Source organism: Cryptomeria japonica, chromosome 6 (genome assembly GCF_030272615.1).
Source record: "Cryptomeria japonica chromosome 6, Sugi_1.0, whole genome shotgun sequence".
In the NCBI taxonomy this organism is placed as follows: Eukaryota; Viridiplantae; Streptophyta; class Pinopsida; order Cupressales; family Cupressaceae; genus Cryptomeria; species Cryptomeria japonica.
Genome location: NC_081410.1, coordinates 476822476 through 477110833, shown reverse-complemented (window position 1 = coordinate 477110833; position 288358 = coordinate 476822476). Strand labels below are relative to the sequence as shown.

The window sequence follows — 288358 nt, the reverse complement described above, 5'->3', positions numbered from 1 at the left end:
AAAAGACAATAGCAAGCACTTAACTTTATTTATTTATTTATTCCTTTTTTTTCTACTTGATTTAAATATGGTCACTTTTCCAATACAATGCAATTATCAATTTAAATTTAATAACTCCATTCAATTAACTAATCCATAACATAAAGGCATAATAATACTGTAGCGTCCTAAAATTGCGACACTTGCAATTTCGACTGCATTTCGGTCTTCACGATGGCGACGCAACACGCAACCTGAATGGAGACCCCAAAACTTGTTCACGACACTGAAAACTGCATTTTTCATGCACCCTGGCCTGAACCTCCTTTGCACCCCGCTGTCCTGGAGGTGGGACCAGAGCGCCCAGCGCCCTGGTCCCTCAGGACCAAGGCACCCCCTCAGGACCAAGGTGCCCAGCGCCCTGGTCCTCCAGGACCATGGCGCCCAACGCCCTGGTCCCTGGGTCCTATTTTGGGCCCGGTCTCCTAAGTGGTATCGGGTCTTTTTGATTGCAATTTGGAAATATACTTCCCTGGTCGGCCTAAGGTCGGGAAAATCAGTCTATCAGCCCTAATTGACAAGTATATAAACTACATTTTCCTCTTTCATTCGATATGATGGAAAAGGCGTGGAAACTATACTCAAGCATTCAAGCATTCAAGCAATTGATCATTTCAAGTCTCCATTCAAGGCTAAGTGTTGCATTCAAGTCAAGGATTCAACCATTGAAGAGGAGATCACTTATTACATGCTACATACTACAACATACAACATCTAAACCTTCGCACATAAGGATACAAACATCCTTAGAACAAGGTATTAGTACTTGTTTTACATTACAGTCATTTACATTTACAGCTCTTGCTCATTTCTTGGTTAATTCCAAAACCGGGGTTTGACCTAAAGGCAAACCCCTAATCCCTAACCCCCCATCGTCTTTGCTTTTCTGTGTGTAGGTTGCAGGTACGCGGCTGAGATTGAAGATCTGGAATCCTTGTGCAGAGACGAACTGATCCCCCTTCGTTTCGCGGATTTTTCGGAGGACCGTGGCGCCGGGCGCCATCGTCCCGACAACTTTTGCTCAAATTTGCAGAATAGCGACGTATCGACATTTTACTGCTAATTCCAGGTCCGCAGCTTCATCCTATAACCTAAACTCAGTTTATAAGCGAATCTTTATGACTTTCTATGCATTCTTAGCTTAATTTCCTTAATCAACATTCTTTACAAAAGAGGGTAGCTTTGCTTTCCAAACCCTTGAAATTCATCTAGCATCCAATCTTACCTTGTGTGGGATTGGATCTTATGAGTTTCAACCCCTCTTTTGAATGTAAAGTCTTCCCCCTAAGTGAAAACCCATCGAATCCTAGCGAACCTCCCTTCTCTCTCCTCGGAGTTGGAAGAGGGGAGACCAACTGGGGTTCGACAGCGATTTTCCGCTTTACAAATACATAAATTAAATACACCAACTATGAAATGATGCCATAAACTCAAGTAAATAATCTAATCCACTAGGGAACGCAAACCAAGAAAAACCATACGAAGACTCTAAAAAAGTCAAACGAACAAAACTCGAAGGCCGAACAAACGAAAAGGACGACCAACTGACGACACTCACATGAGTGTAATTGAGGGTAAAATTAGGGTCAACCACTATCTCCTCTACTCCCATTAGACAAATAAGGCACGCTTAGACCTGTGAAGCCAGGTGGAGACGATACCCTGTACCTACCCGGTACTTGTACTTGCAATGTCTTGCATCATCGAACCACACATGCATATATAAAAATATAGAATACACAACACGCACACCGATGGAGGAGAATCATGACGTTCCCTGTCTCACCGGAGTGAGTGAAGGAAAATCATCCCCTCGCATCCAATACACTTGCAAACATGTAACATATAAATAACACATCGCATATGTAAGGTAAAAGTGTCAGTCCATGACAATAATCCATAAAAATAACACTAATCACTAGTACTGAAACACTGTAATAAAGCATACGTCACATATCTAGTTTAAGTATGAAACAATATTAAATAAGTCTAAATAAAGTTTAACAATAATGTATCAACTGAAAAGTAAACTGTAGTAAAATATAAGTCTAACAAGTTTGATTGAGAAGGGGTGCTACATTTATGGTCAACATGAGGATGCCTCAATCATAAGGACTTGATGGAATAAATTTTCACGTGGGCAAGGTGATTCCTCTTCAGTGGAAGCTTTATATGCAGGAAAAGAAAGATCTTTTAGAGTGGTGGTGGAACCATGGAGGTGAAGCCCCTGAATTGCAATCATTTGCAATCAAATTGCTCTCACAAGTAGTTAGCTCTTCATCTTGTGAGAGGAATTGGAGCACTTATGGTTTTATTCATTCACAAAAGAGGAACCGATTGGAGTCAAAGAAAGAAAAGAACTTGGTCTAAATTCATAGCTCACTTTGTCTTCTCTCTCGTGTTGATCTTGGTTACATGGAGGGTCCTTCAGCAAAATGGGACCAAATTGCACCTAATGATGGAGTTGCAGCCATGGGGGATGAAGCGGTTGAACCAGATGGCCTTAATGAATTGCCCCCAATTCTACTACCATCAAAGGAACCTGAGTTGGAGAGTGACGAGTATTTGGAGATCATCCTAGCTGAGGACCTTCATATGGATGATCCAGACATAGCAAAGTAGATGATAGATTTCTGATTATTTTTTTTTGTTCATGTATCAGCATCAAACTATCAATGTTTTGAATTTCAATTTGTAATGATGTTGCTAACTAATATGAAATATCAAATATGTAGTGTGAGTTTTGTACTTTTCACTCTTTTTGACACAATGACATTTGACATGTGTATTTAAAATTGAAAGTTAATATTGATTTGTTAAACTTTTCCACTATTCTTGTTTCCAAAATTCTATGTTATGATATTTACTGAATAATTATAAAATTATATTAAAAAAGTAATTTGTTGTCTCCACTACCCCCGTCTCCTATTTTTGAAAAAACTTCGTATCGGTACCAGTACCCGTCTCCGAAGTACCCAAGTACCCATCTCCTTGTAACCTTGCTTTTATCTAGGTAGTGAACATAAACATTCATATTCCAATCCCAAGTTGGATTGTGAATGAGTGTCTCTCTAAACTGTATTATAGAAATTAGTTGCAAAAACTTGTTTTGTAGGATTGTATATATTCAAAGCTAGTGTTTTAATTTCAGAACTATCCAAATGTTGGAGCATAAAGATTATGTAAAAACTTTGTAAATTTGTTTTAACATAATAATTTAATGATTTTTTTTATTGCAACATGTTTTTTATTTGTATTATGATTCATCACAATAATGCAAAAGATAGGGATTTTTTTAAAAATAAATCATTTAACAAGATTAATGAAAGGTAGTACAATATATTCTTAGCTCTATACACAGATGACTCCTATGGTTGATGCCAAAACACAAGTGTCAAGAGAAGCAATAAAGAATGGTTGGTACAGTCCTTAAGTATCACATGACAAAGTAAAGAGCCTAGGTCTCAAAAAAAAAGAGAGGACAAAACTTTCACCTCTTGGAGTTAGAGAACAGTCCAATAAACAAGATGTTCTCATTGCCATTGATGTTTCAATGAACTCAAGAGAAAGGGATTTATAAGTCTCATTGAGTCACTTACAAGCATTTTAAAGTCACGGGTCTCTTTTGGACATCTTAAGCACATCTTATACTTCAGGAAATCTTAAGCACATCTTATACCTATGAGTAGTGAAGTAATAGAATTCAGAGAAAGATCACAAAGAAACATTTTGGTAGTAATGACCATGAAGGGGGGCAATGGAATAATGATCATTTAAGATAGAGCCATCAATGCATTTTGTATACATGTCCATAGTGTCAGTACCTAGATTCATTTTATTGGAGCATCACAAAGAGATGAGATTATGATTTCAATCTAAAGGCACATCTCAAATCCAAGAGCATAGAAAAAACAAGGATGATAGAAAAGTTAGATACCATTTACAATCACAAATAAGCCATGAAATGATAAGTGACTTTCAAATGATAATCATTCAACAGTGGTTTGTATCACCATGGCATGATATGACCATATGACTATGTATGGTTCCCTAGATTCCTGTTGTTCCCCTGTCCAAATAAGCAATATATTAGTTGCTTGACCTAGACCTAGACACAACAAACCATAAGACAATTTGTTATCATTTATCTTACTATAAGAAAAACCCCCTCCATGATAGAGCTACATCTAATATAGAAGCCAACTTCTATGGAAACATAAAAAAGTTGGAATTGTTGACTCCACAAGAACATAAATAGAGGTTTGCAATGCCCCAAGACATAGTTTGTCCTTCTGTCAAGGTGATCACCAAAATATTAAAACCTATCACCTACTCATAGATAAGCTTATCGCTACTCCAATGTGATTGTAGTTAGGGAGTGAGTTCTACAAGTAAAATTGATTTGGCCATATCCTAGGGATAGAATTCTATCACCAGAAGCATGCACATGATGGAACATAGTGCACCTGATAAAATCTATACAAATCACTATTTCAACATACTACTCCTTAGAAACACTCTTTTGAAAAATGAAACTGCTTTGGAAATAAAAATTTAGTGAGTGTTATTCCAAGTGGATGTTATATTGCAAGCCAATAGGCATAAGAAGACAATAAAATTAAAGGTTATTGAACTTGTGTTAGAGATATATATATACAATAAGTTGTAATAAAGACAGAAAATTTCCAGAGCTATTCATTTGTTTTGCAGAAACTACCCCATGTTTAATCCAGTAAAATATTGACACCCAATAGTAAAATTAAGAAGCATGCACTTGATTAAATTTATTTAGATGAGTATTTCAACAACATACCACACCAATGTTAGGAGGCACTTTCAACTCCTCAAGGATTAGCTGACAAGTGTCCTTTGTGTACTCTTGAACTTTTCCAAGAATGTTATGGAAATATCTTGGCTTTTCAGCAGAGGAAAGCAAAACCACCTACAAACAAATAACATTAGTTTTTGTAAATCTCCTCACAATATCCGCAATACGTAAATCACAAAATATTCAAAGCATATATATATATATATATATATATATATATATATATATATATATATATATATATATATATATATATATATATATATATATATATATATATATATATATATATATATATATATATATATAGTTTCTTTATGCTTATGGGATTGTGTATTATTTCAACCACAAATATTCTAAATATGTTCTAATTCCAATGGGTACCTTCTTCTCCTAAACCAATCCAGGACAAGTTTTACTTGTATTTTGGGGTTAATGAATTTTTGTTTTATTTAATTTTAGATTGTATTTAATCTTATTTAATCAATAACACAACCTTGAATCACAACATAAAATAATCAATATGACAAAGGTGGCACCAAGTTGGCAGAAGATCAGAGCAACCCTTAGACATCATTGACAGTAACTAGTGGGTCTACATGTTGTAGACATAACAGATGGAAGAGAATAGGCCACACAATGATGTGACAATAAAGATTGCATTCATAGGAGAAAATAGAGCCTGATAGAGAAACATAGCAACAATGCTAATGACTATGAGCATCAATTTGAAACAATGAGTAGATCATGATGATTGCAGCAATGAAAGTCAGTAGAGAGAAAATGTAGCAGAGAGAAGAGTCAAAAGGTTGATGGCACACATTGCGGTGAGTAAATTAGTTGTAGCCAAGAACCTAGGACTGTAAAAGAAAGCAAAAACATATGAAATAAACATCAGTCCAAGGCATAAAAGAAAGCTCTACAAGACAAACACACAAGACAATCATCTATGACAACTCAATGAAATCAAAGTAGGGAAATCAAAATACAGTCAATAGTGTTTGAAAAATGATGTCATGGAAGATGATACATATGTGTTATCCTATCAATGAGTTCAAATGGAACAATGAAATTACATGTTGTGCTATCAATGTATGGTTGTTATAAGCCGAGAAGAGTGATTGCATGTGGTAAAATAAGGAGAGGCTCATAAGAGTTTTGCTTTTGTATCATGGGCTTATCTTTATCATATTCTCTTAAAACTTCAAATTGAATCTATTGTTGATCTAATTTGTGGATATTGTACAATGAATCTCACACCCAAAGGACAGTCCCTATGCAAGATTGAGTTGAGCATGGTTGTGAAAGAGATTCCTCATGATACAACTTTATATTATTATCAAATACAATGAAGAATACAATGACCATTCAAATGAATATCAGTGCCATAGCCATCAAAAGGGTATATTTGTGTCCTTGAGAGTATAGAATCAAGTAATAAATAAAATATCATAGGTTGCAATGCCAATATGTAGTCAAGGAACAAAGGTATAGAGATGCGAGTTTCATATTTGCAGGATTAGTATAGTGATAAGATGTTAGTGTGTTTCAATACAAGACACAAACAGCCTTATAGACCACAGGTCTAGAGATCTCAGTCCCATCAATGGCATTCAAGATATAGTTACATTAATTCAATCATTTCTAAAAATCCATGAATTGGGTTTTTCTATTTTTTTCATAGAAATTAGGAAACTAGAAGGCAAAAAAACCCAAAAAACTTCGTGCAAACTCAGTTCACAAATTTTGAGAACTCTTCACCAGTCCGAAAGGATCAGATAATGGACATTTATTATAGTCCATGCTACAACAGTAAGTAGTCACAATTAAGCACAAAATCATGGAATCACCAAAGTGTAGTTTTCAAGTGATTAACCATAATCCAAAGACATCTAAATGAGAAGAATAAAGGTCATAGTATAAATGCATCAAGTCAGAAATTATGAGGATATGATTCAGTATAATGCAGATGTAAGGGATGCAATGCAAGGCAACTTCAAGAACAGTCACAACAACAGTGTCTTGAAGAACATCAAATCCAAACACAGTAGGTTGCAGCCAGAGATAAAGAAGTAGTGCTTAGTTCTCTTGATAACAACCTAGGTTACCAAACAATATATACAAATCAATGTCAAAAGTTAAAGCAAACCTTCTTTGCAATGTGTTAATCAAAGTGCAATGAAAAAGAGAATCTCGTATACCAAAATGATACAATCCTAATGACTGTCATGAAGCATAAATAACAGTAAACATCATGTACACTGTTAGTGTAGCATAGAATAAAAAAATAATCATCTTCGAGAGCCAGAGAACATGTCAAATGTGCCAATAGACAGTCATATAAATACAAAATATGCATCAAAGAATATGTTGTCAAATACAGTGAGCATCACCAATATTGCAGCCTCATGACAAAGAAAGAGTTCATAAAGAATGAAGATAAGGGTAACTTTGATATGATGAATAGAGCAGTCTATGCCCATGAGAATATAGTCATTAAGGGGCATAGGTAGGTTTAGTCTTGATTCATTACAAGTTATAGAGCAAAGGGGAAAGGATAACCTCAATTACAGAATATAGTACCTCAAAAAACAGTGAATAAAGCCTTCATCGTTAGTAAGACCAATGAAGACAGTATGAGTAGTCTCTTCAAGTTTCTTTACTATCCAAACAGTGAGCATGTTATGACCAAAGATTATAGTCCCAGACAATAATAAAGACAGTGTAATAATCAAAATAGAGACACAAGTAATAGAGGCATTAAGCTTCATCAAAACAGGGAACTCAAAGGCATTAATATAAAAATCAAATCATTATATGTTACCGATGTAGGATGCTCATCTAGAAACCAGATTGGTGATATACGTGTTGGCATTTGCATGAATGATATGTTATGTTGTCAACGATGCCAATTGAACCGGTAGTGATACTGCTGATATTGTTGATAATGATATTGTCTTGAAACTGGTATGAAGAACTTTGTGAAGGATATTGTAAACCGGTATGTAAGTTTGTGAGTTGAACCAGTAAACCGATGTATGAGGTTAAACCCTTTCTATGTTATGTAACCGGTAAACCCTACCAATTGTTTTTGCTAAACCCTAACCGATTAAGGTTGTCGAATTGGTTATGTTGGTTTATGATCTAATGGTGACATGTAAGGTCATTGTATGAAGACAAGTTCAAATTGTTTTGGCGCATTTGTTTGTCTAGGGAAGGAGCAAAATGTATTGCATCTAATGCAAAGCACGTGATGAGTTACTGAGCTCGATGAAGCGGTAATCAAGGAGCGGTTGAGGTTTTCTTGATTGATGTGAAGAGATTGCTATGAAATCCAACGGTCATGCTTGTACCGACTTGTTTGTAATCTCGATGATGAGAAGATTAGATTTTTGTTGTGTTACCGACCTAATTGATTTGTATTTAAGGTCGATGAAGTTGTTTTTGTTTTGGTGTTGGCAAGAGTTGGCAGAAATCAGTTGAGTGTGTGTTTGTCGAACTGGAGAATGAGTCTACAGTTTGAGTAAAGGCAGATAAAAGATTAAATGGATCTGATCAAACAAATGTAGTGCTATTCAGACAGATCAAGAAACTCATGTTGTTTTCTGACCATTATAGCAAAATTGAAATCCCCTAACCAGGTAAGCTCTAACAAGCTTGGTTACTTATTAAAGCCTCTAACAAGGTGGTCCATTAGATTGGATTCTCAAATCCTTTACCGAGGTTACTCCTTATAGGGTATTTGCTTCTAACAAGGCATTTCTAGTCAATCCCTTCACCGGGTGATTCCTAACAGGATTAGTCCTTAATAGGACTTTTGTAAAAGCTTTAACAAGCTTGGCTCCTAACAGGACGAACTTCAAAAGGGTTCAAATGTTTTCTTGTGAGTCCCATCTCACCGTGGTTTTTACCTGTTTGGGTTTTCCACGTATAAATACTTGTGTCATGTGGTGAATGTTTTTGTGGTTATGATCTTATTGTTGATTTGATTAACTACTTAACTATTTCTGATAAGGCATGATAGCATTGAAAAATGAAGCATTTGGATGTTTACAAGTTAAATGTTGTTTACTATTAAATTGCTATAACAGTCAACCAGTATTCTTATGAGTATTGATCTTGAGAGTGGTATTTCATTGATAAGTTTAGTGTGTGAGGGTTGCGCAGGCTTCAATCATATGAGCAACCCTTATTTTATTCCATATATAGTTGATCATTAGGTGTGCATGGTTGACCTTCATGCTTGTGTTGGTTATTTTGAAAATATCCTTATGATTAAGATGACAGTTAAGGTTGTGGTGGTTGTGTGGACATTTTTTGTTGGTTCCCCTAGATCATATATTAATATTGGCTGAGTATTTCCAACGACATTGATTTTTAGTTGGATCCCAAAAATGTTGCAACTTATATTTTCTCTCAAATATCTATGCAAAAGTAAGAAGGTGTGGTAGGGTTCAAATAGTAAGGAGCTTGATGGAAGATAGAGTAATTAAAGAGGTACCTAGATGTAGTTGGATTGAAGGACATAAGATGGTACATGCTTTTCATGTAGGAGACAAATAACATTCACAGACACAAGAGATTTATGCAAGTTGGAGAAATTGGCTTAGAAGGGTATTTCTAGATTCAAGACCATAGTGAAAAGTTAGCAATTGCATTTGGTTTTTTAAATATAAATTATGGAACAACTATTAGAGTTGTTAAGAACCTTCAAGTATGTTTTGATTATACACTACATCTAAATTCATCTCCAAAATTGTTCTCAGAGATGTGAACCATTTCCATCATTTTAAACACAGACAATGTTATTGTGGAGATTATTGGTGATGCTAAATTAAACAATCTAAAAAATAGGTTTGCACTATAATAATGTGCATTGTATCAGATATCCAGTAATAATGAAGGGACATCCATCAAACCATAACATAAGGGAAATTTTGTTAGATATTGTAGTTACAAGTGCCCTGCTAGACATGCATGCAAAAAGTGGAAGCAAAGACAAACTGTTTGACATAATCCCTCAAAGAAATGTGATCTCAAGGAATACCATGATTGCAGGATATGCACAAAATAGATTTGTGAAAAGGCTTCAAAAATAATAATGCAATTGCTACCAAATGGCAAGCTAATGATATCAAAAACATTTGGAAGAATTGTCGTAGTCATGTATACAAAATATGGAATTACAGCAAAGTACAGAATGAGCAGATTGAAAAATTATAGAGAATCAATTTGTTGAAGAGGCCTTAGAAACTTTCAAACAAATGCAATTGTCAAGCATAAAGCTCAATTCCTATCAGCATTCCTTGCCTGTGCCAACAGGGAGTTTTGGAATAGGGTATCGCCTTATACATAAAAAGGGGGATTTTCATCATTTTAAATGATATATAGCAAACATGGCTTAAAAAAAACATGTTTCAGACCCTATGTAGTACGCATTGCTGATGAAATTCAAGATGAATATTTCCAAATCTGAAAGAAAATTTAAATTTAAATAATCTCTTTCCAGATCTTTGTGCTCCAGTGCACTGTAATGAATAAATTAGGAGAGTGAGAGATATCAGTGATGTAGCTAAAAATGAGCAAATATTATCAAAGGAAACAAGTAGGTATGCTGGGAAACAATATTTTGGTAAGGTTTAATAAGATTATACTCAACATACAGATGCACCTATCATGAACTACAGAAAAAAAAACTCACTCTAATCCTTAACGGAGTAATACCCTATACATAAATTGTGTAGCAGTTGATTTTGATCTGACTCTTGTTGAAGAAAATTGTAATTGCAATTTTCCATTACCTAGCAATATACAGTAAAAGGGCCTACTACTAATTTCCATTGTTATTTGTATGAGAGAAATTTATATGATAAAATAAGTAAAATTCCACTAGCAAACATAGTATTTGAGCTCATGGTAGAGTATAAATTTCATACATTGCTTATGCTTGTATGGAAATACTCCAAAGCATTGGTATTCTTCTTTGAAGATGCCAAGCTAAAACCCCTGTGAGCTACCTTCAGCTTCTATCCAAAAACTATCTTTCCTCCCCTTCTTATCGAGTTTGATCTTCTATTCAATTTCCAAACTATTACAACTTTATACAAATGCATAGATTTTTACTGCTTTCTAGTTCTTTACAGCTTGAGAGCTAGTCTCTAAAAGAATGTCCCCAAATTTTTCCCCTCTTTTTTTTAAATCCAAAAACCACCGGCAAGTGTAAAGACAACTACAATAACCTTTCTTAGGCTTCCCCCACATTGAATATTTTTTTGCAAATCAAGGAAGCATTTTTAAGGCACGTGGAAGGGAAAATATTTGATTTTCACTCCTTTTATTTTATTTTCTTGTTTCCTTTTTCCTTTAAAGCTTTTAAACGTAACTAGAAGTATCTTGGTATCATTCTTGATTCCCCTCTCTTTTATCTTATTCTATTACTTTCAAGACTAAAATTAGTCTTTTTCTTTTTAAAAAATGATAATGTTTATTAATAATAATTTTTTTTAATTATAAATCGAGAGACCAAAAAGGATGTTTATACAGATGAGTTCAGGGGAGGCAGGGCCTCAACAGTGAAACCAAAAAGAACTAGACAAGTGTCATATACAATGTACTAAAAGAAAGCTCCAAAATAAAGTTGTACTTGCTACCATAAGGAACTAGAGGATTTCATCCTGGTCTTCCAGCCATGTGGTCTACCCTTGTGGTCCTTCCATCTAGACCACCTTCTTCCTTTCCATGATTTGTATGCACATGTCAACCCTGTTGAAGGGCGGAGCTCTTGTATCTTGGAGTTCTTTAATCAATTTCTTAACTGCACTCTCGAAAGCAGTTTGATTTTCTGCGATCTTTGCCCATTCATAACCATCTTGCATCTTGTATATAAACATGGTGGCTCGGCCTTCTTTGAGGAACCGTAAGAGTTTGTTTCGTTCAACATTCATCAGGAAGCAAACCTATACAACAATTTTATAATGTGTTAGTTTTTTTTAAAAACCAGTAAGTTCCCTAGGATTACCTTGGAACTTCTCCTCATTTCTGAGTTTCCAAATAAACCAAAGGATAAAAGAGGACAAAATTTGCCAAATTAAGTTAGCATCCTTTTTAAGATTATGGATGAAACCAGTAACTATATCATAAGTAAAGACATGCTCGGTAATGGATATTCCAAACATTAACCAGATCTCCCTAGCAAAAGGGCAGTCAAGGAAGATGTGTCGAGTGGATTCAGGTTTATTGCATACAGAACAAAGATCATATGCAGCTAGATTATTCCTAATAGGCAATCTATCCAGTAAGAGTTGCCATCTGAAACACTTGATCTTAGGGGGGATGGGAGATTTCCAAAGGTTCTCAAAGCTTTTATACCAGGCGGTAGGGCTGAGGTGGACATTCCATAGGGTGTTGACATGGTTGATCACAGAGGTGTCCTGGTTAAGCAGGTTGTAGATAGCTTTGGATTTAATTTTAGGGAGGGGGCAACCATCCTTCCAAAGGAATGAGAGGTACCTGTGGGTGTCGACATGAGTGTTCTTAGGGAGATTGAGGGTGTTACAGGCATTCCTAATCATATTGTAGGTCCGCTTATGCGAAGCAGGGAGATTAAATTTACTACTAAGTTCCTCCCAGGTGATGAGGTTGTCATTTTCTAGGATATCCATAAGATACTTGATCCCCTTATTATGCCAGAATCTAGCAGAACAGCCTTGGGTTAAGGCTAGTGGCTTAGAGTTGTGGTGGAGGTTCCACCAAATCGACCTTTCACCATGTATAGTATTGTCACAGTCAATGCTAGAGTTGTAGATAAGTCTATGCACATGCTCCCAGGATTTCCAGATGGACTTAAAGACCCAGGTACCTTGGACAGACACCGAGAAATTTCTAGCAAGTAGATCACTGAGTGGGAGGGCTTTCCATGATTTGGCAGCCTTTGGGAATCCATTTTGAATGTTCTTTCTGATAAGAATCTTCCAAGGTTATTGCCCATCTAGTGCATGAAATATCCATTTGGCAGCAAGGGGGATTCCTTGCAGCTTAAGATCCTTAAAGCCCAAACCTCCAAGTTTTTAATCTAAGTGGCACCAGGCCCATTTTACTGCACGGGCCTTTCTTTTTCCCTTACCATCAGACCAGAGAAAGTGTCTGATAGCCTTTTGAATTTCATAAATTTGATAGTTGTTGAACATCCAAACCGAAGAGTAGTAGATACTGTATGAGGATAGGATTTTTTGGCATACTTGAACCCTACCTGCTAGGGAGAGGATCCTATTGTCCCACTTGTTGAGCTTCTTATCAATTTTCCCCTTAACCCAGGTCCACATGTCCCGAAGAGAGGGGGAGATAGAGAAGGGGATACCAAGATATTTGACAATCATGTTGGGTCCTCCCCATGAGTACCCGTCTTGTTGTAGCCAGTCTGGAGGTTCATCCTTCCAACCAAGTAAAATAGATTTGGAGCTGGAGATCCTGGCTCCAAAGGCTTTACTGAAGGTGTATATTTTTAGGTCGAGGGAATCTATGTTTTTCCTGGAGAGCTCCAGGAAAAGAGAGGTATCATCAACAAATTGGATATTCAGCAATTCAGAGTTATCCGGCAGCGCGATGCCATGGACTCTAGGAGATAGAGTATCATCTCTAAGGAGATAGAAGATGACATTTGAGGCAATAACAAACAGAATAGGGGCAAGAGGGCAGCCCTACCTTATGGATCTAGAGAGAGGAATAGGTTGGGATAGGGTTCCATTAACTTCAATCACGGTGGAAGCATCCTTGAGGAGAATTTGAACATAGTCATAGAACTCGTTAGGGAAGCCAAAAGCTCGGAGCATCATGAGGATGAAATCCCACTCGACTCTGTCATAGGCTTTCTCAAAGTCCACAAGGAACATGGCAGCATCCTAGTTAGAGGTTCTGGCCCATTCCATGGATTCCCAACTAGTGACAAGGTTTTCCAATATGTACCTACCTTTAATGAATCCAGTTTGCGTAGAGCAGATGAATTTTGGAAGAATCTTTTCAAGGCGGGTAGCTAAGGCTTTGGCAAGGATTTTATAGGAGACATTGAGGATGGTGATTGGCCTCCAGTTCTTAATGAGCACTTTGTCTCCATCTTTAGGGATGAGTTTAACAATACCTTTATTTATGAATTCCCCCAGAGTGCCATTATCAAGAGCTTCATTGTATATGTCATAGAGGTCATGCGTGACCCAATCAAGATTGGCTTTGTAGAACTCTGCAGGGAGACCATCAGGGCCTAGGGCCTTATTATCCTTGAGGGCTTTAATGGCATCAACAATTTCTTGTATACAGATCCTGGCTTTGAGGAGGAGAGCATCACCATCAGAGATCCTTTTAGGGATGATGGTACTACATTTGTGTCGAGCCTCTTTTGAGGCCTCATTATCTTTTGAGGTAAAGAGAGTTCTATAGAACATTTCAAAGGCCTCTTTGATATCATTGAGATCCAGGAGTTCCTTGTTGTCTACAGTTATTCTATCAATTTTTTCCCTGTTTTGTTTATGCTTAAGGAGGGTAAAGAAGATTTTGGAGCCTTTATCTCTGAATTGGAGACAGTGGTTGCGGGCTCTAATGAAGCCTCACTTGATTTTGACCTGTTGGTGCTTTCTGAGGATGTCTCTGGCTTTAGAGACATGCTTGGCCAAGGTGGGGGAGGAGGGGTTAGTCTGAATATCCTGCTCTAGGGATTGGAGGCGAAGGGTGAGAGTTTTTTCTATGGCTCTAGAGTCCTTGGCTTTCTTTTGGCCAATGGTTTGGAGTACTTTCTGCCAGGAGGAGACATTCCTTGTCCACCTGAGAGTGCAGGATTGGGGAGGCTGAGGCTAAAGGTTAAAGAACCTGACCACCTTTAGGGCACCTAGAACATCTTGGTCTTTGAGGAGGGAGGTGTTGAGAATAAATTTCTTGCTACAGGGGCTACTAATGGGGATAGCGTTTCTAGTGCTAATGACCACAAGGATAGGGAAATGGTCAGAAAGGGTAACTAGCAAGACAACAATTGCACTCCCCAAGTGGTTAGGGGAGAAGGAGAAGAAGTCGTTGTTAGCATAAAATCTGTCCAGTCTGGAGTAAATACGATTGGAGCCTTGTTGAAAATTGCACCAAGTGTACCATAGGTTAGAAGCAGCAGTTTTAGTGCCCTCGAGGGGGTCAAATAACTAGAGTCTTTGTTTAGGTTTGTCCCAGTGGGATTTTTCTGCATTTTTCCATTCAAAAGGAAGTCCCCCAGCCTTGTCATCTTGATGCTCAGTCATATTGAAGTCACCATCCACTATCCAGGGGATACTTGGGAGGGAAGTCAGCCAGATCCAAAGGGACACTCTTTCCTTGTTGTCATTAGGTACTTAGATAGAGAAAACGCCAAAGTTGGAGCCCCTAATATCTAGGGTAACCCAGGCTGCTCTGTTGCAAGGGGAGATCCCTTTATCCTTAATGTTACTTGCCCATTTGGGGGAGATAAGAAGTCCAACTCCTCCCCTTCCTTTCGGGTGGTTGGTGCAAATTTTGATTGCATCTCTCCAAATAAAGTCGAGTGAGCTGTCAAGATGGAAGCCCATGGATTTAAGTTCTTGCAGCATCAGGAAATCTATGTTCTTGTGGTGGCTTAGAGAGCTTTTGATGACAAACTTCCTATCGGGCGACTCAAGGCCTCTTATATTCCAAGAGATGTATTTCATTAGAGAGGAGGGTTAGGAAGTTCAACTAGGGAGACCATAAGGATCTCCAGACTTCTTTTTATTCTTGGAGCCCAAAGGCCTACCTTTTTTTTTTGTTAAGGACAGATGGTTCATTCCTAGTATCTGCAATTCCTCCTATGTCGGACCCAGACATCTGGGAGTCTGGAAAGCCAAGGAGCACTGTGCTAGACCTAATTTCTTCAAGACCCTTATTGGTGTAGATTACTTCAATAACATGATTATCTTCTAACTCTTTGAGCATAAAGGCTGTCGAAGGGTTGGTGATGTTAACTTCAAGAGTAAGCCCTGCAGGTAATGAGGAGTCTGAATTCTTGGGGGTTTCATATTTGATCATCACACTTGCAGGGTTATCACTGGTGCTAGCAACATCGGCACTTCAACTAGGGTTCTCAAGTTTCTTAACCATTTTCTTTACCACAGAGTTTGTCGGGGTTCGAGTGGGGGTGGGTGAGCTAATATTTGAAGGGAGGGGGCAATCGCAAATGCCCGTTGTTTGGTTGATAGATGGGATAGAAGGAAGGCTTTGATTAGGGGCATTCTGGTAGCTACTTTTCCTCCTATGCTTTCTAGAAGTGACCAACTGAAAACAGTCAGAGGGTGATTCTGGAGGACCAATTGGTGGGTCAGAGGCCGGACCGAGGTGATCAGAGACAAGGGACGAGTGATCAATGTGCATGGGTTTTAATTCTGCAGAATTGGTGGTGGGAATAGCGACTTCTTTGTTAACAGGGAGCGGGGTGGATGAGTGTTGAGAAACCTTGAATCTAGGGTTTGTGGGGGCATCAGATGAGTTATTGTTGGGTTTATGATTCCTGCGATTAATGATTGGGCAAATTTTTTGAAGATGCCCTTCTTTTTTGCAGAGAAAGCATGCATTTAATCCACCAAGCATTTCAATAGGGCAGACAAAGGTTTCTTCATTGACGTGTAGGGTTAGAGATGGTGGGATATCAATCCCTAGCTTGATCGATACAAGCATTCTAGCATCCAGGTTAGGGACAAGGCGGGCCGTTTCATCAATACGGATCATTTTTCCAAATGGTTTCATTAACTGTGGAAGAAAATGCCAAAGGAAGGGGAGTACATCCTTGAGGATGACCCACCTTGGGGAGGATAGTGCGAGAACCTCATCATAGACTGCCTCTGGAGAACAAGCTAGGGCACGAAAGGAAGTATTTCCAACTGTCCAGTATTGACGCTTTAGTGCCTCCCTTTGAGCCTCGTGAGAATTAAAGAAAATAAGGTAGAGACCCTTTTAAATTTGTCTACAAAAAGATATTTTAAGCCCTAATTTTAAATTCCAGAGGTTATGAAACCAGTCATCTAAAAATTTCCTAGGTGGGCATTTCTCGACATCAACACATGAAAAGAAAATGGTCGTATTACTTAACCTAGTCTTTTCTGAGGCAATTTCATTCAACATTTCCAAATTGGGCGAAATGCAAAAGGAGCCCAAGATAGTGCTAGGGCACTTACCTGCTTCACCGGATCTTTCTTTGTCAGGAGCCTTAGAAAATCACGCGTTAGGGTTGACTCCATTTGCAGGTGGGGAGACAGTTTCGGCGAAAGATTTCTTTGGCAGAGATTTAGATTGGTTTGCGGATTTAGGGCCGTTAATGGCACCGCCATCTGATTCTGACTCCATAGAGAGCCAAAGATTAATCCGCACGAGCGACCAGGTAGGTGGGGGGAGTTGCGAATTAAATGAAGTGCAGAATTAAATATGCAAACAAAAGGAAAGAAAAGAATGGAAGGAAATAGCAGTGGAGAGGAATTTCAAACTGGGTGGAGGAGAATTAACCCCTCCACAAAGATGTCGCGGTGTCCACGTCACCACATTTGCCTCGATCAGCTTGCAGACAACCAGACTTAGCGCTCGCAGGCCCTGAGGTTCGCAGATGTCAGATTCGCAATCGTCGAATTTGCAGACCCCATCTCCGAATCAAGTCATATTTTGTAAAAAATTTGTCATTCCCTAAGATCGCTAGGGTTTGTTCAGATGACTATAGCTTTCTCCGCATACAAAACAGGGGTTTACTTTCGCAGGTCCTTTCAACACCAAACTACCGATTTTAATCTGCACAGCTTTCGTTATATTTCGCACGCTAATATCTCTGCCTCCTCTTTCTGGCCCGAAACCTTCTAGAGATTCTTACGAATTGTGCAGATGTTTGTGGCGTTAGTGTAAATGCCAATGGTGTTCCCCTCTCTTTCATTAATAATAATTTTCATTATTTAGTTATAATTTTTATGAATATTGAATTTAATGAATTTATATAATATTAATATATTTCTTCATAATATTTAGATAAATTAATAATAAGATATTGCATTCACATTCCTATACCCACTAGTATGGGCTTGTTTGATAAAATGCGAGAATACATTTATTAAATGAATTAGTGTCACACTCTTGTATTGAGTTTGGTGCATGATCCAATATACTGACATGAGCCCTGTAGGTTTCATCCTTAGACAACTACATACAAGTAAAGAACATAAATACACTAATCTTACGTAACTTAGCTATATGAAATCAAGTGTGTATGCGTGTGATTCCATCATGAAACATTACCACCATCTGCTAAAACCTTATCCTCGATGATACTCTCTCTCCAACCTAAGAGGGTGTCACTAGTTTCAATCAGATCAGTACAATAAGCCATCGTCAACATACTCATGCTTAGTTACCCCTTGAGTAATAATTAACATAATTCAAATTGTCATACCTAATAACTCAATGATTAAGCTAGGATAATTTAGCGGGATGTGACAAATTCCTTGATGATATCCGTGGAGTTTGGCTTTTGCTCGATGTTTTCATTTGATAAATATAATTTTCTCATATAACAAATTTTGTAGTTATTATTTATAGATAGTGCACAAGAAAACTACCACTGCATTGTGCTTGACATCTGTTAAAAATGAAGACAAGATGGAATTTAAGAGGATTGTTGAGGCAATAAAGGTGTGCAAGCAATTGGGAGGACATGCTTTTTTTATGCATATTATTAAGTAATGTTGAAAGCATAATAAAATGAAAATTGAATCACATGCATTTTGAATTGTACTTTTTTACAAGCCAAATTCAATGACAAGTTTGATGAATACTGATGACAACAGGGTGGAGGCATTATGGGCACCAAGTCTTAAGCAAAAATAAAGGCTAGGGAAAAACTCTTTGCCAAGGAATCAGCATAAAGATTGACTTAAGATTCTCATTTTGAATACTTTATGATCATCTATTCCAAATTTGTGTTGGAGGGGTTGAAAAGTTTTGGATTTTAAGTTTACTTTAAGTTTTTTCTAATTGTCAAGGTTTATATGGACTTATTGTCCTCTGTGCTTAATTAAAGTTTTTGTATGGATAAATATTAATTTATTTTTCTTTGTTATTATTAACTTAGAGAAACTTGTTCGAGGCTTAAAAGGCAAATCATTATGAGAACAAGGCATGAGGATAGGTTATCATATTTGCATCCATTAAAGCCATAAGCAAGTCTTGCAATACAGATGCATCTTAGCCAGTTAGGTAATAGGGTATCCAAAGAGAAAGAAGTATGAACGCAACCTCAAGGGTAAGGGTTTTGTTCCATAAACTCATACATGGAAACCTAGAGAGATCCAACAACAACATGAGAATATTTTATTTGATAGTCATGCTAAAATAAGATCACAACACTATCAAAACGATCATTATGATGGACAAAGATAGTAAAGATGCATCCAGGATAAGGACGTGTTAACAGATAATAGTGGAACAAAGACCTTGGAGAAGAGTAATAAAGGTTTTAAGAATTTCCCAAAATACCCATTTTCCAAAGAGACGAAAAAGCTAGTTTTTATTTAGTATGATCTAAGAACAACAATAATATCTTCAAAACTGTAACTAATATACATATTCACTCGGTATAATGCATAAATATATTTAGGGGCAAAAAAATGAAAAAACCACTTACAATATATTTTTAGATTACCTGTGAATCTGTTGCATTTGCAATGAGGCGCAATCTAGGAGCCTCACCCAAAAAGCAAGAACTCGAACCATAAACAAGGCAAGTTAGTAGGAAAAGGAAGACAATATTATCAAAACTAATCAACAGGCTTAGGCCAAGCCCTCCATCAGACCCAAAGCTCTTATCCACCAATTTAGGAAAATGAGGATAAGATCACTTTGGCATGCTCTTATGGCCAAGAAAAAGGGTTCCAGCAGCAGCTGTGCCGAAAGAAATTCCATTAAGAAAAAGCGGTCATATTGAACTCCATGGAGAAAATACCCAATTGCTAGAAAGCCACACAACTTTCCTTTGATGAAACTCAAATTTTCCTCCTAAATGAAAGCCACGAAACTTTCAATAAGACTTTTACAAGAAAAGAAAATAAAATGAAAGGGGAATTGGATTTTTGGCAAAAGGACCCCCCATGCCTAGAATTTGACTTTTTATATGGCCATTTTTCCACTTTTGGATCGTATATGACAGCTTAAAAATTTATTGGACCGTAGAGAAAGACTTGCTATATTTTTATAAAATTATATATATGACATTCTAATTTACTAATAAATCGTAAAAATTTATTATATGTAATATAGTATTCTAATTTATAATATTAATATATATTATTTTGAAATATTTATTATAAAAAATTATAAAATATTTATTATAAAAATTCAATTTATTTAAAATATTATAAAACGATAGGATATAATTGTTTCTAATTTTTTAAATATTTTAATATAAATTTTTAGAATAATTTTCTAATTTCTTATATGAATTTAAAATCTTAGTCAATTTAATTTTAAATATTTTTAATAAATTGTCTTAAATGTAAATTTAGAAACTTGTTTACATTTTGAAATGACGGGATATAGTTTATAATTTTTAAAATATTTTACCATGAATTTTTAGAATAGTTGTTTTTAGAATATTTTACCAGAGATATTGTTGTCCAAGAATAAACCTAATATTAGACACTAAAGTTGCATTATTGAATGACGCTCTGGTTTTCCCCGCAGCCTAGGGCTTCCGCGAGGTTCAACGGATTTCATCCCAGCCACAATGCAACCAGCTAGGCATCAGTGGTAAAGGGGCGTGTGGACAATGTTGGGCGTGTGGAAGTGTCGAGGAAACACCAGAAGAGCAGATTTGGGTTTTCTGCTAATCGACAGGGTTTTGTTGCTTCTGATGGCCGTGTATCAGATCATCATGGTTTGGGGTTTCGCCCCCATTTGCGTCCCTTTGCAGAGACTTAACATAGGTTTGGAGGGTAGAGGAATGGTTTTATGGATCGGGGAGATTTTCTTTCGCAACCAACTGGTTTTTTTTTTGCCTCATGATAAAGATTTTAGGGCCCCCTCGGTTACAGCCATAACCCCAGCAACCTCGCCGACTGTGGTCAAGTTGACAGAGGAGGTAGAGAGGGAGGTTGAGCATAATGAAGTGGTGTTTGCTGGCTTAGGGCTTATTGGGCGTTTTAAAGGACTGTGGCCAAGTCTTGGGGATCTCCATAAATAGATTTCAAAGCACTAGGAACCCATTGTGGATGACTGTGTGCAGATTTATCCTCATGCTTGAGGGTTTTTTGTTGTGGTTTTTCAAAATGTGGAAGATAGAAACAAAATTATTGGCGGTCATCAATGGTGTTGGGAGGACAGTTATTCATTGATGCTTAAACCATGGTATCCATCTTTCAATCCTGAGACAGAATCCTTTGATCACTCCCCTTTGTGGATTAGGCTTCCAAATCTTCCATTGCAATTATGGATTGGCTCGTGTTTTGAAGCTATTGGGAACTCTTTAGGTAAATTTTTATTGACTGATGAAAGCTCTCTCAATTTGTTACATACTACCTTTACCCGTGTCTTGGTGGAGATGGATACGTCCAAGGATCTCCCTTCAGACATTTCTATTTCTATTTCTAAAGGTAGTTGGCTTCAGTTGGTGGACTATGAAGGAATCCCTTTTAGGTGTAGGCGTTGCTACAAGACGGGCCATAGTGCGAATTCTTGTGCTAGGCATAGGGGGAGGAAGATTGCTTCTTGGTGGAAAGAGGTAACTCCCCAATTTTACATGGTGGATAAGGCAGAGGTGAATCTGAAAACCTCTCAAGATGTAGGGGGTTTGATCAAAGATCCCATTGTAAAGGCTCCAGTATTAACAATTGTCGAGCAAGGTTTGCCTTGCGGATCAAATGGTGGCGCTCTAGGGGGTTGTATCTCCATTCAGGCTACTAATGGGTGTGTACAGTTGATAGAAGGTGGTTCAAGCTCTATGGGGGGTTGTGATGTAGAGCTGGTAGGGAGGATTCAGATCGAGCATTTTTGTCGAGTTAGTAAGGGATTGGATGATGGGGGTGCTCTTAATCTGAAATCTTTGGAGAATGCCAAAGCGAATGGATGGATAGAGGTAAAGCAGAAGAAGAACAAGCAGGGTAAGGAGGGGAGTATCTTTTTTGACCCCTCTCTTGAAGGGGGAGATGGCTTAGGGGAGGAGGCTCCCTAATTGTAGCCCCACCTGGTTCGGGCCAGTTCAAAATCTCGTGTTATTAATAAAAAAATCACTATTACCGATCAAAAAAAAAAAGGAATAAACCTAATATTTAGTTGTAATAGAGGAGTAGTAGTCATTTATTCAGTTATTTTTATTTGTTTGATTAATTATTTAGTTATGTTTCTTACCCGATAACCAAATTAGTCATGTATAGCTGTGTTGCAAAAAATGACTAGAATTTAGTCATTTTTAGTTGTCGTGACTAAAAGTTTTAGTCACCCGATCATTTATTTGCAATATTTCTACTAGCGATTGCACATAAAACTCACATAACTTTCACGATAATCCCTAGAAAATACGACGACAACAATCGATGATATATATATCCTGCAAATAATCCTTTCACAAACATTGTGCATACAATCTTTTCAAAATAAAATACATTTGTAGGATTTAAATCTCTCAACCTGGACCTGAAGTTATGGGAGAACAAGTAAAATTTGATGAAGCGCAACAATCCAAGATCCATCCCATCCAAGCAAACTCCAAACAAAATCCAAAGCCCAATCTTCAACAATGCAAATTCTTCCCGGAAGCCAACCCAGGCAAAAGCACGAAAAAGCCAATAAATAAAAAATTAAGCCAAAACCTTAGAAACATGTTGGCCAATCAAAATATATTTCTTACCAACCCTTTCCCAAAACCAAGGTAAAATATATAAAATATTATTTAAATAACTTACCCAGTATACTCATCCAATCATAAAACAGGGTAGGTAAAGAATAAAATATTTAATTAACCAATAAGACAAAAGGAAAATAATAATATAAACAACCAATGATAAATTAAACAATGGGCACAATTAAATATAAAAGGACCATTAATAAAATAACCAAAGGTATATAAATAATACCAAAATTAATAAATAATTAATAATTAATCAATAATCATAATACTTCAAGCAATCCAACATAGGATAACTCAACCGACCTCTTGACGCTAAACAACAACTCACACCAAGACACTAAACTAACTAGGGTAATCAACTTAAACCTAGAGTGTAGAATGGGATTTCATGTCATCTCCAATCAACTTTCCATTGGGATAAGACACACTCAAACCCGTGAAGCCAAGTGGAGTCGATGTTTGGTGCCTACAAACTTGTCATCACCAACACAAGTACAACAACATATACCATAACATATATCATAAAATAGGTAGACAAGTAAAAGGGGAATCATAATGTCATATCATGCTCATGTGAATGAGTGGTATGACATCATCACTATAAGAAACACAGTAGAATACAGTCATGACAACTAAACACTATCATAGTGTGGTGGCGGGAAAAGCAAGATCGGGTGACTAGGACCTAATCCCACTTTTGCCAACACATTGGGATTACGAAAGAGCCTAGGGAAATAGATCAATTTGGCTAATTATTGTGGAAAAGATAGAGCCAAGGATTACCTCTTAGGGTTACTATTCCTCTTGTTGCAAATGATGAGAAACACTAGGGTTTGAATGATCAACTAGGCTAGGAGATAAAGAATGAAGCATAAATGAACTCAGAATTGAACAAACCTGCATATCTAAAACTAAGATACTGAAAGCATGAAAGGGGGAGGATTATAGATATGTATGTGATTCTGCAAATTGAACAAAACTTACCTGGACCAGGGCGCCACACCATTGTCTTGTTTCTGCAAACAGGAGGCTGCAACTGAAACACTGCAAATCTGATGACCTGAAGCTGCAGCCTACTAAAAATCATTGAAAAGTAAAGGGACCATGGTGCCATGCCACTATCCTGGGCAGGACCAGGGCACCATGCCCCTATTCCAGGCAAATTAGGGCAGATCTGATGATTCTGGGTGATTCCTATGCCTTTTGCTAAGCTAAAAGTGCCTCTGGGTACCTGTTTCTGCACATGCAACTGAAAAGGGAAGGTTTAGGTGGCTATATGGGGTTTTTACTTAGTCTAACCCCTATGTTGGTGATTTCTACCTCCACAAATAGCTGATGATGTATTGAAAATGTGTGTGCTAGAACCTTGTGTGTATGCAAGATCTTAAAATGAAAGTAAACAATCTAGAGCAATCCTAAAGAGTAAACCCTAATTGCTTGTAATTGACAAAGTAAATGCTCTAAATCAATGATGCAAAGTGATCTAAAGAATGAATGTAAATATGCAAATTGATGTAAAGAAGCTCATACAAAGACATGAAAATAACATGAAATCATACCAATCCCCAAGGGGGAGATATTGTCACTAGATCTCCTATTACTCTTCAATGTCTTCAAAGCTCCTAATTGATGATGAATGCTTGATGAAATATTGTTGAATTTTGTTGAATTTTGTTGAAGACTCCACATAGGCTTCTCTTTCACTACATAGAAGGCTCCTTGTGCTCGCTCCAACAACATTTTCCTATATTTTCTGAGATGCCTTCAAATGAAGAAAGAGAGCTCTTATGTATGAAACCCTAGATCTTAATTTAGACATAATTACACCTTTAGGCCGACCTAGGAATGAATTTCCTGCCAATATTTTGGGGTTAAGCATTATAATATCATAAAATTGTGCTCCCGAAATTTTGGTAAAAAAGCCTAGACCGTGGCGAGAATGCACATGGTCTGACCAACTTTTCACTGAATTTTCAGGGTCATTAGATATGATGATATTAAAGTGAATCCCAAAGTTACAGCTGATTTCGAGATGTTTTAATATGCGAAATCGGGCCTTAAAGGTTGAAATAGGACATGATTAGGGTTTATGATTAAATGATTTATTGGAGGAATACAATAAAAAGGGGCACACTTAGGGTAAGGGGCCCAATTTTATAATGTGTGAAGTGATGAAATTTGACTTTAGATTTAATTAAATTAATTAATTAAAAGCTTAAAGGGAAATAATAATGCATGATGCAAACAAACTAAGGCGGGTGCTAACCTAAGTGTGAAATTGTACCACCCTAGCAAGGGTGTACAATTTACAACACTACACATAGTCATCATCACATCCAATATAATCATAAAACAGGGTTAGTACATCATAAAATATCATCAAGTCACCATAACCAAATATAAACCACACATATAAAATGAGTACATAAAGAGTCTATCGTCATAACAATCCATATAATAACCCATAATATCATCATTCATATAAAACTATAATGTCAACTGCAAATATAACATATCTATCATCAATACTGAAACATGTTCAAATCATAAATAAATCCATAATCGTCCATCAAAAGCATCATAAAATAGTCTAAAGTATTCAAAATAGTCTATCGATGCACAAAAGAAAGATGAATCAGGGAAGGACACCACATAATCAAAATTAGTTGTACAATTTTTTATAGAGTTTTCATAAGCATGATCATGGCACAATCGACATAATGGCTTTATAATTTTTGAGCTATGATCCCTGATGGGTTGAGACATTGTCATAATTCTATCCTCAAAACTCTTAAGTTTTTTTCATCTTTTGGTTTGCATAGTAGTATTGATTTATTGGAAGTTGACTATATGTATTCCATATGTTAAGCCTGAACTTATTAAATCATGTTTTATTTTTGCTAGTTTATTCCTGTAGCATGTCATTTATTCCTGCAGTCATGTGATTTATTCCAGTTGCTATGCGGATTATTTAGGGCAAGATCATATGTGAAATTAATATATGTGTTGATTAAATAAAATGCATATGTATGATCTTGTATGTTATTTCTTTTGTAGTGCAGAGAATAAATGACGTTGCGGTGGATGTTCGCCTATCGCGCCTATTGAAGGGAAGGATACTCAAGTGATGACTGAAGATCAAACTATAGAAAAGTTGAGCAAGCGTAAGGGATGACATAAGAGAAGAAATCAAGCGATACTACCAATGTCTAACTTAAGTGGACATTGAAGTTGTAAATACCGCCACAGTATCTTATGACTGTGGTTCGGTCTAGATCCGTGTTTCTTGCAGCATAACTCCAGCTATCTCCTTTCTCAGTCAATCATCCGCCTCTTCTTTTTAGTGTGATTTATGTTGTCTATTGTAGATAATTTCTTTTTAATAAGAAGCTCTTCTTCTTCTCAGAGGTTAGATAAAAAGGGAGGAGAATTGAGTAGAGGATTTTTCATAAGCATTATTGAGTTTCTTGTCGTATTGAACCATGCAATGATTTTCCAAGAATGATGAATAAAATTGTGTTATTTTGATCTTTTAAGAGTTGTTTTCAGAAAGCCTGGTATCACTCATCCAAGGGGGGCCACTTGGTGAGTGTTCATGTGCATTCATTAAAATTAGTTTTCTTTCATTAGCCACAGTAGACATTCTTGCATTGACTATTCCTGCAACCACTAGAAACAGATCCGCTGACTGTTCCTGCAACTAAGCTAGAACAGAGTAATTTATGTTTATCAGCATTAAATTTATCCAGTATTGCTTTTATGAGTTTATGCAGAAGTCTTCCTGTAGCCTTTCTATAGTTTCGATTCTTGATTATCTTTTTCGTATTATGTTAGTTGTTGCAGTAATGCAGAATAGTTGTTGCAGGAACTTAGTGCATATATAGTGCAGACCCATTTCAAGTATTATGTCCCTGGGTTGATAATCAAATGAGCACTAGCTATGAAAATAGTGACTTTACCAAATGAATGTCCAAACTTCGGGTTGAGACTTCAACTAGAGTTATTATTCTTATTGTTGGGTTGAACATTTTTTGCGTTGTTGATGGGGATGGTGTCAAACTAAGAACCTATTGTGGTTATTGTCTTTTCAGTTTTCAGTTAATCTTTTTATTATTTTGGCATACCTGATTGTTCGAAAAAATTTATGAATCTACATGCATAGGCGAAGAAGAGATGTTCTAGGTATATTTCTCCCCAGTCATCCTAATCATGCAAAAAATAATTCCTCAGATATAAATCCTTTTGCTGAACTTTATCAAACCCTAGAGATTTTGAACCACGCTGAATCTGAATTCCCAAAAGGTAGTCTTCAGTTCCTCTTTGGACCTCAAGAACAAGAATTTCATATAGTAACAACCCCCACAAGTCCAATGCAAGAAAACCCACCTCCTGGTGGAAATAATCCACCACCACCACCTGTAACCCAACGTTTGAGTTCCCCATATCTGATCAACATGATAATGCCAATCTTAAGAACATTCCAGCTTCTTCCCTCCCTAAATTCTATGGATTGGTGATAGAGGATCCAGACACATTTCTGTTTGAGTTTGATGTTCTCTGTAGGAGTTTTAACTATACTACAAATGCCCATAGACTCAAAATATTTCCTGCCACCTTGAAGGAATCATCCTTAAGATGGTTTATGAGCTTGGGTAGTAGCACAATCAATACATGGGATGAGATGAAACGATTATTTCTTGTAAAATATAAAGATTATTGTAGAGGCACTAATCATCATGGGGACAATATCTTTAGAATGACACGAAAAGAAGATGAGAGTCTTAAGGATTATCTGGAGAGGTTTCTCTTTAGTGTCAAGAAGTCCAAACATAGCACTCTAAATGAAGATTTCCTCAAGTTGATATTTTTGAGGGGAATCGGTGATGAATGCATTGATTCTTTCGATCTTATGGGAGGAGGTGATATTACACAGTCCACTTGGGCTGAAATAGGACAAATTTGTAAGAAGTATTCCAGATCTTCTTCTAAGAAGAATAGGTATTTCAAGCTAGGAACACCTTCATCAGCATCTGGTACTGGAGTTTCTAGAATGGAACTTAGTCATTTATTGAAGGAATTTAAGGAGGACATCATAAATAATATGGCTACTCAGTTGGATACACTTTTAGCTAAGAAGAAGCGTGAAGAAGCTAATGCATTTCTTGCAGAATTTTGCCCTCATTGTAGACAGCGAAAGAAGGATTGCAGATGTAAAATGGTTGCAAATGTGGAGGTTCCTGAATTCAAGCCAATACAAGGTGAGGATGAGCAAGTCTTCTATATTGCTCAAAGAAGGCCAAATTTTCAAAGACAAGGTATGTCTCCGGATCCACTTTCTTTTTCTGGTTATAGTGGAAATTCTTATGTACCAAATAACCAATGGCAACCACCATATGCTCAAAATATTGGTAATTATCAAAACTGGTATGGTTCTCAAGGCCAAGGGAAGCATTTTGTTATCAAATGCCACAATGGAAGCAACCACAAGGGAATTGGTATCCACCTCAGGGCCAAGGAAGTCAGTTTCAAGGGAATTGGCAACCTACTCCTCAATGGAGGGGGAGTCAGCCATGGACTGCCCAATCTTTTGGTTATCAACAGCCTATTCAGTAGCCATAGCCTCCTGCAATAATGCCTCCTCCTGCAGCCACTATTGTCCCACCTAAACCAACGCAGTTGCCCACTCAACCAATGTCAAATCCTAATATCAAATCTCAGCAACAACAACAAGCTTATTCAGGTGATCTTAATCAATACCCAGCCTATTCTCTATCTCTAAGTGATATTCATCTCTGATCTGGGATAAAACTACCTAATACATCTCCTCTAGTTATCACTGAGGTACAAGAAGAACTAGAAATCTCTGATCCAACAGATACAATACCTCAGAAGCAGATATTACCACCATTTCCCTAGATATTGAAAGAAAAGGAAGTTCTCACAGAACAAGAGCAAGGCTTTGGTATTATAGACTAACTGAAACATGTCTGTGTTAAAATTCCATTATTGCAAACAATAAAAGATGTTCCTATATATAGTAAGGCACTGAGAGAAGCATGTCTAAAAAAACCTAGCAAGTTGAATAACGATCTGCAAATAGTGCATGTTATGGGTCAACTGGCAGATATTATGTTAGGCAAGGTTGCAATTCCAAAATATTTTGATCCAGGTAGTCCTGTTGTAAATATAGTCATTAATGGTAGCCAGATAATAAATATTTTAATTGATTTAGGGGCAGCCATTAATGTGATGACAAGAGAAGTAATGAAACAACTTGAAATCAATGGTCTAAGGCCTACACCCACAATTCTACAGCTTGTTGATAGCTCTACAATGAGACCAAATGGTATGATTGAATATGTAGTGGTTATTTTGGATTCCTGGGAATACCCTGCAGACTTTATGATTCTATCTCCAAAGGCAACATTTGGAGGATATCCGGTAATTTTGGGAAGACCTTGGCTTGCCACAGTTGATGCATATATTGGATGTAGATCAGGGGATATGACTATTTCAGATGGGAACTCTACAAAAACATTAGCCTTGTATTCTCCTGCACAACCCCAGTGTGATCAACAGCAAGCCGTTTGGCCTGTTTTGGGAGAAGAATCTGAGGAAGTTGACTCTATTAATCACCTTATGATGATTAATCGAGGGACATTCATGCAATTACACGATGAAGATTCAATTCTTTATAAAATTCTAATAAATGAGTTGATACAAGAACAACAATTGAAGGAGTTGGTACCGAATATTGCAGGTCTAGACTTTCCTGTAGCCACTGATATATTGCATATCTTGTTGCTGCAGGAAGTCTCTACTTCTCATTTTTTTGATATAAACCAGATTGATCTTATTACTATCAAGATAGAAGTTGATTTCAATAAATGTTTGAATATCAATAAAGATCTTTCAAATACTCAAAAGGGGACCCTCGTGGACTTGCTGAAATGTCATAAAAATGCTTTTACATGGGATTACAAGGATATGCAGGGAATAGATCCAACAGTTTGCACCCACCGTATCTATATAAAAGAAGAATGTTTCCCACTCAGACAGCTGCAAAGAAGAATCAATCCTACATTAAAAGAAATAGTTAAAGAAGAATTGCAGAAGTTGTTAAAGGTCAAATTCATCTATCCTATCTCTAATAGCCAATGGGTATCACCTTTGGTAATAGTCCCTAAGAAAGGAGGAAAATGGAGGGTATGTGTTGAAAATATCATTTTCCATTACCATTTGTGGATTAGGTATTGGATTATTTGGCTAGTAAAAGATATTTTTCATTTCTTGATGGATTCAGTGGTTACAATCATATTCAGATAGCCCCAAAGGATCAAGAAAAGACAACATTTACTTGTCCTTGGGGCACATATGCATATTTTGTTCTTCCTTTTGGGTTGTGTAATGCTCCAGCCACTTTTCAAAGAGTAGTAATCAGTATCTTTTCTGATATTTCTGAAGACATCATGGAAATCTATATGGATGGCTTTACAACTTATGGTTCAAAATTTGAACAAGCATTGGGGAACCTGAAATAAGTTTTGCAGCGATGTGAAGACTATAGTTTGTCATTAAATAGTGAGAAATGCTTCATCATGATGTAGGAAGGAATAGTCCTCGGTCATTATATCTCTGAAAAAGGAATACAGGTGGATCCAACAAAGATTGAAGTCATTCAGCATATCAATGCCCCTGTGAAGCAAAAAGATGTAAGAAGTTTCATTGGTCATGCTGGATACTATAGAAGGTTTATTAAAGATTTCAGCAAAATTGCAAGTCCCTTATATTCACTGGTTACCAAGGATATGGAATTTAAATGGACCTCTACATGCAATGAAGTTTTCTTGAAGCTTAAGCATGCCTTGACTTAAGCACTAGTTCTTAAAGGTCCAAATTGGTCTTTACCATTTCAAATTCATACAAATGCATTTGATTATGCAATAGGGGCAATATTAGGATAGAAGATTGACAAATTGGAAAGTGCAATATATTATATTAGCAAGAACTTACAGGGACCTGAGTTAAATTACACAGTCACTAAAAAGGAAATGTTAGCTATTATATATGCACTCAACAAATTCAGGCACTATATCACAGGATATCCCATACTTGTGCAAACAGATCATACTGCAATCAGATACCTCATGAATAAGCCTTCAATTACTGGTAGATTAGCTCACTGGTTATTGTTGATGCAGGAATTTGATATCACTGTTGTTGATAAACTAGGGAAGTCTAATGTGTTTGCAGACTATCTTTCAAGACTTCAGTTGCAAGAAGATTCTACAGTAATAGATGATGTTTTTCCAGATGAACATTTATTCTTATACAAGCCCACACTCCTTGGTATGCTGATATTGCCAACTATTTAGCTGCTGGTAAAATGCCAATTTATTTCTCTCCTAAAGAAAGAAGGTTGTTAGTAGAAAAAAGTTTCAATTTCTCATGGATTGTTGATTGTTTGTTTTATATTGGGCCTGACCAAGTCATGAGAAGATGTGTAAGGGAAGATGAAACATATGATGTCCTACATGCATGTCATGATGAGACATGCGGAGGACATTTTGCTGCGAAAAGAACAACACTCAAAGTACTAAATACAGGATACTATTGGCCCACATTACACAAGGATGCAACACAGTATACAAGAAAATGTGACAGATGCCAGCGTATGGGAAGACCTACTAAATCTGATGAGATGCCATTATATCCATAAATATCAGTAGCACCATTTGATAAATGGGGTTTAGATATTGTTGGCCCAATTGATCCACCTTCTAATGGCAAATCCTACATTTTGGTATGTACAGATTATGTAACAAAATTGATGGAAGCTCATGCCATGACACATGTAAGAGATAATAAGGTGGTTGAGTTTATTTATGAGGAGATATTTACAAGATATGGAGTACCAAGAGAAATTGTCTCAGACCATGGCCCACAATTTACTTCAACATTGATTACAACTTTGGTCAATGAATACAATATAAGGCACAAAAAATCTACTCCATATCATCCACAAGCTAATGGATAGGTAGAGGTTACAAATAGAGATCTTGAGGCTATTCTTACTAAAACAGTATATGTTCATAAAAAATATTGGTCTCATAGGCTTTCAGAAGCAATTTGGGCATACAGAACAACTTGGAAAACACCAATTGGTTTTACACCTTTTGAGATGGTTTATGGAAAAGCAACAATGATGCCTATTGAATTTGAGCAAAAACTCTGAGGATAGCTTTGCAATTAAATATGACATTATCTAAAGCACAAAAGGAACATATTCAGAAATTTAATGCTCTGGATGAATGGAGGAAAATGGTTGTCCAGCAGACAGAACTGATTCAAAATCAAAGAGCAAAGTGGCATGATAAATATATCAAAGAAAAGAAGTTCAAAGCCGGTGACTGGGCACTATTGTATGACTCTAGATATAAAGATACTATGGGGAAGCTGCAAACCAGATGGTTAGGTTCATATGAGATAGAAGAAGTTTTCAATAACGGAGTTGTACATTTGACAACAATTGACCCTGTTCGATTTAAGCTTTTGGTGAATGGTCACCGATTGCGTTTATATCATAAGTTGGCCACTAAAGAGGAGTTCCTGTAGCAATTTGCCCAAAAAAATGAAACACAGGTTCCTACAGCAACTGATAAGGTTCCTGCAGCAACTGAGCAGGCTCCTGCTGCAATTGAGCAAAGTAATAAAGGTAAGGTTCCTGCAGCCACTGCAGTGAACATTCTTGCCGCTTCATTATAAATATTTCCATGTCATATGGGAATAAAATTCCATTCACGTCATTCCATCCCATCTTCTTATCTGTCATTTCACTTCATTTCGCCATCATTTTCATACAAATGCGGGTATGTACATATTATATTTTATTTTAATTATGCATTTATTCTTTTGTTATGATTATGCCTTTCTAAATCCACGTACACTCCTTGAAAATCTCGTCAGCTTGTGTGGACAAGTGCTAGGTTAAGTTGGGGGGATGCTTTATGGTTCGGTTTCCAAAGTTAGTGATTATTCATCTTTTTTGGTACTTAGAATTGATTGCTTGCCATCACTGTTTTAACAAGATATTCTTTTCAAGTAAAGGAAGTAATAAATTCTACCACCAAATGGAGATATGTATAGAATTTTCAATTTCATAAGTTTGTCAGATATTTTGTTCCTCTATTTCTCAGCTGCAGAGTGTTCTATACTAACAGAGTAAGAATGGGTGGTGATCCAATCCGCCATGAGCCAATAGTCCATGAAGTGTTGCTGCAGGATGCTCTTTGTGAGCATTATTTTAGACACCATGGCTGGATTGATTAATTTTTGAAAATCATAGATTTTAATGAAGAAATTGTTGCAGAGTTTATGTATTCCTTTAGCGAAGGAGAAGCTATGGTTAACGGTTTAAGGGTTATTGTTACGGAGCAGTGAATAGCTGAAGTAACAGGGTTGTTGTAGGAAGGAGAATTGTTTCCATAATCAAAAGACGCAAGGAGTGCCAGGGCAGAGTTTACAATTCCCACAGATGGACCTCTAACGGTGGACAAGCAAGGAACTAGAAGGGTTTCCCTATCAGCAGAGTGGCCTCAGGTAGCTTTATATGTCATGAAATACATTACTTGCAAAGGGAGATATTCCAATCTACATTCACCACATTTTAAATTACTTAGACATTTACGGCATGGGCGAATGGTGAATGTCCCTAATTTTCTATACCACCTCATTTTTACAAGTGCTCAGGAAATGTGGAAGAATGGAAATCGTTCCGTCAGCCATCATGGTTTGGTTAAATTGCTTGTAGAATGTTCTCTTAGAGATGTTTCACAGATGGAATGGGGGGTATTTGAGGATATATTGCAATTTAGGGTTGAAGATGCTTCTGTTGTAGATGATCCACCAGTTGAAGAAGAAAATAGTGCAAAACCCTCTTCTCCTGTAGTTGCTGCAGAGGATGATTTGCTCATTGCCGAAGGAGCTGCGGTTATTGTGGAAGAATAGATGGTTGAAGCAAATGTGGAGCAACCCTCCACTTCTCTTCAAAGAGAGTCACCAATTGCTAAGAGAAAAGGGAAGGAATTGGAAATAAATAAAACATATGAAGAACCTATGGCCCAACCGCATGCAACTCGAATTTCTCCTACAGCCGAGAGGCATAGGTCAAAAAGAAAAACTCCTGCAGCAACTGAAACCATTCCTGGAGCCACTCCAAAGGTTTATGTGAGAAGAACACAGAGTAGGACCCAGAAGGCTCATCCAGCAGGTGATCCAACAAAGGTTATTGCAGTGGAAACATCGAAAGAAGGAAGCCCTGCAGATGTTGAAATTCAAGAAGAAGGAAGCCCTGCAGATGTTAAAATCCAAGAAGAAGGTGATGAAGATAGACTGTCAAATCTTTCTTTTGTGGCACAGTAGCTTGAGGAAACTGTTGGAGAAATTCCACAGCAGCTTGAGGAAACTGTTGGAGAAATTCCACAGCAGCTTGAGGAAACTGTTGGAGAAATTCTAGGGCAAATTGAGGAATTTATTGAAGAGATCCCAAGGCCTAAGGTAACACTTATTAGACCTCCATCATCCCTAAGAAGTTTATCTATTGCTTTAACATTTTATAGACAATGGGAAATAGAGAGGGCTAGATTTCATGGGATTATTGACAAACAACAAAGAGAAATTGAAAAGAGGGATAACAAAATTGAGGAATTAGAGGCTAAGGTTGAAATAATTGTTAGTATAGTCCCCGAATTGATGCAATGTAGGGCACCTCCAAGGGTTTATGCTTTGCATTTAAAGGAGCAGTATTTATATTTCAAATTGAACCGCATTGTTAGGGACCTTAGCCCCTCTTTAGAAACCCCTGAGGAATTTTATTATGCTTACCAGACTTCTCCAACAGCTGTGAAAAATTTGCTATGAGAGTTTTATTTACATAACTATGTTGTACCCTCGGACAGTGAGTGGAACCCTTTATTATATATTGGGGATATCCATATAAAATCTTTAATGTCATGGATCCAAAATGAGATCAACATGGGGGCAAAAACCAGGGCATATACATATTTTGAATTTGACTGCCCATTGCCATTGAGGAAAGAAGAAAAGGAACCAAGAGTTCTTTATTATGAATGACAGAAATTATTGGTAAGAGGTGATGTTAGGAAACTAGTGCTTCCAATGAGAGAAGAAATATACCAGGCATATGAGCATTTAGTTCAGACTAAGAGTGCAGCTACAATAGATGGGTTAACTAGGTGCTGGAATATTTTACCAAACAAATTGAAGCAGGGAGAACCTTATTCACTGCAAAATTTTCAGGCAGCTATGCAGAGAGCCCCCAAATATATACAACTGGGCAGAGAAAAGGCCAATAACTGGTTACCGCTGATTTTTCAACCTCCTATTCTTATGTGGCTACTATTGGGATGTCAGACTTCGGATAAGCCCTATGATGCAATCACAGAAGAATCAGCTAGATGGTCCAGGCTAGAAAAGATGAAGGGATTTTATTGGAATTTAGCTTCAGGAGGAACAGGTCAAGGAACCATGGGTGATCTGAGAGTTAGTGCAAGAGTCATAAATTTTCCTTTTGTTGTAGGATCAACAAGCTCTTAAAGCTGAGGGGCGTGATGGGTTGAGACATTGTCATATTTCTATCCTTAGAACTCTTAAGTTTTTGCCATCTTTTGGTTTGCATAGTAGTATTGATGTTTTGGAAGTTGACTATATGTATTCCATATGTTAAGCCTGAACTTATTAAATCATGTTTTATTTTTGCCAGTTTATTCCTGCAGCCATGTCATTTATTCCAGTTGCTATGCAGATTATTTAGTGCAAGATCATATGTGAAATTAATATATGTGTTGATTAAATAAAATGCGTATGTATGTTATTGTATGTTATTTCTTTTGTAGTGCAGAGAATAAATGATGTTGTGGTGGATGTTCGCCTATCGTGCTTGTTGAAGGGAAGGATACTCAAGTGATGACCGAAGATCAAACTGTAGAAAAGTTGAGCAAGTGTAAGGGACGGCATAAGAGAAGCAATCAAGCAATACTACCAATGTCTAACTTAATTGGACATTGAAGTTGTAAATACCGCCACAGTATCTTATGACTGTGGTTCAGTCTAGATCCGTGTTTTCTGCAACATAACTCCAGCTATCTCCTTTCTTGGTCAATCATCTGCCTCTTCTTTTCGGCATGATTTGTGTTGTCTATTGTAGATGATTTCTTTTTAATAAGAATCTCTTCTTCTTCTCAGAGGTTAGATAAAAAGGGAGGAGAATTCAGCAGAGGATTTTTCATAAGCATTATTGAGTTTTTTGTCATATTGAACCATGTAATGATTTTCCAAGAACGATGAATCAAATTGTGTTATTCTGATCTTTTAAGAGTTGTTTTCAGAAAGCCTGGTATCACTCATCCAAGGGGGCCCACTTGGTGAGTGTTCATGTGCATTCGTTAAAATTAGTTTTCTTTCATTAGCTGTAATAGACATTCTTGCATTGACTGTTCCTACAGCCACTGGAAACAGATCCACTGAGTGTTCCTGCAGCCAAGCCAGAACAGAGTAATTTCTGTTTATCAGCATTGAATTTATCCAGTATTATTTTTATGAGTTTATGCAGAAGTCTTCCTGTAGCCTTTCTATAGTTTCAGTTCTTGATTATCTTTTTCGCATTATGTTAGTTGCTATAGTAATGCAGAATAGCTGTCGCAGGAACTTAGTGCATATATAGTGCAGACCCATTTCAAGTATTACATCCCTGGGTTGACAATCAAATGAACACTAGCTATGAAAATAGTGACTTTACCAAATGAATGTCCAAACTTCGGGTTGAGACTTCAACTAGAGTTATTATTCTTATTGTTGGATTGAACAATGCCCCTAATAGAGAGATAGGGTTTTTAATTTAGACCAAAGACAATCATGATCACAAAGTGTAAGGCAGATCAAAAGAAGAGGTTGCAGATCCAAAGCTGCAAATCATAGTGAATAGAAAGCATGAACAAACAATCATGACAAAATGATTGCAATTCAAATACAGTCCCAGTGGGATAATATGGCAGAGGTATCTTTCAACACAAAATCAAACCCTAGGTCCGAGTCAAGGTGATGACTCCTCACAAAGCAAGAATGATTATAATATTCAAGACAATCATGTGATAACTTGATAGATTATTGCAATCAAACTTAATGAACATAGGACACAATAACCTATCCATTGTCAAAATGCAACAGATGAGCATAAAAGACAATGAGTAAGGGGGTTTAGTAGTCAAAGTACCAATAGTCATAATAGATCAAAGGAATGGCAGTGAGTAGGGGTTTAACAATCAAAGTGCCAATTGTTTATGGAAGGTATCAAAAATGTGTTGGAGATGCCACGTTGTATCAACACCATTGTCACTGATTTTTTGACACCTTTATCTTCCTCTCTGAGACTGTTTTGACTATTGCAACAATGTCCATTGTCCTGCATTTCTAGAGGCAACCATACCTCCAGTTACACACTATTTTATGGTGTATCATACCTTGGAATTTGTAATATTATGGTTGCTTGTAATATAACATTTTATATTATATGTATTTATAATATATAAAGGATAATGATATCTTGATACATTTTAAAAACTAGACAGTTGGTTTCCAATTAATCGGTATACTATTACTTCTACTACTACTTTTGATAATAAGAACTTTTGAAAAAAAACTGTGTACATTTTTCATACATAAAAAATGCTTTCATCCTACTTGTATTTCTATTTAAAACTGAGAATCTCTTACTATCATTCAACATTGTATGGATTGTGAAAACTTGACATGCATCTGTCATTATGTTTGATTATTTTCTATTTCAAAAATGTTATATTGGAAGTTGTAACAACAAGCCTCAAAAACTTATTTTTTCTATTTGCAGATGGTTGAAGAGCAGGAAGAATTGAGAGAACCCCATGTTACTGCTCAAAAATTTAACAAACTAGAAGAGATTTGGAAAACAAGTCCTGAAGCTACTCTTGAAGATCTTGAGAAGCCTGGAGTAGTCGATGAAACTCAATAAGTTGCTTTAAAGTATGAAGATGCATATTAGGTAAATTCCTGGTCTTGGTATTAATTTTGATTTCATGTATTTTATATGTTTTCATAGATCACCAAATGATTGAATTTATTGAAACTACTCACTCATTTTTTATTGTAGACTTTAGCTCTGTGTATCTGTGAATGTATAGGATATACATACACCTAGCATGAATATTTGTCAAACCCTAGCTATTGATCATGAAAAGCTATACCCATACTTCTGCATATGGTTGTCTTACTTCAAGGCAAACCTTTTATAGCTTGTCATGAGTCCATACTTTCACCAATGGACTATCATTTTGTCTCTTTTGCACACTTGGTTCATTGTAATTTTCCTATTCATCTCTATCATATTTGGTAGGGATTTGATGTCTGTCTCTGTCACATGATCTCCTTCGCTTATATTTCTTGTCACTCAAAACCTCTAAACCATGCCTTTCATGAATCTTTTAGTCAACTTAGACATATGATTGTCTTTGTATTTATGACTATTCTTCCTTATTGTTATTCCTTTGTGATCTTTGATCTGTTTTTCCCTTACTGATTGTGGTACTTGGCCTTTGCTAGCTTGATCTCATTACCGCTCCTTCACATGTTGATTAACCCTTGTTTTTTTCTTGAGATTTCTCTTTGGCTTATGTGTTTGAATGTCTTTAGATGAGTCATTTATTGGATGCTTTATATCTTGCTTTATGCTTTCAAGACTATTGTAATTTTTTGACTGTGTTTGACTTCTATAGCATTATCAAAAGGTTTTCTTATTGTTTTATGACAGTTGATTGCCAGCTTTCTCTTTGACTGTCTCCAACATCTGATTCTTCCATGCCTTTGTCATGATCTTCATCTGCTCATAGTGTTGGTCATTGTCTTCTATGACTTTTTAACTCTAGCTTTTCACTGCCCTTAATCTTTTAGAACCATTCTTGACTGATCTTGGAGATCTTTTGTTATGATGACACATAATATTAATTGTCTTAGATAGTCTTTATGACTACAACTCTATCTATTATGTTTTCAAACCTCTATTTGGTGTGTTTTCTCTTTAATGGGTGTCATACATGTTGAATGTCCTTTGCAATGACCTCAAATTTAGCTTTGTTATGCACTGCCTTTTGGTGGATCTTTTGTATGCCTTTGAAAACACTGTTATGTTTAACCTCCTTACTATTCTCTCGGATTTGTTCTTGAACATGTCGTTTGTGTCTTTATGAATACTCCTTAATTCTATCAAAGGCTTCATGATTGTAAGATGTTCTTAAGCTATTAACCTCCATCTTTGAGAGCTTTATGCCCCTTATATCTCTTTTCTCACTGTCATGTATGCTCTATCATCATTGTGAATCTTACCACTATTCTTTCTTACTAAGGCTTTCACACAAGATTTAAAAATTAGGCTTGATCTTGCATTGAAGATTATTTTGAATTTGAAATTCAAATATCAATAAACGTCTTGAATTTTAAGACTAAACTGATTTGAATACTACTTCCTTTTGGCCTTACAAAAGATACATTTCATTGCTCTAATAGTATTGCTATGGTGTCTTTACTGTTCTGAGGATTGCCATGTCATTGTACATACATTGTACCTTGCTTTTGACAATAAGAAACATCTTATGCTACAGTCATAGGTCTATCCTATGCATTTGTTTTTTATTATTTCTCTCCTCTGTAGTTGTTATAAATAGCTCTGCTAAGACTATATTTTGTCCTTGTTGCATCATGGTACTGAGACTAGTTCTTTGTGATCATCATTATTGTGACTTTCACTATTTTGTAGTTGTCAATAGCCCGTTCTTTAATGTGATTGTACCTTGACTCTTTTAGGCATTATTATTAGCAATAAGAATGCATAAGTATAGTCCTAAATTTCCATGTCATGATAGTAGTCTTTGCTCTTACCTAGCCCTGGCAATATCTTCACTATGAGCATGAATAATTGCCTTTAGAGATACCCTTCATGACTGTCATAAGATGGCTAATAATAGTTGCAACTATATAATATAGGTGTTGCTCATCATAGGGTTGTCTCTATGGTTTGAATGATGGGTCTCAATCCTTATTTCTTGGATGAAGGATCTCTGTCACGATGTATCACAAAAAATGATTTCTTTTGACTATCATGACTACTCATAGTCATGGTTTTCCACTATTCCACTTATTCTCACCCATAACTCCTTACACAATGATCTTTGTTATTTATTTGGTGTTAAAGAACCTTTCTTATTGGTTTAATTATGTATGAAAACCACAATATGTCTGTCTTTGTTACACTTATGCATTGATTGATCTAGGACAGTAATTTGATAAGCTTATCTCCAGTACATTAGCATAGTCACTGCTCTATATACCTCTTTAACTATTTCTCTCTTTGAAAATGACTGTCATTTCGTTGATTGACCATTGAGGCTGCTCTAATGGACTAAGTATGTTCTTGGACTGTCAAAAGACAATGACTGCATTTTGAACTCCAATTTGAGACAACTCTTCCCTTTGGTCATGAGGTTTTGCTACTGTAATGGATTGTCTAAGGCTTCTTGTCTGTCTCTACACGTGCTCTTATCATTTACATTGATCACTGTATCTTGACTTTGAGTGTGAAAGGTCTGGTCACTGCCCATTGTGTGCTACAAGGACTGTTCCACCTTTTGCATTGAGTGGACTGGTAAAGACGCCATCAAGACTAACTTTGTGTACCTACCACTGCTTTTGAATATGTCTTTGGTACTTCTTTGTATGGTTGCAATGCTCCCGACCTGTGTCTAAGACCATCAACATGACTATCATGAACGCAATCCAAAATCTTTTCACTGCCTTGGCTGCTTGTTTGGTACTGAAGGTTTCTTCTTTCACTCGATGTTACTATTCTCTTTTGGAGAGCCTTTGTATTGACTACAAGCTATGACTTGGGACTGTCATTCTCTAACAACTATTTTCTATGGTCATTTCCTCTACAACTGTATTGTTATCCTTGACATAGACCTACTCTATCTTTTATCATGATGTTTTGGACTGCTTTAAATCTAAAAGTGGTTGTCAAGGATTCATTGTAATTGCTAGTAATATGATCATGGACATCTTTATAATACTGTGAACTTCAATGCCTTGTATTGCTTGATGATTTCAATGTCTTTGTCTTTCTTTCCCCTTGTTAGAATCTTTAATGAGGACATTTGATTGTACTATATATCTATTATAATGCTTTGGCCTTTACAGTGATTTGGGTTCTAAGGACTGCTTTTGATATCTGCATTGTTTTCCCTAGAACAGATCCTTGACAATGACCTCCATTCTAGTGAAACTCACTGTGTTTGAAGCTCTTGACAAACCATTGCTTTGAAACCTCTACTCTTTCCCATTGTCAGAAACTTTTGACATTCTATATTTGTCACTGTTTTAAGCTAATGACCATCTTATTGCTCTAACACTGCACTTTCTAATATAGTTTGTTGTAGTTGTTGAAAATTAGGTTTGTACATTTGATTCTTCAAACTATGATGACTTTTTTAGTCATGACATCAGGACATCAAAAGAGTTTTGAGCTACTCACTATCACAATATCACAAACTCTTGAGTGCATTCTCATGAAACAAAGGTTTCTCTGAGTCTACTTTGATGAAGATGACCTTGACTTCTCCTCAGCACTATGCCATGTCTTTGTTTTGATCATTGTATTTTGTTATCTCTATCTATCCTCCATTGATTTCACCTGTCATCGATACTAATCTATCCTCAGTGATTGCCTTTCTTGGACTGATATTTATGTCTTTGGCTACTCATATTATGAAAACTTGTACTCTTAAACTTCTTATATATTGACACCAAGCTTCGTGTTCATTACGTGTTGTAACAAAGTTGTATACTCTTGTGCCTTCTTAACTGCTACAATATATTCACTGTACCAAACCACTGTTATGACCTCATCACACTGCTTTTACTATCTATGAAAGTTATTCACATATCTTACTACCATTCATCAACAAACTATCTTGATTCCAAATGCTCTTGGACTATATTTGTACCAAACTCTTTGTAATGAGACTTTATGTAAAACACCTTGCTCATTGTTTTGTGTCATTTGATTTATAATCTTCTCTTTTAGTGACAATCCTTTGTTAGGGTTTGCTTGAGCTAGACCCTAGGGATTTTGAGATAACTCTCTTTCAATCAACTGTCATTATGATTGTGTCTTCCTCTATTTGATAAATGGACTATCTTTGAGTTATTTTTGGGACTATTCATCTATTGTTTTGCTAATCTAACAGTGTCTTAATGCATATCCTTAAGAATGAAAACCTTTATCAATAGTCTTTGATTCTCCTCATGATGAAGGGTTGCTAGTATTGCCTTGACTATATTTATTTTAAGAGCTACGACTGTATCCATTCCTCTTCAAAGCATTGGCTACTATCATTATTATGGTCTGATCACTACCCAAGAGCTATCTTTACTATCCATCACAATTCTGTGTCTTGAGGACTATATCGTTGCTCTCTTCCTAGCTGCTATGAAGGCTTCCTTAGCTTACTACCTTATACTTCAAACATTGCTCTGTGATACTTGAAGCTTTATGTCTCAAGGTCATTGTCTTTGCATTTCTCTTTATGAATATATCTTTTGTTCTCTCCTTTAGGCTACATTGTGATATATTCTTATGACTGTCAAAAATGGTCTTGATACCGCCTCTTTGTTTTATGGCTTTTATTGTCCCTCATCAGTGTTGAATCTACTCTTCATCATCATGACAGTCTTGGTGATAGCAACAATAAATACAAATAAGACTTACTTTGCCCTTTGTATTGACTGTGCATTTAAAAGATGTTGCTCCTTTTACTATCCATGACACCTTAGAATTTGTATTGATGTTTCTCTTTGTGTTAGCACATACAATCTCTACTTCTTCTCCTTGGCATTATGAACATGGCATTGTTCTTCTATATTGTTATTACTTTCTGGACTGTAAATGTAACCCCTTCAATGTGCACCCTTCATATCTATCATATATCCCTTTGAAGAAAAGATTCTACTTACGCCTATATTATGCTTTTCATGAGCCTTTCCAAAAAATCCATTTTGTGCATATCCTGCAATTATTGCAATCCATGAGACGACATTTCTTTGAGGCATTCTATCAAAGACTTCACATACCTTGCCTATGCTTCCATGTTTTTCATACATGTATACCAGAACATTTCCAACTACAATATCTGAGAAAAATACTCCTTCAATTGTGCCTTGATGGATGTCCATACCCTTTTTCAAAGCTCCCATTTTGGCAAAGGCAAGGAGGATGATGGCTATGGTTTTAAAATTTAGCTTTACGACTACCAACTGCATTCGCTTAAAAGTTTCTAAAGCCTTTTCAACAAAACCATTTTGTGTATTTCCTACAATCATTGCATTCCATGAGACATCTATTTCAAAGATTGTTTGAAACAGTTCACGTGCCTTGTCTGTGCTTCCACATTTTACATACATGTCTATCAGAGCATTTCTAACTATCATATCTGACAAAAAGCCTCATTCTAGTATGATTTGTTAGATGTCCATACATTGTTCCAAAGCTCCCATTTTGGCACAGGCAGGGAGGATGCTGACAAAGGTTGTTGAATTTATCTTTACACCTGCTATTTGTATTTACTTGAAAGTTTCTAAATCCTTTTCAAAAAATCCATTTTGTACATATCCTACAATCATGAAATTCCATTTCTTTGATGCATTTTGTCAAATAGTTTACGTGTCTTGTCTATATTTCCACATTTTGCATACATGTCTACCAAGGTAGTTGCAACTACAACATCTGAAAAAATTTCTTTATGCTTTATACTTTGATGGATGTCCACACCCTGTTCCAAAACCCTCATTTTAACACAGGCGAGAAAGATGTTGGCAAAGGTTGTGGAATTCAGATTTACATCTACTAGTTGCATTTGTTTGAAAGTTTATAAAGACTTTCCAATAAATACATTTTGTGCATATGTTGCAATCATTGCGATCCACGAGACCTTTTTGAGGCATTCTATTAAACCATTCATGTGCATTATCTATCCTTCCACATTTTGCGTACATGTCCACTAGTGCATTTCCAACCATAATGTCTAACCAAAAACCCCCTTCTATTATGATTTGATGGTTGTCCATACCCTATTCCAAAGCTCCCATTTTAGCACAGGCATAGAGAATGCTGGCAAAGGTTGTGGAATTAGGATTTACACCTACCAAGTGCATTTGCTTGAAAGTTTCTACAACCTTTTCAACAAATCCATTTTAGGCATATCTTGCAATAATTGTAGTCCACGGGACCATGTTTCTTGAGGCATTCTCTCAAACAATTCATGTGCCTTGTCTATTCTTTTACATTTTGCATGTACATCTCTATCAAGGCATTTACAACTATAATATCTAATGAAAACCTCCCTTTCATTATGCTTTGATGGATATCCATACCCTATTCCAAAGATCCTATTTTGGCACATGCAAGGAGTATGTTGGCAAAGGTTACAAATGTTTTAAGGGAAAATTTAGTGATAAATAAGCTAGATTAACCAATCTAACCACCAAAACTTGAATCTAACCAACTAAATCCTTAAGCACAATAGAATTTAATCAAATCAACAAAATACTAAATTGAAGCATCAAAACCCCCATCATGTTAATCTAATAGGCTTCCATTGCTCTTCTTCATCATTGTGTTGTCATGGCTCTCAGTGTTGTGTGCTAGAGTACTTGCATAAGCTAGACACATTAATTCTGAAGATAGTGGTTAAGGAAAATTGAGGAGAAATGGGCTAAATTTATAGATTCTGGAGGATGAGAATGGTCTGTTGAGATCCATTCTGGGACAAAATTGATCAATGACTGAGACTGCTTGAGACAAAACCAATTGAGAGTTTAACTCATTTGATTGGTGAGTTAACTAGATTGATTGGCCAATGAACTAAATTGATTAGTCAATGAACTGAGTTAATTTATTTGTCTAAAAAGGTGATCGAGAGTTGAAAAAGGTGATTGAGGAGTTAACTGAGTTAACTGATTTGATTGCTTAGTTGACTGAAAGTGAGTGGGAGTTAGATTTTTAACATGTGTTGTAGGATTTCGAGATGAAATTCACATTTCATTTTATTTTAATTTGGATTTGTATTTTCAAAAAGTGAAATGCACATGGAATTAATTGGAATTTGATGAAATTGGAATTTGGGGAAATTTGAATTTGAAATCTGGATTAGAAGAAAGAATTGGATAATTAAATAATTTATAGAAATTATTTAATTATTTAAAATTAAATTTTATTAAATAATAAATATTATTTAATTAAAGGAATTACATCAGAATTAATTAAATAATAAATATTTAACTAATGTAAAAAAGGGGATTAATTGATTAGGTGATTAGAGGAGGAATAGAATAATGAGAAAATATGAAATGTGATGATTAAAACTGATTTGGAAGAATTTAATTAGTTTAATTAAATAATTAAAAAATTATTTAATTAATAAGACACATAATTAGTGCATGATTGATGAGACTTTTTTAGGTGTCTACATTTGCCCCTCTTTGAGATAATGTCGGAACGATGTTATTTCAAAGAAAATGAAAAAAATCGTGCCCCAGTATACATGTCAATTGCATTTACTTGAAAGTATCTAAAGCCTTTTCAACAAACCCATTTTGTGCATATCCCACAATCATGGCATTCCATGATACCACATCTCTTTGATGCATGTTGTCAAATAGTTCATGTGCCTTGTTTATCCTTCCACGTTTTGCATGCATGTCTACCAGAGCACTTGCAACTACGACATTTGACAAAAACCTTCTATCCTTTATGCTTTGATGGATGTACATACCCTATTTCAAAGCTCCAATTTTAGCACATGTAGGGAGGATGCTGGCAAAGGTTGTGAAATTAGGATTTACACCTGCTAGCACATGTAGGGAGGATGATGGTTGTGATTTTGGAATTTAGCTTGACGACTACTAGCGGCATTTGCTTAAACATTTCTAAAGCCTTTTCAAAAAATTCATTTCGTGCATAGCCTACAATCATGGTCTTCCATGAGACCACATTTATTTTAGTCATTTTGATGAGAATTTCCCATGCCTTATGTATACTTCCACAATTGGCATACATGTCTACTAGGGCAATTGCAATTACAATATTTGAAACAAATCCCCTTTCATCCATGCTATGATGGATGACCATACCCTTTTCCAAAGATTCTATTTTAGCACTGGCGAGGAGGATGCTGGAAAAGGTTGTGGAATTTGGTTTTACACCTGTCAATTACATTAGCTTGAAAGTTTCTAAAGCCTTATCAATAAACCCATTGTGTGCATATCCTGTATGCCTTTCTTTTTGTGAGCCCTGCTTATAAGAATAGTGATCTTGTATATAGCATTGTCATTGTTTACTGTGTATTTTAATGCTTAGGATAATGTTTGGTGAATACCTCTATCTATTTTAGCCATTGCCTTCTAGGAATGTTGTTATTTTTCTACTCTCAAGATCACTTCTCTTTTGGACAGTTAAGGGTCCCAAACAAGGTCCCTATGATTGTTCCCTTTCACTTCTATGCTACTCTAACAGTGGAATCTCATGATTATCATATTGACATATTGCTCCATTCACAATCTCCCTTGACATGCGATTCATTGCTTAGGTGACTATAGTATAGGTTGTTCATTGTTTATTGTTTCAGATCTTATCCTTTGCAATGAATCTTTAAAGAAAAAATTATATCTACCTCTCTAGGGTGATGGATATATATGATTTTTCATTTGTATTATTAAGGCATTATTACTTTGTCCTATCTTCTAAGATTAGGTTGCACTTTCAGAAGTTGAATTACTTCTTTGAATGTGTTCATTGTGCATTCTTTGAATCCACTATCAGTAACCTTATAAGGTACAAATCTTTGTCCTTCAGATTGGCTTATAGTAGACTTCATTCCTTCACTGTTTTGTTGACAATGCTAATCTCTGGCTTTGTCACTATTTTTTTGGATGCCCTCCTTGTGTCTCTATGCTACCCTATTCAAATAAAGGGGTTGTTATTTATTTCTCTATCTTCGGCTCCATGTTGACTACTCATTGTAGTATCATTTGAATAAGTTTGGTATACTTTTGCATGAGTCTTTTTTATTGTGTTTTGATTTGGCTTTGATTGCCATTTTCATATGGCTTGTGAACTATCTTTCATTCCTTTCTATCATTTTGATCTAATCTTTCTTTTAATATTATTGCAACTATAACTTGTTTTCGGCAGTCAAATATGAACTCTTCAATAATAATGATCTGTTTGTTGTTTTCATGATTGTTTTGATATGTAAGAGATGAATGTCTTTTCAAGAGAGACATGTTTGTCTTTGATATTTCTCACAAAAAAACTAGTCGTAGTCATTAATATCTTTTCATGGGACTCACATGATGCTCACTGAGTGCAATACCTTTATTGGTGGTTGTCTTTATCTAACTTGTAGTCCTTATTTGACAATAAGGCATTGTCATCGTCTGTGTTTTCTTTTGTTCTTAGGGTCTCTACTTTGATAATGATTGTGATATTACTGTTGTAGATCATTCACCTTTCCCCTATCATTTTTTGAGGATGAGGTGTTCTTTCATGATAATCAAATTATCATTGTTAACCTTTATTGTTTTATGTGTTCTGGGATTAGGTTGCATTATTATTCTGAAAATGGTTCTTTCAAGCAATACCTATGACTATTAAGATACACATTTTATCTGTATTTTGCTTTTGAATGCTTGATCACAAAGATGAAGGGACAACATTTTCATTGTTATTATGTTCCTCAAGGCCCTCAATCATGTGTTTCTTTCTTTAATTGATCTTCTATGCTCCTCAAGGCTACATTTCAAGGTATGTTGTCCTTTCATGATTGTGATAGCATTATGGACTACTAAATGTTGTCTATCTTCTCTTATCAGCCTATTGTAGTGCCTTCAAGGTATGATTTTTTTGTAATGGATGCAACATTTAATCTTGTACACTACTTGCTAGGGTTTTCTTTTATGAAGGCTTTTGATGTGAAAACTCAGTTTTCTCTTACTGTTTGCAAACAAGAGAAGCTTATCTTCTGACTTTTCCCTTATGATGCTCTTGAAATTATCACACCTTCTAGTCTTCTCTATTTAAAACATTATAAAGTGCTATGATGGTTGTTCCCTTACAAAAACTATGATTCTTTCATGGGGTGTCTTGATTGACTAATACCTTGCTTTTATCCTAATAGTATGTATCATACATCATACAATATCTCTACCTTCTTTTATTGAGTTGCTCACTAAATGGCTGATCCATTCTTATAATGCAAGAGTTTCATTTAACTTATTGAGATATGCATGATGAGTCTTTGTTTTCTTTGTCATCCTTTCCATCAATACATTTTTGATATCACTATATACAAATTTAAGAGTCATGCATTTTAGTGTTGTTATTCTTTGGGTTGCAGGGCTTTGTTAGTTCAGATTGGCAAGGAATTGATAGAATAACTACCTTGGCTCATGCTAATTATTCTATTTCTATCTTAGAAGGTATAGGTGCAGGAATTGACATGGTACTACAATTTTATCTTGCTTTGTTATTAAAAAGACTCTTCTCTCTCTTAGTCAAACTGTTGGATTACTACTACTAGAAAACATATTGCAGAGTACCCTTGTAGTGACACATTGGATATAAGTAAAGGTTAATTTATGGTGGACATTTTATTGCAATTTTTTTTAGGCATCCGCATACATCTGATTTTTCCTTTTACAAATTTGTTTGGCAGGTAATGGTTCCCTTCAATTATACAGACTTCATTAATGATATAACTTACCAAGTTAAGGGAGGTTTCATCTCCATGAGTAGAATAAATGATGTAGTGCAGAGAATTTTGAGGGTGAAATTTATCATGGGCCTGTTTGAGCATCCTATGGCTAACTTGACCCTAGCCAACCAACTAGGTAGCAAGGTAATATGATTTATATTTTAATTCATTTGCAGTCTCTGAAACAGGTTAAATGGATTTAATGCATGTCATAAATGTTTGGGATTCTTTATATCAACATCCTTCAACACTTGACCTGCCTTTAAAACCATTGCATCTTATTGCTACAACTCACGTGCATCTCATCTTTGCTTCTGTTTTTCACCCAGTATTGTTTTTCAATAGCATATATACCATTTTTTAAATAGAACTTCACTATCAAGGGAATATGCCATATGGATATAAATTTTAATTCATTAGCAAGGTAATACGGATATAAATTTTGATTCAGTACCAATCTCTGAATGATAAATGGGTTTAGCGCATGCCATTAATTATTGTGATTTTTTGGTATCAATAGCCTTCAACATTTCACTTACCTTTAAAACCATTGCATTTTGTGTCTGCTTCTATTTTTCAATATCATTTAGACCATTTTTCAAACAAAAATTCTGACCGAGTATATTAGGAATAGAAACTAAGAGTAAAAACTTTGAAGATTTGAAAGATGCATATATCTCAGCCCCTTGTTAATTGTAATAATCCATAACATTCATCTGCCTGATGGAAGAAGTTTGATGCTTTCTCTTGGCATTATCTTGTTTTGATGTGTTCTAACATATACTCTTGATATATCAGAAGCACTTGGATTTGGCAAGAAAAGCTCTCTGGAAGTCATTGGTGTTGTTGAAAAATGGGAAAGCAGGGAGTCATCCTTTGCCTTCCTTTGGATAAGAAGGCTCCCAAGATTCTTGTTGTAGGGACTCATGCTCACATTCTTGGTTATCAGTGTGGTGGATGAACAATTTAATGGCAAGGGTTAAGTGGTAACACAACTATAGGCAAGGCTCCCAATTAGAGAATGCTTTATCATTTTATAGATTAGAAATTTATCAGCAACTGTGCTAAAATTTCATAATCCCAATGGTGTGCAAGAACCACAATTCTCCAAGCAATCAAATATGTTGTTAGTCCCTCTACTAAGATTGTTTATGAGCAAAGTCCCGATGCAAACTATGTGAAAGGAAAAGATTTTTCATATGTCATTGTGGTTCTGGGTGAACAACAATATGCATAAACTTTTAGAGATTATTTGAATTTGACATTCCTGTAGATGGAGGCAATACTATCAACAATGTTTGTGCTTCCTTGAAATGCCTTGTAATCTTGATATCTAGAAGGCCACTTGTAGTGGAGCCATTCGTTCTAGTGATAGATGCCTTTATTGTAGCGTGTCTTCTCAACACTAAGGGTCAACGTGTGACTGATGCAATTTTTGGTGATTATGTTTTTCAAGGAAAGCTGTCAAGGACATGGTTTAAGAATGTTGATCAACTACCCATGAATGTGGGAGACAAGCACTATGATCCCTTCTACCCATTGGGTTTTGGATTGACTACCACCATATCTAAAAATCTGAGGTAGTCATTTAGGCTTGATCCCCTTTGTCTAAATTGCTAATAATGTCAAGACTTTGACATAAAGATGGTGTCTATCAAATAACAATTGAATATTCATTTTTGAAATGATTTTCATAAAAAAATATTCAGTTTAAGCAGTTAGAAAAGGCAACAGGTACTTATTTATGTTTTATCCTTGTTTCTGTTTGCAATTATTCTTATTATTGTTTTGTGTTGTATGATTTCATTTGTTGTTCTATCCAAGGGGACGACTCCTTGCGTTCTTTCCATGATAATTAGCCTCTGCTTGCACATATTTATAATGTGAAGCAACACTTCATGCCTAAATCTAGCTTGTTGTTGTTTCCAATTTTGCATTGGGTTTGACACTCTATAGATCATTCCAACATTTTGTAATATATAACTTAGTTTTGTATGATAGAAAAGAAAATATAAATTGAGATATCACATCCATGGGGATGTGAAACAGTGTAATTAACTCGGGATTGACAAAAGAAGTATTTTTCATGCTACTTGGAATAAACTCATGGCTCTTGCATTTTGTCTTCTACGCGCCTTTCTCTTCTTTTGTGTGAGTTCATGCTAATGGTGGAATGATGTAGTTCTAAAATAAATCTTTTGTGATTCTTGTGGTTAGGTGCACATTATTACCCAAGGCATTGTCCTTCTATTTGTAATATTTTATTTACTTTTATGTTTTAGTCCAAGTTTGATATTGTGTTATTTTTGCATTATAAAATTTATGGTTAATAAAATTTTCATATCATGACTATATTTACTACCAATTAATGGAAACCAATAACTAAAAATGACTAAATATACTACCAATGGATGGAAATCAGTGAATAAAAATGACTAAATATACTACCAATTGATGACAATTAATGATTAAAATGACTACCATGACTAAATAAATGACCAATTAACAACAATCAATGACTAAGTTAATTGCTAAATATATGACTAAATAAATGACCAATTAACAACAATCAATGACTAAATTAACGACTAAATCAATGACTAAATTCACGACTAAAATAATGACTAAATCAATGACCAAATCAATGACTAAATAAATGACCAAATTGATCAATCAAAACAACCAATAAATGACTAAAATAGTTTAGTCATAAATTTGGTCACGTTATAAATGACCGGCAATAAACTACCAATGGTCACGTGACCAAGATTAGTCATTTATATGCAATTTTTAGTTTTTTTTGTCATATATTTTTGTTTTTGTACTAGTGAACCACTATCAAAATGGAAGATGTGGTTGCTTCGCTGCTGTCAGAGGAAGCATGAAGGCAATCTTCTTAGATGGTCATAGATGCTCTAGTTGTGTGGGGTAGATCAAAAGAAAAAGGCAAGCAAAAGGACAAGAGGTCCCAATCAAAGTCATAGGGGAGATCAAAGTCTCTAAGAAAGAAGTCCAAGGTGAGATACTGGAATTGTGGGCAGACTGGCCATATCTGAAAGGATTGTGAGGAGAAGGGAAATAACAATGCTTCTGACACTAAGTATTCTCAAAGTGATGCTAGTGTCTACAGTGCTTCCTTGGCAACATGACATCTCAACAGAGGTGACTCTTGGTATTGAGTACTTTGATCATTTGCTTGGAGAGCTTCATGATGGTGTAGTGTTGCATTTTGGAGCTTAGCATGGATTGATCATAAAGGTGCTCTGGAATACCAAGAGTCTCGTGGATTTGTTGAAGAGCTATTTTCTAGGTTGTTACTGTATGAGATAGTTGCAGCTCTACATGGATGCTTTGTGCATGGTGAGAGGAAGTGAGATGCTTTTTCTGCATGGGTATGTTAATAGTGATTAGTCACTTAGCATTTCTGTGGTAGTGTTTGATGGATTCCTTGACTATGGTGCTCAATGTGGACATGATTGACAAAATGGATTTGTGCTTGATCTGGTGCTTAAGTCGTGATTGTCTGAATGAATATTCTGTTTGATATCTCGTTTTGCATGTAATGTGATAGTCAATTTGTATGTAGCTAATTGGATCTCCGAGTTATCCAGTTGTGTGGGCTAATCACTTATTCGGTTGTAATGGGATAACTCGCATGTAGATTGTAGATATCCATGAGGTTTGATTCAGTGCTTGTGCAAGCTTATTAGATGACCTTGTCTGTGGTCGCTTGTGCATTGGTGTGGTTGCTTTGAGATAAGAGAATGGATGATAATTGAGTGCCTGGTTATTCAGTTATGGGATCTTGTAGCATAGTTATGGGACATCTTGAGGGCTCAAGGAGTTTGGGTTTGAGGTATTGGTTATGCTTGACAGGTGATGTTGGTTTAGAGTATGATGGTGTTATGTCCTGGTACACTCTTGGTACTAGTTTAGAGTTTGGCATGATACATTGCTCTTGAGACCATGGCATGTTCACTTGGAGCACGTGATCTCCTAAGAGGAGATGGTAAGATCATGATGGGTTCCTGATTCTACATATTGGAGCTTTGACAATGATCTAGTGAGTTCTTTTTGTATTAGGTGCATTGGTCAAATGTCTGAGAACTTCATGGGAATGTAGAGATGCATTTGGAGTTTGGTAGGGATTGATCAATTGCTGGTACTCATGGATACATAGAGACTTAGGTGAGGCTATAGTTCTCTTGAGATGAGAGATGTATGTTGAGATGATTACTCTTGATGAGATTTTGGCTAGAAGTTCAAGGAGCCTACATCTTGGTTGAATGTGAATTCAATAGAGACCTATGAATAGATTTCTCTTAGATGAGTCATGATGACTTGGAAATCTTGGAGGGGAATTATCATTCCCCACTCTTGGTCTACTCGACAGCCTGTCATTTGAGAGGTATTGCCCATTGTTTCTCAAGTGCTTTATGTTTTTTCTTTCATACTCATGGATGTTGAGCTAAAGTTAGATAGTTATGGAGGATTCATTGTGAGAGATGGATAACATGTTTATCTCCTTGACATTGGGGATGTAAGTGGGTTGATTTCCTGAAATAGAAAATTGAATAGTTTGATCTTATCTTGGGGTTGTAAATAAGATCTTATTTGTCACAACTGACACCTAGATGCGTATGTAGAAGAACATGCTACATCTTTATGGTTTGCAACTTTCTCTCTTTGGTTTTTTAGTGATCTTCCTAGATGTTCAGATTCACTTGGCATTTGATGTGAGGTTCTATATGGAGATGCAGTGATCACTAGTTTGTGGTCATATGTTGTCACTTGAGTGATAACATGGAGGTTCTTGTAACTCTTTCTTCTGTCAGATGTGGAGATTTTGGAAGAGCTATGTGAGGCTTCTTGAGAGAGGTGTTTTTTGCAGCAGTGTTGTTTGCAAGATGTGCTTATCATTGTGGATGGTCCTTGGTACTACATGGTTACTATTTCTACATGTTGTTATTGGTAGACTCTATATGTTTTTAATCCTTTTCGGATTCAACATTACACGTGCAGTGGGAGTTTCTGTATGCGTTTGATCTTCATTGACTGGTTTGCACATGAAGCTTGTGGTTTCTAATTACAAGTTGGTTATACTAGTGGCATGAGTTTACTAATGGTGGATACCTCTATGTCATGTGAGATTGGATGGTTAGCACTTGCTGTGAGTGCTATTTTTAAATCTCATGGGTTTGTCAGTTGGATGGGAGCATTCATTTTGGCTGTTGTTCTAGCTAATGTTCAGTATTGAATGTTTTGGATATACCAGTAGGTTCTTCATCAAGTGGGAGAATGTTGAGAATTGGTGTCTCAAACTCACTGGTTTAAATCTCGGTTAGATGGCATTTTGTTCCTGCAGTGAGCGTTTTAGTGTGACTCTATTTGGTGTCTTGGTGAACTCAAGCATAGTAGTGGTTTCAATATGACTTCGGAGTTCAACATGACTCTTCAAGTGATGTGTGAAAGTTATGGCTCTTGCCGATGAAGGTCATGTTGATGAGACTTTGCTGAAGTCTTGGCGACAAGAAGGAATTTTGGGGTAACTTTGATGTTCACTAAAACTTGTTAAGCAATAAGACAAAGTCATGATTTCCTACGGATGGAGCTGGTATCGATAAGACATCAGAGTGGTCTGGGTGAAGAGCTATTTTTGATGTGACATTAGTGTTCGGTCAGACAGTTCGATCAGTTTGCTAGAGGCATGTTTATCATCGATGGACTATGTTTTTGATGAGACAGTTGATGAGTCTTGGCTACAAGTAGTTTCTTTCGCTGTGACCTTAGTTTTTGTTGTGACATATTAAGGAGCTAGCATAAGTCATTCTTCTTATCGATATTATTGAGACAGTCGATGGGTCTTAGTGACGTCAAGGAGTTTGATGTGACATTAGCTTTCAGTAAGACTCTTCTAGCTGGTGGCCGAAGTCGCATTATTATGGAAATGACCTGGGTTTTGATGGGACTTTGCAGTTGTCTTGTCGAAGAGTTGTTTTCGGTGTGACTTAAGGGTTTGACAAGCCATTTAAAGAAGAATGCCAAAGACATAGCTCTTGCTAATGAAGACCATGTCGATAAGACTGTGTTGAGTCTTGGCGACCAGTTAAGAGTTCGATGACACTTCAGTGTTTGCTGAGATTTTTCAAGGAGGTTGTCGAAGCCATGACTCTCTTTGATGGGATCCTTTCGATAAGACATGGAATTGTCTTGGCGACAAAGAATTTTCAATATAACTTGTGAGTTTGATAAGACAATTCAAAGGGGATCTCTGAAGTTGAGTCTCTTGCTGATAAGACGTGAGATAAAGTGGGACCACAATTGACTCATGCGAAGTTGAGAGCCGATGATAGGTCCAAGATGGAATAGACTGTTTGATGTAGACTTCTCTGTGACTATTCGACAATTTGAAAAGTCTGATGGTTGGAGCCATGGATCTGAAACGAACCGTTTTCTTGATAGAGAAATATAATTGTCTGTTGAAATGGTTACAAAGGTTGATCAAAGGTTGGAAGGTGGTCGAATGGTGGTTCTATTGGATGTCGAATTCCAAAATGTTGTGCCTGTTGCTTGTGTGGTTTGTGGGTCAAATTCTGTCTGTAGATTGAATGCTGCCAGAACAAAGATTGTGAATGTACACCTGAGAAAGCATTGATCTATGTCTTGTATGTAAACAATATTTTATACATAATACAAGAGATTGGCTTTGGTGGTGGGTTTTTTACCCGTAAGGGTTTTCTCATATAATTTTTGTGTTCTCTTTGTGCTTGTGTGAATATTATGTTTACTCTGTCATTTTGTTAATGTGCATCTTAATGACTGCAATTGAAATTGAAAGTCACCTTTGCTTCTCTTCTCTTTGAATCTAACACTGTGGAAGGAATTTCTGAGCTCTGCTTTCCTTTCATCTACAACCTAATAACTGAACTATGGGTACCATTTTTCCCCTCATAGTATGTGAAAATACATTCAAAATCATTTTTATGCTTCATGGATTGAGATTTGAAAGTTGTAGGAGTATTTTTAGCATTAATGATGATTTCTAGGTTGAAAGATAAAAATCTAATTGACTTAGTCTGAATGTATATCCTTGTGGGAATTGAAGTTCCCTCGAGACAAAAATGAAGGAAACGGGAAGTGAGGAACAAGGAAGGAGCTTGGACCTAGGGACTTGGTCCAAATATGCTCGGGGGACTCAAATTTCCTTGAGAACAAAATAAGGAAGTAGGGAGCAAGGAATAGGGAAAGAATTTGGATCCAAGGACTCGGTCCACGTATTTATAGGGAAATTGAAGTTTCCTTAGGACCAAAAGAAGAAAATTAAGATTTTATTGAAGGATTTGAGCTCTGCTAAGGTTTTAGGTTGTGTACTACTTTTTTTCATACTACATTTACTACGGGATTCTAGAGTTTATTATAGCTCCGACCAACTTTAGCCCAACAATTGATGTCGGTGCTGGAGTTGCTGCGATGGATCCTCATGGCACCTCAGAACAAATGCCCTCACAAATTTGTTTCGAAAGTGTTTCACGAGGTATGTCCTCGCTTGATGTTGTGCTTCCTATTCAAGATTTTCATAATGCCTGTGAGTGGCTTGAAAAATGCACTTTGATACGTTATTTTGTGGGTAGGATCCCTCCTGAAAGCATGCTTTGTGATTGGGCTGCCAAAGCCTAGTCTCCTCATGGAGTCTAGCTTGATGGCATCCAAACCTCACTAAGTGTTTCTTTTTGTTTTGCTTCTCGAACCCTTCTCATGTTGAGGCTATATTCTCTCATGGGCCATGGACCGTTCGGTCATCCCTTCTGGTTTTCCAGCGTTGGTCTCAAGACTTTTCTATCTTAGATGATAAAAAGTTGAGAGTCCTAGTCTGGGTTGAGTTCCCCAGTCTTCCTTTTTCTTGTTGTCCTTTCATGCAAACTATTGCTCAGTTTGTTGGCAAAGTTATTTGTCTTGAACCAGACCATTTTTTTAGTGCTAGCCCTCAAAAGAGGGTTTGCGTTGAGGTCGACCTTTCCCACGACCTGAAAGAAACTGTTGATATTCAAGTGGGTGGCAATACCTTTACCTAGAAGGTGCTTTATTTTAACCTTCCCAACACTCACTTTTGGTGCTAGTCGACAGAGCACAAAATCAAGGATTGTCCTTTGTTTGTACCAAAAATGAAACCCCCTGTTAAGGAGACCGACTCTTGACATGTGGAGGGAGCTAAGAAGGATGAATGGACCACTGTGGTTTGCAAAGGCAAGAACTCTATGGCTTCTACCCAAAAGCCACCTGTCGGATCAAGTTCTTAGTCGATGACAGAGTCTCCTACGCAGGCACTGTCTACCCAGGTGGTCTCTACGTCGTCCGCTTTGGTTTCAAACCCTACCCAATAGGGGAAGGATTCTTCTGAGGGTGTCGCTTGACCCCCTTGGGTTCACACTCCTTAGGATGCATTTGTGGTTTCTGCTCCACACTCTCTACGTCGCTCTCATAGTCCTTTTGGGCATGCTGAGATAGTAGATGGTGGTTCAGAGAAAATAAGAGTTATTTCCGGTGGGGACTCTCTTACCGGTCTCAGTTCAGATTTTTTGCGCAATAGCTTCTCCTCTCATGGGGACGAGGATGACATGCAAGATTTTTCTTGAATTACATCTCATGGAATGTTTGAGGTCTCACAGACCTCACCAGAAAGTATTCTCTTAGAGATGTGCGTCAATGTGTTTTAGGCCTGGATGTTCTCTGCCTCCAGGAAGTTAAAATTGTTGGTTTCATGCTTCCTACTGCATGTCGTGTTATTTGGCTATATAGCCTAGTTTTTGCTTCTCAGCATGAGGCTAGTCGAGGTGGAGTTGCCACTCTCCTTTCACCTCATTGGATTTCTGTAGTTATTTCTCACGGTTTTGATCCCATGTAGCGCGTTGTATGGGTTTTGCTGTCAATCAATAATCATTTTGTTGGGATTGTTAATGTTTATGCTCCCAATGATGTGGTTGAAAGATCACACTTATGCCACTAGATTGTTGATGCTCTACCACCTACAACTTGGGTCATGTGTGGTGACTTCAATATGATTGAGGTGGTGACCGATAAGGATGATGTTTTGCTTTTTGATGGACAACTAGCGAGAGGGATTCTTGGTACTATATGCATAATAAGTTGGGTCTTTTTGACCCCAATACCAATTGCCGCCGCCTAGTTGGGGTCTGGCACACTTGGTCTAATTTCAAAGCTGGCTCAGATAAATTTTTAAAAAAGCTTGATTATGCTATGAATACTGCGCAATCTTTTTTTTCTTTTTCTGAAGATCAATATCCGCCCATCTCTCCTCTCGTTGATGTGACTCTATCCGACCACTTCCCCATAAAGTTTAGCATTGAATGGCAGCCAGCTAGGTCACGTCCTTCCAAGATGCAGTTCTACCTTAGCCCATCTCTCTTACATCATTAGGGCCACGATGGCCCACATTCAAAGGGTTTGGAATTTTGAACCAAGGTCTCATCATCACACTGGTTGGATTGTGTGGTGAAATGACACCACTACTCGCTCTGCGAGGTTTCTGCACATTTATGGTAGACAACTTGCCATGTACCACAAATGCTCGTATGACACGACCACCAAAGATCTTTGTGCTGCCACAGAAGCTCTGGCCTCGAATCCTTTTGATTCTAACCTGCAACTTCGATTAGCCTAGTTGCGTCATCTAAAACAAGTTACAAATAATTACTCTGCCAAAGGAACTCAAATCAAAGCCAGGTTACACTGGCTTAAGGTGGGTGACAAGGCCTCCAAAGATTTTTTCTTGGCTTTGCGCACCCGTCATACCTCTGTAGGGATTAAGAAAATCAAAGAGGGGCATACTGTTCTCATCGAGCTGCCTAATATTCTGCAAGCTTTTGTCTGTCATTATTAGAAGGTGTTCATAGAACAGGGAAACTCTCTGGCCAGAGTTCAATCTTTGCAAGATTGCTTAGCTGTTGTTCCCAAAAGGCTTTTTGAGTCTCAACAGACCTTTTGTGATCTCTTATTGACCATTGATGATCTCAAGTATGTTGTTTTTTCTATGGTGGATGATAAATCCCCAGGGTGTGATGGTTTCCCTTGCGAGTTATACAAAGCCCTTTGGCCTTGTGTTTATCCTGACCTACATAAGGTCTACCTTGAAGCTTTTCATTCCTAGTCCCTGGGAAAGATGATTAACTGAGGTAAGATCAAGTTTATCCCTAAGGTTGGGGATCCAGAGGACATTTGTAATTGGAGGCCTATTACCTTGCTCAATGTCTCATATAAGATCATTGACAAAGCCTTGGCTCTCAACATTCGCCATCTCCTGCCTTTGATTGTTCGTCCGGAGCAGACTAGATTTATCAAGTCTAGGTTTATTCTTGATAATATTATTGCTATTTAGGAAGGGATGGAATAGGACCGATGCTCCAAATAGTGGGCAATCTTCCTTAAGATTGGCTTCGCTAAGGCGTATGATTGCATTGAGTGCCCATTTATTTTGGCTATGCTCAAAGCTCTTGGCTTCGACCCCAGATTCATTCAGTCTGTCCAGATGTTATTAAGAGATGCCTCGGTCTGCATCACCATCAATGGTCGTTAGTCTAAGGCTTTTGGTCTTTTCAAATCCATTCGCCAGGGTTGTCCTCTGGCTCCTGCCTTATATATTCTTGCGACGGAGGGTTTTGGGTACTTGCTTGCTAACGCCATTTCTGTTAGACGTATTCATGGAATCTCCCTGCTTGAGTCACCTTCTCAACTTGTCAATGGCCATTTTGCAAATGACTCCTTTCTCACTCTCATTGAGCAAGAAGATAATGCTCAGGCTACTCTTCAATGTCTGGACACTTTTTTCTTGGCTTCTGACTCGCCCATTCAATGGCACAAGACATAATGTTATAGGCAGTCTTTTCTTTCCGCCCCGCCTTGGATACTTCAATATGGCTAGAAATAGCTTCATCATGGCGAAAATTTTTGCTTTCTTGGCATTCCTTTTTCCTTTCAAGCTTCGCATGTGGATCTTTGGAATGCTATTTTAGCCAGGATTGAGAAAAAATTAGCCTATTGGATAACCAAGCCTCTCTCTGGCTTGCGAATTTCAAATTTGTTATAAGGTTTTGGCTGCCACTCATGTCTATTACTCTTCATGTTGGGATCCTTCCAAGGCCTCTTATATGAAGTTGGAAAGGCTTTTGTGGGCTTTTCTTTGGGCCTCTGGTTCCAACCATCAAGGTTTTCACAGAGTCGCTTGGGAATATTGTTGCCTTCCCAAGGAGCCTGGAGGGCTCGACCTTATTTCTACCCAAAAACAAGGGCTTTCTTTATGTGCTAAATGGATCATCAGAGCCTTATATGGCGACGAGGCTTGAAAAATCCCTCTTCAACATTGCATTTCTTCGAGTTTTCCTGCCAATAGGCCGACCTGGAAGGGGATTGGTTTTCAAACCCTTCAGTTCAAATCCAGGGTACTTTTGTTGTTAAAAGCATCTGGTGTGCTTGGGAAGCTATTAATCCTTGGCTTCGGTGGGTGGGTGATGGTTTTCGTGATGAGATCTCCATGAATCAACACAACCTGAGGTGGTCACCTCTTTTTTAGGTGCAAGGGTTACCACTGGCCAAAATCCAGGGTGTTAGTGCTCTGCGTTTTCACAAATGCGACATTCTAACACCTAAGGACCTATTTTCCAGAGTTTCTATGAGTCTTCGATCATGGGATGACGTCCATGTCCAGTTTCGTCTGTCTCGACCTGATCGACATACTTATGACCTTCTGGTTTCGACCTTACCCTCACATCTGTTACATAAGCTTGGCATTCGGTATGTCAGAACTTGGTGGAAGGATTGAAAGTGGTATCCTTGGACTCCTTTCACCAACTACAAACCCAAAATGGGCTATCTCTGGTTGGTGCCCCATTTGCCTATGGTCCATATTCTTAATCAGCGATGGCATTTGCAGTCTTCTTAGAAATCCTGCAGACTTAGGTTTCTTTTTGTTTGGTCCGCCACCTTTGAACCCAAGAATGCACACTTTGCTTGGTGTGTTCTTTTTCAAGGGTTGCCTTTGGGTTTTAGACTTAAACATTTTGGGGGTTCCTGATCCCTGGTGCCCTTTTTGTGGACATCCAGAAACTTTTATGCATATTTTTTGGTTTTGTAGAAGAGCTTAACAATATTGGAGCTGGATCCATGATTTCTTTTGGCCTTTTCGACCTGAGCCCTTTTCTTGGCATATGGCTCTTCTGGGTGATTCACTTAGAGTTCCCTTAAATTTTTCCCATATATGGCATGCTTTCAGAATCAAGATCCTATTTACTCTTTGGAAAGATAGAAATGTTGTTCTTTTCACTCACAACTCTTTGGATACTAATGTCTCGCTCTATGCTAAAGCTTGCATTTGTAATAATGTATTAATGCAGATTCAGGTACACGTCGATAAAGTGGCTCTTGAGGTGGACCACTTACAGGGAATCCTTCAACATTGGGGCAATGCCCCTTGTGCGGTTGCCAGAGTGCTGCCAGATTCTATTTCTGCCAACCGCACTTCGCCCCATGGCCACCGCTATGGCCGAAGCTCCTCTGCCTGACACTCTGAGACCGCACGGTCCTAGGTTCCTCACCACTCCTTTGGTGGGGGAGATGACACATGGAGGCACCGCTCGGCTTCAAGGCTCTGCCTTGGGGTGGCCTTCTGTTGCTCCTGTTACTTTGGCTCCTGCTGTCAGTGATGGTTCTGGGTGGCCTGCTGCCACCACCTCTAAATTTCCTCGCTTGGCTCTGGCTATTTCGCCTCGCAAGCAGGAAGAAGGAGAAAAAGAAAAAGACCCAGAAGATGGATGGTCCGTGTTGGACCCGACTCCTGGCCCCGCTGACGTATGGGGCAAGAAAGATGATCAAGATCCTCCCCCCTTGGCTGGCACTGCTTTGGTTGCTTGAGGAAGTTTTTTTTGATGAATAGCTTTGTTTTTTGGCTCCGACTTCTTTCCGTTTGACTCTCGTGGGGTGATCTTGTATCCCACGACCTTTTTTGTGAATATGTACTTTAATATTATTTTCAAATAGAGAAAGCCTATTCATTAAAAAAAAAAGAAGAAAGTGGGAAGTAGGGAAGGAATAGACCCAAAGACTTAGTCTAAATATCCTTGGAGGACCTAAAGTTCTCTCAAAACCAAAAGTAGGAAGCATGGAGTGACAAAGAAGGAACTTGGACCTAAAGACTTGGTCAAAATATCCTTGTGGGGCTTGCAATTCCATTGAGACCAAAAGAATTAAGCACTTTAGATTTTTTTTTGGGAATTTTTTAAATGGGTATTTGGTTGGAGTATAGGGAAGGGAAATTGCAACCACCAAATGTATATTTGAGCAAGATAAACCCATTAATATTTCTTGGATTCGTTATAACTGATTGGAAACAAGGGGTGATACACAAAGTGACAACATGTAACAAGCTAAGTGTACTTGATCTTGAGGGAAACTCCATGCTTGAGCACACTTGATTCAAAGTAGTACTAGGATTGGTGACCTCCTAATAAGCCTCAATGCTTCATCCACGTGTGAATCACCTAGATGTAACGAGTGTTGTAAACCATTCATGTACAATAGGACATCTTATAAGTGAATTATTATGTTGAGGACATCTTAATCAAAAGAGAGCCAAACAATAAGAAAATAAGAGCTATAATATAATTTTTAACATTACACTAATATTTTTTTGTTTTAATCTTTAACCTCTGTTTCATAATTAGATTTAAAGGTGAATGAGAAACTTTATCAATTCTATATACTTTCAAATATTAATTAAAAAATATTTAACCTTTAATTGATAACTTAAAAAACACTACATTTTAAAATATCTATTCTTGAAATCATTATACAAAATGTTGATTATATATACAACAAACTATATAATCTTACATATTAATAGTTGTCACTTGCAATACTATTGTAATGAGTTTTTTGTTTTTCCAGTTAACTAGTTATTAAAAAAATTAACTTGAACCAATCACAAACAAATTTTAACTTTTAATTTTTTCAATCTTTTTATTTACCAAAGTCTAATTGTACAATTTTTAACATTATAAATTACGAAAATTATTTTTCTAGTTTTAGTTTTATTGGTCTCACTCACTCCCACACTTTTCACTCCATTAATAAATGAATATATGTGTATATAGACAAGTTAATTTAGTGAACCCTAACAATAATTTTATTTTTTATTTTTTAACTTGAGTTAATTGATTTTATAAGATTTCTATAACTCAGGCATGTTGTTTTTAATTAATTTTCAATTAATTAATAATTAGATTATGTATTAGTATAAATAATTTAAATATATTTATTTAAAAATGTTAAGAGATATATTTGGAGTTTAATATTTTTAAAATTATATATATATTTAATCCTTCCCCCAGGAAGCACAAATTCATTCTTAATACCAGTCTTCTTATGGACGATGACGTCCTGGTTGCATTGCAGATTATCAATGGTATTAATAAACTTAATTTTCGGAATTGTTCTAAGTTAGATATGTGGCTATACAATATTTCTACCTGGACGAGCTTCCTTCAAACGATTGGCCAAAAGAAGGCCAAGGACTTCAGGTTTGCTGAAAAACAGTTGAACATTAACTTGCAAATCGCTGAGTATAATGTGCAGGCCAATCCTTCTGATCCCAATCGGCTATCCCAGGTTCTTGCAGCCAAAGATGCGCTTAGAAATCACCAACAGATTAAGATTAGGGGAGCTAAGATTAGGTCTAGGGCGCACTGGTTACAGGTGGGTGACAAAGGTTCTAAGTTTTTTTTTAATCTCCTTAAGCACAAGCATTGTAAAGAATACATTGATATGCTATCCATAGATGACCAGGAGATCTCCGACCCTTATGCTATATCATGTGCGTTTGCTGACTACTATAAAACTCTGTTTTCTTCTGATGATTCGATGGAGGCCGATAATTATAGATCCAAGTGCAGGTCGCTTATCCCCACTAAGCTTGATCCAAATGATGTCACCAGGCTGGCTAAGCCTATTTCCTTAAGTGAGATTGAGGCTGCGGTTCTTGCCCTGAATAATGATAAGGCCCCGGGTCCGGATGGTTTCCCTGTGGAATTCTATAAGGCTAACTTAAACTGGATTAGTAAAGACCTTCTGGATTTATATAATGAAGCTATTTCTAAAGGCTCCCTAGGACCAGATATTAATAAAGGCACTATCAAGCTGCTCCCTAAAGAGGGCAATAAGGCTCTCATCAAAAACTGGAGGCCCATTACATTGCTCAATGTGTCATATAAGGTTCTTGCCAAAGTCCTTGCTCTTAGATTAGTCGATATTCTACCTAAATTTATTAATCCCTCACAGACCGGCTTCATTAAAGGCAGGTATATTCTTGAAAATCTGATCACTAGTTGGGAAGCCATGGATTGGGCTAAGGCTTCCCAACAGAACGCTGCTATGCTGCTTCTTGACTTTGAGAAGGCATATGATAGAATTGAATGGAAATTCGTCTTAATGATGTTGGAAGCCTTTGGATTCCCCCCTTTTTTTTGCCTTGCTGTTCAAACCCTCCTGAAGGACGCCTGTGCTACTGTTGAGGTCAATGGTATTCCCTCCCCCTCATTCCCCCTTAGTAGGTCTATCAGACAGGGGTGTCCGTTAGCCCCTGCGTTATTTGTCATTGCGTCTGAAGCTTTATTTTTTATCCTCAGAGATTTTTCTGTTTCCCCTAATGTCAGAGGTATCTGCCTTCCTAATAATGAAGAGCTCCTGAATTGTCAGTTTGCAGATGACACTGCTCTTTTCGTCATTCTTACTGAGAATAACTTCAATGCTCTTAAAGGTAAATTGGATCTCTTTTGTTCTGCTTCGGGAGCTCGTATATCCCATGCCAAGTCAATATGTCTTGGTTGGGATGAGTTTCCTCCTGAGTGGTTTGCTAGTTCTGGCTTTTTATGGGGCGGCCCTAGTAAAATTGTGAAATATCTGGGGATACCCTTTTCTGTGGACCCCTCCCTCAAAAATATGTGGCTTTGGATCAAGGACAAGATCCTCAATAAGCTTAATAAATGGCACAATAGAACTCTTTCGCTAGCCGGTAGGATCCAAGTTTGCCAAAAAATATTATCATCATACAGTATATATTACTCGTCTGCTTGGTTGTTTAGCAACTACCAAATTCAAGAAATTCAAAGTGCTATTAGAACTTTCCTTTGGTTTGATGGCAAAGGTGTTAAGAAGCATCATTCTGTTAAATGGTCCTGGTGTCATGTTGATAAGATTCTCGGGGGACTTGGCCTAAAGGATCTCAGAATTCAGGGTATCGCTCTCTCCTCTAAATGGATATTTCACTCCGTGGAAGGTAATAACCCTTGGAAGGTTCTTGTTAGACATAATATTGAGAGAGGGTTCCCCAGGAAGGCTAAATTTTGGAAAAATCTCCCGTTAGGTGATCTTCTTCTTGGTGACTTTCCTGTCACTGTTCAAGGTTCGGCTGTGTTTAAGTCAATTTGGAAGGCTTGGGATATTGCTCAGAAACACTTATATAATAAGGACAGTTATTATAAGGACCAACTGCATGGTGAAAGGTCTATTTGGTGGAATCTTATTGTTCATGGGAAGCCCCTTGCTCTTTCGCAAGGATGCTCTGCCAAGGCTTGGGCTATGAAAGGGATCCAGCTGTTCGCTGATCTCTTTGAGTCTGATCACCTTCTATCCTGGGAGACTATCAAAAACAAGTTTAACATACCTGATTCTCAAAAGAAGACATACAGTATGATTCGATTGGCCGTCAGAAACATTCCTACAATGTGCCATGTCGACTCTCATAGATATCTCCATTGCAGGTGGCCGAATGGTGCGGTCTTGTCAAAAATCAAAGCCAGGGATATTTATGTTGTTCTCAATCAGTCTCATGATATCATTAATCATGTTAACAAGGTTTGGTACTCTTCTTTAGATGTTAAAGTTTGGAACAAGCTGTTCTCTCTCTTATGGAGGACGCCTATTGAGCCAAAAATTAATTGTTTTAAATGGCTGGTTTTACTTGATAAGCTCCCCGTTAAATTTTGCAACTCTGACTCTGATTTGTGCTCATTGTGTAGACTCCCCGAAACTGGGAGGCATATTCTATTTGACTGTCTCTTTGCCAAAGAAATATGGGGTATGTTTGGAATTTTCTATCCGATTTCTGCTAGTATTCTTGATATTATCACTGGTCATATTTCTGGTATTCCTAAAGATGCTAATATGTTCTGGAACATGCTTTCTTCTAATATTTTGTGGCAGCTTTGGAAGTGCAGGAATGAGGAGAAATACCAAGGTAAGCCAAGGGCTCTTACGGAGTTTTCCAGGAAACTCACACACTTTAAAATTTTCATGCAGGTTCAGGTTTCTATGATTATGGAGAGGAAGAAGTTGAAAAGGTTTCTCAAGGCGGGACAGGCTACGTTCTATTACTATGAGCTAAAGAATGGTTATATGTGGCGAAGAACCCTTGAAGACTTACGGGCTTTTGAAAGTGCGTGCAATAAACTCAAGGAAGAAATCAGAAAGAGTGCTAATACGAGGATGGATGAGATTGCTTTACTCTCCCAGGTGCAAGCTCACAAAAGTATAATCTGGATGGAAGGCCCTCTCGGTTGGACTGCCTGGGTGGACAATTTCTGGGATGCTCCTCTTTAAGTTATATTTACTTTTTCTCCATATATGTACTAAAGTGTAATTTCCGGTGGTGACTCATTTTTTGATGTACTCGTTCTGAGCTGTTTTGGGCTCCTCTGTTGAACTCCTTATTATCAATATAAAAAAAAATACTTAATATTAAATTTAACTATTTGTTGATGTAAAGGCACACACAATCAATAATCTCAATAAATTATTATTATTATTATTTTTTTATTAAGTGTACAAACATATTAATTTACCAAAATTTTATTAAATTAGATTTTTTAACAATTTTATATTATTTTAATTCTTGAAATACACCAACTTAAAAAAAATATATTTTGTAATTATTTTAGTTAAAATTATATTTGTCATACTTGAGTAGTTTTTAAAAGCTTAATTACAATGAATGATTTATTTATTTTTAAATTAGTCTAAAAATGAACTTCATCACAATTATAACTTTTTATAAAATGAATTAGAAAAACAATTAAATTTAGATCAAAATTATAGTAATGCTAAAATAATTAAATATTAAAATAATTATTTTCACAAAATGCTAATATTTTATATGTAAGTGATTTAGATTTTTATTTCATGTATGACAAACTTCAAATTTGATGCTCTCATTTAATATATTTGTGCATATTAAAATTGTATAATCTATTTCAAGGTGGAAGAGTAACATAAGGTGAAGAATCTGTAGAAAGCATATTTGAGTAGACATATTTTTAAAGTCATTAAAGAGAAATAATTTTTTCATTGGAGAGGAAAAAGGGAACGAGGATACAAACATGAAACACCTAAAATGATGAGTATAGAATGACATTGAAAGAATATGGATCATATGTTTAGGTTTCAGATTTTGTACATTATGAATTTTCATATTCTAATTAGATAGATTCTAGAATTTACTTATATTTTAGTTCTATGTAGTTATTTTTTTTGTGGCTACTACATTTTCTATCAACAATCAAATGGAAACTTGTGTTCTGATCATTTCTTTGCAAAAGCTTGTGAATTGGGTTGGAAGCATGCTATTTGTGAGATTGATTCTATCATATTAGTTTCTTTTATGAATAACACAAATTAGTTTCTTTTTTGAATAACAATTTTTTTTTTAGATTTCTTCTCGACTTTTTCTTTCTCTCACCACTCAAATTAATGATTTAATTGAATACTTCCACTCCATGCCTTTTGTTCATATTCCTAAAGAATGAAATGTGATTGTTGATTTTGTAGCTTAATGGACTTTAGATGCTTCTAGAAGATAGAATGTTTGTGATTGGGATTCTCTTTCTCATGATTAGATTACTTAGTTCTTACTTATGCTTCAAAATGATGTGAGTTAATCATTTTACTTCTTTCTCATTTTTTTCTAAGGTCATAAGTTCTTGGAGTGTAGATTAGTGGGAGACCCTTTTGACTTCATTTTTTTCTTTTTTGATAATTATGACCACAATTCTTAACCTCTCCTCGATCCATGTGTTTCCCCATCCAAATCCTCTATAGATGAATATTTTATTCATCCGGCTATGGACTCAATAGCTGATCAAACTAGATATTAGATTTCACCTGAAGAAAGAGAGTAAGGACTTCCTTGACATATGAGTATAGTGGCTATAGATAGACGGATATTGGGATTTTATTTCCAGCTATAGTAAACAATGTAAGGTAGAAAATCCTATTCTAGGGCAACTTTTAGGTTATTAAAGAGTAGATTAATTATTAATATAATTTTTGTAAATATCTTTTTGGAGAGGAGAGCTATTCTTTACAGTTTGATATTTTGAAAAATAAATATTTTAAATATTTGTTATCTATAATTTTAATAAATTAATTATTTTGTATTTTATTTATCTCCAAAACTACTTCCATGAAAGATTGAAAAACTTTCATTTGCATAACCCATGTTAAGGAAAATTTTGTATTCAAACAAATAGATTGAATCACTTGGTATCTTTTATAACTAAAAGAATATTAATCCAACATATCCTAATCTTATTAGAAAGTTTTTAGCTCTAATATCATGTAAAAAAATAAACCTAAATAATTAAAAAATAACATAAGAATAAAACATAATCAAATGACTAAAAAATAATTAATTTTATCCTATAATTAATTATATCTATATTTCATTAAATTTAGTGGATACAATATACAATAATAATATTGTTAAATTTATATTTAAAAAATCTAAAATTTCAAAACTTTTAAAAATAATTTTACTGTTACTTAACATCTTAAAACAATTATTTTTCTTTAATTTATATTATTTTTTCTAGTAAAATTTTAATTATTATGAAATAATAATGTTTAATTTTTTTTATCTTAATTATTATAATTTTTAAAATCTAATCATTATTAAAATTAAATCACAATTATTATTAAATCTATACTAAAAACAAGGCAAGTACTAGCCACTATGTGGCACTTGTTTATTTTGTTAATCTTATTTTTAATTCTGTTTGAATTCTTTTAAATTTTTAGTTTCATTTTGCTTCTTGTGTTATATTTATTAGTGTGTTGTTTTTCCTCTTGTTCTTTTTTCTATCTCTTTATTTATTTATTTATTTGTTCATTCTTTAATACCTTTTTTTTTAGTTTTTTTAACATATTATTATTTCTATATTAAATTTATATATATTTTGTTACATTTGATTTAGTTATTTATGTCCTTTTTGCCTTCATTGTAATTTTTTTCTTTCATTTTTATGTTGGTATTTTTTTTGTTTTTGTTTTTGTGTGTGTATTTAATTTTTTATCTTATTTTTATTTCTTGATTTTTAAACTTTTTTTCATTTTTCACTCATTTTTTTCTCCATTTTTCCTTACTTTCTTCTCAAGCCCTCCCCCACCTTGTTCTAGAACCTTCTCCCTCTATCTTTTTAGTTTTTTTTGGTATGTTGCCACTCTCATAATTTTGCTCTCTTGCTTTTCATCCTCATGATGGATCATGTAGTATGGTCCAAAATGTTGATTAACTCTATTCTCTTGCTTTTCATCTCCATGACAGTATGATTCGAAAAGTTGATAAGAAAAATCTACACACATTTGAATCCAAAAAATTACTAATAAGCTACATGAATTTAATCTTACTTATTATCAAATAAAAAATGCCTTCTCCCTTCTCCCTCTATCTTTTTAGATTTTTTGGTATGTTGCTACTCTAATAATTCAGCTCTCTTTCTTTTATCATGCAGTATGATCCAAATATTGATGATGGATCATGCACTATGATCAACTAAAAAATAATTTGATCTTACTTATTATCAACTAAAAAATAATTAAAAATTAATATTAGCTGACTATTTACAGTGTTAAATGGTCATTTTAAGGATGCGAAGTGCCAACGATTAATTTGGGAGGTGCAAAATAAGGTTGGTGTAGTTTTCCTAATTTCAGAAACATGATATCTATTTGAGCGTAAAGGTCGAGTGTCACCTCGAATCCATAATTGTACGAAATTTTTATGATATAAGTTAAACCGTTTTATTTTATTTTTATTTTCATTTACGAGTTTGAGTAGCGCAAACGCGGGTCCCACACGCCACGCCCCTACAAATGGCTGTTTTCAGTTGGCCAAAGAAATTTCATGAAATTGAGGTTATATATATATTGGGTTACTGGCATCAGAGTACAAATATGGAAACCCTAAATATTTTGGACAAGCCTTTAAACAACTATGTCGGATGTTGGCACGTAAATGTACGATACATCCTCTGAGCTGCAACACAGCTCCAGAATTCATCTGCTTCACATATTTTCCGAAACCCTACTAAGTTAGCTTTCTCAACACTAAAATTGGCGCAGCAGCAGAAGAAAAATAACGAGTAAGATCGGTTTAAAATTATACATATTTATTTCTACCTCAGAATTTTTTTTAACCTTGTGCTGGATCACTATGACTTTTGTAAAATTGTTTTTCGTGAGTAATTGCACCTTTTCATTTTGGTCTGTCAATATTTGCAAAACTTTGAACAGTATGTGCATGCTTAGTAGTGAGCTTCTCCAGATAATTTATGCTTATGTGACTTAAGTATCATGCAATTTTGTTGAAATATCATAGATTTTCACAGGCATTTCTGTTTTATATAGGTTTTTTTCTGTATAAATCCGGTTGCATGTTTCTATTTAGTAATGTGAAGTGTGGCATACAAAAATGTTAAGTAGGAGTGCATTATTATGCATAATTCTGACATTGCTTATTATTAGTTTTGCTTGGTGGTGACCTTATTAGCTACCTTGACGTTTTTATGTATGGGTTTTGGAATTATCTTTGTGTTTGTTCAATAGCAATGGTTTCTTATTTCTCGACATGACAAGTTTTGGGTTGAATAGTTGCAACTCTAGACCTCTTGCTACAGAAGTATGTCAGAGGTGTTTGGGAAGTCTGAATTAGTATGTAGACACGTGGAAGCTTGAAATATTTAACAATACTGGGGGTTTGGTGTGATGTTTCAGGGTGTTGTAGATAAGAACTAGGGTTACAATGACAATGGTAGCAGAAATGGGGGAGAAAAGTAAATTAGTTGCACAGAATGCCAATGGATCAGCTTCTGCTAAATCCGCCCACCTTTCTCATGAGATTCAAGATGAGGCTAAAAGGACTGTTAGGCTAAGGAAGCAGCCAAATATGGATCATAAGCCAGAGAACTATGATGATGTGAGGACGGATTATCACCCTGCTGTGTTTAGTGCTCTGGAGAGGTTCCTTCCACCAGACTCTCTGAATGCGCGGCGAGAGATTAAGCTCCAGCACATGAGTGACGTCATAAGTAGCTATTTGCCACGTGGTGAGCGGATGCGGGTAAGCAAATGGATCGATTCACTGTCAATCTTTTACATCAATTTTTTCTTAATTTGTAAAATTCATCTTTTATGCCATCTGAGAATTAGTGCCTTACATCAACTTTAAAACATTGCTATCTCACTCTACAAAAGCAAGGAAGGATCATGTCTGCGGTTGCGATTGAGAAATTACATCCTTACGAAAATCTGTCACTCCTAGCATTAACAAGTAGAAGTAAGTGCTGGTTTTTAAAAAAAATTATTTTTAGTTTTCAGAGCTCAGATTTGAATTTTAAAATGCTTCTAGGGCGTTCTTTTCTTTTGACGAGGAAGAGCCTTGCTTTTTTAACTAGTAAATTGTGGCATTTGATGGCCATTTTATGATGTGCCATCAAGCATATGCCTCTTACATCATCTTTAGGCTAAGAAGCTATTTCTGAAAGAGACTATCCAACCCAAATTGCCTGGAACTTGTACAACACCCCAAAACAATTCCTAGGAGTTTCCATTGTGCCAAACTTACCTAGGACTTGCACCCCAGATAAGTGGCTTGTGTTAGGCCTGCTTTAGAACAGTCAAGTTTCTTGTGTGTTGAAAAAATACAATATTTTTAAGGGCAGCCCAGGCAGGTTGTATCATACTTGTAGCTTGTATTAGGTTATGGAGACCCACCCTTAAATAAAGGAAAGCATCATTTCCATCTGGTCTTTTTTTTGGCATGCTCATTGTCATGGAGCACCAGAAATAGTTGAGTTTTCAGGATGTGAGTCAAACATGAGAATCTATGAAAGTGACTTTTGCCAAATAAGTGAATTGAAGCAGCTTTTTTTTGAAGGATTATTGAAAAAATTTGGATGTCTTGAGAATATTAATGCGTGAGAGACTGAGGTTAGTCTACCCTTACATCACAAGCCTAGAGAACAATGCTTCCAGAACTATATCCTCCAGCACAGGGGATGTGATAAACTGAAGCATTGGTTGGAATTGGTAAGTTTTCTCTTTCGGTTTAAAGACTATCTATCCTTTTCACCAACTATATATCCAGTAAGTATTGTCATAACAGTAAAGCAAACAGAAATGGTCTGTCAAAACCATAAAATAACCATACAATTTAGTGAATATCAACACATATTTTCTGAAAATAATTCTTACTGCTGGCTAAATGCTTCAAAGTCACAGAATTTTATATAATTAGAAGAAATGACCTTTTTGAAACATTTCATCAAGGAGCAGAGAGATGTGTATGAAAAGAAGGGTAAGGGATGAAGGATCAATCTAATAAATGACGAGGACATGGATCTAGTATTAGATTAACTTTTCACCTTGCAGTTGCTTTACCTGAAACTGAAGGTTATGATGCACAGATACGAGATTGTTCATCGAATTTTGACTCAAAAGGTTACATTTCATGGCCATATATTGTGTTACATGGGAACATGTTTGGTCCTCCCTTCTCTCATCCCCACCAAATCTTGTGTCCCTATCCCCTAACATTTTTTTTGGGACATGGGGGTTGTAGGGCACATCATCAAAATGGCCACTTTGGAAGCCTTATATAGTCCTTCGACTGTCTTGGGGACATCCAAATGTCCCAATTTTTTCGAGTAAGGGAAAAAGGAATGAATAAAAGAGACATGTGGATCTATATAGCTTGATGAGGAGGTGTAGCAAGTATTGGTCAGGGCCTCCTTGGAGTCACAATTTGATATAGGAGTGACTTAGATTTAGAGGCCAATTTGCTATCGATAACCCAAATGAGTCACATTTGTATGAGGCCTAGTTATTGGTAATTAGATAATTTTATATCCGTAATCTTCCTGCTATTCCTATTGTTGGACATTTGTCATTTTGTATCCTTGAGACCTTTGGTTGTAATGAAAAATATGAAATTTTTATTTGGAATTGCTGCTATACTTGAACTGTTGACATTAAATTTTGAGTTTGATGGATTAAGTGAATCTCCAAACATGAACCTTGATGTCAACTATGACTAAACTTGTAAAAGATTATGTATATGTATTATGTACAATATTAACTTTTGTATTGTCGTTCCTTGTCGTCCCCAAAAATGGCTTCCATCCGTAAAATGTGTCCTACTATCCTTGTTCTAGAAACTCCATAGAACATAGGATATATGTGTTAAAACATGCTCCTTGAATGCTCTGAATTGGAAGCATTGCACGGTTGTTCACTATTCAATCAACCATAGTTGGAAGACTCATGAACTTTATGTGTTGAGCCAATCCTCCTATTGCATGTTGAGTCTTGTTTGTATTCTTGCCATGACTCGGCTAGGTTTCTACAAAAACACTTTTAATTTTCCTAGTCAAACTTGTGCAATTCATTTTTATGTTAGAAGGGTTTTCAAATTTGTAGTTAAGGTAGGTTTCTAGATTTGTATTAAATCAAGTCTAGTCTGATGAATGCTTGTAGACTTTTCCCAACCATGAGCTTGAAGAAATGAAACTATTGACTTCTAGCCTAGCATCCATCCCCAACTCAACCATTGCATGAGCAAAATAAATCTTGAAATTTTTTGGAAGGGAAGGTAAGTCGGCTTAAGGGGAGTGAACCATCTTCTCGATTGTCATTGACAAATTGTGTGCAATTTATGAAACCCAAATGTCCTTTATGGATCCTTCTATGTCCAACCAATGTGTATAGGAGTGTGACCTTTTTTGTTTATAAACAATAATACAAAACTAGCCTTTATGCTTAAATTTTTAAATAAAAATATCTATTAATATTTAAATTTATAACTAATTATTTATTATTAAAGGTGTTATATACTGAGAGAAATATATTATAAATGTTACCTACAAATTTGGAAACCCTTATGAAACTATGTCATATGTAATCTTCGGATTATGACAAATTGATGATCAAAATAGACTAATGTGTTCTCTAATTGCATTATTTCTAATTTTTTGTGTAATTATTTTTTTGGCAAGCATCGAGATCGAGTCAAAATTTTGACCGCTAAGTTTGAGTTTCCCAACTATGCAAATAATTTAATAACCACTCCAAAAAATCAGAAGTGTCATTGCAACAGAAATACTATCGTTGAACTAACATATTTATATTTTTACAATGTTTTATAAATTGTTTAGTAAGAAATCCAATGGTTAATGATAACTTGTTGCACACTTTGCGTCCATACACTCCATCAGCTGTTGCTGACCATAGAACTTGAGGCCTCATGCACCTTTAGAAGTTGTCTTAAGACAATTGTGTGAGATGCAAATTGTGTTTCGACAACCTAACATTGTATAAAAAAATACATGTCACACATCAACAATAAAAAAAAAAAACAAAAAAAAAAAACTAAAATTTAAATTACCTTCAACAACTCCAAGTTGGAGAAGGTTTTGGATATGGCTTGTGACATATGATGATTAGTCACAAACATTTGAATCTCCTTGTAATGTTCTCGGACCGTATTGGCGAGGGTGGCTAGGTTGTACAGTGGTGTCTAGAGCAAGGTCGTACGATGGTGTGAGGCAAGGCCGTACGGGTGTCAAGCAGAGGCTGTACGGTGGTGTCAGGCAGGGCCATACGGTGGTGTGAGGCAAGGCTGTACGAGTGTCAGGTAGAGGTTGTACGGTGGTGTCAGGCAAGGCCGTACGAGTGTCAAGCAGGGCTGTACTGTGGTGTCAAGAAGCAGGGCTGTACGGTGGTGTCAGGGAAGCAGGCCGTATGGTGGTGAGAAGAGAGTGTGACCGTACGGTGAAGAAGGTGTACGGTGGACTTCAACCTGTGTGTGGTGAAGGGGTTGGTCTTTCGCAAGCATATCAAGTAATGAACTCTGAATGTTAGGAATCCTTGGACTTAGTTGACATGCATGTATACCAGATTATCAGATATGCAACTAGAAGTAATATTTGATTCAACAATGATGTGGTTCTAGATTTGCCAGATCCGGAACAAGCACACAGAGCAGAATAGGGCGAGGGATGAATCTCACTGAAATTGCGGATACCAAGTAGGGAGGATCTTCCACCTCCGAAATGGCTGACAACCGAACTCCAACTGGAATTCGCATAAACAAAGAGAAATACCAAATTCGCATAACAACACAAATGATAGACTCGGCCATAAATATGGGCTCCGGGAAATTTCCCTTAGGGTTACAAACTGGCCGACACGACCAAACTAAGACTTGACTAATCTAATAAAATAAAGGGCCCAAAATATTTGTTATTAAATTTGGGGCCTTACAATAAAGTATTATAATTTTATTATTTAATTATATCGGGGACATCACAGTCCTTCTGGGCCAAAAATTGCTTGCCTCCAAAATTTGCTCGCCTTTGCAGGTGGCATCCTCGATTGGTAGATTCTTCCAGCGCACAAGGAACTCCTTGACTGTGCGCAATCTCAGCCTCTTTTCTCTGACATCGATGATCTCCGCCGGTTCCAGAATTAGTTTTCCTTCTTCATTGATGGGTGGCAGATCCTTGGACACTGTGACACGTTGCGTGACGGCCTTCTTGACACATGACACGTGAAAAACATTGTGAATCCGACTCCCCTCAGGATGCTCCAACTCGCAAGTAACTTTGTCCACCCTCCGAACCACCCTTTAGGTTTCATAGAAACGCGGTTTTAACTTCTCCTTATAACTTGTCTTCAAGGAGGATTGTCTGTATGGTTGAAGTCGGAGGTATACCAGATCGCCCACCTCAAAATTTCGCTCAATCCGGTGTCGGTCGGCATACATCTTCTGCTGGTTTTGAGCCCTCTGCAGGTTATCTTTGAGAGATGTTAGGATGTCTGAACTCTCCTGAAGCCAATCTTTGGCCCTCGATGCACGACTATCTCCCAATGCCAGATCAACAAATGAAGAAGGTTCATAACCATATAGTACTTTGAAGGGTGGTATGCCTATCGACATGTGATAGGTGGTGTTGTAACAGTGTTCACCTAAATGTAGCCAGCGAACCCAAGCCTTATGTTGTGTTGAGACATAGTTCCTGAGATAACCCTCCAGCCATTTGTTCACAATCTCGGTATGTCCGTCTCTCTATGGATGGTAGCTCGTGCTGGGTGACAACTCGGTTCTTGCCTACCGAAATAACTCCATCTAGAAGGTACTCAAAAAACGGCTATCCCTATCACTTACTATGTTTTGTGGTAGACCATGTAAGCGGAATACCTCACGGAAGAACAACTTGACCACTTGAACTGCTTGGTATCCTGTGGGGATGGCAAAAAAATGGGCATACTTGGTCAAGCGGTCTACCACGACGAAAATGCAATCCTTTCTTTACACTCTGGGGAGCCCAGTAATGAAATCCATCGAGATGCTATCCCATTTCTGGTCAGGGATTGGCAATGGTTGTAGCAGTCCGGTCGGTAAGGTGTGCTCAAATTTGTTCTGCTGACAGGTGGAGCATTCATGCACATACTGCAAAACGTCGTTCTTAAGTCCCTTCCAGGAAAACCTTTCTCGGTCCTGTCTGTGGGTTTTCAAGTATCTCGGGTGTCCGACCAAGGGAGAGTCGTGCATTTCCTTTAGAACCTTTTCCTTCATCTTGGACTCGGGTACTGTTGATGTGTATTTTGTACATGACCAAACACAAAATAAAATACTTAAAGGTACCTTACCCTCTCTTGAATAAAGCTTCCGAATGCTGAAGATATTGCAGAAGGATCAATCGGAGAAGCTTCAAGGTTCTATTATGTAGGATCTCTACTCGTGGATAAGCACCAGTGGTCATTGTGTTTACTGTTTTTCAAGGGGCCTTACGTACTTTCAGGGAAAGCTTGTTCATGTGATTACTTTTCTAATGAGGAAACATGATTCTCTTAATACTAACTGATGTTTCAAAAAGATCAAAAGATAAAGGTTTTAAGGAGGTGAGACTAAACTAATCCTAAGAATGATTCAATGACGATTGGTCTTGATAGAACTCTACCAATTTCAGTATTGCCAAAAGATTACAACTCCATTGGAATTGGTGCGATCTTCTAAGGGGATTCAATGATTTTCAAATCACCAAGGGGATAGATACGATCAATAAGATACATATCAATGCCTCCAACAATGATTGAACTTCTTAAACAATCTCAATGTTTCCAATTGACCACACAGGGCGTTCTTACAATTAGTAAGGAGCTAGTGGTTTGGAATATGAGTCTTATCAAAGATCAAGCACAACATTCGTCCTTCAAACTTAAAACTTAAATGATATCTCTACTAAGAGTGATTCAAGAAGATAAACAACCATGAAAATAGCCACAAGGATTGCAATAAAACACCATAACTTCAATATTTCATTGATCTCATAGCCAAATAAAACAACAATTGTTCAACTTTCTCTCTTCACTACTTATTTCTCTATTGCTGACAATATTAAACTTATAAATTCCAAATCTCTCTCTCTCTAACTCTCTAACTCCCTGAATGAAATGAGTGAGGGCTTATATAGCACTCTCAAATACAATGAACGACCTGGATCAAAAGAAGATCAACGGCTGAGATTTTGACACCTAAACCCTAATTAGGGTTTGTTACAAAAAAGTCCTCATTTAGATAAACATTATCAATCCAGAGCCAATAGGAATTGGCTCAAATAACGAGGAGACATAGCCAAATAGGAATTAAGTTGCCACATCATTTTATAACAACTTTTCATCTAGAACTTTGTTCCCTTTCCTATGTTCTTTTCTAGCATATTCAATGAATCTGGACGTAATCTTCTCAATCTCAACAATGGGAATCTCAGGAAGATTCTTCGTTCGTTCTTCCAAGTGAAGGACTTGATCAAAAGCTGTGAGAAGGGTCGTCTCCCATCCAGGCTCAATTTCTTTTGTCTTCTCAATCAGGAACATAGTAGCATTCATCTGATCTCGCTGCTTTTCCGTGACAATGTTCTCTTCCTTGCAGAAAATGCTTTTGATCCTACCTTCCAACTCTTGGACATCCACATCTGTCTCGATCTCTATCCTTCTGTCAAGGATTGTACACAATACATCAAACACCTTGTCTTGAATAGGGTGGATGGTGTCTTCGACTCGGCTGCATCTGGTATTGATATCTTCGAAAAGAACTTCCTTCATCTGGAGCAAAGTTGACCACTGCAGAAGGCTATGGGCTTCTAAATCCATTATCTTCTCTTGTGCTAGAATCTGTCTCGGTGTCCTTATCACTTGCAAGACCAGGATGATAACGTCTCTAGTGTGAGTGAATGCATCCACAGTTATCATCAGATTATGGATGATCTCAAGGACCTGGATAGCTCGATGGACTGTCTTCATCATTCTTGTTGCAAATTCAATGGCTACCTTGTAAGATTCATCAATCCAAGAACTCATGAGCTGGACCAAGCTCTTTACCCTTTTTGCCTCATTTATTGATTCAAGAGGAAGTGCATGCAAAGGAGATATTGCTGGATCCTGTCGTCTCAAAGGTTGATTAAGATGGCTAAAATAATTCCTACAAGCACTGACCTCTCTTTCTAGCTTCTTATTCTTTTCCATTTCTTCTTTGAGTTTGTCATTAAGTGCTCTCACTGAATCGGTTGCTTCTTCCATAGCCTGCTCGGAGGTAAGTGGACCAAGATCAACTGTGTCTAGATCATATTCTTCTGCTAGAATCTCATCCTCATACTTGTCTACCGTTGGTGTAGCTATCTGTACCTTTCTGGATCCTGCTTCATCTCTAATTACTTTTGACATCTTTGTGGCCTTCCTCTTTTCGATCTCTTCATGAGAACTTCCTATGAGACTTTCCAAGTCGAACACTTGTACTTCCTCTTCGACCACAACTACCCTTGTCAGCCTTTCTTTTAGCCAATCTGGAATGTAAGACTTCCTTTCCCTCACTTGTATTTCTTTAGGCAGAGGTCTATCTTCCCTGAAAGGAGATGTTGCTTCATCATCATTCTTTTCTTCTTCTTGTTCATTAGCACCAACCTGGAGAGATTGACTCGATGAATGTTGAGGTGTCTATCCTTTACCTTGTTTATCATTTTGCACCATGGATTCCATAGACTCATCAATTTCATACACTATCTGTCTCTGATCTTCTCCTTGACTTGCTTCCTTCTCATGCCTAGAAGATGTACTCGGTGGACGGTCAGGATTCGCTTTTTGCTTCTTCTTGGAAGGTTCTCTCTTCTGAGGTCCTTCCTTTCTCTTTGATCCCTTGGAATGAGAAGCATTCTCACTCACACTTGCTTCTCCTTCCTCTGTTCTTGTTTCCAGGGTGAATGTCATAGATACATTCTGCTCTTTCAACTTTTGATGCTGTATGTCCACCCATCTGCGAGTGCAAGTTAAAACGGGATCCATCAATGCTCTTAAGTCGGCAACTTCGGGCTCGTTCCAATCTACCTTCACTTCTTTATCTTCCTTCTCATAGGAAGATTGGAGATATCTACTACTGTCCTGGGCTTGATCGGCTACTCTATAAACCTTACATTTCCTGATGAGATCCAAGGGTAATCTAGAATGCATCTTTCTTTTCACCTCTATATCATCCTGAATATTCATCCAGAAGTCCTCTACTTGAAACTCATGCTTGTACTTCTTCCCAACTGTCTCTTCCATGTGACCATGAGGGTCAAAATTCTCCCTTGAGGCAAAGGATGTGAACGAATATAGAGATAATTCCTTTTCTGCATCCTTTGCGGCTTGAGAGTTAGGGCATACTTCAATTGAACTCCCTAGTAGAATAGGTACAGGGATTCTATTTCCATGCTTATGTCTTGATGTTCTAGCATAGGCTGCCAACTGTCTGGTCACCTCAAGTAATATTATCCTATCTGTAGGATACCTTGGCAACATATAGGGAGGTGAAGGGCATCCATGGACCCTGATATAGGTGAATTTTGGAAACTGAATGAACCATGCACCATGCTTCTTCATGAGTTCTTGTGCCTCCGGAGATAATCGATGATGAATCCCTCCTTGCAATGTCCTGGTGATATACATCGTGAAGGTTTCATTGATTAGCTTGTAATCATTCCTTGGCGGATGATGTAGTTGAACATAAGAATCACAAACTAATATTTCTCCTGGTCCTCTTCGAACAACTGCTCTGTGTGGTAGCCCGGCATACTCAAAACTCCTGACTAAGGAATATATAACATATGAACTCATGTGGAATGACTTGGTAGGGGCTAGCCTCCTCAACTGCACGTCCAAGTTATTACTAATGATTCTAGCCCAATTGAGCTTTCCTTTTCCTTGCACAATCACTTGTATGAAGAAGAACATCCATTTGTCGAAGAAGAAAGCTTGAGAGGCACCAGTAACCCAATTGAGCATGGTTATCAAGTCCTTGAATTCTTCTTGGAAATCAATTCTGTGTGGCGTATTGGGAATCTTGTTCAGGCGAGGTCTGCTCTTGAGCAACCAATTCTTGTTGATGAAGTTCAGACAGGAATCAGGATCATCCTCGTAGATAGACCTAGCTCCTTCCAGACTTTTGTAGATCATGTCTCTCTGCTGTGGGAGATGAAAAGCTTCACTTATAGCTTCCTCTGAAAGGTAGGCTAAGACAATTCCATCCTCAGCTATGATCGTCCTTGAATGTGAATCATAGTGTCGGGCACATTCGATCATCAACTCGTGACACTTGAATGTAGGAGGGAAACCTGCGGCCTTGATGATGCCACTCTCAATTATCCTCTTCGCAACAGGTGACGGCTTGCCGATGTAAGGCGCTTCCCGAAACTTCTTCACATTGAAGTTTCCTAGATTGGTGTCTGTGATATTGCTCCACTTGGACACGATCCTGGTCTCCAATTCATCGTTCTTCTGATCCTCCTTGATGAGAGCCTGTTGGGTAGTGGATCCACTGGCTTTGGGGGTCGTCATTTGATACCTACACAAAAGGCTTAAAGTTAGGTTTGAGCATAATACCTTAAGGTATGGGATTTAAGTCTTTTCAAGGAAATAAATAAATATTTATTTGAAAATAATGTGATAAATCCTTAGAATTATTAATTTTCAAATTAATATTAATTGTGAATTGAAATCAGATTGTGAAAGACTTAACCTTACAAAGGATTGATATGGAAAATTAAATCAAATCTTGAATAAGCTTTCAAAAATCCGATTATACATACCTTTTCCTTGATTTCTAGCTATCAACCTTGAAAAAGGATAAAGGAAAATGAAGATCTGGTGGACAAAGGTCCTTAATTTGAATTTCAGGTCCTTCTCTTTGATGGCTTCCACCTTCAATCAGCCTTCAAGCTTCCTTCAAAATCTGGAAATTCGCCTTCAACCAGCTCTTAATCGAGAAATTCGCCTTCAACCAGCTAGAATTCACACTTCTAATTCTGCTCTTCAAATTCGCATGAGAGAAAGTGAATGAATGACAAATGATTTCAAAAAACACCTCTCCTTTATAGGGCGCTCACCTCACTTTTCCACTAGCTGGCCGACTTGATTAAAAACCCCTCTACAAGCTGGCCGACTTGGTAAATGCATAAATAAATAAAATAAAAACCCCTCTACAAGCTGGCCGACTTGATTACAAAGCAAAAATAATGTATTTTGAGCGCCAAAATGTGGATTTTTGATTTTTAAAATAATTTCAAAGCCTAAAGGTTGATTTTTTATTTTATTTTAGCAATGGTTTAATCAAGGCTTATTTGCTTTATTTACCAAAGATAAGGCTTAGTGAGTGATTTTAACTAGGACAAAATGTGTCTTGAATAAATTCGCTTGTGGATTATTTGAAGAGACAAGGCAAATCTAGAAGATGTTTTTTTTTTCTTTTTCTAAGACACTAGAATGTCCATGATATGAGAGAGATTTCAATCACCCCAAGGATGCTTGTTTGACTATCTCACTTAGTTATATTTACTCCATTAATCATCATCTTCACAACCTTGATTTGTCATCACTTCATGCTCTTATCATTATAATTTTGCAACTTGTCTTTGTCTTAGTCCAAACAAGGTGAAGAATAGGTCTTCCCCAAGGATTTCGCCCTGGACCCTTTGGAAGGGTCAGGAGCGATTTTCTTGATTTTGTCTCAATTACCTCATTTTTTCGCTCCAAAATCCTCTTAAAGGTGAGCTTGTTTTAGCTCAACAAAACCTAGGGATTCAATTCTTTAGTTGCTAACATGGGCAAATTAGGTGATAATGAGAATTTCGCTCTGGACCCTTTGGAAGGGTCAGGAGCGAAATTCCTTCTTTAGGTCAAAACTCACCTTTGTTTGATTGACAACCTTCTCTAAGGCAATCTCCAAGGTCCATTCACCTTGATTACTGGCTTGGCTCAATATTACCCTGGAGGAAAACATGACATTTTGTGAATTTCGCTCTAGACCTTTTGGAAGGGTCAGGAGCGAAATTCACTCTTTGCTTGCTTTTTCACACTCAATTTCACTTTCTTCACTTCAACTCATCTAGACTCCCTCATTTTGAATCCACTTCTCAATTTAGCAACATTGGTTTGATCTTCACAAGGCTTAAAAAGGAAAATTCGCTCAAAAACCTAGCCAGGGACAGGACCTATCTAGAATTTCGCTCTGGACCCTTTGGAAGGGTCAGAAGCGATTTTCAAGTTTTAGCTCAAAATCCACACGTTTGATGATTCTTGGCAATTCAAGGACATGCCTAAGGACACCTTTAATCTTGATCCACACTAGACTTGGCATAAAATTGAGGGAAAAGATAGGTTTTGCACAATTTCGCCCTAGACCCTTTGGAAGGGTCAGGAGCAAAATTCTGGTTTTAGGCTTCTTCCTCCATCCTTTCAACTTGAATCAACCTCAAAAGGCAAGAAAACACTTCTCATTCATCCAAGCTATAAAAACCCAAGTTTGACTTGATTTTGCTAGGAAAATAAGTGATTTTAGGAATTTCGCTCTGGACCCTTTGGAAGGGTTAGGAGCGAAATTCACTATTTGGCTCAATTCCTTCAAATTTGATAATCATTAGTAATTTGAAATCACTCCTAAGGACTTCTCTTTCTTGAACTCACCTTAGTCTGTGCTAGACTTGGCACAAAATTGGGAAAAAAGGTGGTTTTGAGAAAATTCGCTCTGGACCCTTTGGAAGGGTCGGGAGTGAATTTTTCATTCTTGACTTGTTTTTTCATCTTCTCAATCTCATTCTTCCTTACAAGATGCATTTCACCATTTCTCATCCAAGGAACAAGGTTTTAAGCTCAAGCAAGGTTAAAACAATAGGTTTGTAAGGAATTTCGCTCTGGACCCTTTGGAAGGGTCAGGAACGAAATTTCCATTCTTGGTCAAAATCCTCACTTTTCAATGCCTTCAAACATTTCCAAAGGCAAAAAAATATGTCCATTCCTCCTTTCAACATGCCTTGCAAATCAAAATTTGGCCAAACAAGGAAGGGAATGAGGTCTAGGTAGATTTTCGCTTTGGACCCTTTGGAAGGGTCAGGAGCGAAAATCATGATTTGGGCTTGATTGTTCATTTTTTTCACCTTCAATCTTCTCTGGGAGGCAAACATAGATCATTCTCCTTTCATCTCCATCTTGGTCTTGACTTTGGCTAAGGGAAAATGAGTGTTTTGAAGAATTTCGCTTTGGACCCTTTGGAAGGATCAGGAGCGAAATTCACTTTCTTGGCCAAAATCCTTCAGCTCCTCCACCTCAAGTCACTCTCTAAGGCTAGAACATTCAAAACACCTCCAAACATGTCTTAGAAACTAAGAATTTGGCTTAGACAAGGAAGAAATTGAGGTCTTCAAGGATTTTCGCTCTGGACCCTTTGGAAGGGTCAGGAGCGAAATCCTCACTTTTGGCTAGTTTCTTACTTCCTTTCATCTCATTCTCCTCCAGACTTGATCAATTCAACATCCTCTCATCGCGATCAAGACAATCCTCCATTGAACTGGGTCTAGGCAAGGTCAAACTAGGTTTTTAAGGTCAAAAGAAGGCTAAATGGAGGATTTCGCTCTGGACCCTTTGGAAGGGTCAGGAGCGAAACTCCTCTTTGAGGTTGATTTTCATCATCTCAAAGTCTAAAACCTCTTCTCTAAGGCAAACATGCATCAAAACCTACCAAACCATGCCTTAGAAGTTCCAAACTTGGTCAAGCTAAGGAGCAAAATAGAGGAAATATGAATTTCGCTCTGGACCCTTTGGAAGGGTTAGGAGCGAAATTCTAATTTTGAGCACATTTCTCCATTCTTTCAATTCCAATCCACCTCAAAAGGCAAGGATACGTCACCCCATACCTATCTATGCCATAAAAACCAAGGATTCGACCATCTCCAAGGGAAAATAGGTGTCCTTCAAGAATTTCGCTCTGGACCCTTTGGAAGGGTCAGGAGCGAAATTCTGATTTTAGCTTAATTCCTTCACTTTTGGTGATCATAAGCAACTCAAAGCTATGCCTAAGGACTTCTTCGATCTTGATATACACTTGGCTAGACACAAAATTGAGAGGAAAAGATGGATTTTAGGAATTTCGCTCTGGACCCTTTGGAAGGGTCAGGAGCGAAATTCTCATTTTGAGCTAATCTTCCACTTGCTTCCTCCTTTTCATGCCTTGGACACACTTTGTTAGTCTTCCTTCCATCATGATCATGCAAATTTATCCTTTAGGTTGACATATAGCTCCAGTTTTTGTAGAAAGTAAGGTTTTACATGAATTTCGCTCTGGACCCTTTGGAAGGGTCAGGAGAGAAATTCCTCTTTGAGCTCAAGTCCTGGCTTCATTTTCACCTTTCTTCATTCAAACAAGTGTTTTTACCTTCATTGAAGCCTAGGAATGGGTTAGCTCATAGTTTGGGTCAAGGTGGAGTGTCTTGTAGAGGAATTCGCTTTGGACCCTTTGGAAGGGTCAGGAGCGAAATTCCTATTTTAGGCTAACTTCCATCATGATCGCTTCAAACCTTCTTCCTAAGGCAAAATGCATTCTAGTCCCCGAAATCACCTAGTGAGTCTCCCCGTGGCCATTGACTCTGCTTAATAGGCTCTGACCGGGAGGAAAACAAGAATATGACAAGAAAACCATCAATCCAGACCTACCCTGACCTGAGACCTATCACTTCTTCTTTCATTCTATCCATCCTTATTCCTCTAAAAGGTTAAACACTTCTTGCGACAACCTTAGGGTTCAAGGTAGACAATATCTGACTTCCCAAATCCAGACTACGCTAAGCTTTGAAGGAAACCCTAATCAACCCAGCCCAGGCGACCACTCCCTCACTCAAAACTTAGCAAGCAGAGAGAAAACCTAGCTAAGGGAAAAGCAAAACTTAAGAAAAAAAGAGGGGGTCCCCATCCTAATGGGGCGATGTGTGAAATGGTCACAACAGGTACCAAATAAATTTTTTCCTTGTAGTAAATGATGTCGTGAACCACCTTCTATCGGTCATCCTGCACTTGACCATCCATCAGTTCGCAGGCGAAAGTATTCTTGGAGTATTCAACCAACAGATGTTCCTTCCAATCCGCCGAAATCTGGGATAGAGAACATATGGCAGGCCTTCTTGACACGGCATCGACTACCACGTTATTCTTGCCCTTCACATACTCAATGTCGAAATCAAATGCCTAGACTTTGCTCACCCACTTCTGTTGTCGTTCGTTCAAATCCCTTTGCTCCAAGAAATATCGTAGGTTGTTGTGGTCTGTCCGTACGACAAACTTTGCCCCGACGAGGTATTACCGAAACTTCGTCAGTGCGTGCATGATGGCAAGCATATCCTTGTCGTAGATGGAGTACAACCGCTTAGCTCTCGAGAGCTTCCGACTCTCGAACGCGATAGGGTGATGGTCATGCATCAACACCGCTCCAATGCCTTCTCCCAAGGCATCTCACTCCAGGATGAAAGGGTGAGTGAAGTCTAGTAGTGCTAGAACTGGACACCTACTCATAACTTCTTTTAATTTGTCAAAGGTGTGTTGCGCCTGCGCATCCCAATGGAAAGATCCTTTCTTTGTCAGATTTGTCAGTGGTGCACCAAGTTGTGAAACTCCTTTCACAAACCTTCTATAATAACTGCACAATCCAAAAAATCCATGCAGCTCCGAGAGAGTCTTGGGTGGAGGCTAGTCCAGAATTGCCTGAATCTTCTCTTGGTGAACTTGTACCCCCCCGACTGCTAATGACGTGACCCAAGTACAAGACCTCGATCATTCCAAACTCACATTTGGACCTTTTAGCATATAATGATTGCGATTTCATAATCCCCAGTACTTCATCCAAATGTCCCAGATGTTCCTCCCAGGTCTTGCTGTAGATGAGTATGTCATCGAAGAATACTAGTAGGAACTTACGCAGTTGCTTGTTGAAGATGTGGTTCATGCAGGACTGAAAAGTGGCTGGAGCATTGGTTAATCCAAATGGCATGACCAAGAACTCATAGTGTTTGTAATGGCAACGAAAGGCTGTCTTTTCCACATCTTGCTCCCTCATACGGATCTAATGGTAGCCGGAGCGGAGATCAATTTTGGAGAAATAGACTGCGCCATATAGTTCGTCCAGCAGCTCATCGATCCTGGGAATGGGGTATCTATTCTTGATAGTCTTCTTGTTGAGTGCACGGTAGTCAACACACATTCTGAGAGTTCCGACCTTCTTCTTCACTAGTACCACCGAGGACGCAAAGGGGCTAGAGCTGGGCCGGATCCATCCTTTATCGAGGAGTTCCTGGATCATTTTCTCTATCTCTTCTTTGAACTTCTTCTGGTGGCGATAGGGTGTGGTGATAACGGGTTTTGCTCCTTCCTCCAACTCGATGGTGTGCTCAAACCCTTGGTGTGGGGGTATACCAGGTGGAATATCAGCGAAGACCAAACTATGCTTATCCAAAACCGCTTGAAGTTCCTCATCCTGGTAGTAAGTCGGTTGCCCTTCCACAGGTTTTGTCGAGATCAAGCAATGTGCTGCCCAGACTACTTCATCATGTCTAAAGATGGCTTCCATTCGTTTGGCGGAAATCTCCCTCGGGTTGTCATTCGACATTCCTCTAAGAACCACCTTCCTGCCATCCACCTCGAATGAGAACTCTATCTTTTTGAAGCTCTGCGTGTACTGGTCGAGGGTCTCCATCCATTGAATGCCCAATATGAAATTTGTGTCATCCAGATCTACTACAAAGAAATTGTTTGTCATCGTGTAATTTCCCATGGTGATGCGTAGTTGCGGAACCAGGTGAGTGCATGATAGGAGATTGCCTCCTGCCACCCTGACATCGAACCCTTCATGCTCCTTTGTACAGAAACTCCTTCGGGTGACGAGTGATGAGTTTATGAAGTTGAGCGAGGCCCCATTGTCGAGCATAAGGAGGACTCGTTGCACCTTGCACCTTGCACCTTAAACACATTACCACGTACCCTAAACACATTGCACCTTGGGGTACTCGCCAGTGTGGCAATGACGCCTCCCCTCCGTACCAATATGGAAATTCTCTCCACCAGGTTGGTTTCTTTGGCATATTCTTCCCTTGGTGGTTCACTTTCCTCATGCTCCTCTTCTCCATCGGACATCACCTCAATATAACGAATCTTCCCTTTGTCCAAACATTGGTGTCCTGGCTCCCATGGCTCCCTACAGGTGAAACAAAGCTTCTTCCTTTTGAGTTCGTGTTTTGTGGCTTCATCGAGCGATGACTTCTTCAGAAAGGGTTTATTATCCTTCTCCTTCAGAACGAAGGGTGGTTTGGTATGTGCAAAATTTCAGGAAGAGGAAGATGTTGCCATGTTACGGTCCTTTTTGATTGCTTCTATGAGCGTGCTTGGGTTGAACCCTTTCACCCAACCTTTCAGTGGTTCCATCAATCCGTCCATGAACAAGATTGCCAATCTCCGCTTTGAGATGTCTGTTACCAACACGGATAGCCTCTGGAACTCTGTGATGTAATTGTCCACAGGTCTCGACTATTTTAGTTGCACCAACTCCTTGAAATTGAGTTCTAGATCCCTCCCATCAAATCGGTCTATGAGCCTCTCCGTGAAGTCGGCATAGGAAGTTATCTGGTCATGGCCGAGAGTGACCATTCCATGATGCCACCATTCGTGAGCGACTCCTTCCAGGTGAAGTGTTGCAAACTTGATAGCTTCATCTTTAGGCATCGGGTTGAGTTGGTATTAGGTATCTGCTTTTTGTATCCAAGCTCGTGTCGAGGTTGCTCCGGTCCCATCAAAGGATGACAGGTTGATCTTATGTCATTGTTATAGTGTCCATAATAGCCCCAACTTCTGCCGCCTAAGTATTTCATCCGGAGCTAAGCATAATCTTTGAAGGATATGTCCCACTCGAGATTTGCATCCCTCCAATCTTGGTTCAACTGTGCTTGCATCTCCTGAAAGGTGGGTTCTTCCCCGTGCAACGCTTCTAATTTATGGGGAAAAGTCGGCATCAGTGGCCGTGAATGTGAGCGCTGGAAGTTTGACCTTCCAGTGACCGGATTATCGCCCTGCCCATTCTGTTCTCCATTTGTTTTTCCCAAGGCCAATTGTCGTAAGGTTTCCTCCATGATTTGTTGTCGTTGTTCCCCTCTGGTTATGGTGTCGTTGAGCTGAGCTTGGCTTCTGGTTAGCTCCCTTAATAGTGCCATGACTTCTCTTGCAGGATCCTGTGGTTCCCCCATTCTGTCGGCAGAATGGTACCTCCTTCTAGTGTACACTTGCATCCACTACACGACAGGCTGGCAAGATCACCAGCTCTGATACCATTGTAATGTTCCCGGACCATACTGGCGAGGGTGGCAAGGTCGTATGGTGGTGTCTAGAGCAGGGTCGTACGGTGGTGTGAGGCAAGGCTGTACAGGTGTCAAGCAGAGGCTATACAGTGGTGTCAGGCAGGGCCGTACGGGTGTCATGCAGGGTCGTATGGTGGTGTGAGGCAAGGTCGTACAAGTGTCAAGCAGAGGCTGTACGGTGGTGTCAGGCAGGGCCGTACAAGTGTCAAGTAGGGTCGTATGGTGGTGTGAGGCAGGGCCGTACAGTGGTGTCAAGAAGAGGGGCCGTACGATGGTGTCAAGATAGGTCGTACGGTGGTGTCAAGGAAGCAGGCTGTACAGTGGTGAGAAGAGAGTGTGACCGTACGGTGAAGAGGGTGTATGGTGAACTTCAACTTGTGTGCGGTGAAGGGGTTGGTCTTCCGAAGCATATCAAGTAATGAACTCTGAATGTTAGAAATCCTTGGACTTAGTTGACATGCATGTATACCAGATTATCAGATATGCAACTAGAAGTAATATTTGATTCAACAATGATGTGGTTCTAGATTTGCCAGATCCGGAACAAGTACACCAAGCAGAATAGGGTGAGGGATGAATCTCACCGAAATTGCGGATACCAAGTAGGGAGGATCTTCCACCTCTGAAATGGCTGACAACCGAACTCCAACTGGAATTCGCACAAACAAAGAGAAATACCAAATTCGCATACCAACACAAATGACAGACTCGGCCATAAATATGGGCTCCAAGAAATTTCCCGAAGGGTTACAAACAGGCCGACACGACCAAACTAAGACTTGACTAATCTAATTAAATAAAGGGCCCGAAAGATTTGTTATTAAATTTGGGGCCCTACAATAAAGTATTATAATTTTATTATTTAATTATATCGGGGACATCACACTCCTTGATTCCGTGTAGACTTGTTTGACCCATTCAATTTGTGTGGCAATATTAAATTGATTGAGTGGACTGCACATGGTGTCCAAAAAATGTGACCATATGTAGCCTCCATTATAGACCCAACTGCCCTTCAATTTTTAGCATTGTCCGTTATGACTTGGACAACATTTTCAGACCTCACCATGTCAATAGATTCTATGAGGATATTGATAATGAAACTTGCATCTTTTACTTGGCCCTCACAATCCACTGCCTTCAAAAACATGGCCCCTTTAGGGGACACTATTGTAACATTGATTAATGGTCTATTTATGCAATCTTTCCATCCATTAGAAATGATGGACACACCTGTTTCAGACCATGTATCCTTGATCACTCTCAATGATGTCTCTATTGAAGCTTTGTCCTTCGCCAATAAGGTGGTTCACACCTTTTCATACCTGTGACCTAAGTCAACAGGTTCGAATTCGAATTCGACAACAATAAAATTTAGATGAAGTTTGACAAGGGTAAAATTTTTTAAAAAAAATTTGACATTAAATCCGCTTATATAAATTTAAATTTTCAAATATATGAAATAAATTCTTTAAAATTATCAAAATAACTTAAATTTTTAAATAGATTTGAAATACTATTATAAAAGAAAATAAATTTGAAATACTATTATAAAAGAAAATAAATTTGAAATACTATTATAAAATAAAATAACTTTGAAATGAAATGATCAAATTTATTATTAATTAAAATTAAATAATATTAAATTAAATCTAATAAAATTAATATAAATATTTTACAATGTAAATTAAAATTACTAAAAATAAAACTATATTATGAATTTATAATACATTATAATAAATTTAAATAACTCCTCTTCATATTTTGTAATTTATAATACATGATCTTTATATATTACTAAATTAAAAATACATTATCATAATTTTGATACATTATCTTTATACATTATCATTATATTTAGTATGTATGATGAATATTGATAAACTCCGATAAACTCCTCTTTGAAAGGCACTTTTCACAGTGGATTGATGACATCAGAGCTATTTTCATCAAATAGATGGTTTTTATTCGTGCATGGCACCTTTCAGGTCCGTGGGGGCGAAACCCTGATTCTAGCACAGCGTAAGGAGAATATGCTTATTCATTTCTGCCCGAGATTCGTGCCTGTTCCTTTTGAACGTGAATGTGTATCAGACGACAGAATATATTTCAATTTAAAAAGCCCTATTTTTGCACCGTACGAATTTCGGGCCGAATTCAAACAAATTTTTAATATTGTATTGAAATTCACCAAATTTTGAATATCATGTATGAAATTCCGCGAATGTGGTGACTTAGCCCATGACAAACAAAATTAGGTGTATTGCAAAGGGTATTCACCATCTCCCGCCAATAAGATGATTTAACAATATTGAAAGGAAGCTTGTTGCCATAAATGCAACAAGAAATGCTCTAATCCGCAATCTCTTTGATTTCATTTTTAAAGGTTTTGTCCAATGGGCCCTTTTTTCATGAAACTAAAACATTCTCTTGTTGAAAAGATGGTATCATTGCCATGAAAGGATGTGGGCTAGTTGGTTGTGTCAAGCCACTAGGAGGCTTTTTCGAGCTTTTTTGGCAAGAGGATGTGGAATACTCTTTGATTTGTTACTTCTCATATCGACATCCTCTTGTTTTTTAATATAAGACATTAGTAGATCATTTGGTAGCCCTTTTTAGTTTTTTTATTTGGTCCACAACAAGATTTTATTCTTTGTCAAGGGATGATGCATAAGTGAGACTTGAAAATATGAGCTCGTATACTTTATGTTGCAATAGTTACACCACCAATGAAAACTCCCATCAGGAGACATTTGTTTAGTCGTTGTATATCGTGAAAGTGGCAACGCTGCATCAACTCTAAAATTATTTTCTTCATTTTGGCCTCAGGCAATTGAATTAGAACTTCCAATTCCATTCATTATGTATGAACCTAAATTGGAAAACAATAATAAATTTTTTTTTGGCATTATAACCCCTTACTATGCATAAAATGTTCAAAAAGTATCCAAAACTTACTAAATTTTTTTAAAAAAGCTTGAAAAAAATGGAAGATTTACTCACCTTGATGGATAAATCTTCCTTACCCACTGATTCCTATGCTCTTGGTGTTTGTGAAATGAGTGGCAAATAACAATTAGGGGTATGTTAGGGCAAAATAATGCATTGGGGGGCATTTAAAAATATTAAATATTTTATTATTGTCAAAAATACCTTTTTGGGCAGGTTTTTGGGGCGTGGGTACCCTTGGGTATACCTGGGTATGTCCCGGCTTTGCCCAATGTACTGCTTAAGTGCCTGGGTAGTACCCTATGCGAACCCAGGGCCGCACGTGAACTAAACCCAGACTGGACACGAATCTGTCCCAATCTGCAAGGAGCCTGGGAGGTACCCTAGGCAAACTTGGGGCCGCACCTAGACCGAACCCGCACCTGGACCCGCATACATCTCAATCTGCAAGGATAAAGTAATATGCAGGCAATAATCCAATTGATGTTGGAAGCAAATTTAAATATTGCTTCATAAAAGATGCTGGCTTAAATTTATCTGACATATGCATGCAGGTACACACACATCTATGCCTGCATGCCTGTACACAAGCATACACACATGCGCATACACCTACAAATCAATATTAATCATGTACTCTGATTAAAAGCTTTGTTGTTTATTTCAGGCAGTTTTACATATTCTTTCAGTAGACTGGATGTTTAGTAAGTTATTAACAGCTTTATAAGATACCAATAAGCAACTAAATAATTAAAAGAAAATTAAGCTAGCCAATTTCTTTTTTGGTTGTAATCTTTGGGATATGGGGTTTATGTAGCCACAATCAATTATGGCAAAAATACAAGGCTCTTTTGCTTAAGTGACTGGAACTTAAATTCATTTTCTATCTGCTTTTATATGCAGTGAATTATTTGAGTATTGAATCTTTCATACACACAAGCTGTTTATCATTTTATTTTGTTAAGAATATAATGTGAGAATAGATGTTGGTTTGGCATCTGAAAGTTCATGATTGTAGGAGTATTTTTACATCCTGTTCTAGTTAACCTGATAGCGAATTGTAAAAAACCTCAAATTATATGAATATTTAGTCAAGCATGTTAATGTATAGATAGCTTCGGTAAGATAAATGATTGAATGAGAGATAAATGAAGTCTCTCATTCAATCATTTATCATATCGATTATTCAATTGATAAACATTCCCTTTATATTAATCATAGTATCCAAATTTGTTAATCTATTCATATTCACCGATTGACGAATCGAGTTCATTCTTGCAAATAAGACTTAACGATTTAAACTAATGTTTAGATTAGTCTATGTTCACACCGATTATATCGGATGTTAAGGATACACCGCTTGGCATACACCGATTATATCGGGTGTGAAAGATAATGCTAATATTAGCATGCGCCACCAATAATTATATCGGGTGTTAATATAAACCATGCTCCACCGATAATTATATCGGGTGGTAAGATAACTATGCACCACCGATAATTATCGGGTGTTTCAATATATGCACCGGTTGGTAAACAATATGCCATGCATTATTATCGTGAGGGGGCACGATCAAGTGATGTCTTGATCGGCCATGTCTTTGGACATGGCCAGTCAAGGCATCGCTTGACCGTACCCAGCCCACTACATATACCAAATGAAATGTGTGAGAATGGACATTGAAATTAATAAATGCTCCTCCTCTCCTGCCACATAAAAGAAGACAATCAGATTTATACAACAATTCAGTGATAGATAAAATAAATATTAAATTAGAATATAAACTTGCATATTGAATGTAAATTGAACATCATTTACAAAGCAAATCATCATATCTTTTAATATTGGTATTCTGGAGAGTTTAGATAAGATTAGTAAAAGATGATAATGTATTACTTCAATTAACTGTTACTGCATTCACTTTGTTAAGTTAGTTCAAATGTGAATTGTGTCATTGTAAAAGATACAAGAATGTCTGCACATTACTAACTCATATGAGCTTTGTTCTGTTTGACAGGCACAGCGACACTGTGAATACCGAGAGAGAATTATTAAATACTATCAGGTTAATGCTGTGTAATGTTTTAAATTTTAGTTGCTGAAATGTTTCATTTGGTTTTACTGTGATGGCATTCTTTTATTTGTAAAAAAGGCTCAGTTGTTATTGAATGTAAAAATTTGGTCTATGCACCTGTAAATTGATATACAAGTCAGATATGGGTATGCGGGAAGCTATTGACTAACAATTGCACCATATAGAGCAATGGCTATGCAAATAGGGATTTATAAGTTAATTTTTACAAGTGTTTTATCGGCCTTATAAAAATCATCTTCAACTTATGTTGACATTTTGTTAGATATGTATTTCTATGAGCTCCAAACAGTAAAACCAATGAATATGGCCTTGGCTTGGTATGGTGCCTAGTAATAAGGCATTTTATTATCACAATGTTCTACTGTTAAATCTCATAGAGAGTTTTTCAAATTATAATAATTATGTATCTTTGTGTAAATATTCATAAGGACTTAGATGAGCCTTTTTGATGTATATTTTGTGTTTTCTAAGTCTTAATGGATGTCAAATTTAGATTAATATTATGGAGTATTTTGATTTTGAACAACTTGCATGATTGGACATATTAATATAGAATAAATGGTTGAAGCTTGAGATCATAGTTGAAAAACTTGGACTCGAAAAAAACTCGGCAAAAAAAGGTTCTTAAATTTCATTAAAAATGCATTTTTTTTGCAAAATGAGTCAATAAATGAGTACATAAAAGAAACAAGCCGAGTCTAGTTATATTTGATTGATTTAAATGCAAATTGGGTACAAAATGGCATCCTCATGTGGAATGTTGATGGCTGATAGTCTGAAACAAAATGAAAATAACAATTTTTTTTTTATAAAAGTAGAAGTAAATACTACATCAAAACATTTTACGTCTTCCTCTTTCTAGTTCCAGTGAAAACTAGGGGAGAGGTAGAACTAGAGGGTCTAGTCCTAGGAGTCTGCTGTGGCTCCTCCACCTCGCCAAAAGGAGGTTGAGGTTAGCAACCCTTGCGGGGTTTGAGGGTGAGAGAGAGAGGTAGAGACATAGGTCTAGATCTTGGGGGAGAGAGGAGAGAGTGAGAGAGTGGTAGAGAGAGGGGATAGAGGAAGAGCGATAGGGAGAGAGATAGGTCTAGAATTTAGGGAGATAAAGTGAGTGGGATAGAGAAAGCGAGAGAATGCTAATAGGAGCTTGTTGATTACTGAAATTTGACTGAGTCTTAAAATTTATAAGATCTTTTTAAACCTAGAATTCACATTATAACTCCAAGAGATCTGAAACCACTCTCAAACATCCTGCCAATATATACATCAAGTATAACTTAAAGAAATGTGATACTTAAATGTTATATTTCATGTATATATTATGTAATATCCCCACTTTGAAATAGAATTTAATAATAAATGATAATAATATCCCCACTTTGAAATAGAATTTAATAATAAATGATAATAATATCCCCACTTTGAAATAGAATTTAATAATAAATTATAATAATATCCCCACTTTGAAATAGAATTTAATAATAAATGATAATAATAAAATTAAAATATAAAATGATATAATTAAATATGATTAATTAAAAATTAATTAAGTTAATGAAAAGTCAAAAGACATGAAAGGAAAAGTTGTGACTCCCTCAACAATGATAAATAAAAGGGAGAAGAAAACCTCATTTGAGGGGGGGATAATTTGGTAATGAGAAGTGCATATCTGATTTAAATAATAAGTGCAGATTTGATTATGAAAGGTTGTGTCCCTTTCAAATGGTAGAAATGATGAAGAGTTGCACTCTTTCAAAGGGTGATAATGGTGGAAGGGTGTGTCTCCTGCCAAAGGGCATACATGATGAAGAGGTGTGACCTCTCCCTCAAATTGAGAGATATAAAGGGAAGGAATCAAAAGCATCTAGTGAAATCACCATTGATAAGATCAGATCAGAATTGTTATCAAGTTACAGGAAGTAACATTTGTGTTCTTTGTGGTATGCCTCCCAATCTGTAGGCGACATCTACAGTGCGAACTCCAACCGCAAGCTACAATCCACGTACAGGTAAGAGGGGTTAAGAAGTCTTAAGGTATATATCTTAAGGTATATATGTGTGTGGACATGTGTGCCACACACACACATATATATTAATGCATTTTTATGAATACATATATCTCTAATGATTAGCTATATGAATGTAGCAATAAAGATAGGAATCTATGTAGAATATAAAGATTAAAGAATATGTAAATGAAGACGTAAATTATGGAATGGAAAACAGTAATGAATTATAAAATGTAATATTAATGTGATTATATGATGGAGGCTATAGGGAAGAAATTCCCTTAGCCTAATGGAGGGATTATGATAATCCCTAGTAGGCAGTATATACTGAATATCTATATGCATATATATGGCTTGGTTGACTAAGTTCATCCAAGAAGAGACGGATCTGGCCGGTCCCCTGGGATGGACTTGGATGATGAGATGCATCATCCAAGGCAAGGAATTGACATATGGTCTTCCTTGGATGGCTTGGGTGTAAGAAATTACACCCAAGACAGGAATCGAATTAACCTTCGATTTCCTGGATGGCTTGGGTGTAAGAGTTACATCCAAGACAGGAATCGAATTAACCTTCGATTTCTTGGATGGCTTGGGTGTAAGAAGTTACATCCAATACAGGAATCGAATTAACATCCAAGACAGGAATCAAATTAACCTTCGATTTCCTGGATGGCTTGGGTGTAAGAAGTTACATCCAAGACAGGAATCGAATTAACTTTCGATTTCCTGGATGGCTTGGGTGTAAGAAGTTACATCCAAGACAGGAATCGAATTAACCTTCGATTTCCTGGATGGCTTGGGTGTAAGAAATTACATCCAAGATAGGAATCGAACTCACCTTCGATTTCCTGGATGGCTTGGAACCAAGATGGGTTCCAAGAAGGCGAGCTTCACAGCTGCCTAAGGACATATCTTCGTATGGCATTCGTATCCTTTTTATTTTAAAGAATTGAAAGTAGTGTTAATTAAGTAATTGAACTTTAATTGCAAATTAGATTAGTTATGTATATATATTTTTGTTGTGTTCTAACAATCTGTTTTGCAGGACAATGATCTCTAACTAGTAGGGACATTACATATTCTGATAAAGAGAATGAGATTGACTTGAAGAAAAAATAAATTTTAGATAATTTTTTGATGGTGTGGGCCCTATTTTTATGCAATCGATTTTTTGTTAGAGACTTGCAGAGCTTTTGGGAAAAACTTGCCAAAAACTCAAATGTGAGTTTTTGGCGTAATTACTCATTGAGCAGAAAAACTTGCGAGTTTTTGAAGACTTGGCGAGTATTTCATCAATGGTTGAGATGATATGTAATTTCAAGACTGATATATTAGTTCTCTAATAGCCAATACTGTGAAAAAACTAATTTTGACTGAAGGTACATGGATTCACTGTGTACCCATAGGTACATCATGAATGCTATATTGACATTGTGAGACTTGATCCTCGTTTGCCAAATCTATGTCATTTCTTTGTTATCAATTTTGAAATGCACAGCACTGTAAAACCCAATGTGAGGAATTTTGGTATTACCAAAACAAGCAATAAAATAATAGCCTAAACAAAATGAAAACACCACAAACACCTAGAAATAGAAAAGGCCTTAGTATGGAAGGCTTGCTTAAATATTGCTTTGGAAATAGTAGATGCTGTAATGCCCCTTTTCAAAATTTTAAGGAAGTCTGATTTTTTTATGATTCCTAACTATGCAATAATTGAACAATTGTGAAATACTGAACAGCAATAATTAAATATCAATATTTATCATTGAAACACCATGCATATCAAATGTATTATTATTGCAGCAGTCACTGATATTACATCGGAGATCCCTTTGAATATAATTGTGAAATGCTGAATAGCAATAATTAAATATCAATATCTATCATAACCCCATGCATATCAAATGTATTATTATTGCAGCAGTCACTGATATTACATCGGAGATCCCTTCGAATATTATTCAAACTATTCAAAATAAATAGCAGAAATCAAACTCATGAAATATGCTGTGATAGGGGATTGCTGAGAGGGTATGACTTGTCTCTGGTACGGCCTATACAGCAGAACTGTATGGCTGCAATTTGGCAGATGAGGCTATATGGTAGATGCAATAAATGACCTGCAAACTGCTGTGATGGCTGTGTACTGCAGAAAAGTATGTGGCAGGGTATGTTAAATGGTATGATGGCCTCCACAGTTGCATGCTGCCCAATGTACAGTGTGCTGACTGCTGTATAGCAGCAAACATAATAAAATCACAGAACAGTGCTGAAACACACCAAGTGGGAATCAATCTACAAACTTATCAGCATGGATGCTGCACCTAGGTGAAACCATCTCAAGGAACAAGAGGGTTTTTATCCTCTGATCCTATGTAGAAACCAAAAGGGTCTCCGTCCTCCAAATTTTCACTCCAAAGGTTTTCCTCAAGTGCAATAGTTGAACATGGATGCTCAAGCTATGAGGAAAAGGAATTTGATTTCATGTCATGTCCTGCCCAAAATTAGGGCTTTATAAATACAAATCGCAGCATTAATACTAAACCTAGGGCACAAAACAAGGGCAAAACTGGGCAGAAAAGAAATTAGGGCCGACTGAATAAAAAAATAATAATAAATGCATCAAATATATATGAGGGCTGACTTAAATAAATTGAGGGCTGACCCAAGGATAAAGCCATGGATTTATTAAATAGATAATTATTTTAAATATGCCGACCTAGTGAAAGGGTGCATCCTCTAAACAAAGAGACATAGCCCCAGTTGTGAAATAAAGAGGAATCGGTTGAGAGGAGGAGGGCAGAAAGAAGGATATATCAGTCTGCTTAAAAGCATAAATAATTATTGAATCATCTGACTTGAAATTGGATAATACATAAAACACTCAGCAGTATGATTGAACGTTACAGTTTTGGTATGAGTCTCATATGCATAATATAGTCAATGCTGTATCAATATACATAAATCTCTGCATGCTAATAGTTACAATGCACTGCTGTTATGATTATATATTGTATCTGATTCACGATTTTCCTGCAGTTCACTGATTATATGTAAAATGTCGGAATAATACTGATACTTCATATGTTCTGAATGTTTGCAGCCATGGTAGAGGAAGTGAGGATTGCAAGAGGGGTACGTGTTGGTGTTTGTTTTATCATCTACCAAACATTAGAATAGGATACCCGAAGGCATTCTATCCTCTCTTGAAAAATCACTACTGATTCCAATGTCTATATGTGCGAGCGAATAAGCGACTTTAGTGAAATAGCTTCTTGGGTAGTGTATGCTGAAAATCTCAAGGGGGACTTACGTTAACAAATGTCTATTGAACTGCTGGACTTAGACGGATTTAGCAATTTTAGGCTCTCTTTTTTTTTACATTTTTTGGGGTTTTAGACTCTCAAAAGAAAAGGAAAAAAGGATAGGGTTTGAGAAGGTTAATCTAATCCTACGAACTTCGGAGACGGTATCAACCGGGTGTTCTTGGGAAACCAAACCTTGTTTCGCCACACTAGGGACAACTACACAAAGTCGGTGCAATCTTCGATGGATTGTGCTTAAGATTAAGATGTTGGGATGCATAGAGGATGGGCTCAAACTAACTTTGCATGGTAAAATGGAAATCATCCATTTACTAAAAGTATGAGCGGAGATACACCATCAATTGCCGCTTATCAAATCCTTCATTCAAATTTACAACAATGGAAGCAAATCTAGATAAATTTTAACTAAGTGTTGAGGAAATTGAAACCATGCAAATCATTCAAACAATAGGGATTACAAAGCCTTAAGAGAAAACGCACATGCAATATATTATTTGGAAATGACCTTACGCAACAATACATCAAAAACCTCACACTCTCCAAATGAGAGGAGGTAACCTTATATAGTTTTTCAAAAATAATTGAACGACTGAGATCAAACAGTGATCAAGGGCCAAGATTGAAAGCTATAAACCCTAATTAGGGTTTCCCAAAACACTATCAGCTTGAATGAATAAGAAAGTGACATGTGGCACAACTGCTAATCTCACTGAGGTGAGCATCCACTTTCCTCTTCGTAGATTCGATGTACCTGGACACAATAAGCCTGACCTCCTCCATAGTGACACTTGGCAAGCTGCTAATTTGGAAGTCGATGATGTCCACATCATCGGTACATGTGGCAAGGATGCTTTCCCACTCAACCGCTTGGGCAAGAAAGTTTTCATCGATGAAGAGGAAGTTTGCAATCTTTGAAAGATCGCCCTTGTCAATCATCCCTGAATCCTTGAAGAAGCTTGACTGAATCCTGGCTCTCAGGTTCTTTGCCTGCAAATGCTTCTCCCTTATACTCTCTTTCTTCCAGATCTTAGACGCTACATGAAACACCTTGCTCAAGATCTCCCTGACACTCTCCTCTGTCTCAAAGCACTTAGTCTCGGATTTCTTCAAAACTTCAAGCCGGGTGACCAAGGCATAATACCAGGTGTTGAAGTCATACCTATCTCCGGCCTGTATGACACCTGCATCCACTAGACTTCTCTTCGACAAGCCTCAGATAACCTTCAGATGCGGAAGTATTTCATCTTGAATTTCCTTCACGTCCTCCCAATTGGTAGCTAGGTCCTGGATATGGCTGACCAATGAAGAGGCCGACTCATGTGCTGGCACTAAATTTTCCACCAGTATATCAGCACGTGCTGAAGCTTTTGAAATCCACTCCTTGGCCTGTGTGAACGTGCCCTTCATATCCTCATAATCCTTCATCGATTCCTGCTGAATGTTGGTGTTGGAAATAAGCCACACCCGCTCCAACGATGGACTGGTCCAAGAGGGGCCAATAGCTCAGTGGTAGAGCACTCCAGTAGCATATGGAAGGTCCTAGGTTCGAGTCCTAGCTAGTCCATGTCTCAACATGGTATCAGAGCCAAGTCCAGGCTAGGAGCCCCAAGCACACAAGAGGTATGGCTTAAGGGGGGTTGTTGGTGTTGGAAATAAGCCACACCCGGACTGACGATGGACTGGTCCAAGAGGGGCCAGTAGCTCAGTGGTAGAACACTCCAGCAGCATATGGAAGGTTCTAGGTTCGAGTCCTAGCTGGTCCATGTCTCAACACCGAAGAGGCTGTGGAGGGGTAACCGGGATCTCATGGTTAAGTGGCTTGGTAAGATGGAGAACATACTTCCTCCATTGCTGATTTTTTTCTTCAACCTTATTTCTCTTCTCTCTCCTGAGCTAAACTTGCCTTCAGGGCGTTACAAGAGTCATCAAAGTACTGGACCTCTTGGTCTTGGGTGGGCTTACCCAACTTTATAGTGGTGATCTTATAGTCCTCTGGAGCAACACTGTCCTAAGTTTTCTCTTCCTTTGACATAGTTATTTGAACTGTCCTGAATCCCGCACTCTCTCTTTGAATCAACGAGAACTTTCTGGCTGGCTTGGGCGGTTTGGCTATGACTGGCTCATTCACCTTCTCCAGAAATGCTGCTGTGATCTCTTCAGAATAGACTTCCTTAGGGACCTTAGCACTTATCCTTTCCCTTAGCCAATCAGGGATAGTTGATTGCTCTACGGTATTCTGGTCAAACTCATCATCTGTCCTTCCTGGATCAGTAGCTATACCATCCAAGAAGACTACTGGAGATGCAGGTGTTTCAATTTGTTCTTTGTCCGGGCTTTGATGACTGCTTTCATTATTTCCTCGATCGAAGGAGAAGGCACTCTCACTTCATTATTAACCATACATATGTCCATCTCCTGCTCCTCAACGACATTCTGATCAGGTACGGAAGATGCGGCCCTTAGGATGGAATGACCTTCGCTGGATTCCCTCCTTTCCCCTATAATCTTCTTTCCTGTGACCTTTACGGAGCTTTCAATGAACTCCTTCCTCTTCCGAGACCCAACACTCTCTGGAATCCGAGCATTACCTGCAAAGATACAAGGGTTGGAGGACAAAGAGTCATCTACTCCCATCAATTCATAGGTCAGGGCCACACCTTTAGACTTTAATTGCTTTGTCCTTTCAGATGTCCACCACCTAGAATACTCAACCACCAACCTCATGAGGTCAGCCAGATCTGATTTCTCTCTCTCTGCCCAATCTATCAAGGCTAGTTGTTTGTTCTTCATCTTTTCAAAGCCTGGTTGCCGAAGCTCAAGGCTGTCCTCTACTTGGTGAGCAACTCTAAACTCCTTTGTTGCTCTTACCATGCTTAAGGGAATTTTCGACCAAAATCTCTTCCTGATCTCGAAACTATCGGCTGCTTTAGCCCAATAATCTTCTAGATCAGCTCTGTGTTCAAATGTCATCCCTTCGACCCTTTTTATTTTGCAGAACGGGTCAAAATTCTTCCTCGCCTTGTACTAATAAAAGGGATACCAAGCCATCTCCTTCTCAGCAGTCGCAGCAGCTTGTGACGATGGATACGTTTCCAACCCATTCCCGTGAGAGAGGAGGTTCGCGCCTTCTTCTGTTTATATCTTTGAATTGCCATATACCCCTCCAATTGCCTCACAACCTCGAGTAACACAACTCGGCTGGTAGGGTAAGTTGGAAGCTTATAGGGAGACCCGATAAACCCCCAAATTCTAAGGTAAGTGAACTTTGGGTATTGGATATACCAATATCCAAATCTACTGATGAAGTCCATAGACTCTTGAGAGAGTCTTTGGTGCAGTCCACCTTGCAACGTCCGTGTGATGTACATGAGGAAGGTATCATTCACTCTTTTAAAATGGAACTTTTCTTCCATGTGGAGCTGGGGATAACAATCATAGACTGGAAACTGGTTTTCTTTGTTTCCTACTTCCCCCCTACAAGTGAGACCTCTGTATCTATAGGTTCTAGCCAAGGAATAAAACAGGTACGAGCTCATGAAGAAGTTCCTATTTGCTTCTAGGTTCCTCAGCTGGCTGTCCAAGTTGTCACTTATCATCCGGGCCCAGTCTATCATCTTTACTCCATTCATTATTTCATTAATGAAATAATATATCTAGGGCTTGAATGGAGCACCTTGAGGATTTCCCATTATCCTGTTCAGCAGAACGATCATGTCTCCAATGTCTTCCTTGAAGTATGCTATCACCAAGCTCTTCCTTTGAAGATTGGAGGTGCCTTTCCTTGGCTTATCCAGCTAGGAATGATTAACGATGGCATCATACTCCTCCAAGTGGTCCTGATACATGCTATCAGCTTCGTCCTTGGTCACATACACAATGTTATGATACTCTGTAATCCTGAAGGCTTCTCTGATGACCTCATCACTGATGTTCGCCAACACTCTTCCATCAGGTGCAACAATGTCCTTACTGGTGGGGTTGTAATGCCTAGCACAGTCAACTACTAATTCGGTGCATTGCATGGTGGGGAGAAAACCAGCAGCATGCACGATGCCACTCTTCATCGTCTTTCGTGTGGTTGTGGTAGGCACAAGGTTGTCCAAACCAAACATCTGCTTCTTAAATTCCCTCAGATTGATGTGCCCGAGGTTGGTGTCGCTAACATTCTTCCACTTCGAGTCATCCTTGACTCAAGAGGAGCGTCTTTATCCACTTGAAATTTCATAGTGCCTAAAATCTGCAATTAGACAATGAAGCTTAAGTTAGAAATTAAATCGTGAATTGAAGAAAATAGGGGCTGCGAATGGCTAAGTGTTTGAAGATTTCACTTTATTCTCATACTTAGCCACAAAAAAAAAGTATTTTCGCCAATAAATTCCTCAATCCTAAAGATAAGTGTAATCACACTCCAAAAAAACTCTCTTTTACTTAGTCAAAAATGATTTTCTTTTACTAAGAATTTGAATAAATCCACCCAAAATCATTCCCAATGACTGAAAAACCTCAGAAAATGCACAAATCTGCATTGTTAATTCAACTTCACCTTTGAATAGACTGAAATAAGGCTAGAAGTTTCTCAGAAAACTCAGAAAGAATTAACAATTCTTCCTTATACCAGCTGGCTTCACTCAAAAAATCTGTGAATCCTTTGTCAAGAAACTTGCCAAACTGCAAGCAATATCAAAATTCTCTTTAGATGAACTCGAATCTGCAAACACTTCACTATGCTCTCCTTAAGAACTTCGAACTTCTTGGTGTAAAAATGAAGTTACAAATGAAGTATTTGTAAATGAAGTTGAATTCCCAATTAGAAACACACAAAATCATCCAACTCATGCTTCTAAATCCAACTCAAATCTTTGGGAAAGTGTTGTCATCTTCTTTAGGTCGAAAATCCTTTACTTATGCAAGTTTCTAAATTGTTTTTTAGTTTATTAACTCGAACTAGGCTCACAAAATAGTATTTTCCAAAAGTTTCTAATTTGGAACTCAGTCTGAAAATTCTAAGTATCTTCTTTCCCATTTTAATTTTGAGTTTCCATTTTAATTTCCCAGCTAATTGATCTTTGAAAATCTTAAATTCCAATTTTCTAAATTGATTGCAAGTTCGATTCTTTGGAAGATTTGATGACATCACTCGGATTCTTGTTGACTTTATTTGACTTCCAAGAGTAGGCGGAGTTTTTAGTGTTCAATTTCATACTTGGGCAGACTTTTGGTAGGACTCCAACATGTTTACTTGCTTTCAATTCCAAGCTTGGGCGGACTTTTAGAGGCTCTCTTCATGGGCGGCCTTTCTCCTTCTTACCATGCATGGTGGACTTTTATGGCTCCACCATCTTCTTTATCAAACTTGGGCGGACTTTTCATTACCCTTTTAAGGCATAGGGCGGAGTTTTGAAGGTCTTCAACATGATATCTACTCCCTTGGGCGGAGTTTAGGAGGGTCTTCAAGGAGGTATAGGGTGGAGTTTTTAGTCCCCTCTTCTTAGCTTCTTTAACATGGCAGACTCTCATCATGACTACCAAGGCAGAGTTTTGGTCTACCTCCTCAAGCATGGCGGAGTTTTGAGATCACTCTCCAGGCATAGGGCAGACTTTCTACTACCCCTACATGGCGGACTTTAGGAAGGACTCCAACATGGCGGACTTTGGTGTGACCCCCAACATGGGCGGAGTTTTGAAGGCTTCAAGGCATGGCGGAGTTTAGAGACATGGCTACCAAGGCGGACTTTTCAAGCATCTCCTAGGGCGGACTTTAGGAAGGTCTCCAACATGGCGGAGTTTTGGGAGGCTTCATCAAGGCATAGGGCGGAGTTTTGAAACCACTCCCAGGGCGGACTTTGGAGCTCCCTCAAGACATGGCGGAGTTTTGAAGGCTTCTCCTTGGGCGGACTTTGATCATCTCTCCAACATGGTGGACCTTTGCTTGGGTGGACTTTTGAATACTTGCCATAACATTCAACATCATCCATTAGCCAGACTGAGAAATTTTTTTAGAAAATTTCAAAATTTCACAATTCAACCAAATTTAACCAGATTAACTTGAAATTTGAAATCCATACTCAGACAAATCATATGAAGCATGATGACCCCTAAAATGTAGGGAACTGGCTTTTTAGGAAATTTTGGATCCCGGTCGAAGCAGGTGAGTGCCACCAGTGCAAACCCTAGATTCCCATTCTGAAAAAGCAAAAAGCAGACATCCCTAAAAAATAGGGAAAACTTTCTAAAAATAGCCATATCGGGGATCGGGCTAAAAATACCAAAACGAAACTTCTTAAAAAATAGGAAAAAGCAAAAAAGTAAACTTTCTAAAGTTGTTCAAATTCGTCCAAATCAATTGCGATCTTCGTGCTTTGGCCTTTCTAGGCACTTTGACAGGGTCCTGACTTTGGCATCACATGGTTTGCAAAAACTAACTTTCAATCCTTAGGACCTGAACTGTTCAAAATTGAGCAAGGCTTGGCAAAACTGAAGCAGATGGCCATGGGACACTAATGAAAACCCTAGAAAGCAAAGAAAGAGAGGGTCCCCATTTGCAATGGGGCGATGTGTGAAAGAGGTCACAACAGTACGGTGATGGGGCACTTACCTAGGTACATCACCTCAAGGCGGGGACCGGATAGTCCCACGAGGTCAAAGGGGTGCATAGGCTACTGCCTTTGGGCTTAGGAGTGATGGGCTTCCAGGGCACCCTGTTGTAACCTCATCCCCCTATCATGGTGAATCAACACAAGTAGTCCAATCCTTGGGAGAGGGAAATGGTTGGCAAGATGAGGGGGAACGGAAAGTGGATACCTCACCGGGTAGACCACCTCATATGGATGGCATGGGCCACGTGATGCCAAGAGGGATGGTATATCCACCCTTGGGCCTAGGGTAGAGGATCCGAGACACCCCATTGAAGTCACTTTCTCCCATGCTCTTCTATGTTGGGCCTTCCAAATATATTTAAATGGTTTGATTGAATTGATAATTCTGCCATGAATTCGCAGATGCCTAATTATGATAATCTGCTTATTGAAATTATTGTTGTAAATGGTTTCTAATCTATTTGCAAGGTTTCAATCAGGTGAAAGGTACTTTTTAACCCTGCTTGTTTATTTGGAAATTGAGAATTAGGGCAAATTTAGGGCATTCCCAATTAGGGGACTTTACAAATGGCATCAAAGCATGATCCTGCTAGCCTGCAGGGTAAATCAATAAGATGCATTTTAGTCAATAAGAAGGAATTTAACAATACATGTATTCATGTGTATGCTCCGTAAGAAGGAATTTAACAATACGTGTATTCGCATGGAGCTTGTTTAGGGCCCTCACGGGTTCCAACGAGGAAAACAACTTTGACTATATTTAAATTTTTTTTAATTAATACACAAAATTCTATAAAAAATGGGTCTACATCAAGTGCTTCAACAAGGTGTGCTCCACATGGAAATTCATGCATTCCTAAGAGGAATACATCAAGGATTGGTGCAATTGCAAGAGTTGTCCTCATTGCAAGGGTGTGGTGGCTTACCTTATTCATAGGTCTAAAGGAATGGGTGGTTGAATGTGAAACTCACTAGATGATGTTTACATCAGTGAAGAGAGACTCCATATAGTTATACCCTATTCACTCACACTAATTGTTTGGGATATGGCATTTAGACTTGATCAAACTATTTGACAAGATGAATGATTGAAGGTGTTGATGCATAGTTGTTGTGATAGGGTATTTTATTAAATGGTCAATGCAAAGAGTATTGTCTTAATCCTTTTCATTGAGTATATTTAATGTCACATTATGGGTTATACCTGATATTTGCCCCAAACCAATGATATGATTCATTTACAACCAGCATTCCATAACTAAATTATATAATAATTATTGAACTTAAAGCAGACAAATGATTAACATTAATGAAATGATGATTAGTATCACCTATGTGGATCTATTCTCTAATCTCTCTTCTAACAATCAACCATATTATGGATTGGAGGAAAACATGATAGGGTGGCTGGAGATTGTTTGCCACAACTAAGCTCAAGGGCACGGAACATCCAACCAAGACAATTTGACCCCTTGGCCCACAAGTGGCAGGAACATCTAATCAAGACAATTCCATCCAACTTGGGGTGGTGTACTTACATTGTGGGAACTGCTCTGCTGCCACTCCTTATAATATTTAATTATTAATCCATATATGATTGTTTGTAGGAAAAATAGATAGATTAAATTAATAATTAAAAGAGTCTAAATAGATCAGTAATTCCATTAATAACTAATTTAAAATAGATAATAGAATACATATTAAATAATAAACTCAATCATATTGCATACTAATTACTTCCTAGATCACTGGTCTATTGAATGCAGGTTGTATAAATTAATATCAGATCAGATCTTATTGATTGCTTGAACCCTATATATATTTCAGCAGAATATTAATAGTTTACTCATATTCTCACATTACAAATAACACACAGGAACTCACTAATCTCAGGCTGATAATATTAATTCTGGTTCTGCACTTATGGGCTTATTGATTTCAGATCAGGTGCTTATTCTCTAGTCATTTGATTGATACCTCCTTAATGCTTTTGCCCAATGCATTGTTCTTCTATATATATTCATGCGGAGGTGGCGTTTGTACCCTTTCACTTGGAAGGGATGTGACCTTTCAAGTAAAATGGCTGCCTTGATTACACACCCCCTGCCCTTTCATGACACATGCTGCTGGATTAAGGGCAAGATTAATGAATGTGGCAGCCTGGGATACTCCTGCTCGGCCCATTAATTAGATTACCTTTGTCATTTAATATCTCTTAATTCTGGGTTGGCCCTATTTCTTTGATCGCTTAATTAATATTATTTGCAAGGATAGTCTTAGTCGGCCTTTTGCTAGCAATTATTTTATTTTATTTAATTCTGGTCGGCCCTTTAGTAATTACCTTGCTTGGGCTTATTAATAAGGCTTGTGATTTGGATTTGTAAGGGCAGTGCTTATATATAAGGCTGTGACTCTTTTCAGATTGGCAGGGGCATGACAGTATATCAAAGTTTTTCTAAAGACAAATTGTAATAAGGTTTAAGATTCAAGGGACCTGACAAATGACTGCAAAGGACATTACTTCCATTAGAAAATTACGTTTTCTCTTGAGCTTGTATTGCTTGATTATCAATAGATAATTAGAAGCAAGATATAAGGTCTTGGTCTTTGCGACATTTGTTTAGAGATAAACATATAGGTCTTAAATACCACGATAGTTTGTGACATTGAGTTCAAACTAAGGTTGGTCAAGGTGGTGGGTAGTGTTGTGACGTAATCACACATCACCCCATCCCAGATAGGGACCCCCTAGCTTTTAGGCCCTTTTTGGTCGTTCGGTCTTGGCTTTTTGTGTGTGTTGGTAGCAACCTTTTCAATCTCTCCACGTTGTGGATGTTCAGGGGTCAGTTAGAGCTAATCTGCTTCTCGGTCGAGCGAATTCTATGAAGTCTAGGGCCTGTTTTGTCCTTTTTCTAGGGTTTTGCCTATTGTCCTAGATTTTAGGGTTTCCAGTTAGGGTTTCGGGAAAACTGAGCATACGACTGGAATCAAGACTCTTTAAGGGACCTTCTAGTAAAATTTGAGCCCAAACAGAGCAACTTTCTATTTTTAGAAAGCCCCTATTTTTTAGGGATTTTTTCAGGTCCCGGAATGTCACCATTTTGCCAAAAATCAAACTTACTATTTTTTAGTTTCTATTTATAGGAAGTCATTATTGCACCCTGTTTAGAGATCTAACGCTGACACCTGGAAAGTTTCTATTTTTAGAAAGTCAGTACTGGCAGGGTCAGTCAGACAAGGCGACAAGGATCAGGGATTCACAGACAATTCTAATTCCGGAAAGTCAGACAACAGACAGAGAAAGCCAGAAATAGGCCAAGTACTGAAAATCCATGCCCAAAATGGAAAAGGCATTCACAGGAGGAAAAATCCGTGAATCCACGGATAGAGCCAAAATGCACCCAAGACTCGACTGGGGCGCCAAAATGGAAAAGGCATTCACAGGAGGAAAAATCGGTGAATCCACGGACAGAGCCAAAATGCGCCCAAGTCTGGACTGGGGCGCCAAAATGGAAAAGCCATTCACAGGAGGAAAAATCCATGAATCCATGGACATGGCCAAAATGCGCCCAAGACTGGACTGGGGCGCCAAAATGGAAAAGCCATTCGCAAGAGGAAAAATCCATGAATCCATGGACAGAGCCAAAATGCACCCAAGTCTGGACTCGGGCACCAAAATGGAAAAGGCATTCACAGGAGGAAAAATCCATGAGTCCACAGACAGAGCCAAAATGCGCCCAAGTCTGGACTAGGGCGCCAAAATGGAGAAGCCAAGGAGAGGTGGAAAAATCCGCGAGTCCATGGACAAAGCAAAAATGCGCCCAAGTCTGGAGTCAGGCGCTGAAATGGGATTCCCAAGGAGAGAAGGAAAATCCATGAATCCTTGGCATGGTGAAAATTTCACCCAAGCTAAAAAAATGAAATTTTGCCTAAGGCATGGAATCCGAGGAGTCAAGGAGGAATAAAAAGGAGAATTCCCCTCGGGCAAATTTTCGAATATGCTATTTTTAGACACCAAATCTCGACCAAGTGTGGAAAATTTTATAGATTCAGAATCGGGATGAAATTCCCCATCCAATGAACCTGACTCCTAAATTTTAGGAAGATCCCTAAAAAATAGGGATGTGGAGAAGAGGCATGAAAATTCCTTCGAAAGTAGGAGATGACAAGTTAGAATGGAATCGAGCGGATCCTAAGAAGATCCTTCGATTACCCTCCAAAATTGGAAAGAATGCAATCAACGAGTTGGCAGAAAGAATCTTCCAAGTATGACGCATGACTGGGAGCATTTAAGGAAAATTCTAAATTTGAACTCATTCGCATGGGAAGTTACCTTTGCATGGCGTAGTGATTGGGGAAAGTATGACGCATCATGAATGCAATTACTAATTAATGCCTTTTGAGAATTCTATATAAGTTTGGAAAGGCATTTCATTTCTCACGTGCAAGATTCAGGAAAGAAGAAGTGGAGAAGTGAAGAATATTCATACTGAGTCTCTATTTTCATCATTTCGAGGTGCTTCCAAGATGGCGGAACCAAGCAAGACAGCTACTATCTCCAGGCAGGCATTGATCAAAGCGGAGACGAAGGGTTTTCTTCCTCATTCTCAGTTGAATTCAAGATGGGATGAAATCAGTGATACTAACCTTGGCACTTTCAACTTGGCTGCATTCAAGATCTGAATGTTCGGAACAGCAGGGCATAATCCATCCCCGACAACTGTCAGAATTGTGAGAAGCAGAATAGTTGCAGCAGCTAGTTTTCCTCCCGCTATTCAATGCCCAGATCTGGTCTTGGAATGTGTAGCACATTACAATCTGGAGTGGAAAACAATCTCAACGCCAGATGGCAAGTTGTTGGCAACATTGACTCCAGAGTCAATTGGTGAAGCTTTTAGAATCCCTTCACATTATTCCATGACGTACAGGACTAGCAGCGGAGCTTAGGCAGTATGTGAAGCAGGCCCTGCCAGGTGTGCTGATTTGATCAATAAGCAGTGGTTGCTGAAGCCTAGAGTGCACGCTTCCAAAATGCCCAAAACTCTCACAATCTTCGAGTTCAAGCAGGAGTATGTGGACCTAATAAAGATGCTGAGCAGAGTAATGGGATGCCCACATTCGGTGAACTTCGAGGCCTGGATGTTCTTCTACATAGGCAAGATCATGAATTCAAATACACTGATCGACTGGGCTAGATTGATCAGCCACTACTTGCATGAACAATTGAGGAACCTGAAAGAGAAAAGGTCTGAGTCCTTTTTCATGAGCTCCTACCTGTTCTATATGCTTGCACGAAGGGGAGGATTCGATGGGCTGCCAGCAAGAGGAATCATGGGTTGCAGACCAGCTCAGTTAAAAGTGCATGAGTGTTATCCCCAGCTACATCTCTCCAATGTTAGCTCTTACAGGTTGGCGAATGACACCTTCACCATGTACTTGACACGACTTATGCAAAATAAGTTACACATGAGGTTGTCTCCACAAGCAAGTGCCTTGGTCTAGAGGTATGGCGCTGCGTTCCTGCAATTCCCCAAATTCACCTACATCAGGACGCAAGGGTTCTCCTTCTAGTCTTACAAATTGCCCAGATATCCGTCAGACAAGCTTATATTGCTCGAGCTCATGAGGCAGTTAACTGCCTATGATCAGCTGCAGAAGAAGAAGAAGAAGCAATCTATTGAATTTCCAATTGTCTTGGGGGATTTCATGGAGATATGCCCAGGTTTGGAGGCCGCTGAAAGCGCAGCAAGGGAATTGGCATTCTATCGCCTACCATTTTACACATCCAGGGCCCAATATGATCCTTATAGCTAGATTAGGAAGGTTGTCGGTGTCAAATTCATACACAGATTTCACTTGGAGGATTACTGGGCAAGTGTCGAGGATGACTTCGAGGTCCGGAGAAGAATGCATTCCAGACTCCCCCTCGACACCATCAGAATAAGTGAAATTCATCAGGTACCGGATTAGGTAAAGGAAGATTCAGATTTGACGCAACTCGAATTTGAGAAAGTAAAGGATCAATCTGTCCAGTTGCTAGATTGGTCAGAGCCTGAGGTAGATGATTTGAACATCTTAGCTAGACCAGTGCTAAAATTCACTAAGCACTGGATTGACAGGCAGATAAGAAAGTTGGTGGAAAACAATGTCCATCTGACATACCAGCTAATGGGAAATCTGGATTCCCACAGTGAGGCAATTGAAAGCTCTTCACAGGTCAGGCAGGAATAGAAGCCCGGATGGACAAAGGAAAAAATGCCCCAAAGAGGCCAAGGGCAACAAAGATGAAGGATATCTAGCAGGAAATCCCACACGAGGTTCGATAGGAAGCCCAGCAAGAGGAACCTCCACAAAAGAGAGCAAAAACAGGAAGGGAGCATTCACCAGTTAGCTCCTCGAGCGTACGAGAAGTGGAGATGTTTCCACATCCCACAGGGCCACTTCCAGGGAACGTTCTAGCGCCTGATATACTAGCATCAATGCTTCGCAAGGCCATCATCAACCAAGAAGTCAGAGGCAAGAAAGTCCCCCGCACCAGGAAGTTCACCAGGATAGCTTCGTGGAGACTATCCTTGGTGAAATGGAGGAGGAATCTCAGGACCAGGAGCATGCAGACGATCATAGCCATTCCATCCCCGCGCTAGATTGGTTGATAGGCAGATTGGGGAATGAAGCAGAAGGAGGAACCAATCCTGCTTAGGAGTTAGAAGAGTTATTGAAGAGGATGGATCGGCCACCGGAAAGAAAGGCCCCCTGGAAGTTTTCCAAGGTGGTCAGGGAAGAATCTGGATCCCGGACCTTGCACATTGCTGAACCTGTAGTGGATAAGGATAGGAGTGAGATTAGACAAGAGGATTACATCATCAGACAAGTTGATCTTGGCCATGCTTCCACCGGTCAAGTTGTAGGAGATTTTGAAGATTCCTCCTTAGCCATGAAGGAGAAGTTGCTGAAATCAAAGGCAAAATGTAAGCGGCTGAGGGAGGAAAATAGATTCCTATGCGAATACGTCAGGAGTTTCAAAAGACCCCTCAGGGAAGCAGGTCCTTCATCCACCCCTCCTCCCTTCCTTCCCAAGGAAGTAGTTGATGATGTAGAACTTATTAGAGCAATGGCACAAAATTCCCGGGAATGGGTAGAGGATGTCTATGTCGAGGCAGGAAAATTCTTTGAGGATCTAGCTCAGCTTCATTCGAAGTTCGTGGCCCTCCTAAGCAGATTAGAGACAACAAAAGGACTATGGGAGGACGTAGATGTTTACCAAGACTTAACCATTTCCCGACTTAGGGCTCTGACAAGGACTCCAAGGCAAATTCTGGTGGATGGGAAAGTAATCCAAGAGAATGAAGCTTATGATTTCCCTCGATGGTTCTACGCTATCTGTTCGGGAAAGAACACCCTTGACAAATTCAGCATTGACTCTGTCACCTTGAAGGAGTCTATCAGAGGGATACAGGAAGAAATCCTTAGTGCCATAGAAGTTTTATTTTCAAGGAAACTCAGTGACAGAGGAATAACGGTGAACTCCTTGAAATCCCAGTTGCACGATTTCTTCTTTGTCGGTTGGTTCCCTAAGGAACATTTTGCAAATGTTTCTTCATTCTCCGGTATGATGAAGAAAACACAGGAAGTCATGGCAGAGTGGGAAAGCTTCTTTTCCAGAAGCGAAGAGGAAATTGCCTTTATGGAGTTCAACATCGAGAATGTACCAAGTGTCTCCATCGGAGAACTGGAAGCTGTCGTCGGTAGATTCATTGCATACGCCATAAATGAACGAGATAATGGTCGTCCATTTTTGGATGAAAGTCTTTTGACTAAATAGTAATGGCATACTTATTGCTAAAGGAATATTGACTAGGCGTGGGACCAGTCAATGCATGCCACCATCGGATAGGGAATCTTCTTGCATGTCGCCTTCTCATTGTGGTTTTATGACAGATTCTTCGTGCATGTCGCTGTCACTTGGAGAATGATGGGCATTTATGATGGTGTTGGTTACATTCTGGGCATAATCAACATCATGGGGCACATTTAATGTGCTAGTGGGCGCTATTTTAGGCTCTTTTAAATTTATTGTAAATGGGCATAGTGGGTTATTAATTGCCGATTCCCACCTTGTTGCACCTTGAGTGGGGAATCTTTAGGGCAAATCCTAATTAGGGTTTTGCATGTAATCATGGCTTGAGGCCTATAAAAGGGGTGACCCTCTGATTTGTAATGAGGAGAGACTATCGTCAGAGATTGTTTCTAAGAGTTTTTGAAGCAAACACTTAATACATTGTTCAATTGTTGGCGTGTTCTTGTGTCGTTTTGGAGCTCGCATGGTCTCATTCTCTTCATAGATTAGATTTGCTTCATGCTGTTAGACAAACTGGATCTGATAGGATCGCTTGTTGCAAAATTCGTGCTCATGCTTTTGGTGTGCAGCTGATTGTTGCATAGTGTGCAAAGTTAGCCTGAGCCTCCGTTATATGTGTATGTTTAACTTTGATTATCAGGAGAGATTGTTCAACTTGATGGTTTCTCTTGATGATTTGAAAATCTTTAACACACCCTCTGAAGATTGCACTGCCTTCGTGTAGTTGTGCGTTGCTGGCAAAGCGAAGCGTGGTTGGATTTTGCGCAAGATATCCCGTCTCCTTGTTCAATGGATTAGATTACTTTTAGTCTAGTTTCCTTTGCCCTATTCCTATTTACTTTCTGTATAATTCAAAATCCAAAAGATCCAAAACTAGAGCCTTCATTGCAAATCATTCGTACAAAAATCCTTGAGCTTGCATAAGTTTCTTCAACAGACGTAAGGCCCCTTGGGTTATCAGCAAACCCATCAAACAACTGAGTCACATCCACGCACTGAAGGAACCTTGGGAATTAGCCGTTTGAACTTTAAGTAATCCTAGCATACAGACTAATCTTGATCAAGAGAGGATAAGGTGACCGTTGGTGCCTTTATTCTGTGTTAGACGCGGTCATAAAAAACATGTCAACAGGTAGGGCACATCTTCATCACAAAAGAAATCACCTTCTTCATACAATACACCAAAACAGTCTTAAGCAGGCCAATGGTACAAGAAATGTAAAACAACTTGTCACTTATATACAATATGCCATGTCCAACCATAAATGAAGGGTCAAGCCCTTGTATGCAATCATTGACTGTGATTCAAGTGTTATAGTTTCCACTACATAAGCTACACTTATCTTGTCATGCCCCCTTCTCAAGCAGAAGTCTAATAAAGACCCTTAGCCTATCATTTCATTTCCCATAGGCCAATGGGGTGGTGCAAGGAAAATAATTTAATAATTTAAGTGGTTGAAAAAGTGACTTTAATTTATATTCCAAAAATGTAGCTTATGTTTGATTATTAAAATAATGGTTGTTTTAAAAGAGGGCTCAAAAGTTGTTAATTTTGTAACGTTGGTCGTACTATTTCATGCTTCCAATATATATATATTAATTTGATTACATATTCTAATATGTTAACGTTAACTAATGATAAGTAAAACCAAAGTTAACTTATCGCGTTTGACCAACGGTTACACCGTTCATGGTATCGGGTGGTAAAGCGATTCTCAAACAAGTGGCATTCCTTCCAATCGGGTAAGTAAACGGTGATTAGTTTATATACTGTGGTGAGAGGTATGTAGGGAAGAGATGTGTCTTCCCACGTGGGAAGACATATCTCTTCACTACGTAACCCCTCATCCACTTATATAGCATGCTTACATCGAGGAGGATGAACACACCGAAATTGCTAAGTGTGGTGCATCTTTAAAACACGCTATAGCAGATAAAATACAACTTTCAGATCATATCTCCATCTCTTCTATTTTGATCATAGAATTTTGAAAGAACTTAACATGGTATCAGAGCCAGGTCCAGGCTAGTAGCTCCAAGCACACGAGAGGTGTGGCTTAAGGGGGGTGTTGGTATTGTAAATAAGCCACATTCCGATTGACGATGGACTGGTCCAAGAGGGGCCAGTAGCTCAGTGGTAGAGCACTCCAGCAGCATATGGAAGGTCCTAGGTTCAAGTCCTAGCTGGTCTATGTCTCAACATGGTATCAGAGCAAAGTTAAGGAAGATCATATTAAAATTCTGTAACGATCTCATAAACTTTTTACCAGGCTCTTACTAAGATCACATTCCCATAATCCTAATGGCAATCGGAGTTAGGTTTGAAGATAGATTAGATGGAGCATCAAATTTTGTATCTTGGAAATTCAGGATCATGCTTGTTTTGAAAGAAAATAAAATTGACTCCCATGTCAAAAGTGAAATTCCTGAACCCTCTGATGATACAGAGAAAATTCAGTGGAGCAAGGACAGTGAGAAGGCCCTTAAGATAATTGTGGATTCAGTAAGAGACCACATTGTACCAGTTATTTCTAAATATGAGACGACCTTTCAGTTGTTCAAAGCACTAGTTGACATTTATGAAATCAACAACACTAGCAGGGCTCTCGCCCTGAAGAATCAACTACACCATATAAAGATGAATAAAGGAGAAACAGTTACATCCTATTTCTTGAGGATCACTGAGCTTATGGATCAACTATCCACTATTGGACATCTAGTAGACAACAAAGAACTTGCTATGATGGCCCTAAATGGACTTCCTACCTCATGGGAATCGTTCATTCAAGGAATCAGTGCTCGTTCTAAATTTTCTAAGTTTGATAGATTGAAAACGAATTGCGTTCAAGAGGAATCTCGGCTTGTCACAAGAGGAATAAAACAAAACAGTGGTAATAAAGACATTCAAGTTCTAAACTCTAATTCTCACAAGAAAGGAAAGAAGAAGAACTGTTAGAGAAAGAGGGACAACAACTCAAATGGGAAGAGGTCTTCAAAGAAGAAGAGAGACATTTCTGAAGTACAATGTTTCAGATGTGACCAATATGGGCACTATGCAATGAAGTGTCCAGACAGGATCAAGCAACAAGCTTCAATGGCAGAAATTAAGAAAGGGAGTAATTCCGAGAAGCTAGTCTTCTACTCAGCCCTCTCTAGTCAAGTCACCTCCAGTTTCAATACATGGGTGATTGACAGCGGAGCATCTCGACACATCATTGGATTTCGTGAGCACCTAGATACACTTGTGGAAAGTTCAAATGAAGAAGTGACAATTGGTGATGACTCAAATTATCCAGTTTATGGGAATAGGAACCTGCAATATCAACATAAAGTTAGGCATATCCCTACAACTGACTAGAGTTCTATTTGTACTTGGTGTAAAGCGAAACCTTGTCTCAGTTTCTGCACTTGAAGATAAGGGTTACAGATTAACCTTTATGGAAGGAAAGGTACTTGCTTGGCCAAAGAACTCCACCATCAAGAAAGCCCACACCATTGGAGTAAGACAAGGGAGCCTCTACAGACTTTGCACCACTCCACCTCTAGCCTTGATTCATGAGACTCCAGATTCGAATGAACTTTGGCACAGAAGATTAGGGCACCTTCATTTCCATGCCCTACCTAAGATAGAGAAGATGGTGATCAGCTTACCCAAGCTAAGTCAAAAATCTGAAGGAGCCTGCAAAGGGTGTGCCTTGGGAAAGAATACTAAAGGGTTTTTTAATTCAAGCAACAGTAAATCCAAAAATGTATTAGAATTAGTTCATTCTGATTTATGTGGACCCATGTTTGTACCCTCATTAGGGGGATTTTTATATTATGTAATATTTGTAGATGATTATTCTAGGAAGACTTGGATATATTTTTTGAGGTACAAAGAGTCTGAAGAAATCCTTTCTGAATTTAAGGAATTCAAAGCTCTTGCAGAAATTATGACAGGTAAGAAAATCATAACCTTAAGAACAAACAATGGGGGGGAATACACTTCTGATATGTTTAAATATTATTGTATAGATGCTGGGATTAAGAGGGAGTTAACTGTACCTTATAACCCACAACAAAATGGGGTAGCTGAAAGAAAGAATAGGACTATAGTAGAAGCTGCTAGGGCTATGTTGTTTGACCAAAATATAGAAACCTCATTTTGGGCTGAAGCATCTAGGACAGCTATGTACATTCAAAATAGATGTCCTCATTCTCTTCTTGACAATAAAACCCTTGAAGAAGCCTTTACTGGCAACAAACCTGACATAAGTCATTTCCGGATCTTTGGGTGTCCAGTCTATATTCATGTCCCCAAAGAAAAGAGGTCAAAGTTAGAACCTTCTGGAAAGAAAGGAGTATTTGTTGGGTACAATGAAACCTCTAAAGCCTACAAAATATACATACCTGGTCAAAGACAAATTGAACTAAGCAGAGATGTCATCTTTGAGGAAGACATAGCATTCAGGAGGTCCAAAAGCTCTAATGAATTAGAACACCAAGATCCTCCTATAAGCTTGGATGAGGATTCGACCCCTGAGATTCAGAGGGAGACCCCTGAAGATGCTGAGCATGAAGTTCAAGGCTTACCTTTAGAAGAAAATTATCCCGAAACTAGGAAGAGACCACTTTGAGCTAAAAAGATGCTTCAAGAATCTGAAAATTATGCTGCTCCAAAGGGGACCTTCAAAGAAAGTAAGAGACCTAACCTATTTTCCAATTATACTGCCTTGATGAGTGAGATCATTGATGTAGAACCTTCTTGTGTTGGAGTTGTGCTCAAGCATCAAGTTTGGAAAGATGCTATGTCAGAAGAGTATCAGTCAATTCTGAAAAATGATGTTTGGGATATTGTGCCTAGGCCTAAAGGCAAATCTGTGGTATCTTCTAAATGGCTCTTCAAAATCAAACATGCAGCAGATGGCAACATTGAGAAGCACAAAGCAAGGTTTGTTGCCAGAGGTTTCTCACAGAAAGAAGGTATTGACTATGAAGAGACATTTGCTCCTGTTGCCAGATACACTTCTGTCCGAGTAGTTTTGGCTATTGCAGCATCTAAAGGATGGAAAGTCCATCAAATGGATGTCAAGACTGCTTTTTTGAATGATAAGATTGAAGAAGAAGTTTATGTGGAGCAAATTGAAGGTTTTGTGATTCATAAGGCCGAATCACATGTCTGCAGATTAAAGAAAGCTCTTTATGGATTGAAACAGGCCCCCAGAGCATGGTATGAAAGAATTGATCACTATCTCTTGGAATTAGGGTTTTTCAAGAATGAAGCAGATCCAAATCTCTACTACAAGGTAATCAATGGTGAGTTATTAATACTTATTCTTTATGTTGATGATCTACTAATCATAGGAGAGGATAGTTGTATTTCTCGATGTAAGAAAGAATTAGCCTCTGAGTTTGATATGAAAGATTTAGGAATTCTTCACTACTTCCTTGGATTGGAAGTTTGGCAGCAAGTAGATGGTATAATCCTTAATCAAGGAAAATACACCATTGATATACTCAAGAGATTTAGAATGTTGGATTGTAGATCCATGACCACACCTATGGAGACAAACCTGCACAAGCTAAAGGAAACAGCTGCAGAACCAGAGTTTGTAGATCCTACACTCTACAGACAGATTATTGGATCTCTGATGTATTTGGTAAACACAAGACCTGATATATGTTATGCTGTAAATGCACCAAGTCAGTTCATGTGGGAACCCAGGGTAATACATCTTGTTGCTGCAAAGCATATTCTGGGATATCTTCGAGGAACTATTGGTTTTGGTTTGAAATATAAACATGTAGAACTTGACCTTCATGGATTCACTGATTCTGATTGGGCTGGAAGCATAGTTGACAGGAAAAGCACATCAGGATGTTGCTTCAGTTTAGGATCAGGAATGATCTCATGGATATTTAGAAAACAGTCTTCAGTTGCTCAGAGTTCTACAGAAGCTGAATACATTGCAGCCTCCATGGGAGCAAGAGAAGCTGTATGGCTCTGGAAATTGCTTGTAGGACTGTTTGGTCAGCCCTTAAATCCTATTGCCATCTACTGTAACAATCAGAGTTGCATCAAGCTTTCAATGAAATCAGTATTTCATGACAGGTCTAAACACATTGAGATTCCTTATCACTATGTTCGAGATATGGTGAAAAGGAATGTGATCCGACTGAATTATATTAGTACAAGTGATTAGATTGCAGACATTCTTACCAAGCCTCTCTCCAGGATCAAGATTGAACACTTTAGAGATAAACTTGGTATGGTTGAAAATGTTATTTAATTTTGAGAGATAGTCTCATTTATTCTGATATACTAATATATTTAAAGATGTTTAGTGTGTAAACTCTTTTATTTGTCATGTGTGTGACTCCATGACTGCATGGGCCTTCTGTGAACATTATTGAAGGGTGATGAATTTTCAATAATGAACACTTGTTTCAAATTGATATAGTAAGGTGACGATTTTACAATTATCAATTTAACTATCTTGATGGATATCATGTGACTTGATATTTGTGGACATGTCATGATAGTATATATATCTTTGAGACATTATGGTAGATATCTATTGGTTGATATCATTAAATAAACCATAATTATGATAGAGATCTTCATGGTGAATATTATGAACATAATATTTGTGGACATGCCATGAAATCATTATCAGTATGGTAGGCATCATGTGACTTGATGCTAGTGCACATACCTTATTTGATAACTATGAGTTATGGTGAGTATCATGAGACTTGATATTCGTTGTTGAACCATATCTTTGAATATCACTATGGTGTGATATCTCCTCTCTTCACAATCAATGGATGAATTTTGATGTTTTCTCTAACATGAAATGAGTCCTCCCTAGTTAAGAGGGAGTGTTAATTTTGTAACGTCGGTCGTACTATTTCATGCTTCCAATATATATATATATAAATTTGATTACATATACTAATATGTTAACGTTAACTAATGATAAATAAAACCAAAGTTAACTTATCGCGTTTGACCAACGGTTACACCGTTCATGGTATCAGGTGGTAAAGCGATTCTCAAACAAGTCGCACTCCTTCCGATCGGGTAAGTAAATGGTGACTAGTTTATATACTGTGGTGAGAGGTACGTAGGGAAGAGACGTGTCTTCCCACGTGGGAAGACATATGTCTTCACTACGTAACCCCTCATCCACTTATATAGCATGCTTACATTGAGGAGGATGAACACACCGAAATTGATAAGTGTGGTGCATCTTTAAAACACGCTATAGCAGATAAAATACAACTTTCAGATCATATCTCCATCTCTTCTATTTTGATCACAGAATTTTGAAAGAACTTAACAAAAGTGACGCTAGGAATGGGGTCCAAATTCAAAAATAGAAGTTTAAGGGAAAAAGGAGAAAAAAGTTAATACTATTTATTTTTCCTCAAAAAGTTTATATGAAGAGTTGAGGAATGGATAGGGTTGCTAATTTCATTTGTCAGTTTCATTTCTCTTGAGATTGAACATTGTTCCTTTGTCCTGCCCAAAAGCAGAAACCCTTTAACCCTTTGGCAAAGGAAGGATTTGAGGATGAAAACCTTCCTATTCATTTGAATAATTCCATCTAGGAATTGTCCTTGTAGGCTTGTACTGATCAGATACAGAGTTCTTCCAGTTTCAATCATTTAGTTGTGTGAGATTTATAACATATATTCCAATTTGGTGTGAAGAATTTAGTTTTTGGTGTTCGTGTGTGGAGCTCAATTTGTGGATAATTTGCAATCTCTGTAAGTAATAAAAATCCATTTATTTGTAATTATGATGTGTGTACCTTTCTCAGTACCAGCGACACCTTGATTACAGCTCCCTTGATTACCATAATCTTTAGGAATAGCGATTGCTATTTATGTAAATCTTATTGTTGCTGTGCTGATTTTAGTACCAATCGCAGGTTATTTTCCTTGAAGGGGTCACCATTATTACAAGGTTTGACTGCTGTTTGATTTTCTTATTTGGGCAAGTCAATGTATGAGTAGCTAACACTTTTGATCTTAGTGCAACCGCTTTTCTTTGTGGGGAATTGTAGCCCATAAAGGCTGCTAGTTATTATTTCATTTAGCTTGCTAATCATTTTTGGGCAGCTGTACAAGTTGGTGAATGCAGCAAAAAGAAAATAAATTTTGGTTCCTTCTATCAAAGCTATATGATATTAGGATTTTTAATAATTATTTTAGTATTGCTTCTACACTTAAAATCAGTACTTGAGATCACTGAAATAATGCTATTCATTGCAAATTTTCTGCAGTTTGCTGCCAAAATTATTAAAGTTTAGAAATGGATTTAAACATTGTTTGTTTGGATGGCTATGCCACCATGGCATTTAAAAAAAAATCACTTTCTATACATCTAACATTAATCTGTGTGGTTTTCCGCTAGATTCTTTTTTTTTATTCAATCTGGAAGGCTTGCTGCCAGAAAGTATTACATTATTTCCAATCCTTGCATCAGTAGCTATGCTGAGTTGTGTGTCTTACCGCCAATAAGTATTTTCTATAATAATCAGACTAATCCTTTTCACTGTATGCTTTCACCTTGCCTACATTGTGATCTTGGTTATCATAAAAGGTACGCGTGTTGCCTATTGTGAATTACAAAAATCAGCAAAAATTTAGTATGGGATATTGCATGCTTAGAGGTGCTTGCACACTTTGTGGTTTTTTTGCCTTGTGATTATTACCCATGCAAATGAGTGAAGGGCCACAGAAAAAACAAATACTCATAGAAAATACTCATTCGAGTGATGAGTTGAGCATTAAAATATTATATCTAGTGCTAAGTCTTAGAAAAATAAAAATATGTAACATTTCATGTTATTTGTCTTATAATAAAAAAATCTGTTGTTATTGCTCATGCATAGGCTTAAATGTATGCAGTGTCAGAATCCAAAGAAAGGTACTAGTACTAGAAATGTTACAAATCAGGTCATTGTGTGAAGATGCTAGTTTCATTAGTTTTGTGGATCAGGACTGCAAGGTTGTTTAAATCGTCCATTACCATCGTCATGTATGAACATTCTAGAGTTTGCAACCAATTTGCATTCATCATATTGGAATTACTTTAATAACAATGGAGTACTAAAATGGGTCAATAGGACTGGAATATGTTGTTCTGAAATAACAGCCATTAGGAGCACTGACAAGGGTCAACTAATCTAATGAATGAATAATAGGGAAGACATACAAAAGGGGATACAGCTTATGCCGTTGTCAATAGAGGTTCAAGAGAGATAAGACATTTCCTAATGTATAAGCTTGATAAAGAAGAAAGGTGGTCTTTGTTATCTTTGGACCTAAGAAATGGGTTGAATTGATTCTCAACATTGAAATAATGGTTAATACATTTACCTTTTGCTGTACTGCCGAGTACTTCTAAATTTTTCGTACTACTTAGGGGAAATGAGCAAAGGCAACACTTGGTCAAATTATTATTGACTCATGGAATTTATATCAAATGTATCATAAGATTCCATAAGTAGCCAGAGTTTGGCTGTTCGTGTCAGTATCTAGTCAGCTTCTTGGTGAGGTTTCATGGAATGCTGAGACAAGTCCTACCTTGTTTTAAACTCTGAAGAAAATCATTCTTGTATTTTTGTCAAAGGATTTTAGACAGTTGCAATACCTTTTTTCTACAGATTTTGTTTTGAGAATCAGAGGCAAATATATTGCTTTATTTAGGGTGAATGATGGTTTATTCATTGCTATATTTAAGTAAATTGCAGAGGAGAATCGACTAGAGATTAAACAAGTCAATGATCATTTCCAAGCAAAAAGGATGGGAAATAAATCTTCAGAATAGGCACATTGTCATGAAATAAGTTAAATTTAATCGGCTGCAGTCTCTTGTACTCACTAAAATCCTCTCAGAAACCTGACACTATGCCCTCCACAAAAGAAGTATCCCTCGAGATCATCTAAATATTGTAATTACGTGCAGCCATTCTAGTGCTATTGGAGTTGTTATATCTTTCAATTGGTAACAGAATCTATCAATTGGTAACATAACCTTAGTTGGCATTGGTAATAAATTGTGCAACTGGTTCGCATGTGTGATTATGTAGTGTGAAAGCTAATGCTTTTATTGTACTAAAAAATATTCTGCAAGGGGTGTTGTGACTTTTGGTTTGTGGTTGTAAGCTTGGTATTTATGTGGAGCTTATGCATCCTATGAGTGTATTTGCTTGCTTGCTCTAAAATTTATGGAGCTTTGATTAAGATTTTTGTTAGCTGGTTTGAAAATTAATGGTAAATGATCAATGTAGTTTCTTGTGTCTTTTTGTAGTACTGTATGATGTTTATTAATACTTTGTTCAATACGCATGAAGCTTTTGTTTGGCTCCAATTTCATAATTACTATCCATTTCATTCAAAATAACTATCTAATTAATCAGTAGTTTTAGTGCTAGAGAATTCTATCTCATTCTTAGGGTCTACAACATTCATTGAATACTAAATTTTCTTTCCTTGCTCATTCCAATGTTTTTCTGGTTTTATCAGCCTCGCAACAGAGAGTTATACACTTTGAACCCTGATTGCTTCTTTGTACAATCATTTATTGATGCTACTAAAGAGAATACTGAGGAGAGTTTTAGAAGGATTATATCAGAGCCATCACCAGGAGTTTACGCATTTAGCATGCTTCAACCAGGATTTTGTGAACTATTAATAGCCGAGGTATGTTCCTAGCTAATATGAATACCTTAGCTTCAGTTTCCTTATGTTTTCATGATAGAACTATAACATAGGATCCTGTTTTTCACTTGTATATTTTATTTCTTCTGATTTGTGTTTTATATTTTGTTTTTGAGTGATGATTCTGTGTGAATGCTCAGGTGGAAAATTTTGAGAAGTGGGTTGAGATTACAAAGTACAAGATAATGAGACCCAATACAATGAACAAATATGGGGCAGTGCTTGATGATTTTGGCTTCTCCCCTATGCTTGACAAACTGATGAGAGAATTTGTGACTCCAATGGCTACTGGTGCTTATTTAGATTATGCCTCAATATTTGGGATTTCATTTATTGCTAGCAGATAGAAATTATAATACATAATCATTTGGGCATTTCTAACTTTGCAAAATGCCACAATGTTGCAGTTCTCTTTCCTGCTCTTCTTGGATCTACTCTTGATTCCCATCATGGTTTTGTTGTTGAGTATAGCAAGGATCGAGATTTAGAACTAGGTATGCCACATATTCCTCATCCGTTTTAAACTTTTATTTTGTTGACCTCAAAATTGATCATTTAGAACTGCCTTGTCTGTGAATTATAAATAATGCTTAGAATTCCTTGTTCAAAATTCATATCAAGTGCTGCAGTTGGCATTCTATGAATCAGCCTTTCAGTCCATCCTAGCTGGTGCTTGCTGTTACATATTGGTAAATATCAGCAGTTCTAAACTTACCTGCTTCCTAGAAGAAGGTGAGATTGTGGGTATTGAACTTAGAATCACTTTGTTGAGTTCTCATTGTTTACATATTTGAAGATAACATCCGTCAAGTGTGATTTATAGTTACAATGGTTAGGGTTTTGTGGCCTTTTGAACGTTGGGTTTTACTTTTTCCCATCATGATGAAAATATGAGGAAGCAGTAACTAACTAAGAAATACAAATTAAGTTGGCAAATGTGGCTGATTGATTTTTCATTGATCTGTAATTGGCAAATAAATTCCACAGTTATTCAACAACATGAATCTCATCTCAAATGAAAACAACTTGATTTACAAACTGTTCTATTAGTCTTCTGGAATTATTCTTAGGAACGAGCTGTTTAAATGTTATGCTAATTGTAAAATGTTGTATGCATAGAAAGAAAAAATAAAGGAACTGAAACAAAATAAAGCAGAACTCAAAACACACAGAATATACTTTACAAAGCTAACGTGGGGAAATCTTAGAGAGTAATGTTAATGCATGGTAGCTTATGCAAGATAAGATCTTCCTAACCTTCCTGTTCTGTTATTCATCTACATGCTTCATGTCTGATTTATATTACATATGATTATTGGATTGTACAAACATTGCTTATCATTAAGTTATCGGGTTAAATTAGCCGATACATACTTGCTATCGGATGCATAAACATTGGCACCGATTCACATCTGTTGTCGGGCTTAATTATATCGAGCATATTTGTTATCGGGTTTAATGAATACACCGCTTCATTTGGCATTAAACATTGGTTAACAAATGCACCGGTTGGATTATATTCATCGTGCACTTTGAATCATCGATGTTTATCTGAAACGATTCATTAAATAGATCAGTCATTATATTATGATATTACAATATGCTATCGGGGGTTTTTTTGAACCGATAATCAGCATTGTGTTAATGGTATAAATGTAAAGGCACCGATCAATGGGTGCATTGATCGGTCATGCCTAAAAGGCATGACCGGTCAATACACCAATTGACCGGTTGCCTAAATGATATATATGCCAATTGAATTCATTTGGAGAAGACATAGAAAATATTAAATGATCTCTCTCCTTCAGATCTGCAGATAAAAATCAGAATTATTAGACATTGACATAATTCCTCATATCCATATATAGCATACATAGTTCATAACTTGTTCTTTAATTGAAATTGAAATAACTTTACAAGTAAGGCCTTACCTTTTGTTGCTAACATTCTGTTGACACCAACAACATATGAATAGTGTCTGATAAAGCAAGAAGATGAGAGTTCGCTGTGGCACAAGAGGATGGGTCACCTGAACTTTGATAACCTTATGAAGATCAGCAAAAAGCAAGCCGTAAGGGACTTTCCAAAAATATCAAAACCTTCAAATACCATTTGCAAACAGTGTCAATATGGGAAACAAACAAGGACAAGCTTCAAATTGAAGGAGTATGCTACATCAAAGTCTTTGGAACTTGGTCACACTGATTTATGTTGGTCCACAAGGACAAAAAGCTTGCAAGGTGAGTGGTATTTCATGTTGTTAATTGATGACTATTCAAGGATGATGTGTTAGATTTAGCTGTGAAGCCACCCAAGATCAATATGACCGAAGGAAAGCAAGACTAGAAATCCAAAGATGAACAAAACTCCTCACTCCCTCAACACTAAACCGACACTCATGATCAAGTGAGTTAGTGAACTTAGCATAGGGAGAGGTGAGGGCTGTTTAGATAACAATATATGGGCATATAAAACCAAGAGGAATAATAATTCCCAATTGCCCAAAGTAGGAGGGAGTTACCTATTTGGTAAATGCCAAATTCATGGTTATGCCAACTCAGGTAAGGATTAACAAATGGTTACGGGAGGTTGCAAATAAATCCAAAAGAGGGTTTGACATTCAACTACACAAAGGTGGGTGTGAGTGACACATGTGATTGAAGGATTATGCCACGTGTCCACATCCTAACCATTGCAATATAACCTAAGCAAGCTTAGTAATGTGTGTAGGAAAAATAAATATTCCCTAACATAAGGAAAAAAAATACACTAACACCTCCCTTAAACGTAGCTTAGGTGGGTGGAAAGACACAAAATGGGTCTCGGCTACAAGCCCATGTTAGGTGCCCATGTACAAAACAACGCCTCACAAACGGAGAAAAGGAGAAAACCTAGTGGGACAAAACTCCTCCACAAAAGAGAGAAAAGAAAACAAGTTTCCCAACACAAGAAAGAATCCCATGGAAGGAAGGAATTCCCTCCAAAATAGAAAGGATAAGAAAGACTATGTAGTCTTCCTTCAAGTAGTCAACTGTGCTAGTGGTTGATGCTCGAAACTGGATGTAGATGGACCACGATTGTCGAACAATGTTCCTCCCCTTACGAATAAACAAAACAAATATGTATGAATAACATTTTCTCATTCCTGAAAGGGATATGAAGGAAGAAAGTGCAAAATTTATGAAGTCTCTGACAATTGCTCATGTGTCTCTATGTCGATGCCGAAAGTTGTCACTTTCAAATTAGGCGTTCTAGGCCACACTAATGAAGATGACAATCCAAAATCTAGTAGAGATGTATGTATAACAAGATCCACATACTCCAATATCTCCTCTAAAGATAAAGGCGCCTCCTCAAAATGTTGCTAAAAAATATCCACACATGTCAAATTGTGATGAATAATCATATGGAGAATGAACGAGAGGATCCAAAAGTTCCTATACAACAGTAGAAGAAGAATCAATCTCATCAAAGAGAAGATGAATGTCATGAATAGTTTCTTTGAGTCTGATATATGAGACTCTACAAACAAACTTGCAATGTCTGCCAAGTAGTCATATTAATGAACTATATCTGGAAGACAATGTTCTTCATGCTGCATTGAATCACAAGTAGCCATGAATGTAGCAACACAATTATCCTTAGAAGCAACAATAGATGGAGGAGAAGGCATGCAAGGCTCAAGAATTGAATCTGATGTGAGAATACCCAAGTTCAAGTAACCAAAGTTCTCCTCAAAATCAAAGTTCATACTAGGAGTGTGGTCAACAGCCAAAGGATTAGAATCATCGTTAGGTGCAAAGTCTAAAAAGTTGTATAATTGAGATGCATGATCAACTATCTCAATAGCAATTATCTCTCTTCTTTCCAAATCTCAATTGAAATTGGATCAAGTGTGAATTCCACAGTCTTCCCTGTTCTACCATGGGTGATCTAATAGATGGAAAGAAGATTGTTTGATAGATGAGGTACACACAAAACATCATTGAAAATTTGAAAGTGCCATCCCCAATATTAATTGAACTGTTCCCAATTACACTCATGTAAATGTTGTTGCCCATCATAATAGGTGGCATACCACAAGGCTCAAAAGAAGAGAACATAGATTGTGTAGAAGCCATATGATGAGAAGCTCCAAAATCTAAGAGCCATCTCCTTGATTCAAAACTTGTAGAAGCACAAAGCGTTTTACCTTTGTTCTTTAGCTACTTCAGAAGCAAGTCCCGCATGACCTTTTACCTTAGCAGGTCTTGATTGTTTTGAATGGGAAGAAAAAGTTGACTTGGACATTCTAGAAGGTAGATTGATGTTGTTGCGTTTAAGATGTTTTAGTTCATCAACATCCTTCTTATAACAAGAATGTTCTTCATGTCTAGTCATCTTGCAATATGCACAACTAGGCTTCTCCTTCTTAGATGAATTGTCTTTTGAAAATGATTTATTTTGTGCTTGATTTGTATGTGGGTTTTTCTTCAAGTGCATTTTTTCCTTGTTAGATTGTCTTGACTCTTTCTGCCCTTTAGGCTTGCTAACCAACAAAGCTTGATTCTTTGATTGCTTAATGAGACCCATAGAAAAAAACTTTGGTTGTTCACATATTAAGATCTTAGAAAAAGGATTCAAATGAAGGCTTAACATAAGTCGATTCCATAGTTAGCCCGTGAGTATTAAAACTAGAAACAAAAGATGCATTATAGAACCAAGTTTGTTCAATACATCATAGACCAACTGAATGTCCTTTTTCTCAATGCCACATCCTTTACATTGTGCTCTCAAATCATTAACTTTAGCTATGAATTCTTGGATGTTGTCAAAGTTATTTGGATGAAGGCTCTTCAAATCATTATCAATTGTTGTACCATCATTTGTACCATATAATGTTTTTAACTTTTACCAAGCTTCATGTGAACTTTTACATTCTTCAGTTTGAAACATTAAATCAAGGGAAATAAAACTACAAAGACATCTAAGAGCTTTTGTTTGTTCAAGCATCCATTTTAGCTTTTCCTTATCATCTGTAGGTTCAACTACTTTTTCTTCAACATATGGAGTATAACCAAGTTGCATTAGGGTGTTCCTTGGATGTTGTTGCCAAGTTGCATAGTTAGATGGTGTTCGTAACGGAACCTTAGAATGATCCATGTGTAGAAAAATAAGAGCACAAGAAGCAGATTAGAAAACACACACAACAAGAGAACCCCCCCTTTTCTCTCAATCAAGAATCCTCCCCAACAAAAAATGATTGTAGCACTTAACAAATTAGTGCGTTTACAATGTCCAAAAATGGACTCAAATACTGAAATTACAATAAAATCTCAGAATGAGAACTGTAAAATAGCAGCAATGTGTACTTAGAAAAATATTAACTTTCAAAAAAAGAAGCACCTCGATCCGAGGTCATATGTGAAAGTTACATTCGTTTGAAGTTAAAAAAAGGAGGATTGTACTTTAGATCTGATGGGAAAACCGAATTTTTGGAAAAACTGGATCACTTGAGCAAAAACCAATTGCTCCATCGGGAAGATGACAAAATTCTATCCCAAATAATAAAAAATCTTGTTGTAAAATGCCTCTGTTTGAATGAGAACGAACTGTTTGAAGTTCAAGTGCAAAATAGAAAACTCCAATGGAGAGGGGTCCTTGGTTTTCAAAGTCAACCTCTGCCAAATTTGGCAAACTGTGACCAAAATAAATATCTTCCAGCTAGTTGAGATCTTCGCCGATATTGAAACTCACTAGTTTAAAAATAGAGCACCTCCACATAAAGAAAAACCACTTCTAAAATTGGAGAAACCGTCAAAACTAGAGATATTACCAAAAAACGTTGTACAGCCAAAAATGCTGCTAAGTTTAGTTGAGGATCCAAATTCTTTGGCGTGTAGACTGATGATGAATGTGCACCAGGTACAAGGCGTAGGTATGGATTTTGAAGTTTGATTTTTTTTAATAATAAAAATCTTTTTGAAATTTAAAATAAAATATATATATTAAAATTTTTATTGAATTTGGTGGGGGCCTATGCCTCACCCCAACTTGTGAGGGTTTATGCACTGGGGTTATAAAAATCCCACACAGGAAGCAATGCCACGTAAGTGGAGGCCTTGTGGGCTCCTCCTTTGCAGTACAGGGCCAAACAAGGGTATAGGGTGCCTTGTCTGTACTCTTTGAAAAAAAAATTAAATTTTTTTTTTGCTTCAAAAAACTTTTCAATACAATAAAAAACTGCAATTTGATTTCAATTAAAACACTTCGTTTTGAATAATTTTTTTTAATAACAATATTCTATTTTTCAAATGCAATTTTTTTTTTTAATGTTCATACCATACTATGAGCAGGGGGGGCCCTGTGGTCCACTTGCTAAACTTTTTTTGCCACAAATTTGATTGTCACCAAAATCAATGATTTGAAATTTTATTTTAATGTTTTTGGGCCTTCTGGACACAATGGTGCAGTCCGTTTGGCTTGAAAAACCATCGAAAAATCAGCTATGCTTTGGATCTGGGGATTAAACCTTTGCTTCAAACATTCGCCAATTTTGCCTCCAGTGTCTGATTTAGATGAAACAAAAGGCAATTCTGATTTTCTTGGTTGCTCGGAAGTCAATGGAGATTTGCTTCAGGATGCTCCCAAAATACCTACACTCAAAAGCAAGAGATAGGAACCACCCTAGAAATTGTAATTCCTTCAAGCGTTTTTTATTCTCAAGACATCATCGGATGCAAGAGAATATCATAATTTGCTTTCAAGAACAAAATCTTAAGAGATTCCTTAAAGAAAACTATTGCACAACTCACAACAAGCTCTGATACCATGTTAGATTTAGTTGTGAAGCCACCCAAGATCAATATGACTCAAGGAAAGAAAGACTACAAATCCATAGATGAACAAAACTCAACACTCCCTTAGCATTGAACTAGCACTCATAATCAAGTGATCTAGTGAACTTAGCATAGTTATAGGTGAGGGTTGTTTATATAACAAAATTTGGGCATGTAAAGCTAAGAGGAATTATAACCCCCATTTGCCCAAAATAGAAGGGAGTTTTACCTATTTGGTAAATGCCAAATGCATGGTTATGCCAACATAGGTTAGGACAAACAAATGGTTATGGGAGGTGGCAAAAAATCCAAAAGAGGGTGTGACATTCCACTACCCAAAGGTGGGTGTGAGTGACACATGCAATATAAGGATTATGCCACGTGTCTTCATCCTAACCATTATAATATAACCTAAGCAAATTTAATAATGTGTGAAAGAAAAATAAAAATTCCCTAACATAAGGAAAACAAAAACCTACATTAACGTGATGTGGGTAGCCTTTCTTAAAGAAAAATCTGAAGCAATTGAGAAGTTTAAGGCATTCAAAACCTTAGTAGAGAGTGATACAAATTTGAAGATCAAGTGTCTTAGATCTATCGGATGAAGCATACATGTGAATACATGTAGCTCATAAAGCATGAAGCACACACATGAATTAAGTCATGAAGCATACACATGAATACATGTAGCGCATTAAGCATAAAGCATACACATGAATTCACTTTCATAAAGCATATATGTGAATACACGTAGCACATAAAACATGAAGTACACACATGAATTCACTTAAGTCATGGAGCATATGTTTACTTCCTATGGTGTGGGTTCTTAGACTACCAAAAGTAAACAAAAATTATACAACACATGAATCGACACAGAACATAGAACTTACAACAACACATGGCAGCAAAATATATCTTTATTCGCACATGCAATTGTTACAGAGAAGAAAACCAGAGATGGTTGGCCAAGGATTACAATTGACCCCACTATTCCCTACTACTTTCCTTGGCTGTACACAACACATTTAAAGAACCCGAAGGTTGCCGAGAGGAACACAACCATTAACCAACCGACACATTAACTACTCGAGAGTGACAACCCACTCAATACAAACAATTAATACATTGTCAGATAACAAATATTATAAAACATAACGATAGGCATTATACGACGACTACATCATCCCCCCCAAAAGAAAAAGTCGTCTTCCAAACAAGTAAAAATCAAGTAATATTTGGGAAGACTAATGACAAACAATGACTTGGACTTGACAACCTCAGCTTGTAGTGTACGTCCCAAATCAAATGGGGGTTTGGGGGCAATGCCCCTAGCGGGGTCAAGGGGCAGCGCCCCTTGCGGGGTTGAGGAGTAGGGCAGCGCCCCAACCACCAACACCAAATTTAGACCTTCAAAACCACATAGAACTCCATGGCGCACATGATTTTCATGATTTTTGAAGATGCCAGAAACAATGTTGATGAAGCCAAAAAATGGATATTTCTTAGTGTTTAACCACAAACCAAGTGACATTTCCACGTACAACTTGCAACTTTTACAAACTTGTGGCCTTGACTCATTCTTCAAGTATGGGCTTGATTGGTTTTCTACGTACGGTTTAGTGTTTCGGTACGATGTCTTTGAATTCAAGTATGAGTCCTCTGTATCGTACGACTTCTCCTCTACCCCATACGAACTTCTGTACCGTCATGTGTGGGTCCATGTACGACCTCAATCCATGCGTCCTCTTCTCCTGCCCATACAGTATGTGAGCTGGTCCCACGTACTATAAATTACATTGGCTAACACCAACAAATCTCGAAATATTATCTCTTTGAAAATGATGATAGCTAAATATAGTCTAAGATATTGTTAAAAATGGGCTAAAAATAGACTTTTGGATAGCTGGCGTTGAATGCTTTTGATGGTTTTTTAGCTTTTCCTATGATTATGACTAACCCTTCTAGTACATCTAAAAATCTTGAAAAATTTACTTTGTTGTTTTGAGTCCCTTTGATAGATGAGTTTGTTTGCTTTTCATAGTCACCAATACACTATTAAACAATGTTACCCTAGGTTTCCAGGATGGGGATGACAGGGATGGCAAAGGGGACGATATAAGAAATAGGGAAAATTTAAAACATATAGGGAAATTTTAAATATTCATATGATAACATTAACAAATAAAATACTAAAAAGATGCTTTGAATTATGAAGTTAAATCTGCCATTCATGCTTGTGAAAGCTATAAATTAACCCTTGACCTCAGAGTTTAAATTTTGAACTGCATTTGTGCCATTGCAATCTATTCAAATGCATGGGCTATGAAAAATAAGTGTAAGTAGTAAGAATTAACATGCCACTATCTAAATATCATATATTAATTTAGTTGAGTAGAATGACTTACTATGGACATCTAAATGAAGAATCCAATAGATGTGGAAAATTGATGAGCATGGAGTAATGGTCAATGTTTATGTTTTTGAATGAGGCACAACAAAGGCTAAAATCAATGGAGCAACTTCAATTCCCAAAATTATTTACCATGTCATAGCTTGCTGCATAAACCACCAAGATTGAAGTATATGAAAATGAAATCAAACAGTAATAAAATGAGATTTTTCCCATTTAGAGAGACTTGGGGTGTGGGAGCACACCAAAAATGACTAATTTATTTATTTATTTTAATTGCTTTGTGTTTTTTTAATTTTTAAAATTGGGTTGGAAAATTAAGGACGACCTGCCACTTCCTTTCTTTTTGCTTCATGTCCCCACATTTTAGAGACACTTTCAAAGCTTTTTGATTTGTTGGGGACAGCTCAAGGATGTCCCCAATGCATTCCCACATCCTTGGAATGTCGTAGAAATTGGAATATGTCAAAAAGTGATGGGGACATGCCCTAGAGTTTCCTTGCTACAAAATAGACTTTGAACAAGTATTTTTGATTTCATTTGTATATGTGTACTTCAACACTGGGTGTGCATGTCTAAACTTGAGTTAAAATAATTTGAAAAATTTGAAATATCTTTTTGGTGAGGTGCACACTTGTACCCTTGCACAAATATCTATACATTGGTTTGGAATCTTTGCATTTAACATTGGAGTTATCCTTCATGAATTGCACCCTCATTCCCTAGACGTGCACCTCACTATGAGTTTGAGCTTGTTTTGAAAAAAAAGCTGTTTACTATAGACATGCTCTTCTATGAATGAATTTCACTCTTTTGCAAAATTGAACTCCAAGTGCATTATAGTGGGCATCTATGTATGTGCCTAACATTCTCTATAAATCAATGTATTTAATCTACCAGGCGCATGTTTATCCACTAGATTTTACACTTATGAAGTTCAAAAGTAGAATGCTCTATAAAGCTGCACCCTTTTAGCTTGGAATTTACACTTTGAAAGTGTTTTGCTCTACATCAGTTGTGCACTTGTATATTGGTGTTGGTCTTTGTCTTCCAAACAAAATATAATGCTTTCGTGAGGTGAACACGTAGACACTGGGTGTGCACTTGTATGCTATCTGCTTTTATTTGATCAATTGTGTCTCCCCTTCTTTAATAAATGCATACTTGGAATAGGGAATAAGGTGTTTGGACCATAGTTATGAGCTCGGACTTGGCAAGCATGACTCAAAGTCGACAAGCATGACTTGGACTCGACAAACATGACTCAGACGTGGACCCAGACTCGGACTTGGACTCGAGACTCAACGAAGACTTGGCAAAGTGAAAATGCTAAGAAATTTAGTTATTTTTTAGGATTTAAAACTTGTTTTATGCATTCTTTATTAAATAAACCTTAAAGACACAATAACATGACAAATAGAAGCTAATTCGATCACATACACAAGTATATATTGATCACATAAATATAAACGCAAATTGTAGTTGAAGGAAATAGAACATTTAGATATATAATATTCTCAAATGTATATAAAACTCAAGGAAGTAAAATACTTAGATATATAATATTGTCAAATGTATACGAAACTCATGGAATATGAAATCCATGACATCAAATGTTCCAAACAAATATCAAAACAATAACTAGAAGTTTATGGCTTAGAGGAGCTTGCATCCTTCCTATGAAGATGTCTAAGGTAGGTCCTTGATGATGCAACAACCATAATCTCTGTCTATGACTTTGTACCACCCACACCAATATCAATTGCGCCTCTGTCTACTCTTGTTCTATCCTTCTCTGCCATGGCTAGAGCCTCAGCCTCAACCTGTCTATCTACCTAGTCAACCCAATTAAGGTCCTCATCACTAAAGATAGGATCCTTAGCCTCAACGATCCACTTGGATTATGGATTGACCTCCTCTAGCGTGATGGGGTTGGAGTCAATGCCCAAAATGTCTATGGCTAAGATGAAGGTTGTGATGAACATAGACTAGATCATTCAACCTCTCCACAGATAGTCTATTGCTCTTCTTGGAGTGTATATGCTCAAACATATTCCAATTGCACTCACAATCCAAAGCGTTGCATGGTTGGCTCAATATGCGAATGAAAACATTAATATAAAAAGAGGAAAATTTAATTACATTTTTAAACTTAAATTATGCCCTTAAATATATTTTTACTTAGCTGCAATGTCATTTGACTTTCTTTGCACATTAGATGAGAAAAGAGCTCCCCTTATGCATGAATAAAGGTCTCTAGTTCCGTGGATTATTTGTCTGGTAACACTAGGCGACGACTTTCCTCTTGCTGAGTAGAGCCTTTTCAGGACCTTCTCATTCACCTTGAAATCAGGTCAGTATTGGAATGCCGGATTGATGAAATAAGCAATTGGATAGAGGGGCTTGGGAAGTTGGAGGTACCATCTCCTATCAATGATCTCCCAAATGGAACGATACTCACCCTCAACTCCTTCATAGATGAATCCCATGCCTTCCTATATGTATCCCATTGCGGGCTTCTCCCCATCAACTCCTCGTAGGAGAACCACCAAGGGCTCAATGTTAACAAAAATAAACAAAGAAAAGAAAAATATGAATAAAAATCAAAACATAATGTAGAATTAAATTTTACCTTCACAATCTTTGCAGCCGATAACCAAAAGCCTGGCTCATAAAAAATGTAATTTGCCACATCAATCCTTGTAGTGGTTGTAGCATAGGATGAGGAAGTCCACTTACTGATAAGCATATGCCTCAAAGCTATCTTTTATAGAATCGAGGATTATAATGTGACAAAATTAGTAGCTAATCTAGTTATGTCAGGATGAGCCAACTTTTTGGCCCCATGTATTGCCTCATTAGGCTAAGGACCCATGTGTGATTGTATACAAATTTACAAATATTTTTGGCTGAATCCACACATGTTTTGATCCATGGAAGCTTGCCAAGATCCTCCAAGATGAGGTCAAGGCAATGGGCAACACATGAACACCAAAATAATGTTGGGTGCCTCTCCATCAATAGTCTACCTGCAGCAACATAATTTGCTGCATTATCCATCACCACTTGCACCACAATCTACTTGCCCTCCTCAACTAGGACTTGCTCTGAAGCCTCACAAAGGCATGTGGCATTTTTTGCATTTCAGGAAGTACAATCACTTGAGGAAGAAACAAGAAAATTCAGCACTGGCTGGTTTCTTCTATTAGTCCAACCGTCGGTCATGATGGTGCAACCCTTCTTTCTCCATATCAACTGCTGCTTCTCTATTGTAGTTTTTACATCAGCCACCCTTTGTGTCAAAATTGGGCCCTTTAAGTCATCTTCACTAGAGCCTTTGAACCCCACCCCACCAAATAGTAATGGCATCAACCATATTTTGCCAAAAAGGAGACCTAACATATGCCACAAATAAATTAAATAAGATAAATATTGTAAAATGAGGAGTTTAACTTCAAATTTGAATTCGACATACATATAAATATAAAAATTCAAGAGAGAAAGAATCAAACTATAAATTTCAAAACAATCAAACCAAAAAGAATCACCTCGCTTCATGGAATGGATTGGTGCAATAATACCAAAAGTCTCCAGTTGCACATCTAGCTGCATCATTGCATCCTTGTTCCAACTTATTCTCTCAAGCGATGGTTGGGAACTAGGAGTAGTGTGTGGCAAAAAAAATGAATCCATCCTAGATTTACGAATTCTAGGATGAAGGCTAAGACTAGCACTAGCACTAGCACTAGCACTAGCACTAGGATGAAATGGAGGCATGGAAGAAGCCTCTCCAATATCACTAATGCTCACCATCTCCCCCCTTTGCATCTTTTCCATTTGCTTTTGCATCTCAAATGCTTCACCTGCAACTCATAGACAACCTTAGGATGTGCCTTTCCACATGACGCAACATCATGGGTGGGTATTTGTGCAAGATGGTATTTCAATCTATTAATGCCTCCATGATAAATTGTTTTGCTAAATGTACATTTCACCTCTCCTTTTTTGCCTAGAAAAAGATTCAACATATTTCCAATAGGGGTCGTGTTGATGTGTTTTTTATGCACTTCGAACACTGAATAAAATACTAAGTATTCTATCCTCTCTTGAACAAAGACTCCTCAAATGCTAGACTGCGTTATCAAACAAAGTGACTCCAAGGTTTCTTTAGTTAGGTCTTGACAATGCAAATTTGGTAGGCTCAATTGTAATGATGTGATATACTAGTATCACATGTTATGGTAAATCAATGTATTAAACAAAGGAGATGAAGGCTCCTTAAATAGATTTGCAAAGATGATATTTCTAAAAGAAACAATCGTGAATTGAAGACAAAAAATGAAACTTCCTAAAAGCAACTAAGATGACCACTATATAAATAATATAATATTATATTAATACCCTCCCTTAATGGTCATCATACTAACTACCCCACAAAAGACATAATCTGCAGGTCTTTTGGTCATAAATGCATAGAAGGCTGCCCCCTTTTGGTCATGAATGCATAGAGAAAGCTGCCCCCTTCTCTTTAGAACGCTCTGCAAAATGAGCTTGTTGCTGAGACACTACCTGATTCTGCAAAACTTTTGGAAATGACCAAGATAACCAAAACAAACTGAGATTCGTCCAACTTAATGTTGAGAAACAAAATTGTCCCTCCCTATAGCCAAAGATACAGAGAACAACTTCACAAACTAAAACCACAATTTTAAGGAGAAAATCAGTAAACCTAAATTGCTTCAGAAAGCAACCACGATTTTGTGGAAAAAAATGGCAAACCCTTGTGTAGATTGTTGCCCTAGCAACTCTAGGTGCGATCCAAAACAATTGCAAGAAACCATGATTTTTATGGAAAAAAATCAAGCAAAACCCTCTTTACAAAAAAAAAAAAATGATTTTTGGGAGAAAATCACACAAAACCTTGACACTATTTTTGAGGAGAAAAATAAACTAGACACGATTTTTGAGTAGAAAAAATGATCAAAACTAGACACGATTTTGGAGGAAGAGGAAAAATAAAAAAAAACCCATTAGTAATTTTTTCAAAAAAAAAACTATTAAACCAAAAGTAACAAAATCCCACACGAACAAGCAACTTTGTGAGTTACAGAAGAAACATGAGTTTTGAGGAGAAAAATCGATCAAAACCCAAAATAATTTTTTGAAGGGAAAAAGTATAAACCCCCCCAAATTTTTTTTTAAGGATAAAAACATTATTCCCCACAACTTCTTTTAAGGACAAAAAAATCATTAAAAAACCCATCACTAATTTTTTTATGGAGAAAAAATTTACAAAAAACAACACATTTTTTATGGACAAAAATTAGAAAACCCATGCAGAGAGCAGGTAGCAAAATCTTAGAATGTTGACAAAATGTAGACAAATGACCAACTCTAGCCGCAGGGAAGTCAAGCACAAATCACCAAACAGAAGAAGACTCTTCAGGAAAAACTGCTGCCCCGATTGTACCCTGCAATTTATTGTCTGCAGGGCCGTGTTGTACCTCACTGTCAGCCGCCTCCCAACAGACCCCGTCTTCCACTGCCCCAGTTGTTTTATCTCCACTTTCGACCGCCTTGTTTCCGACATTAACCCCGCTGGCCTGCTGCCCTGCTACTGAGCGCCATTGCTCGCCTGCTCCCTGGCCACCGACAACCTCCATGATTTGCCACCCCCATGCCGCTCGTTCACCGCCCAATAGCTTTGCCTCGGCCACCGGTCCACTGCTGACGCTTTCGATAGCTTCCGGCGTTGTCCTCCGACTCCCACACAGGGCACCGCCACATCGGCAGCCACCAGGCCCGACACGTGGCAGCCTCCCATTCGCCGTAATTGACATTGAAGCGCCCCCACGTGGCATCACATTACTCGCTCAGACTGAGCCACATCAGTCAGCCCCCGACGGGCCTAGGAGACACGTGGCTTGTTATGATTTGCCACTCGAGTAGACACTCAAGTATAGTCAGCACTGTACGTCCGGCCACATCATTTGTACGGTTTGCTAGGTGTCATTTTTTTTTGGTTCGACCACGTCAACAGTCCGTACTGTACGAACATTCACATGGGCAGGGAGACAGTTTTTTTGATGGCTAGATGACTATCAAATTTAAGCTCGCAGTTTGTTGACGTCATCATTTTTTGAAAAAAATTATCAGCCCCTCTTCGTTGAGCTTTTCAGTTTTGTAGTTCAACTTTGGAAGACCATATCTTGCTTGTTTTGGCTCCTTTTTGAGTGCAATTTTTTTTGATTTGGGCTAATTTTTTGTGTACTTTCACGTGGTGGTGTTATTTTTTGATTTGGGTGGACAAATGTTTTAGAAAATTCAGTTTTTGGTGACTGTACCTATCCAATTGCCATTTCTGCAACTTCCAGTACTCCGTTCAAGCTCATACGAACTCCTTTTCAGCATATGGTCCTTTTTGGCCAATTTGGCAGTTGTATTGCATAGATCTATCCTTTTGGTCCTATGCATTGTAGTTCTTAGCCTATTGCGGCAGTTGGAAAACAAAATTAGAAGTCCACTTTGTCATTGTTTGCAAGTGGCCTATTGTACACGCACTACATATAAAGTGCCAAAATCATCATTTCGGGGGGGGGTGGGTGTCTCTTGTGTTCTTTCATTTTGCTGCTATGGGTTCTCCTAACTTTCCTCTCTTAACTCCACATAATTATGCTACTTGGAAAATTGATGCATGGAGTAAACTAATGGAAAAAGGGTCAACTCATTACATTGATGGAACTATTGTTGCTCTTGCTGATCCTAGTGGTCACTTGGATTGGATCACTAAGAACACCATGGCAATCGGTACCTTAAGAAAGTATGTATCAAAAGATCTCATTTTTCATATTGAGTATTATACTACAATTAAGGATGCTTGGCAAAAGTTTCAAGACTTGTATGGTCAAGTTGATGAGATTAGGTGATATCAAATTGATAGTGATCTCACCATGTTAGATCCCAAGAACTTTGATACAATACAAGATTATGTCACTAAGGCAAAAGAGTTGAGGGCACAACTTAAGGATTGTGGCATTGATAAGAAGGATACTCTTCAATTTGATGGGCAAGCTTCCACAAGAATATGCAGCATTTGTTTCTATTTTCCAAACCCATAGGATGACAATGGGTTCAAGCTACACAATGCCTACATTTGATGCTTTCACCGACATCTTGATGATGGATCAAATTAAGTTGATAAGCATGGGCATTCTTAAGACTTCTAAGTCTCAAGCATATGTGGCAGCTCAAGGGAACAAAGGAAATCAAGGAAAGGACAACTCAAACAAGAAGAAAGGGCAATCAAAGCCTAAGGAAAAAGCACCACCTTCTCCACAACAAGGAGATTCATCCTCTTCCAAGAAGGACAATTCACCAAAGGAGAGACCTACTTGTGCCTATTGTAAAAAGGTTGGTCATGAGGAGCGTCATTGTCATTCTAAGAAGATTGATGAGCTTCTCCATATCCTCAAAAAGCACAACATCAATTTGCCTAATGCCTACAAGAAGGAGGATTCGTTACCTTCCACTTCCTCATAATCAAAAGGGAAAGGACAGCATTTATGGCTGCAACAAGTGGGAAGACTCACTCTTTTGGGACAAGAAAAGGACAATCTCTATGTGCTACTACAAGTCATGATTCATGGAGATGGCTTCTAGATTCAGGGGCTTCTTATCATATGGCATCTTCGCAGTCTATGTTCTCTTCATTTGAGCCTTGCACCATGCCACAGAGTTTGATGGGCAATCATACATACATGGATGTGATTGGGAAATGATCTATTGCCATTGGGGATAACTCCTTCAATGATGTGTTGTGTGTACCCCATTTGACAAACAATCTTCTTTCCATCTATCAAATCGCACATGGGGCAACAAAGAAAATTGTGGAGTTTACACTTGAGTTAGTTATCATTAGAGACTTGGAGAGTAGAGCTATCATTGCGACTGGGGTGGTGGATCATGCATCTTGGTTATATTCCTTTTGGGATTTTGTTCCTATTGACGAGGATGATTTTACATATGATGATCACACTTCTTGTGATGATTCAGATTTTGACGAGAAGTTTGGGTACTTGAACTTGGGGAGTCTCACATGTGACCGTTCATAAGCCTTGCATTTCATCTCCTATTGATATCACATCACCTATTGCACTTGATGATGCAGAAAGTGCTACAATTTTGCCTTCTTGTGATTCTTCGCGACACGATATATCTTGTCTTCCAGCTTCAATTTCTTGGGATGACTACTAGATAGACAGTGCAGGTTTGTTTGTGAAGTCCTACATTGCAGATTTGGGAGACATCATTGATGACATTCATCTTCTCTTCGATGATCCTTCTTTGATTGTTGCAAGGGAACACTTTGACCCTCTTGTTCATTCTCTACATGATCATTCTTTTGAGGTTGACATGATTGTGGATTCTTATGTACAACAGTTGGAGGAGGTCTCTTTATCCTTAGAGAAGACATGTGAGTCTTTGGAATTTGTTCTACATTCATCTCCACTAGATCTTGGAGTGCCTTTTTCAACAGTGTGGATCAGTACACCGCCTTTGGAGGGGGTAACTTTCAGCATCGACATGGGGACACTTGAGCAGTTTTCAGAGACTTCATACATCATGAGTTTTTTTCCTACATCTTCCCTTCATGATTGGGAAGACTTCATGGATACACCTTTGGTTTTGTTTCTTCCCAAGGGGAGGAAAGTTGTTCGACGTTCATGGAGCAGTTTCTTCATTCAGTTTCGAGCTTCTTCCATTGGTGCAGATTCTACATTGAGTGGGGATTCTTAGTCTCTCTTCTTCTTCTTTTTCTCTCACATGGGGGAGACTTTATCCTCACATGGGGTTTTGTTCTTCACATACTTCTTTGAGAGTTCTTTGTATAGTTTTCATCTCTCTTTTGGGGGAGGGTTTTTTCCCATTGGGTTTTTCTCTTTCCCAACTTTATGAGAGATTGCATTTGCATCTGTACATGGGTACCTAACATGGCCGTGTAGCGGGGACCCATCTTGCATTGCTTAGTTGCATTGTAGACTTAAGTGCATTCCCCTACGTTGTACTTAAGGGGGGGTGTTGGTGTAATTATTTATTCATCTTGGATATATTTACACTTTACTTAAGCTTACTTAGGTACATGCATAACATTGGAGTTTGCATATGAGACACTTAGGGAGATGTGCATACATTGGGAGTATGTATGTAGGAGAATTTCCACCTTTTATGGTGTGATATTGTTGTTACTTTATCATATCCACTTATTGTGAGATGATAATTCCACCTTCAGTGGGTGATCCACCTCATGTGGAATATTTTACTATTTCTACTACCTACCCCTACCTACCCCTACCTACCCTTGCATCTCATTGAGCCACATGTCATCATTGTGTGCTCTCTTGTCTCTTAGCCTTGCCTTTATAAGCAGACTCATCATACATTGTACGTAATTTTTTGATGATCTAGTCGATCTCTTTTGCATCTTGATAGGAATATAGTTTATTCTTGTCATATTTTATCTCTCTTGTTATTGTGCTATCTATTGGTCTCTTTGATCTTGGTTGCTTCAAGCATAATCTCACATCTCTCAATCCCGGACCCACTCTTGGACCTATCAAGACGAAACTCTCTCATTCTAAGGCTAAAGACCACAAAAATGTTGCTAAGAGAATACTAGACTAACAAAGCACCTAACCTAGCTAGTGAAAAGAGGGGTCCCCACTTGGAATGGGGTGATGTGTGAAAACATCACAATAGGTCCTTTCTAATTGGGATTCTAGACATTGTGAAAGAAATGATTTGAAAACCTCAAGGCTGCTGCAATAATGTCATTTATAAGTATTAAACTAATACAAAAAAATGTAGGGTTTGTTCCAAATAAAAAGTAGGGCTTGTTCAAAACACAAATCAAACACATCTAGGGTTCTTTCTTTGATCTAGTAAGATAAACTAAAAAAAAAGAATTGAAATGCAAAAAAATAATGCAATTTTGGATAAAAAACACAAAAATAAAAATCAGGCTCACATCTTAAATCAAACTTGAAATCAAATGGAAAATCCTTCCAATTGTTGGTATACACTTCTTGATTCACCAAACGTAAGTATGAAGCTGCCCAAATGGATTCAATGATGGATATTTGCTCTACCTCCTTGCTGAGTGCCTACAATGCACGGTAACTTTTGCTCACATTTGTAATGTCCCCCATTTAGCCCAGAGACATGTTTGTTGAGGATTAGCCTATACCTGGAGAGACATGTTTGTTGAGGATTAGCCTATACCTGGACCTCCGTAGGCTAATTGCACTGTACAGGGGGTCATTTCAGGGACTTACTAAATATAGTAAGTCAGGAGTTGGGCGCTTACTAATTTTAGTAAGGCAGTTGGACCTAAGCAGGAGACCTTGGTTCGTCATTCAGAGCCTAATTTGATGATATATAAGTTAAACTTAAATTAAATATTTAACTTATATTATGTTTATAAAATTAAAGTAACTTAAGTTATAAATATAACGTCACTTTATAACATTAAGTTATAACTTAAAAGTGGTCTTCCTAGGAGTGGGCGCCCATATGATGGCACAAGGGGTTAATTTAAAATTAAAACAATTTAAAATTCTCTCTCTTGGGCGTTGGAAGGCAAGAGGGAAATAAAAATTGGAAAAGTGAGCTCATTTGCTTATGCATGGATTATGAATTTCTCTCTTGCTATTGATATTGGGGTTTCTACAGCTTCTTGGGGTTTGAGAAGAACTTCCAGGTTTGCAGATCAGATTTGTTGAGACGAAAACCTCTTCAAATCTCTCTTCTTTGTGTGTGAAAGACCACATCAGGAAGAGCATTGGAGGCTTCACTACAGGAGCTTCATTTGAGCATCATTGGTGAACACCTTGAGGAAGATTGTAAGGGTTTATTTCAGATTTTATTGCAGGTTGAAGAAACAGATTTCAATGGCTATTCATGAGCAGATTTTATGAGTTTTACTGCTGGATCTGGACGCCATACTTCTGCAGATGGAACAGGTCTGATAAAGGCAGGTTCCTCATGTATTTAGGTGATAGCAGCCCTCAAACAAAGCCGTACCAGTCAGCCAAATCGTGGGGTTTTCTCGGACAGATTGGAACCCATTTTACAGTACTCTATCCATGTTCTTTGGGCGCCTAGGGTCATAAATCTGAATATCTCTTTGTATGAACTCTATCATATTCCTACAAATAGTTTGAAGCTGTTATATGAAGTGCATGTTGCTGGTCCAGTTCGGCATATGAAGTGCATGTTGCTGGTCCAGTTCGGCTAATGTGCAAGGTTGGAGTTTTTACAAATGGGTATGTCATAGTAAATTATGTTTTGTCATTTTATGATCTGGGTAGTGTTCATATTATGTAACATCTGTGTGTACTTTTCTGGGTTTATGTTATATGCTATTATCTTTTACATGCAAAGCAAAAACACATTCATGCAAACACATGCAAGAAAAACCAAAAATCCTTTGCACAAAAAATACAAAAAAAACTCATCTCAGCAAACTCAGTTTGGAGGGTGGATGCTACAACAATTCTCTTTTCTCCTTCTATTTTGCCAACAAAATGAAATGACAATGCTTTTAGGGTAGAGGAGCAAATGTAAGTTAAAAGATAGCAACTAAAACACTTTTTTTTTAATATTTTATTTTGAGTTTTAACTTGGTTGATGCCGTTCAAGTCTAGGTGACGAGTCTAGCAAGTTTGGTAGACTTGTCGAGTCTGTCCCAGACTCAGCCGAGTCTGAGTCCAAGCCCCTGAGACTCACCAGTCTTGTCTTGGCTCACGACTCGCCGAGTCTGGGTGAGTTCATGTGAGTCTCGTATCACTGGATTGGACTTTGATTTTTGATATGAATCTTTTGCTTTTGTTGGAGGTGTGCACACTGCTATGCCCTTGTTTGGGTGCATTCTTGTAATCACAATGCACACTTGACAACGATATTTGAAAAGATATGTAGTTTTTAACAATTCTCCTTATCAGATGCATACTTTTGATCCACATGTGCACCTTACAATGCAGTTCGCTATTCTGATTTTGAAAAAAAATACTCTTCATTGAGTTGTGCCCATGACCCCCAAGTGTGCACCTATGAACTATCCATTGAAGTGAAAAAATTCCATCCCTAGGAAGGCACATGTTTCTTGCTTAGGTGCATCCTCATGGCTGCAACTTGAACTTTTCTTTGAACATCATACTTAGGTGTGCCTCAATATGTATGTTATTGCTTTCTTCTTTCAGACACGAGAATATGGTAGTCTATTTTAGATGCACACTTCACAAGGTGTTTTGGATTTCCTGCTTATTGGTGTGTACCTACACACCAGCAATTTAGATTTGATTTCTTCTACCTTTCTTGTATATTGAGTGTGCCTCTAATGCTTTCTTCTTAGAAACAACCTTGAAATTCGTGCCTCAAATCTTCTAATGCATTGATTACAAGTGCACACACTTATTGACATGATTTCAAACTTGGTTTGATCCACTCTACATAACCACACACTTGAGCTTATCATGCACACTTGTGTATAGCTTTTGCATCTAATTTACACACTTCCTTTGGTGAGTTGCGTGCCTTTGCTTTAGGTTCACACCTATGAATTGGATTTGTCACTTTAACCTGATATTAGATTTTCAAACGTTGTTGAGAAAGACCTTATAGGGCAGGCTTGCACCTAAATACGAGACTTATGATTTGAAGGTTGAAATCACCTTTTCTTTATGAGGTGCACACCTGTACTCCACATGTGCACTTCTGCATGGAAATTTGATATCAAACTTACCCTTATCAGGTGCACGCACCTTTCCATTGGATTCTTTGGCTTTCTTGTATGTAGGTGCGCCCTCGTCCTTAGGCCTTATGGAATTTTTTAAACAAAACTTCTCTCCGTTGTGACAAATGTCTTTGAAAACTTTGTTCCATACCTTTAACTTTCATAAAAGCACCACAAAGTTTACAAAACAAACAAATTGGATAAGACCTAATCATGACTTGTATTTGGGGAAAACAATAAATGTTAGCTTAAATTTGACACAATATGAAAATTTTGTATGTGTACAATACATTCCAATATTTCTACATCTTGTTCCAGTTCCAAGGATCACCTTTCTTCCCTCTTTAAAAAATCTTTTTGTGTTGCTTATCCAAGTTAAAGTGTGTTCTTCAATGCACTTCTTGATAGTTTTGTGGTCGAAATGTGTGTAATGAGTTTAATTAAGGTTACCTTACCCTAAAGTCAAGGCTTATTTGTTGAAAAACATTGTTTTAGTTTTCTCTGGCCACAGGTAAATTGACCTACCTTAAATTTAGGTGTGCAATGGTGTCTTGCATGAGGATTGCCATGGTTCAAGATGCTGAAGGGTCTTCCTTATCATGTCATCCTGCTCCTTACTAAGCGCAAATGCTACTCTTTCCTGTTCTTCACTTTCTTATGTTGTAAACACGATTAGTGAATTTTGAACAATTCCCTAGCACACATCTTCCTTAGCAATCTTTTTATTGTCAGTCAAGCATAACATGAGGTTATGCTTTCTGTTGGCTAATAATGAATAGTCTTTGCTCTGGTTTTTCATGATTGCAGGCTTTCATGTAGATGATTCTGAGGTCACTTTAAATGTTTGTCTGGGTAAACAATTCACTGGAGGAGATCTCTTTTTCAAGGGTGTACGCTGTGATAATCATGTGAACATTCAAAATTTTCAGGAGGTAAGATGTGTGGAGCCCAGATATACTAGAGGGATTACCCTTGTTTTTATATTTTTTTTAGAAATGCATAAATTATTTACATGCTCCATTATATATTTATTTGTTAATTTTTTAATTTCCCTCTTTCTAATCTTTTGTGGACAATCTCTTTAGATCAACGTTTTTATTAGCTATGCAAGTTATCTTCTTTTGGCATACGAGTGATCCTTACTTTAGATATAGATGCACAGACCTGCCATTTGGATTTCTTTCACAACTTGTGCCATGAATTATACAGTTATGATCTAACATGCAATCCACATTTTGGTCATATTAGAAAGACAAAAATTGACAACTACAAAGTCATAGTACACAAACTTCAAGAAATTTAGGTTAAGTGACACAAAGGTTGTTTTCAACCTTTCAGAACAGAATTACCTTAAAACAGTAAACTTGATAAGTGTTTTCTGTTTGTAAAATATGCTTATTTTTGGAAACATTTTTTCCTTGAACAAAAACACTTTTACTTATGATTTAAAAAGGCTTCTTTGGAAAAAATTGGCTGAAGATGGTAAAATAGTAGTGACAAAAGTGTATTGTTCTGCCTTGAAGAATTATCAGCATATATTTTTACCAGTTGAAAATATGCTAGTAATGGTTATTTATGGGCTCAGATCTAGCAAAATACATAGCCTGGCAGAAATTTTTAGAATCCATAAAACTGTTAGCATTAAATTGTTAATCTAGAGAGCACTGGTACTTGCAGTGCTTGAAAACTTATCCTTTTTCTTATCACTTGGTGCAAACGTATCCTTTTTCTCATCACTTGCTGCAAGCACCGGTACTCTCAATGCTTGAATACTTCTCTTCAACTCATCATTCCTAATTAGCATCTTCAATTTGTGCATGAATTCTACAACAATGGAGGTTCTAGAGTGCATACTTCCATTATTTGACAAGCCCTCCATCCCCAAAACTGTTAAAGATGATAGCTTTGGTCAGATAAATATGATCATGAATGAGACTTACATTATTAGAATAATTTATATATGTGTACCAATATACATAATAATAATAATTGAGTTTATTATTATTATATATATTAATATACATACATTAATATTCTTGTCATGAATAAATTAAATCTGATATAAATAATCTAATGACTGATCGTATATCGATCATCATCTTCCAAGTGTAAATCTGTGATCATGCATGATCCATACCCTGTCGATAGAGTGTATCAACTATCTTCTTCGATTTACCATAAATCGATAATGTGTATCGATTTACCTTAATCGATAATGTATATCGATTAACTGATTCTTCATTTTAACATACCGATTGTGAATCGGTTGTGTTAACTGAATAGTTAACTATCAAATGTGAATCGGTATTTTTTTGTAATAATAAACGGTTTGTTAATGCATTATGAAACTACCGATTATGAATTGGTATTTGTTTGTAATAATAAACGGTTTGTTAATGCTACCGATTATGAATTGGTATTTGCAATAGTAAATGGACAGACATATCGGTGGAGAGACATGTCTGCACACGTGTGGAGACATGTCTACCATCGATGTGCCTCCCCATTTAGATATATATAATTCACAAACAGATCGATGAAAGAGTACCGTAATCTATTAGTGCAAGCCTTTGAAAGTTCGATCTCATTCTCAACACAGCGATATTTGTGATATAATCAGCAGCACTTGAAGTATTATCAATACTTGGCAAATCAACATACTTTGTGGACATGCTATGTTCCCTTATACTTGCAGCAACCTGCAAGATTCATAGGTTAGTGAGAGCATCGTTTGTGAGACAATAAAATTACAAGATACCTCTATTTTATCTACTAAGAAATCTAATCTACATTAGCAAAAACTACTTTATGACCTTGAGATTATCCACTGAGTTACAATAAAAGATCTTTGTGAGCCTGTAATTGGTGACCTGCCCCAAATGCATTGTGTCTTGAAGAGGAACCATGTGCTATGAGAGCAAAGAGACCTGTTAAGATCTCCACCATTAGATAAAAGTTAAAACTCTATTGCATCAACTGCTAGTCAAATAGCATGATCAACACCTATACAAGACACACGAGCTTTGCTTGATGTCCTCATTTTACATGAGAAATGTTAACCTTTCCACTGCTTCTATTGACTGAGCAATAAATCATGTACATATGATTAGTGATACGAACATGATGCTAACCAACCCAGCCACCATCTTCAAACCATCATAAAACCTCTATTCATTAGCTTTATACCATTATGGGTTGAGGACGATCCTCAATAAACTCATGCAGATTCTCCCAATCTCTTGCTTCAGTACTTTTGACCAATGAGAAAGCATTTTGCAAAAAATCTTTATTAGATAAAACATCGGCAGCCTTGTTATGTTCCTTGAAATAAATGAGAAACTTCCACATAATTGAATTTATCCTTCCATATCAATAACTCTTCTAAGATAATGCTAAGGAGCCAATTTATTTGGCAATCAGACAATCTTTTGTCAGCTGCATTTATTACTATCTGTGCGTCTCCATCAATTTCAACTTCCCTATAACTCGTCCTATAGGGAGCTTGGATCCCTACTAATAGGGCCTACCACTTTTCATTGTTGCAAGCTCCCTTGTAGAAAATTGCCATTAGAGTATCTAAGAATAAGAGGACATGTATTCCACAATAGAGGAACTTTGTTTAACTTTACAATAACATGTAATGATAAAAAAATAAATTTCTTTAGTTGAAGGGATGCTTTTCTAGATTACTACTTTCTGTAATGCTCACTCCCTATTTGCAAGACAAATTTCTTTGCACTAGTTATACTTAAATGTTTTGTCAAACAGTTTGCGTATGAGGATGTAAGGTTTTGTTTGCAAAGATATGCGTTTCAGCTGTAATTGAACTTTAAATCAACAGTTTTAATGCTGGTTATTTGAACCATTCATATGATGCAACGTTAAAAGATGAAATCTTCACATTTTATTAATAGTCTGAAACCCTTAAATTGTTATCAACATTTGGTGCTATTGTCAGTGATGCTTCCCATTATATTCTTGCATTCTGTCCATAGGTGTTCCAGTTTGCAGATTTTGATTTGACAGTGTTGTTACAGGTTTAATGGTTCTGTATGTATACAGATACAATGGAAACTGAATAACATATCAATAGGCACAGTTGCAAAATGGCAAACTGAAATAGAGCTTATTTATTCAATTTTCTGCTGCTTAGGTCAGATTATAATCTGACCTGACTACAATATCACTGTAATCTACCTACTTTAAGGTGACAGAGCATCACTATATGCTGATGATAAGCTTCAGATGTGAACATCAAACAATGGACGAAGTTTATGATGGTCTGGGAACTTCCAGCTCATACATCCAAGCTTCCTTTACTGCAGTCAACCTTATTCCTTGCACTTGGACCCCTGTATCTCCATGTGTAGCAATTGCTTGAAGCTAGCACTCATATTGGGTGATCATTAATGCCTGGAATATACCTCAAATTCTCCTAAAATCCGTGCAATGAGAAGCAACCAGTGTCCAGCAATCTAAAAGCACTCGGCAAGCATTCAATATCCACGTTCAAATTCCAAACTCCATTATAGGCAAGGCTATTCACTTTCATGCCTAGCCTACTAACTAGCTCCACGCCACACACTAACCCTCATGCCATAGTGAGGTTAATACCACGCCAAGATGTATGAAAGTCATCCAGCATCCCAACAATTTGACTCTTGCAGCTATTATCTTCTTCAAGTCATAGCATCCTGACTCCTTCCTGCAACTCACCAAAACAATAATACCAAATAAACACTAAACAAATCTCTCCTGCGACTATCCTTTTTCCCAAGCTGGTACTTTGAGTGAATATCATTGCATTAGCCAGGGAAGATATTCCATCACTGTGGCTAATCTTCTGCAAGATGGTTTCCGTCCTCAAGAAGTTTGAGATTAACCAAGTTCGATTTCAGAGAACCACAAGGATTTCACTAGAGAGAAAACAAATAGTTTGCATAATGCCAAATGAGCTCACATACCCCTTTTATAAACTTTCCCAGAATATTCTGAAAATAACAATATAAAACCATAAGCCTTGTTACTTTGAAAAGTGATTTATTTCAATATATAACTATTCCGGGCACTTAAGTTAGTTTATCGGAGTCCAACATTTTAAACTTTTAATTCTCATTCTAGAAGCACTGAAATCGAAATTTGACTGCAGTGGAGTGATAATGATAATGAGTAATGAAAAACGTGACTCACTATAATAGATGTTCTCTCCAAGAATCTTGGAGAACACACTAGAAGTTGGAATTCACTTCAGAAAGTGGCATAAATCTGTACTCTCCTCTCTTATAACCGAATAATGTGACCATCCTCAGAACCCAAACTGAAATACTTGTAAGGGTTGAAATCTATACCATGAAAGATCTTATACCGAAACATTTCAGTAAGGTCTACATCTGCAATCCCATTGCTTGACATGATATTGGGCAATAGGAAAAATAATATGCTCAAACCAAAAAACATAATCCTCATCAGATCTCCTCACGGTGTCCGAAAAATGAAGCAGATCTATCCTTGACAAGTGGCTGATCCTTGACAAGTGGCTGATATAGAAGATGGCAGCAGGATCGACTTTGAATTTGGCTATCCCGGGAATGCCTTCGTGGTCGTAAACTGAGAATACCTTATTGACACTTAATCTCAAACTGTCAAAAGGGCGATCCTGAGCACACTAGCTCACACAATCAACTGCAATTATCAATGATACCTGAGAAGATGTATAGATTAGCAACATGAAATGACTGCAATAACCATGATTCACCAAGGTGGAGGCTAGAATTAATTGCATCATATCTGAAAAATGTCTCACAATCTGCAGCCATAAAACCTACAAGTGCTCAAAATTTGTGTGCCCATAAACTGATGTTGCGATAATCAGTGTGGAAATGCAAGGGAAGCAGCTGTCATTTTGAATTGCTCCTCAAAACATCGGATATGTGAGCATGGAAATGGCTGAAAAGTCTTCTCCTATGATCAGATCACCTTCCCCATTCATCTCCAACTGCCAAATGCTCCATTGTTGGGCTGAAATTGCATGCCAATTCATCTGTGTGCAAGGAAATAAAGTTCTGTATGGGCTGATTGGAAAGTGGATATAAATACCAACTTTGAAATCTTGTCCATAACTCCAGTCCAAGCCTCACATTTGAAAACTTACTTGGTTCCCAAATCCTGTGATTATCACCGATCAGATCAGTAAAATCGTAAAGTGCTTCATCATCCAACTCAAAGAGTGAATAATGAAATAATATGTCAGCACCCATCTCAAACAATGGGTTATCAGCGAAATTAAGATTATCTTCATCTCCAAGGTCAAACCAATCCTCCTGCTGATCTGAACTTTCATTTTCTGATTTCTTGAAACAAGAGACTAGATTATAAACCTTCTGTATGCTATCAAGTTCTTCAATCACTTGCCTAATCTCTTTTTCTCTTTCCTCATTTTCTTGCTCTCTGAATTTTGTGACAATAGTAAGTTCTTCAATTTTGGGTAATGCTATTTGAGTACCTTTCAGAGAATCTTTAGCTGTACTAAGCTCAAGAGTAACCTCATCAACTTTAACTTTTGTTTCCATGGATGAAAATAAAATTTCACCCATAATCTTGGTAGCCACATCTGTATTATGGATCATGTGCAAGTATGCTGATTTAATCTTCTCTATTGTGCTCTTAGTCATTTGTAAATCAGTAAGAGAAACAATTTGTTCATGCTGATTTCTTTTTGCCTTTTGGATGTAAGTCTATGCAAGACTATTTGTGCCATAAAATTTGGATAGGGTTTGCTCTTCACTTTTAGATGACACCAGTAATGTATTTTTCCAACTTCTGTCGTAAATGTCAAGACCATGCAGGTTTAGCAAACTGCTGTTATGATGCATATAAAAATCAGAACTTTTTTCGTACCTTTCAATAGTGTCAACACGGCTGCCCCAAGTCAATTGTGCCTCTTCTTCACTAATTTGATGAAAATGCTCAACATTAGGGTGTGGATCCAAATCAACAAAGTCACTTGGTTCTTTACACAATAAGGTATTATTTGATTCATCATCAATCTCTGAATAGGCTTCACCTTCATATTGTTCAAAAGGAAACACATCCCAAATCAGGTGCCAACACACTTAGATCCCATGCATGCCAGGGTTGGCTGCATTGTTCAGAGAACGTGTGTTCAATTTGTGCCTTAGGAATAGTGGATTTCCCAATTAAATCACTTACCAACTCAAAGAGATTGAAACTATCATGAATACTCTTCTCCATATTATACATACCTGAATTACCATCACTATAAATAGATAGGAAATCCTCATCACAAGCTGTTTTGGAAGCTTCAATCTGTTATTTTTCATCAACTTCATCATTAATGTCATCAACTTCATTGGAAAGGTCTGAATATGTATCCAAGGCTTCTGTTTTGTATTTTCCCTCATGCACAATCACATGAACAACATTTGCATTCACTTCTAAGGAGTCATGTTGGTGGTAAGCCATTATTTTCATCAATAATTCTTGATTTGAATTCCTCTTCTTCCACCTGGTCCTCATTAGCCAAGTAAGGTTTCAACTTCTCCTCACATTGTTCTAGAACACTGTTGATCAATTCATATGCAGCTGAACAAGTAATCTGTTCTTGCTTCAAAACAGCCACTGACATAGATAAAATGAGCTGGGATATGGTACCATTTTCATTAATGATTAAGGCAATAATGGTTCTTATTCAAATGAGGACAGTTTCTTCATGATCCTTACTGATAGAAGCTATGAAATATTGAAACATTTAAAGAATGAGATCATCACAGTCTAAATCAATCAAGAGAACACACGATCTGATCTTAGCCATCAATTCTAAAATCGTCACCCTCTTACCAAAAGAAGGGCTCTTTGTATTACCTAACCCATGAAAACTGTCAAAGTTCAGCTGTAGTAGCTCCCTCAATATGTCATCATTGCAGGGTGCTTCAGGAACTGAAATACTCATAATTTCATTAAGACAAATAGTGTTTGCAAAGTTTACATCATCATCAGGACGCATCATAATCTGGAACTAGACTAATGCAACCAATGGTTCCTCCGTTGCCCATTTCAACACCTCAAAGTCTGATTGGTCCAATTTTGATAAACACATTTCCATTTCCTTAACCTGTTAAGAAGAACTTTCTTTGATGGATACCAAGAGTCAAGCTATTTTACAAAAGCATAGAGTGTACTACTGACATCCATTACTTTCGATGAAGGTTCAAAGTTCAAACTTAATAAATCTGAACAATTTTTTGAATTGTTCTGTTAAAGGGCCCTTTTCCCTGTTGCCCATCTTCAATCACTGAAATCAACTGTGAACAAAGTCACAGGTTGGCAGGTTCTTTTACTCTGATACAACTGTAATGTCCACCCCCTATTTGCAAGCCAATTTTTTTTGTGCTGGTTCTTATTAAATATTTTGTCCAACAGTTTGCATATTCTGAGGATGTAAGGTTTTGTTTGTAAAGATATGTGTTTCAGTTGTAAATGAACTTTAATTCAACAATTATCATACTGGTTATTTGAACCATTCACATGATGCAAGATTAAGAATGAAATCTTCACATTCCATTAACAGTTTGAAACCCTGGAAATTGTTATTAGCATTTGCTGCTATTGTCAATGATGTTTCCCACTGTTTACTTGCATTCTGTTCATAGGTTTTCCAATTTGCAGATTTGATAGTGTTGTTGTAGTTTAATGGTTTTGCTCGTATACAGATATGATGAAAATTCAACAACATATGAATAAGCACAATTACAAAATGGTTAACTGAAATAGAGCTTATCTATTCAATTTTCTGCTGCTCAGAGCAGATTACAATCACATAAAAATATTAAATTCATACTTTGAGATGACATAGCATTTCTTTATGCTGATGATAAGCTTCAGATGCAATGTGATGTCCCCTTTTTGTTGACATCCGATATTCAATGGCATTAGCCTATTACTGACCCTCGTAGGCTAATAAGATTGAATAGAGGGTCCTTTGAGGGATGTAGCTTCTCCAATGGTCAGAGTTTTGTAGGTTTGGCTTTTGTTCGGCTTCATTTGGACTCTGTATGCATTACTTACTATTTATAGTAAGTCAGAGATGTCAGAGATGGACCCCTGCTATTTTTAGTAGAGGGGTATGGTCGTATGCAGCTTCATCATGTCAGCTTCCAGTTCAGACGATGTTCAAAAAGGATGAGTAATAATGGAGATATTAATGTTTATTTAGTTTAAATAAATATTAATGGTTCGGAGCTTATATTATTAAGTTATAATATAAACTTAATATTATAACTTAAGTGAGGGTTGAGGTATCATAAGTTGGGGCCATTGGAATTAATTAATTAGACTCTCAAATCAAGGTAATTATTAAATGATAAAGTGCATCTAATTTTATTATCATTTAATATCATTTAATGAGCAAAGGAGAAATCGAACTTGTGAGGGAAATATATATATTGTCTTGAAGAACTCGAACCTCGTGGTGAATTATGCATTTTTGATACTTGAAGAATTTTGGAGAGGAAGAAGCCAAGGGTTTCGAATTTCCAGGCCATTGGAGAATGTGATACTCTTCAATGTTGCAGTTGCTGTGAAGTGGTGAAATATCCACTGAATTGTGGCATTTGGGAGAGCTTCATCCAAGAGTTCTATTGGTGCTTAAAGTTGGAGAATTTTATCAAGAGTTTGAAGGGGTTTAAAGATTGATCAATTAGAGACTCGTGGCTTCTACAGTACAGTACCCGTGAATAGTAAATCGGTACAGTACTAATGCATTTTAGAAGAATTAATCTACAGAAATTAAAGGGGTTTGAAGAGCGATTTTCAGATTGTTCAAGGCTACATTTATTGTTGTTAGTGTTGTGACCTTTTTCACACTTCGCCCCATTGCAAATGGGGACCCTCTCTTTTCCTGCTTTCTAGGGTTTTGTTAGTGTCCTGTGACCTTTTGCTGCAGTTTCCCCAAGCCTTGTCCAGTTCAAAGCATTTCAGGCCCTGACGATTGAAAGTTAGTTTTTGCAAGTTATGTGATTCCGGAATGCGAACACCACTAGAGTGCTTAGAAAGGCCAAAGGACGAAGATCGCAATTGATTTGGACGAATTTGGACAACTTTCTATTTTTAGAAAGTTTGCTTTTTTGCTTTTTTCCTATTTTTTAGGAAGTTTCGTTTTTGGCATTTTTAGCCCAATCCCCGGTATGGCTATTTTTAGAAAGTTTTCCCTATTTTTAAGGGATGTCTACTTTTTTGCTTTTTCGGGATGCAAACCTAGGGTTTACACTTGCACCACTGACCAGCTTCGATCGGAACTCGAAAATTCCAAGTTTTGACCTAAAAAGCTAAATCCCTAGATTTTAGGCTTTTTTGCTTTTTCGGGATGCAAACCTAGGGTTTACACTTGCACCATTGACCAGCATCGACCGAAACTCGAAAATTCCAAGTTTTGACCTAAAAAGCTAAATCCCTAGATTTTAGGCTTTTTTGCTTTTTCGGGATGCAAACCTAGGGTTTACACTTGCACCACTGACCAGCTTCGACCGAAACTCGAAAACTCCGAGTTTCGACCTAAAAAGCTAAATCCCTAGATTTTAGGCTTTTTGCTGCTTCAGACGATCCACTTAAGCATGGATTTCAAATTTCAAGTTAATCCGGTTAAATTTGATTAAGCTGTGAAATTTTGAAATTTCTCTGAAAATTCTTCTAAGTTTGGCTAACAAGGGTTTTGAAGTATTGTTGCAGGTTCAAACTCCACCACGATGCGGGAGACCATGTGTTGAAGACAGAGAAACGAGACTCGCCCGAAATCGCCCAAACTCGGCGAGTTCGAGTCCGAGTCAGGCCAAACGAGTCCCAGGGGCTCGGACTCGGACTCGGCCGAGTCTGGAGAGTAAACTCGCCAGACTCGCCGAGTTGGCGATTTTGGCTCAAAATCGCCAGACTCGGCGAGTCCTGAGCTCTAGACTTGGCTACTGGCTGGGTTAATAAAATGACAAAAAAAAAACATTTTAAAAAGTAATAAGTTTTTTTGGAAGGGCGAAATTTGACATTTTGGTCTCTCCGTCAGGATTATTTTATGGAATATTTTCTTATACTTTAAGTTATATTCCATATATACTGTCAGGATGTTTGAGAGTGGTTTTGGGCCTCCAGGAGTTATATTGCAAAATTTAGTTTTTGGAGGATTCTTCAGTTTTCCAGACTTAGTCAAATTTCAGGATCAGGACATTCCAGACTTAGCCAAATTTCAGGGCATTTGAAGATCAGGATGACATTCCAGACTTTATCACTCACCAACTTGACCTAGCTTGGACCTTCAAGAATGATACTCACTCACCAAGCAAGACCCAATTAGCAACAAGAGCAAAACCAGGCCCTAAGGAAGACTCTCAAAGAAACCCTAATTCAGACTTGTAATAAGTTTTTTTGGCCTCGCGGGGCGCTGCCCCTCGACCTCGCCTTGTATCGCGACAGGGAGCGCGCAAGGGGCGCTGCCCCCAAACCCCGGTCGAAAAATATGGGGGAAACCGCGTCGATAGAAGTAGAGAAAATTTAACCTCGGAGTCTGACATTGATTGGATCGACCAGGTAGATATAGAGGTTGAGACTGTAGCCATGGCAGAGGAGGAGCGGAGAGCACGAGCACAGACAGGAGATTCAGAGGCAGATAGTGACACGGATGTTCCTGATGTTGGTGAGCATGGCATGGTGTCACGGGGAGCGGCTATGGCAGTCGAATCATCCAGGACCTACCTTAGACGCCTTCGCAAGGGGTTGGGGCCGGAGCGTGCAGGCTCCTCTGAGCCATAGACTTGTAGTTGTATTTACCTTTGGTATTTGTATGAAACATTTGATGATGATCATATGATGACATGGATTTTTTATTCCATGAGTTTTGTAATATTGTATACATTTGACAATATTTATATATCTATGTTTGTTATTTTCTTCAGCTACAATTTGCGTTTATGCTTATGTGATTGATGTATACTTGTGTATGTAATCAAATGAGCCGAGTTTGATGATGTTATTGTGTCTTTAAGGTGTATTCAATAAAGGGTGTCTAAAACAGGTTTTAAATATTTAAAAATCTCTAAATTTCTTGAGTTTTTCACTATCCCGAGTCCAGCCGAGTCTGGAGCCGAGTTTGATGCCGAGTCCCGAGTCCGAGTCCGAGTTGGCCTTGCCGAGTCCGAGCCGAGTCCGAGTCCCGTTTCTTTGGTTGAAGACCATCCAAAGTCCGCCATGCATTGGGAGGCCATGTGGGAGCACTCTCCAAAGTCCGCCATAGATTGGGAGGCCATGTGGGAGCACTCTCCAAAGTCCACCAAGGTTGGGAGGCCATGTGGGAGCACTCTCCAAAGTCCGCCAAGGTTGGGAGGCCATGAAGACCAACACTCCAAAGTCCGCCATGTATGTGTAGGGTGCATTGGGGAGACACCACCAAAGTCCGCCATGTATGTGTAGGGTGCACTAGGGAGACACCACCAAAGTCCGCCATGTATGTGTAAGGTGCATAGGGGTATAGCCTAAAGTCCGCCCAAGCATGCCAAGTGATGGAGAAGCCAAGTTTGAAGTCCGCCATGTGTTGAAGAGGCCATGATGGAGCAACCGCCCAAAGTCCGCCATAAGTTGGAGAAGCCATCAAAGTCTACCCAAGGTGGGAGCCTTGCCTAAAGTCCGCTCTAGAGGATGTTGCTAGAAGTCCACCCTAGGAGGTGTCTCCAAAGTCCGCCCAAGGTGGGAGCCATGCCTTGAGCCATGCCTTGAGCCCTCTTCAAACTCCGCCATGTCTTAGTAGCCCTTGGTGTCCCTAGCAAAACATATTGAAGACCTTCAAAACTCCGCCCAAGGTCTTCAAATGATGGAGAAGCCACCAAAGTCCGCCCAAGAGCACCTTCCAAAGTCCGCCATACACATGGGAAGGCCCTCTAAACTCCGCCATACCTTGGAGAGGTAGGCAAAGTCCGCCAAAACTTGGAGAAGATGAAGATAAACTTCCAAAAGTCCGCCTACACATGGAAGGTCAAACAAAGTCAACATGATGTCACAAAAAAATCCACAAAGATTTCAAAATTAAATCCAAAATGAAGAAAATATCTAAGGATTATTAAATATCTTCAAAATAAATCCAAAATGGAAAGTTTTTTTTGGAGGAAAAGAATATTGAAAGATTATTGAGATATTAAATCAAAATGGAAAGTTTTTTTTGAAAGGGAATATTGGAGAATTGATAAATATCTTCAGACTTAAATCAAAATGGAATGTTTTTTTTGAGATATTGTCTTAAAACTGGGAAACATGAACTTCAAATTAGAAGTATGAGTTGGATGATTATAAGGGTTTCTGCTTGAACATTTAACCTTGTCTACAAATACTTCATTATCAACTTCATTATTACAGCAAGAAGTTCAAAGTTACTAAGGAGAGCTTAGTAAAGTATGTCAATTTGAAGATCATCTAGAGAAAATTCTAGATATTGCTAGAAGTTGGATAATATTTTTTGGCAAAAGTTTTACAGATTTTTGGAGAAAGGCAACTAGCACGAGGAAGAATTATCTAAACTTTCCTGAATTTTCTAAGTATTCTGGAGAAAATTCTAGCCTTACTTCTATCCAAGTCAGAGGTGAAATTAAAATTATGAATTTTCTGAATATTTTCCAGAATTTAATAAATGATTTTTTCGAAAATTTTGGAGGAAGAAAATCATTTTTTTTGGCTGTATGAAATTTTTTTGAAAGTTTTGACACTTGGTGGTAACCACAACCAGCCTTAAGACTGAGGGTTTTTAGGTAGAAATTCGATTTTTATGGCTAAGTATAAGAATAAAAATGGAAAATTTTCCAACACTTTGCCATTTTGCAGCCCCTTTATTTTCAAAACTTTGCAAATCATTTTCTAACTTTAAAATTTCATTATTTACTTGCAGGCCCCAGACGTTATGAAATTCCAGGTAGACAAAGATGCTCCTCCAGAGTCGAGAATGACTTAAAAGTGGAAGAACATCAGCGACACCAACCTCGGACACATCAATATGAGGTAATTTAAGAAGCGAATGTTTGGTCTGGACAACCTTGTGCCTACCACCATTGCGCGAAAGATGATGAAGAGTGGTATTGTGCATGTTGCTAGCTTCCTCCCTACCATGCAGTGCAACGAACTAGTAGTCGAATGTGCCAAACACTACAACCCCATCAGTAAGGACATTGTTGCACCTGATGGAAGAGTGTTGGCAAATGTCAGCGATGAGGCCTTCAGGATCCCAGAGTACCACAACGCAGTGTATATGACAAAGGACGAAGCTGACAGTTTGTACCATGACCACCTAGAGGAATATGATGCCATAGTTAACCATTCCTGGCTAGACAAGCCGAGGAAGGGCGCCTCTAAACTCCAGAGAAAGAGCCTAGTGCGAGCATACTTCAAGGAGGACATTGGGGGCATGATTGTCCCGCTCAATAGAATAATAGGAAATCCTCAGGGAGCTCCATTCGAACCCTGGATGTATTATTTCATTAATGAAATAATCAATGGAGTAAAAATGATAGATTGGGCCTGGATGATTAGCGACAACCCATACAACCAGCTAAGGAACCTGGAGACGAATAGGAATTTCTTCATGAGTTCTTACATGTTTTATTCTTTGGCCAGGACCTACAGGTACAGAGGTCTCACTTGTAGAGGAGAAGTTGGGAACAAGGAGAACCAGTTTCCAGTATACGATTGCTATACCTAGCTCCACATGGAGGAGAATTTCCATTTCAAAAGGGTGAAGGATACCTTCTTGATGCACATTACTCGGACACTTCAAGGTGGCCTGCACCGGAGGCTCTCTCAAGAGTCTATGGACTTCATCGGTCGGTTCGGGTGTTGGTACATCCAATATCCAAAATTCACTTACCTCCGAATTCAGGGATTCTTCGGGCCTCCATACAAGCTTCCAGCTTACCCTACCAACTGAGTGGTGTTGCTCGAGGTTGTGAGACAATTGGAGGAGTATATAGTGATTCAAAGGGATAAGCAGAAGAAGGCAGGGATGTCCTCACTTACAATTGGTAATGGGCTGGAAACATGTCCATCATCATAGGCTGTTGCAACCGCTGAGAAGGAGCTGGCTTGGTATCCCTTCTATCAATACAAGGCAAGAAAAGATTTCGATCCATTCCATAGGATAAAGAAGATCGAAGGAACAACGTTTGAGCACAGACTGGATCTAGAAGACTACTGCGCTAATGCAGCCGATAGCTTCGAGATTAGGAAGAGATTCTAGTCAAGAATCTCGTTGGGTATGGTGAGAGCAACAAAAGTATTCAAAGTTGCTGATCAGGTAGAAGAAAGCCTAGAACTTCAGCAGCCGGGCTTTGAGAAGATGAAAAATGAACCCTTAGTCTTAATAGATTGGACAGAGGGAGATAAATCAGATCTAGCAGACCTCATGAGGTCGGTGGTTGAGTATTCTAGGTGGTGGGCGTCTGAAAAGACAAAACAGTTGAAGGTCAAAGGTGTGACCTTGACTTATGAATTAATGGGAGTAGATGATACTCTGTCTGTCAATTCTTGTACCTTCGCCGGTGATGCTCGAAATCCAGAAAGTGTTGGGTCTCGAAAGAGGAAGGAGTTGGTTGGAAGCTCCACAAAGGTCACAGGGAAAAGGGTTGTAGGTGAGAGAAGAGAATCCAGCGAGAGTCACTCCATCCTAAGTGCTGCTTCCATTGCGCCCGATGAGAGTGCAACTGGGGAGCAAGAGATGAACATCTATGTGATTGATGATGAAGTAAGAGTGCTTTCCTAGACAGTTGAGGAAGTAGTGGAAAAGGTCTTCCAAAGTCCAGACAGAGAGCAAATTGAAGCACCTACAATCTTCTTGGATGGCATACCAGCAAACCCAGGAGAGGCAGATGATGAGTTTGATCGGAACACTTTAGAACAATCAACCATCCCGGATTGGCCGAGAGTAAGGATAAAGGCCAAGGTTCCCAAAGAGGCCCACTCAACCAAGGAGGTCATCGTAGCATTCTTGGAGAAGGTGAATGAACCCGCTATAGCTAAACCACCCAAACCCGTCAGGAAGTTTTCCCTAATTCAGAGAGACAGTGCTGGATTCAGGACAGTCCAGATAGCGGTGCCCAAAGAAGGGAAGACTAGAGACAATGTCACCACAGATGATTACAAGGTTACCACCATAGAGCTGGGTAAGCCCACCCAGGACCAAGAGATCCAATATTTTGATGACTCCTGCAACGTTCTAAAGACGAGGTTGGCTCATGAAAAGGAAAAGAGGAAGAAGGTTGAAGAAGAGAACCAACAGTGGAAGAAGTATGTTCTCCATCTTACCAACCCACTCAACCGTGAAGTCCCGACTACTTCGCCACAGCCTCTTCAGTAGGGATCAATGAAGGACTATCATGATATGAAGGGCTCGTACACTCAAGAAAAGGAATGGATTTAGATGCTTCGGTGCGTGCTGATACACTGGTAGAAAACTTAGTATCGGCACACGAGGCAACTTCTTTATTGATTGATCGTATCCAGGATCTAGCCTCCAATTGGGAAGAGGTGGATGAAATTCAGAATGAAATACTCCCTCATCTGAAGGTTATCCGAGGCATGTCGAAGAGGAGCTTAGTGGATGCAGGCATCATACAGACAGGAGACAGGTACGACTTCGGCACATGGTACTATAATCTGGTCACTCGGATTGAGGTTCTGAAGAAATCCGAGACCAAGTGCTTTGAGACAGAGGCAAGTGTTAGAGAGATCCTGGGCAAGGTATTCCGTGTGGCGTCAGAGATTTGGAAGAAGGAAAGCCTAAGGGAGAAGCATTTACAAGTAGAGAACCTGAGAGCCAGGATTCAGGCAAGCTTCTTCAGGGATTCAGGGATGATTGACAAAGGCGATCTTTCAAAGATTGCAAACTTCCTTTCCATCGATGATGCCTTCCTCACCCAAGCAGTTGAGTGGGTAGGCATCCTTGCTGCATGTACCGATGATGTGGACCTCATCGACTTCCAGATTGGCGGTTTGCCAAGTGTCACCATGGAGGAGGTCAAGCTCATTATGTCCAGATATGTTGAATCTCTGAAAGAAGAAAGTGGCCACTCACCCTAGTGAAATTAGCAGCTGCGCCACGTGTCACTCTTCCATTTGTTTGAACTGATAGTATTTCGAGAAACCCTAATTAGGGTTTAAGACTTTCAATCTTGGCACTTGATCACTGTTTGATCTCGGCCATTCATTCATTTTGAAAAACTATATAAGGTTGCCTCCTCTCATTTGGAGGGTGTGAGGTTTTTGATGTATTGTTGCTTAAGGTCATTTCCAGATAATATATTGCATGTGCGCTGCTTTGTAATCTCTATTATTTGAATGATTTGCATGGTTTCAATTGCCTCAACACTTAGTTAGAATTAATTTAGATTTGCTTTCGTTGTTGTTAATTTGAATGAAGAATTTGATACGTGCCAATTGATGGTGTATCTCCGCTCATACTTTTGGTGTATGGATGATTTCCATCTCACCCTGCAAAGTTAGTTTGAGCCCATCCCCTGTGCATCCCAACATTTCGATCATAAGCACAACCCATTGAAGATTGCACTGGCCTTGTGTAGTTGTCCCTAGTGTGGCGAAGCAAGGTTTGGTTTCTCGAGAGCACCCAGTTGATACCGTCTCCAGAGTTCGTAGGATTAGATTAGCCTTCTTAACCCTATCCCTTTTTCCATTTCTTTTGAAAGTCTAAATCCCAGAAAATTCCCCCCCCCCCCCCAAAAAAAAAAAGAAGAGCCTAAAACTGCCAAATCCATCTAAGTTAAGCAGTTCAAGATACTTGTCAACGTAAGTCCCCCTTGAAATTTCAGCATACACTACCCAAGAAGCTATTCCACTAAAGTCGCTTGTTCGCACATATAGACCTTGGAATCAGTAGTGATTTTTCAGGAGAGGATAGAATACCTTCGGGTATCCTATCCTAATGTTTGGTAGATGATAAAACAGACACCAACAGTTAGTACCACTCATTGGCACGTGGGAATTACATGTATGTATGACAAGTGTTTGTGTTAATGACAATCTGCTGTAAGTGCATTTTGGTCTCTTAGAATGCATGCTAAATGTTCGTAGAAATGTCTAACAGCTATAGATGCATATTTCATATGATTTCAGTCACACATTGTCATTGAAAGGTTAGTGGTAGGTGTTACATTGCATTTTCATTTAGTTTCAGACTTTGATATATGACCTTTTGAGTTCAGTGAATGCATATTATCATCTCATAAATCAGAATATAAAAAAGAAACCACAATCAACAAATACAAAAGTTTCATGACAAGTGTTTGACAATATTCCTTGAGCATTTAAATCAGAAATTTTCAATCAGATTTGGCAAGGGATATTACAGTGGTATCAGAGCAGTTTCCTGCCAACCTGTTGGGTAGATTGATTCAGCTAGTTAATCATGGTTACTTCAACTACCCAAAATCAGTGGGACCAAAATATGAAGCGTGTTCCTCATTGGAAAAGTTAAAACAAAACCAGAAGAAGCTGGATGAGTTGATTTCACACCCTGCAAAACTTGATAGAATTGCTTGGTATATGATATCTATTTTTAAGGGGAAGGACAAACAAGAGGACTTTACAGGGGAAGTATCTAGAAACCTCTGTAATGAATTTCTAGCAACTTGTGACCAGCATACAGCTAAACCTATGGCGAGCAAAAATCAGACTTACATGGAGAAAGATGTTGAGCACAAGACACTTCATGATGACTCCAAGAGTGAAGAGGAGCAAGAGCAAAAAAATAGGGTAAAATTTGAAGTGGGTGATGATGAGTCCCTTCATGATTCCTTTGGGGCTGATGTTAAATGCACTCACGAAAATCCAGAGGAAAAAGTAACTGGTGAAGTGTGGACCAGCAGTATTAAGACCGGGTCTATTTCAGTTGATCTTCACCCAGTTGATGTTATAGATGGTAGAAAGGAAGAAACAGTGGATTCTACAGGACAGGGTTGCATGAGTCTCCTAGTTGGTGACATGGAGGTTATGATTGGGGACTCTTTTGATACTCCTAAGAGTGAACTTACTTCTCTGCATGAGGTTAGTGATTCACCATCCACTGAGTCTACTTTTTGGAGTGTTGATGAGGAGTTTGGGTTGGGAACTACTGCTGCTCTAGTACCAAACCAGCAAGAGGACACTTTAGAAGAATATTTTGATGAGAGTTAAGCTCTCCTTTGGCAGCCCACAACTTCTACTAATCAATTTTCCTTGGTCCGTAAGTTTGATTTGGAGAGCCAACTTAAGGTTGCTGAAGATAAGATTGTTACAACATTGTCCCATTTGATGAATTCCGCAAGATGGTGGAAACTCATCTATGGAAGGTCCAACTTGAAGGGAGATATAGAGGCGTTGAGGAGGTTTCATCTATGTCTGAATTTCAAACATTTAAGACAGCCATGGAGATTATGAAAAATAATTATTTAACTCTTCTTTCCGATAGAGATCACCTACTTGAATTGGGTGTTATATATTCTGATGCATCGAGGACAAAGGAAGAAGAAGTAGACTCACATACTAATGAGCTTAGGAATAGTAAGGAAACCCTAGAGGCTACCTTAGTGGCACTTCGGCTAGCTGAAAATCAAATTGTTGAGCTTAATCAGAAATCAAATTTGTCACACTCTTCTTCAGGTCAACAATTGAATGTAACAATTGAGGAGGACCAACAGGTAACCGAAGTTGATGAACTCCGGGTGGATGAGATGGTACAGGAAGGTTTCGTGAACAACAAAGAGATAGATGCATATGAGCATGATACTGATTTATCTCACATTACGATACAAATAGTAGCTTTGAAGTTAAGACTTTAACATGGAGTGCGAATCAGTTTCATCGGGTTGAACCTCTTGCTGTAGTCTATGAAAATGTGTATCCAGAGGTGGAGGCGGTAACACAAGCCATGGGCGAAGTTGATAGGATTGCCACACTTGTTGATTATCTCATACAACATTGGTCTCAAGATGGAGTTTCCACAACAAGCTTACCAACCATTAGGCATGCATTAGGAAGGATTAAAGTAGATATCTCTGTGTTACTTCATGATATCGATCATGCCTCTTCATGTGATGAACAAGATGAATTATACTATATTGTGACTAATGATTTTGAGAGTGCAATATCCAGTGGTGCCAGTAATTCTACTATCATAGAGGTTGTCATTGATGATAACATGTGGGTTGGTCGGAATGAGTATGATTCATCTACATTCGGTAGGCCGATTGTGTTTAGTGACGAGCCATTAACTGAGGTTGGTGCCTTTTATCGCAACTATACAGTGAGGAATGCTCATCATTTTTCTTTTGATCCACATGTGGATGACCTGATGATGCGTAGGTGTGGATTGGCTTAGGGATTATATCATCCCTTGTGGGATGGAGGGTCGCCATCCACAAAAGATGGGACTAGAGGCTGCAAGTAGTTGATTCAGATGGTTGTAGGAAATTATTTGCAGGGACACCAGTCAGTTTTCCATCATACTGATGTGTATCTGACAGGGTTGGTCACTCTTATCTCACTGAGATTTCGTACGGATACATGGTTATCGGGTGATTATGGTGTTAGTAGCTGCAAGCTGGATTACTTGTTGAGTCAGCACATCTGTGGGAGTCTAGCAGAAGTGAGAGATAGTTGTGGAGTTGTAGATACCTTCAGGAATTTGTATCTCTTTATCGAAGATGGATGTGAGTGTAGTTTGGTTTGGGACCCGAGTGATGACAGGGTTAACATTGTAGTTTGGGTGGGTTCCATTGGTTGGCTTCACCACTTTTGGCATGGTGAAGATGAGATCAAAGTTGAGCAGCAGGAATTTGAGGATCTACGTTGCATGCTTCTATTCGAGGTTTGGGAACTTTTGGGTGCATCAGGATTTTAGAAAGAGCTTGCAAAGGAATTTATGGGTGTGCGCATGATGTCGAACATGTACAGTTTCACATTTGACCCTCATGTACGTGATTTGTTTCAGATGCACAATTCAATGGCACATGTGATGGACAATTTGTATGACAACATACCTTGTGCCAAGTTTGGTAGCAACCAAGATCAGTGTTATGAGTTGCCTCCACTTGAGACTCTTACTCCAGTGACACCAGATGGCCGAGATGAGTTGATTCTGCAGGTTCAGCTTGATGTGTCAAGGTTACGGGAGTCATTTGTTGATAGCAGGAACATTGTGCAGGTCTTCACTTGGGATCCAAGTGGAGTCTATTTGCTGATGAGATTGCTTGGGGACAAGCAATTTCAGAAGGGGCGGACTTTGGTGTCCCCTTTTTGTTGACATCAGATATTCAATGGGATTAGCCTATTACTGACCCTTGTAGGCTAATAAGATTGAATAGAGGGTCCTTTGAGGGATGCAACTTCTCCAGTGGTCAGAGTTTTGTAGGTTTGGCTTTCGTTCGGCTTCATTTGGACTCGGTCGTATGCAGCTTCGTCATGTCAGCTCCTAGTTTAGACGACGTTCAAAAAGGATGAGTAATAATGGAGATATTAATGTTTATTTAGTTTAAATAAACATTAATGGTTCTGAGCTTATATTATTAAGTTATAATATAAACTTAATATTATAACTTAAGTGAGGGTCGAGGTATCATAAGATGGGGCCATTGGAATTAATTAATTAGACTCTCAAATCAAGGTAATTATTAAATGATAAAGTGCATCTAATTTTATTATCATTTAATATCATTTAATGAGCAAAGGAGAAATCGAACTTGTGAGGGAAATATATATATTGTCTTGAAGAACTCGAACCTCATTGTGAATTATGCATTTCAGTACTTGAAGAATTTTGGAGAGGAAGAAGCCAAGGGTTTCAAATTTCCAGGCCATTGGAGAATGTGATACTCTTCAATGTTGCAGCTGCTGTGAAGTGGTGAAATATCCACTGAATTGTGGCATTTGGGAGAGCTTCATCCAAGAGTTCTATTTGTGCTTGAAGTTGGAGAATTTAATCAAGAGTTTGAAGGGGTTTAGAGATTGATCAATTAGAGACTTGTGGCTTCTACTTGGCAGCCATTAAAGAGCAGATTGCAGGCTTTTATTAGTTGCTACAGTACCTGTGAATAGTAAATCGCTACAGTACTAAAACATTTTAGAAGAGTTAATCTACAGAAATTCAAAGGGGTTTGAAGAGCGATTTTCAGATTGTTGGAGGCTACATTTATTGCTGTTAGTACCACTCATTGACATGTTGGATTTACATGTATGTATGACAAGTGTTTGTGTTAATGACAATCTGTTGTAAGTGCATTTTGGTCTCTTAGAATGCATGGCAAATGTTTGTAGAAATGTCTAACAGCTGTAGATGCATATTTCATATGATTTCAGTCACACATTGTCATTGAAAGGTTAGTGGTAGGTGTTACATTGCATTCTCATTTAGTTTCAGACTTTGATATATGACCTTTTGAGTTCAATGAATGCATATTATCATCTCATAAATCAGAATATCAAAAAGAAACCACAATCAGCAAATACAAAAGTTTCATGACAAGTGTTTTACAATATTCGTTGAGCATTTAAATCCGAAATTTTCAATCAGATTTGGCAAGGGATATTACATGCAAACGACAAACAGTGGACAGAGTTTATGCTGTTTTGAAACATCCAGCTCACATGTCCAAGCTTCCTTTAGTGCAGCTGACCTCGTTCCTTGCACTTGGACCCCTGTATCTCCACGCCCACCTGTTGCTTGCTTAGGTTGATCATTGATGACTGGAATAGATTTCAAACTCCTCTAAAATCTTTGCAATGAGAAGTGACCAGTTCCCAACAATCTAAAAGCCCTTAGCACGCATTCAACCTCCACGTTCAAATTCCAAACTCCACACACAAGGAATGAAATATCCCTAAACTGAAAATTCCACTTTTCCTTCCCAAACACTAATCGTTTATTAAATATGGTTTGGTTCAGTCTCAGGATTAATCATATGACAGATGTAAATATAAGATCATTTCAGACTGAAAATTAAAACCAGAACAGAATAGTAATTACTCCTGACCTTGTATATATGCTACCAGAAGAAGTCGGATTGCATTCATTCACTATTAAAAATTTACAACGATATGTCCTTGGTGTTGAAAGTCGCCAAGCCAAGTTGTGTTGTTTTGCAGAGATAATTATGGCTGAAGAGATCCCTTGAATCTCCACCTGCTGCAAATGATGTTTACTTATACCGTTCATTGCAATAGACTGCACCTCAATCAAGCTCCACAGATAGTAATCAAGCCTTCAATGTAATATACTCTTCTGCACTTGCTTTGATTCCCAATCCTTAATCATAGACTCAGCTTCAGCACCGGAAAGATTTCTTCATTCAACAATGGCAATGGATGACCATGGAGGGGAAATGGTTGGAAGGGACAAATGTCGGCGTTTGTAGAGGCGCCTAGGCATTTATAGCCAACTACCCATCCACTCTCCCGATAATACTCCCACAGCAATGGTGACAGATTCTCATGACAGTTCCAAAACCTGTGCTGGCTGAAGCTCTGTGATACACCAATGTCTCAGCACAAAACTTGAATATATCCACGGTTCCAAAGTTCTCTGCTTGTCTTCCTCAGCACCATCGCAGCTCCTCTGCTCTTTCATTCAAACAATACTACCACAGCTCTTGTCCGTGAGATATACAAAACCCATGTTTTAATGAAAATAATCAAACTCTTCCCGACTATTATTATTATTTGCTAAATAGTGGAAAGCTTTGATTAAATAATTCTCCTGCTGGTATGAAATATCGATATCAACTTTAGGCAATGATTTACAGCATTGTAATGTCCCCTACTATTAGGTTGCCAATTCCTGTAACTTAATAATAGTTCTGATCTGATCTGATCGATGATCATGTCACTGGATGCTTTTGACTCCTTTCGTTTATATCTCTCAATGTGAGGGAGAGGTCACACCTCTTCAATGCTTCATTATGGGTGCCCTTTGGCAAGAGACACGCCATTTCACCATTAGCACCCTTTGAAATAGTGCAACTCTTTATTATTTCTGGCCTTTGAAAGAGACGCAACCTTTCACAATCAGATCTGCACTTCCTATTTAAATCAGATTTGCACTTCTGATTCCCAAATTATCCCCTTCTCAAAATGAGGTTCTCTTCTCCCTTTTATATCCCATGTTTGAGGGAGTCAACTTTTCCTTCCATGTCTTTTGACCATTCATTAAATTAATTAAATTTTAATTATATTTAATTATATTATTTTATTTTATATTTTAATTTTTATTCTTTTCTATTTTAATATTATTAGTATTTATTATTAAATTCTATTCCAAAGTGGGGACATTACATGCATATATAAACAATTCATCATATCGGACCCAATAAGGTTCACGCCTAATCGATAAGGAATTTTGCCGATATAACATAAGATAAAATAATCTTTATTTTTAATCGGCTCTTTATACAATATTTGCCAGTACTAATTGTTTACCCTCTTGGGTGAATAGCTTAAAGCATACAGATACAACACGTAATGCAGAATAATAATGCCATAGATATCAGATAAAATATGAGAGATGTTATTCCCTTCATAATCGTGTCTCACAAGTTACATTCGGAAGTATATAAAGGTACCGAGGGGGTACGAGTGCCAACCGTCGCACCGTAACTACCATCCCTCGGTTACCAACTAACAAAGACAATTACAACTTAATTAACTAGTTTTATTCGTGTACAATATTGCCGCCAACATCATTCCCCCCAAAAGAAAAGTCGTCTCCAGACGACTTACAACAAAATGGAGAATACATGGGGACTACGGAACCCAACATGAAAGACTAAGGGGGTGCAGAGGGCGTCCCTGATGAAGAAGGTGCCGGTGGTGGTGTAGCAGCGGACGCCAATCGCCCACGGAGTTCGTACACTTGCTCCGTCCTCCTCTTTAGGTCCCGCTCCGCCACCATCTGCCGCTCCATGGTAGTCTCTACCTTATAGGCTGCCTCCAACACCTTATCCTTCTTGTCCACACTCTCCAGTGCAGTGACCAATCGAGTCTCCAACAGCTCTCTGGATGCCCTTTCCTCTTCCAACTGTATCAGCAAGGCAGACTTCTCTGCTACTAAAGTGTCCATTGCTGTCTGAGTCTGTGCTACGGTGGCATCTAGCTCCCGAAACCTGGTAGTCAGCGCCTCCCGAGCTGTCACTGCTGCTACCCGCAGGGCCTCAACTGTGGTTGTCATTTGTTGTGTCCTCCGAAGCTCAAGATAACCTTCACGGAAGGCCTGTTCCACCTCTCTCACCAACGACTGCATCCGGGTCTCGCCAACCCCCTCAGTGAGGCTCCAAGCCTCCAACATCGCCTGGTTCTTGTTAGCGGCAATATTGTAAGCAAATAAAACTAGTTAATTAAGTTGTAAGTTGTAATTGTCTTGGTTAGTGACAACCGAGGGATGGTAGTTGCGGTGTGACGGTTGGCGCTTGCACCCCTCGGTATCTTTATATACTTCCGAATGTAACTTGTGACAGACGATTATGAATGGAATAACATCTCTTATATTTGATCTGCTATCTATGGCATTATTATTTTGCATTACGTGCTTTATCTGTGTACTTTAAGTTATTTACCCGAGAGGGCAAACATTTGGCGCCGTTGCCTAGACATACTCGGGAACGGAAGACGCGGATGGCGCAAGGACACGATGGGCCTATCCGTTGGTGAGATAAACCCAGAGGTCGATGACGCGCAAACAGAGCTCTACAACGGAGAAGAAACTGCAACGAGGGAATTTTCAATCCTGCTTCAAGTAGGCATTGAGACCTACGTCCGACGAGAGGCCATGGAGGCTGAAATCCCACAAAGTGCCGTGTGGACAGCACTGGAGGTTAGCCCGGCAGTAAATCGGTTGATGAACCACCTTCCCCGGTTGCTTGCACAAGCATCGCTGGCACAACAAGCTCGCCTGGAGGAGATTGCCCGGGAAGAGCGACACCAACAAATCCTCCAACAGTACGAAGAAAGCAGCCGTCGAGAAGCGGAGCGGGATGGCATGAGGCGAGGAAGGAATTGAACCCTGAATCCCATAGGGATAAAGGAACATTCTATATTCAAATAAAGGTGTCATAATATTGACACAAGTTGTATCTGATGAAATGAATTAATAAAGGAGTGTTCTGGTTTTATGTGCTGTTATCTATGGAGATGTACGACAATTAATGCCCAACCTATTAAACAAAGATAGAAATAAGAAAGCATAAACGGACGAGTGGGAGGCCGCGCAGAGGGCCTTGATTCTAGAGCAACAAGTAGAATGTAGACAGAGGTTGAGGCAACTTGCCGAAGGACGACTTGCCAAGGGGTTGCCCGAAGGGAACCAAGGAGGTGTCATGGAGGGTGTAGAAGTCGAGGGAAATTTTTACGCGTCGCCAGAACACACGGTGAGAAGCCACGAAGAGTTTCTGGAGGAAACAAGGTTACAGAGGAATCTAGTCGAAGAAACCCGGGATCAGTTCAGAAACTTATCCCTTACGCCATGAAGTGAGGATCACCAAAGTGAGTCAGTAGTGGGCGCGGGTGAGAACGAAGGGGAGGAAGACAGTACGGCTGTAGGTGTGACACACGGCAGGCAAAACACCGTACCCCCAGTCACCCACGCAAGACACATCGTTGCTGGAGGGAGCGGCGTAGGGGCACAGACACAGCCACAGCCACTTCCAGGGAGACGACCCCCATCAATGGCGAGTAAACAGAAACTGCCGAAGTTCAATGGCGACGGGAAGGAAGCTCCCGTCCGCCATTGCCGCACGTGCGAAACCATATGGTCAGCGAACGGTGTTACCGTCCAAGACGAATGGGTAACACAATTTCCAGCAACCTTAAGGGGAGTGGCCATAGACTGGTACTCAAATATGGATAAGGCCAAAGTCGGCACATGGCCTGACCTGAAGGAGTTCGGGATAGAGTTCCGCCTCTTGAGAGATGACAACGAAATAGTCGCCGAAATCTATGGCACAAAGAAGAACAAGAACAAAACGGTTCGAGCCTATAGTCGGCGGCTGAAGGAACTGTTGGGGAAAATGGAGAGTCAACTAGTGGATGGGTTGAAAAAGAGATGGTTCGTGGAGGGACTGAAACACTCCCTCCGGAAGAAGATGAAAATTGTTCCACCGACCTCGTATGAAGACACGTACAATAGAGCGATGGATCTCGAGAGCGAGACGAAGACATCTAAGAAAAAAAAGGAGGATAGCTCGTCCGAGGATGATGACTCTTCCGAGCGAAGCAACAACGATGGCGAGGTTGGCAAAAAGGTGCAAGCGCTCCAGAAAGACATGGAGCGAATGAGGAGGGAATTTAAAACAATGAGAAGTACTGGTCGGACCGAAGGGGACATATGGTGCACTAAGTGCAAAGAGGAGGGACATACGAAGGGTACTTGCCCAAAGAAGGCCTTCTGCGAGATTTGCCAAGTGATGGGACACTCCATCAAGGAGTGCCCATACAACATGAAGACCCGAAGTACGCAAATGAACTAGGTGTTGTTCATTGAGCAGGCCACAACATCCGCACCAGCAGGTACGGCCCAACAAACTAACACAACAACATCATCTGGAGGGTATCGGGATAACAGACGCGGCGGCGGACGAAATAACAACAATAACAATAACAAAAACTGTATCCAGTATGATGCCAAGGGCTAGCCAATGATCTAGTGTAGGGCCTGCAATCGGTGGGGGCACTTCGCCCGTGATTGCACAAAGGAGGCCACCCCTCAGCACCTTTGCTGATGGTGTGGGCCAGGCGACCATGAGGACGCAAATTGCCCGAAGCCTGGTGTAAACCTTCTAAACATAGAACCCACGAAGGCAGAAGTGTTGGCAATCACAAGGGCACAGGCCAAAAAGGTTGCATACCCAAATCACCACACGGAGACCGAGAGAGTGCGGGAAGCAAGTGACGAGATTGCAAAGGAAATGGCCGCACAAGGACAAAACAACCATGAGGCCGCAAGTCCGCCACGGACGAGGGGAGAAGAGAAAATCTTACGGCAAATATTGCAGATGGAGGTACCCATGAGAATTCAAGACCTCCTTGAGACCTTGCCGCAGTTAAAAACGGCTATTTTAAACTCCGTACCCCCACAAGTGAAAATGAGGGAGGTCGTAAGCCCCACAACCAACCCCGTGTTAAGGGAGGTTGTAAGCCCCACGGTCGACCCCATGTTGTTGGTAGTCAACAGCGGACGCCAACCGGCGGTGGTGGAAATGGGCATCCTGGGGACTACCTTGACAGACACTATTGTTGATGGAGGGTCAGGAGTAAATGTGCTCCCAGAAGTGACATGGAAAAAACTGGGAAAGCCTACGTTGTGGCCCCCCACGTTCAACCTACTAGGGGCAGATCAACCTGGGATTAAACCCCTTGGTACCCTCATGGGCCAGCAGGTGATGATTGGCACGTAGCCATTTGTGCTGGATTCTGTAGTAATTCCCCTGAAGCAGAAAGGGTATGACGCCATTCTCGGGTGTAGGTGGCTCATTGCAGCAAAAGCGAACCATAACTGGAAGCGGAATACTCATTCCTTGGAAAATGTGGGGAGGCAGTACGTGATCGATCTCCGTATGCAGATGGTGAGTGAGGAGTTAGCATCCTCCTTCGACTCGGAATCTGAGGGAAACCAGTTGGGGGAGGGAGGAGACGGATGCCGCATGGAGCCTAGTGACGAAGGGGCGTTAGAACTGGAGGCATGCTCAGGGGACGACGGGGACTCCTTAAATGGCCTCTTCCATTGGCAAATGGGAGATTATGAATTATTTACACCCTCATGCAATGTATTGACCATCGAGGAAGAACCAGATATATTTCCCCTAGAATATGGAGAGTACAAGGAAGGGGAGGCGTCGGTGAAAGAGATGCCGACACACCAATTCTCGAAGGGGGAGCCCATTAAATACTAGGAAGCCAATTTAAAGGAGACAAATCTTGGGGGGACGAGTGACCCCAAGATCATCCTTGTCGGAGATGACTGGAATCCAGTGCTGAAGGCTGCAGCCTTCAAAATTTTCCTTGAATACAAGGATGTCTTTGCATGGACGTACAAGGACCTGAAGGGTGTGCCCCCAGAGTTATGTGTACACCGAATAACATTGGTACCGGGAGCCCAACCGGTAAGAAAGCGGCCTTACTGTATGAACAAGAATTATGCTGCACGGGTGAACGACGAAATTGAGCGGATGTTGGAAGCGGGCATAATCTTGAAAGTGCAGACAAGTGAATGGGTGTCTCCCATTGTGATTTCCCTCAAGAAAGAGGCCAACCAGATCTGGATCTGTGTAGACTTCCGGTGCCTGAACGCTGTCACTATTAAAGACCCGTTTCCCATACCCTTCACCGAGAACATCTTGGAGGAAGTAGCTGGACATGAAATCTATTCCTTCATGGATGGGTTCTTTGGGTGCAACCAGATATCCATCGCGGAGGAAGATAAGTTGAAGACAACCTTCGTGGTGGAGGACGGTGTGTATGCATACAACCGAATGCCCTTTGGTCTATGCAATGCACCTGCCACCTTTTAGCGCATCATCTTGCACATCTTCGACAAGATGTCGGTGGGGAACTTCAAAGCCTTCCTGAACGATTGATCTATTTATAGCGGACATGACATCCACCTAAAAACCCTCGGGGAGTGCCTAGAAAGATGTCGAAGGGCATGGTTGGCCCTTAATCCGAAGAAATGTAGATTCATGGTACCACAGGGAAGATTGCTTGGACACATTGTGTGTAAAGGAGGATTGAAAACGGACCTGGACAAGATTCGGGTAATAGTAGAAATGGAACCTCCTACAGACGTCACTGGGATAAAGTCCTTCCTTGGTCATGTGGGGTAGTACAAGAGGTTCATCAAGAACTTCGCTGAGGTGTCCCACCCGTTGGATAGGTTGACACGGAAAGGGGAACCATACATCTGGACAGAGCCACAGAGCAAGGCCTTTGAAGAGCTGAAGACGAGGTTGATGGGAGCACCCATACTGGCCTACCCGAATTGGGATAAGGAATTCCACGTTCACGTGGATGCCTCAAACTATGCCATCGGGGCTACATTAGCCCAGGTAGGAGGACACGGGTTGGACCACCCCGTTTATTTTGCGAGTAGGTTGCACTCGAAGGCTGAAAAGAACTACAGTACCACAGAACGCGAAGCCCTCGGCATGGTCTATGCCGTACATAAATTCCGTCATTAGCTACTGGCTACACCATTCACATTTTACGTAGACCACCAAGCACTCATGTACTTGGTAAACAAGCCGATTATGCAGGGGAGGATAAGCCCTTGGTTATTGCTACTATAGGAGTTCACATTTACAATTTTGATGGTGAAAATAGCGATGGAACACAGATGGTGGTGGAGTGGGACCTCAAGTTGCGGACTGAACAGGTCTACGAGTTACGTGCTCGCCTAAGTGCCGCCCCCTCTCCACCAGGGACGCTTCCTCCACCCCCTTCTCAGTCCTGAGTTTTATGTTGTAGTCCTTCCATGTTGTTTTGTCGTCCGAAGACGACCTTGTTTTTTGGGGGGGGTATGATGTTAGCGGCAATATTGTAAGCAAATAAAACTAGTTAATTAAGTTGTAAGTTGTAATTGTCTTGGTTAGTGACAACCGAGGGATGGTAGTTGCGGTGCGACGGTTGGCGCTCACACCCCTCGGTATCTTTATATACTTCCGAATGTAACTTTAGACAGATGATTATGAATGGAATAACATCTCTTATATTTGATCTGATATCTATGGCATTATTATTCTGCATTACGTGCTTTATCTGTGTACTTTAAGTTATTCACCCGAGAGGGCAAACAGTTCTCTGTCTCAGGCCACCCGACACACTCAAAACACCTCTCAAACTCCTCTGTGCATCCGGTGCGGGCAAAGGTCAACAGCCCCTCGATCCGCTCAACCATGGCGGCATCCGCCTGGAGTGTGGCAGATGACACAAGCTGCTGTGCTCTCAGAGTCATCTCGCTAATGAACTGCTCCAACTCTCCTGTACCCTGCTATACTCCCACAGGTACCCCCTCCTCTCTGTAAGGACTGGTTACTACAACCGCAGGGGGTGACGCAACCCTCTGAAGCACCCTACTACTCGGAGAACTCCCTTCCTCTAGATCAATGATATCCAAGGAATGCATAGTCCTGCTTGGAGATAGAGCGGCCTCTCCCACTGGTGCCATGGGCGTGAGCTGGTAACGGCTCAGCCATGCACTGAGGTCATCATGGAGAGCGCTTGCTTCCATCATTGCCTCCTACATATAGCCTCGCAAACCTAGCACATCCGGTCTTGGCACATCCGGCACATCGTGCACCATGGAAGCCTCTGCACTTGCCAAGGTCTCCCCCCGTGGTGGTGTCATTGCTATCGTCACTCGAGGCTGCCCAAAGCTAGGAACTGGCACCGTGGTGACTACGTTCACTGTCCCGAATGACCGCGACACCGCCAATCGACAAGTCTCCGGTAAGCGTGCTAGTGTAAAGTGGACTTGAACCTGTGATACTAAAACAAACCCTTCTACACCGGTCGATTCCACTACCTCTTCTTCCGGCAACTGGTCACCTCTTCTTCCACCATGCACTCTCTCAGCGCCACCAAGTGAGTGTCTTTGCTACTGAAAATCAACCAGTCATCCAAAAAGGCTTTAAAATTTCCTACCGACATCTTATCAAAGATGTGAAGAACTATCCTCTGGAAGGTTGCGGGAGCGTTGCACAACCCGAAAGGCATCCGGTTGTACGCATTGACTCCATCTTCCACCACAAAGGTGGTCTTCAGCTTGTCCTCCTCAGCTATCGAAATCTGGTTGTACCCTGAGAAGCCGTCGAGAAATGAGTGCATTTCATGGCCAGCCACCTCCTCCAGGATACTGTTTGTGAAGGGTATGGGAAACGGGTCCTTGATGGTGACCGCGTTGAGGCACTGAAAATCCATGCAGATGCGGATCTCGTTGGCCTCCTTTAGTGAAATCACAATCGACGAGACCCACTCACTTGTCTCCACTCGAAATATGATGCCGACCTCCAGCATCCGTTCGATCTCCTCGTTCACCTTGGCAGCATAGTTTTTGTTCATTCGGTACGGCCTCTTTCGTACCGGTTGAGCTCCTAGGACCAATGGTATCCGGTGGACACACATTTCTGGCAGAACCCCCTTCAGATCCTTGTAGGACCATGCGAATACGTCCTTGTATTCTAGGAAGAATTTGAATGCTGCAGCCTTCAGCATTGGGCTCCAATTGTCGCCTACCCAGATATTTCAGGGATTGGCAGTGTCTCCCAGGTTTGTTTCCTTCATAGTGGGGTCTTTGTAACGCATTGGCCTATCTTTCGAAAATTCGTATGCCGAGACATCATTTACTTTGGTGTCTCCCTCCTTGTACTCTGTGTATTCTGGCGGAAACTCCTCCTTCTCCCCTGGCTCGTCCTCAATCTGTAGCATGTGACAAGTCGGATGAAACACTTCATAGTCTTCCATTTGCTAGTGGAAGAGTCCATTCAAAGAGGAAGTGTCATCTTCTGAACATCTGCCAAGTTCCAGTACTCCTTCCTCGTTTGGTTCCCTCTCGTCCTTACCTTCATAGGAGTCCCACTCCCATCTGGTTGAATCCTCTGAATCTGAGTCAGATGACGCTAGTTCCTCGCCGACAACCTGGGTCCTCAGATCAATGGTATATTTCTGCCCCCCTTTCTCCATAGAAAGGTTGTTCTTTTTCCAGTCATGGTTCACCTTTGCTGTGACCAGCCACCCTCTGCCTAAGATGGTGTCGTACCCCTTCTTCTTGAGTGGGATTACCACAAAATCTAGTATGAAGGGTTGCGTGCCGATGGTGAACGGCTGGGCCATCAGGGTGCCGAGTGGCTTGATGTCGTGCTAGTCTGCACCTACCAAGTTGAACGTGGGTGGCCATAGTGTTGGCTTCCCGAGCTTCTTCCATGTATCCTCTGGTAGTACATTCACCCCCGAACCTCCGTCCACGATGGTGTCTTTGAGGATAGCCCCGATAATTTCCATCTCTACTACAACAAGATGCCGACCACTATTTAAAGCCAACAACATTGGGTCAGCCGAGGGGTTGACTGGAACTTCCGCCCGTGTGGCACGCAAAGGTGTCTGCGCAGTGGTTTGTATGGAACTAAAAATGGCGGTTCTTAACTGTGGCATTGTTTCCAGAAGGTCCTTTACCCTTATAGGTACTTCCATGTACAGTACTTGCCCAATGATGTTATTTTTAGCTTCCGTACGAGATGATGTACTCACCCCCTCATTGTTCCGTCGTTCGGCTGTTATCTCACGTTCGATATTGGCCTTTGCCTCCCGTAATCTCTCCTTCACCGTATGGGGGTCGAGATAAGTAGCCTTTTTTGTCTGAGCGCAGTTGATCGCCAGTACTTCTTTCTCACCAGTCTTCTCAATCTTCTCAATGTTGAGGAGATTAACCCCTGACTTTGGGCAATTTGCGTCCTCATGGTCGCCTGGCCCACACCATCGACAGAGGTGCTGAGGGGTGGCTTCCTTCGTGCAATCACGGGCGAAGTGCCCCCACTGATTACAGGCCCTACACTGGATCATTGGCCGGCCCTTGGCGTCATACTGGATACAACTTCTGTTATTGTTATTGTTATTATTCCTTCCGCCGCTGCGTTTGTTGTCCCGGTAACCTCCAGATGATGCCGTTGTGTTTGTTTGCTGGGCCGTACCCGCTGGTGCGGATGTTGTGGCCTGCTCAGTGAACAACACTTGGCTCATTTGCGTATTTCGGGTCTTCATGTTATATGGGCATTCCTTGATGGAGTGTCCCATCACTTGGCAAATCTCATAAAAGGCCTTCGGGCAAGTACCCTTCGTATGTCCCTCCTCTTTGCACTCCGTGCACCATACGTTGCGCTCGGTCCGACCCGTGCTTCTCATTGTTTTAAATTCTCTCCTCATTTGCTCCATGTCTTTCTGGAGCGCTTGCACCTTTTTGCCAGCCTCGCCATCGCTGTTGCTTCCCTCGGAAGAGTCATCATCCTCGGACGAGCTATCCTTCTTCTTTTTCTTGGATGTCTTGGTCTCGCTCTCGAGATCCATCGCTCTATTATATGCGTCTTCGTAGGAGGTTGGTGGAACAATTTTCATCTACTTCCGGAGGGAGTGTTTCAGTCCCTCCATGAACCATCTTTTTCTCAACCCATCCACTGGTTGACTCTCCATTTTCCCCAACAGTTCCTTGAGCCGTTGACTATAGGCTCGGACAGTCTCGTTCTTGTTCTGTTTTGTGCCATATATTTCGACTACTATTTCATTGTCATCTCTGAGGAGGTGAAACTCTATCTCGTACTCCTTCAGGTCGACCCATGTGCCGACTTTGGCCTTATCCATATCTGAGTACCAGTCGATGGCCACTCCCCTTAAGGTGGCTGGAAATTGTGTTACCCATTCGTCGTGGTCGGTAACACCGTTCGCTGACCATATTGTCTCACACGTACGACAGTGCCGTACGGGGTCATCTTTGCCATCTCCGTTGAATTTGGGCAACTTCTGTTTTCTCGCCATCGATGGGGGTCATCTCCCCCGAGCTGGTTGTGGCTGTGTCTGTGCCCCTGCGCCGCTCCCTCCGGCACCGGTGTGTCTTGCGTGGGTGACTGGGGGTACAGTGTTTTGCCTGCCGTGTGTCGCACCTAAAGCTGTACGGTTATCCTCCCCTTCGTTCTCACCCGCGCCCACTACTGACTCACTTTGGTGATCCTCACTTCGTGGCGTAAGGGATAAGTTTTTGAACTGATCTCGGGTCTCTTCAACTAGATTCCTCCGTAACCTTGTTTCCTCCAAAAACTCTTCGTGGCTTCTCACCCTACGGTGTTCTGGCGATGTGTAGAACTTTCCCTTGGCTTCTGCACCCTCCGTGACACCTCCTTGGTTCCCTTCAGGCAACCCCTTGGCAGGTCGTCCTTCGGCAAGTTGCCTTTGCCTCCGTCTACGTTCTACTCATTGTTCCAGAATCAGGGCCCTCTGTGCGGCCTCCCACTCTTTCGTTTCTGCTTTCTTATTTCTATCTTTGTTTAATAGGTTGGGCATTAATTCCCGTACATTTCCATAAATAACAACACATAAAACTAGAGCACTCCTTTATTAATTCATTTCATCAGATACAACTTGTGTCAATATTATGACAGCTTTATTTGAATATAAAATGTTCCTTTATCCCTATGGGATTCAGGGTTCAATTCTTGCTTGGCCTCGTGCCATCCCGCTCCGCTTCCCAATGGCTGCTTTCTTCGTACTGTTGGAGGATTTGTTGGCGCCGCTCTTCTTGGGCAATCTCCTCCAGGCGAGTTTGTTGTGCTAGTGATGCCTGTGCAAGTAACCGGGGGAGGTGGTTCATCAACCGATTTACTGCCGGGCTAACTTCTAGTGCTGTCCACACGACACTTGGTGGGATTTCAGCCTTCGTGGCCTCTCTTCGGACGTAGGTCTCGATGGCTACCTGGAGTAGGATTGAAAATTTCCTCGTCGTAGTGTCTTCCCCGTTGTAGAGCTTTGTTTGCGCGTCGTCGACCTCTCAGTTTATCTCACCAACGGGTAGGCCCATCGTGTCCGTGCGCCATCAGCTCCTTCCTTTCCCGAGTAGGTGTAGGCAACGACACCAAATGTTTACCCTCTCGAGTGAATAGCTTAAAGCATACAGATACAACACGTAATGCAGAATAATAATGCCATAGATATCAGATAAAATATGAGAGATGTTATTCCCTTCATAATCGTGTCTCACAAGTTACATTTGGAAGTATATAAAGGTACCGAGGGGGTGCGAGTGCCAACCATCGCACCGTAACTACCATCCCTCGGTTACCGACTAACAGAGACAATTACAACTTAATTAACTAGTTTTATTTGTGTACAATATTGCCGCCAACACTAATCAAGCCACAACTTTATAATATAAATCGTCAATATAGAAAGAGCCACAAGGATCAACATCGAATATTATATTTCAGAAATTAAGCTGTCTAACTATGTGATGGTAACTGCATTTGTATTTATTCTGTTAGAGTCAAGTTTTCGTCCAACCCTTCTACGAACTCCTGAAGGTTTTCATCTCCAGAAATCACCAAAACATTTATCAAATGAAAAGCATGCATGTGCCACAACCCCATGACCTCCTTCTAAAGCCCTCCATGAAACATCTAGAAGATTAGGCCGATTTGGAGAAATATATTTAAGAAAGTGACATAATAATGTTTTATTATTTTATTGTGATTAAATTAATTAATATTAAGTTGTCATTTAATTTTTTAATTTTATTTTGATAAGTTAATAAAAATCAATTTAATTAATTGTCACTTAAAATTGAGGACATTACAAGCAAGGGTATTCACTTCCACGTTGAGGCTACTAGCCAACTCCACACAACACACGAACCCTCATGCCAAGGTGAGGTTAATACCACGCCAAGATGTATGAAAGTCATCAAATAACCGAACTGTTTGAACTTTGTAGCTTTTATCTACTTCTAGTCATCACATCTTCATTCTTTTGTGCAACCCACCAAACAATTGAAAAATACCAAATAAATACCTCACAAATCTCTTATACAAATCTCCTTTTGCCCTAGTTGAGACTCTTAAGTGAATCTCATTGTATTGACAAGGGAGGATCTTCCACAATTGTGGCTAATATTTTTTGAGAGGGTTTTCGTCCTCAATAAGGTTGAGATGAACCAAGTTCGATCTCACAGAACCACATAGGTTTCACTATAGAGCAAACAAGTAATCTGCATAATGCCAAATGAGCTCACAAACCCCTTTTATAAACTTTCTAGGAACTTTTCATAAAATATAATCTAAAATCATTCTATAATTTAAATAAGCCTTGTTACTTTGAAAAGTGATTTATTTTAGTATTTAAATATTCCCAACACTTAAATTACTTTTTCAAGGTCCAACATTTAAATATTTTAATTCTCATTCCAACAAGCTATTATACTAAGGTGCTTTTTAATTATTTTAATCATAGTTGAAAAACTCGGGCTGGACAATGACCTAGTTGGCCCAAAACTTTTTATACTCGAGACTCAGCAAAAACCTGGGGAAAATCGGCAATAACTCAACAAATTCATTGAACATTTGAAAATATAAAATTTCTTAAAATATTCTGAAAAAACACACATGCACCAAATTTGTAGAACATAGTACTAATTTCCATCATATATAAATCAAAGTTTGAGTTAAATACATATCATAGACTAAAAAACAAGTGCAACCTCTGAATAAATTTGAGTTCAATACATATTGTAGATCACAAAACAACTACAATCTGTGAATACATATTAAGTTCAAGTTTTGGTATCAATGAAAATTATAAATCATAAATTTTGTCTTACGACTAATGCTCAAATTTTTTTGTTGCTGCCGTGTGGGTGTTGCCGAAATAGATGATACAGCTGCAATATCCTCAGTAGGTGCCTCATCCATAGTGATAGAATGGGGATCAAGTTGTGTATGTGCGGAAACTGACTCTGTTGGGTGACCAACCTCGTCATCTGCCTCCTCACGTGCTGCCACTTCTGCCTCCCATTCAGATGCCTTCCTCTCTAGCTCAACTAAATCATTATCAATAAAGAATGGATCCACATCAATATCATTAGTCTTAGCAATCTAATGTGCTGAATATGGATCAATGTCATCAAAGTCAAGTGCTTCATGTGAACCCCACCCTTGTACCTTCTTCTCATGCAAGTGAAGGTTGTAGACAAGGTCATTCAAGTGCCTTTGAGTTGTGTTTTTTTGTGTGAATGGGCTCAAAAGCACTCTAGTTGTGCTCACAACCAGAAACACTATAAGGCTGAGATAATATGGGGATGGTAAACTTTTGAAGATTAGGCATTGTGGCACCATAATCTTCCCACCATAAATGTGCAAGGATAAAAATTGCCATTTATAACTTGGTAAAGATTTTAATAAAGTTAAAAGAGTGAAATAAATGGTAAAATAAAATTGAAGATGTGTTTTTCTTACCTTATAGTAGGGTGGCTCTCGACATGTGCACTTTGGTGAAAAAACAATTGCCCTTCTGCTTTTTGATAACTCTGTAACTCATCAAGTATGAGGTCTTGAAGGTTCTCATCAGCAACTAATCTTTGAATATGTGTTGAGGCCAACAAGAAGCTCTGCATCTGCTTTGAAAGTAGGGAAGAAATAAAACTCGGGGTTCAAAAAGTAGGTGACAACATGGATATGTTGATGGATATTTGGTCTTGTTTGACCCATACAAATGTTGAATCGCCTCTTTGGCCTTATCCATGGCCTCATATAGATACCCCATGGTGTTTTGATCCCCATTCACCAATTGTAGAACCTTAACCAATGGTTATGACACCTAGAATTGACAAAATCAGCAAATTGTAATATTAGAAAATTAAAAAATAAATAAAAAATCTAGGTTTAAAAATTTATTTTGATGATGTCGTCCATGATTTGGCAACTCTATTGGCCTTCCTAGAATAGGGACTCTTCAACCATCTTTCATTCACAAACATTCGCTTTAGGTTGGGCAATGTAGATAATATGCTGTGCATGGTGAGTAAATTAGTAGCAAAGGTTGTGACTCTTGATAGCATGAGATCCTTATCATTAGTGTTCTCTCATAAGATTTAGAATCCGTGTGTGGTTTTAGATGTACTTTGTGATATTCCTTCCATCTTCAACCACATTCTTCTCCTAGCTTAGTTTCCTTTTGTCCTTAAGGAGCAAGTCAAGACAATGGGCAACACAAGGGCTCCAAAATAATGTTGGATGCCTAGCCTTTAGAAGTTTGTCGGCTGCCATACATGCAATTGTTATCGGTCACAATTTGAATGACATTTTGCACTCCCACTTACATTGCCACCTCATCCAACATGTTGCATAAGGTCTTTGCATTTTTCACTTCATTAGAGGTATCAACTGATTTTAAAAATACCAATTGCCCCCTTGAAGCAACTAGAAAGTTGATGAGTTTTCTATTCTTGCCATCCCTCCACCCGACAGTTAAAATGGTGCTACCATTCTTTTCCCAAAAGCTCCTTTGTTCTTCCACTAGTCGACATGTGTTTTGGACCTTATCTTGCAATAACGGCCCACTCAATTCATGATGACTTGGGGCCTCAAACCCCTTACTTGCAAGGGTCAATGCAGTGATCGATTGCTCCCAATATGGACTAGAACCAACATTGAATGGAATATTATTTAGTACCAAAATCTAGCACATGCCAACTTTGTTGGATGTTGCAATTCTTTATTCCATGCAATACCTTCCAATCCAGGTTGTGCATCAGGAGTGTTACGTAGAACAAAAAAGTTAGACATATGGTTGCCTGCACTTCCCGATCCTTGTAAGTGTGGCCCAAGGGAAGAAGAGGTTCCCATATCTCTCTATGACCCTACAAAACTGAAATCTACTATTGAGGTTGTGTAGTGACGTATTCACACATCGCCCCATTGCAAATGGGGACCCCTGCTTTTTGCTTTCTAGGGTTAGTTTTCTTGGTCTTTTAGGTTCTTGGCTATTAGCCTTTGCATTGGAGAGTTGCCAGAGAGATCATTAGGATAGCAGGGTCTGCTTGAATTGAGGTGGGTTAGTAGGTGGTCCAGGTCAGGGTCTCTTTGAAAGCCTTCTTTGCGTCAGGCTTTGCTCTAGTCTTGGGGTTATGCCTTGATTGAGTTTGGGAGAGTCTTTGCATTATGTCTAGGGCCTTGTTTGATACCAATTTTAGCCTTCGAGGAGCAGAGGACATGAAGATTGAGCATGAAAACTTGAGAGTTGAATGAGTGTTTGGGTGATAGTGTCAAATTCGCTCTTGACCCTTCCAAAGGGATAGAAGCGAAATCTTCATTAGCTCCCTTTTGATTCCTATTTTGGACAAAAACCTTCATCCTAAGGCATGGATTGGGGGGAAATAAGCTTGAGTTCACCCTTGGAGACGCCTTGGACAAACGCAGACATGGAAATTTGGAGAAAAGGTCAAGAATTGAACCGAAAACATGAATTTCGCTCTTAAACCCTTTCAAAGGGTCTAGAGCGAAATTCCTAGATAGGTCCTGTCCTTCCAAAGGTACCTAACCGAAATTGTTAAGATGCACTTTTCATTCAACATTTTGACTAGGTGCCTCCTTAAGGTGATTTGTTGGTGTGTCCTGAGGTGAGAACAATGTGATTGAGGGTGACATTTGAGTGTTTGGATGGTATCTAAGACTAATTCCTTAAATTCGCTCTTGACCCTTCCAAAGGGTCTAAAGCGAATTTTCTTATATCTCCTTTCTTGGTCCTAATTTGCATCACAAACCTTGTTCCCATGGCGTCTTTGAAGAAGATAAATACACTTGGAACATGAGGAAATGGAGAATTTGGGCAAAAATACCAATTTCGCTCCTAACCCTTCCAAAGGGACACGAGCAAATTTTCTTAAAACACCTATTTGCTCCTTGTTTGGATCGAACCCTTAGTTCCTATGGTGTGATTAAGGCTAGAGTAATGACTTAAAGTGATTTGGGACCTAGAAGAATGCCATTGGACCTTGAATGAGTTTGGAAATTGACCAAGAGTGCAAATTTCCCTCTCGACTCTTCCAAAGGGTCCAGAGCGAATTTTTTTAAAGCTCCCGACCCTTCCAAAGGGTTCAAAGTGAAATCCTTAGGAGGACTCCTTATTCAATCTAATGCATCCAAAAGATCTTGTTTTAGGCTGAATTGAGGGCGAATTGACTTGAGGATGATGGAAGGAAATTTGAAAAGAAGATGAATGGTGTCAAAATGCAAATTTCCCTCTTGACCGTTTCAGAGGGTCCAGAGCGAAATTTGTCTAAGCTCCCGACCCTTTCAAAGGGTCCAAGGCAAAATTCTCCAAATGATCTAATTCCTCACTACAAACATTGAATGGTGGTCATGCATGGTAGAGAAAAGGATCAAAGATCAAGTTTAAAGCAAAGCTAAGGCAAATTGAATGAGAATTGAGCCTAAAATGCAAATTTCACTCTTGACCCTTCCAAAGGGTCCAGAGCAAAATTCCTAGAAAGACTCTCTATTTTGCCTAATGCACTAAATGAACCTTGTTTTGATGGCAAATTGACTTGATGGTGATGGGAGGAGGTGTGATAGGTTAAATTCAAGACAAAGAAATGATGAATGGATGAAGAAATTGGGCCTTGGAAGAATTTCGCTTCTAACCCTTCCAAAGGATCTAGAGCGAATTCTCTTAAAAACACATATTTCCTCCTTGTTCAAATCAAAGTTTTTGTTCCTAGGACATGGTTGAGGGAGGATTGATATATTCTTGCCTTAAGAAGTGAATTGAGGTGAAGGCAATGATGAATTTGAGCCAAGAAGACAAATTTTGCTCCTGAACCTTCTAAAGGGTCCAGAGCGAAATGCTTAGGATATCCTAATTTCTTGTCAAAAGCATTGAGTAGTTGGCTTGAGTATGATAAGATAAGGGGGAATGGACAAGTCCTAGGCAGGTTGAATGAGATTTGAGCCAAGAATGCAAATTTTGCGCCTGACCCTTCCAAAGGGTCCAGAGCGAAATTCCTTAAACCTCTATTTTGCTCCATGTTTGAGACCAATATCTTTGTACCTATGGCGTAGTTGAGGGAAGATTGATGTATTCTTGCCTTGAGAAGTGATTTGAGGCAAAGAGATGATGAAATTTGAGCTAAAATGCAAATTTAGCTCCTGACCCTTCCAAAGGGTCCAGAGTGAAATTCCTAGGAGGTCTAATGTAAAGCCTAGGTCCTTGAGCAAAACCTATCTCTAAGCAATTTTGAAGGCAAGTGACTTGATCTTGATAAGGTAAGGGTGAGAGATGAAGTTCTATGAAGGAAGATTGAGTAAAATGCAAATTTCGCTCCTGACCCTTCCAAAGGGTCCAGAGCGAATTTTTTCTTGAGGCTTGTACCTTGCCCAAGGTCCAAAGCGAAGTCCTTTTAGGCCATTTTGAGGGTCAAATATGTGATGTCTTCATGAAGAAGAGATAGAAAAGAATAAAAGGTTGGAAAAGGAGATTAATGCTTGGAGGAATTATTTTAGCCAGCTTAATGAGCCATTAGGGCGACAGGATCTGGTAGTCTTACCCTTGCAGGCACTCCCTCTTGAGTCAATAAATCAGGCAGAAAAGATGAAGAACTCAGCCCGACTCATGGATACACGGATTGATAGATCTTACATGGTAGCCAATGAATTTGTCGGAAGAATGATGAAAACAGTCTACAGGGCCATCCAAGTCCTTGAGATCATTCATAATCTAGTGGTAACTGTCGATGCATTCACTCACACTAGAGACATTACCATCCCAGTATTGCAAGTGGTAAGGAAGACATCAAGACAGGTTTTAGCACAAGAAAAGATAGTTGATGGTGGAACCCGTAATCTCCTACAATGGTCAACTTTGCTCCAAATGAAGGAGGTTCTATTCAAGGACATCAATAGTAGGTGCAGCCGAGTTGAGGACACTGTCCATCCTATTCAGGATAAGGTGTTTGATGTACTATGTGCAATCCTTGATAGAAGGATAGAGATTGAAACAAATGTGGATATCCAAGAGTTGGAAGATAGGATCCAGGTCATCTTTTGTAGAGAAGACAACATCATTATAGAAGAGCAACGAGATCAGATGTATACTACTATGTTCCTGATTGAAAAAACAAAAGAGCTGGAGCACGGATGGGAGATGACTCTTCTTGCGGCCTTTGATGAGGTCCTGTCCTTGGAGAGGGTCCAGAGCGAAAATCTCATTATAGGGCCTGTCCTTGGAGAGGATCCAGAGCGAAATTAATCCTAATGCCTTCTTGTTGATGATTTAAGGTAAGAAATGCTATGTTAGAATGAATATATTATGTATACTTAATCATCTTTTGTTTGTTTTGTAGGTCAACAAAATCAAGATGGAGGAAGATCAGGCAAGGACAAGGGCGACCTCTTCTAGTTTCATCATCATTAAGAACACTTCAAATGCATGGAGAAGGACTCAAGGTGTTTCCAAGTTGGAGCACTTCAAGTGTTCAAGGAGTTGCACGTAATAGACCAAGCCATCCTCAAAGATCTCATTCTACCACATGGAGAAACTATAGGATGGTGGAGAAGAAAGATCTTACAAACATTTCAAGGCAAGATGAGCTACTAGAGAAGGTGACTTGACCATGACTTACTATCACCATAATGCAAAATCAAGAAGGAGGCTTCATCAAACACATGAGAGTCAAGGGGAGGTACATCATTCATCAGGTACATGAAGGATGAAGGAGGATCAACCAAAGTCAATGCAAGTATACGTTGAAGAGGTAGATAGTTTCAGAAGAGTTAATCAAAGTTAGCTTCTCATCACATTGAATATCTAGAAAAACAACATTCCTTGATTAACCAAGCACAAACGCAAGACAAGGTGGCATCCCAGTCACTGTTCCTCTAGTCAGATAGGTCCACATCAGCATGTCCAGATTCAATGTACCTGACTCACCAGTGATGGCACAAACCTCGAGGCACCTACCCCGATTTCCTATTGGTTCACAAGCACTGAATGTAATTTTCTCATTGGCTAAGGGAAGTTTGTTGTAACAAACCCTAATTAGGGTTTCATCTTGTAATCCTAGCCATTGATTGTAAATCAATCAGAGCCATTGAAATGTAAAGAGCTCTCTATATAAGGCTCTGGCTCTTCATTTGTAAAGGTTAATAGTTAAGAGTTAGCTAATAAAAGTTAGAGAATAGTCAATAGTGAATAGTCAGTAAAACAGAATAGAAGTTAGAGTAGATTAGGAGAAGGCAAGAAATTGTTGCCTAAATTGTAAATGAACTCCATTTTCATTGAAGTTATGGTGAAGGGTGTCGTTTCTTTGCAATATGCATGGTCTCTTGTTGAATCTTCATTTTAGATGGTAAATAATTAGATTGAATGAAGGAAGTTACTGAATGCAGTCGCGTGGAATCCGCCTAGTCCAAACCACTAGCCTCATACTGACTGTAAGTGCGCCTTGCGTGGTCAACTGGCATAGAACGAGCTTAATCTCGAGTCGTTACGTGTCTATTGTTCATGCATTAACTTGAATGGTGATCAGTATTTGACGGTGATGATTTGAACATCTTTAGAACTACCTTAGAAGATTGCACTGAGCTGGTGTTGAATTGTTCACTTTGATCGTGAGACCTAGCCCAATAGGACTCCACCTAGTCGTTCATTTATCTTCTTGCATTCTAGGCCTTAGAGTAGACTTTTTGAGCCTTTCACCTTTTGTTGTTTCTTTATTATCCCGGTGCGTAGATAGGACTTGAGTTCCAGCAAATCAGACGCTCAGGTATTTGAATGTAAGTCCCCTTGTGATTCCAGCATAATCACATCACACCATAAGAGATTATCCACACGTAGAGAACCTACATACCAGAACCTGGGAGTTGCCTCGATTGATCCTTAGGCGAAATCTTCAGCATTCGAGGAAACTTTGTTCAAGAGAGGATAAGATACCTTGGTATTTTATTCTGTGTTCGCATGTGCATGAAAAACACATCAACGGGTTGCCATTGCCTTTGTTATCCTCTTTTTATTTGCCTTCTTTTGGTCATATGTTGCAAGCATTGCTCTTGCCTCCCTCTTAGCCTCTTTAGGACATTCGTCACATGGCATAGTGTCGCTTCTTGTGATCCATGCAAGGTGATATTTGAGTTGGTTTATGCCACTGTTCATAGACTTCATGCAATGGTTACAAATAACATTTCTTCACGTTGCACCTGGTGTCTCATGTTTCCAGCATGGATTCCTCTTTATTCCATGAGCTCTAGTTGCGTAATCCATTTTCTTTTACAAAATGCAAATGAAACCTAGCAAAAGAGAGGCAACATAAAAATTCCATGAGACATGAGTCATTAAGTTTCTTTATACATCTATAGTAATACTTCTATGACTATCCTTTAATAAATTTTAAATTGTCTGAACTCTGAAGTCTTGCAAATATCTTTCCTGCAAATGTCTTAATATTTAGACAACCAGGCCTCTCCAATTTGCAATTTTCTACTAAAATAAAACCACCAACAAAATACATTTCATTTAGGTGGGAAAAAATATTTTGTCATTTTTGTGAATTGTGAGTTGTCGACAGATTCTCTTATGCAATTTTTTGGGGGGTTGTTTTTGGCTCCAAGTTTTTATAAACTCTATAAACGAAGTTGACTTGTTTTCAGTTCAAAACATTTGTATTTTTTATTTTTTAATCATTAATATACATACTATTGTTGATGTGTTAAATAGCATTTTATAACAATTTGAACACAGTCGCTATTTAACACAGGTGTTGTTGATTCTATTTCTATAGAAACTTGATTTAAATACTCTATATCCCTTGCATATATTGTATGAAATTATAAATGGTTTATTGGAGTTAACTTTAGAAATTACTAGTTTTTGCATGAAGTCATAATTTGATCAATTCATGGTAAATATATTAAATGCATTAAGAAAGCAAGAGAGAATTTATGTTTGAGTAGTGATTTGTTTATTTTTTTAGTTTGTATATTTTATTAACAGTTCATCAGCAACACAAAAATATATTTATAATATTTGAAGTGGTTTCCACTTTTCAGCTCTCAGTCGATAAACTAGTTAATATCTGAAGTGATTTGTTTATAGAGGGATAGAATAGGATTACCTCTGATTCAAGGTGTTGATAAAAATGGGTGTTTCAAAATGCTTCAAGAAGCACTCGCAGTCACACCATCATGCATCAGGAAAAGCAGCTCTATCATGGCTAAATATGAAAGAAATAAATTAGGTTTTTGTGTGTAAGAATTTTTTTTTGTTTGACCAATTTTTTCATTGGTTTATGGTTATTTTTTAGAAAATCATGGCAAGTTTCTTGAAAAAACCAACAATGAGTTAAATTGGGAGTAACTCGCTGCCATTCCTAGCGCATGAGTACTTGCAAATTAGCTGAGTTCTCTATGATTTTTTCAAGATCAAATTTTAATAAAATTAAGCAACCTTAGTAAATAATTAAATTAATTGAAGGATGCCTTCTTGGTCATAAATTGATAATACTTCATTGACACTTAATTTCCAAGTTTCAAAAGGGCGATCCCGAACACACCAACTCACCCAACCAAACGCTAGAATGAACAACACCATATCTGAAATGTCTCTCACAACTTGCTTCCTTAAAACCTTCAAGTGTTCAAAATCTATCTGCCCATAAACTGATGTTGCCATAATTAGTGTGCAAATGAAAGGGCAGCAGCTGTCATAATGAATTACTCCTGAAAACGTAGGAGATGTGAGCATGGAAATGACTGAAAAATCTTCTCCTATGACCAGATCACCTTCCCTATTCAACTCCAACCACCAGATGCTGCATTGTTGGGCTGAAATTATGTGCCAATTCATCTATGTTCAAGGAACAAACTTCTGTATGGGCTGATTGGAAAATGGACAGCAGTAGTAATTCTGAAATCTTGTCCACAACTCCAATCCTGAGTCGATTCGTCACAGCTGAAAATTTCCGCTGGGCTCCAAATCCTATGATTATCATTAACCACACGGCTGAAATCCAAAGTGCTTTATCATCCAACTCAAAGAGTGGATTGTCAAATGATATATCAATGCCCATTTCAAACAATGGTTGTCAGCAAAATGAAGATTATCTTCATCCTCATGCTCAAATCAATCCTCTTGCTGATCCAAACTTTCATTTTCTGATTTCTTGGAACAATGAACTGCGCATTAATGAACTGGGCTAGCAGGCCCCCATAGAATTGTAGGGCTAGCAGGCGTCATTAATTAAGCGTATTCTAGCTCGATTCGCTAACTAGAATTGCCCCCGGGCTAGCACTAGATCATATACGGTTTGTATGCTACCAAGTTCTAAAATCACTTGCCTAATCTCCTTTGCTCTTTTCTCATTTTCTTGCTCTATAAATTTTGTGACAACAATATCTTCTTCAGTGTTGAGTAATGTTATTTGAGTACATTTCAAAGAATCTTTAGCTGTACTAAGCTCAAGAGTGTGGTAATCAACTTTAACCTTTTTTTCCTTGGATAAAAATAAAGCCTCATCTACAATCTTGGTAGCCACATTTCTATCATGGATAATGTGCAAGTATGTTGATTTAATCTCCTCCATTTTGCTCTTATTCATTTGCAAATCAGTAAGAGAAACATTTTGTTCATGCTGTGTTCTTTTTGTGTTTTGGATGTAACTCTCTACAAAACTCTTCACGGCATAAAATTTTAATAGGGTTTGCACTTCAATTTCATCTGACACCAATAACTTATTCTTCCAACTTCTCTCATAAATGTCCAGACCATGCAAGTTTAGTGATGTGCTATTGTGATGCGTATAAAAATCAGAACTTTCTTCATACCTTGCAATAGTGTTAACATGGCTGTCCCAAGTCATATGTGCCTCTTCTTCACTAATTTGATGAAAATAATGAACATTAGGGTGTGGATCCAAATCAGCAAAGTCACTTGGTTCTTTACACAATAAGGTATCATTTCGACTCATCATCAATCTGTGAATAGGCTTCACCTTCACATTGTTCAAAAGGAAACACATCCCAAACCGGTTCTTCATCACATTCAGGTGCCAACCCACCTAGATCCCATGGACTTGAGGGCTGGCTGCATAAATGTGTGCCTCATGAATAGTGGACTTCCCAAAGAAATCACTTTCCGACTCAAAGAGATTGAAACTATCATGAATACTCTTCTCCATAGGTCCTGATGGGTTGATACATACCTGAATTAGCATCACTGTAAATAGATAGGAAATCCTCATCGTAAGGTGTTTGGAAGCTTCAACCTGGTATTTTTCATCAACTTCATCATTAATGACATCAACTTTATTCGAAAGGTTTAAAGATATACCCAAGGTTGTTGTTTAGTATTTTCTTCATGAAGAATTACATCAATAGTATTTGGATGCACTTCTAAGGATTCATCTTGGGATTCTGTTATATATTCATCATGTGGTAAGGCATTTTCTTCATTAACAATTCCTGATTTGAATTCCTCTTCTTCTACTGTAATGTCTCCTTTTGGGATTGCCCTGAATCTCGCCCTTGTAAATATCAAATTCTGCTAATTTTCACCCTTATTAATTCTGATATTAGATATTGATCCATTGACTTTCTTGTCTTCTTTGATCTTATGCATTGTTCCTCCAATTCCCCCTTCTCAATTGAATTGATCTCTTCTTTATATCTTCATTTCTGGGACATTACACCTCTTCATAAGAAATGAGTCATCACTCTTCATCACTGCCCTTTGAGAATAATAAATTATTCTTCAAATTGATCTCCCTTGGATGTCCTCAAATGAGACTTTCTCCTTTTTTTATCCTCCAATGTGAGGGAGAGGTCACACCTCTTCATCATGTATGCCCCTTTGGCAAGAGATACACCCTTTCCGCCATTAGCACCCTTTGAAAGAGTGCAGCTCTTCCTTATTTCTGCCTTTTGAAAGAAAACAACCTTTCACATTCAGATATGTACTTCTTATTTATATCAGATCTGCACTTCTGATTCCCCAAATTATCCCCTCAAATGAGGTTCTCTTCTCCCTATTATATCTCATGTTTGAGGGAGTCACAACTTTTCATTTCATGTCTTTGACCATTCATTAACTTAATTAAAATTTAATTATATTTAATTGTATTCTTTTATATTTTAATTTTAATTTTATTATTATCATTTATCATTAAATTGTATGTCAAAGTGGGGACATTACATCTACCTTGTCATTAGCCAAGTAAGGTTTTAGCTTCTCACATTGTTCTAGCTTCTCCTTCTCCTTCTCTAAGCCCAAGGGTGGGATACACCTTGCCCCCGCTTGGCCTCATGTGGCAGGCCGTCAACCATCCACCACGAAGTGGTGTACTTAGAAGAGGATCTCATATCAGTTCTCCCTCCTTGTATTCCCTTACTAGCCTCGTCCTGATTGATTGCAGCAATTTGATGGATAGACTAGGAATCTAGATATTGCACATTATTGCCTATATCCAATATATGAGAGGTTATGTATCAAATATATTATTATGTTGCATACATATTATTGCCTATATCAATATGCGAGGAATTATGCATAAAACATTATCATGCTGCTTACCACAAAGATGAATAATGTTGCTATTGTCTGCTATATATAATAAACTTCTATACTGATCGATTTATATGATTGATTGCTCTTGTCTTTGCTTGGATTGATTGCTTGATGATGCATGCAGATATCTATGATTCTGATCTGAAAGCCTTCTTTTATTTCTGCTTTTTGAATGGACTGACTTATATTTAATTTTCTGCCCGCTTCCCACTGCCATCTTACCTTCCTTCTGTACCACTTCATTTCTCTTCAAGAGGGGTGACTATTCAAAAAGGAGGCAACTCTTCAAAGTGTTGGCCTCTCATTAATAGTAACTTTGATTTAATTTAATTTCCCACAAAGGGTGAACACTTCAATAGGTCAAATACTAGGAGGTCAGCACTTGGTAGTTAACCCTTTTCTTGTCTTGGTCAACCCTCCCTGAATAATTGTTGCCAATATTTATTACTTATGCTGGGTCATGTTGTGACCATTTCATAACATCTCCCCATCAAAATGGGGACCCCCTCTTTCCTTGAAGTCCTGGTGTCTTTTAGCATGATCTCTCTCTTGCAAGTTCTAGTGAGTGGGGTAAAAGTGGTCGTCAATCAGATTGATCAGAGCCTATGGTGTCAAAATGTTGAAGAAGAGAAGTCAATTTGAGCATGATTAAAGTAGAGGTTTGATGAAGAAGCCCCTTAGATCAAGTCTAGTCAACTATGCAGGTGTTTCTTTTGTCATCCAAGTGATCTGAGCATATTTCAGTGAGAGGTAAGTTATAGCGCCAAAATTTGGCGCTGTGTGAAAATTTCCATTGCTCCCTCCTAGGAGCGAAATTCACTTCCATTGCTCCTCTTTTGGAGCGAATTTTGCTTCCTTTGCTCCCCTCCAGGAACAAATTTCCTCTCCAAGCCTCCTATGACATCTAAAACCCCATTGGATCGTCATGTGATGTCTTAGTTGAGCAATGAATGCAATCCTCGGTCAACAATCTTGAAATTGGGCTAAGTACAAGGTCATTTCCTTTGCTCCTTCTTAGGAGCGAAATCCTCTTCCATTGCTCTCATCTTGGAGCGATGTGGACTTCTTTTACATATTTAAGAGTAAGGAGCAAGTTTAAGTGCCTTCAACATCATTTGGATCATTGAAAGAGATTAATGCATCATAATTTTGACAAAGGGAAGGATCAAAATGGTAAATTTGGAATAACTTCCTTTGCTCCCCTCTAGGAGCGAAAAACACTTCCATTGCCCCCCTTTAGGAGTGAATTTTGCTTCCTTTGCTCATTCATAGGAGCGAAATCATCTCCAAGGTGTTCACGAAGGGTAATTTGATGACTTTTGGCATGGAAACCAAAAACCTAAGGCATGAGTGGATAAGACTAAGTTAGAGAGCGAATTTGAGGTGACTTCCATTGCCTAGGTCTTGGAGCGAAAAACACTTCCATTGCTCCTCATCTGGAGCGAAATACTCTTCCTTTGCTCTTTCATGAGAGTGAATTTGCTTCTAAGACCTCACATGAAGGTAATTTGATCCATTTGAGTGGATGGAATGGAGGGTAAATGGAGGAATCAAGCTAAGTATCGAATTTAAGCTCGTTTCCTTTGCTCCCCTTCAAGAGCGATTTTCACTTTCTTTGCTCCCCTCCAAGAGCGAAAAACCCTTCCATTGCTCCCTTCTAGGAGTGGAAAGTACTTCCTTTGCTCTTTGTTAGGAGCGAAATTGATTTAAAGCCTTCCTAAAACAAATGCAGAAGCATATGGAAGCATATGGATTTCAAAGAATGGATTGATTAACAGAATGAGCAAGATGCTCATAAATAATACAAGAATATTTACAAGAATAGCAAGTTTCTAATAAGAAACTGCTGAGAAGATCGTAGACGATCTAACTAAAATAGAATATACACTATTGAGCATTAATACTAAAATTAACATTATTTTAATATTTTAATACCCTCCCTTAATGCTCAGTCTATTAACTACACCTATAGACCCCCTGAATTTTACAAATTTATCAGGACCAAGGGGCTTGGTGAAGATGTCTGCTGGCTGCTCCGAGGTAGGGATGGATCCGTCTTCAACCAGCTGTCGAATATAGTGACAATGAGTTTCCACATGCTTGGTTCTTTCATGGAAGACTGGATTCTTGGCGAGTTTGAGCACTCCCTGATTATCACAGAACAAGGGAGTAGGACCTGCCTGGGAGACATGCATATCCGCAAGCATTCGTCGAAGCCAAACCGCCTCACAAGATGCCTTAACTGCTCCCCGATACTCTGCTTCTGTCGAGGAGAGAGCCACTGCCTGCTGCTTCTTACTAGTCCATGTGACAGCACCAGATCCCAAACTGAACACATACCCTGCTGTAGACTTACGGTCATCAACCGAACCTGCGCAGTCAGAATCTGCGTAGCCACTGAGTATAGGATCAGAACTCCGAGTGTACAAAAGTCCATAATCAGGAGTGCCACTCACATAACGCAGCACACGCTTCGCTGCTATCCAATGATCAGCCTTGGGAGCTGTCATGAATCGTGAAATGTAGCTCACTGCAAAACTGATGTCAGGTCTAGTGGCAGTAAGATAGATGAGGCTGCCCACTAGTTGCCTGAACAGAGATTCATCCACAACTGGTGAAGATGACTGAGCTGAAAGTTTGAGCCCGGGTTCCATAGGAGTAGAGGCAGGTTTGCAATCTTGCATTCTGAACCTGTCCACAAGACTTCTGGCATACTTGGATTGAGAGAGAAAGATACTGTTCTCAGTCTGCCAAACTTCAACTCCTAAGCAGTAATGTAGAAGTCCCAAATCTGTCATATCAAAGGCGCGGCACAAATCCTGTTTGATCCCAGTGATCAAATGTGCTGAACTGCTAGTAATGATTAAGTCATCCACATAGACAACCACAAACAGAACATCATTACTAGTATGCTTGATATACAGGTTTGCATCAGATGGACTCCGCTGAAAACCATGATCTGTTAGGTACTTATCAATTTTCATGTACCAAGCCCGAGGAGCTTGTTTCAGACCATAGAGTGCTTTGACTAGTCTACAGACCTTCTGTTCTTGACCAGCAACCTTGAATCCTGGGGGTTGCGTCATGTAGACTTCTTCCTGTAAGTCACCATTCAAAAAGGCACTCTTGACGTCCATCTGATGGACTTTCCAACTGAACTGGACTGCCAAGGCAAGAACGAGCCGTATGGTACTCATTTTGGCTGTAGGAGCAAAAGTCTCCTCGTAGTCAATGCCTTCTTTCTGTGAGAACCCACGAGCAACAAGACGAGCCTTATACTTGTCTAGGGTTCCATCAGCTTTGTATTTTACTTTGTACACCCATTTGCAGCTAATGGGCTTCTTCCCTGAAGGAAGATCAGAAAGGGCCCAAGTGTGATTCTTCTGAAGACTCTAGAACTCAGCTTCCATAGCCTGTTCCCACTTAGGTATACCTTTAGCCTCTGAATATGTCTGAGGCTCAAAAACACTATGTATGTTAGCCATGAGAGCAAAATTGACTGTATGCTGCTGTTTGCTCTTATTACGGGAGGTTCTACCCTCAATGAGCTCAGTATCCCTAAGATCACCAATGGTCTTGGCCCACCATTTAGGCCGGAGAGTAGAAGTGCCAACATCTGGAGGAGTTGGAAGAGGCTCAGGATCAGGAACAGGAGCAGCAGGAGAAGGATTATTCTCCGAAGGGAATTCAGGTAGTGCATCATCGAAAATAGATTCCGCATCATCCCTCCCATCAGGCGAACCTAATGGAATAAGAACACTGTGAGGCTGATCCTCAGAACTCTTCTCAGAAGGAGGGGACTGAAAGAATCCTCTGTCTTCATCAAATACAACATCACGACTGAAGATAAGACGTTCAGTGTCTATATCTATTAGTCTGTAGGCCTTATGGTGATCACTGTAACCTGTCATCATGAGTTTCTGACATTTGGAATCCAACTTGGAGCGCTTAGCATCTGGAATCCAAACATAGGCAACAAAGCCAAAAACCTTCAGGTGGCTGATCTTAGGCTTCCGACCAGACCAAACCTCTTCTGGAGTCTTCCCCTTAACAGCCTGAGTAGGAGAACGGTTAAGGAGGTAGACAGCAGTAAACACTGCTTCAGCCCAATACTTATTCGGAACACTCCTGTGTTGTAACATAGAGCGAGCCATCTCAACAACCGTACGATTGCGATGCTCGACAACACTGTTTTGCTGAGGAGTGTAGGGTGTAGTCAATTGGCGTTTGATGCCATGGGTATCACAAAAGTTGGAGAATGTAGAAGAACAAAATTCCCCCCGTTATCTGTCCTAAGAGTAATGATGCTACATCCAGACTCTTTTTCAATGAAGGACTTAAACTTCTGAAAGATACTAAATACATCTGATTTATGTTTAAGAAAGTACACCCACATCTTTCAACTAAAATCATCTACAATAAGCAAAAAGTATTTGCAACCAGTAACAGAAGATGTATTCATAGGACCACAAATATCAGCATGAAGTAATTGAAGTACCTTAGATGCGTGCCAAGAGTTTCCATGTGTGAATGAAGTCCGATGCTGTTTGCCAGCTTGACAGGCGCCACATACTCCAAGATGCTGAGTCTGAATATTAGGTAACCCTGAAACAAGTCCCTCCCGAGATAGCTGAGAGAGATACTGAATGTTGAGATGTCCATATCTTTGATGCCACAAAGTGCTGAGAGGAGAAACACGAGCTGCCAGAGCCACTTCAGGAGAATCACCAGTGTCAAGAAGCCTATATAGGCCATGATCCTCTAGACCAACAGCAACAGTAAGACGAGTCTCCCGATCAATGATGGAACACTTGTGAGCACTGAACACCACATCTAGCTGAGGAGAATTCCTCATAATCTGACTGACAGAGAGCAGATTAAGTTCCATACCAGGAACATAGTACACATTCAGGAAAATGAGAGTCCTGCCACCAGACTGTATCTGAACAGTGCCTCTGCCAACAACTGTATACTCCTCACCTCCGCCAAATACAACGGAATCATTGAAAGATGAGAAGTCTGTAAACCAGTCACGTCGATGAGAAAAGTGACGTGATGCACCAGAGTCGATGTACCAAGCAGAAGACCTGGCATGATCTGAAGACCTCTTAGCCATAAAGGCATAAAAGGCAGACTCCTTCTGCTCGGAATGTTCAGCAACATGCGCCTTCTGGTGTGACCCTCCCTGCTTCTTTTGTTTAGAAGCGAGCCTCTGATGGCAATCTTTCTTCATATGGCCGTACTTGTGACAGTAATTGCATTGCACATTCTTCTTCTTAGCTCCATCCTGTGTCTGAGAAGAGCCTTTCTGCTGAGAAGACTGAGAGGACTGAAATTTGCCTTTATCCTTGTGAAAGGATTGGGCTGTGAAGGCATTTTCCGAGGAGGCTGATGTAGTACCACTACCAAACTATTGTTTCCAGTGATCCTGCTGTAGAAGTTTGGTGCACAATTCTGAAAACTTCAGATCAACATTAGTGGAAGTAATATTGAGGGTCTCAATGAAGTGTTCATACGATTTCGGAAGACTTTTCAGAGTGATTACTACCATGTCTTCTTCCTCCATAGTCTGACCAATAGCTTTGAGCTGATCTCGAATATCCTTAATCCTCGTGAGGTGTTCCTGTAAGGACATACGTTCATCCATCATAATGGAGAACAGCTGATTCTTTAGAAAGAATGCTCGGCTCTTGTCGGATGTCTCATGCAATTCCTTCAGATGCTTACAGATGTCGGAAGCTGTCTTGTTGGAAGGAATTTGCGGTAACTGATCATCAGTCACTGAGAGTTTGAGAAGCATAACTGCCTCCCGATTGCGTTCATCAAACTTATCTTGATTTGCACCAGGTGTACCAGGACTGAGCTCTTTTCCCAAAACAAGCTGGTCAAGATGCCTATATTCAAAAATGGTCAACATACGCTGTTTCCAGATGTTGTAATTGTGGCCATTAAAGCGTTGACTGCCTTCTAACATTAGATTGGTGAGAGAAGCCATTTGCATGGTTCCCAATGTACTGAAAGGTGAGAGAAAACTCAAAAGGAATCTGAAAACTAAATTCAAATCCGTTGGCTTGAAAATCGAGGCACGGAAAACGATGCACCTAGAAAAATCGGGCAACTACCCAGATTAGGTTTCAAAAAACCCACCAAGAATCTGCAAGAAAAAATTATTTTCGATGGGAAACTGAAGGTAAACACCTTAATCGAAAAAATTCAGAAGGTCGTGGGAGCCATGGAATTCACAGAAAATTTGCAGAGGTTCTTGAGCAGAGATAGAACACACAACCCCAAACATGGAATCCCCTGCCGGAATGGAGGTCGGGTGGCAAAACAAAACGCAGCTGGAAACAAGTGTAAATCGCGCAGCCGGAAAATGCAAAAACGCGCTCTGTGAAGTTCGCGTGTGGGCCACCGAGGGAAGCACGAGCAGAAATGGTTATCGCGCGGACCAGCAATAGGAGGTTTGGCGGGCCGAAGCAAATCTCGTGTGGGCCAACAACAGGACGCGGGTGGATCTTACGTCGCGCGCGGATGGAAAAAAATCGCGCGGACAAAGATAAATAGACCGCCAAAAGAAATCACCTGCACCCCGTGTTGCTGGCAGACTGCGGAATGATCACAGGTCACAAAAAAACGTGACTGTACAAACCCGCGAGGTAGTCACAGGAGCTAGGAAACTGAAAAAAACCCTAAAAGGATTTTTTAAAAACCAGAAATAATTTCGAAAATTTCCACTAATTGGAAATTAGAATTAAAAAATTTTCGAAAAAAATTTCTCCTATAGCTCTGATACCATTAGAACAAATGCAAAAGCATATGGATTTCAAAGAATGGATTGATTAACAGAATGAGCAAGACGCTCATAAATAATACAAGAATACTTACAAGAATAGCAAGTTTTTAATAAGAAACTGCTGAGAAGATCGTAGACGATCTAACTAAAATAGAATATACACTATTGAGCATTAATACTAAAATTAACATTATTTTAATATTCTAATACTTCCTTGAGGATTGTTTGATACATTCACATGCATAAAGGGCAAAATACCAAGACATGAGTTCATAAGACCAAGCTAAGGGAGAATTTGAGTTTATTTCCATTGCCCTCCCCTTGGAGCGAAATTTATTTCCATTGCTCCTCCTTAGGAGCGAGTTTGACTTATATTGCCTCATCTTAGGAGCAAAGTCAGCTCCAAGACATTTGGTGAAGGTGATTTAATGACTTTTGCACATGAGGATTAAAAACTCAAGGGATGAGTTGATGGAATGGAGAGAGTGGATGAAAATTTGGCTAAGTATGAAATGATTTCCATTTCTCCTCTCTAGGAGCGAAGTGTGCTTCCATTGCTTCTTCTCAGGAGTGAATTCACCTTCCTTTGCTCCTCCATGAGAGCGAAAACCTTCCCTAAGCACTTTTGATGATCATTTGAAGCATTTTAAGGCATGAATGGGTGATAGGAGATAAGATGGTTAGAAAGTGAGCTGAGTTTCATGTCATTTCCATTGATCAGCATTTGAAGCGAAATTGACTTCCATTGCCTTGATGTCGAAGCGATTTCCATTGTTCTCTCCTTAGAGCGAATTCCTATTCCATTGCTCCCTTCTAGGAGCAAAAAGTACTTCCTTTGCTCCCCTTTGGGAGTGAATTTTCTCAATTACCACGCCTAGCAATGCAATGCAAACATATTTGGTGCCAAGGTATGAATTTGAATAGGGAAAGTAGGTCGGCCTTATAAGCAACAATGATTTTTTTTAATTCCAAATCAAGTCGGCCTCAACCCTTAAGAGACACAACCTTTGCCTTAAGTGCCTATATAAAGGGATTCAAAACATTCATTTGATCACCATGTCAAAACAAATTCCTTATCTAATAGTGAATTTTAAGAGCATATCAGTGATTCCAATCAACATCAGCAGCGAATCTGACCTAAGAGCATACAATTCAATCATATTTACTCAGCAAAGGAGCAGACTTATCCATAGGAAAAGCAAATTCCATCACAAAGATTGCAGATTCAATCATCAAAAAGAGCAAGTCCATTAGAGCAACAGTGAAATTCATCATAAGGCTAGCGAATTTGCTCAGTGGTGCAGCGAATTTAACCATAGAAAGGGCAAATTTGTTCATACACCTTCAGCACCAGCAGGCCTCTCAAACATCATCAGTCACATCCTTTGATTAAGGGCATCAATTCAAAGTAAAAACCAGTAAAAATCAGAGGTATGTATAAAACATATTAGGTGCAGGTCTGATTTATGACTAAATTTTGGTCATTTTTTTTGTTAAATTAGACCTCTTTAATGCTCCAAATTCATTAGAAAGTTTAAATAAGCCTACTGAAAATAGGTAATTAATAATGTTCAATCATTCATGTTCAGAATTGCTTTAGATCATAGAAGTATTAATCTTTATTCCTAGGTTTGGAATCAATAGTTTAAACATTCTTCACCATAAACCTAATATTAGATAACTCTCTTAGGTGAAGAATGGTGGCACCGAAGGCAAGTGGGGCTGGCACACGTCAAGCACTTATCAAGGAAGATCAAAAGAGCGAGATGTTGGAGACTAAGATCACGCATCATTGGATCAACATAGGAGATACCAACCTTGGAAAGTTTGATCTCAAGAAATTCCGAAGCTCGTCATACACAAGCAAAGCCCACTGTGACAACAAAGAAGATGATGGATGAATCATAAAGGCAGCTGGCTTCCCTCCCGTCGTTCAATGCTATGAATTGATGGTCGAGTGTGCCAAACACTATGATTCCCACACAAGGACAATAGTGGCGAAAGATGGAAGAGTGTGTTGGCGGCAATATTGTACACGGAAATAAAACTAGTTAATTAAGTTGTAATTGTGTTGGTTAGCTGGCAGCCGAGGGGTGGTAGTTGCGGTGCGACGGTTGGCGCTCGCACCCCCTCGGCATCTTTATATACTTCGGAATGTAACTTGTAAAGGGACGAATTATGAATGGAATAACATCTCTTATATTGCATCTGATATCTATGGCATTATTATTCTACATTATGTACTTTATGCTTTAAGTATTCACTCGAGAGGGTAAACATTTGGCGCTGTTGCCTAGACGTACTCGGGAACGGAAGACGCGGATGGCGCGCAGACACGATGGGCCTACCCGTTGGTGAGGTAAACCCAGAGGCCGACGACGCCCGAACAGAACTTTACATAGGAGAAGACAGCGCAACGAGAGAATTCTCAATTCTGCTCCGGTAGCCATCCAGACCTACGTCCGACGAGAGGTGACGGAGGCGAAAATCCCACTAAGTGTCGTGTGGACAGCGTTGGAGGTGCGGGGTGGGGCCAGACCAAGAAGGAATTGAACCTTGAATCTTCTATATTCAAATAAAAGTGTCATTGACACGAGTTGTATCTGAGGAAATGTATTGCGAATTATGGAAATGTAGGGCAATTAATGCCCAATCTATTGAATAAAGATAGAAATAAAAAAGCAGAAACAGACGAGTGGGAGGCCGTGCAGAGGGCCTTGATTCTGGAGCAGCGAGTAGAACGGAGACGGAGGCTGAGGCAACTTGCCGAAGGACGACCTGCTGAAGGGTGGCCCGAGGGGAACCAAGGAGGTGTCACGGAGGGTGCAGAAGCCGACGGAAATTTCTACGCGTCGCGAGAACACCGTAGGGTGCGGAGCCACGAAGAGTTTCTGGAGGAAACAAGGTTAAGGAGAGATCTAGTCGAAGAGACGCGGGATCGGTTCAAAAACTTATCCCTTACACCACAAAGTGAGGATCACCAAAGGGAGCCAGGAGTGGGCGTGGGTGACAATGAAGGGGAGGATAACCGTACGGTAGGTGCCACACTCGGCAGGCAAATCACCATACCTCCAGTCACCCACGCAAGACACACCACCGGCACCGGAGGGAGCGGCGCAGGGGCACAGACACAGCCACAGCCACAGCCACAGCCACCTCCAGGAAGACGACCCCCATCGATGGGGAGTAAACAGAAACTGCTGAAGTTCAATGGTGACGGGAAGGAAGATCTCGTCCGCCATTGTCGAATGTGCGAAACCATATGGTCAGCGAACAGTGTTACTGACCAAAACGAATGGGTAACACAGTTCCCAACAACTTTAAGGGGAGTGGCCATAGACTGGTACTCAGACATGGATAAGGCCAAAGTCGGCACATGGCCCGACCTGAAGGAGGAGTTTGGGATAGAGTTCCGCCTCCTGACAGATGACAACGAAATAGTCACTGAGATCTATGGAACGAAGCAGAACAAGAACGAGACTGTTCGAGCCTATAGTCGGCGGCTGAAGGAACTATTGGGAAAAATGGAGAGTCAACCAGCAGATGGGTTGAAAAAGCGATGGTTCGTGGAGGGACTAAAGCATTCCCTCCGAAGGAAGATGAAAATTGCTCCACCTACATCGTACGAAGACGCATACAATAGAGCGATGGATCTCAAGAGCGAGACCAAGACATCGAAGAAAAAGGAGGAGGAGGATAGCTCGTCCGAGGAGGATGACTCGTCACAGGAAAGCAGCAGCGACAACGAGGCTGGCAAACGGGTGCAAGCGCTTCGGAAAGACATGGAGCGAATGAGGAGGGAATTCAAAACAATGAGAAGCACCAGTCAGATCGAAGGGGATATATGGTGCACTGAGTGCAAAGAGGAGGGGCACACAAAGGGTACTTGCCTGAAGAAGGCATTCTGCGAGATTTGCCAAGTGATGGGACACTCCACCAACGAGTGCCCATACAACATGAAAACCCGGAATACGCGAATGAACCAAGTGTTGTTCACGGAGCAGGCCACAACATCCACACCAGCGGGTACGGCCCAGCAAACCAACACAACGGCATCATCTCGAGGTTACCGGGACAACAGACGCGGCGACGGAAGGAATAGCAACAATAACAATAATGGAAGCTGTATCCAGTATGATGCTAAGGGCCGCCCAATTATCCAATGTAGGGCCTGTAATCAGTGGGGGCACTTCGCTCGTGATTGCACGAAGGAAGCCACCCCTCAGCACCTCTACCGATGGTGTGGGCCAGGCGACCATGAGGACGCAAATTGCCCACAGGCAGGGGTTAATCTCCTCAACATTGAGAAGGCTGAGAAGACTGGTGAGAAAGAAGTATTGGCGATCACCCACGCCCAGACGAAAAAAGCCACTTATCCCAACCCCCGTATGGAGGAGAGATTACGGGAGGCAAAGGCCAATATTGAACGAGAGATGACGGTCGAACGACGGGACAACGAGGTGGCGAGTACATCATCCTGTACGGAAGCAAAAAATAACATCATTGGCCAAGTACTGCAGATGGAAGTACCTATAAGGGTAAAGGACCTTCTAGAAACAATGCCACAGTTAAGAACCGCCATTTTTAGTTCCATACAAACCACTGTGCAGGCACCTTTGCGTGCCACACGGGCGGAAGTTCCGGTCAGCCCCTTGGCTGACCCAATGTTGTTGGCCTTAAATAGTGGTTAGCATCCTGCTGTAGTAGAGATGGGAATTCTCGGGGCTATCCTCAAAGACACCATCATGGACGGAGGTTCGGGGGTGAATGTACTGCCAGAGGATACGTGGAAGAAGCTGGGGAAGCCAACACTATGGCCACCCACGTTCAACTTGGTAGGTGCAGACCAGCATAGCATCAAGCCACTCGGCACCCTGATGGCCCAGCCGGTCACCATCGGCACGCAACCTTTCATACTAGATTTTGTGGTAATCCCACTCAAGAAGAAGGGGTACGATGCCATCTTAGGCAGAGGGTGGCTGGTTACAGCAAAGGTGAACCACGACTGGAAAAAGAACACCCTTTCTATGGAGAAAGGGGGGCGGAAGTACACCATTGATCTGAGGACCCAGGTTGTTGACGAGGAACTGACATCATCTTCGGAATCAGAGGGTGAAGGAAAAGGCTACCCGAGGGACGAAGGACGGGGCTACAGGGAGCCCAACAACGAAGGGATTCTCAATCTAGGAGAATGCTCCGAGGATGAGACAGGGTCATTGAACGGGCTCTTCCATTGGCAGATGGAGGATTATGAAATGTTCCATAGAGCTACAGGCTCAAAGTAGAGGAACTAGAGCAAGTAACAGAGGAGGTGTACTTGCCAGAATACATAGAATATTGGAAGGGAGATGCCCCAAACCTCGGTGACATAGATAATCCGAAGATCAATTGTGTCGGCAACGATTGGAACCCTGCGTGGAAGGCCGCAACTTTCAAAATCTTTATTATTCTTCTTCTTCTTATGTATGGGAAGGAGACTGTGGTCCCTGTAGAATTTGTGGTTCCAGCTCTTCAGATGGCCATTGTAAATAGACTTGCCACCAATGGATCCAAATTGAAACCCTACCACGCGAAGCGCGCAGGGGACCCGAGAGGTCGAAAGGACACCCGAGAGGGCGGAGGGGGACCCGAGAGGATGGAAGGGGACTCGAGAGGATGGAAGGGGACTCGAGAGGCCGGGCAGGCGACTTGAGAGGCACAGGACCAACGCGGGAGACTCTTGGGCAAGGAAAACCAAGAAGGATGAAGGGCGATCCCAGAGACAGGGGACCCGAGCCGAAGACTCTCTAGACAACTAAATTAGGAAATTATAAGAAAAAAACAAAAACGTACGGCTGAACGGGTCCGTACGGTCCGAAATGATTTAAAAAGGAAAAAAAGGCTCTCTAGTCCACCATATGGTGGAACCACCGACGGGTGCGGTGGACCATTGACGGTGGAACCACCGTGCGGTGGAACCACCGAACAGTGGGACCACCATGCGGTGGAACCACCGAACAGTGGGACCACCGTGCGGTGTTCGGTGGCAACACCGTCGTGCGGTGGACACTGCCGCGGGTTAAAGCCGCGCAAACTAAAAGGAGAAGAAATAAAAACCCCGCACAAAGAAAGACACGCAGCCCTCGCACAAACAAACACATAGCCGTACAGTGGAGGGATATTGACCACTGGGGTCGCTGCCCCAGACCCCCAGTTTATTTTTTGAGCTACAGTACACTTGGTGGAGTTGGGCGAAGGGCATTAAAGATGTCACAATAAGTGTTGTGGTTTTCCGTACTGTGAGAAAGAAGCCTGCAGCTAAGCATTGGCGGGGAAGCCATAAGCCGTAGAGGGAGACGGATTTGGAGGTTGGGAACAAACAGAGTTTGAGGGAAGGCATTGCAGGTCCGCGCAGTTGTATGACACCAGGGAGTTATTCAGTTCAGTTATCAGCCTTTGGGGAGTGTGATGGAGGATTTGAGGTGTCTCGTAGCCTTTGTGACAGAGGGTTGTGGCCACCTCTAGGCATGAATGGTACGCTTTGAGGAACTTGGAGTATGTCTCGGCTGGATGTGAGGTTGCCTTGGTGGATGCAGAGAGGGCTTGGGAGGAGCTGACCACCAGGTTGGAGGCAGTACTAGCGTGAGACGTAGCTCAACGTACCCAGGAGTTGGATGCTGAGAGGGCAACGCCGGTGGCTATCGAGGACAAATTGGCTAGGGAGACAGTATCATTTGAGTAGCAGTTGGTGGAGGCTGAGACTGAAAAGCATGTTTTGCAGACAAGTTTGGTTTAGGCACAGGAGGATTGTGATGTCAAAGGAAGCACTAATGGTGAAATCCACACTTGAGCATAGGACAGTAGCAGAAAAGGGTTTTTAAGCGAGGACGCAACAGGTGTATAAGTTCCGGGCCCGACTGGCGTCAGCAGTTCTGTTTAATGTCATCTCTATTTTGTGTTAAGTCGTCCGGAGACGACTTCTTTTCTTTTGGCGGGGATGATGTTGGTGGCAATATTGTACACGGAAATAAAACTAGTTAATTAAGTTGTAATTGTGTTGGTTTGTTGGCAGTCGAGGGGTGGTAGTTGCGGTGCGACGGTTGGCGCTCGCACCCCCTCGGCATCTTTATATACTTCGGAATGTAACTTGTAAAGGACGAATTATGAATGGAATAACATCTCTTATATTGCATCTGATATCTGTGGCATTATTATCTTGCATTACGTGTTTTATCTGTGTGCTTTAAGTTATTCACCCGAGAGGGCAAACAAAGTGCTTGCCTACCTTTCAGAAACTGCCATCAGTGAAGCCTTCCACTTACCCGAGCTGAGAGACATGATCTATAAAAGCATAGAAGGAGCTAAGGCAGTTTATGAGGATGATCCAGAAGCATGTTTGGAAATTATCAACAAGTATTGGCTATTGAAGAGTAGACCAGGCAAGAGCAAGATACCTAGCAGGCCACATAGAGTTGATTTCAAGGATGAGTTTTCTTTCTCTTCGTCCCATGCTTCCTTGTCGGATAATGCCTCTATATTGTGTACTTGGCTTCTTTTGCCACATATATGTCCTTGCTTCCATGCTTCCTTGCATTTGAAGCATAAATCCTTCCTTTTTAGGTCTCCTTGTTGCCTTTTGAGGTTTTCCTTATTACAAACATGCCCATATTCCCATTTTCGCTTGCATTTGAAACATAAATTTTCCCTTTAAATTTTTTCATGGTCATCTCTAGGGGGAAATGTTCTTATATGTCCACCTTTGTCATAGAAGTGTTTTATCTTTTGATGTCACATTTTTAGAGTAACTTTTATCCTTTGTTTTGGTGGCATCAAGTCATATGGCTTTTAGGATTGCATCTTGTAGAGTGGTAGGATCAAAGGCATTTACTATGCCCATGATAGGTTTTGATAGCCCTTGAATAAATAGGTATGTGCATTTCTTTTTGGTTATTCCAAGAACCATGATGAAGAGCTTTTGGAATTCCATCAAATAGTCCTCAACGGTCCCTTATTGCCTTAATTGGGTTAATTCTTGGAAATAACTCTCCGGATGTTTTTGATCAAATCTTTCAATGAGTTTGTTGGCGAAGTCATCATAGGATGTTATGTTTTAATGGCCTTGTGTAATTGAACCATGGTGCCACCAGTCGTGAGCAACCCCATCTAAATGTAGGATGGTGAATTTGATGGCTTCCTCTTGCATCACGTGTTTAAGAGATAGGTATGCATCTAATTTTTGGATCCATGAGTGAGTGTTGACCTTCCTTGACCCATCAAAATTGGGAAGAGTTAATTTGCCTACTTTGTGATGTAAGATTTGGTTAGGTTGACCCCTTACCCTTCTAGGGTTAATTCTTGATCTTGCTTCACAAAATTCTCTAAACGTGATGTTTCTCCTAGTTTCAGGCTCGAGTCTCGAATATGATTTGACAAGCTCCTCTAAGTTATGATTCAGTTAAATAATTCCTTCTCTAGCTGGCCCTTCTCTAGGTATAAACCAGGATCTAGTTATCTTTGGAGTTGACCTTAGTGGGGTCCTATTATTTTTAGAATGATTAGAGTTGACATCTCTCCCATTGGTTTGGTTGGGTCTAGGATTATTGTTGTTCATATTTTGGATGGGTTGGAGAAGTAGTTGTGTCGTTCTCTCATTTTGCTCCATTAGAGCTTGAGTTGTTTGTTCATTGCACTCCATGAAGGCTCTCAATTCATTTCCCATTTGTTCTTTCATTGTATTGTTTTGAGTGGGGTTATTGGTGGATGCAAGTTTCTTCTTTTCTCTTTCCAATGCTCTTTGTGCCCTTTGCCTAAGTTGCATCAACTAACTTTCATCCCTTAGGTCGGCAGGAACGATGCTCTGATACCAATTGTAATGTCCCCTTTTGTGATTACCCTAAATTTTGCCCTAGAATCACAAGTTCAATAAAAACAAGAAATGCAATATAGTTAGAGATATAACTTTACCTAAAAGAATGTTTAATAGATAGATTCCGGTTGAGATCCTGCAATCATGTTAGACAATTATTGAATATATAATTCAGAAAGTCGATCATTTCTACTAGGATTAAAAAACATATATTCATAACCCTCTTAATTGAATTTTTTCATATAATATCTATAATTCACTATTGGGGTTCAACCATAATAGGGCTTGGATGAGGAGACATGATAGGGTGCCTAAAGCTATCCTCACACTATGCCCAACAGTGGATACACCATCCCTTTTTGCCCAATGTGGTAGTCCGTCATCCATCCTTTATGAGGTGGTGTACTTAGTGGGGAAGCTTGTCTCTACCCTCCCTATTCATGCCACCTTATTCACCTTCCTATGATTTAGACTTATTTAAATCCATTCCAACAATCAACCATGGTAGTGGTTGGAGGAGAAACCACAATAGGGTGCCCACAGTATCCTTCACTTCTAAGCCCAAGGTTGGGATACACCTTGCCCCTCCAAGCCAAGCCTCATGTGGTAGGCCACCAGCCATCCACCATGAGGTGGTGTACTTAGAAGAGGATCTTACGTCTGCATAATAGTCTAATGGGCTCACAAACCCCTTTTATAAACTTTTCTGGATTTTTTCGGAAAATATAATATAAAATCACTTTATAATTGAAATAAGCCTTATTACTTCAAAAAGTGATTTATTTCAATATTTAAATATTCCTGGCACTCAGGGCAGTTTATCAATGTCCAACATTTATAAAACTTTTGATTCTCATTCCAACGAGATATTATACTAAGGTGCTTTTTAATTATTTTAATAAAATTTAGCAACCTTAGTTAATAGCTCAATATTACACCCAAGTTGTGGAAATTGTCAAAAAGCAGCAGATCGAAATTTGACTGCATTGGAGTGATGGATGTTGAATAATGAAACTCAGGTCCGACAAGGTGACTTGCTATAAATAGACGGTCTCTCCAAGAATCTTGGAGAACACACTTGAAGCTGGAATTCATTTCAGAAAGTGACATTGTAGTCCTCTAGACCAATTGAGCTCATCACTAACATCCTCTTAGACAAGGCTGACGGTCACCGAGAAAGCCTAAACCAACTCCAATACTGAGGTGACCAAAAATGGGGACAATACACTTTCTAGTTAAACTAAATGGCTCATTCACCTTTGATGGACTGTCTATCTCTGTTAAGATTGTGAGCACTGTCAAATCTTATAGTAATACTTCCTCTTTTTGTCGTCTGTCTGCACCTCATCTTATCCTATTTTAGTATTTTATATGACTAAAATTATCATTCTTTTGTGATGTTTCTGTGTTTGAATTCTTGAAGATCATTACATTAACCATTTATCTTTCTTTCTTATCAAAGTTTTCCTAGTATACTCGATTTTGAAAATGCTGGATTTGATTTCATAATGATTTTCAGAGACTTGTATGGCATTGCTTTATATTCATGGATACAGAGGCTGTCTAGTAATACATTTTCCTGCATGGTGCATGCCAAAATCTGTCCTTCGTACTGCATAAATTTCTTCTACCTTTTTATCAACAAATCTTGTGGTGTCAATCACATAAAAGTTCTTTAATTATCATAGGCGTTCTTCGTTTCCTTCAAGTTGGAATCTTTTTTATTTTCCTTTATTGATTATGATTTCTCTCTTTGTATTTGTGTGGAATGAGATTCTTACAAGTAATATTCGTTCCAGCGGTATCATATTCGACAGGGAGTGGGAAACAAAAGATCCACATTATGTTTCTATCTTATTCAACATGTTATAGTTTTTTATTTGACAAGGAGACAATACTATAAATTCATCCAGGGCAGAACTAAGACCAAAGTATAAGAAGTGGGGTTAACTTAGAAATAAATGGGCAGCAAGGATCATAGAACCAAAGATTGATACCAAAAGGAGGGTATTCTAAAACATAGCTTAATAATCTTCTTTGAAAACAATAAAATTATGAATGCTTGGTCAAGCTTATGATTTCTAACAAATTAAATGTCCTGCATCTTGTCTGTGCAATTTAGGGTTATATTTCTGACTTTCACGTAAGCAGTATTTTAACTGATTTTTTCCTAACATAATTTTCATTGTTTAATTGGCTTCTTTTCTTGCAAAAGTCATATAGACCAAAAGCTTAACCATGCAGCTCTTTTCAAGGTTGGCTTAAATAAAAGATCAAATAATTACCCTGTTGCTTTAAACTTTTAAGCATTGGTTTATTGGGGAGGATTGTTTTGAATTCTCTCTAAATTTACTGTGTTCAATTTGGCAGGAAAATGTTAATTATTCTCACGTTCCTGGTCAAGCTGTACTACATGCTGGTCGTCATCGTCATGGAGCATTGGCCATTGACTCTGGTTATAGGATTAATTTAATCCTTTGGTGTAGAAGGCATGTTCATGCATACAAACTTCACCTCGAAACTATTGTTTTATTGGTTGCATTGAGTTTTATGATTGCAAATACAATTTTTAAGTGTTTTCTGTTTGGAAGTTTCATTTACACTTCCACCACTTTGATTTGTGTCATTGAAATGGAGACTATTAACATATGAAGGATATATTTGAAGTGATTCTTTCACCTTTGATGATGTTTAAGATTACCTCCCTGTTGTCTTTCTCTTTGGATTAGCATTTTATGTTTCTATTTCTCATGTCAAATCTCACAGTTGGCTTAGTATCAATAGTAGTGTCAGGAACAATTATGACTGATTATAGAAATGTTTTCTCCAAAGACTGCAGATGTCAAGCTTCTTCCTTCAATGCAAATATCACTTTAATTATGTCCACTAGTTATCTGCTAAAAGATATCAGCCTGCAGACTATACACGTACTTTGATGTTATATACATGACCATAGAATGTGTGCAATGATCAATGGGTTGGCAGGAGTTATGAACTGGGTGTCCTAATGAGTTAGTTGTAGTTAAAAGTTAGTTGATAGTCTGGTCAAGTGTTTCAAAATCATTTGAACACTCCAAATGCCTCACAATTAGGATGTTGAGTTTGAAATATCCATGATTAAGGTTGCTGGCAGGTCTTTAAAGCTGGTATTTCCTATAAAGAATGGACCCAAGAGGTACTACTTTATCATAGATGGAACCAAATAAAGCTTTCTAAAGATTCTTAAGATGGATGAGCTATGAAATAATAATTGAGTGTATGATTTATGAATTTCAATGATAATTCAGTATTTTGTAATTTCTGTTTGATAACTAAAACTGCATGTGAGGTTTATTAAAGCAAGTGAGAAACGTGTGGAAAAGGGCTACATAGGTGGAATATGATGCTGTGATGAAAAACAAAACTTGGGTTTTTGCAAAATCACCATAAAGAAAGAAACTCTTTTGATGTAGATGAGTCCATTAGATGAAGCAAAAGCTGATGGATCCTTGCACATTTACAAGGAGAGGCTGAATTAAAAGGAGTTTTCTCAATGGAGGTTAGGCTTACACAGAGCCTTTTGTTCCAAAATATAAAATGGTTATAATCGGATTAGTTCCAACCAATGCATTGCAATTTGATTGGAAAGCTACTAGATGAACACAAATAATGCGTGTCTCAATGGAGAAGTTGAGGAGAAAATGTATCTGACTCAACTGCAAGGCTCGACATCTGTAGGTAAATAATATATTTTATGTAAGCTGGTCAAAATCATCTATAGTTCAAAGTAGGATCCACAAGCTTGATATTTCAAAATTGATGTCCATTATATGAGGTCTAGATTCAGAAGAAATCCTTCTGAGCTAAATCTAAATTTCAAGAGTTCAGGTGATGTAATTATTCTCATTGTTTATGTGAATACTAAGCATCATACAATTTAACAAGTAAAATCCCATTTGTGCTCTACTACTTACATGACAGACTTAGAATTTTTGCATTATTATCTAAGACAAGCATTTTGGTAGACTAATGTGAAATTTTCTTTTTTTGAAATATCCTAAAAATTGTGGAGAAATTCCCAAGGACGATTGTAACTTGTGAGCATTTTTTGGTTCCTATGGAGGTCAGTTTGAATATACCAGTCAAGTACGACTCATGGGCTTCAAATGAGTTTTTCTTTTCTTATTTTGAATTTGGTGGGAAGCTTGATCTATTTTATAGCCACAAGCACTAGTCTTAGTTTTGTTGTCAATTTTACTTCCAAGTTTGTGAGGGAAAACAAGATGGATAATTGGAGTATAGCCAAACAAATTATGAATTTTGCACAAGGTACCTCAAAGTTAGGCATTTGGCATTGTTGGAGTGATTGTTTTGGTTGTGTTGGTTCAATAGATGATAAGAAATCTGCCGCAAGATATGCTTTTGGCCAAGTAACAAGGATTGCTCCATTGACTAGCAAGAAAAAATAAAAAACAAACAAAAACTCTTTTCTCCTTTGAAGTGGAGTATAAAGCTGTGGCACTTGCAACTTATGAAGCAGTTTCATTGAGGATACTTCATGCTGATTTAAAAGTTATTCAATTGATTTATTGTTACAGTCAAAGTTAATCTAAATTGGTGAATAATCCATTCAGATAATCATTTTTGAAAGTATATACGCTATGACCAAAACACAACCATAACGATGCTTAACAGTGGATAAACCTGAAAGAAAGTTCATTGTGATTTAATCCCAAGGTTTAGGTGATGTTGGCAAGGGTATACCATCTTCACCTCTTGTTTGCAGGTTGAGCTATGATGCTCATTGCTCATGATTTGATGTATCTTACACTGTTTATTTCGAGGTGCATTCAGTAGAAATACTTTCTTAGAATTGCCAATGCCCCTTGTACCCAAAATGTCTAGCTACTGTAAAGAAATGTGCTTTTCAAATCAATTTATGGTAGTCTATACTAAATGGAACACAAAGGTGTTCAAGTGGTAGAGTAGATCATTCTGCAAATTGCAATCATGTTATGACTTACAAGATGGGTGAATTTGGCATCTCACCAAATATTGGATCTGTTTATGCAACTTTTCCCAATTTCTTTCATATCCACAAGGATGAAGAAGAGCATGAAGGCTGTGTATAGAGGTTGATTCAAGTAACCAATAGCTGGATTAGCATTGTCCTTTTTGTATATCTAGGTGAAACCATTGCAAGTTTGTTGACCATCTGATTGCAGTCGTTTTGCAATTCGTTCAGTATTTGTAGGAATTGCAAAGGCTCATGTTTTGTGTGAAATGTTGATTGTATTAAATCAATGGTATTGAGAACAATTAATGTAGTTCAAGTCACAAATATGAACTCCAAGGTTCACTTATGAAAAAGTAAGTTTTGGATAGGATCAATTTAATCTATAAAATATATCGGGCTTGTTGACATTCTAGGTGTAGAGGATATTACCCATGTTGTACCATCATGTCTATTGGATCTTATTTAATAACAAACTATTTGAGTTACTTGTCCCATTTTGTGAAATGTTTTGTGGAATTCCTAAGCAGTTTCTATGAAATCCTACACTTTCTAGGCTTTAGTTTGAAGTAGCTTTCCCTCTTCTTTGGGTTTTTAACATGGAGAGAAAAAAAAATTAGTGGTACGCTGATGGATATTCTCTATAGCATGTGATATATTCTAACTTTTGCTTATTTATAGCTAAACTTAATCTGCAGACAAGTTGTAGTCCTTTATACCATATCAATAAACTGGCAGGTTTTTAATGGTGGATAGTTAAGTAGCATATATGTTCTTCAACTAAGATTCGCATGCATGTTTATTGCAGTTCATTGTTTAGGGAGCTAAAGCAGCATCGAACTGAGTTTCCTGATTGGTGTGGTGAATGCTTTCATAAGAAGCAAGCTCGTCAAAGACAGATCTTTGATTCAAGGAAGCAGGTAGCAATGATACCTGCTGTTTCGCATCCCTGAATTAAAAAGTTATTTCTTTGACTAGGTACTTATTTTCTCTTACTGTTCATCTTGCAGGAAATACTTATTCAAAGAGATCAAGTATAGCTTCTGTGAATGCTCGTTGTACCATATTGTCATCATTTATCTGTGTATAGGGTGAATGCTTTCTGGTTTAGTTTTTCAGCATTAATTCCAGTGGGCAGTTTGCCGTCTGTTTAGTTGCAGGTTTATCATGCCAATTATTTTTTGGCCCAGTTACAACAAAAACATGGCCATAGAAATTCACAAAATATTTTTGTATGCGTAAAGCAGCTTAAACTCATTCCTGACGATGCATCAGACCAATCTTGGACTTGTGATAAACTAGACGAGAGTTTCCCAAGCTATTGATATGTAAAAGCTAATTAAAACATTTTTCGTTCTCTGGTATGGAGTTTATCTCAGATGAAAAACTCTGCGCTTTTTTCAAAGACTCGCGAGTACTCGCAGGTCTTTCATCATCGCGAGTCACTCGCCCAATAACTCGCAGACGAGTTATTCTGAAACTCGCTGCAATTTTTTGTGCTTTAAATCACCAAAACTTGCATGAAATTGGGGTAAAACTCGTCAGTAAAAAATGGAAAAAAAAAACTTGCGAAAATCTGATCTTTAACCCACTTTTCAACCCGTTATGGAGACATTTTTGGGTGTTTACCGCAACGCCTGATAACTATATACTTCTCCTTAATAGCATCAATTTATTTCATAAGAATAATGTATGCAGCGTTAATCAATATAAAACTCATCGAATACACAGCCATTTCTTGCCTAATATTGAGTCATTTTTTTATAATTAAAATTTTAAACAAAATATAAGTGTCATTTTTAAGTTTTTATGCATAATCCACTTGTTTTTTGGTTAATGCTATGTATTGAACTCAAACTTTGATTTATATATCATGGAAATCAGTATATGTTCTATAAATTTGGTGTAAATGTGTGTATTTGAATAATATTTAAAAAAAATGTAGTTTCAAGTGTTCGATAAAGTTGAGTTTTTCCCCGAGTTTTAGGGAGTCCCGAGTTTCTAAAAAAAATTGGACTTGCGGAGTCATTGCTGAGTCCGAGTTTTTCAACTATGGTTTAACTCATCTTGGACAATATGATCTGTGATCCTTTAATGTAACCGGCATTAGTATATGTCACACTGGAAATGGTAGCTTCTGTTCAATTTTGATTATTTATGCGGTTCATTTATCTGGGTTTATCCTGATCGGAAGATTCTATGCAGATTTACTGTTCTGTGGTCATTTTTAGTATGTTTCAACACAATCAGATGCCAGTTAGGATCTAATAAGTAATAACTCAATGAGAGCGATTTAAATCTTTTTAGATTATGGCAAAGAGCTGTGTTGACAATTGTCAAAATTTCATTTGAGGCATTCTTTAACCCGCCTTCACGGTGTAATTTGGATTTCATTCTCTACTACCAAAAGAAGAAAGTTGGAAGACGTTACAAACGTGGAAAGCGAACATTTTTGTTGTGTGTTTTTCCTTGTCATTGGGAAGTCACTGATCAACCTGTCTGTGGAGAGGCAAAACCTACAGTCCTGTACATTGTATTTGTGTTTTGTATAGATTGTTAGTAGATTCTGGTTTATACCTAGTTATTATGCTTGTAGAGTTTGATGGGTAGACTGGTTCATGCAGATACAAAGGGTAATACAAATCTTAACACAAGGTTCATACTGGTGTATGAATTGCAGGTTCAAATTTGGAAGAGTTTAAGGGTTCTACTCCTTGTAGATGGATGGACAATTTCCTTATGGGATGTTGCATAAAGGGGGATATGTCCAATACACTAAAGTGTTGTCTTGCTTGGTGGTAACGTTGAATGAATGAATGAAGGAATTTTAATGACATCCACAAGACCCAGCAGATTAAGGGACCAAGATGCACCAAATTAACCTGTTTTCAAATCCTTTTCCATGTTAGTTCTTCTGTTATGAATCTTAAGTAAGAAACTCGCCGTTTTGTGAAGTCTATTCAAAAAGCTCATTCAAACTATCCACTTTAAGTCTTTATCAAACTGCCTATGAAGATCTGCCTACAAATATCTTCATATGCTGCACATTCCTTGATGAAGTGTCATTCCATTTCCACCACCCCCTTGCAGCAAAAAATGCAAGTCCTTGCTTCTGAAACTTCTTTGGGCACCATCCATCTTCCCATTTCACATCTTAGATGGTGAGCTAGTCCTCAGTTGTGCAATTAAAATTTTAGCCTGTCCTAAAATTGTAAAGCTCAAAAACTCAAACTTTTTCATCTTGCTTCTATGTATTCTTAAAAGCCATGTACATTTTTTTTTAATCAATTTCAATTTTCTTCACTCACCAGACAAGATTGACTTTTCAATTTTACCTACACACCTTTGGAAGACCACAAGTCAACCTGCAGCTAGTTTCAATGGCAAAACAAGTGACAGTGTACAGACAATGAGTGTTCAGACAGAGTAACAAGGGTAGCGAGAGGAGCGAATGTATTTTTGAGTTATGTGGTGCACTAAATAACTTTGTTACGATGATTTAAAATGTATGAATTGTATTCTGCAAACAAATTGTTTTGCCCCACGGTAACTATGTTGATGTTGGCAGTATCGTCTTATTCAGTCTTTGAAACTATGTTGATGCTGGCAGTATCGTCTTGTTCAGTCTTTGATACACTTAAATTATTAATCCCATGTTATTTTACGTATATAGGGGAAAGGATCCAGTAGTTGAGCATGTACCAATTGTTGTGAGGGTTGTTGATACTTTTTGTTCCAAAAATTGAACAAATAAAACCTATTGTTTGAAACAAAAAATATCAATTTTTGTTAGGAAATGTACCAACAGTTGCTAGGAAATGTACCAATAGTTGTTAAGAAATGTACTAATATTGTAAAAAGTAACCAATCAGGTGATGCCATGTCAGCTGCACAACTATTAGGGTCTCTTTTGCAAGCTTATTGGTCTCACTTTTTTTTGGGGCTGTTTTGGACACCTTGACAAAAAGCATGCTGATGTGGCATCATATTTGATGATGTGGCCCTGAAACCTTAGTTATAAGTAGGGGACTTGCCAAGTAAGCTGCTGTAAAAAAATCGGAGTGATTTGAAATTTCCAAGTAGGATTTTGAGAAGCACGAAGTTAGGGTGCACAACTACTGGGTCCTTTCCCCTATGTTCTTTACAAGCTTTATCTTTGTATCCATACGGTAAGATTTTGCTAAAATACCTGTTAGAAAATAGTTAAATGTTCAATATTGATGAAATTAATTCTCTATTAAGATTACTTTTGATGACCGGATGGATGTTACTAATTTAAGGGAAGGGACTTCAACCATTCAATTACTACTTTGGCACTATTGAAATAAGTAGAGTACGGTAGGCATGTTTTTATTTTTTTATGGAAGACTTAATATCAACTCAGATTGTTTTACCATCTGATTTTAGAGTATCAGCTTAGCATAGTTTTGACTAAGTTGATATTTGTCATTTTTAAAATTATAAATAATTTGTTAATATCAATGTCATAATGCATATTTTATTTAAATTATATTTTATGTTTTCCGGAAGGTATAATGTACACCCATTTCCTTGGGAGTATTTGCATCAAGTTTGGAGGATCATACCCTAAGAATAAGAGATGAATGTTGATAATAGGTCAATGTTAAAATATATATGTTGATAAATGATTGAGATTAAAATATTTGTAAAATTTGTTTATTTAAATTTATAAGAGAAAATAGACGGACGTTGTAAATATATGCAAGAATCGAAACCCTAAGTTAAATGTAGAGGTGAAGGTTTCAGGGTAAATAATTAATATATTTAAATTAAACAATATAAATGAAATTGAAATTAATATGGTGGCACAATAGATTTTATCATTATTGGATTTAATTATGTCAGACATTCCACTCTATGAGGAGTAACTTGATTTTGCATATCAATGATGGATATTGCACCTTAAGAGTTCAAGATGTTCAAAATGATTTGAACGAGACATGTTTCTTGCTATTAATTAGTGAAATAATCAGATGAAATGGCCCACTCCAATCTACAAACAAAATTAACATGACAATCATTTGAAGGAATTTTATTTATTAGAATTTTAATCGGTGAAATTTTTGTTGTTTAGAAACTGGAACTTATTTTCATTTCTTCTTTTTGATGGTAGAGATGCATTATCCTTTTCCTCATTTTCCTTTTTTACCCTAACTTAATCTTGATTATTAGGGTTAGGTTTGTTGATGCCGATAGATTTGTGTGAGAATTTGATGAGCTTTCAAGAAGTGGGCAAAACTCTGTTATCTCCAATACTTGAATTGTGCATAACAAATTCCTTCTCTATTTTATGGAGATTCAATAACAAGTTCTTCTGGGCTTGTTGGTCGATTGTACAACAATCTTGTTGCGCCATTAAATAAAAATTTCATTTTTATTTGATTTAAATATCATAAACTATATTGTTGGTGTAATTATTTATTCATCTTGGATATAATTACACTTTACTTAAGTTTACTTAGCTACATGCACAACATTGTAGTTTGCATATGAGACACTTAGGGAGGTGCTACATTGAGAGTGTGTATGTAGGAGAATTTCCACCTTTTATGGTGTGATCTTGTTGTTACTCTATCATATCCACTTATTGTGGGATGATAATTCCACCTTCAGTGGGTGATCCACCTCACATGAAATATTTTACTATTTCTCCTACCTACCTTTGTATCTCATTGAGCCACATGTCATCATTGTGTGCTCTCTTGTCTCTCAACCTTTCCTTTATAAGAAGACTCATCTACATTGTATGTAACAACAATTTTGATGATCCAGTTGATCACATTTTGCATCATTGATAGGAATACAATTTATTCTTGTCACATTTTGTTCTCTATTATTTGTGCTTTCCATTGCCTCTAGATCTTGACAAATTCTCACATATATGCATGTGGGATATTTTTAAAAAAAAGTTAAAAAATTTTAATTTGTTTTTTTAAAAATGTTTTTAATAAATAAAAAATTAACTTTTTTTTAAAATTTTTTTTTATTAAAGTTTTTTTAAATAAGTTCAAAATTAAAAAAAAATCACGTATTATTTTTTCTTAAGAAAGTTTTTTTTGTCAAATATTCAAAAATAAAAAAAACTTTCAAATTTTATCTTATTAGTTTATTAATAAAGTTTTTTTTGGGGCATTTTAATAAATTGTTTTTATTAAACTTTTAATTAAGTTTTTAAAAACAAAACTATCATGGAATAAGCAAAATTGGGAACATATATTTTTTGTCCTCCATACATGTTTTGCAGCGCTTCCAATCGGTAGTCGGGGGGGAGGGCTATTGCTCCTATATTTTTCTTGGCGACATCCCAATCAGAGGCATTTTCATCTGCAGTATTCTACAAGGCTTCTTTGGTGGCATCATCTTCTTGTTTCCCTATTTGCACTATATCATGTTGTATGCTCTTGCATGAACAATGTTGTACTCGCACTATCATAAAGTGCCACACCTCTTTGTATCTTGTCATTGTTGACATATTTGATGTAATCCTCTTGTACACATAGATTGAGAATATCTTGTGAGACTTGGTGCATGGTTCCAGTTGAGACTTAGATTGTACACATTTGTGCATGGCTCCCGTGAGACTTTGATTGTACCAGTATTTCTGCCATTTACGAGTATCTAGTTGATGCTCAAAGCAAGTTGTCTCCATGTCTGATCTTCATTTTGTTGTAGTGAGTGATTCATCGTCATCGACTTGGTACCTGGTTTTGTCAAACTTTGACATTATTGGTGCATCATTGAATCTCTTTCTTCCTTATGGGGAGATATTTTGGTCAACATCATTGGATCATCTTTGTAGGAGATTTTACATTGAGGGGGGGGCTTCATGGTCTCTCTTCTTCATCTCTCTTTTGGGTTGGAGTTTTTTCTCATGTGGTTTTTCTCTCTTTCTCCATTTGTGAGAGATTGCATTAGTTTGATTGCATTTGCATTTGTACATAGGTACCTAACATGGCCATGTAGCCGGGACCCATCTTGCATTGCTTAGTTGCATTGTAGACTTAAGTGCATTCCCCTAAGTTGCACTTAAGGGGGGTGTTGGTGTAATTATTTATTCATCTTGGATATAATTGCACTTTACTTAAGTTTACTTAGGTACATGCATCACATTATAGTTTGCATATGAGACACTTAGGGAGATGTGCTACATTGGGAGTGTGTATGTAGGAGAATTTTCACCTTTTATGGTGTGATCTTGTTGTTACTTATCATATCCACTTATTGTGGAGTGATAATTCCACTTTCAGTGGGTGATCCACCTCATATGGAATGTTTTACTATTTCTCCTACCTACCCCTACCTACCCTTGCATCTCATTGAGCCACGTGTCATCATTGGGTGCTCTCTTGTCTCTCAACCTTTCCTTTATAAGTAGACTCGTCTACATTGTATGTAACAACAATCTTGATGATCCAATTGATCACGTTTTGCATCATTGATAGGAATACAATTTATTCTTGTCACATTTTATTCTCTATTATTTGTTCTTTCCATTGCCTCTAGATCTTGGCAAATTCTCACATATATGCATGTGTACGATAGTAAGTTGTAAGGTTTAGGTATATAAAGTGTGGTGCTCAATTTATAAAGAATGAGGATGGGGTATTTTAATTGTAAACTCATTAATTTTAATCAATTCAAAAATATTCTATTTACGTTTTTATACAGATATTACAACATTAATGATGTGCAAATTTATTAACTAAAATGATGATTTAATATAGACAACCAATAAATCAATTCATATTTATTTTTTCAACTTTAGTTTTGAAGTATGAAAGAGTTTATTGCTTTTGCCTAGCTACATAATCTCCACATTTGTATAGTATTTTGACTTAGAGTTATATATATATATATATTTGTCTTTTCTCTCTACTAACTCTAAAAAAATTATAATGTGAAGGGAAATAACATGATCCTTTAAATATATTTAAAAAAATCTAAACTAAACTTGACATATTAAAATAAACGTGTAATGTAAATAAGACAGATTTAGGGTTGTATACCTTGAAATAGATACAATGTGTATTTTGATTGATGCAATGTTGTGGCATAAGATTAACACTTATAATTTTGAACTAGGTTCTAGAGCAAAGGTTAAAGATGACTAAAATTAGAGAAATTGTGTGCCTAAGATGTAGCCAAAACAACAATCATGTCTCGAGGTGTAATCATTTCCTTTCATAATTTTGGCCCATACAAAATTGGATCTTTGATAGTTGTAGAACATGTTTACTCGGTAATATTTGAGGTTAGGAAAAACTTGGTGCTTTTGAGTAGTTCTATGGGGTTCACTATGTAAAGATTGGAGTTTAGAACTCTTTGCACCTTAGTGAAGCCCTAAGACTAAATTAATAATATAAAAGAGATAGCGTGGCAACAAATCCTAAGGTGGTAATTAATATTTTTGAATTGATTAATGAATGATCTTATTTAAGTTTAATATAAATTGACGAGTGATTGCATTAGAGATATCAATTAAGTCCTTTAGAAGTGAATGCTGATAATTCAGTTGTTGCTTATTTGATTGTTGTAATTGGTTGATTCTAATCAAAGATTACTTGGGGTGGTTAACAGTGAATCATGATGGTTAATGATGATTATTGATTCTTGCAAAAAGGAGAAATGCATTGATGCTTTGTTGAAAGTACTTTTAGTCCTCCTAATGTGTCATTGGGTGAAGGGTGATGTCTATATACAAGCAACCCCATATGTATAATTCAAAATTTCCGTGCCCTTGTCAAGATAACATTTAGTTCCCGTGATTGTTAGCCTTAGGAGATGAATCATTGAATCAACGTGTAGACCAAGACTCTTCATTTGTGGCCATCCTCCCACTTACCCATCAGGGTGGAAGATATTCAAATCTTCTTACAAATTGGCATTGAATGGGGAACTCTTATTATGAAATGTCCATCTATTTTTTGTCACCAACAAATGAGTACACCATTGATGAATTGTTTGCAATGACATTTCCCACTCTTCCCCCTTAAGGCATGGTAACTTTCAAACAACACATGGATAAGATTAAGGTGCATGAATATGCACTTCATCTTATGAGATATCATGATAATAAGTTTGATCAACACCTATGTTTTAGATACTTGACTCTCAATATGATGATGCATTATAAAAACCAAGCAACAACAACATTTCTCCACAAGAGCTTGGATGATAACCTTCCTACTATAGTTGTATAACTTCAACAATGATTAAAATACTTATGATGAGCTTGCAAATCAATCAATGTGCTTTGACTCAAACCTTTGTAGAATAAGGTTCTTTTGGATAAGGTCTTGGGGAGAATTAATTGACATGATCCTTCAAATTGCTTTTCCAATAGTGTTCTTCACACTAAGCACAACATATGCCAAGTGGCCAGATTTGCATAGCATTATGCAAATTGCACCACCTTTAGATCCAAATCATGCTTATTATCATTGAATACAAAACATAATTCAAAATCCACACCTTCTTGTACTCTATCTGCATCATAAATTCACAACCTTTCATGAAGAGTTGTTGCAAAAGCTTCTTGGTGCACATGACTTTTGGTATAGGTGAAACAACTTAATCCATTCATTCATAACATCTTATATCTTGCCAATTCAAATAGTTCTTTAATACTTCTCTCTTTCTACATGTATGCATGACAACATAGAGGCTTTATAGATATTTATGGCTTACTTTGGCTCTAACATGAACCCACCATTGAAGATTTGCAATAGAATAACCACTTGAATTAATAAAAAATGTATTATAACACACTACTAGCTATGTTTGCATGGTAGCCACACAACATGGAACACATAAATCAAAATTTGCATTGCTCCATCTTTGACCCTATTGGATGGACACAATAATTGAGTTGCTCAATTGTGTGCAACAACATAGTAAACGCAAACAAATATGCCTAAAAAGGAAAAGAACACCCTTAGCATGTTGAAGCAATGCCCTCTAGGGATTGTAATCAATATCATCTTTAACAATTTCTAAGAATGGTCAACTAAAATACATGCCTGTTTGTAATGATGATTGATTGAACATCTGCATTCCATCAATCCTTTCCATTTGGAGAGTAGTGCAAATTGCCAACCTATTCTATCAAGCCATTCAATTCTTAACTACATTACACAATGTGTAGTGAAAGTTAAGCATGAGTCTTAGATCTACCACAATATGCTAACTCACAATATACACAAATTTTAGAATCAAAAAGAAAATTTAAACTCCAAGTTTCTATTCTAAAACACATGTGAACCTCATGATTAAAACAATGAAATAAGAAGAATTACCAAATATGAATGCTATGATAAAGTGGATTCTCTCCAAGGAGGAATTCATGATAGAGTTGCTCTTGATGTCTACAACATGTACCCATTGAAGATGTTTGCTTGTTTTGCATATGATGATGTGCCAATTACAATCCTAGAGTGGGGTCTTTGTGGTTGTAGACACATGATTAATGCCTTTGGATATATGGATTTTTTTTGGGTGTTTATATTTGGAAGATGATTTTGGAACTTGTATAAACTTTAGTTTTTGAGATTTTTGAATGTGTGGAGTTTGGATATTGGGATTATGGATTTTAGATTTATATGGGTGGCCTTTGGCTTATAAGATTTTTGGATCTATATAAATTCTTTGGATTACAACTTTTGGGGTGGAGGGATTCCATGTTTTTGGATGGGTTTGTTGGGAAACACCAATACATCCAAGTGTATTTCAAAGCCCATTTTATAATCATTGAGAGAGATATGATCTTGAAGTCTCATGAAGGTGGCAATAGATTTGTAACTATGGAAGATGTTTAATGGTGTGCGATTTTGTTCATGCAAGGTGACAAATTTAAGAGACATATGATTAAATTTAGTGATGGGGTTAATAAAAGACTTAGTTATTCAAGTGTTGGGGTTATTAAAAAGGGTTGGTTATGCAAGTGATGAGCTTGATGAAAGTATTGGTAGTAGAAAGTTCTATGGTGAAATAATGAGAGAGTCATTTTGATGTTGGGAGAAGTTACCCTAGTGTTCATGGGAGTAGCATCCTAATTTTTCTTATTAGGAGATTTATATCTAATGCCTTGAAATCTTTGGTCTACATAAATAGGAATGAATTCAAGGATTCCTTGTTCATGAAGGTCTATTTTTGATGCAGTCAAGGTAGGGAGATCTAATGAAGGACAACCCATCCTTGTAGCCTAACACAGACACCATGCAAAATATACATGTAACTGATAACACAATGCTAGAAATAGCAGAAAGAAGAACTGATAACATCACAAAATACACAACCGGTAAACAACATGAACAAATCTTATAAAAAATTGTAGAATTACATATGCCACATGCTAGATTACAGTCTAGGATACAAAACATGCTTACAACACAAATATAGGATCCGCAGATCATCTACACATCAAATCAACCTCCAGAAACAATCTGTCGGTTCAACCCTATTCCGGACCTTAACCCTTCCGGCTTTAGTCCACCAGACCAAAATTTTGCCGGTTCTACATCTTCGCTTCGTCTCAAACTTTAGTCTTCTATCTTCTATCTTTTGTCCCCTATCTTCTCAAATGATTCACAAACTTCTATTTATACCATCCACAAATAATAATAACTTGATCAAGTCGGCCCAAAGACCAACCAGTTCATGAAACGTGTAAACAATAACAAGTTGGCTCAAATCATTAAGAACAACTTCCAATGCACAAATCATCACACAGTTCTATGAGAACATCGGAAAAGACACAAGAACCATGAATCAATGATCCACAAGTCACAAGAATCAACCGCAACCCGGTCCAACTTCGGTCAACACACTGCAAGACTAACCGGTAAGAACATATCAACCAGGTCAATACCAAAATTGATATCTCACTGAAATTAAATCCAAATGTCATAAAACTTGAACATGATAAATACCACAAACTTAAGGGAATAAATCCAAATCCACAACACTAAACTCTCAAACAAGAAGAAATGCCACAATCTCCAAGCAATTCCACTGCTAACTGCACAACTGGTAAGAACTACACCGGCGCTCCTACATCAGTCTCTCGGGGTTAATTGAAAAGTGAGTCCCATCACTTGATCTGGTTCGATGATCTGTCAGTAGGTACTTGAAACTTCCTTAGGGGGGTTCAACGATCTGACTACATTTTTCGACTGCCTCTCCTCAACGATCTACCGGTCCACTCTGCAGCTTGCCTCAATCGACAATCTGTTCAAGTCTCCACCCACTAACTGCCTCAAGCTCAAGCTCTGGATCGATGGTCTACCTACGAACCTTTCTCTGACTCATGTTCGGCGATCTGAACAAGTCCACAAGTTTCCTCAACTTCCTCTCCAACCAACCAGTGCATAACCGAGTCTTCCTCGAACAACAGTTTCACAAACCAACTCTGATACCATTTGATGCAGTCAAGATAGGGAGATCCAATGAAGAACAACCCAGTCTTGCAGCCTATCGCAAACACCATGCAAAATATATCGGTAACCGGTAACACAATGCCATAAATAGCAGAAAGAACAACCGGTAACATCACAAAATACACAACCGGTAAACAACATGAACAAATCTTATAACAACTTGTAGAATTACATATGCCACATGCTGGATCGCAGTCCATGATACAAACAATGATTATAACAAAAATATAAGATCCGTAGATCATCTACACATCAAATCAGCCTCCAGAAACAATCTGTCAGTTCAACCCTAATTCGGACCTCAGCCCTTCCGGCTTCAGTCCACCAGACCAGAATCTCACCGGTTCTACATCTTTGATCGATCTCGAACTTCAGTCTTCTATCTTCTATCTTTTGTCCTCTATCTTCTTAAATGATTCACAAACTTCTATTTATACCGTCCACAAATAATATTAACTTGATCAAGTCGGCCCAAAGACCAACCGATTTATGAAACATGTAAACAATAACAAGTCGGCTCAAATTATTAAGAACAACTTCCAATGCACAAAATGTCACGCGGTTCTTTGGGAACATCAAAAAAGACACAAGAAACATAAATCAACAATCCACAAGTCACGAGAATCAACCGCAACCCGATCCAACTTCGCTCAACACACTGCAAGACTAACCGGTAAGAACATATCAACCATGCCAATATCGGAATTGATATTTCATCGGAATTAAATCCAAATGCCATGAAACTTGAACATGACAAAGACCATGAACTCAAGGGAATAAATCCAAATCCACAATGCTAAACTCTAAAACAAGAAGAAATGCCACGATCTCCAAGCAATTCCACTGCTAACTGCCCAACCAGTAAGAACTACACTAGTGCTCCTGCATCAATTTCTTTGCATTGGTATTTCATGATCAAACACATATATTCAATTTACAATGAGATAATTATTACTTTGGATGAAAGATGCAAATAAAACATTAGATAATTGTGAAATATTAGGATATTTAGATTATTTGTTTACTAGAAGATCATATTGCACAAAGGTTGTTGGGTAAAAGGTGTAGATATTTGGCTCCTGGATGGGATTAGTGGGGAATTGAGAGGGTTGTTGCCCTTGGATAGGATTAATTGGATCAATGTGAAAATTTTGACCTTGAGTTGGTTGTTAAAAAGTTTGATCTTGTATTAGATATGGATCTTGATGTTCATTTTATGATATAGGGGCATTTCTTTTGAGCTTGATATGACCATGATCAACGAGCTCTTGTTCATAGCTCTTCAACTTCAAGTGATGATATTTGGGATGTTTTTTGATTTTATGAGGTTTATGGATCTTGGATTTTATGGTTAACATGAAAGGGGTGGATGGATTCAATTTAGGATCTTGCATGGGGTGATTTATAGGAATGACTTTGTTAGGTTTTATGGATAATCTTAACATGCTCACACTTTATGAGCCATGATTCACAACTCTTTACATTTGGGTAATACCTTCATAGTTATGATGGGTTGATTAGTTTGATTGGTTGGATTAGATTGGTCCATTTGATCAAATTTACTAAATTTTAGATTTTAAGGTTTGTCCAAAAATGGTTTTGTGCAAGGATATATGGGTAATATTTGTTCTTTTGAGAAATAGCGTTGGTCAAGTACATCTTGGTTTTGACCTTTTTTTTAAGTATGAAAACTCCTCTTGTGCTAGAATAACTTTATTGACGAATGTTGACATATAGGCCATCTAGATTAAGGGGGTTCACTAGTCAAGTGTAACAACCATAAAGTTGTACCCCAAAAGATTCACAAAATTTTTCTTTCAATTTTTTACTTAAACCCAAATTTTATCTTTTGTCCATATGTAATTAGCATCTATTCAAAAAGGATGCACATCCATCCAAATGGTATAGACACAAGAAATAAACTTGCTAAACAATACATTTCATAATGATTTTGAAAATAATAATGAATGAATACAAAATTATTTAATTAATCATTCTAAGTATCTTATTTATTACCCAATAATCTTTATTGAATACTTAGGAATCAACATTAGCCAATTCAAGCTATCCTGTTAAATATAGGACAATGAAATGAATAGCTTATTTAGGATTTTCTATCCATTGAGCTTACTTGTCCATACAAGATGATTAGTAAATCAAGGTCATTTTAGTCAAATTGTTGGTGTAAATAAATATTCATCATGGATATTATTACACTTTACTTAAGTTAACTTAGGATAATGCATATCTTCGTAGTTTGGATATGATACACTTAGGGAAGTGTTCACATAGGGATATAGCTTGTAGGATAAATTCCACCTTTTGTGGTCTTATCTTGCTGTTACACTCCACATTCAGTGGGTCATCCACCTCTCGTGGAATATTATATTATTTCTCCTACCCACCTTTAGTATTTCTTACCTACCCTTGTTTCTCATTGAGCCACATTCCATGATTATGTGCTCGTATATCCATATGGCGTTGCCTATATAAGAAGGCTCCTATTCATTGTATTGGTTAATCCAGTTGATCATTTTGTATATTGATGAGAATACAGTTTGTTCTTATCATTCTATTGTCTCTCTTTATGCTTTTCATTGTGCCCTTGATCTTTGCAAAATCTCACATGGTATCAGAGCTATTGGGGCTTCATTAATTGGTTTTGGGAGACATCTTGGAAGACTTCTATTTTTGGATTTGAGGTACTGCACGTTTTGGAGGCATCCTAGAGCGTTTTCATCCTCACCATTACGTCCAAGAGTTTGTTTCCATAAAAATCGAGTATAAAATCAACCTATTTTGGCGAAAGTCGAATTTTGGGTGTTGGAGAATTTTTTTGCCCAATTCGGGTGGTACGGTATGAAATTTTCGGATTTTTTCAAAAAAAAAATTTTCTCGAAAAATAATTTTTCAGTTGAAAATCTTCTTTTTGGAAAAATTGGAATTTTTTTTTTGGGGTCCGTATCTTCTGCCCAGTTAGCAGTGCATAGTCAGCGCCCAGTCAACTTGGTCCAGGGATGTGACGACTATTTTGATGGTCAAACGGCCGTCAAATTTAGCACAGTGTTTTGTTGACGTCATCATTTTTTGAAAAATTTCAGACCCCTTCTGTTGAGCAATTTGGATGTTTAGGTCAACTTTGGAGGCTCATAACTTGCTCAATTTTGCTCCTTTTTGGGTGCATTTTTTTTTTATTTGGGCTAATTTTTCGTACTCTTCACAGTGGTGTGGTTATTTAATAATTTTGGTTCATAGGTTTTTCATAATTTTTGGATTCTCTCAACTATACCTGTCCAATCCTCAATTTTGCAACTTTAAAGGCTTCGTTTGATCTCATATGACCTCCTTTTCAGGTGCCATTTTTTTTGAAAGTGCATATTTTTTTGTCTACTTTCATAATATATGATCACTTTTTAGATATTTTGAGTGGATATTGTACTTTCAGATATTGGTCTTTTTTGGCCTATTTGGTACTTATAATTTGCTTGGATCTTAGTATAGACCACTTGCATTATTAGTTTGAGTCTCCTTTGGCCTTATTAAGGCAGTTGTAAAGTTTAAATCAAAAGTCCACTTTGCCATTTTTTGCAAGTGGCCCATTGTACACACACTAAGTATAAAGTGCCAAATCATCATTGGGGGGGGGTGTCTGGTGTCATTGTGCCTCTGTTTCCTTGTGCTCTTTCATTTTTGTTGCAATGAGTCTTCATAAATTTCCACCTTTAACTCCACATAATTATGTATCATGGAAAATTAAAGTATGGATCAAATTAATGGAAAAAGGTCTCACGCATTACACAGATGGAACAACAATAGCACCACCCAAACCTAAGCCTGATCCTAATTCTCAGTTAGAATGGCTCACTAATAATTGCATGGCTCTTAGAATTTTGCGTAAGTATGTATCATATGACCTCAATTTTCACATTGAGAAGTGTACTACAATCAAAGAGGCTTGGGATATGTTTCAGAAATTGTATGGTCAAGTTGATGAAATCAGAGGTTACAAGATTGACAATGAGCTCACCAACTTGGATCCCAAGAGTTTTGATACAATCCAAGATTATGTCACCAAAGAAAATGAGCTAAGAGCAAAGCTTAAGGATTGTGGAATTGACAAAAAGGATGCTCAGTTGATATTCAACTTGTTGGACAAGCTTGCACCAAAATATGCAGCATTTGTTTCTAGCCGAAACTCATCGTTTGACAGTGGGGAGTTCCTACATTATGCTTTCATTTGATGCTTTCACAAAAATGTTGATATTGGAACAATCTATGCTGTTGAACATGGGGATTCTCAAGTCTTCAAAGTCCAAGGCTTTGGTGGCTAATCAAGGGAGTCAAGGCAAAGATTCCAACAACAACAAGAAGAAATCTAAGTCAAAGCCACAACAGGAAAAAGGGAAATCATCCTCTCCATTACAAGGCGATTTTTCATCCTCTTCCAAGAAGAGGACTCCACCTAAGAAGGATAAACCAACTTGTGCTTATTGCAAGAAGTATGGTCATGATGAGAATTGATGCCACACCAAGCAAGTTGATGAGTTGACAAATCTTCTTAAGAAAAACAACATCATTTACACAAAGAAGGATTCAACTCCTTCCTCTTCCTCACAGTCTAAGGGAAAAGGGCATGCATTTGTGGCTACAACAGGTTCTTCACAATAGTGGATACTTGACTCGGGTGCCTCTTATCACATGGGTTCTACAAAGGAGCAGTTTTCTTCATTGGAGTCACCAAAGGTACCTCACATTTACATAGGTGATTTTACATAGGTGATGATACACAAGTTGAGGTTGAAGGGAAAGGTTCAGTTGACATGGATGATGGAACATTTGAGAATGTTCTTTATGTTCCTAACTTGTCTACCAACCTTCTCTCTATCTACTAAATCACTCACTATGGGAATGGGAAAAAGGTTGAGTTTACACCTGATTCAGTTGTGGTAAAGGAACTTGATGATGATGCCTTGGTAGCAGTGGAACAAGTCAATGACAACTAAAGGCTTTATTCATTCTCCCACTTTGTGCCAAGTTCTCCTTCTAGGGCCTTTCTTACTCATTCAAATTCAGAAAGTAAGCTATGGCATGAACGGTTTGGTCACCTCAACTACCGCTATCTTCAGTAGCTCAGCACTAAAGACATGGTCACAAGTCTACCTCGAATCAGTTTTTTAGAGGGTGTATGTTCAGGATGTTCCATGGGCAAGCATTCCGAGGAGAAGTTTGATAAAGGGAAAGATTGGAGAGATTTGGAAGTTCTTCAACTTGTTCACAACGATGTAGCAAGTCCATTTCCAACACCTTCATTTAGTAAGGCCCGCTATGTTCTCACCTTCATTGATGACTACTCCCGCTTCACTTGGGTTTACTTTCTTAATCATAAGAGTGAAGTATTTGACAGATTTCAGGACTTCACGACTCACGTGGAGAAGCAATCTAGGAAAGTGGTCAAGATTCTTCGTACAGATAATGGAAGGGAATATGTGAACAAAAGACTTGAGGATTTTTGTACATTTGAGGGGATTGATCTTCATCATTCTGTTGTTTACACTCCACAGTAGAACGGATTTGCAGAGCGCAAGAATAGAACTCTCAAGGAAATGGCTAGCTGTATGATACATGCACGTTCTCTTGATCCTGCCTTTTGGGCAGAGGCTATTAGTTGTGCCACACACATCTAGAATCGGGTTCCTCACAAAGCTTTGCAAGGTATTACTCCTTTTGAGGCTTGGGCTGGTAGGAAACCTATTGTGAGATATTTAGAGTCTTTGGGTGTCCAACATGGGCTCACATACCTCCACAGAAATGCAAGGCATTGGAACCTCAGAGTAGGCCTTGTATTTTTGTTGGATATCCTGAGGGTGTCAAGGCATATAGATTGATGGATCCTGAGACACATGAGGTGTTCATTGAGAGGAGTGTTCAATTTAAGCTAAGCTCTCCTAGCTTAGCCTCTATACCTCCTCCAGCTTCCTCCATTGTGGATAATGATACCAGTGATTCAGATGATGAGTCTCCTTCAACTCTGACTCGCAGGGTTACACCTCTGTTGGGTCCACTTGCAGTTGAGGAGCCTCGTTCTCCACCTCCACCTAGACCTCATTGGGCTCAACAGACACTTGAGTTAGCGGGTTCTCTTGTTGGGATCCTTCAGATACACAGAGGACTCGATCACAACATCAAGACCTTCCACATGCATTCATTGCTACCGCTTTCGATCCATAGACATTTCGAGAAGCATCAGGGGTTCCTGAGTGGGACCACGCTATGGAGGAAGAGTATAGTTCCTTGATGAGGAATAACACATGGGAGTTAGTCCCTCTCCCTAAGGGGAGAAAGATGGTTCAATGTAAGTGGATCTATTGGACCAAGTTTGTAGCGGATGGTAGTGTGGATAAGTATAAGGCTTGGCTTGTTGCGAAAGGTTCCTCTCAGGTTCCATGTGTTGACTATACTGAGACCTTTGCGCTCCTAGCCAAGATAAACTCCATTCGCTTGACACTTGCTATTGCTGCAGCTCATGGTTGGGCTGTACATCAGATGGATGTGAAGAGTTCTTTTCTTCATGTGGATCTAGATGAGGAGATTTATATGGAGCAACCACAGGGTTTCATCCAGGATTCTTCCTTGGTTTGCAGACTAAGGAAATCTCTCTATGGCCTTAAGCAGGCCGCTCGGGTTTGGTACGGCAAGATAGATTCCTTTCTTCTCTTAGAAGGGTTCACCAGGTGTCATTTCGATCCGAATGTCTACATTTTATGACAGGATGAATCTCACTTGATACTTGTGCTCTATGTTGATGAATTGATCATTACAGGGAACACCACATCCATCATTAGCAGGGTCAAATTTGCTTTGCATGACAGATTTGCTATGACTGATTTGGGTCTCTTGCATTACTTTCTCGGGATAGAGATTTCACAGTCACCTTCTGGGATTACACTATCACAGCCCACGTATGCTCTTGATCTTATTGCACGCTTTCAAATGGTTGATTATAAGCCTGGCTTGTAGTACCCCTCCTTGGTTGAACTTATTAGACTCATATTTTACTTTTGTTACTTTCAGTGGATACATTACCATTATGTGTTATTCAGACTTATATGACTTTATTTCATGCTTTATCTGAATATGAGATGCATACTTTCAGTACTTGTGAATGGTGATAATTTAGGGATTAGTGTTATGTACTGACACTTTACTTTATCTATGCAATGTGTAAATATATGTTGCGTGTCTGCGAGTGTATTGGATGCAAGGGGACGATTTTCCTTCACTCACTCCGATGAGACAGGGAACGTTGTGATTCTCCTTCATCGGTGTGCATGCTATGTTTTCTATATTGTATATATGCATGTGTGGTTCGATGATGCAGGATATTGCAGGTACAAGTACCGGGTAGGTACGGGGTATCGTCTTCACCTTACTTCACATGTCTAAGCGTGCCTTATATTTGTTCGATGGAAGTGGAGGAGGTAGTAGTTGACCCTATTTTACCTTGGTACACTCTTGTGAGTGTCGTCAGTTGGTCGTCCTGTCAGTTTGTTCGGCCTTCGTATTTTGTCGTTTGACTTTTTCTGAGTCTTTGCTTGGGGTTTGCTCGGTTTGTGTGTTTAGTGGATTTAATTAATTAATTAAATTTATGGAGTTATCTCATAGTTGGTATTTTTGAATTATGTATTTTATGCATTGGGATTTTAAATTTAATTAATTAAAAGAAATTATAAATTAGGTTGCAAGTTGCTTTGTATTAGAAATATATCTTAATTAAATTTTAGTGAAAAATAAATTAGATTAATTTCATTTATTGTTACTTAGAATTTAAAAAAATAAATGAATAAAAGAATAAATTAGAATTAAGTATTCCTTTATTTTCCTTTTTAGAAAATTAATTATTTAGCACGAGAAAAGAAAAAAAAAAAAAGGGATTATGATTTTTGCATATTCATTTTAATTATCTTTTTGGTGGGAGTTAGAAAAAGAAAGAAAATAAAATTTCTTTTTATTAATAATAAAATATTAAGTTTTGAAAAATAATGTGCAAACCTAAAAGTTTAGGTTAAATGGTTTATATCTTTTTCTTTTTGGGAGTTCACGGGAAGGAGGCAGCTGTGCATGAAAGGAATTTTTGAAATTTTATGGAGTGCTTGTTCTTGAGAAGGTGAAGATTTTGGAGTTGTTGGGAAGGAGGCTCGAACTTCAGGATTGGAAGCTTGTTGAAGGATAGAATCTCTCCAACAAAGTTCTTCCAGGAAAGCTATACAGGTTGGGTGGCCTCTTCTGGTTGTTTTTAAAGAAAATACTTTATTTCTTCCCTCATTCTGAATGATGTGTGTTTAAAAAAATATATAGATGTTTAGAATGCATGCAGTAGTTTTGGAATGAATATTGTGGAAGTTAGTGAAAAATTTCAGTCTCTGTGTGTTAAAAATAATTTTCAAATCTAAAACCCCTTTCTGGTTATTTCCTATTCTTGGCCAAAATCCTTTCTTGAGATTTATTTTGAGTTTTTGGAAAGAAGTTATTTCCATGGGTTTTTGGTAGATTTAAAAATTGTGAGGAATTTGGAAAAGTTATTCTGGCAAAATTTTGCGAAGATTTTTACATTGCATAAAAGTTGCAAGTTTTGGGAGATATGGGATTTGCCAGAGAAAATGTCCTCTTGTTTTGGTATTTGTTTCGATATTTTTGCATTGTGATGGAGTTTTTCTCTTCCCTGTACTATCTCAGAGATTTATCCAGAGATAATAGAGATTTATCCAGAGATTTGATTTTCTCTGTTATTTGCTATGGCTGTTCTTTAAATATTTGTGCATCTTTGTGTATTTAACTGTAAATTTATGTATTTTACCATAGTTGTAAATTTAATTGGGAATTAAATTTATTGGTTTATTAAATGTATGGGGAAATTCGTATTAATTAAATTTTTGGGGAGATTATTATTTTTTTTGGTTGGGATTTCATGCTGTGGGGAGGCGAAGCCTACTACCCAAAGGTAGCGGTTGCTACCATAAGGCAGCAACGCTACCCAAGCGGCTGCTACCGTATGGTAGCAGTGCTACCGTATGGTAGTGACTGCTACCACATGGTAGCAGCTACCTTGCGGTAGCCTGTAGCTACCTTAGTTTTTTTTTTTGTAATTTCTTGTAAATTTTAAATGTTGGAATTTGGAAATTAAAGTTTCTATTAACTTGTAGATGTTATTTTTTTTTGGAAAGTAAATCTTCAAATTTAGTATGCAAATTTTATTATTGAAAATTAAATATTCTTTTAGTATATATATTTTAAATATGATTTAATTACATGGTTTATATTCGAAGAATATATACTCATGTAATTATATTATACTATAATATCTATTCTAATTTGGAATAAAATCTAGGGTATGGAAAACTATTTAATTGGAATATTTGGATATTGTTCTCAAACATATGACTAGGGGCGATTATTTCAATGTGATAAATTTAGCTTTTGTACAGATAGCAACTTGGAATCTCCTTTATGATAGAGTGTATTATCTTATTTTCTGAAATAACTTAAATTGCAAGTTAATTATGCTTTTGGCTGTTTTATGAAAAGATTGCCTGTTTTAGAATCTTAGTGTTAATGATATTTTTAGTCAAACGTTATTTTGTTGTAATTTTGGTTGAGTTGTCGTCAGGTCATATATGGATATACCTCGTGGTCAGGTGTTGTTGTGTAAACCCATCGATGTGAGCCATTGTGTGTCTATCCCATATGGTCAATCCTAGTTTATGGATAGTGTACCTTTCACTTGTATTTGGTTAGGATTAGTTATGGATGTTAGTTTTGCCATAGTGTTCTCATAGAGAGAAAACATTCCTGTTAGTGTCCTATGTGAGAGTGGCTTTCAAGCAGGGGCTGCACCCAAAGAGGATGGCAGGATAACCCCTCGAGAGTCAGTTAAGAAGTGATAACCTAATAATTGATTAGGGGGTGGGTAGCTAAAATATTAAACTAAGATAATGTGCCTCGCACATGGTTGAGTGCTTGTATAGGCTCACGATATGCTGAGAAGGCTTGGAATGGCAAACCTACCACCTTGTCTTCATGAAAGGATTGGTAGGGTCCGTGTGATGCTTAGATGGAGCCAGGGGTTCGTGAGAGGTTACCAGGATAATCGAGGATGGGGGCCAGGACCTATGGAGGCCTACCTAGTGTAACCGCCTTAAGCCATGCAATGACACTCTCTCCTTTGCATCACTAGTGTTGTGAGTTGAGTCACATAGATGTTTGCGGAGTCATGAAGTTCTATCGTACTTATCTTATTTTGCTTGCTTGAGGGTCTTCTACTATCTCCTAGCACGGTGGGGTGGTTCCATTTCAGGATCACATGGTCAGTTGGTAGTGCCACTTCCCATTGGATATCTGTGTTCATACCTTCATGCGAGGATTGGCTTCGCTGGTGTTCCTTGGATCATGACTCTTGTACCAGCTCATGTTCGTGATCATTGTTCAGTTGAGACCTTATGGTCATTATATCAAACATTTATGTAACCTTGGGATTGTAAATTTTGTATTCCGTGGTATTTTTGGGAGCCATGTATTTATGGATATTGTAATATTATATCAATGGTATGTATGTTAATTCAGTTGCTTTAATCTTTTGTATAAATGATCTATGGAAAAATAAATGCATTGGAATACTTTGATTCTTTCATTATGGAAATTAGATTTATGAGTATGTTTTTAATTTAAGCATTTAATTTTCCTAATCTGATGAACAATTGGATTAACCATGGTGTTAATATAATCTGCGAATTAATCTTCGTTGGTAACCCTTAGGAAATCATGTGTTAGACTTCCGTTGTGTTAGTAAATGTGCAATTGTTATAATTAATGCACCTATCTTTAAAAAAAATATATTTCACCCTTTAGTTGCCTAGTTGTGTTGTTTTTACTTTAGGGTTTCTGGCGGGGCATTAAATTTGGTATCAGAGCCCAAGTTTCAACACTGGGTACTCTGGGTTTGTAGTGAGCTCATTCAGCTTGGCCTTTTTACTTAGGTCTTAATGTTTGTGTTTCCCTTGTTTATCCTTGTCGTAGACTTGAACCGTTTTCTCTTTTGTAGTGCTAGGTCATGGCTAGGAAAGCTAGGGGAGGTGGCCATACAGGTGGTCGCAATAGAGGCAGAGGTGGAGGATGGGGCCGTGGTTCTAACTGTCACAGTCCTTCACCACCACCCACTCATGTGAGTGTTGAGCCGGAATAGTCTGTTCATCAGGATTCACAACATGCAGGAGAGCAAGTTCTGGAAAGGGAAGAGCTGAGACAGATGTTTCAGGAGGTTCTGGCCAGGTTAGGCCCCAGGCCTGAGGTTGATCAACCTATTCATGCTCAGGTTGAGGAGTCGCATCAGTAGGTTCTCGAGGAGAGAGAGAGGGAGAGATCACCCATGAGGAGGGAGATTCCAACGGACCGAGATCCAGCTTCCTTGGGTCACATAAAGGACTTGATGAGGTCCAACCCTCCCTTCTTTGATGGTAAGGGTACCGGTCTCGAGACAGAGACTTGACTTATCAGTCTAGATCGGTGTTTTGCTATGTTCTCATATAGTAGCAACACCAAGGCGAGATGTGCTATCATGTGTCTCAATAGTTTTGCTTTGATCTGGTGGAGATTAGATGAGGAGAAGATTGGTGTGCACATTAACACTGTAACATGGGAGCTATTTCTGGAGAGATTCAGGGCACGATTTCTCTTGCCCTAGTGGAGGCAGACTCGGGCTGATGAGTTCTACGCTCTACGTCAGTATGGTTTGATAGTGGATCAGTTTGAGCACAGGTTCTATGAGCTTAAACAATATGCCAGAATTGGTAATGATGAGGCTATGCTTGTCCAACACTTCTTGAGGGGTTTGAATGACCGCATCAGTGGAGGAGTGAGGTTGTTTGAGCCAACTTCAGTTGAGATTGCCGTGGCGAAAGCCAGATTGGTTGAGCAGAACCTTAGCCATGCACTAGGTGGTCAGTTAGGTGTGTAGATAGGGAGTGCACCTTTTAGTGGGAACAAAGCTTGTGGGAATTAGTCCCAGTCAGCTACACCATTTAGGACTCATCAGGCACCCGCTAAGGGTGGACAACAGTAGCAATAACAACCATCGAGACCGAAATAGTTCCACGGCCAGCAGGGTGGCCACTCTCAGTATAGGAAGAACAAGAGCTGGCAGAGGAGTAGACATGACTCTTCAGGGAAGTCCTCGCAGAGTGCATCTCACGCCCCTAGCCAAGGAAGTTTCCAGCAGTCTAGTGGGCGGTTAGGTAGTAGAGGACTAGGTAGGGGAGCTTGCATCTCTTGTGAATAGTTTGGTCACATAGCCGTGTAGTGCCCTCAACGTTTCCACCAGACAGGTAGTCAAAGGCCAACAACATCAGAGTCTACAGTGGGAGATGCAGGTAGATCCCATAGAGTGTTTGCAGTGGTGGATGACCGCCAGACTGATCATCAGGGTACAGTTATTGAGGCAATAGGCGTGTTGTGTGGAATTCTTATCTCTGTACTTTTTGATTCTGGTGCTTCAGATTCTTTCATTTCTTCATCCATGTGGAGCAGTGTGGACTCGTGTCTGCTAAGTAGGTGGATAGGTGGCAAGTAAAGTTGGCGACAGGTGTTTGTGTTTCTATAGATACCTTTATTCCCAGTTGTGAGTTGGACCTAGGATCCCTTGTTACTTTAGTTGACCTTCGAGTCATTCCTTTGGGTTTTTATGGAGTTGTGTTGGGGATGGATTTGCCATCATCTCATAGTGCTCGTGTAGATTGTCGTAAGAAGATAGTGGGGTGTTTAGATGACCTTGGCTGAGAAGTGGAGATTGTGGCAGTTCAGAGACCGATATCCCTACGTATGATTTCCACTATGCAACTTAAGCGGTGTATGCGTAAGGGGTTTTAGCTTTTTATAGTTACTCTTGAGGATGTGGATGAGAAAGAGAGTCGATAAATCGCTCTTGATGGCCACCCTATTATTCGAGAGTATGCTGATGTGTTTCCGTTGGATATTCCTGGCATGCCTCCAAAGCAAGACATAGATTTTCACATAGACTTGGTTCTTGGTGCAAAACCTATTTTGAGAGCTCCATATCGGATGACTACTCAGGAGTTGAGTGAGTTCAGATTGCAGATAGAAGAATTGTTGGCCAAGGGATTCATTCATCCCAGTGTTTCCCCTTGGGGTGCGCCTGTTATCTTCATTAAGAAGAAGGATGGTTCTCTTCGGTTATGCATTGATTACCGACAACTGAATAAGGTAACCATCCGGAATCGATATCCATTGCCTCGTATAGATGATCTTTTCGTTCAGGTAAAGGGAGCCAAGGTGTTCTCTAAGATTGACCTGAAATCTGGGTACCATCAGTTGCGCATTCAGGATGCAGATATTCATAAGACAATGTTTCATACTCATTATGGACACTATAAGTTCACAGTGGTGCCATTTGGGTTGATGAATGTGCCTTCAATTTTCACGAGCCTCATGAATGAAGTTTTTCACACCTACCTTGATCATTTTGTCCTTATGTTCTTGGATGACATATTGATTTATTCTAGAGCTATGGAAGAGCATGAGGGTCACTTGCATCAGGTGTTATAGTGCTTGAGAGAAAATCAGCTTTATGCCAATTTGGCAAAGTGTGACTTCTTCCAGTCTGAGGTGAGCTATCTTGGTCATGTGGTTTCGGGAGAAGGTGTATCCCTAGATCCTTCAAGGATCCAAGCCATTGTTGATTGGCCAGTGCCGACCAATGTTTTAGAAGTTCGGAGCTTTATGGGTTTGGCCGAATATTACCGTCGCTTTATTCAGGGCTTTTCCCAGATAGGACACTTGATTACTTCTCTTCAGAGAAAAGGGAAGAAGTTTGTTTGGTCAGAGCAGTGTGAGTCATCTTTTCATACCTTGAAGGAACTCCTTGTTAGTGCTCTGATTTTGGTAGTTCCTGATCCATCTAGAGATTTTATGGTATGCACAGATGCCTCTTTGGAAGGTATAGGTGCAGTGCTTATGCAGGATGGATGCATGGTTGCTTATGAGTCTCACAAACTCAAGAACCATGAGTTTAACTATCTAGTTCATGATTTGGAGTTGGAAGCTGTAGTGCATGCTTTGGTTAGATGGTGGCCTTTTCTATTAGGGCGTTGGTTTGAGCTGCATAGTGATCACCGTAGTTTGTAGTATATCTTCACGCAGCCGAACTTGAATGCTCGACAACGGAGATGGATGAAATTCCTCTGCGAGTATGACTTTGAGGTTTTTTATATTCAGGGGAAAGAGAATGTGGTGGCAGATGCTTTGAGTCGTAGGCGGCATGAAGTTTCAGCATTGTCTCTTGGAGTAGACTTGAGAGGTAGGATTCTTGGAGTTCTTCCTCAGGATACTTGGTATCAGGATGTTAGAGGCGTGATAGAGTCTAGAAGGCCTTTAGAGGGTAGATTTTTTGGATATACTCTTGAGGCAGATGGACTGCTTTGTCATCTTGGGTGGATTTATGTAACTCCTTTGGAGGGTCTTCGTATCATGATCATGACTGAGGCCCATCGTGCACCTTATTCGGCACATCCAGGTGTCAAGAAGATGCATGCGGATCTTAGATAGAATTATCATTGGCCTAACATGAAATGCGTCATTGCTGATTTTGTGTCGAGATGTTTAGAATGTCAGCGAGTGAAGGCAGAGCATCAGCACCCGGCAGGGCTTTTACAGCCTAATTTGGTACCGGATTGGAAATGGGATATCATTTCCATGGATTTCATTGTTGGGTTGCCTGTCTCTTCGTGTTGTCATGGTGCTATCATGGTCATTGTTGACAAATTGACAAAGGTTTCTGATTTTGTTCCTATTCGAGCTTCCTATATGGCAATAGTGGTGGCATGAGTCTTCTTGGAAGATGTGGAGAGATTGCATGGGATTCCAAGGTGGATCATCTCTGATAGAGATCCTGTCTTTACCTTAGCATTGTGGACCTCACTTCAGAATTCTTTGGGGACTCAATTGAACTTTAGCTCAGCGTATCACCCAGAGACAGATGGTGAGACCGAGCGAGTGAATCAGATTTTGGAGGACATGCTTCACATGAATGTTATGGACCAACAGTCACGCTGGGAGGATTATATCTATCTAGTGGAGTTTTCTTATAACAATGGATATCATAGCTCCATAGGTATGTCCCCCTTCCAGGCATTGTATGGTCATCCTTGCCGCACTCCTTTGAGTTTGGATTGGCTAGAGGATAGGGTGCTTATAGGACCGGATATTCTTCGAGAGATGGAGAAGTAGGTTGAGCGGATTTGTGAGCATTTGGTAGTTGCACAAGATAGGCAGAAGAAGTATGCAGATGCTCATAGGGTAGATCATCATTTTTCTATTGGTGATCGTGTGTTCTTGAGAGTGCGTCCACGGAAGCGTCCGATCCATTATGGAAAGGGTTCTAAGTTGGTGCCTCATTTTGTTGGCCCTTTTGAGATCCTTGAGAGGATAGGACCCGTTGCCTACCCTCTTGCCTTGCCACCGAGTCTATCCCGCATCCACGATGTCTTTCATGTTTGAGTGCTTCGACCTTATCATCTTGATGTGACACATGTTCTTTATTGGAACTCTTTGTAGGTCGAGGACGGGCAACTTTCCAAGGAGCCCGTGCTCATTCTTCAGCGTCAGGATTTGACCCTCAGGGGTCATACCATCGACCAGGTAAGGGTCCTATGGGACCCAAATGATGAGACCTCGGCGACTTGGGAGGATGCACTGAAGATGTGAGAGCTCTATTCTTATCTGTTTTAGGCTTCCAGGAGTAAGCCTAGTTTATTGGGGGAGAATGTAGTACCCCTCCTCGGTTGAACTTATTAGACTCATATTTTACTATTGTTACTTTCAGTGGATACATAACCATTATGTGTTATTCAGACGTATATGACTTTATTTCATGCTTTATCTAAATATTAGATGCATACTTTATTTTCAGTATTTCAGTACTTGTGAATAGTGATAATTTATGGATTAGTGTTATGTACTGACACTTTACTTTATTTATGCAATGTGTAATAATATGTTGCGTGTCTGCGAGTGTATTGGATGCAAGGGGACGATTTTCCTTCACTCACTTTGGTAAGACAGGGAATGTCGTGATTCTCCTTCATCAATGTGCATGTCGTGTTTTCTATATTGTATATATGCATGTGTGGTTCGGTGATGCAGGATATTGTAGGTACAAGTACCGGGTAGGTACGGGGTATCGTCTCCACCTGGCTTCATAGGTCTGAGTGTGCCTTATATTTATCCGATGGAAGTGGAGGAGGTAGTAGTTGACCCTATTTTACCTTGGTACACTCTTGTGAGTGTCATCAGTTGGTCGTCCTGTCAGTTTGTTCGACCTTCGTATTTTGTCGTTTGACTTTTTCTAAGTCTTTGCTTGGGGTTTGCTCAATTTGTGTGTTTAGTGGATTTAATTAATTAATTAAATTTATGGAGTTATCTCATAGTTGGTATTTTTGAATTATGTATTTTATGCATTGAGATTTTAAATTTAATTAATTAAAAGAAATTATTAAATTAGGTTGCAAGTTGCTTTGTATTAGAAATATATCTTAATTAAATTTTAGTGAAAAATAATTTAGATTAATTTCATTTATTGTTTCCTAGAATTTTAAATAATAAATGAATAAAAGAATAAATTATAATTAAGTATTGCTTTATTTTCTTTTTTAGAAAATTAATTATTTAGCATGAGAAAAGAAAAACAAAAAAAGAGGGATTATGATTTTTGCATATTCATTTTAATTATCTTTTTGGTGGGAGTTAGAAAAGGAAAGAAAATAAAATTTCTTTTTATTAATAATAAAATATTAGGTTTTGAAAAATAATGTGCAAACCTAAAAGTTTAGGTTAAGTGGTTTATATCTTTTTATTTTTAGGAGTTCACGGGAAGGAGGCGGTATAGGAGTTGAGAAATAGAACCCCACAGTAGCCTGAAGATCTTCTGCAAGCCGAATAACCTGTTACAAGGAGAAGCAAAGAAGCAAATCACAGAAGAAAGAAATACACAGGAAAGATATGCTCCAAAAGATGAGAGCTCAATAATCTCCAAAATGTATTCTCAATAATAATCCTTCTTCATACAATGAAAAGAAAGAACTCAACCTTTAATAGGTCAAGAAACCCTAAAAAGGGAAAACCTAGGTTTGCACATAATAATTAATTAAAACAATTAATTATATGAACCTAAAGTTAGCTTAAGTGTAAAAGAGATAAAGGGAACTTAAATAATTAAACAAATAATGTTTAATTAATCAAGTAAATACCCGAATACTCTAACACCCCCCCTTAAGTAGACTTAGGGAGAAGCTAAAACTTAGAACAACTACTGAAAGCAATAAAGATGGGTCCCGACAACAAGGCCTGATCAGGTACCCAAATACAATGAAATCTCTATGAACTGGAGAAATAGAGAAAACCATGTGGGAACAAAACTCTACTCCAAAAAGAGATGAAAAAGAATATCACTGAAGCATGAAGAACCTGCAAACTCTATCGAAGAATAACTGCTGATCTGAAGAACATCTACTGAACTAGAACATGACCAGGTAGAGAAGACTATAATCTGCATGAGTGCCCTCAAATGACACTACTTGAATCAGAAGGCAAACAAGGCAAAAACAACTGAATCGAAGATACAGATGGCATGAGAAACCAAAGCCTGAAGAGATGATCAATCGAACCACGGAAGCAGTAGAACCAACATGATAAACCTCCCCATAATGCGGAAGTGGGAGAGGGACATGAACACTGAAAATGACAGCCAAAAACAACTGCATGACGAAGAACCAAGAACATCAAAGGTGCTGAGACACATCATCATGAGGTGAATGTCGTGGAAGGAACACTCACTTGACAAAGGAAGATGGCAAACAACAGGCAAACATCAACCCCCTCATGGCACTTGATCAATAGTGCATGTACAACAAGACACAAGATATGCAAGATTCCAAGTAAACAATGCATGATGGCACTTTATCTCAGTGCATTTGCATAATTACAAGCTACAATGATAAGAAGACTGGAAATAGAAACGAGAATCAAAACAGAGACACCCTGCTTAGAAAAGAGATCCCAGGACTTGAAACAACCATGATATCCACCAGAGTGCTGAAAAGAAAAAAACTAAATAAAATATGCATGGAGTAGAATCTAGAAATAAAACTTAGATGGTTGGAAAGTACACAGCACACGCTTTTTGAAAATATAAAGTTTTCAAAAAATGGAGGTCGGATGCTCATTCTACGTCTCCCGGAGTACAAAAACTAGACCTCACTTTGACTGGCAAAAAACATAGTCAAATAGAAAAATTGGAAAAAATTACCAACACCATGAGGTCGGCCTCGGAACCAGCTTTTTGACGCCTATTTGTTTTTGAAAAAATGACTCCGTATGCCCAAGATAGGGCCAAAAAACCAAACCCCCCCTGAAAAAAGCCAAAAAAGGGGGTCTGGTGGCCAGTGGGTGGTCCGATGACTAGTGGGTGGCAGCCCGGTGGTGGTCCGGTGGCCAAGCGGAGCCAGGGTGGCTAGCTGGTCAGGCGGAGGTTTCCTGGCGGCTGGGCGGTGTCTCCCCGGTAGTGTGGCGGCGGATCTGGGCGGCGGCGACCGGAGGGAGGCCGAGTGATGGTCAGAGAGATGGGGGCCGCAGGGAGGTGGAGGCCTGGGGCTGCGGCAGTCAGGGAGTAGGGGGGCCGCAAGCGGCGGCTGTGGGGCCGGCGGGGGCCAGGGGCTGCGGCAGTCTGGGAGCGAGGGGGCCGCAGGTGGTGGCGGCGGCAGCAGGGTCGCCGGAGGGAGGCTGGAAGGGGGCCGACGCTGGAAAGAGTAGAGAGGCCGACAGGGGGAGTGGGGCCCGAGGTCTTGCAGGGTTTGCGGAGCCAGGGGGCCCACGGTACCCTGTGTACCGTGGGATCCCCCCCCCAAAAATAACTTTTCCCAAATTTTTTTTTTTTAAAACAAAACCCTATTTTTTTTAACTTGCTTTTCTTTTAATATTTTTTTTTTTTAAAGCAAATTTTGGCCTGCATGCTATAAAAAGGCAATTTTTTTTTTATTCAATTTTTTTTCTCAATTTGCGTGCTAGGGCCGTATGGCCTGGATCTGAGAAAAAAATTCACCAAGAGGCTCAGGAACCGAAATAGGTCGAATTTTATATGGCCATAGGGGTTTTCAGGCCTTTGAGCACGATGGTGAGGTCTGTTTAGGCCCAAAGTGCTAAAAAAAAGCTCAAACCCTAGGTACATAAAAAATTCCTGAAACCCCAGATTTGCTTCCAAAGCAAAAATTCTCAAAACAAGAACAGGTAGCTGCAGATCTGAAGCTCTGATACCATATAGGAGTTGAGAAATACAACCCCACAGTAGCCTGAAGATCTTCGGCAAGCTGAATAACCTATTACAAGGAGAAGCAAAGAAGCAAATCACAAAAGAAAGAAATACACAGGAAAAATATGCTCCAAAAGATGAGAGCTCAATAATCTCCAAAATGTATTGTCAATAATAATCCTTCTTCATACAATGAAAAGAAAGAACTCAACTTTTAATAGGTCAAGAAACCCTAATAAGGGAAAACTTAGGTTTGCACATAACAATTAATTAAAACAATTAATTATATGCACCTAAAGTTAGCTTAAGTGTAAAAGAGATAAAGGGAACTTAAATAATTAAACAAATAATGTTTAATTAATCAAGTAAATACCCGAATACTCTAATAGGCGGCTGTGCATGAAAGAAGTTTTTGAAATTTTATGGAGTGCTTGTTCTTGAGAAGGTGAAGATTTTGGAGTTGTTGGGAAGGAGGCTCGGACTTCAGGATTGGAAGCTTGTTGAAGGATAGAATCTCTCCAACAAAGTTCTTCCAGGAAAGCTATACAGGTTGGGTTGCCTCTTCTGGTTGTTTTTAAAGAAAATACTTTATTTCTTCCCTCATTCTGAATGATGTGTGTTTTAAAAATAAATATAGATGTTTAGAATGAGTGCAGTAGTTTTGGAATGAATATTATCGAAGTTATCGAAAAATTTCAGTCTCTGTGTGTTAAAAATAATTTTCAAATCTAAAACCCCTTTTTGGTTATTTCCTGTTCTCAGCTAAAATCCTTTCTTGAGATTTATTTTGAGTTTTTGGAAAGAAGTTATTTCCATGGGTTTTTGGTAGATTTAAAAAATTGTGAGGAATTTGGAAAAGTTATTCTGGCAAAATTTTGCGAAGATTTTTACATTGCATAAAAGTTGCAAGTTTTGGGAGATATGGGATTTGCCAGAGAAAATGTCCTCTTGTTTTGGTATTTGTTTCGATATTTTTGCACTGTGATGGAGTTTTTCTCTTCCCTGTACTGTCTCAGAGATTTATCTAGAGTAACAGAGATTTATCCAGAGATTTGATTTTCTCTGTTATTTGCTATGACTATTCTTTAAATATTTGTGCATCTCTGTGTATTTAACTGTAAATTTATGTATTTTACCATAGTTGTAAATTTAATTGGGAATTAAATTTATTGGTTTATTAAATGTATGGGAAAATTTGTATTAATTAAATTTTTGGGGAGATTATTATTTTTTTTGGTTGGGATTTCATGTTGTGGGGAGGCGGAGCCTATTACCCATGGTAGAAGATGCTACCCAAAGGTAGCGGTTGCTACCACAAGGCAGAAATGCTACCCAAGGGTAGCGGCTGCTACCATATGGTAGCAGCGCTACCATAAGGTAGCAGCGCTACCATAAGGTAGTGACTGCTACCTTGCGGTAGCTTGTAGCTACCTTAGTTTTTTTTAATTTTTTTTTTTATAAATAAAAATAAAATAATATATATATATATATATATATATATATATATTATTAAAAAAAAGCATTGATAATATGCTTTGGGTTAAATGTAATTTCTTGTAAATTTTAAATGTTGGAATTTGGAAATTAAAGTTTCTATTAACTTGTAGATGTTTTTTTTTTGGAAAGTAAATCTTTAAATTTAGTATGCAAATTTTATTATCGAAAATTAAATATTCTTTTAGTATATATATATATATATATTTTAAATATGATTTAATTACATGGTTTATATTCGAAGAATATATACTCATGTAATTATATTATATTATTATATATATTCTAATTTGGAATAAAATCTAGGGTATGGAAACCTATTTAATTGGAATATTTGGATATTGTTCTCAAACATATGACTAGGGGCGATTATTTCAATGTGATAAATTTAGCTTTTGTACAAATAGCAACTTGGAATTTCCTTTATGATAGAGTGTATTATCTTATTTTCTGAAATAACTTAAATTGCAAGTTAATTATGCTTTTGGCTGTTTTATGAAAAGATTGCCTGTTTTAGAATCTTAGTGTCAATGATATTTTGAGTCAAGCGTTATTTCATTGCAATTTTGGTTGAGTTGTCATCAGGTCATATATGGATATACCCCGTGTCAGATGTTGTTGTATAAACCTGTCGATGTGAGCTATTGTGTGTCTATCCCATATGGTCAATCCTGATTTATGGATAGTGTACCTTTCACTTGTATTTGGTCAGGATTAGTTATGGCTGTCAATTTCGCCATAATGTTCTCATAGAGAGAAAACATTCCTGTTAGTGTCCTATGAGAGAGAGTGGCTTTCGAGTGGGGGCTGCACCCAAAGAGGATGGCAAGATAACCCCTCGAGAGTCAGTTAAGAAGTGATAACCTAATAATTGATTAGGGGGTGGGTAGCTAAAATATTAAACTAAGATAATGTGCCTCGCACACGGTTGAGTGCTTGTATAGGCTCAGGATGTGGTGAGAAGGTCTGGAATGGAAAACCTACCACCTTGTCTTCACGAAAGGATTGGTAGGGTCCGCATGATGCTTAGATGGAGCTAGGGGTTCGGGAGAGGTTACCAGGATAACCCAGGATGGGGGCCGAGACCTATGGAGGCCTACCTAGGGTAACCACCTTTATCCATGCGATGACACTCTCTCCTTAGCATCACTAGTGTTGTGAGTTGAGTCACATGGATGTTTGCAGAGTCATGTAGTTCTGTCGTACTTGCCTTATTTTTCTTGCTTGAGGGTCTTCTACTATTTCCTAGCACGGTGGGGTGGTTCCATTTTGGGATCACATGGTCGAGTGGTAGTTCCACTTCCCATCGGATATCTATGTTCATACCTTCATGCGAGGATTGGCTTCGTTGGTGTTCCTTGGATCGGTACCATTGTTTAGTTGAGACCTTGTGGTCATTGTATCAAACATTTATGTAACCTTGGCATTGTAACTTTTGTATTCCGTGGTATTTTTGGAAGCCATGTATTTATGGATATTGTAATATTATATCAATGGAATGTATGTTAATTCAGCTGCTTTAATCTTTTGTATAAATGATCTATGGAAAAATAAATGCATTGGAATACTTTGATTCTATGGAAATTAGATTTATGAGTATGTTTTTAATTTAAGCATTTAATTTTCCTAATCAGATGAACAATTGGATTAACCATGGTGTTAATATAATCCGCGAATTAATCTTCATTGATAACCCTTAGGAAATCATGTGTTAGACTTCCGCTGTGTTATTAAACGTGCAATTGTTATAATTAATGCACTTATCTTTAAAAAAAAAATATATTTCACCCTTTAGTTGCCTAGTTGTGTTGTTTTTCCTTTAGGGTTTCTGGCGGGGCATTACATGCCTCAACTCCCTTTCTTTCACGAGTCAAGCTTGAGGCTCAGTTTTCATCTCCACCAGTTGATGACACATTGTATCGTCAGCTTGTGGGTAGTCTTATTTACTTGACTCACACATGCCCTGATATTTCATTTGCGGTTGGCATGGTTTCCCGCTTCATGCAGGAATCGCATGAGCTTCATTTGAAAGCCACCAAACGCACCCTTCATTATATCTAGGGTACACATCACTATGGGATTCACTATGCAGCAGGCACAAGACTTCGCTTGGTTGGTTACACAGATTTCGATTGGGCTGGCGATCTCGATGATCATAAGTCTACTTTAGGTTATAGTTTTCACCTTGGTTCAGGCCCCATTTTTTGGTAGAGTAAGAAGTAACATGCTATTGCTCTCTCTTCGAATGAGGCTGAGTATCAAGGAGTTGTTAACGCAGTGACTGAGACCATTTGGCTTCAACAGATTCTCATAGAGTTTGGGTTCACCATTCCATGGCCGACAGTTCTACATTGCAACAATTAGAGTGCTATTGCAATCTTGAAGAACCCGGTCTAGCACCAGCGGACCAAACACATTGAGATCCATATGCACTATATCTGAGAGCTGATTCAGGAGTAGGTCATTGATTTGCAGTATTGTCCTACAACGAAGCAGGTTGTAGACATATTCACCAAACCTTTCACCGAGAGTAAGTTTCAGCAGTTGCGAGCTCTCTTGGTGGTGCGAGATCTCTCATTAGGGGGGGTCAATTGACTTCTCCTTCCTCTCTTATGAGGGGACTTTTTCCTCTTTGAGGTTTTGTCCCTCTTCTTTGAGAGTCTTTTGTACATTCATCTCTCTTTTTGGGGGAGTGTTTTCCCACCGGGTTTTCTCTCTTTCTCTATTTGTGAGAGATTGCATTGCATAGTTTTGCTTGCATTTGCATTTTGTACATGGGTACCTATCATGGCCTAGTAGCCGGGACCCATCTTGCATTGTTGACTTGAGTCTTCATTCCCCTAAGCTTCACTTAAGGGGGGGTGTTGGTGTAAATAAATATTCATCATGGATATTATTACACTTTACTTAAGTTAACTTAGGATAATGCATCTCTTCGTAGTTTGGATATGAGACACTTAGGGAAGTGTGCACATAGGGATATAGCTTGTAGGAGAAATTCCACCTTTTGTGGTCTTATCTTGCTATTATACTCCACATTCGGTGGGTCATCCACCTTTTGTGGAATATTATATTATTTCTCCTACCTACTCCTAGTATTTCTTACCTACCCTTGTTTCTCATTGAGCCACATGTCATGATTGTGTGCTCGTATATCCATATGGAGTTGCCTATATAAGAAGGCTCATATTCATTGTATTGGTTAATCCAGTTGATCATTTTGTATATTGATGAGAATACAGTTTGTTCTTGTCATTCTATTGTCTTTCTTTATGCTTTTCATTGTACCCTTGATCTTGGCAAAATCTCACACAAATCCTCTATGCAATATAGTCTAAGCAACTTAGTCAACCATACAACTTATAAAGACATGCTACACTAATAAATATTTGACTAATGAATTAGATTCATTGTGGCCAACCGGGTCTTGAGTTACTCATTTAATGACCATAATAGTGCGTCAATGATTCATCCATCAAGAGACACATATAAATGAATATCTTTTACCCTCCTTTGGATTTTAGATATATGACCAAGTATAAGGAAAATACACACCAAAAATTCCTTTATGTTTCAGTGACAACCATATAGTATTCTCATTACCAATCAAATTTAGAGTTTAACTTTATGAAAAAATCACAAAACCTCGTGTTGTTCTTTATATCTAAGTACTAGAAATGTTTTTTATTTTCTAGATTACTCACACCTTATTTCAATAGCATCAAGATACAAGAGAAGTATTTGTATAAAAATGTTGTTCTATTTGAGTCTATATATATACAACTATACAAATGGGTAATGCAACCCTTTCTAGAGTCTGATTTTATCAAATAGGTCTTCATCGACTACCACCCATTAACATGAAATAGAAAACAAATCTGAACTTAAACTTGATTATAGCCATTTTAGAGTTGCCGAATTAGTGAGTAGCCACTATTGTTAAGGAGTCGGATTAGGATCTCCTACTAATTATTACCTTTATTTGTTTCCTCCTTATTTATAGATTTTTCCTTTGGATTTGATTCTCTATTAAATAGAGAAAATGGGGATCTTGTGTTGATAGTTGTACAATAGATGTGATCTCCCCAACTGCTTCTAGTCAAATTCCTTAGAGAAACTTGTAGATTGATATTTTAGTGCACCATCAAATTTCCCAAAAATAGTTATATGATTATCTAATACCTTGGTGGAGGTATCATCTACAAAAAATGAAGTTATAAAATTCTCTTTAACAAGATCTTAGGATTCCATCTCCTTATATATTTCATTAATGTCCTCCAAGTATAGTGGCTCTAGATCTCATGAGCTAGGGGGGTATCCAAAGTAATACATAGTTGAGAGACCATTTCCCTATTGCCTTCAATAAGTAAAGTTGCTTCAAACTCCTTGGGAAAGGCTCAAGTTATTATAGAAATGGAAATGGTATGGTAATGAGAAAAGAAAAGAGAAGATAAGTGGATGAAATCATTAAGGAAATGGTAGACATGGTAGGGATAGCAGTGAGAGTGATGACTAACATTAGCTATTTGGAAAGTGTCTATAATGGAAATAGAGTAGAATAGAGTGGAGGAGGAAAAGTGGTTAGTGATGCAAAAAATATTTTTGATTGTGAGAGGGATGGTGGAGGCAATAATTTTGTGTTGGAAATATGAGTTTGTATGGTTGTCATTGATGTCATACTTGGTTGTCTGAGTGGATTTTAGTCTAGATATGTTCTTATTTTTTTTAGTGTTGAAGTTGTGTTTGGTGTTGCAGTTGAGCTTAATATTTTGGTGTTGGTTGTGGCTATTTGGTTTTGATTTTCGAAAGTTGGTTGTTTCCTTTCTTTGAGAGTAAGGGTGTCTATCGGATTGGTTTGGAAAGTCTTCGATGGCCTCTGAATATGCTGAAGTTTATGTTCTAGTTAAGTGGACATGATTATGTGTCTAGTATAGTATGCTCAATTTGTTTCTCTAGTGTTGTTTTTATTCTACAAGAGAGCTATGTGTGTTTGGAATATTCAACTATGTTCTAGTTCATTGTGTCTGTATATATTATCTCGGTTGGATAATATTTTTTGGTTCGGATTGTTGGACATTGGATGATATGTTTTCATAGATGTCAACATATGTGGATATTGTTGGAAAGTTTTGTTAACATATTGTTCTATGTATTCTAGTGTTGTAGTTTGATGGAATGAGTTGGTTTAGCCCGTGTACTGCAGATGAGCTGATGCAGTTTAAAGGGTTTCTAGTATGTTGTCTATAGATGGTTCATTGCCATTTGCAGAGGTTCACATGATGTTGTGATCAAGTTATGAGATCAGGTATTGAGGATGTTATGCAGTTGTTTGTGTTATTCAGAATTCTGGTTTGTGCTTCGTATTGATCCAAAATTGCTATATACTTAGTTACAAATGTGTGGGATGTGTTCTGAATGTTGATGTGTATCCTTAGTTTGAGTGATTCATGGTTTGGAAATCCACAAGCATATCTTTCAGGTTGACAGTCAGTTGTGTTGATGTTCTTGAGCTCAGGGAGAGAGATGATGATGATTTGATAATCTGAGTTGTTGTGGTTGTTGTGATGCAATTCACATTGCTTGTAAATGTCTCTAGATCATGTCCTATGTATATTGGCGGTCCACATTGATTATTGTGCGCATTATTGAAGATTTTATTTGTCCGGTGGTGTTTATCCTGTTATGTGACATTCTTGGTGGTTGTAGCATGTTGCGGATGATCGAGGCGTAATTGTTGGAGGTGTTGCGTGTTTGCAGAATTGATTTGGGTCTAGACTAAATCTTAGCCGATAACCAATGTATATTTCATGGATTGAGGGTTTGTATATATGAATTTAATAATCATATGGGATGTATGTCTATGTTGTATCTGCAAGTGTATGATCGAGTTGTATGTGCGAACAAGTGATTTGATCTTTCAGAAGTGTGAAGAAGTGTTGCAAAGCAGACTGTGTGCTTAACCGAAACAATATTCAAGCATTTGGAGATGCTATTTTCATAGTTTATGTGATCCAAATTGTTGTCTGAATGTTTTTTTAAGTCAATGAGACTTCCTATAAGGCAATGAGCCTTCCCTAAAGGTTGTAGCCTTTCTGGATTTTTTTTATTTTGATCAGTGAGCTCTAGGAAGTGTGCTTGAATGCATGTGCATTCCCATTGTAATATTCACATTTACTACTAACAGGGTATTATCTCATTGTGGGTAGGTTCCCGCCGTGGTTTTCTCTTAACCAGGTTTTCCATGTCAAAAATCTTGGTGTTATGTGTGTTATTGATGTGGTGTTGTTTCATGCTTTAATTGTTAATTATTAGATTTGTTTTGTGGTTTAAGTTGTAGTAAGTTTTTGTGCAAACTGATTCACCCCCCTCTCAGTTTGCTGCATTGTTGTCAACAATTGGTATTAGAGCTAGATCCTCTAGAAGAAGCTTGACCACTTGAGGAGATCCATGATGGCAACCTTTTAATTCAAGAAGGATTGTCCGAGATTTGATGGAATGAACTACACTCTTTGGAAGAACCAGATGCAACATGTCATTTGAGATGCATTAGAGAAGAGTACTAGAAGATTACTAAGAATGTGTATAATGTTCCGCAAAATGATTCTACTACTCCAGATGAGATTAAGGAAGAATAATTCAATATTAGAGCCAAGGAAGCATTACTAAGTGCCTTGTCAAATTCTAAGATGACTAATGTGATGGACTTAGAGACTGCTCATGTGATTTGGATAAAGTTGGAGACCTTGCATGAAGGTGATAGCCATGTGAAGATTGCTAAGTTGTAGAGCTTGAAGGGTAAATTTGGGAACCTGAAGATGAGTGAAGATGAGAACATTACTTCTTTTATGCAGAAAGTGAATGAGCTTGTGTGTGGAATTAGATGTGTCGGTGAAGTTTTAGAAGAATTTGAGATTGTAGCTAAAGTATTGAGATCCTTTCCTCTTGCTTACAAACATAAAGCTGCTGCTATTGATGAGATCCAGATTGTGACAAATGTGACAAGATACATGTTGATTGGTAAACTTGTTGCTTTTGAGTTGAGTGAGTTTGGAGACTCTCTTCCTAAGACTGAATCTACATTCAAAGCTACTATTTCCAGGAAGCAGAGATATGATCCGTGAGAAAGTTCTACAAGAGTATCTAGGTATGAGAAAGAGATGGAAGATGAAGAAAGAGAACTTGAGGAGCTTGATGCACTTATTGCCAGAAGATTTCCTAGAGGTGTTGGTAACTATGAAGGGAAGTTACCTCTTAAATGATTTTCATATTAATAAGATAGGACATTTCGCATCAAGGTGTCTAGAAAGATAGAAATCCCACGAAGCCATTTAATCCATATAATCCTAAATAAAAAAAGAAGTGCTATTATGTTGCTGATGGAGGTGTGACATATGATGAGTCGGATAAGGGAAATTCAGGGGATGAATTTGTGTTCATTGCTATCAAGGAAGATGATACTATAACTACATATTCTACAAGCTGCATTTATGAGGAGAAAGATTTAGCTGCTAAAGTTGAGGAGAAATATGAATGGGTAATTGACAGTGGTTTCTCTCATCATATGATAGGTGATAAGAGTAAATTTGTCAATTTGGAAAGGTATGATGGTGGTATAGTAAGATTTGGTGATAACAAAGCTTGTGTAATCCGTGGAAGAGGCTCTAATTCTCTTGATGGTAAGCATAATACTGGTGATATGTTGTAAGTTGAAGGTTTAAAGCATAATCTTTTGAGTGTTGGTCAGATGGTTGATAAGGGATATAACTTGCAATTCAAGAATGACAAATGTGAGATCTTGAGTAGCTCCAGAACTGAGATTGCATCAGGGACAAAGAGTAAAGGTAACATCTTTCACTTGAATGCTGGTGGTAAAAGTTGTCTGATTTCTTAGATTGATGAAAGTTGGTTATGGAATAAAAGGATGTGTCATGTAAATTTTCATTGCATGGGTAAGATAAGTTCTAATCAAGTAGGGTGAACTCACAATACTGGTTCCCACTTTTTGACCAACTTTGACACTTAGATGAACATTTTGAAAAAAAACCTTCACTTTTTGATCCCTATAACTTTTAAACCATTAATAATTTGTAGATGATGTAAATTAGTGATTTGTAAAATCTTGTTTGTAGATTCTAAATATATTTTTTCTCAATTTTTTTTGACTAAAATTTATTATTTTTCCATCTCCCTCAAAAAGTAGTTTTTTACAACAAACAATATTTTTTAAGAGTGATGTGCATCCCAAAGCGCATAACTTTTTTTTTTTCTTTCTAAAAATGATAAAAACTTAATTCTTTTGAATTTTGGTTTGTAACATCAATACCTAGGGCATGCAGTTGGTTTAATAGTGATATGTTGAATATTTTTCATTTTATTAAGTTTTGAAGTCAGACTAATTATAATTTAGATATAGGTGTACTTTTGAACACATAACTTGTTCTGTATATATCAAAATTAAATTTTATTTTTTTTGTTAGAAAGAAGACATCAATACCTAGTACACAGATATTTTTTAGAATTTTTTAGAATTAGTTTACTATTTTTCCCGTGCATTGAACAAAGAAGTTCATGTTCGGTGAAAAACCTACTTTCTTTAGAAATAAAATAAAAATATATTAAAAAATTACTATTTGCAAATCTTATAATAAGGAATAAATACTTAAAAAAAGAAAACTTCTATATGAATTCATTTGACCCCCCAAAAGCTAATATAAAATTGGTTTTTATCACCGTTTGATAGATGCAAAGGAGACTCCAATGCAAGTACGATTTAGAAGTAGAGAGGTTCTATCCAAGAAATTTTGATCTAAGAGCCTTTGATCTAACTCTCTTCAATTAATTACTTCAAATGGGACCTCTTAAATCTTAAATCATTATATTTTCTAAAAATTGTATGATTTCAGCAAAAATCAGGATGTACCAAAAAGTGGGAACCAACATTGTGAGTTCACCCAATAGTGAGAGATCTATCGAAGTTAATAAAGCCTTCTAATTCAGTATGTAAGGAATGCCAATTAGGGAAGAAAACAAGAGTTACTTATAAGAGCAAACAATATAATTTTAATGGATTGTTGGATCTTGTGCATACTGATCTGTGTGGTCCTAGAGTAAGAAGCTTGCAGGGTGATAGGTATTTCATGCTATTGATTGATGACTATTCAAGGATGATGTGGGTTACCTTATTAAGAGATAAGTATGAATCATTGGAGAAGTTCAATATTTTCAATCCTAGAGTTGAAACTAAGATTGGATTGAAGCTGAAGCATCTAAGATTTGATAGAGGTGGAGAATTCACTTCCAGTGAGTTTAATGTATATTGTGAAGAACATGGAGTTAAAAGACAGTTATTTGCTCCTACGATGCCACAACAAAATAGTGTTGTAGGGAAAGAATAGAAAAATTCAAGAAGTTGTTAGAACCATGATGATTGAAGGAAATATTCCACATGTGTTTTGGACAGAAGCCGTGAGTACTACAATATACACTCTTAACTGGGTAAATGTCAAAGGTGATACTGGTAAGACTTCTTATGAGTTATGGTTTGGTCATGCTCCTACTATTAGATATTTCATAATTTTTGGTAGTAAATGCTATATCAAAAGAGATGAAGATCTTGGAAAGTTTGATGCTAGATGTGATGAAGGAATCTTTGCTGGTTATTCTACTAAAAGTAAGGCCTACTAATGTTATAATAAAAGATTGAGAAAGATGGTTGAAAGTGCTAAGGTGAAGGTTGATGAAGGTAATGTGAGACAAATTAGATCTTGGGGATATGATTCTGATGATTAGGATGCTAGTTCAGATAAAGGAAAGCTAGTGTAGACCCAAAGTCAAGTTCAGATTGCTTTGAAAAAGCCTGAGAATGAAGGTGTAAATGTTAATGCAGAAGAAAGAGTTCAAGAACCTAAAATTCAAGAAAATCCTAAAACACCCAGTTATGTAAGGTTGAATCATTCAAAAAATCAGATTATTGGTGACATGAATAAAGGTGTGATGACTAGGAGAATACTTGCAAAAGAAATCGTTTGATTTCTAAGACTGAACCTAAGAATGTTGATGAAGCATGCAAGGATGAAAATTGTATTAAGGCTATGGAAGAAGAATTGAATCAAATTGAGAAAAATTATACATGGATTCTTATTCCTAGACCCAAGATAAAAATATAATTGGAACTAAATGGGTATTCTAGAATAAGTTGAATGAATAGGGTGAATTTGTCCGAAATAATCTAGACTTTTTTGTAAAGGTTATTTACAGATGGAAGGAATTGATTATGAGGAGACTTTTGCTTTGGTGGCTAGAATTGAAGCTATTAGATTATTTCTTGCCTATGCTGCTCACAAAGATTTCAAAGTTTATTAGATGGATGTCAACTCAACCTTTCTTAATGGTGAATTGGAAGAAGTCTACATTGAGCAACTAGATGGATTTCAATTGACAGATGAAAAGGACATGGTTTTCTAGTTGAAGAAAATATTGTATGGACTGAAGCAAGTCCATAGAGATTGGTATGATAGATTGGATAAGTATTTGATGAAGCTTGGATTCAATAAAGGTAAAGCTGATAATAATGCTTATTTCAAAATTGATCAGAATAACATCTTGCTTGTTGAAGTTTTTGTTGATGACATTATCTTTGGAGGAAATGATTTCCTATGTAAGAAAATTGTTGATGAGATGTAGAATGAATTTGAGATGTCTATCATTGGTGAAATAAAATTCTTTCTGGGATTGCAAATTACTTCATTGGATAAAGTTATTTTCATATCTCAGTCTAGGTATGTGAAGGAATTGTTGAAGAAATTTGGTCTTGAAGATTCTAAACTTGTTGGTACACCTATGGTGAATGGGTGTAAGCTGACAGAAGATGATGATTCTCCGAAAGCTAATCAGACCAGATATAGATCTATGATTCATGGTTTGTTGTATTTGACTCAAACTAGACCTGATATAATGAATGTTGTGTGTCATGTTGCTAGATTTCAAGCTGATCCTAAGGAATCTCATGTTACTCCTCTAAAAAGGATATTGAGATATTTGAAATGGACAATTGATTTTGGTTTGTGGTATTCTAAGAATGATGACTTTACTTTGAGTGGTTTTATAGATGTTGATTGGGTAGGTGATGTTGATGACCGAAAAAGCACTATAGGTGGTGCATTATTTTTGAGAAAGAATTTGGTCTCTTGGGCAAGTAAGAAGAAGAATTCTATTTCCTTATCTACAACATAAGCTGAATACATTGTTGCTACTAGAAATTGTACTCAGGTAATTTGGATGAAGCATATGTTGAAGGATCTAGGAGTTATTTATGATGAACCTATTGCTATATATTGTGACAATTCAAGTGCTATCAATATCTCAAAGAATCCGGTGTTGCATTCCAAGACAAAACATATATCAATCAAGTTTCATTTCTTGAGAGAGAAGGTGAATGAGAAATAAGTTAGATTAGAGTGTGTATCTACTAAGGAACAAATTGTAGATATGTTTAGGAAGCCTTTGCCTAAAGATTATTTTGAGTATCTCAGAGAGAAGCTAGGGGTGATTCCCCCTCCTGATGAGAACTAAGATGCATGGATTTGTACCAGTCTGATGAAATTCACAAATATATTTCATGCTCCAGATTGATGAGTATGGCTGCTACTCAGGGGGAGTAGTTAGTGTTGGTGGTTCAAATGTTCAGATTTGTGAAGCCAATTCAAGGGGAAGAAAATTGTGATTCCTGAGCCTTTATCATTGATGTCAAAGGGGGAGAGAAGCATGTGAAAAAATTATCCTGATTGTCCTGGTTGTCCCGGTCGTTTGAAATAATCTTCATATCACCATTTTCTAACAAAAATTATGTTGTCTCGATTGTCCTGGTCATTTGAAATAATCTTCATATCACCAATTTTCTAACAAAAATTAATTTGTCCCCCTAGGCAGTGTGTTTCGAATAATTGTATATATTATCGATTAGTGAAGGTTAAGTCCAGGGGAGGTTACATCTATGGCCAAATGTTTGGGGTGGGAGGATTGAACCGGGGAGAATAAAATGATTAACAACTATCTTCTTATCGTTATTGCCCCCCTACAATTTTATAGGATGTAGAGAATCTGATAGTTTAGTCGATAACTATAGTGCAGGTGGTCCTTTTCTTCTAGCTTATTCTAGAAGGTTAAGTAGGAGGCCTAACCATATGACGTATATAACAATTCTCTTATGACTTAGATTAATTCAATTTACTAGAAAGTTTCTTGTAAAAGAATTAATTAATTAATTAGAAGTAGGCCTCTTCATATTACGTATATAATCTGGCAATGTGGAAGTGAAGGTTAAAACCAACGAAGGTTATAACTAGCAATGTGGAAGTGAAGGTTAAAACCAGCAGAGGTCATAACTGACAATGTGGAAGTGAAGGTGAAGCCCAGTAGAGGTTACAATTGGCAATGTGGAAGTGAAGTTGAAGCCCAGTGGATGTTACAACTGGGAACATAATTAATTATAAGTAGGCCTCTTCATAAGATTAGGACAGTTTAGAGTACAGTATACAATGGGCAGTTCAAAGTATAGTCAGTCAGGGCAACTTGCTATATAGGGAGGGAGGGCCCCTACCCCTATCAATTATATGGTCTATTGCCAGTAGGCTTGGGGACCACGATAAATAGCAATTTAAAATTTAGGGACTTGATTCCTAGTTTCGGCAGATTTGTCAGACACATATATTTGTTTTTGAGGTTGTTTTGGTAAGAAAGTTGAGGCAAGTTTCCCTAACTAAACTCTAAACTCTACTTTCAATAACTACAAAGCTTTATACTTTCAATAACATCATTTATACTTTCAATAAACTTGTCTAGGAAATACCAAAAGAGAATATTCTAATGCGAACAAAAGATTTGACGTGTCCAACAAATCTACAAATTAGGATGGAAAGTAGGGTGTCACTAGAGGTCATTTAAATCTTCTATACTTATTTTCTTTCAAAATTCAGTAGGGTGTCACCTACAAAATAGGAGGTCATTCCTACACTCATTTCCTTTCATTTTATTTCAAAATTATGTTGTCTCCACTTTGATACTCATGGGTACAAGCATCTGCTGTGTCGAACAAATCTACTTGTGGGTACAAGTTCTTTGTCGAACAAATCTACTCCCTGTGAGACGTGTCAATAGATATGAGGATCTAGATATTTATTTTAGACTCATTGCAATGCTGCATCTTTATTTTCTACTCATTGCAATTCCTTTAGGGAGGGTTATATCTATTGCTGGATAGGGATGTAGTATATTGTTTGGAACAAATATTAAAATATTGCCAATTATTTACCAAGGAGGGTTTTATCTATTACCTCTCGTGAATTACGTTCCCACTTTAAATAATTCTACATAATAGGAACAATGGATAATATGCATATTACTTCTATTTTTGTAAAGTAGGTTACATATCATGAATAATAATAATAATTACATTCTTATTAGACTTTAACTAGTGCCTAACTCCACAAGTGAAAAAAGTGCACCTAGAAATCCAGACACCACAGTTTATATTCACCCTTAGACAACCTAGTTTAGATTCAACCAGTTCTATTAAGCAGCTATTGAACCAGCCTAATAAGGGACAAAGATTCTATATATAGAACTTGCATTTTGTTCAAATGGCCACTATTTTGTAGTTAATACCAAATCCATCCTTGTTCAAAAGGCCACTATTTTACACTACTACTTGAGAAAGGAGGGGAAGGTTCTTTCTTTACTGACTAGCGTGAAGGCTCATCTTTTCGACCCTAACTTGCAACCTTTAAGCGCCAGGGTTACAAACAACTAGGACCCCATTCCTACCCTAACAAGGATTCATAAAACCTACCCTAACTAGAATACTGCTTTCTTACTGATCTTGTTGATCAACAACACCTCATAGCCCTACTATATTCTATTATTTGCCCTACTATATTATATATAAGAAGGTGGAAACTTGAAATCGTGCATCCAGAAATCACCCAAAATTTGAATCACCGCTGCCACTCCCACTTTCTGACTATTTTTGACGAAGCAGTCAAGGGCACCTCTCAAAGTGAAATCAAAGAAGAAAGGTTAGGGGAGAGGTCTTGCATTTTTTCAAGCTAGAATATAACCCTTATATTACGTCGTACTTATATTAAGCGGCTACTGAAACAACCTAACAAGGGACAAAGATTCTTTATACAAAACTTGCCTAACTCCAAAGTGTGGAAAGGGCAAGTCCTATTATACTATATATCAATATTAGGGGAAGTCTATATTTTACACGTCAAGTAGTGGGGAATAGGAATAATTTGATAGTGGAGAATAAGAATAATTTGATAGTAGTGATCGATGGATGCCATTTTTTGGTCGGCCAATTCAAGGACAAGAAAATTGTGATTCCTGAGCCTTTGTCATTGATGTCAAAGGGGGAGAAAAGAATGTGAAAAAATCTATGTGAGAGATTAGAGCATTTTGAGGTTTGAATTGTTTGTCAAAGGGGGAGCTGATCCTTGTGATTTTGAGGGAGATTGTTGAGAGTTGATTTCTTTCTTTGCATTGATTGTTTTTCACATTCATATGTTTCCGTCAATGCCAAAGGGGGAGATTATTGGACATTGGTTGATATGTTGTCATTGATGTCAACATATGTGGAGATTGTTGGAAAGTTTTGTTAACATATTCTTCTGCGTATTCTAGTGTTGCAGTTTGATGGAATGAGTTGGTTTAGCCTGTGTATTGCAGATGAGATGATTCAATTTAAAAGGTTTTTGATATGTTGTTTGTAGATGGTTCATTCCCATTTACAGAGGTCTGCATGATGTTGCGATCAAGTTATGAGATTTGGTATTGAGGATTCTATGCAGTTGTTCGTGTTATTCGGCATTCTGGTTTGTGCTCTATATTGCTTTGGAATTGCTATATCCTTAGTTGAAGATGTGTGGGATGTGTTTTGGACATTGATGTGTGTCCTTAGTTCGATTGGTTTATGGTTTGGAAATCCACAAGAAAATCTTTTAGGTTGACACTTAGTTGTGTTGATGTTCTTGAGCTTTGGTAGAGAGATGATGATGATTATGATAATCCAAGTTGTTGTGGTTGTTGTGATGCAATTCACGTTACTTGTGAATGTCTCTAGATTGTTTCCTATGTGTATTGGTGGTCCACATTGATTATTATGTGCATTCTTGAAGATTTTATTTGTCCATTGGTATTCTTTGTGTTATGTGACATTCTTGGTGGTTGTAGCGTGTTGTGAATGATCAAGGCCCAGTTGTTGCAGGTGTTGCATGTTTGTGGTATTGATTTGGGTCTAGACTATGTCTTAGCCGACATCATTTTGGTCCACATGAATTGTTGTAGCATGTGAGGTTATTATTTTGTAATTTGTATTGAGGGTTTAGCCGACCTATATTTTAAGGGTTGGGGGTTTGTATAAATGAATGTAATAATCATGTGAGATGTATGTCTGGATTGTATCTGCAAGTGTATGATTGAGTTTTATGTGCAAACAAGTGATTTGATCTTTCAGAAGTGTGAAGGAGAAGTCTTGCAGAGCAGACTATGTGCTTAACCAAAACTGTATTCAAGCATACAAAGATGCTATTTTTACAGTTCATGTGATCGAGATTGTTGTCCTAATTTTTTTGTAAGTGAGTGAGACTTCCTGTAAGGTAGTGAACCTTCCCTAAAGGTTGTAGCCTTTCTAGGTTTTTTATTTTGAGCAATGAGCTCTAGGTAGTGTGCTTGAATGCATGTGCATTCCCATTGTAATATTCACATTTACTCCTAACAAGGTATTATCTCATTGTGGGTAGGTTCCCACCATGTTTTTTTCTCTTAACCATGTTTTCCATGTCAAAAATAATGATGTTATGTGTGTTATTAATGTGGCGTTGTTTCATGCTTTAACTGTTATTTATTAGATCTATTTTATGGTTTAAGTTGCAGTAAGTTTTTGTGCAAACTGATTCACCCCCTCTCTTAGTTTGCTGGATTGTTGCCAACACAAATATGCATTTAAGGATAAGTTAGAATGTTTTTTTGGGTCTCACCATTGTGTGTAGAGATCCACGTGGCATAATTGTATCCAAAGATGTCTTTTGGACAATTGATTAATGAGTTCTATTTCCTATCTGCATGGTACATTTGATAGTGACTTTGGAGGATGTCTTAGCATGTGTGGATCATTGGATTAATCTTAGAGAGATGTACATTACAATGTATTTAGGTCCCCTCTTTCTCCTGGAGTGGACCACCTTGAGTAGTTTTGTTTTGGATAGCTTATTTTATACAATATTATTTATTTCGATTATGGTTGATCCTTGGTTAGGTTTTTGATGATCTATCTTATATTTAAGGACTGCAGTTGTATGAGTTGAGTGATGAAATATGTGTGAATTTATGAAAAGCATATGTGAATGATATGCAACCAGATTTGAAAGTGCAGATGTGTGAAAGACAATAATGAGATTTGAAGGTGATATATTCAGTGAGACAATGATAGTGGTCAAAGATGTTTTCCACGATGTTGGTTGCTTGATACTGATGTTAAAGAACAATTTCATGTTCAAGAGATCCTTCTCACATTAGTTCTATTTTTTCTTTTATTGTTGAATGATAGTGGGTCCTTTAGCGATATTTTGTATCTTCCCTTGAAGTAGCATGCCTCAATTTTGCAAGTCCATGTATCTTGCCCTAAGGTAGTATGCCTTAGCTTTGCAATTCTGTTAGGTGTTGATTCTCCTTGGAAGTAAGCCTAAAACATTGTAATAATTTCTATTCATATTGTGAGTTTGATTCTCATTGTGGTTTTTCCCTATTTGGGTTTTCCACATAAATTTGATGTTCATGTGTTCATGTGTTGATGGTTGATTTGTTTTTAGTATTATTGTAGAATGGTTAGATGTTGTTATAATTAATATTTTTTAAAGTAAGGTTAGATGTTGTGAAGCCATTTCAAGGTGAAGAAAATTACGATTCCCAAGCCTTTGTCATTGATGTCAAAGGGGGAGAGAAGCATGTGAAAAAATATATGTGAGAGATTAGAGAATTTTGAGATTTAAATTGTTTGTCAAAGGGGGAGCAGATCCTTTTGATTTTGTGGGATATTGCTGAGAGTTGATTTCTTTCTTTGCATTGATTGTTTTTCACATTCATATGTTGCCATCAATGCCAAAGGGGGAGATTGTTGGACATTGGTTGATATGTTGTCATTGATGTTAACATATGTGGAGATTGTTGGTGAGGAGATTGGTGGAAAGTTTTGTTAACATATTCTTCTGTGTATTCTAGTGTTGCAGTTTGATGGAATGAGTTGGTTTGGCCTGTGTATTGCAGATGAGATGATGCAGTTTAAAAGGTTTTTGATATATTTTTTGTAGATGGTTCATTCCTATTTGCAGAGGTCTGCATGATGTTGTGATCAAGTTATGAGATCTGGTATTGAGGATGTTATGTCGTTGTTTGTGTTATTTGGTATTTTGGTTTGTGCTCTATATTGCTTTGGAATTGCTATATCCTTAGTTGTAGATGTGTGGGATGTGTTATGGATATTGATGTGTGTCCTTAGTTCAATTGGTTCATGGTTTGGAAATCCACAAGCAAATATTTCAGGTTGACAGTTAGTTGTGTTGATGTTCTTGAGATCCGATAGAGAGATGATGATGATTCTGATAATCTGAGTTGTTGCGGTTGTTATGATGCAATTCACGTTGCTTGTGAATGTCTCTAAGTTGTTTCCTATGTGTATTGGTGGTCCACATTGATTATTATGTGTATTATTAAAGATTTTCTTTGCCTAATGGTGTTCTTTGTGTTATGCGACAGTCTTGGTGGTTATAGCGTGTTGCAGATGATCGGGGAGAAATTATTGGAGGTGTTGCATGTGTTGGCAGTGGGCCAGTGTCCCTCACATGGATTTGCGACATGATTTAACAGTCTCCTATGGATTCTATAAGTCTAGTGGTTGTATTAGGCATTGACAGGTCGATCTTTTGGTGCAATGACAACCCTATCTTGTAACAAGTGGTATCAGAGCTTGGTCATAGGTTTGAATCACGCAGGCTACGATGATTGACGCTGGGAGAGGGATTGTTGGCAGTGGGCCAGTGTCCCTCACATGGATTCGCAACATGGTTTAACAACCTCCTGTGGATTCTATAAGTCTAGTGGTTGTATCGGGCATTGGCAGGTTGATCTTTTGGTGCAACAACAACCCTATCTTGTAACAACATGTTTGTGGTATTGATTTGGGTCTAGATTATGTCTTAGCCAACATTGTTTTGGTCCACATGAATTGTTGTAGTGTGTGAGGTTATTATTTTTTAATTTGTATTGAGGGTTTAGCCGACCTATATTTCAAGGGTTGAGGGTTTGTATAAATGAATGTAATAATCATGTGAGATGTATGTCTGCATTGTATCTTTGAGTGTATGATTGAGTTGTATGTGCGAACAAGTGATTTGATCTTTCAGAACTGTGAATGAGAAGTGTTGCAGAGAAGACTGTGTGCTTAACCGGAACTGTATTCAAGCATATGGAGATGCTATTTTTACAGTTCATGGGATCGAGATTTTTGTCTGAATGTTTTTGTAACTCAGTGAGACTTCCTGTAAGGCAGTGAGCCTTTCCTAAAGGTTGTAGCCTTTCTGGGTTTCTTATTTTGAGCAATGAGCTCTAGGTAGTGTGCCTAAATGCATGTGCTTTCCCATTGTAATATTCACATTTACTCCTAACAAGGTATTATCATTGTGGGTAGGTTCCCACCATGGTTTTTTCCTTAACCAGGTTTTCCATGTCAAAAATCTTGGTGTTATGTGTGTTATTGATGTGGTGTTGTTTCATGCTTTAACTGTTAATTATTAGATCTGTTTTGTGGTTTAAGTTGCAGTAAGATTTTGTGCAAAATGATTCACCCCCCCTCTCAGTTTGCTGTATTGTTGCCAACATAGATATGCATTTAAGGATAAGTTAGAATGTTTTTTTGGGTCTCACCATTGTGTGTAGAGATCCACATGGTGTAATTTACATCCAAAGATGTCTTTTGGCCGATTGATTAATGAGTTCTATTTCCTATCTACATGGTACATTTGATAGTGACTTTGGAGGATGTGTTAGCATGTGTGGACCATTGGATTAATCTTGGAGAGATTTACATTACAATGTATTCAGGTCCCCTCTTTCTCCTGGAGTGGACCACCTTGAGTAGTTTTGGTCTGGCTAGCTTATTTTATACAATATTATTTATTTCGATTCTGTTTGATCCTCGGTTAGGTTTTTGATGATCTATCTTATATTTAAGGACTGCAGTTGTATGAGTAGAGTGATGAAATGTGTGTGAATTTATGAGAAGTGTATGCAAATGATATGTAACCAGATTTGAAAGTGCAGAAGTGTGACATACAATAAGGAGATTTGAAGGTGATATATTCGGTGAGACAATGATAGTGGTCAGAGATGTTTGGCATGATGTTGGTTGCTTGATACTGATGTTAAAGAACAATTTCATGTTCAAGAGATCCTTCTCCCATCAGTTTGGTTTTTTCTTTTTATTGCTGAATGATAGTGGGTCCTTTAGCGATATTTTGTATCTTCCCTTGAAGTAATGTGAGTCAGTTTTGCAAGTCCATGTATCTTGCCCTAAAGTAGTGTGCCTTAGCTTTGCAATTCTATTAGGTGTTGATGCTCTTTGGAAGTAAGCCTAAAATATTATAATCATTTCTATTCATATTGTGAGTTTGATTCTCATTATGGGTTTTTTGTGTTTGGGTTTTCCACGTAAATCTGGTGCTCATGTGTTGATGGTTGATTTACTTTTAGTATTGTTGTAGAATGGTTAGATGTTGTTGTAATTAATATTTTTTTAAAAGTTTAGGATTGGTTCAACCGTCCCCATGGTTAGATGTTGTTATATTTAAGGAGTTTGGTTGTATGAGTTGAGTGATGAAATATGTGTGAATTTATGAGAAGTGTATGTGAGTGATATGCAACCAGATTTGAAAGTGCAGATGTGTGAAAGACAATAATGACATTTGAAGGTGATATATTCGTAGAGACAATGATAGTGGTAAGAGATGTTTGCTATGATGTTGGTCACTTGATACTGATGTTAAAGAACAATTTCATGTTCAAGAGATCCTTCTCACATTAGTTCTATTTTTTCTTTTATTGTTGAATGATAGTGGGTCCTTTAAAGATATTCTATATCTTCCCTTGAAGCAGTGTGCCTTAGTTTTGCAAGTCCATGTATGTTGCCCTAAGATAGTGTGCCTTAGCTTTTCAATTCCATCAGGTGTTGATGCTCCTTGGAAGTAAGCCTAAAACATTGTAATCATTTCTATTCATATTGTGAGTTTGATTCTCATTGTGGTTTTTCCCTGTTTGGGTTTTCCACGTATGTCTAGTGTTCATGTGTTGATGGTTGATTTGTTTTTAGTATTGTTGTAGAATGGTTAGATGTTATAATTAATATTTTTTTAAGTTTAGGATGTTGGCATTATGGATGAATTGATTATGTGTTGCATTGATCTTTTATCATTGATGTCAATACTAGCTATTACGGATGGTTACCGACAGACATGTTTTGGTTAACGGTAGAAGATCTAGTGTTACTGGTAGAAGAGACTATCTGTTGGACACTTCCGACATGTTTGGATCATGGAGTATGTTTGATTTTATGTGTTACATGTTCTTGCAACATGTTTTGGTTAGTTCGTATTGACTTGGTAATCTAATGCTATCATACACTCTTGTAAACTCTTACTGACATTGGTTTAAGGTTTTATCGGTAGAGCTTTCACTGAGGAATCATGACAGGATAAATAAGTGGTGTTGGTGTGGCTTCTAGATGGATTTCAGGATGCTGAAGATGTTCTTTGTTTGTGCTTCAATTGCTTGAAGACATTGCTTTGGAGTGGTGGACCCAGAATAGGTCTGGTGCCTATCTAGGTTATGGACTAGTATCATGTTAATGTGTATTCTACACATTACCGAGATGTTTCAAGATGATTTATGGATTTGTTATTGTTGTTTTGGTCTTAAGCCGACATAACATATCATTGTATCTTTTAGGTGGCCGACCTAATTGGATTAGGCCTTAGGGTAGATATAAAATGATGTAAGATCTCATTGTAGATTGGGAATCATGGTCATGAATTGTTATATCTTATGCGAAGGAATTTAGGTCAATCATAGGTGATCGAATTGGGATTAAGGAATAGGTCAAAGGCCTCAGTTATTGAGCTTAACCAAGACTGTAATCAGGCATGGTAGATGCTATCTCTGGCAATTCATTATTCTGGATTATTGTCCAAATATCTTGAGGTAGTTTTACCTTTGTAGCCAGTGAGACCCTTTTGTAATGAGAAATACGCTCTAGGTAGTGTGCCTTCCTACATGTGCAGGCCCCTCATTGTATCACATACTTTCTGTAGAAGTATCATCTAACTATGGGTAGGCTTCCCACCGTGGTTTTTCCCTTTCTGGGTTTTCCACATACAAATCATGGTGTTATGCAGTATGGTTTCTGTGTATTGATTATCTATTTAATTGTTGAGTTACATTGTTTGCTGGTATTTATGTCTACCGACATAAGTTTCTACTTTACCGATATTTAAATATTTATGTGCTTCGGTTTAAGCTTGTATTGTGGATTAAATGTTATAATATATTAACAACTGACTCACCCCCCCTCTCAGTTGTTCACCAGTTATCCTAACAATTGGTGTTAGAGCTTTGATCCTCTTTTGCATAATCTTAACCACTTGAGGTAGATCATATGGAAGCTAACACCTCTAATCCACTGGCAACTATTTTTAGAAGAGGAATCCCTAAGCTTGATGTAACAAATAATGAGATATGGAAGATTCAAATGGAGACTCGCCTTAGATGTCTTGGCAAGGATATTTGGGAGATCACTAAGAAAGGATACACACCTTATGATTCGACATCTGGCAATCTTGCTCCTACAGACTTGGATAAGAATATTGAAAATGATTGCAGAGCTAGATAAGCCCTCTTGTGTGCACTTACTGATCAACAGTTCATGGGATTGACTAATAAATCATCGACAAAGGTTATGTGAGATAAATTGCAAACTCTAAATGAAGGTGACCCTACTGTCAAAATTGCTAAATTTGATGGTTTCCGGGTAAGATACGAAAACTTAAAAATGGAAGGTAATGAAAGAATTGTTGTGTTTATGGAAAGAGTAAATGATATTGTTATGGGAATTCAATGTTGTGGAGGATTTCTGAGTGAAGATGAAATAGTTTCCAAAGTCTTGAGATCCCTTCCACTAACTTACAAGATGAAGGCAACTACAATTAATGAGTTGAGAACAATGGCAAACACTTCAGTTAACATAGACATTCTGATTGGGAAATTATCTAGTTTTGAGCTTGAAGAATTTGGATCTTCAAGAGCTGTAAAGTCTGAACCTGCTTTTCATGCATCATCATCATCATCATCATCATCATCATCATCTACCAGAAAAAGTGATTGGAAAGTCCTATATGCAGAAGAATTGGAAGACATGAGGAAAGAAGATGAAGAATTTGAGAAACTTGAAGCCTTATTTGCTAGAAGAGAACCTAAATGACTGACATGAAGTAAGTATGAAGGAAAAGCACCTTTTAAATGTTTTTCATGTAATAAGATTGGTCATTTTGCATCTAGATGTCCTGAAAGGAATGCAAGGTTTGAGGAAAGAGTTAAGAAATCTTTTAAGCCTAACCAAAACATATATAGATTCAAGAAAAGTAAAGAATGCTACATAGTAGATGAGGAAGGAGTAACTGATGAATCTGGGGATGAACCGACAAAAGACTCTACTAGTGGATCCAACAATGGAAATGAATGGGCGTTCTATTCTTTAAAGGAAGATGAACCGAAACTGGATATCAAGAATGAAGAAAAGGCCCTGGCAAAAAAAGTTGAAGATAAGGATGAATGGGTAATTGATAGTGGATGCTCACATCAAATGACTAGAGATAAAGGGAAATTTTTGTCCCTACAAGAATATAATGGTGGTAAAGTCAGATTTGGAGATGACAAAGCATGCATGATCAAAGGTAGAGGTATTATTTCTCTAGGTGGGAAGCATAACACTGATAATGTCTATTATTTAGAAGGTTTAAAGAATAATCTTTTGAGTGTTGGTTAATTGGTGGACAAGGGTTTCCAACTTTAGTTTAAAGATAGAAAATGCAAAATCATTAACAAGACTGGTTTGGAGATTGCAACTGGTATTCAGATTGGAGGTAATATCTTTCACTTAAACATTGGTAATAAGACATGTTTGATTGCTCATATTGATGAGAGTTGGTTATGGCATAAGAGGTTGTGTCATGTTAATTTTGATTGTATTGTTAAGATCAGTTCAACTAAGGTAGTTAGAGATATACCTAAGATTATGAAGCCTCATAATCCGGTATGTAAGGAATGTCAATTGGGAAAACAAGCTAGAACTCCTTTTAAGAGAATACATGATAAATCTAATGATGTACTTGATTTGATTCACACTGATTTATGTGGTCCAACAAGGACTAGAAGCTTTCAAGGTGATAGGTATTTCATGTTGATTATTGATGACTATTCTAGAATGACGTGGGTGACTTTTCTAAGGGAGAAGTCTGAAGCTTTTGATAAATTCAAGATCTTTAGAGAAAAGGTTGAAACTGAAACTAGATTGAAAATCAAATGTCCAAGATCAGATCAAGGAGGTGAGTTCACTTCTCATAAATTTAATAGTTATTGTGAGACAAATGGAATCAAGAGACAACTATCTGCACCTAGGACTCCTTAACAGAATGGAGTAGTGAAAAGAAAGAACAAAACCATTTTGGATGCAACAAGATCTAGATTATGGAGGCCAAATTACCTCATATCTACTGGAGAGAAGCAATGAGTACAATAGTATACACATTTAGAAACCAGTAAGACCTCTTATGAACTATGGTTTGGACATACACCTATTGTTAAGTATTTCAAATTTTTTGGAAGTAAATGCTATATCAAAAGAGATGATTCAATTTGAAAGTTTGATCCTAGATGTGATGAAGGGATATTTCTTGGTTACTCAATTCAAAGCAAAGCATATAGATATTATAACAAAAGATTGTAGAAAATTGTGGAGAGTACTAATGTGAAAGTAGATGAGTAGTACAAATTATTCTGTATCATATGACAAGGAACCGACAGTGGAAATGATCATAACTGAACCAACAATGCCTCAATCGATACAGGAAGCTGAGACAGTTACACCAGCACAATCAAAAAATTCAACTATGCCTGATGATAAGAGAAGTGAACCTGAAGTTTAGATGACACCAAGGTATGTAAGATTAAATCATTTTGAAGATCAAATCATTAGAGATAGGAACAAGGGAGTTATGACTAGAATGAGACTGGCTAATGAAGAGGTATGTCTTATTTCTCAAATTGAACTGACAACTGTTATTGAAGCTTGTAAAGATAAACATTGGTTAAAGGCTATGGAAGATGAATTAGATCAAATAGAGAAGAATGAAACTTGGAATTTAGTTCCATGACCTAAAAATAAGAATGTTATTGGAACTAAATGAGTTTTTAGGAATAAACTGAATGAGGATGGTCAAGTTGTAAGAAAAAAGGCTAGATTGGTTTGTAAAGGATATTCTCAAATGGAAGGAATTGATTATGGTGAGACATTTGCACCTGTAGCTAGAATTGAAGTTGTTAGACTATTTCTTGCATATGCAGCTTATAAGAACTATATGGTTTATCAAATGGATGTTAAATGTGCATCTTTGAATGGTGAACTTGAGGATGAAGTATACATTGAGCAGCCTGATGGATTTTCAATGACATATGATAAAGATATGGTTTGGAGATTGAAGAAATCTTTATATGGATTGAAACAAGCTCCTGGAGCTTGGTATGAAAGGTTGGATAAATATCTTTTGAATCTTGGTTTTACTAAAGGCAGTGTTGATAGTAATTTATATTATAAAATTACTGATGATGATATTCTTATTATTGAATTATTTGTTGATGATATCATTTTTGGAGGAGAAGATAATTTATGCATGGAATTTGCTAACAATATGAAGAATGAATTTGAAATGTCCATGATTGGTGAGATGCAATTTTTCTTAGGTTTGCAAATTACTCAAAATGAAAAAGGCATTTTTATCTATCAAACTAAGTATCTGAGGTAATTGTTGAAGAAATTTGGTATGAATAATTCCAAACTGGTAAGTACTCCTATGGTGACAAGTGAGAAATTATCTATCAATAATACTTCTACACCGGTAAATCCGACAAGGTATAAGTCTATGAGTGGTGGTCTGTTATATCTAACCCAGACTAGACCAGATATTATGAATGCAATAAGTATTGTTTCAAGATATCATAGTAATCTTAAAAAAAATCATAAATATGCAGTAAAGAAGATATTCCAGTATTTGCAAGGAACAACAAAATATGGCTTATGGTATTTAAAAAAAATTGATTTCACTTTATGTGCATATACTGACTTAGATTGGGCAGGAGATACCGATGACATGAAGAGCACTTCTGGTGGAGCTTTCTTTCTTGGAAAGAAACCGGTTTCATGGATCAGAAAAAAAATCATGCATTTCTTTATCTACTGCAGAAGCTGAGTATGTTGCAACAACAACTAATTGCACTCAAGTCTTGTGGATGAAGAAAATGTTGAAGGATATCAGGGTAAATTGTAGTGAACTGGTAGTTATCTACTAGGATAACTCTATAACTATTGACATGTCTTAAAATCCAGTATTTCACTCTAAGACTAAGCATATATCAATAAAGTATAACTTTCTGAAGGACAAGGTAGAAGAAAAGGAAGTCAAATTGGTTCATGTGAACACTAAAGAACAAATTGCAGATATATTCACTAAATTGTTGTCTAAGGAATTATTTGAGTATTTAAGAGATAGGTCAGGGGTTTCTGCCCCTCCGATAGATACTTGATTGATGTAGTTTGTCATCAGTTCGACATGCATTATCAGAGATATTATTCATTCTGGCACCGATGAGTGGTGAAACTTCTCAGGGGAGTAGTTAGCTTTGAGATTCAGAGGATTGCATTATTGCTTTGATATTTTTATCAGATTTCTGGCATTGATGTCAAAGTGGGAAAGATATTGATGTGAAAAATAAAAAGGAGTTGTATATGATGAATACTAAGAGGGGGGGGTGAATTAGTATACCAATAAATACTGAACTCAAATACTTAAACAGTTTAGCAATAAACCGATATAACAGTTTTTCTAACAAACCGGTTAACACAAGTGCAAACCAAACAACAAATAAGGCATTCACCCACAGAAGCACAATCACCATAACACAAGAGATTTTGATGTGGAAATCCAAATGGGAAAAACCACAGTGAGATGAAACTCACAAGTAAATATCTGCAGAATAGTAACCAGACCAGTTAAGGTCATACAATGTTCTTTACCAGAACAGATCCTGTTAGGAATCTCAATCTCTGTTAGGAGATAAGTCTGATTAAAGACTACCTTGTGAGAGGATTTCAAATCCATAGTTGTGAACCACCTTGTTAGAAGATTTACAAAGGCTTTGCCAAGCCTACCTAGTTAAGGGTTTCAGACTTGTCGAAGATGTGAGTAATCAACAAGTGAATGATCTAAATACTAGCACAGTATGCTTGGTTAGATCCTAGATAGCTCATTGCTAATGCATTTCAGCATTACTTCAGTCTCCAGTAAATCCACACTCTTTTACAACACATAGACTCGATATTCTCTTCTAAGATCGCACATACAAAAACTCATCAACCACAAAAAAAAACCTAACAACTATCCAACTATTAAAACCCTAGACATGATGTCCTTATAAAGGAATCTGATTTCATGTTGGTCCAATAGGATTACATTGGAAGTTCCTAGGTTCATTGCATCTAGACACATTTGGTAACATGACACAAAATCACCGTCAAAGTGTTGGTGGATGGTAACTCATCACAAAAATACTGGTTAGTAACTCATCACAAAGTATTACCGGTTCATACAACTTTATCGATTACCGGTTGGTAACTCATCTCAAAGTAATACCAGTTCAAACATTAAACCAATTACCGGTTGTCAAAAATGAAGACTAGGAAAATGATAACTGCCGCTTAAGTTTATTTGCTCCGCTTGAGATCCTCAAACCACTTGAGGTCTCCATACCACTTGAGATTGGTAAACACTTTCTGCAAAACACCGATAGCCTAAAGACTATAACACAATACCGGTTGATCATAACTCATACATACAAAAAGTGTTCACAAAGCAAGTGTGTGTCCATCAATGACAATCACAACATAATCATCAAAAATGCCAACAGTATACATTAGGGGGATAAATTTATTCAGAACTTTACAAAGATATCATTCAATAGGGAGAGTTACTGATATTCAAGAGATTGTTGGTTGTCTTCCACAAGGAGAGACTTGCTTGTCATTTCTTGGTACTTAGATGTTTTTCACATCTAGTGTTGCCATCAATGCCAAAGGGGGAGATTGTTGGCATTATGGATGAATTGATTATGTGTTGCATTGATGTTTTATCATTGATGTCAACACTATCTATTATGGATGGTTACTGACATATAGGTTTTGGTTACCGGTAGAAGATCTAGTGTTACCAGTAGAAGAGACTATCTATTGGATACTTTCGACATGTTTGGATCAATGGAGTATGTTTGATTTTATGTGTTACATGTTCCTGCAATATGTTTTGGTCAGTTGGTATTGACTTGGTAATTAGATGCTATCATACAGTCTTGTAAACCCTTACCGATATTGGTTTAAGGTTTTACCAGTAGAGCTTTCACTGAGGAATCGTGATAGGATGCATAAGTGGTGTTGGTGCAGCTTCTAGATGGATTTCAGGATGCTGAAGATGTTCTTTGTTTATGCTTCAATTGCTTGAAGATATTTCTTTGGAGTGGTGGACCCAGAATAGATCTGGTGCCTATCTAGGTTATGGATCGGTATCATGTTAACGTGTACTCTACACGTTATTGGGATGTTTTGAGATGATTTATGGATTTGCTATTTTTTTTTTGGTCTTAAGACGACATGGCATATCATTGTAATATGGATTTATGTAATGATCTTATTATAATATCTTTTAGGTGGCCGACCTAATTGGATTAGGCCTTAGGGTTGATATAAAATGATGTAAGATCTCATTGTAGATTGGGAATCATGGTCATGAATTGTTATATCTTATGCAAAGGAATTTAGGTTGATCATAGGTGATCAAATTGGGATTAAGGAAGAGCTCAAAGGCCTTTGGTATTGACTTTAACTGATACTGTAATTAGGCATGGTAGATGCTATCTCTAACAGTTCATTATTTTGGATTGTTGTCCAAATATCTTGAGGTGGTTCTAACCTCTGTACTCAGTGAGACTCTTTTGTAATGAGCATTACGCTCTAGGCAGTGTGCCTTACTACATGTGCATGCCCCTCATTGTATCACATACTTTTTGCAGAAGTATCATCTGACTATGGGTAGACTTCCCACCGTGGTTTTTCCCTTTCCTAGTTTTCCACATACAAATCATGGTGTTATGTGGTATGGTTGATCTGCATTGATTATCTGTTTAATTGTTTACCGGTATCCGTGTCTACCAGCATCTATTTCTGCTTTATTAACAATTGATTCACCCCCTTCTCAGTTGTTCACCAGTTATCCTAACATAGGATTGGTTCAGCTCCCCCCCCAAGTCCTCATGGGTTCAACATTTTAGAGCCAAATGATCTAGTAATTGAAGTAGATTGCATTGTAGAAGAAGCAAAGGTGGAAGGAATATGAGATGATGTGGAGTTTGTGATAGGTGTAGGCATAGTATTATGAGTTGTAGAAGAGGTAACGAGATTTTGACCAGATATTCCTTTTTCTTCTTTTAGTCCTCTTGGTGCATTGCTATTTAAGCCCTTCAGTTTGGTCACTTTCCTTTTGTACACCTTAGGACATTTTCAACTCCCCTTCATTCTCTTTTCTTTACCTTTCCCTTTATCCTTTGGATATGTCCTTACTTCTACAAACCCTCACTACCAAATTATACTTCCTTTCCTTTAGGATTACAAGCTCCCTCTTCTCTAGAAGATTCCTCTTTAGAGATATTATAGATTTAGCTTTCTTTTTGGTTTGAATATGATTGCATGTTAACATAAAATTTGGGGTGATCAAAATATCCACTTATGTATCTACCCATATCTTACTAGACTTGATAATATCTTTTATGATTTCATCAAGGGGACTAAATTCACCCTTTTGCCTATTAGGAGGAAAAAATAGTTTACCAAATATTACTTTGTATTCTTCTTCTTGTACTAAATCTTGATAATAAAGTAGCTAGTTCGATACAACAACAATCTTAGATTACCCAATATAATCTTGTGGGAGCCTTGAGAAATATCTCTTCCTAAATTTGTGATATTATTTTCATAAATGCTTCTCCAACTTATGATAGGTAAAAATGCGACCTGCATGGGTGCTAGGATAGAAGATGGTGCATCTACAACTTAACGTATAATTCCTCTACAACATGTGAAGAGGGGAAATAAAATAGTCCCTTACTGATAATAAGGTAAAATTGAAAAAACATTGTATGTAAATCCTTCAAAAGTAAATGAGTAACAAATCTACCTTTTTAATTCTAGCAACATCATTTTTTAAGTTGGGTATATGTGTAGTCTATATTTCACTCCATGGAAGCTCTCTATCCTTAAATATATAAATCTAGAAAATTAGATGAATCAATATCCAAATCTTTTTACCAAATGCATAACTTGATTTGATAATATCTTTCTTAGGTCTCCTTGTGACATTCTTGTGAGGTGTATGGAAAATGTATTGTTTACTTATTTGTAGTTGGATAGGGAGTTCTTCAATTGCAATTATTGATAAAATCATATACTTTTAGTCGTCCAACAATATAACCTATGTTTATAGTGTATGTTAATCCATTCTAATAAATTTTTTTGGCCAACATAGAGACTACATAGGAGGTCATGTAAAAAATTCTTATTTCTCCATAGGCCATGAATTATCAGTGGATGTTGTCACTTATCAATTTGGACTAATATTATTTTTGTTGTCCATTTATGATGTGTATAATGAAAGTAAAAATCCACTCTTGGAAAATGGATTAGATGGAAAACCCATCACTATTCTCAACAAAGTCACTAGATCATTCGTATTATAATAAGATCATTCATGTATATATTCTTAGTTAGCTTGGCCACTGTAACTCTAGGATTCTAGAAGTTTGTGCTATTCTATTGCTTTCTTATTTTTTAGCAAGCTAGGAGAGGTTGGTTCCAAACATCCTTTCTTTGACATGTTCTAAGTATACATGTCTTAAATCAGCATTTGCTATAAATTTACAACTTGAAATGATTTTAGACTAGAGGAAAAATTCCCTTGAACTCATACTTCATTTTTTGGATTTAGACATTACAAACTGACTCAATGCAATGAAATAAATATATTGCATAAAAAAGAAAATTCATTATTTTGGTCTATGCAAATTAAGCCTCATATATAAAAACACTATTCATATTCTTTGTTAATATGGGTACTTCATGTTTAATAAGACATAGGCCATTATATGACATTGGGTTAAGTTTTCTTGCCAACATAAATTTTACTTTTTAAACCTTACTCAACTTAAACTCTTGATGGAATTTTAGGGTCTAAAGGATATTGTAGTGGTTTCATATTCCCACACACATATCCTTGTCCAAGGAAAAGTAGTGCTTCCAATTCTTGAGAGTTTGTAATAAATTTTTAAAAGCCTAAGAATATTTGTCAAAATTTGAGGGTCTTTGGGAGGTGATAGAGAATTTGGGTAGACAAGGTAGATCATAATTTGGGTCATTTTTTCACAAACATAAAATAGGAGGCAAGGAATAACTCTTGCATGAATCAAATATGAGAGGGAAGTAGAAGGCGTCAAAGGATTGAAGGGACATGGTGAGAGTTTAAGAATGCATAGGATGTATCCCTAATTGTGTTGAACTTCCACCAAGGAGAGTTTTGTGGATGAAAAGAAGGCAAAGACATCATGTGGTTTTATGGATAAAGTAGATTGGTGGAATATAAAGAGTGGAAGGTAAATTTCCATACCTTGATCAATATGCTATAATTTAAGGACATTTGAATTTGGTGGTGATGACAATTTGATCCAAAAAGGATACTTGGCGAGGACTTGAGATTGGAAAGGATACACCATTGTCGTTGTCTAATCCTTGTGAAATCATACCATACTTGACTTTAACCTATGCTAAAGTAAAACTTAAAAATATTTTGACAACATCCTACAAGGAAAGATCCTAAAGTACAATGATCCAAATTCCACAAGATACTCTAGTTTTATTAGTTCCTCATGTTGTCAGTACTTACTAGTTTTTTAGGTGTAAACCTAAAGGTAGCCTAATTCATTTCTTGGGCACATTTACTAGTTTTAGTCACTCAAGTAACATTATTTTGCACTACCATACTTTTTTATGAGGCTACTAGTCACATTTAGGGAATCGTTTATAGGAGAATAGACCCTATTTATATTTGGGTAATAACAAACTTATTTCAAATAATTCTAAAGTTGACATGAGGCCTTCTATATTCCCAAATTCAAAAATATTTTAAATAACTACTAGGAAATGTTTTGACCCACCTACCTGATTGTAGAAGATGAAAATACCACAAATGATCTACAAAGGCCAACATCTAATTGGAGCCTTTGAGAAAAAAGGGAATTCTATAGGATAGTTGAGATCTCTAGTATATTTTAAATAATACAATGTGACCAAAAATGAAAAAAAATTGATACATATTTTATTCATAAAGTCCTTCAAAATACACCATTTTTGTATACTCTTGCATGATATAGTAGAGGGTAATACATTAGGTTTTAGTAGAAGAAAGTGACCATGCAAGACTTTATAGACTTAAAGGATATATCTATATACAAACCTAGTCCTTAGGGATTAAAACCATGCTTATGTGAAGATGATGGGGGTTGAGATATTGTGATAATACTTATACCCATGAAACTTTTGCCCCTTTTCCTAAACTTATTTTATAAACATAGTCTATATAATACTTATACCCATGGAACTTTTGCCCCTTTTCCTAAACTTATTTTCTAAACATAGTAAGGAAACAAACATTCCAGAAAATGATTGAAGATGATAGAGTGAGATTAAATAAGAGATTGCAAATTATTTATGACACATTGTCAGAAGCCGGTAAATTGTATAAATCTTGCCTCATTTTGCCTAAGTCCACTATTGATATTGATAAGTAGTAGGTGTTTTCCAAGTTAAGCTTGCTAGCATTTCCCAGTCCTTTGATCCTATTGAAACTCTATCCAAAAGTATTGAAGGACATATTATAGCCTTAAATGATCAGATCACAAGCCTTCAAGAGGATAAGGAGAAAATTTTGAGAAAAAGTAGGCAAACTCTGGAACTTGATTGCCACTCGGTCGGACACTATACTAAATAATAAGGTGAACTCTATGAAGGAGATGGCCCGACTTGTATCATTGAATTTAAGAGAGTTAGAGATTCATGCTATTGCATTCAGTGCATTTATCATAGTTTTTGACAACTTGAAGAGTGTTGGCTTGATGCTGATTGTAATGATTTGCTTCATCATATGTTGTCATTGATGAAACACATAAACAAACATATGCCCATATTGTCTACTGGTGTGACTTCAAAGTTGTTTATACTACAACCAATATACTAGAGGTTTATATCTAATCAGTACACAGTGATAACCACTATATGCATGAAGATAACTAGTGGACATTCATAACTCAACATCAACATGAAGATCCATCGGAGACTCTCACAGGAGCATCAAAGGTTAAATGGTTTATATGCCTAACTCTAACTGATATTGTTGTTCCAACTGGTACTCATTGATTATGTGATGAGTTATCATTAGTCGTGATGAGTTATCCCCACTGACAATTTTTTGCGGTATTTTTGGGATGAGTTATGATTGTTTGACCAGATATACTACACCTAGGAAACCGTGTTATGACTTTTAGAGGCCGACATGAAATCTTAATGTCTATATATTGACATCACAATGAATTTTTTCAAAGAGAAGCGAAGGAGATATATTATGTGCGAAGGCAAAAGAATTAAGTTGCAGAGTATGTTGGTAAAGAAGTGTTGAGTGCACAGAAGAAGATCTATACAATATACAAGCAAGTTGTTTTATTACTAGATCACACTAACTGTTGTTTTCTAATCAATGCAATAGTCAAATCCCCTAATCAGTTAATCTCTAACAAGATTCAATGTTCAAATCCTCTAACAAGGTGATCCATTAGTTTGGATTTACAAATCCTCTACCAAGGTTACTCCTAACAGGGTACTACCTTTTACAGGGTATAGCTTTTAACTAAGCTTTGGGAGCTTTAACAGGATTCGCTCCTAGCAGAGCACTTTGTAGACCCTAACTGATCAGTTATCTATTTCTGTAGATAGTTAACTTGTGAGTCCCATCTCATCGTGGTTTTTCCCATTTGGGTTTTCCATGTATAAACACTTGTGTTATGGTGGATGTCTTACTTGTTTTGGATTCTTTTATATCATTTTGGATTGTATGCATAGTGTTTAATAAACTTGTTAAGTATATCTACTGGTTAGTGTTTAAAGTAGTTTTATTTTTGGTATCACTGATTCACTCCCCCCTCTCAGTGCTTTTCAAGTCCATTAATTGGTATCAGAGCCTAACTTCTTTAAATCCTAGTCTCTTGGAAGGAAGCCTTGAAGCCACCATGGGGGACATGAGCTACTTTGAGATGGATAGAGATCTTGAAGCTAGTAGAAATGAGATTGAAACCCTAAGGGTCAAAATGAAAGCTTCACAAGTCAAAAGGAGAGAGTTAATTGAACAACTGTTGGAAATATTTGATAATAGTTCTTCAGATGAGGCCAATATTTATGCTTTAGTTGAGGAAGCTGAAAAGTTAAATGGTGAAAAGATAAATATGAGGAGAGAGCTAGAAAGTTTAACTATCTACATGAGTCAGAAACTGGAAGCCAGGAGGACAACTGAAGATCTTATCAAGGAAAGAGATCATGAGATTGCCAAGATCAAGCGAGAAAATGTCACTGTGCATGAGCATTTGAATGTAGAGAGAGAAGAAAAAGAGAACTTAAAACTAGATCTTGAATTAGTGTCATCCTTGAGAGAGAACCTATCAAAAGATGATGAAGATCTTACCAGGCACCTCACCGAAGCTAATGAGAAACTGGAAAAGTTCAACAAAGTTCTGCCTTGCTAGATGAACAAATCAAATCACAAAGGATGAAAGGTGATACCTCTAGACTTTATTTTAACACATGAGAAAGGAGAATCTTCTGGTACAAAGAGAAACATTCATAAGGCCAAAAAGCCCAATGGTAAGATGGTTTTCAAACCTGTTTTCTTTGTTTGTCTTAAACCTGGTCACACTGCAAATGTTTGTAGAGACAAACCCAATGGAAATGCAAGCTACAATACTAATGCTAGGTATGTGTCCAAGAAATTTGAAGGTTATTGCTTTACATGCAAAATGTATGGACATAGATCAGTTGAATGTAGATATGGAGCAAATAATCCTATACCTCACATGCATCCAAGACCAAATGGAAACTGGATGAGAAATTATGATAACTGGGTTAACATGAATTGGCAAAGACCCTATGTCAACCGATTTAGTCCATTTGAGATGGAAAAGGTAACAAAAGTCATTTGCACCATCTGTAACAACTTTGGTCATGTGGCTATGAATTGCAAAGGAAGAACTGGGAGATGTAATGTAGGACCTTGGCAGGGAAAACTTTAAGAAACCCCCCCTTGGACAAGGTGTAAAAACCTAGCAAAAGTTGTATAATTCCCGAGGAAAATGTTAATTTTACTAGCGAATTTTTGCGATTTACGGAGAAAAATAATAATCTCCATTGGCAAATTAGCCGTGACCGCTCAAAGTTTGTGAAAAATCTTGGCGAATTGTAATGTTTTTAAAACCAGAAAAATATTTGCATTGATGATTTCAACCTATTTTCAAACCATTAAAAAAAAATATTGGCAATTTCAACCTATTTTCAAACCATAAAAATAAAATATTGGCGATTTCAAGCTATTTTCAAACCATAAAAAAAAATATTGGCCATTTCAAGATATTAACTTTAAGTCATTAAAACACGTGGCACACAGTCGTCAACTCTCTGCAGCGACTTGGAGATAGTGGTAACTTTAACCCTTGTTGCATACTCGCCAACATAAAATTGTTTATCTCTTAACCGCTAGCACTTCACTCGCAAGCTCGCGGCTTGATCAGGTCTTCAGACATTTAACTTTGCGAGCTGGCGATAACCATTAAACCTAACCACAAACTATCTAGTCGCTAGCTCGTGACCTAAAATGCTAACATTAAACAAACATGAGAGCTAGCGACAACTGTATGAAATGAGTTACTCGCTAACTCTCACAGCTATAATGTATGACATCAGACCAACTCGAGACCTCACGACCAAAGCAATTTCACTAACAATCTCTAGCTCGGTAACATAAAATGCTAACACCCAAAAAGCTAGAGACCTCGCAATGTAAACCCAAACCAACTTGTCAACAGCTTGAGGTTTGATCATGTCTTCAGACATTTTACCTCGAGAGTTGGCGATAACCATAAAACTTAACCACAAACTATCTGGTCGCTAGCTCGCAACCTAAATTTTTTAAGGCTTGGATTTCCTGAGGAACTAGTTTGAAGGTTTCTCTTGAGTCGAGGTTGATTAGACAAGCGAGGATGACAGTTTCAAAGGCATAAAAGGATCGGATAGCTTCTGAGTTAGAGATGGGAGATCACGAATTTATCTAAGAAATAAGAGCTCAGGTTGCTTGTTGTCAAGGATTCTGAAGCAAAATTTGTCCAATCAAAGAGGAATAAAATTAGAACAAAATCGTTCACAATAGATGAGCCTTAGCAGGATGTAGTGGATTTGATAGGCATGATGATGACTTCTAGAGTCTACAGTCATGTTGAAAACCACCAAAATGATGATTTTTCACGTGAATGAGCATCAACAAATGAAGTGTGAAAATGTTATAAATACAATGGAGTGGTGACTTAATTGGTAGAAGAGAAAATAAACCTTTTTCATTTTCTGAGAGTGGTTTTTTTCCTCAGAAAGGAAGATGATGTTTGAGTAGGATCGTGCATGGAGTTGTACTTGTTGTGTGAACTGTGATACTGGATGGGTTTTTTTTTGTTTTCTTCTGTGTGAGTTTTTTTATTGTCAGAGGGGTTGTGAAAGTGAGAAGGATTGCCAGAGGGGGTGTGAAAGCCTTTTCTTGTCAAGAAGGACCAAGCATGGCACATCCTCTGCTTCTTCTCTGCCATAGGATGGCAAGGGGTTTGAAGAAGGAGCCCACACAGGAATGAAAGAAGGATTTGTTTGGGTGGGGAGTGGCAGCCAGTCATCTTTGTGATGACATGGAAGCTGCGACCCCTCCCCAATAGATTACATTCACCCTAAAGCTCCTATTTCCACTTTCCCTGATCATGCGTATGAAGGCTCAAGCTCCTCTTTCCATTTTCTCTGTTCCTGGGCTTGAAGGCTTCCTCCTCTATTTGGAAACGATCTATTGGACAGAACGTAACATCTCACATTCCATCCGAAATGAAGGCATCAGGGTGATAATGGCATGGCTCAAGCAGTTTTGCAAGTTGTATAGTCATTGGGGTTCCTTTTCTGGTTCTAGTAGTGATTCTAGACTCTAGGTGAAGGGAGCAAGTTCTATACTGTATATTCATTTACAGAGCAAATGAAAAGCATTTAGTGTCAAGCTTTGTGCAGGTTCTTGAAGGAGTTATATAAAATTTTATTTTGTGTATAATTCTATCTCTTTCAAATGATTAGAATCATGAGATTTAAATTTTTTCATTTGTTGCATTGTTATGGTGTATGTAATTTTTCATTTAATGCTTCCTAATCATATTATGCCCAGGAATGCAAAATTTCTATTAGTCTAGAATCAAATTAAGGATTCACCTCATTGTAATTGGTGGGAGGATTATAGACAGTCATAGAACACCTCCATATATATTACATAAACATCGATAGCATATAAAATCATAAGAGTATTAAGAATGAAAGTATTAAGCACCGCAATAGATTATTAGATAGGAATACAACATAATTAGGAAAACATCAAGACAACATACCAGTGCCTTATCCTAGGGCATAAAGTCACTTACAATTCAAGACAACTTGATAATAAACTTCAATAAGATTCATTTGCAGATAAATAGGAATGAAATTATGAATAATGCCATTACATACACAACCCAGATTCATATGTAAATTGAAAAACCCTTGACCATTCAATTCACAGTGAAAACATAAATTCAACACAAAGACAATTATGTGAAGATCTCATTGCTCAAACTGCAAATGATATTGATATTATATTCATAATGATATCAAAAAGTAAATTCACAATGCGATTCAACTATGCACTTATCAAATTCTTGAACAGTTGAGCTATTATAACTATATAAGAGTTTTCAAGTTCAACATCAATAAAAGTGGCCAATTGGCCATCCCTCTCTACCGATCAAAAAGAAAAAGTGGCCATCCCTGTCAAATTAATCTTGGAATCCTTTTATAAGATGAGGATTCAACAAGCTTAGGATTACTATGAGGAATCTTGGGTAGCAACCTCAACCTGAGATTTCTTCTTTGGCTTTAGCAGGGCTTGCCACCTGTCCACCTCTTTGTTTGTTGGCCAACTGAATGCCTTTACCTCTTCCAAATTTACAATTGAATCTATCCATCTGGCATCTGTAACTACCCTGGACTCAACAATAAACTTTGCATGGTCAACCTCAACCTTGAATAGTGAATCAAGCACACCGTTAAGGAAATCAGCATCAACCTGTTCATTTACATGCTTGATTATTTTTTCTTGCTCCAGAATCAAATCAAATTCGCTGGTCCAATCAGAAACTGATTTCAAATCTCCACTCCTATCATAAATTGAAGGCACCAATTTACTATAACCTTCCCCAAATGTCTGCAATTTTTCATTTATAAGCACATCCTTCCCTATGAAAAATGCATAAGCTGCATTCATTACCTCCATCATGTCTTTAGTGTCACTGATCTTGGGAGGGAACTCGTCACTATACATCATTGTAGTATCTAGCTTATCCATTAATTTGTTTCTTCCTGACCAAACATTGAACAAAGGTCCAAGAAAAATGACAGCCTCAGAGGATGTTTTACTTGCCTCTTTCAAAGAAATGTGCAAATCATGCACTACCATCAATTTTCCTTTCAATACATTAATCCTATGTTTCAGAATTCCTAACACAACAGAGATAGCCTTGACATTTTGTTCCTTTTCAAGCTTTTCATTTTTCCCTGTGTATTCCTCCATTTTTGTTGTCACATCAGTTGGTATTTCTTGTACTTGTTCTGTAATCTATATTGGAGGGGGCTCATTTGCAATTTTTTCTTTCAACTCCACTAACTCTTCCTCTAGAGCGCCCTTCTTCATCAGTGTCTCTTCATATTTTTTAGACAATGCAATCAATTGGGTATATGTTTCTGTGTATCTTCTTGACAAATCCTCTGTTTTTGATAAATTCATGAAAGACACTTGAGTAAAAAATGAGGCAGTCTTTGTGTCAGTTGTGTTATGCAAGTTCCAGATCATTCTATCAGCTTTCTTTTCTACTTGGATATTTAGAATGTGGGGATTTTGAGTGGAAGGGGCCAAAGACCAAGAAGCAAGTGTCTTTGACTTAGGATTAAATCATGTTCCTCTTATTACATCTCCAATTTCAAATTCAGTTTTAAACATTGGGTCCTCTTGCTTCCTAATTTGATCAATAATAAAAATAGACTGGATATCCCAGTCAGGCATCATA

General features: G+C 38.1%; 1 protein-coding gene and 1 pseudogene across 3 annotated transcripts; both read left to right on the top strand.

Annotated features, from left to right (window-relative positions):
- Nucleotides 1-33872: 33872 nt before the first annotated feature.
- On the top strand, nt 33873-61585 carry LOC131050991 (uncharacterized; annotated as a pseudogene).
- Nucleotides 61586-69900: 8315 nt separating this feature from the next.
- Nucleotides 69901-217825, top strand: LOC131051018 (2-oxoglutarate and iron-dependent oxygenase domain-containing protein CP2). Of its 3 annotated transcripts, XM_057985359.2 has the most exons (11): nt 69905-70140; nt 70772-71117; nt 93717-93764; nt 124108-124284; nt 124443-124593; nt 124710-124796; nt 124924-125034; nt 147131-147255; nt 213469-213587; nt 216900-217011; nt 217102-217825. In XM_057985359.2, exons 2-11 carry the CDS (start codon nt 70800-70802, stop codon nt 217129-217131), a joined length of 1278 nt encoding a protein of 425 aa, XP_057841342.2. In that variant the 5' UTR covers nt 69905-70140; nt 70772-70799; the 3' UTR covers nt 217132-217825. The 3 variants fall into 3 exon arrangements, with proteins under 3 accessions (XP_057841344.2, XP_057841342.2, XP_057841343.2); XM_057985360.2 differs by lacking the exon at nt 124924-125034 and having other exon boundaries at nt 69910-70140; XM_057985361.2 differs by lacking the exons at nt 213469-213587; nt 217102-217825 and having other exon boundaries at nt 69901-70140.
- The last annotated feature ends 70533 nt before the right edge of the window (nt 217826-288358 follow it).

Excerpts from the sequence above, each read along its gene's own strand:
- LOC131051018 (XM_057985359.2), top strand. The coding sequence starts at position 70,800 with ATGACAATGGTAGCAGAAATGGGGGAGAAAAGTAAATTAGTTGCACAG. Across the intron at positions 213,588-216,899 it reads TTAATCCTTTGGTGTAGAAG|TTCATTGTTTAGGGAGCTAA; the intron begins GCATGTTCATGC and ends TGTTTATTGCAG. Across the intron at positions 217,012-217,101 it reads TCTTTGATTCAAGGAAGCAG|GAAATACTTATTCAAAGAGA; the intron begins GTAGCAATGATA and ends TTCATCTTGCAG.